The sequence below is a fragment of the Heterodontus francisci genome, chromosome 7 (assembly GCF_036365525.1).
Source record: "Heterodontus francisci isolate sHetFra1 chromosome 7, sHetFra1.hap1, whole genome shotgun sequence".
NCBI lineage: Eukaryota > Metazoa > Chordata > Chondrichthyes > Heterodontiformes > Heterodontidae > Heterodontus > Heterodontus francisci.
Window position 1 is genome coordinate 8451029 of NC_090377.1, and position 245733 is coordinate 8696761.

Below are 245733 nucleotides of genomic sequence, written 5' to 3' on the forward strand. Positions count from 1 at the left end.
CATCACCCTCTGCCTCCTGTCTCCTCCAATAAGCCAATTTTGGATCCATTTTGCCAAATTGCTCAGGATCCCATACCTTCTTAATCAATCTCCCATGTGAGACCTTATCAAAAGCCTTATTGAAGTCCATGTAGACTACATCAACTGCTTTACCCTCATCTACACATCTAGTCGCCTCCTCGAAAAATTCAGTCAAGTTAGTTAAACATGATTTCCCCCTGACAAAGCCATGCTGACTATCCCTGATTAATCCCTGCCTCTCCAAGTGGAGATTAATCCTGTCTGTCAGAATTTTTTCCAATAGTTTCCCTACCACTGATGTTAGACTCACCGGCCTGTAATTACCTGGTTTATCCCTGCTACCCTTCTTGAATAATAGTACTACATTTGCTGTCCTCCAGTCCTCTGGTACCTCTCCTGTGGCCAGAGAGGAATTGAAAATTTGTGTCAGAGCCCTTGCTATCTCCTCCCTTGCCTCACATAACAGCCTGTGATGCATTTCATCTGGGCCTGGGGATTTATCCACTTTTAAGCCCGCTAAAACATCTCATACTTCCTCCCTTTCAATGCTAATATGTTCAAGTATATCACAATCCCCTTCCCTGATCTCTACACCTACATCGTTCTTCTCCATAGTGAACACAGATGAAAAATAGTCATTTAAAACCTCGCCTACGCCCTCCGACTCCACGCACACGTTGCCACTTTGGTCCCTAATGGGCCCTTCTCTTTCCCTGGTTATCCTCTTGCCTTTGATATACTTAATAACTTAATATAATCAATACTTATATACTTAATAAACGCCTTGGGATTTTCCTTTATCTTGCCTGCCAGTGTTTTTTCATGTCCCTTCTTCGCTCTTCTAATTACTTTTTTAAGTACCCCCCCTACACTATCTATACTCCTCTAGTGCCTCTGTTTTCAGCACTCTGAATCTGCCATAAGCCTCCCTTTTTTTCCTTATCCAATCCTCCATATCCCTTGACATCCAGGTTTCCCTGGACTTGTTAGTTCTACCCTTTACCTTAACGGGAACACGTTGGCTCTGAACTCTCACTATTTCCTCTTTGAATGACTCCCACTGGTCTGATGTAGACTTTCCTACAAGTAGCTGCTCCCAGTCCATTTTGGCCAGATCCTGTTTTATCATATTATCAGCTTGGGCTGATCAGTGGCAAGTTACATTCATGCCACACAAGTGCTAGGCAGTGATCATCTCAAACAAGAGAGAATCTAACTATCTCCCCTTGACCTTCAATGACATTATCATTACTGAAACCCCCACCATCAACATCCTGGGGGGGGGGTCACCATTGACCAGAATCTGAACTGGACCAGCCACATAAATGCTGTGGCTACAAGAGCAGGTCAGAGGCTGGGAATTCTGTGGCAAGTAACTCCCCTCCTGACTCCCCAAAGCCTGTCCACCATCTACAAGGCACAAATCAGGAGTGTGATGGAATACTCTCCACTTGCCTGGATGGGTGCAGCTCCAACAACACTCAAGGAGCTCAACACCATCCAGGACAAAGCAGCCCGCTTGATTGGCACCCCATCTACAAATATTCACTCCCTCCACCACCGACGCACAGTGGCAACAGTGTGTACCATCTACAAGATGCACTTCAGCAACTTGCCAAGGCTCCTTGGACAGCCCCTTCCAAACCCGCAACCTCTACCACCAGAAAGACAAGGACAGCAGATTCATGGGAACACCACCACCTGCAAGTTCCCCTCCAAGTCACACGCCATTCTGACTTGGAACTATATCACCGTTCCTTCACCGTCGCTGGGTCAAATTCCTGGAACTCCCTTCCTAACAACACTGTGGATGTACCTACCCGACATGGACTGCAACAGTTCAAGAAGGCAGCTCACCACCACCTTCTCGAGGGCATTTAGGGATGGCAATAAATGCTGTCCTGGCCAGCGATGTCCACAAGCGCCGAATGAGTGAAAAAAGGTCCCTTGGTCCAATCTCCGTCCCTCAGTCCAGTGCTCAGTCCCAGGGCCTCACTGCCATTGTAGTGATATTCAACTCATGCCCTCTAGTTATTGATGTACTGATTTCAGTTATATCATCCTGGACTATTCATGAGAACAGTGTAGGTTGTGCGCTGTCTCTCTCTCACTCACCTCACTCACTCACTCTCACTCTCTCACTCCCTCCCTCTAGGTGATTACAAAGCTGGCTGGAATGGACGAGGAAGATTTGGCCTTTGGAACGAAGGATGAACAGCAGCAGCTTCTACAGAAGGTTCTAGCAGCCTCAGACCTCGATGCAGAGGAGGAGGTTGTGTTCGGGGAATTTGGGTCAAAGACAGGGCAGGTAAGAACTTCCAGTCAGGTTCCTGAGCTGGCAAATAGGGCAGATGACAGGAATGCGTGAGGTGAGAATCTGCATTAAAACCATGTATATTGGAGATTACTGTAACCGGGGAGGGTGGGGTAGTGGAAGCGGGAGATTACCGTAACGGGGGAGAGCGGGAGATTGCCGTAGCCGGGGGGAGCGGGAGATTACTGTAACCGGGTTTGCTCGCGTCACTCGGGAAGGTTTAAACTATTGTGGCAGGGGGTGTGGGAGCCAGAGCAGTAGGTCAGCAGGTGAAATAACTGAGGGGGAACTAGTATATAAGGCCAGTAAGACTGCAAGGAAGAGCAGACAGGGAGATGTTGCTGAGCACAGCGGGACTAGTGGTCTGAAGTGCATTTGTTTCAATGCGAGAAGTATAACAGGTAAGACAGATGAACTTAGAGCTTGGATTAGTACATGGAACTATGATGTTGTTGCTATTACAGAGACTTGGTTGAGGGAAGGACAGGATTGGCAGCTAAATGTTCCGGGATTTAGAAGCTTCAGGCGGGATAGAGGGAGATGTAAAAGGGGTGAGGAAGTTGCATTACTGGTTAAGGAGAATATCACAGCTGTACTGCGGGAGGACACCTCGGAGGGGTCATGCAGCAAGGCAATATGGGTAGAGCTCAGGAATAGGAAGGGTGCAGTCACGATGTTGGGGATTTACTACAGGCCTCCAAACAGCCAGCGGGAGATAGAGGAGAAGATATGTAGACAGATTTTGGAACGATGTAAAAGCAACAGGGTTGTAGTGGTGGGTGATTTTAACTTCCCCTATATTTACTGGGACTTATTTAGTGCTAGGGGCTTGGATGGGCCAGAATTTGTAAGGAGCATCCAGGAGGGCTTCTTGAAACAATATGTAGATAGTCCAACAAGGGAAGGGGCCGTACTGGAATTGGTATTGGGGAATGAGCCCGGCCAGGTGGTCGAAGTTTCAGTAGGGGAGCATTTCGGGAACAGTGACCATAATTCCGTAAGTTTTAAGGTACTTGTGGATAAGGATAAGAGTAGTCCTCGGGTGAACGTGCCAAATTGGGGGAAGGCTAATTATAACAGTATTAGGCAGGAACTAAAGAATTTAGATTGGGGGCGGCTGTTTGAGGGTAAATCAACATCTGACATGTGGAAGTCCTTCAAACGTCAGTTGATTAGAATCCAGGACCAGCATGTTCCTGTGAGGAAGAAGGATAAGTTTGGCAAGTTTCGGGAACCTTGGATAACGAGGAATATTGTGAGCCTAGTCAAAAAGAAAAAGGAAGCATTCGTAAGGGCTAGAAGGCTGGGAACAGACAAAGCCCTTGAGGAATATAAAGAAAGTAGGAAGGATCTTAAGCAAGGAGTCAGGAGGGCTAAAAGGGGTCATGAAAAGTCATTGGCAAACAGGATTGAGGAGAATCCCCAGGCTTTTTATACGTATATAAAGAGCAAGAGGGTAGCCAGGGAAAGGGTTGGCCCACTCAAGGACGGAGGAGGGAATCTATGCATGGAGCCAGAGGAAATGGGCAAGGTACTAAATGAGTACTTTGCATCAGTATTCACCTAAGAGAAGGACTTGGTGGATGATGAGTCTAGGGAAGGGAGCGTAGATAGTCTAGGTCATGTCTTTATCAAAAAGGAGGAGATGCACAGCATTAAGGTAGATACATCCCCAGGGCCTGATGGGATCTACCCCAGAATACTAAGGGAGGAAATTGCTGGGGCCTTGACAGAAATCTTTGTATCCTCATTGGATACAGGTGAGGTCCCAGAGGACTGGAGAATAGCCAATGTTGCTTAAGAAGGATAGCAAAGATAATCCAGGAAATTATAGGCCGGTGAACCTTACGTCAGTGGTAGGGAAATTATTGGAGAGGATTCTTCGGGACAGGATTTACTCCCATTTGGAAACAAACAAACTTATTCGCGAGAGGCAGCATGGTTTTGTGAAGGGGAGGTTGTGTCTCACTAACTTGATCGGGTTTTTTGAGGAAGTGACGAAGATGATTGATGAAGGAAGGGCAGTGGATGTTGTCTACATGGACTTCAGTAAAGCCTTTGACAAGGTCCCTCATGGCAGACTGGTACAAAAGGTGAAGTCACACGGGATCAGAGGTGAGCTGGCAAGATGGATACAGAACTGGCTCAGTCACAGAAGACAAAGGGTAACAGTGGATGGGTGTTTTTCTGAATGGAGGGCTGTGACTAGTGGTGTTCCGCAGGGATCACTGCTGGGACCTTTGCTGTCTGTAGTATATATAAATGATTTGGAGGAAAATGTAGCTGGTCTGATTAGTAAGTTTGCAGACGACACAGAGGTTGGTAGAGTTGCGGATAGTGATGAGGATTGTCTGAGGATACAGCAGGATATAGATCGGTTGGAGGCTTGGGAGGAGAAATGGCAGATGGAGTTTAATCCGGAGAAATGTGAGGTAATGCATTTTGGAAGGTCTAATGCAGGTGGGAAGTATACAGTAAATGGCAGAACCCTTAGGAGTATTGACAGGCAGAGAGATCTGGGCATACAGGTCCACAGGTCACTGAAAGTGGCAACGCAGGTGGATAAGGTAGTCAAGAAGGCATACTGCATGCTTGCCTTCATCATTCAGGGCAGAGTATAAAAATTGGCAAGTCATGTTGCACCTGTACAGAACCTTAATTAGGCCACACTTAGAATATTGCGTGCAATTCTGGTCGTCACACTACCAGAAGGATGTGGAGGCTTTGGAGAGGGTACAGAGGAGGTTTACCAGGATGTTGCCTGGTCTGGAGGGTATTAGCTATGAGGAGAGGTTGGATAAACTCGGATTGTTTTCACTGGAACGGCGGAGGTGGAGGGGCGACATGATAGAGGTTTGCAAAGTTTTGAGTGGCATGGACAGAGTGGATAGTCAGAAGCTTTTTCCCAGGGTGGAAGAGTCAGTTACTAGGGGACATAGGTTTAAGGTGCGAGGGGCAAAGTTTAGAGGGGATGTGTGAGGCAAGTTCTTTACGCAGAGGGTGGTGAGTGCCTGGAACTTGCTGCCGGGGGAGGTGGTGGAAGCAGGTACGATAGCGATGTTTAAGAGGCATCTTGACAAATACATGAATAGGATGGGAATGGAGGGAGACGGTCCCCGGAAGTGCAGAAGGTTTTTGTTTAGACAGGCATCAAGATCGGCGCAGGCTTGGAGGGCCGAATGGCCTGTTCCTGTGCTGTACTGTTCTTTGTTCTTATTACCGTAATAGGGGGGAGCGGGAGATTATCCTCACTGGGGACAGCGGGGAATTTCTGTAACCGGGGGGGTGCGGGAGATTGCCGTAACCGGGGGGGACAGGGAGCGGGAGATTGCCGTCACCGGGGGGAGCGGGAGATTGCCGTCACCGGGGGGGGAGCGGGAGATTGCCGTAACGGGGTGGGGAGCGGGAGATTGCCGTAACGGGGTGGGGAGCGGGAGATTGCCGTAACGGGGTGGGGAGCGGGAGATTGCCGTAACGGGGTGGGGAGCGGGAGATTGCCGTAACGGGGTGGGGAGCGGGAGATTGCCGTAACGGGGTGGGGAGCGGGAGATTGCCGTAACGGGGTGGGGAGCGGGAGATTGCCGTAACCGGGGATAGCGGGAGATTGCCGTAACCGGGGGGGAGCGGGAGATTGCCGTAACCGGGTTTTTTTCATTCATTTGTGGGATGTGGGTGTTGCTGACTAGACCAGCATTTATTGCCCATCCCGAATTGCCCTTGAGAAGGTGGTGGTGAGCCGCCTTCTTGAACCGCTGCAGTCCATGTGGGGTAGATACACCGACTGCTGTTTGGAAGGGAGTTCCGGGATTTTGACCCTGGGACAGTGAAGGAACGGCGATATAGTTCCAAGTCAAGATGGTGTGTGACTTGGAGGAGAACTTGCAGCTGGTGGTGTTCCCATTCATCTGCTGTCCTTATCCTTCTAGGTGGTGGAGGTTGTGGGTATGGAAGGTGCTGTCTAAGGAGCCTTGGTGCATTGCTGCAGTGTGTCTTGTAGATGGTGTACACTGTGTCGATGGTGGAGGGAGTGAATGTTTGAGGATGGGGTGCCAATCAAGCGGGCTGTTTTGTCTTGGATAGTGTCGAGCTTTTGGAGTGTTATTGGAGCTGCACCCGTCCAGGCAAGTGGAGAGTATTCCATCACACTCCTGACTTGTGCCTTGCAGATGGTAGACAGGCTTTGGGGAGTCAGGAAGTGAGTTACTCGCCGGAGGATTCCTAGCCTCTGACCTGCTCTTGTAGCCACGGTATTTATATAGCTACTCCAGTTCAGTTTCTGGTCGATGGTAACCACCAGGATGTTGATAGTGGGGGATTCAGCGATGGTAATGCCGTTGAATGTCAAGAGGAGATGATTAGATTCTCTCTTGTTGGAGATGGTCATTGCCTGGCACTTATCAGCCCAAGTCTAGATATTGTCCAGGTCTTTCTACACGGACTGCTACAGTATCTGAGGAGTCACGAATGGTGCTGAACATTGTGCAATCATCAGTGAACATTCCCACTTCTGACCTTATGATTGAAGGAAGGTCATTGATGAAGCAGCTGAAGATGGTTGAGCCTAGGACACTACCTTGAGGAACAGTTGCAGTGATGTCCTGGAGCTCAGATGATTGACCTCCAACAACTACAACCATCTTCCTTTGCACTAGGTATGACTCCAACCAGTGCAGAGATTTCTCCCGATTCCCTTTGACTCCAGTTTTGCTAGGGCTCCTTGATGTCATACTCGGTCAAATGCTGCCTTGATGTCAAGGGCAGTCACTTTAACCTCACCTCTGGAGTTCAGCTCTTTTGTCCATGTTTGAACCAAGGCTGTAATGAGGTCAGGAGCTGAGTGGCCCTGGCGGAACCCAAACTGAGCGTCACTGAGCAGGTTATTGCTAAGCAAGTGCTGCTTGATAGCACTGTTGATGACACCTTCCATCACTTTACTGATGATTGAGAGTAGACTGATGGGGCGGTAATTGGCTGGGTTGGATTTGTCCTGCTTTTTGTGTACAGGACATACTTGGGCAATTTTCCACATTGCCGGGTACATGCCAGTGTTGTAGCTGTACTGGAACAGCTTGGCTAGGGGTGTGGCATATTCTGGAGCACAGGATTTCAGTACTATTGCTGGAATGTTGTCAGTGACCATAGCCTTTGCAAAATCCAGTGCCTTCAGTCGTTTCTTGATAGCGTGCAGAGTGAATCGAATTGGCTGAAGTCTGGCATCTGTGATCCTGGGGACTTCAGGAAGAGGCTGAGATGGATCATCCATTCGGCACTTCTGGCTGAAGTTTGTTGCAAATGCTTCAGCCTTATCTTTCGCTCTGATGTGATGGGCTCCGCCATCATTGTGGATGGCGATAATTGTGGAGCCTCCTCCTCCACTTAGTTGTTTAATTGTCCACTACCATTTCTGACTGGAATGTTTATTGCATGCGGCTTATGTTGCTTTGGCATGCAAGTAGACCTGGGTTGTAGCTTCACCAGGTTGACACCTCATTTTGAAGTATGCCTGGTGCTGCTCCTGGCATGCCCTCCTGCACTCTTCATTGAACCAGGGTTGGTCTCCTGGCTTGATGGTAATGGTAGAGTGGGGGATATGCTGGGCCATGAGGTTACAGATTGTGGTTGAGTACAATTCTGCTGCTGCTGATGGCCCACATGGATGCCCAGTTTTGCATTGCTAGATCTGTTGGAAATCTATCCCATTTAGCACAGTGATAGTGCCACACAACACGATGGACGGTATCCTCAATGTGAAGGTGGGACTTCGTCTCCACAAGGACTGTGCGGTGGTCACTCCTACCAATACAGTCATGGACAGAAGCATCTGCAGCAAACAGATTGGTGAGGACGAGGTCAAGTATGTTTTTCCCTCGTGTTGGTTCCGCCACCACCTGCCGCAGACCCAGTCTCGCAGCAATGTCCTTTAGGACTCGGCCAGCTCGGTTAGTAGTGGTGCTACTGAGCCACTCATGGTGATGGACATTGAAGTCCCCCACCCAGAGTACATTCTGCGCCGTTGCCATCCTCTGCTTCCTGCAAGTGGTGTTCAACATGGAGGAATACTGACTCATCAGCTGAGAGAGGGTGGATGGTAGGTGGTAATCAGCAGGAGGTTTCCTTGCCTGTTTAACCTGATCCCATGAGACTCCCTCCCAAATGTATACCACTGTGCCACCACCTCAGGGATGGTGTTGGAAGTGTCTGGGACATTGTAAGGTATAATTTGGTGAGTTTGAGTGGGACAGCTCTCCCACCTTTGGCACAAGCCCCCAGATGTTCGTAAGGAGGACTTCGCAGGGTCGACAGGGCTGGGTTTGCCGTTGTTTTCGCCGAGGTTGATGCCGGGTGGTCTGTCTGGTTTCATTCCTTATTGACTTCGTAGTGGTTAGATACAACTGAGTGGCTTGCTAGGCCATTTCAGAGGGGATGTAAGAGTCAGCCACATTGCTGTGGGTCTGGAGTCACCTGTAGGCCAGACCAGGTAAGGACAGCAGATTTCCTTCCCTAAAGGACATTAGTGAACCAGATGGGTTTTTACGGCAATGGTTTCATGGCCATCATTAGACTAGCTTTTCATTCCAGATTTTTTTTATTAATTGAATTCAAATTCCACCTTCTGCTGTGGTGGAATTCGAACCCATGTCCCCAGAACAATATAAAAGCAAAATACTGTAGATGCTGGAAATCTGAAATAAAAACAAAAACAAATGCTGGAAATCCTCAGCAGACCTGGGCAGCATCTATGGAGAGAGAAGCAGTCAACGTTTCAGTTCAGTGATCTTTCAGAACTGGCAAAGGCTAGAAATGTGATAGGTTTTAAGCAAATAAGGCGGGGGTGGGGAAAAAGATAACACAAGGGAAGGGTCACATAATAAGTGACCAGGAGGTCATGGAGCAAAGACAAAGGGTGCGTTAATGGTGTGGTGAAAGACAAAGCGTTGGTACAGAGAGGGTGTCAAATGACGGAATAACGAACAGCCCTGGCCAAAAGCACAAACATGAAAAAAATAACAGTGGGTTTCTCTCATACTCACATCTCTGTCCTGGGATTGCTGCAGTGTTCCAGTGAACATCAACGCAAGCTCGAGGAACAGCATCTCATTTACCGATTAGGCACGCTACAGCCTGCCGGACTGAACATTGAGTTCAGTAATTTCAGAGTATGATGGGGGCCCCCTTTTTTATTTTAATTTTATTTTAGTTTATTTCATCACTCGTTTTATACCATGTGCCTGCCCACTTTTTTTTCATGTTTGTGCTTTTGGCCAGGGCTGTTCATTATTCCGTCATTTAACACCCTCTCTGCACTAATGTTTTGTCTTTCACCACACCATTAACACACCCTTTGCCTTTGCCCCACGACCTTCCTGTCAGTTATTCTGTGACCCTCTGTCCTATCAACACCTTCCCTTTTGTTCTCTTTTCCCCCACCCCAGCTTTATTTGCTTAAAACCTATTACATTTGTAACATTTGCCAGTTCTGATGAAAGGTCACTGACCTGAAGCGTTAACTCTGCTTCTCTCTCCACAGATGCTGCCAGACCTGCAAAGTATTTCAGCATTTTTTATTTTTATCCCCAGAGCAATACCCTGGGTCTCTGAGTTACTAGTCCAGTGACAATACCCACTACACCACTGCCTTCCCACTGGTGGAGTGGGCGATTACTATAACCAGGGGGGATTACTGTAACCGGGGTGGAGCGAGAGAGTACTGTAACGGGGGTGGAGCGAGAGAGTACTGTCACGGGGGTGGAGCGAGAGAGTACTGTCACGGGGGTGGAGCGAGAGAGTACTGTCACGGGTGGAGCGAGAGAGTACTGTAACGGGGGTGGAGCGAGAGAGTACTATAGCCGAGGGTGGAGCGAGAGAGTACTGTCATGGCGGTGGAGCGAGAGAGTACTGTCATGGCGGTGGAGCGAGAGAGTACTGTCACGGGGGTGGAGCGAGAGAGTACTGTCACGGGGGTGGAGCGAGAGAGTACTGTCACGGGGGTGGAGCGAGAGAGTACTGTCACGGGGGTGGAGCGAGAGAGTACTGTCACGGGGGTGGAGCGAGAGAGTACTGTCACGGGGGTGGAGCGAGAGAGTACTGTCACGGGGGTGGAGCGAGAGAGTACTGTCACGGGGGTGGAGCGAGAGAGTACTGTAACCAGGGGTGGAGCGAGAGATTACTGTAGCCGGGAGTGGAGCGAGAGAGTACTGTCACGGGGGTGGAGCGAGAGAGTACTGTAACCAGGGGTGGAGCGAGAGAGTACTGTAACCAGGGGTGGAGCGAGAGAGTACTGTAACCAGGGGTGGAGCGAGAGATTACTGTAACCAGGGGTGGAGCGGGAGAGTACTGTAACCGGGGGTGGAGCGGGAGCGTACTGTAACAGGGGTGGAGCGGGAGAGTGCTATCACGGGGGTGGAGCGAGAGAGTACTGTCACGGGGGTGGAGCGAGAGAGTACTGTCACGGGGGTGGAGCGAGAGAGTACTGTCACGGGGGTGGAGCGAGAGAGTACTGTCACGGGTGGAGCGAGAGAGTACTGTAACCAGGGGTGGAGCGAGAGATTACTGTAGCCGGGAGTGGAGCGAGAGAGTACTGTCACGGGGGTGGAGCGAGAGAGTACTGTAACCAGGGGTGGAGCGAGAGAGTACTGTAACCAGGGGTGGAGCGAGAGAGTACTGTAACCAGGGGTGGAGCGAGAGATTACTGTAACCAGGGGTGGAGCGGGAGAGTACTGTAACGGGGGTGGAGCGGGAGCGTACTGTAACAGGGGTGGAGCGGGAGAGTGCTGTCACGGGGGTGGAGCGGGAGAGTGCTGTCACGGGGGTGGAGCGAGAGAGTACTGTCACGGGGGTGGAGCGAGAGAGTACTGTCACGGGGGTGGAGCGAGAGAGTACTGTCACGGGGGTGGAGCGAGAGAGTACTGTCACAGGGGTGGAGCGAGAGAGTACTGTAACCAGGGGTGGAGCGAGAGATTACTGTAGCCGGGAGTGGAGCGAGAGAGTACTGTCACGGGGGTGGAGCGAGAGAGTACTGTAACCAGGGGTGGAGCGAGAGAGTACTGTAACCAGGGGTGGAGCGAGAGAGTACTGTAACCAGGGGTGGAGCGAGAGATTACTGTAACCAGGGGTGGAGCGGGAGAGTACTGTAACGGGGGTGGAGCGGGAGCGTACTGTAACAGGGGTGGAGCGGGAGAGTGCTGTCACGGGGGTGGAGCGAGAGAGTACTGTCACGGGGGTGGAGCGAGAGAGTACTGTCACGGGGGTGGAGCGAGAGAGTACTGTCACGGGGGTGGAGCGAGAGAGTACTGTCACGGGGGTGGAGCGAGAGAGTACTGTCACAGGGGTGGAGCGAGAGAGTACTGTAACCAGGGGTGGAGCGAGAGATTACTGTAGCCGGGAGTGGAGCGAGAGAGTACTGTCACGGGGGTGGAGCGAGAGAGTACTGTCACGGGGGTGGAGCGAGAGAGTACTGTAACCAGGGGTGGAGCGAGAGAGTACTGTAACCAGGGGTGGAGCGAGAGATTACTGTAACCAGGGGTGGAGCGGGAGAGTACTGTAACCGGGGGTGGAGCGGTAGCGTACTGTAACAGGGGTGGAGCGGGAGAGTGCTGTCACGGGGGTGGAGCGGGAGAGTACTGTAACGGGGGTGGAGCGGGAGAGTACTGTAACGGGGGTGGAGCGAGAGAGTACTGTAACGGGGGTGGAGCGAGAGAGTACTGTAACGGGGGTGGAGCGGGAGAGTACTGTAACGGGGGTGGAGCGGGAGAGTACTGTAACGGGGGTGGAGCGGGAGAGTACTGTAACGGGGGTGGAGCGGGAGAGTACTGTAACGGGGGTGGAGCGGGAGAGTACTGTAACGGGGGTGGAGCGGGAGAGTACTCTAACCGGGGGTGGAGCGGGAGAGTGCTGTCACGTGGGTGGAGCGGGAGATTACTGTAACCAGGGGTGGAGCGAGAGATTATTGTAACCAGGGGTGGAGCGGGAGATTACTGTAACGGGGGTGGAGCGAGAGATTACTGTAACGGGGGTGGAGCGGCTGAGTACTGTAGCTGGGGGTGGAGCGGGAGAGTACTGTAACTGGGGAAGTTCCCTGCCAAAGTACAGCACAGTGGTGCAGTGGTTAGCACCGCAGCCTCACAGTTCCAGCGACCCAGGTTCGGTTCTGGGTACTGCCTGTGTGGAGTTTGCAAGTTCTCCCTGTGACCGCGTGGGTTTCCGCCAGGTGCTCCGGTTTCCTCCCACAGCCAAAGACTTGCAGGTTGATAGGTAAATTGGCCATTGCAAATTGCCCCTAGTTTAGGTAGGTGGTAGGAAAATTGAGGGAAGGTGGGGGTGTGGTAGGGAATATGGGATTAATGTAGGATTAGTATAGGTGGGTGGTTGATGGTAGGGGAGTCAGGAGGTGAGTTACTCACCTCAGGATTCCTAGCCTCTGACCTGCTCTTGTAGCCACGGTATTTATATGGCTACTCCAGTTCAGTTTCTGGTAGCCCATAGGATGTTGATAGTGGAGGATTCAGCGATGGTAATGCCATTGAATGTCAAGGGGAGATGGTTAGATTCTCTCTTGTTGGAGATGGTCATTGCCTGGCACTTGTGTGGCACGAATGTTACTTGCCATTTATCAGCCCAAGCCTGGATATTGTCCAGGTCTTGCTGCATTTCTACATGGACTGCTTCAGTATCTGAGGAATCATGAATGGTGCTGAATATTGTGCATGTGATACAATGATCACTGTCCCCTGAATGCTCTCCTACTGACACTTGATCCACTTGACCCACCTCATTCCCAAAAACCAGGTCTAGCAGTGCCTCCTTTCTCGTTGGACTAGCAACATACTGTTGTAGAAAATTTTTCTGAACATTTGCTCCTCACTTCCGTTTACACGACTACTATCCCAGTCTATGTTTGGATAATTAAAGTCCCCCATTATAATTACCCTATAATTTTGCACCTCTCTATAATTTCCTTGCAAATTTGTTCCTTCACGTCCTTCCCACTAACTGGTGGCCTGTAGACAACACCGAGCAATGTAGTTGCACCTTTTTTGTTCCTTAGCTCTAGCCAAATTGATTCTGTCCTCGTCCCCTCTGGGACATTCTTTTTCTCCAGCACTGCAGTGCTCTCCTTAATCAATAACGCCACCCCTCCCCCTTTTTTCCCTTTTCCTATCTTTCCTGAACACCTTGTACCCAGGAATATCTAACACCCAATCCTGCCCTTCTTTGAGCCAGGTCTCTGTTATAGCCACAACATCATATTTCCACATGGCAATCTGCACCTGTACCTCACTATTATTAACCACACACTGTTCATTCACATACTGTTCTCTACTCTAGTGCGATCGATCTCACCCAGTATTCTGTGCACCTTGGTATTCCTGGTTCGCACACCCCTGACAAGTTAGTTTAAACCCTCCCCAATAGCACTAGCACACCGTCCCGAAAGGAAATCTGTCCCAGCTCTGTTCAGGTGCAACCCGTCCGGCCTGTCCAGGTCCTTCCTTCTCTAGAACTGGTCCCAGTGTCCCAGGAATACTAAGCCCTTCCTCCTGCACCAAGTGTCTAATTGGATAGAAAATTGTCTCGGGCATAAAACGAGTTGTGGTAAATGGTTGTTTTTCAGACTGGAGGATGGTAGACAGTGGTGTTCCCCAAGGGTCAGTGGTGGGACCACTTTTTTTTACTACATATAAATGACTTGGTTCTTGGAATACAAAGTAGAATCTCAAAATTGGACGATGACACCAAACTTGGAGGTGCAGCAAACAGTGAGCATGATATGAACTGCTTGCAACCGGACATAGATAGGCTAGCAGAATGGACAGAAAGGGGGCACTTGGAACAAGTGTGAGGTGATGTATTTTGGCAGAAGGAATAGGGAGAGGATATACATAATTAATGGCACAGTTCTAAAGAGTGTGCAGGAACAGAGGGACCTGGGGGTGCATGTGCATCGACATTTGAAGGTGGCAGGACATATAGAGAGAGTGGTTAGTAAAGCAAATGGGATCTTGGGCTTCATTAATAGAGGCATTGAGTACAAAAACAGGGAGGTTATGCTGATCCTTTACAAAGCTCTGGTTAGGCCCCAACTAGAGTATTGCATCCAGTTCTGGTCACCTCACTTTAGGGAGGATATGAGGGTCCTTGAGAGGGTGCAGAGGAGATTTACCAGAACGGTTCCAGGGATGAGGGATTTTAGTTACAAGGCTAGGTTGGAAAAGCTGGGATAAAAACAGAAAGTGCTGGAAATACTCAGCAGATCTGGCAGCATCTGTGGAGAGAGAAACCGAGTTAACGTTTCAGGTCAGTGACCCTTCATCAGAACTCTTGTGTGCTGTAAATGAACCTATAACCCTGATTCATGAACTCTGCTGCAAGTTTTGTAACACAGTGTGGAATTGAAGTGGAGCAAATTTTGACTGTGCGGCGCTCCCTCAGTACTGACCCTCTGACAGTGCGGCGCTCCCTCGGTACTGACCCTCTGACAGTGCGGCGCTCCCTCAGTGCTGACCCTCCGAACGTGCGCCGCTCCCTCAGTACTGACCCTCTGACAGTGCGGCACTCCTTCAGTGCTGACCCTCAGACAGTGTGCCGCTCCCTCAGTACTGACCCTCTGACAGTGCGGCGCTCCCTCAGTACTGACCCTCTGATAGTGCAGCACTCCCTCTGCTGCACTGGAACTGTCAGTCTGGATTTTGTGCTTAAGTCTCTGGAGTCGGACAGGAACCCACCACCTTCTGACATGGGTGAAACACACAGTTGAGAAGTGAATCAAAGTGCCCACTAGCGGAACTGTTCGTGCACCGCTGTCTGAACTGGCCCCTGCTGCAGCATGGTCTTAAATTGTCTTCCTCTCCTTTAGGTTTCGCGGCGTGCCGGAACGATGAGCTCCTTGTCAGGAGCAGATGACACCGTCTACTTGGAGTATCATCGGAGCAAGAGTTTAGGCAAAAACATTCACCCTCTCTTCAAACGCTTCAGGAAATGAGGGTGAAGATTCCATCATGTAGGAAGCTGGTAACAAAAGACAGCAACGAGACTGTCCAGTCTTTTATAACGACAAAATATGTTGGGTGATTTTTGGGTATTTATTATGATGGCTCTTAGTTGAGAGTTGTTGGAATAATTAAATGTTTTTTTTTCTAAATGTTGGTGTGTTTTTTTTTATTGGACTCTGTCTCACGTGTGAAGGTGGTCACTGTGCCAATCTCTCCTGGTGTCATTCTTTCCCAACTCACCAGGATCCGGGTGTTGCTGCACTTTCACTGTGAGACAGACAGTTACTGTCGGGTACCTGAAGAGGATGCTGCTCCTGTGCAGACTGAGTCGCCCATCGATGCAAATTGCATTGCATACGTTAATGCCACATTGTGAATGGGCAAGGCCAGGTAAGATGTACCCCATTTAAACCACCACTGCTGTGCCTAGTTCAGAGGAGCTTCAATTTCTCTGCATTAGTCTCTGATCCTTTCATCAGACTGTTAACTTCTCTCTGTTTCTGAAGAGAGAGAGCGAGCGTAGGATGACCGGTCCAGAAAAAGATTAAAAAATCTGTCACTCTGGTGTAGCAAGGGTGACATTGAATGGACACGTAGAGGGAGCTAACTCTGTATCTAACCTGTTTTTTTTGTCAAGGGATCCTTTATTCCTCAGACCCCCTTCTGTGTGTTTTTTTAAACAAATACTTTTTATTAAAAATGGGTAAATAACACAAAATTCAAATTAAAATGCAATTTTCTGCACCTATGATGCACTCCAGTCCTTGCGGCACCTACAGTATGCGGAAGGCTACAAGCAAACCGGTGGACACCGCAGGCTCCTTCTCCAGGGCCACCCAGCCATGAACATAACCTCGGAAGAGGGGCAGGCAATCAGGGCAGACGGACCCCCTGACAGCCCACAGCGTGGACCTGTGAATTGCCACCTTGGCCAGGTCCAGGAGCACACCGATGAGGAGATCCTCCGCCTGGCCCACCCACCTCTGCACCGGGTGCCCAAAGATCAAGAGCGTGGGGCTGAAGTGCAGCCAAAACGTGAGATACAGACCCCTTAAATACTCAGAGGGGCTGCAACCTCGCACACTCCAAATAAACATGGAACACTGACACGGCCTGGGCATCCGTGAACCTAAATAAAAGGTTATTGCATGGGACTGCCCTGTGCAGCTCGCTCCACCCCAGGTCCCTGAGGTAAAGGGGGAAGACTCCCACGATAATAAAAGCAAAATACTGCAGATGCTGGAAATCTGAAATAAAAACAAAACTGCTGCCAGATGGCAACACAGACCGCCATGGTGTGTCCAGGGGTCAGCTCGGCTGGGAGTGCTCCAAGCTCCCTTGACACCCGCAGTGAGGGGCATCCCAGAGGCTTTGGCTATTCCTCCACCTGTCGGTCTGTCCCGGAGCTGGCTGCCCAGACAGCCGGAGCCCTCTCCTCCACCGGTGGGGTAACGCCCTTACTGTAGGTGACCATGTTCCAGACTCTGAATAGATACCAGTAAAAGACAGGCAATTCTGAGAGGTGCAGCTAACACTTGATGTCGGGAGCAGCATATCGTCTTGAAGTAAAAACAAAAAATGCTGGAAATACTCAGCAGGTCTGGCAGTAACTGGGTTCTGATAAAAGGTCACTGTCCTGAAACATTCTCTCACCACAGATGCTGCCGGACCTACTGAGTGTTTCCAGCAATTTTTGTTTTTATTTCAGATTTCCAGCATCTGCATTATTTTGCTTTTATTATCGTCTTGAAGGCAGTGCCCCTGGTGGAAAAAATAGTCACCAGCGCACACCATCTGGGAGGATGCTTGGTATACAGGTATCTGCAGGGTCCGAAGGCGGAGAGTCACAGCTTGGGTGCGGACGCACATCAGCGACTGGCCACCCTCCTCAATTGGGAGACTCGGGACTGAGGCAGAGACCCAGTGTTTCCTCTTGCCCCACAAGAAATCGACGAGCTTTTTCTGGATCTTGGTGGTGAATGCAGGGGGCAGGTCCAAAGTGACCAACCAGTACCACAGCATCGAGGCCACCAGTTGGTTTATGACCAGCACTTGGCCCCTATAAGAAAGCACTCGAAGCAGTCCTGTCCAGCGTCCCAGCCGAGTGGTGACTTTCGCCTCCAACTCCTGCTAGTTTGCCGGCCAGGATTCCTCAGCGGAGGTGCGTGGTGCTCCACGCAAAAGGTGTTAACTCCTTCAGCAGGGAGTCCACCCACCACTGACCCACTAGGAGTCTGGAACATTGATCTTCGTTGAGGACGCGGCAGAAAAGGTTTGCTGGCACTCGCGCATCCTCCGCAGGTCAACAGGATCTGTGACCACGAGGAGCACGTCATCGGCATAAGCCAAGAGGACGACCCGTATGCCTGGCCCGTGCAGAGCCAAACCCGTCAACCTCCTGCGAAGCAGACATGGATGGCTCCACGCAGATGGTATATAATTGGCCGGACATGAGGCATCCCTGATTTACTCCCCTCCCAAAGTGAAGGGGTGCCATCGAGGACCCGTTACCTTTAACCAGACACATGCTGGCGGTGTACAAAAGTCAAGCGACCCAGCGCATCCAAACTTCTTGATGTTGAGGTTGGCTATGGTATCTTCATGTCAAAAGTGCTTTGTTCCCATCACTTAAACACCTCATTGTGAGGAGGGAGCGGAGGTGATTGTCGCCGACCACTTCCTCAGCAGCCCAGTGAGGAACACCTTGAACTGAAGCTGCACAATCGATCTCACGTCCGCACCTCTCCCCATCTTTTTGAGTGGCTTGGATGGATTTGATGAGCAACACCAGTTCTGACCACTGGTCGAAGACCAGCTGTACTTTATTGTGGCATACAGCAAGGAGTCCCAGAATTCCACAATTGGGATGAGAGGAAACTCGATGGGGGCACGAGCGTGTCCGCCGCCTCGTTGGCAATGGATTCTATATTGTCCTCCACACCGTGTGCTCACTGCTAGCAGCCAACGTGTCCCCCATGCACTGGGGAGACACGTCGTCGGGTTTGGGTAGCAGGCATGTGTGCTTCTCAAAACTGCACACCTCCCTGCAAAATAGAGCAGCCCCACCCCTTGTTCCAGCCTCCTCTTTCTCCCTCAACAGTCCAAAACAAACTTAAGGTGCTTTTTCACCCACCTCCAGACACAGCCTTATTTCAAAAGTCTCTGTTGTAAAAAGCTGTAACTCTCTCCCAGCTGAAAAGCGTCCAACTACTGCAGCACAGTCCCAGGCGGAACCCTCCCAGGAGACATACTCAGTTGATGCTCGTTGCTGCTCACAGCAGTCCCTATTTCCCTATATTTTTTCAGTTCCAAGGCTTTATTGTGGCTGATACACCTTACAATTGTATTCAAAATTTCTGGAACTGTTTCTTGGCTCCTGTAGCCATGAGGACATTGAAATGCACTGTCTTACTGAGAGACCAGCACTCCTCGACAGTTTCACTGTCCCCATTCTGTATATCCCTGAAGCAGGGGGACAGGTGCAAAGACATGCTCTGCTGTTGCTTCTCAAAGCAGTTGTACTTTCTGATGTAGTGCAGGTAATCTTTGTAAAAATCAATGGTCCACTGTATCATCATCTTAGTTACAATACCTGGTGTTGTACCTGTCCTGGGAGTGTTTGCTGGGGACAGTGTAGAGGGAGCTTTACTCTGTATCTAACCCCGTGCTGTACCTGTCCTGGGAGTGTTTGATGGGGACAGTGTAGAGGGAGCTTTACTCTGTATCTAACCCCGTGCTGTACCTGTCCTGGGAGTGTTTGATGGGACAGTGTAGAGGGAGCTTTACTCTGTATCTAGCCCGTTTTTTTTTAAATATGGGGACAGTGTAGAGGGAGCTTTACTCTGTATCTAACCCCGTGCTGTACCTGTCCTGGAAAGCAGTAATGGGGAGCTGCTTGTCTGGAAGGATGAGCAAGAAGGGCCTTCAACATATGAACAGGAGGAGGCCATTCAGCCCCTCTAGCCTGCTGCACCATTCAATGGGATCATGGCTGATGGTTAACTTAATTCCGTCCACCCACCTTGGCTCCATATCCCTTCTTTCCATTAGCTTGCAACAATATTATGATCTCAGTTTTAAAATTACTGAACTAGTTTGTACTGCTTTCTGAGAGTTCCACACTTCTACCACCCTTTGCTTGAAGAAGTATTTCCTAACTTCTCTCCTGAATGGCCTGGTTTTGAATTTAAGGTTACGTCCCTTGTCCTAGATTCCCTGACCAGTGGCAAAACTTTCTATCCACCTTATCAATTCCTTTTGAAATCCAAAAAAAATCTAACCCTTGGAGCCCTGGTAACATTTTGGTGAATCTGCACTGCATTCTTTCCAAGACCAATATCTCCTTTGTATGGTACGAGCAGTGGAAGGCATTCAAAGGGTTCAGAGTAAACATGTTCCCACAAAGAAAAAGGGTGAGACGGCCAAATCTAAAGCTCCATGGATGTCAAGGAGCCTACAGGGTAAGATAAGGCAGAAAAGGGAAAGCTTATGTCCAACACCGAGAACTCAATACAACAGAAAGCCGAGAAGGGTATCGAAAGTGGAGGAGTGAAATTAAAAAGGAAATTAGGAAAGCAAAGAGAGGGCATGAAAGAATATTGGCAAGCAAAATCAAGGTGAACCCAAAGATGTTTTATCAATATATTCAGAGTAAGAGAATAACTAAGGAAAGGGTAGGGCCCATAAAAGACCGAAAAGGTAACCTATGTTTGGAGCTGGAAGATGTGGGTATGGTACTTAGCGAATAGTTTGCATCTGTCTTCACAGAGGGGGACGATGCAGAAATTGTAGTGAAGGAGGAGTGTGAAGTATTGGATGTGATGAACATAGGGAGAGAGGAAGTATTAATGGGATTAGCATCCTTGAAAGTTGATAAATCACCCGCGTCAGATGAAATGTACCCTCGGCTGTTAAAAGAAGCAAGAGAGGAAGTAGCAGAGGGTCTGACCATCATTTTCCAGTCCTCACTGGATGCAGGTGTGGTGCCGGAGGATTGGAGAACTGCTAACGTTGTACCTCTGTTTAAAAAGGGAGCGAAGGAAAGACCGAATAATTACAGGCCAGGCAGTCTAACCTCAGTAGTGGGAAAATTATTGAAATCTAATCCGGAAGACAGGATAAACTGTCACTTAGAAAGGCACGGATTAATCAAGGATAGCATGGATGTGTTAAGGGAAGATCTTGTTTGACCAACTTTATTGAATTTTTTGAAGAAGTAACAAGGAAGATAGATGAGGGTAGTGCAGTTGATGTGGTCTACATGGATTTTAGCAAGGCTTTTGACAAGGTCCCACATGGCAGACTGGTTAAAAAAAAAAAAATTCTATGGGATCCAGAGAAATGCAGCAAAGTGGATACAAGATTGTCTCAGTGGCAGAAAACAAATGGTAATTGTTGACGGGTGTTTTAGTGACTGGAGGGCTGTTTCCAGTGGTGTTCTTCAGGGCTCAGTACTGGGTTCCCTGCTTTTGTGGTATATATTAAAGATCTGGCTGTAAATATAGGGAGCATGATCAAGAAGTTTGCAGACGACTCAAAGATTGTCCGTGTGGTAGATAGCGAGGAGGATAGCTGTAGGCTGCAGGAAGATACTGATGGTCTGGTCAGATGGGCAGAAAAGTGACAAATGAAATTCAACCTGGAGAAGTGTGAGGTGATGCATTTGGGGAGGTCAAACAAGGCAAAGGAATACAAGATTAATGGGAAAATACTGAGAAGTGCAGAGGAAGTGAGGGACCTTGGAGTGAATGTCCACAGATCCCTGAAGGTAGCAGGACAGGTTGATAAGGTGGTTAAGAAGACATATGGAATCCTTTCCTTTATTAGCTGTGTATAGAATATAAGAGCAGGGAGGTTATGCGGGAACTGTATAACTCATTGGTTAGGCCACAACTTGAGTACTGTGTGCAGTTCTGGTCACCTCATTACAGAAAGGATATAATTGCACTAGAGAGGGTACAGAGGAGATTTACGAGGATGTTGCCAGGACTGGAAAAATGCAGCTATGAGGAAAGATTGGATAGGCTGCGGTTGTTCTCCATGGAACAGAGAAGGCTGAGGGGAGATCTGATTGAAATGTACAAAATTGTGAGGGGCCTGGATAGAGTGGAGGTGAAGGGTCTATTCACCTTAGCAGAGAGGTCAGTGACGAGGGGGCATAGATTTAAAGTGATTGGTAGAAAAACTAGAGGAGAGATGAGGAAAGACTTTTTCACCCAGAGGATGATGATGGTCTGGAACTCACTGACTGAAAGGGTAGTTGAGGCAGAAACCCTCAATTCATTTAAAAGGAGTCTGGATATGCCGTAAGCTGCAGGGCTACGGACCAGATGCTGGAAGGTGGGATTACAATAGGTGGATCGTTTTACGGCCGGCACAGACAGGATGGGCCAAGTGGCCTATTACTGTGTCTTAAACTTTCTATGATTCCTTCATGGATTTTTTGATGCTCAGAACTGTCTGTACTTAGTACTCCAGATGTGATCTCACCAGGGCTTTATACAGTTGTTGCAAAACTTCCCTTTTATATTCTTGCTTCTAGTTTTATAAACCTAAGAAACCCATGTTGTTTGAGTAGATGTAACTAAAATTCAAAACTTAACAATGCTTTTGCTTTGTGTCTTTGTTAAAGAATCAGTCCTTTCGATTATTGGTCCTTAAATTTCTTCTAAAAATTTATTCCTTCGACATTTTATTGGGTGAGCATTTCTTAAAAATCTATCACACATAACAAATCATTGTACAAATTTGAAGTAAGTAACTATAAAGCTGGACGATTGCATCGTGTCCTGTCGAGGCTCCCCAGACTGCTCACAATTTTGAAGGCGGTTTTCCAGCAAGAAAAGCAGCTAGAATGGCGGAGTTCCTGCTTTCGGGAGCAGGTGGCCAGCGGTCGTGGTCTGAGCAGGGTTTAAAAGCAACAATGAAAGTTAAGAGAATCTTTCTCTGCGACCACGGGAACTCTGTGCTCTACAGAGTGTAACTCTGGCCCTAACAGTTACTGAGCTGAGCATGAGTGGGCTCGTGCAAATGTTTGTTTAAAAATGACCTTGTATTTTTTAAAATTCTTTTATGGGATGTGGGCATCGCTGGCAAGGCCAGTATTTGTTGCCCATCCCTAATTGCCCTTGACAACTGATTGGCTTGCTAGGCCATTTCAGTCAACCACATTGCTGTGGGTCTGCAGTCACATGTAGGCCAGACCAGGTATGGACGGCAGATTTCCTTCCCTGAAGGACATTAATGAACCAAATGGGTTTTTACAACAATCGATGATAATTTCATGGTCACCATTACTGAGACTAGCTTTCAGTTCCAGATTTCTACAGTGCCTTCCACAAACTCAGGAGGTTCCAAAGTGCTTCACAGCCAATGCAGTACTTTTGAAATGTAGTCACTGTTGTCATGTAGGAAACAGAGCAACCAATTAGTTGCACAGCAAGATCCCACAAACAGCAATGTGATAAATGGCCTGATCTGTTAATTTTGGAATAAATGCTGGCCCAGGATCGGGGACAAATCTCCTGCTCTTCTCTGAATAGTGACCATGGGATCTTTACATCTGCTTGAGGAGGCAAATAGGGCCTGGCTTTATTGTCTCAGCCGAAGGATGGCACCTCTGATAGTGCTGCACTCCCTCAGTACTGATCCTCCGACAGTGCAGCACTCCCTTAGTACTGATCCTCCGACAGTGCAGCACTCCCGCAGTACTGACCCTCTGACAGTGCAGCACTCCCGCAGTACTGACCCTCTGACAGTGCAGCACTCCCGCAGTACTGACCCTCTGACAGTGCAGCACTCCCGCAGTACTGACCCTCCGACAGTGCAGCACTCCCTCAGTACTGACCCTCCGACAGTGCAGCACTCCCTTAGTACTGATCTTCCGACAGTGCAGCACTCCTGCAGTACTGACCCTCCGACAGTGCTGACCCTCCGATAGTGCAGCACTCCCGCAGTACTGACCCTCCGACAGTGCAGCACTCCCGCAGTACTGACCCTCCGACAGTGCAGCACTCCCGCAGTACTGACCCTCCGACAGTGCAGCACTCCCGCAGTACTGACCCTCCGACAGTGCAGCACTCCCTCAGTACTGACCCTCCGACAGTGCAGTGCTCCCTCAATACTGACCCTCCGATATTGCAGCGCTCCCTCAGTACTGACCCTCCGACAGTGCAGCACTCCTGCAGTACTGATACTCTGACAGTGCAGCACTCCCGCAGTACTGATCCTCCGACAGTGCAGTGCTCCCTCAATACTGACCCTCCGATATTGCAGCGCTCCCTCAGTACTGACCCTCTGATAGTGCAGCGCTCCCTCAGTACTGACCCTCTGATAGTGCAGCACTCCCTCAGTACTGACCCTCCGACAGTGCAGCACTCCCTCAGTACTGACCCTTTGACAGTGCAGCACTCCCTCAGTACTGACCCTCTGACGGTGCAGCACTCCCTCAGTACTGACCCTCCGACAGTGCAGCACTCCCTCAGTACTGACCCTCCGACAGTGCAGCACTCCCTCAGTACTGACCCTCCGACAGTGCAGCACTCCCTCAGTACTGACCCTCTGATAGTGCAGCACACCCTCAGTACTGACCCTCCGATATTGCAGCGCTCCCTCAGTACTGACCCTCCGACAGTGCAGTGCTCCCTCAGTACTGACCCTCCGATATTGCAGCGCTCCCTCAGTACTGACCCTCCGACAGTGCAGTGCTCCCTCAATACTGACCCTCCGATATTGCAGCGCTCCCTCAGTACTGACCCTCCGACAGTGCAGCACTCCCTCAGTACTGACCCTCTGATAGTGCAGCACACCCTCAGTACTGACCCTCCGATATTGCAGCGCTCCCTCAGTACTGACCCTCCGACAGTGCAGCACTCCCGCAGTACTGACCCTCCGACAGTGCAGCGCTCCCTCAGTACTGACCCTCCGACAGTGCAGTGCTCCCTCAATACTGATCCTCCGATATTGCAGCGCTCCCTCAGTACTGACCCTCCGACAGTGCAGCACTCCTGCAGTACTGACCCTCCGATATTGCAGCGCTCCCTCAGTACTGACCCTCCGACAGTGCAGCACTCCCTCAGTACTGACCCTCTGATAGTGCCACACTTCCTTAGTACTGCACTGGGAGTGTCAGGCTGGATTATGGAGTGAGACTCTCAACTTCCTGCCTCAGAAGTGAGTGTGCTACCCTCCGATCCAAGCCTGGCACTTGCGTGTTAAATGTTAACTCTCATTTCTCCCCCCACTGTCTCAGGCTGTGAACAACTGACCCACTGAGGTGAGACTGTCCTAAGCTGATCTTAGACGGGGTGAGGTGGGAGAAAAAAGTGGCGACAGAAAGAAGATAAGTTGTTTGCTGGAAAGTGTTTGACGATAGGATCAGGCTGGGCTGTGATGCCCACTGTGGGTAAATTGCCTGGTGTGATTTGTTCGAGGTGAAGGAATGGCAGGTTGGTCACAGGAAAAACTTCTGTAAACTTGTCCAGTTGGTATGGGGGATCTTGAGTGTTGGGGGTGGGAGGGGGGATTTTGGTGAGTGAGTGAGTGAACAGTTTGAATGTTGCTCTTACCGGGTATCTCCCACAGGCTGTGGTATAGGCTTTGGCCGGCATCAACCTTCACAGTCTCACCAGTCATGAACGAGGCTGCAGGAGAAAGCAGGAAGCAAACAACAGTGGCAACCTGGAGGGAGAAAAAACACGGAGAGAAGTTTGGGAATGTCCGGAATGCCTCGGTAAAATGAGCAGTGGGGTTGACTGACCATCAGTGGACATGACAGAATAACATGAATTCCTATCCCCCAGGAGGACAATACTGTACAGGGTGATGTAACAGAAATGTTTAAAATGGGGGAAGGATGCAACTGGATAGATACAAACAGACTCTTTCCAGAATTTGAGGGGGCCCATAGATAGAAGATTAAATGTAAGAGATTTAGAACAGAGGACAGGAGAAACCTCTTCACACACAGGTGAGACTCTGGGATTCACTTCCAGGGGTTTGTGGTTGAGGCAGAAACTACATCAATATTCAAGATTAGATCACAGAGGTGGATGAAGGAAATGGTGGTTGTGGTGATCTGGGAACAAGGTGAGTAAATGTGATTAGGACTAATATTTGGAGGGTGAAGGCATGCATGCACTGGCTGGGCTGAATGGCCTGTATGCTGTAATTATCTGCATTACAACAGTCAAATCCGAACACCGGGGCCTCACCTCCTCTGGGATGCCGAGTCTCTTGGCTGGGATTTTCGGGATGTTTCCTTTGAATAGTTCCGGTCCCAGCTCCTTGTAATTGGCAACAGCTGTTTCTGAGAAAATCATCCCCTGGTAAACAAAGAAATGAAGTTAAAGGAGGGGGTATTCCCTGGAATGTCCTCCGAGCTGCTCCATCTTTCAGGGAAATGTGGAGGAAACCCCCTTATACACCTGTTTACAGCTGAGTGAGCCAGAGAGTAAAACACAGAGATCACATCATCAGCGAGAGCAACAAAATCAGAAAACCAGAGTGATTATATCCTAGTGAGAGAGAGCAGCATCAGAGCATGTCACAGATTGAGAGTGAAAACCACAGTCAGAGAGTCGCAGACACACAGCTGGGGCCATGCATGGTGGGACTGGTGACAGAAATACAAATATACACATACATGTAACACACACAGATGTACCTACAGGTGCCACAGCGTTGATGCGTACTCCGCTGGCTGCCCACTCAATGGCCAGACTCTTAGTCAAATTATCCACACCTGCACGTGCTGCTCCTGTGTGTCTGAACGAAACATGAGAGTTAAATGTCAGCAGCAACTGGGAGTCACAACCTGATCTCAATACAGCTCACTGGAAATTCCTCAGTCCAGCTGCATTTCTCACATTGTCTCCTGGTACAGCACAGCATGGAGGGCACAACTCTCTCAAACACACTACACCGAGATACACCGTCCCAAAGACACACCCTGCACAAGATACACCATCCCAAAAGCACACCCTGCACCGAGATACACCATCCCAAACACATACCCTGTACCGAGATACACCATCCCAAACACACACCCTTCACTGAGATACACCATCCCAAACACACACCCTTCACTGAGATACACCATCTCAAACACACACCCTTCACTGAGATACACCATCCCAAACACACACCCTTCACTGAGATACACCATCCCAAACACACACCCTTCACTGAGATACACCATCCCAAACACACACCCTACACTGAGATACACCATCCCAAACACACACCCTACACTGAGATACACCATCCCAAACACACACCCTTCACTGAGATACACCATCCCAAACACACACCCTTCACTGAGATACACCATCCCAAACACACACCCTTCACTGAGATACACCATCCCAAACACACACCCTACACTGAGATACACCATCCCAAACACACACCCTACACTGAGATACACCATCCCAAACACACACCCTTCACTGAGATACACCATCCCAAACACACATCCTGCACCGAGATACACCATCCCAAACACACACCCTGCACCTAGATACACCATCCCAAACAAACATCCTTCACTGAGATACACCATCCCAAACACACACCCTGCACCGAGATACACCATCCCAAACACACAGCCTGCAATGAGATACACCATCCCAAATGCACACACTATACCGAGATACACAGTCCCAAACGCACACCCTGCACCGAAATACACCGTCCCAAACACACACCCTGCACCAAGATACACCATCCCAAACGCACACGCTGCACCGAGATACACCATCCCAAACACACACCCTGTACCGAGATACACCATCCCAAACGCACACCCTGCACCGAGATACACCATCCCAAACACACACTCTGTACCAAGATACACCATCCCAAACACACACCCTGTACCAAGATACACCGTCCCAAAAGACACACATTGCACAAGATACACCATCCCAAACGTACACCCTGCACCGAGATACACCATCCCAAAAGCACACCCTGCACCGAGATACACCATCCCAAACACACACCCTGTACCGAGATACACCATCCCAAACACACACCCTGAACCGAGATACACCATCCCAAACACACACCCTGTACTGAGATACACCAGCCCAAATGCACACCCTGCACCGAGATACACCATCCCGAAAGCACACCCTGCACAGAGATACACCATCCCAAACACACACCCTGTACCGAGATACACCATCCCAAACACACACCCTGCACCAAGATACACCATTCCAAATGCACACCCTGCACCAAGATACACCATCCCAAAGGCACACCCTGCACGGAGATACACCATCCCAAACGCACACTCTGCACGGAGATACACCATCCCAAAGGCACACCCTGCACCGAGATACACCATTCCAAAGGCACACCCTGCACCGAGATACATCATCCCAAACACACACCCTTCACTGAGATACACCATCCCAAACACACACCCTGCACCACGATATACCATCCCAAATGCACACCCTGCACCGCGATACACCATCCCAAACACACACCTTTCACTGAGATACACCATCCCAAACACACACCCTTCACTGAGATACACCATCCCAAACACACACACTGCACCAAGATACACCGTCCCAAACACACACCCTGCACCGAGATACACCATCCCAAACGCACACCCTGCACCGAGATACACTGTCCGAAACGCACACCCTGCACCGAGATACACCGTTCCAAACTCTCACACTGCACCGAGATACACCATCCCAAACACACACCCTGCACCGAGATACACCATCCCAAAGGCACACCCTGCACCGAGATACACCATCCCAAACACACACCCTGTACCGAGATACACCATCCCAAACACACACCCTGTACCGAGATACACCATCCCAAAGGCACACCCTGCACCGAGATACACCATCCCAAACACACACCCTGCACCGAGATACACCATCCCAAACGCACACCCTGCACCGAGATACAACATCTCAAAGGCACGCCCTGCACCAAGATACACCATCCTAAATGTGCACACTACACCGAGATACACCGTCCCAAAGACACACACTGCACAAGATACACCATCACAAACGTACACACTGCACAGAGATACAGAGGATATGGGGCGAAAGTGGGAAGGGGTTACTGAGTTGGATGATCAGCCATGATCATAATGAATGGCGGAGCAGCCTCGAAGGGCCGAATGGCCTACTCCTACTCCTATTTTCTATGTTTCTACACTATCCCAAATGCACACACTACAGCAAGATACACCATCACACACACACACCCTGCACCAAGATACACCGTCCCAAACGCAGACCCAGCACCGAGATACACCGTCCCAAATGCACATACCGCACCGAGACACACCATCCCAAATGCATGCACACTGCACCGAGATACATCATCCCAAACACACACACTGCACCAAGACACATCGTCCCAAACACACACACTGCACCAAGATACACCGTCCAAAATGCACATACCACACCGAGGTACATCGTCCCAAACACACACACTGCACCGAGCTACACCGTCCCAAACACACACACTGCACCAAGCTACACTGTCCCAAATGCACATACCGCACCGAGACACACCATCCCAAATGCATGCACACTGCACTGAGATACATCATCCCAAACACACACACTGCACCAAGACACATCGTCCCAAACACACACACTGCACCAAGATACACCGTCCAAAATGCACATACCACACCGAGGTACATCGTCCCAAACACACACACTGCACCAAGCTACACTGTCCCAAATGCACAGACCGCACCGAGACACACCATCCTAAATGCACGCACACTGCACCAAGACACATCGTCCCAAACACACACACTGCACCAAGATACAGCTTCCCCAACGCACAGACTGCATCGAGATACACTGTCCCAAATGCACACACTGCACAAAATACACCATCCCAAACACACACACTGCACGAGATACACCATCCCAAAAGCACACACTGCACCGACATTGTCCCAAACACACACACTGCATCGACATACACCATCCCAAAAGCACACACTGCACTGCCATACACCACTCTAAACGCACATACTGCACCAAGATACACCATTGGATTGGGAAACGTTACTTTAAGGGATGACGGTGGATAGGCAATGGCAAACATTCAAGGAGCACATGGATGAACTACAAGAATTGTTTATCCCTGTCTGGCGTAAAAGTAAAACAGGAAAGGTAGCCAAACCGTGACTTACAAGGGAAATTAGAGATGGCATTAGATCCAAGGAAGAGGCATATAAATCTGCCAGAAAAAAACAACAGACCTGAGGATTGGGAGCAGTTTAGAATTCAGCAAAGGAGGACCAAGGGATTGATTAAGAAGGGGAAAATAGAGTACGAGAGCAAGCTTGCGGGGAACATAAAAACTGACTGTAAAAGTTTCTATAGGTATGTGAAGAGAAAAAGATTGGTGAAGACAAATGTAGGTCCTTTACAGTCAGAAACAGGGGAATTTATTATGGGGAACAAAGAAATGGCTGACCAACTAAATGCATACTTTGGTTCTGTCTTCACAAAGGAGGACACAAATATCATACCAGAAATGTTGGGGAACACAGGGTTTAGTGAGAGGGAGGAACGGAAAGAAATCAGTATTAGTAGAGAAATGGTGTTGGGGAAATTGATGGGATTGAAGGCCGATAAATCCCCAGGGCCTGATGGTCTGCATCCCAGAGTACTTAAGGAAGTGGCCCTAGAAATAGTGGATGCATTGGTGGTCATCTTCCAAGATTCTATAGACTCTGGAACAGTTCCTACAGATTGGAGGGTTGTTAATGTAACCCCAGTATTTAAAAAGGGAGGTAGAGAGAAAGCAGGGAATTATAGACCAGTCAGCCTGACGTCGGTAGTGGGGAAAATTCTAGAGTCCATTATCAAAGATTTTATAGCAGAGCATTTGGAGAACAGTGGTAGAATCGGACAGAGTCAGCATGGATTTACGAAAGGGAAATCATGCTTGACAAATCTACTAGAATTCTTTGAGGATGTAACTAGTAGAGTTGATGAGAGGGAGCAGTACCCCAGGACATGCGCGATGCCAATATCATCACCCTCTATAAAAACAAGGGTGACCGCGGTGACTGCAACAACTACCGTGGAATCTCCCTGCTCAGCATAGTGGGGAAAGTCTTTGCTCGAGTCGCGCTGAACAGGCTTTCGACAAAGTCCCACATAAGAGATTAGCATGTAAAATTAAAGTGCATTGGATTGGAGGTAATGTATTGCGATGGATAGAAAATTGGTTGGCAGACAGGAAACAAAGAGTAGGGTTAAATGTGTCTTTTTCTGAATGGCAGGCAGTGACTAGTGGGGTACTGCAGGGATCGGTGCCAGGACCCCAGCTATTCACAATATCTTTTTTTTTTCTTTTTTGGCCTCCTTATCTCGAGAGACAATGGATACGCGCCTGGAGGTGGTCAGTGGTTTGTGAAGCAGCGCCTGGAGTGGCTATAAAGGCCAATTATAGAATGACAGGCTCTTCCACAGGTGCTGCAGAGAAATTTGTTTGTCGGGGCTGTTGCACAGTTGGCTCTCCCCTTGCGCCTCTGTCTTTTTACCTGCCAACTACTAAGTCTCTTCGACTCGCCACATTTTAGCCCCGTCTTTATGGCTGCCCGCCAGCTCTGGCGAATGCTGGCAACTGACTCCCACGACTTGTGATCAATGTCACAGGATTTCATGTCGCGTTTGCAGATGTCTTTAAAGCGGAGACATGGACGGCCGGTGGGTCTGATACCAGTGGCGAGCTCGCTGTACAATGTGTCTTTGGGGATCCTGCCATCTTCCATGCGGCTCACATGGCCAAGCCATCTCAAGCGCCGCTGACTCAGTAGTGTGTACAAGCTGGGGATGTTGGCCGCCGCGAGGACTTGTTTTGGAGATACGGTCCTGCCACCTGGTACCAAGTATTCTCCGGAGGCAGCGAAGATGGAATGAATTGAGACGTTGCTCTTGGCTGACATATGTTGTCCAGGCCTCGCTGCCGTAGAGCAAGGTACTGAGGACACAGGCCTGATACACTCGGACTTTTGTGTTCCGTGTCAGTGCGCCATTTTCCCACACTCTCTTGGCCAGTCTGGACATAGCAGTGGAAGCCTTTCCCATGCGCTTGTTGATTTCTGCATCTAGAGACAGGTTACTGGTGATAGTTGAGCCTAGGTAGGTGAACTCTTGAACCACTTCCAGAGCGTGGTCGCCAATATTGATGGATGGGGCATTTCTGACATCCTGCCCCATGATGTTTGTTTTCTTGAGGCTGATGATTAGGCCAAATTCATTGCAGGCAGCCGCAAACCTGTCGATGAGACTCTGCAGGCACTCTTCAGTGTGAGATGTTAAAGCAGCATCGTCAGCAAAGAGGAGTTCCCTGATGAGGACTTTCCGTACTTTGGACTTCGCTCTTAGACGGGCAAGGTTGAACAACCTGCCCCCTGATCTTGTGTGGAGGAAAATTCCTTCTTCAGAGGATTTGAACGCATGTGAAAGCAGCAGGGAGAAGAAAATCCCAAAAAGTGTGGGTGCGAGAACACAGCCCTGTTTCACACCACTCAGGATAGGAAAGGGCTCTGATGAGGAGCCACCATGTTGAATTGTGCCTTTCATATTGTCATGGAATGACGTGATGATACTTAGTAGCTTTGGTGGGCATCCAATCTTTTCTAGTAGTCTGAAGAGACCACGTCTGCTGACGAGGTCAAAGGCTTTGGTGAGATCAATGAAAGCAATGTAGAGGGGCATCTGTTGTTCGTGGCATTTCTCCTGTATCTGACGAAGGGAGAACAGCATGTCAACGGTCGATCTCTCTGCACGAAAGCCACACTGTGCCTCAGGGTAGACACGCTTGGCCAGCTTCTGGAGCCTGTTTAGAGCGACTCGAGCAAAGACTTTCCCCACTATGCTGAGCAGGGAGATTCCACGGTGGTTGTTGCAGTCACCGCGGTCACCCTTGTTTTTATAGAGGGTGATGATGTTGGCATCGCGCATGTCCTGGGGTACTGCTCCCTCGTCCCAGCACATAATGAATATATATATTAATTATTATATATTAATTATATATTAATGATTTAGATGAGGGAACTAAATGTAATATCTCCAAATTTGCAGATGACACAAAACTGGGTGGGAGGGTGAGTTGTGAGGAGGATGCAGAGAGGTTTCAGGGTGATTTGGACAAGTTGAGTGAATGGGCAAATGCATGGCAGATGCAGTATAATGTGGATAAATGTGAGGTTATCCACTTTGGTAGCAAAAACAGGAAGGCAGATTATTATCTGAATGGCTATAAACTGAGAGAGGGGAATATGCAGCGAGACCTGGATGTTCTCGTACTCCAGTCGCTGAAGGTAAGCATGCAGGTGTAACAGGCGGTAAAAAAGCCAAATGGTATGTTGACCTTCATAGCGAGAGGATTCGAGTACAGGAGCAGGGATGTCTTGCTACAATTATACAGGGTCTTGGTGAGGCCACACCTGGATATTGTGTGCAGTTTTGGTCTCCTTATCTGAGGAAGGATGTTCTTGCTATAGAGGGAGTGCAGCGAAGGTTTACCAGACTGATTCCTGGGATGGCAGGACTGACGTATGAGGAGAGATTGGGTCAGTTAGGATTATATTCACTGGAGTTCAGAAGAGTGAGGGGGGATCTCATAGAAACCTATAAAATTCTAACAGGACTTGACAGGGTCGATTCAGGAAGGATGTTCCCGATGGTGGGGGAGTCCAGAACCAGGGGTCATAGTCTAAGGATACAGGGTAAACCTTTCAGGACTGAGATGAGGCGGTACAGTGGCACAGTGGTTAGCACCGCAGCCTCTCAGCTCCAGGGACCTGGGTTCAATTCTGGGTACTGCCTGTGTGGAGTTTGCAAGTTCTCCCTGTGTCTGTGTGGGTTTTCGCTGGGTGCTCCGGTTTCCTCCCACAGCCAAAGACTTGCAGGTTGATAGGTAAATTGACCATTATAAATTGCCCCTAGTGTAGGTAGGTGGTAGGGAATATGGGATTACTGTAGGGTTAGTATAAATGGGTGGTTGTTGGTCGGCACAGACTCAGTGCTGTATCTGTAAAAAAAAAAAAAAATTTCTTCAGCCAGAGAGTGGTGAGCCTGTGGAATTCGCTACCACAGAAAGCATTTGTGGCCAAAACATTGTATGTTTTCAAGAAGATACTCCATCCCAAACACACACACCGCATGAGATATACCATCCCAAACACACACACTACACCGAGATACACCATCCCAAACACACACACTGCACTGAGATACGCTTGTAGGTGTTCCAGACGTCTGATCACTTACGACATTCCTGGGAATCCTTTCCACATATCTACCACAATGTTCACAATGGCCCCACCATTCTCCTTCATCCAGGCGCAATACACTGAAACACATGGATATCCAGATCAGAAACTCCAGGAACTCGACTCATTGTAAATCCCAGGATCGGATCAAACCCCCAACACGCTGCTGCTCCCATCAGCCAATCGCAGTTCAGCTGTGGAATTAACTGGGAAGAGGATCTGGGACACTACATTGCCTTGCGGACAACCCCTCCCTCCCCTCCCCTCCCCCAGACATCCTCCACTCCCCTCCCCTCCCCTGGACCCCCTGTCCCCTCCCCACCCCCAGACACCCTCCCCTCCCTTCCCCTACACCCCCTCCCCTACCGCCCAACCCATCCCCCTCTCTCACTCCCTCCTCTACAGAGCCCTCTCCCCCACACTTACCCCCTCCTATCCCTCCACCACACTCCTTATCCCAACCCCATCTCTCTCCCACACACATTGCCCAATGTCCCGTCGTCAGTCTCCTCCCATCCCTCCATCACACTCTCCTCCACTACCTCCCCCTCAGTGCCATATTGTTCCTCCTCATGCTTTTACCTTCTCTGGAACAGTAGAATGTTCCAGTCAGATTCGTGTCAATCACGGCATTCCAGCCTTTGGCTGTAATGTGCTCGGCAGGACTGGGAAACTGACCTCCTCCATTATTCACCAGGTAATCAATCCGGCCGTGTAATTCCAAGGCAGCTTTCATCAAACTTCTCACCTAAACAGGTAAGGAGGTGAGGGCACAGGCAACACGAGCAATGATCATCTCAGTATATAATAACACAGTTAGCTCTTGTCAATCACACCTGCAGACCACACCCTTATTGTCAAATCTGGAATCCCCTCTGGAACCCTCCCCACCTCTCTCTCCTCCTTTCAGACACTCCTTAAAACCTACCCCTCAAGCTTTTAGTCACCTAACCTAGAATCCCACTATATGGATGGCTGTCAAATTTTATTTGATGACAATCGGTGACTGTAGAAAGAAACTGGAGCCAATTGAAGAAAATAGACTTGCGGGTTTCGGGGATCGAGCGGGGGAGTCAGCATGCATTCGATGGGCCGAATGGCCTACTTCTGTACCATAAATGACTCTGTGACATTCTTGTGATGTGCCTTGGGATATCCGACTATATTAAAATACATTATATATAAATGCAAGTTGAGGCTGTAAGGTACAGGCTCACACTCCAGTGCAGTACTGAGGGAGTGCTGCACTGTCAGAGGGTCAGTACTGAGGGAGTGCTGCACTGTCGGAGGGTCAGTACTGAGGGAGCGCTGCACTGTCAGAGGGTCAGTACTGAGGGAGCGCTGCACTGTCAGAGGGTCAGTACTGAGGGAGTGCTGCAATGTCGGACGGTCAGTACTGAGGGAGTGCTGCAGTGTTGGAGGGTCAGTACTGAGGGAGTGCTGCACTGTCAGAGGGTCAGGACTGAGGGAGTGCTGCACTGTCAGAGGGTCAGTACTGAGGGAGTGCTGCACTGTCAGAGGGTCAGCACTGAGGGAGCACTGCACTGTCGGAGGGTCAGCACTGAGGCAGTGCTGCACTGTCAGAGGGTCAGCACTGAGGGAGCACTGCACTGTCAGAGGGTCAGTACTGAGGGAGTGCTGCACTGTCAGAGGGTCAGCACTGAGGGAGCACTGCACTGTCAGAGGGTCAGCACTGAGGGAGCACTGCACTGTCGGAAGGTCAGTACTGAGGGAGTGCTGCACTGTCAGAGGGTCAGTAATGAGGGAGCGCTGCACTGTCAGAGGGTCAGTACTGAGGGAGTGCTGCAATATCGAAGGGTCAGTACTGAGGGAGTGCTGCAGTGTTGGAGGGTCAATACTGAGGAAGCGCTGCAGTGTCAGAGGGTCAGTACTGAGGGAGTGCTGTACTGTCGGAGGGTCAGTAATGAGGGAGCGCTGCACTGTCAGAGGATCAGTACTGAGGGAGTGCTGTACTGTCAGAGGATCAGTACTGAGGGAGTGCTGCACTGTCGGAGGGCAGTAGTGAGGGAATGCTGCACTGTCGGAGGGCAGTAGTGAGGGAATGCTGCACTGTCAGAGGGTCAGTACTGAGGGAGTGCCGCACTGTCAGAGGGTCAGTACTGAAGGAGTGCTGCTCTGTCAGAGGGTCAGTACTGAGAGAGTGCCGCACTGTCAGAGGGCAGTAGTGAGGGAGTGCTGCACTGTCGGAGGGCAGTAGTGAGGGAGTGCTGCACTGTCGGAGGGCAGTAGTGAGGGAGTGCTGCTCTGTTAGAGGGCAGTAGTGAGGGAGTGCTGCACTGTCGGATGGCAGTAGTGAGGGAGTGCTGCACTGTCGGATGGCAGTAGTGAGGGAGTGCTGCACTGTCGGGTGGCAGTAGTGAGGGAGTGCTGCACTGTCGGAGGGCAGTAGTGAGGGAGTGCCGCACTGTCGGAGGGCAGTAGTGAGGGAGTGCCGCACTGTCGGAGGGCAGTAGTGAGGGAGTGCCGCACTGTCGGAGGGCAGTAGTGAGGGAGTGCTGCTCTGTTGACGGTGGGACTACATCTTGCTGTTACTGAGTAAGTTGATAGCATTCACTGTCTAGGTTTGCACAAAGAATGGGTAAATATGTTGAACAGTGTCCGAAAAGGAAATCTATTTATGGACAATAGGGTAATGTGGATCCAAAATTCTTTTAAGATTGCAGGATATGTTGAGAAGGCTGTTAAAAAGCACCAGGATCATGAGCTTTCTTAAAAGACAAATAGAGTACAAAAGGAAGTTATGCTGAACCTTTCCAAAACACTGGTTGGACCCCAGCTGGAGAATTGTGTTTAATTCTGGTCACCACACTTTAGGAAGGTTGTCAGGGCCTTGGCGAGGGTGCGGAGGAGATTTACTGGAATAGATCCAGGGATGAGGGAATTCAGTTATGTGGAGAAACTGAGATTGTTCTCCTTGGAACAGAGAAGGTTAAGATTTAATAGAGGTGTTCAAAATTGTGAGGGGTTGTTAGATTAGATAAGGTTAAACTGTTTTAAATGGCAGGAGGGTCGATAACCAGAGGGAAGGTGAAGAAATTATTTTTAAGTAAAGAGTTGTGATCTGGAACGCGCTGCCTGAAAGGATGGTGGAAGCAGATTCAATAATAACTTTCAAAAGAGAATTGGAGAAATACATGACGGGGAAGAAAATTGCAGAGTGACGGGGAAAGAACAGGGGGAGTGGGATGAATTGGATAACTCATTCAAAGAGCCAGCACACACATGATGGGCTGAATAGTCTCGTTCGATGTGCCGTATGATTTTATGTACTGACAGATGCCCAGTACTCTGTGAACATCATTCCCCAGCCTGACAGGATAGAATGGGCAGTAAAAATATCTTTACCTCATTTTCCTTGCGTATGTTACATTGAATTGGTGTAACTTTCGCTGGATTCGATGGAGGAATTGTAGCTGAAAGTCGCTGTGCGGCTTCTCTCAGTCTTTCCATTTTACGGGAGGCAATCACAACATTACATTCTAAGGAGATTAAATGAGGAGCTTAATGATACAGAGAGCACAACTGGAAAGAGAGCAACTTATGTCAATGCTCCTTACTAACTCATTCCAAGGCAGAAATGAGCCCAAAATTGACAAACTTGAATTGAGAAAACAAATGCATTTTCATTGTTTCCTTCCTCATCCAGCAGGAGCCCCACATGCTGAGTCTTCAAAGAAGAATCCGCGTCACACATTAATTGCACAGGATTGTTAATTATCGATAGGTGAAGGGTCACTCACTGTGTAACTGTACAGAGTCACTGTTTATTCAGGGTGAGGGACACTCACTGTGTAACTGCACAGAGTCACTGTTTATTCAGGGTGAGGATCACTCACTGTGTAACTGTACAGAGTCACTGTTTATTCAGGGTGAGGATCACTCACTGTGTAACTTTACAGAGTCACTGTTTATTAAGGGTGAGGATCACTCACTGTGTAACTGCACAGAGTCACTGTTTATTCAGGGTGAGGATCACTCACTGTGTAACTGTACAGAGTCACTGTTTATTCAGGGTGAGGATCACTCACTGTGTAACTGTACAGAGTCACTGTTTATTCAGGGTGAGGATCACTCACTGTGTAACTGTACAGAGTCACTGTTTATTCAGGGTGAGGGTCACTCACTGTGTAACTGCACAGAGTCACTGTTTATTCAGGGTGAGGGTCACTCACTGTGTAACTGTACAGAGTCACTGTTTATTCAGGGTGAGGGTCACTCACTGTGTAACTGTACAGAGTCACCGTTTATTCAGGGTGAGGGTCACTCACTGTGTAACTGTACAGAGTCACTGTTTAATCAAGGTGAGGATCACTCACTGTGTAACTGTACAGAGTCACCGTTTATTCAGGATGAGGGTCACTCACTGTGTCACTGTAAAGAGTCACTGTTTATTCAAGGTGAGGATCACTCACTGTGTAACTGTACAGAGTCACTGTTTATTCAGGATGAGGATCACTCACTGTGTAACTGTACAGAGTCACCGTTTATTCAGGGTGAGGGTCACTCACTGTGTCACTGTAAAGAGTCACTGTTTATTCAAGGTGAGGATCACTCACTGTGTAACTGTACAGAGTCACTGTTTATTCAGGATGAGGATCACTCACTGTGTAACTGTACAGAGTCACTGTTTATTCAGGGTGAGGGTCACTCACTGTGTAACTGTACAGAGTCACTGTTTATTCAGGATGAGGATCACTCACTGTGTAACTGTACAGAGTCACTGTTTATTCAGGATGAGGATCACTCACTGTGTAAATGTACAGAGTCACTGTTTATTCAGGATGAGGATCACTCACTGTAACTGTACAGTGTCACCGTTTATTCAGGGCGAGGGTCACTCACTGTGTAACTGTACAGAGTCACTGTTTATTCAGGATGAGGGTCACACACTGTGTAACTGTACAGAGTCACTGTTTATTCAGGGCGAGGATCACTCACTGTGTAAATGTACAGAGTCACTGTTTATTCAGGGTGAGGGTCACTCACTGTGCAACTGTACAGAGTCACTGTTTATTCAAGGTGAGGGTCACTCGCTGTGTAACTGTACAGAGTCACTGTTTATTCAGGATGAGGGTCACTCACTGTGTAACTGTACAGAGTCACTGTTTATTCAGGGTGAGGGTCACTCACTGTGTAAATATACAGAGTCACTGTTTATTCAGGGCGAGGGTCACTCGCTGTGTAACTGTACAGAGTCACTGTTTATTCAGGGTGAGGGTCACTCGCTGTGTAACTGTACAGAGTCACTGTTTATTCAGGGTGAGGGTCACTCACTGTGTAACTGTACAGAGTCACTGTTTATTCAGGGTGAGGGTCACTCACTGTGTAACTGTACAGAGTCACTGTTTATTCAGGGTGAGGATCACTCACTGTGTAACTGTACAGAGTCACTGTTTATTCAGGGTGAGGATCACTCACTGTGTAACTGTACAGAGTCACTGTTTATTCAGGGTGAGCATCACTCACTGTGTAAGTGTACAGAGTCACTGTTTATTCAGGGTGAGGATCACTCACTGTGTAACTGCACAGAGTCACTGTTTATTCAGGGTGAGGATCACTCACTGTGTAACTGTACAGAGTCACTGTTTATTCAGGGTGAGGGTCACTCACTGTGTAACTGTACAGAGTCACTGTTTATTCAGGGTGAGGGTCACTCACTGTGTAACTGTACAGAGTCACTGTTTATTCAGGGTGAGGGTCACTCACTGTGTAACTGTACAGAGTCACTGTTTATTCAGGGTGAGGGTCACTCACTGTGTAACTGTACAGAGTCACTGTTTATTCAGGGTGAGGATCACTCACTGTGTAACTGTACAGAGTCACTGTTTATTCAGGGTGAGGGTCACTCACTGTGTAACTGTACAGAGTCACTGTTTATTAAGGGTGAGGATCACTCACTGTGTAACTGTACAGAGTCACCGTTTATTCAGGGTGAGGGTCACTCACTGTGTAACTGTACAGAGTCACTGTTTATTCAGGGTGAGGGTCACTCACTGTGTAACTGTACAGAGTCACTGTTTATTCAGGATGAGGATCACTCACTGTGTAACAGTGCAGAGTCACTGTTTATTCAGGGTGAGGATCACTCACTGTGTAATTGTACAGAGTCACTGTTTATTCAGGGTAAGGGTCACTCACTGTGTAACTGTACAGAGTCACTGTTTATTCAGGGTGAGGATCACTCACTGTGTAACAGTGCAGAGTCACTGTTTATTCTGGGTGTGGGTCACTCACTGTGTAACTGTACAGAGTCACTGTTTATTCAGGGTGAGGATCACTCACTGTGTAACAGTGCAGAGTCACTGTTTATTCAGGGTGAGGATCACTCACTGTGTAATTGTACAGAGTCACTGTTTATTCAGGGTGAGGATCACTCACTGTGTAACTGTACAGAGTCACTGTTTATTCAGGGTGAGGATCACTCACTGTGTAACTGTACAGAGTCACTGTTTATTCTGGGTGTGGGTCACTCACTGTGTAACTGTACAGAGTCACTGTTTATTCAGGGTGAGGATCACTCACTGTGTAACAGTGCAGAGTCACTGTTTATTCAGGGTGAGGATCACTCACTGTGTAATTGTACAGAGTCACTGTTTATTCAGGGTGAGGATCACTCACTGTGTAACTGTACAGAGTCACTGTTTATTCAGGGTGAGGATCACTCACTGTGTAACAGTGCAGAGTCACTGTTTATTCAGGGTGAGGATCACTCACTGTGTAATTGTACAGAGTCACTGTTTATTCAGGGTAAGGGTCACTCACTGTGTAACTGTACAGAGTCACTGTTTATTCAGGGTGAGGATCACTCACTGTGTAACAGTGCAGAGTCACTGTTTATTCAGGGTGAGGATCACTCACTGTGTAATTGTACAGAGTCACTGTTTATTCAGGGTGAGGGTCACTCACTGTGTAACTGTACAGAGTCACTGTTTATTCAGGGTGAGGATCACTCACTGTGTAACTGTACAGAGTCACCGTTTATTCAGGGTGAAGGTCACTCACTGTGTAACTGTACAGAGTCACTGTTTATTCAGGGTGAGGATCACTCACTGTGTAACTGTACAGAGTCACTGTTTATTCAGGGCAAGGGTCACTCACTGTGTAACTGTACAGAGTCACTGTTTATTCAGGGTGAAGGTCACTCACTGTGTAACTGTACAGAGTCACTGTTTATTCAGGGTGAGGATCACTCACTGTGTAACTGTACAGAGTCACTGTTTATTCAGGGCAAGGGTCACTCACTGTGTAACTGTACAGAGTCACTGTTTATTCAGGGCGAAGGTCACTCACTGTGTAACTGTACAGAGTCACCGTTTATTCAGGGCGAAGGTCACTCACTGTGTAACTGGACAGAGTCACTGTTTATTCAGGGCGAGGGTCACTCACTGTGTAACTGTACAGAGTCACTGTTTATTCAGGATGAGGATCACTCACTGTGTAACTGTACAGAGTCACTGTTTATTCAGGGTGAGGGTCACTCACTGTGTAACTGTACAGAGTCACTGTTTATTCAGGGTGAGGATCACTCACTGTGCAACTGTACAGAGTCACTGTTTATTCAGGGTGAGGGTCACTCACTGTGTAACTGTGCAGAGTCACTGTTTATTCAGGGTGAGGGTCACTCACTGTGTAACTGTGCAGAGTCACTGTTTATTCAGGGTGAGGGTCACTCACTGTGTAACTGGACAGAATCACTGTTTATTCAGGGCGAGGGTCACTCACTGTGTAACTGTACAGAGTCACTGTTTATTCAGGGTGAGGATCACTCACTGTGTAACTGTACAGAGTCACTGTTTATTCAGGGTGAGGGTCACTCACTGTGTAACTGTACAGAGTCACCGTTTATTCAGGGTGAGGATCACTCACTGTGTAACTGTACAGAGTCACTGTTTATTCAGGATGAGGGTCACACACTGTGTAACTGTACAGAGTCACTGTTTATTCAGGGTGAGGATCACTCACTGTGTAACTGTACAGAGTCACTGTTTATTCAGGGCGAGGATCACTCACTGTGTAACTGTACAGAGTCACTGTTTATTCAGGGTGAGGGTCACTCACTGTGTAAATGTACATTGTCACTGTTTATTCAGGGTGAGGGTCACTCACTGTGTAACTGTAAAGAGTCACTGTTTATTCAGGGCGAGGATCACTCACTGTGTAACTGTACAGAGTCACTGTTTATTCAGGGTGAGGGTCACTCACTGTGTAACTGTACAGAGTCACTGTTTATTCAGGGTGAGGGTCACTCACTGTGTAACTGTACAGAGTCACTGTTTATTCAGGATGAGGGTCACACACTGTGTAACTGTACAGAGTCACTGTTTATTCAGGGCGAGGATCACTCACTGTGTAAATGTACAGAGTCACTGTTTATTCAGGGTGAGGGTCACTCACTGTGTAACTGTAAAGAGTCACTGTTTATTCAGGGCGAGGATCACTCACTGTGTAACTGTGCAGAGTCACTGTTTATTCAGGGTGAGGGTCACTCACTGTGTAACTGTACAGAGTCTCTATTTATTCAGGGTCAGGGTCACTCACTGTAACTGCACAGAGTCACTGTTTATTCAGGGTCACTCACTGTGCAACTGTGCAGAGTCACTGTTTCTTCAGGGTGAGGGTCACTCACTGTGTAACTGTAAAGAGTCACTGTTTATTCAGGGTGAGGATCACTCACTGTGTAACTGTACAGAGTCACTGTTTATTCAGGGTGAGGGTCACTCACTGTGTAACTGTACAGAGTCACTGTTTATTCAGGGTGAGGGTCACTCACTGTAACTGTACAGAGTCACTGTTTATTCAGGGTGAGGGTCACTCACTGTGTAACTGTACAGAGTCACTGTTTATTCAGGGTGAGGGTCGCTCACTGTGGAACTGTACAGAGTCAGTGTATATTCAGGGTGAGGGTCGCTCACTGTGTAACTGTACAGAGCCACTGTTTATTCAGGGTGAGGGTCACTCACTGTGTAACTGTACAGAATCACTGTTTATTCAGGGTGAGGGTCACTCACTGTGTAACTGTACAGAATCACTGTTTATTCAGGGTGAGGATCACTCACTGTGTAACTGTACAGAATCACTGTTTATTCAGGGTGAGGGTCACTCACTGTGTCACTGTACAGAGTCACTGTTTATTCAGGGCGAAGGTCACTCACTGTGTAACTGTACAGAGTCACTGTTTATTCAGGGTGAGGATCACTCACTGTGTAACAGTACAGAGTCACTGTTTATTCAGGGCGAAGGTCACTCACTGTGTAACTGTACAGAGTCACTGTTTATTCAGGGTGAGGGTCACTCACTGTGTAACTGTACAGAGTCACTGTTTATTCAGGGTGAGGATCACTCACTGTGTATCTGTACATAGTCACTGTTTATTCAGGGTGAGGGTCACTCACTGTGTAACTGTAATGAGTCACTGTTTATTCAGGGCGAAGGTCACTCACTGTGTAACTGTACAGAGTCACTGTTTATTCAGGGTGAGGATCACTCACTGTGTAACAGTACAGAGTCACTGTTTATTCAGGGCGAAGGTCACTCACTGTGTAACTGTACAGAGTCACTGTTTATTCAGGGTGAGGGTCACTCACTGTGTAACTGTACATAGTCACTGTTTATTCAGGGTGAGGATCACTCACTTTGTAACTGTACAGAGTCACTGTTTATTCAGGGTGAGGATCACTCACTGTGTAACTGTAAAGAGTCACTGTTTATTCAGGGTGAGGGTCACTCACTGTGTAACTGTGGAGAGTCACTGTTTATTCAGGGTCAGGGTCACTCACTGTGTAACTGTACAGAGTCACTGTTTATTCAGGGTCACTCACTGTGTAACTGCACAGAGTCACTGTTTATTCAGGGTGAGGGTCACTCATTGTGTAACTGTACAGAGTCACTGGTTATTCAGGGTGAGGGTCACTCACTGTGTAACTGTACAGAGTCAGTGTTTATTCAGGGTCACTCACTGTGTAACTGCACAGAGTCACTGTTTATTCAGGGTGAGGGTCACTCACTGTGTAACTGCACAGAGTCACTGTTTATTCAGGGTGAGGGTCACTCATTGTGTAACTGTACAGAGTCACTGGTTATTCAGGGTGAGGGTCACTCACTGTGTAACTGTACAGAGTCAGTGTTTATTCAGGGTGAGGGTCACTCACTGTGTAACTGTACAGAGTCAGTGTTTATTCAGGGTCACTCACTGTGTAACTGCACAGAGTCACTGTTTATTCAGGGTGAGGGTCACTCACTGTGTAACTGCACAGAGTCACTGTTTATTCAGGGTGAGGGTCACTCATTGTGTAACTGTACAGAGTCACTGGTTATTCAGGGTGAGGGTCACTCACTGTGTAACTGTACAGAGTCAGTGTTTATTCAGGGTCACTCACTGTGTAACTGCACAGAGTCACTGTTTATTCAGGGTGAGGGTCACTCACTGTGTAACTGTACAGAGTCACTGTTTATTCAGGGTGAGGGTCACTCACTGTGTAACTGTACAGAGTCAGTGTTTATTCAGGGTCACTCACTGTGTAACTGCACAGAGTCACTGTTTATTCAGGGTGAGGGTCACTCACTGTGTAACTGTACAGAGTCACTGTTTATTCAGGGTGAGGGTCACTCACTGTGTAACTGTACAGAGTCAGTGTTTATTCAGGGTCACTCACTGTGTAACTGCACAGAGTCACTGTTTATTCAGGGTGAGGGTCACTCACTGTGTAACTGCACAGAGTCACTGTTTATTCAGGGTGAGGGTCACTCATTGTGTAACTGTACAGAGTCACTGGTTATTCAGGGTGAGGGTCACTCACTGTGTAACTGTACAGAGTCAGTGTTTATTCAGGGTCACTCACTGTGTAACTGCACAGAGTCACTGTTTATTCAGGGTGAGGGTCACTCACTGTGTAACTGTACAGAGTCACTGTTTATTCAGGGTGAGGGTCACTCACTGTGTAACTGTACAGAGTCAGTGTTTATTCAGGGTCACTCACTGTGTAACTGCACAGAGTCACTGTTTATTCGGGGTGAGGGTCACTCACTGTGTAACTGCACAGAGTCACTGTTTATTCAGGGTGAGGGTCACTCACTGTGTAACTGTACAGAGTCACTGTTTATTAAGGGTGAGGATCACTCACTGTGTAACTGTACAGAGTCACTGTTTATTCAGGGTGAGGGTCACTCACTGTGTAACTGTACAGAGTCACTGTTTATTCAGGGTGAGGATCACTCACTGTGTAACTGCACAGAGTCACTGTTTATTCAGGGTGAGGATCACTCACTGTGTAACTGTACAGAGTCACTGTTTATTCAGGGTGAGTGTCACTCACTGTGTAACTGTACAGAGTCACTGTTTATTCAGGGTGAGGATCACTCACTGTGTAACTGTACAGAGTCACTGTTTATTCAGGGTGAGTGTCACTCACTGTGTAACTGTACAGAGTCACTGTTTATTCAGGGTGAGGATCACTCACTGTGTAACTGTACAGAGTCACTGTTTATTCAGGGTGAGGATCACTCACTGTGTAACTGTACAGAGTCACTGTTTATTCAGGGTGAGGATCACTCACTGTGTAACTGTACAGAGTCACTGTTTATTAAGGGTGAGGATCACTCACTGTGTAACTGTACAGAGTCACTGTTTATTAAGGGTGAGGGTCACTCACTGTGTAACTGTACAGAGTCACTGTTTATTCAGGGTGAGGATCACTCACTGTGTAACTGTACATAGTCACTGTTTATTAAGGGTGAGGATCACTCACTGTGTAACTGTACAGAGTCACTGTTTATTCAGGGTGAGTGTCACTCACTGTGTAACTGTACAGAGTCACTGTTTATTCAGGGCGAAGGTCACTCACTGTGTAACTGCACAGAGTCACTGTTTATTCAGGGTGAGGGTCACTCACTGTGTAACTGTACAGAGTCACTGTTTATTCAGGGTGAGGATCACTCACTGTGTAACTGTACATAGTCACTGTTTATTCAGGGTGAGGGTCACTCACTGTGTAACTGTACAGAGTCACTGTTTATTCAGGGCGAAGGTCACTCACTGTGTAACTGTACAGAGTCACTGTTTATTCAGGGTGAGGATCACTCACTGTGTAACTGTACATAGTCACTGTTTATTCAGGGTGAGGGTCACTCACTGTGTAACTGTACAGAGTCACTGTTTATTCAGGGCGAAGGTCACTCACTGTGTAACTGTACAGAGTCACTGTTTATTCAGGGTGAGGATCACTCACTGTGTAACTGTACATAGTCACTGTTTATTCAGGGTGAGGATCACTCACTGTGTAACTGTACATAGTCACTGTTTATTCAGGGTGAGGGTCACTCACTGTGTAACTGTACAGAGTCACTGTTTATTCAGGGCGAAGGTCACTCACTGTGTAACTGTACAGAGTCACTGTTTATTCAGGGTGAGGATCACTCACTGTGTAACTGTACATAGTCACTGTTTATTCAGGGTGAGGGTCACTCACTGTGTAACTGTACAGAGTCACTGTTTATTCAGGGCGAAGGTCACTCACTGTGTAACTGTACAGAGTCACTGTTTATTAAGGGTGAGGATCACTCACTGTGTAACTGTACATAGTCACTGTTTATTCAGGGTGAGGATCACTCACTGTGTAACTGTACATAGTCACTGTTTATTCAGGGTGAGGGTCACTCACTGTGTAACTGTACAGAGTCACTGTTTATTCAGGGCGAAGGTCACTCACTGTGTAACTGTACAGAGTCACTGTTTATTCAGGGTGAGGATCACTCACTGTGTAACTGTACATAGTCACTGTTTATTCAGGGTGAGGGTCACTCACTGTGTAACTGTACATAGTCACTGTTTATTAAGGGTGAGGATCACTCACTGTGTAACTGTACATAGTCACTGTTTATTCAGGGTGAGGGTCACTCACTGTGTAACTGTACAGAGTCACTGTTTATTAAGGGTGAGGATCACTCACTGTGTAACTGTACAGAGTCACTGTTTATTCAGGGTGAGGGTCACTCACTGTGTAACTGTACAGAGTCACTGTTTATTAAGGGTGAGGATCACTCACTGTGTAACTGTACAGAGTCACTGTTTATTCAGGGTGAGGGTCACTCACTGTGTAACTGTACAGAGTCACTGTTTATTCAGGGCGAGGATCACTCACTGTGTAACTGTACAGAGTCACTGTTTATTAAGGGTGAGGATCACTCACTGTGTAACTGTACAGAGTCACTGTTTATTCAGGGTGAGGGTCACTCACTGTGTAACTGTACAGAGTCACTGTTTATTCAGGGTGAGGATCACTCACTGTGTAACTGTACAGAGTCACTGTTTATTCAGGGTGAGTGTCACTCACTGTGTAACTGTACAGAGTCACTGTTTATTCAGGGCGAAGGTCACTCACTGTGTAACTGCACAGAGTCACTGTTTATTCAGGGTGAGGGTCACTCACTGTGTAACTGTACATAGTCACTGTTTATTCAGGGTGAGGGTCACTCACTGTGTAACTGTACATAGTCACTGTTTATTAAGGGTGAGGATCACTCACTGTGTAACTGTACATAGTCACTGTTTATTCAGGGTGAGGGTCACTCACTGTGTAACTGTACAGAGTCACTGTTTATTCAGGGCGAAGGTCACTCACTGTGTAACTGTACAGAGTCACTGTTTATTCAGGGTGAGGATCACTCACTGTGTAACTGTACATAGTCACTGTTTATTCAGGGTGAGGGTCACTCACTGTGTAACTGTACAGAGTCACTGTTTATTCAGGGCGAAGGTCACTCACTGTGTAACTGTACAGAGTCACTGTTTATTAAGGGTGAGGATCACTCACTGTGTAACTGTACATAGTCACTGTTTATTAAGGGTGAGGATCACTCACTGTGTAACTGTACATAGTCACTGTTTATTCAGGGTGAGGATCACTCACTGTGTAACTGTACATAGTCACTGTTTATTCAGGGTGAGGGTCACTCACTGTGTAACTGTACAGAGTCACTGTTTATTCAGGGCGAAGGTCACTCACTGTGTAACTGTACAGAGTCACTGTTTATTCAGGGTGAGGATCACTCACTGTGTAACTGTACAGAGTCACTGTTTATTCAGGGTGAGGGTCACTCACTGTGTAACTGTACAGAGTCACTGTTTATTCAGGGCGAAGGTCACTCACTGTGTAACTGTACATAGTCACTGTTTATTAAGGGTGAGGATCACTCACTGTGTAACTGTACATAGTCACTGTTTATTCAGGGTGAGGGTCACTCACTGTGTAACTGTACAGAGTCACTGTTTATTCAGGGCGAAGGTCACTCACTGTGTAACTGTACAGAGTCACTGTTTATTCAGGGTGAGGATCACTCACTGTGTAACTGTACAGAGTCACTGTTTATTAAGGGTGAGGATCACTCACTGTGTAACTGTACATAGTCACTGTTTATTCAGGGCGAGGATCACTCACTGTGTAACTGTACAGTCACTGTTTATTCAGGGTGAGGGTCACTCACTGTGTAACTGTACAGTCACTGTTTATTCAGGGCGAGGATCACTCACTGTGTAACTGTACAGTCACTGTTTATTCAGGGCGAGGATCACTCACTGTGTAACTGTACAGTCACTGTTTATTCAGGGTGAGGGTCACTCACTGTGTAACTGTACAGAGTCACTGTTTATTCAGGGTGAGGATCACTCACTGTGTAACTGTACATAGTCACTGTTTATTCAGGGCGAGGATCACTCACTGTGTAACTGTACATAGTCACTGTTTATTCAGGGCGAGGATCACTCACTGTGTAACTGTACAGTCACTGTTTATTCAGGGCGAGGATCACTCACTGTGTAACTGTACAGTCACTGTTTATTCAGGGTGAGGGTCACTCACTGTGTAACTGTACAGAGTCACTGTTTATTCAGGGTGAGGATCACTCACTGTGTAACTGTACAGAGTCACTGTTTATTAAGGGTGAGGATCACTCACTGTGTAACTGTACATAGTCACTGTTTATTCAGGGTGAGGGTCACTCACTGTGTAACTGTACAGAGTCACTGTTTATTCAGGGTGAGGGTCACTCACTGTGTAATTGTACAGAGTCACTGTTTATTCAGGGTGAGGATCACTCACTGTGTAACTGTACAGAGTCACTGTTTATTCAGGGTGAGGGTCACTCGCTGTGTAACTGTACAGAGTCACTGTTTATTCAGGGTCTCTCACTGTGTAACTGTACAGAGTCACTGTTTATTCAGGGTGAGGGTCACTCGCTGTGTAACTGTACAGAGTCACTGTTTATTAAGGGTGAGGATCACTCACTGTGTAACTGTACATAGTCACTGTTTATTCAGGGTGAGGGTCACTCACTGTGTAACTGTACAGAGTCACTGTTTATTCAGGGTGAGGGTCACTCACTGTGTAATTGTACAGAGTCACTGTTTATTCAGGGTGAGGATCACTCACTGTGTAACTGTACAGAGTCACTGTTTATTCAGGGTGAGGATCACTCACTGTGTAACTGTACAGAGTCACTGTTTATTCAGGGTGAGGGTCTCTCACTGTGTAACTGTACATAGTCACTGTTTATTAAGGGTGAGGATCACTCACTGTGTAACTGTGCAGAGTCACTGTTTATTCAGGGTGAGGGTCACTCACTGTGTAATTGTACAGAGTCACTGTTTATTCAGGGTCTCTCACTGTGTAACTGTACAGAGTCACTGTTTATTCAGGGTGAGGGTCACTCGCTGTGTAACTGTACAGAGTCACTGTTTATTAAGGGTGAGGATCACTCACTGTGTAACTGTACATAGTCACTGTTTATTCAGGGTGAGGGTCACTCACTGTGTAACTGTACAGAGTCACTGTTTATTAAGGGTGAGGATCACTCACTGTGTAACTGTACATAGTCACTGTTTATTCAGGGTGAGGGTCACTCACTGTGTAACTGTACAGAGTCACTGTTTATTAAGGGTGAGGATCACTCACTGTGTAACTGTACATAGTCACTGTTTATTAAGGGTGAGGATCACTCACTGTGTAACTGTACAGAGTCACTGTTTATTCAGGGTGAGGGTCACTCACTGTGTAACTGTACAGAGTCACTGTTTATTCAGGGTGAGGATCACTCACTGTGTAACTGTACATAGTCACTGTTTATTCAGGGCGAGGATCACTCACTGTGTAACTGTACAGAGTCACTGTTTATTCAGGGCGAAGGTCACTCACTGTGTAACTGTACAGAGTCACTGTTTATTTAGGGTGAGGATCACTCACTGTGTAACTGTACATAGTCACTGTTTATTCAGGGTGAGGGTCACTCACTGTGTAACTGTACAGAGTCACTGTTTATTCAGGGTGAGGATCACTCACTGTGTAACTGTACATAGTCACTGTTTATTCAGGGTGAGGGTCACTCACTGTGTAACTGTACATAGTCACTGTTTATTCAGGGTGAGGATCCCTCACTGTGTAACTGTACAGAGTCACTGTTTATTCAGGGCGAAGGTCACTCACTGTGTAACTGTACAGAGTCACTGTTTATTTAGGGTGAGGATCACTCACTGTGTATCTGTACATAGTCACTGTTTATTCAGGGTGAGGGTCACTCACTGTGTAACAGTACAGAGTCACTGTTTATTCAGGGCGAAGGTCACTCACTGTGTAACTGTACAGAGTCACTGTTTATTTAGGGTGAGGATCACTCACTGTGTATCTGTACATAGTCACTGTTTATTCAGGGTGAGGGTCACTCACTGTGTAACTGTACAGAGTCACTGTTTATTTAGGGTGAGGATCACTCACTGTGTATCTGTACATAGTCACTGTTTATTCAGGGTGAGGGTCACTCACTGTGTAACTGTACAGAGTCACTGTTTATTCAGGGCGAAGGTCACTCACTGTGTAACTGTACAGAGTCACTGTTTATTCAGGGCGAGGATCACTCACTGTGTAACTGTACAGAATAACTGTTTATTCAGGGCGAGGGTCACTCACTGTGTAACTGTACAGAATAACTGTTTATTCAGGGCGAGGGTCACTCACTGTGTAACTGTACAGAATAACTGTTTATTCAGGGCGAGGGTCACTCACTGTGTAACTGGACAGAGTCACTGTTTATTCAGGGCGAGGGTCACTCACTGTGTAACTGTACAGAGTCACTTTATTCAGGGTGAGGGTCACTCACTGTGTAACTGTACAGAGTCACTGTTTATTCAGGGTGAGGATCACTCACTGTGTAACTGTACAGAGTCACTTTATTCAGGGTGAGGGTCACTCACTGTGTAACTGTACAGAGTCACTTTATTCAGGGTGAGGGTCACTCACTGTGTAACTGTACAGAGTCACTTTATTCAGGGTGAGGGTCACTCACTGTGTAACTGTACAGAGTCACTGTTTATTCAGGGTGAGGGTCACTCACTGTGTAACTGTACAGAATAACTGTTTATTCAGGGCGAGGGTCACTCACTGTGTAACTGGACAGAGTCACTGTTTATTCAGGGCGAGGGTCACTCACTGTGTAACTGTACAGAGTCACTTTATTCAGGGTGAGGGTCACTCACTGTGTAACTGTACAGAGTCACTGTTTATTCAGGGTGAGGATCACTCACTGTGTAACTGTACAGAGTCACTGTTTATTCAGGGTGAGGATCACTCGCTGTGTAACTGTACAGAGTCACTGTTTATTCAGGGTGAGGGTCACTCGCTGTGTAACTGTCTAGAGTCACTGTTTATTCAGGGTGAGGGTCACTCGCTGTGTAACTGTACAAAGTCACTGTTTATTCAGGGCGAGGATCACTCTCTGTGTAACTGTACAGAGTCACTGTTTATTCAGGCGGAGGGTCACTCGCTGTGTAACTGTACAGAGTCACTGTTTATTCAGGCGGAGGGTCACTCGCTGTGTAACTGTACAGAGTCACTGTTTATTCAGGGTGAGGGTCACTCGCTGTGTAACTGTACAGAGTCACTGTTTATTCAGGCAGAGGGTCACTCGCTGTGTAACTGTACAGTCACTGTTTATTCAGGGCGAGGATCACTCACTGTGTAACTGTACAGAGTCACTGTTTATTCAGGGTAAGGGTCACTCACTCTGTAACTGTACAGAGTCACTGTTTATTCAGGGTCACTCACTGTGTAACTGTGCAGAGTCACTGTTTATTCAGGGTGAGGGTCACTCACTGTGTAACTGTACAGAGTCACTGTTTATTCAGGGTGAGGATCACTCATTGTGTAACTGTACAGATTCACTATTTATTCAGGGCGAGGGTCACTCGCTGTGTAACTGTACAGAGTCACTGTTTATTCAGGGTGAGGATCACTCATTGTGTAACTGTACAGATTCACTGTTTATTCAGGGTGAGGGTCACGCACTGTGTAACTGTACAGAGTCACTGTTTATTCAGGGTGAGGATCACTCATTGTGTAACTGTACAGATTCACTATTTATTCAGGGTGAGGGTCACTCGCTGTGTAACTGTACAGAGTCACTGTTTATTCAGGGTGAGGGTCACTCACTCTGTAACTGTACAGAGTCACTATTTATTCAGGGTGAGGGTCACGCACTGTGTAACTGCACAGAGTCACTGTTTATTCAGGGTGAGGGTCACTCACTCTGTAACTGTACAGAGTCACTGTTTATTCAGGGTGAGGGTCACGCACTGTGTAACTGCACAGAGTCACTGTTTATTCAGGGTGAGTGTCACTCACTGTGTAACTGTACAGAGTCACTGTTTATTCAGGGCAAGGGTCACTCACTGTGTAACTGTACAGAGTCACTGTTTATTCAGGGTGAGGGTCACTCACTGTGTAACTGTACAGAGTCACTGTTTATTCAGGGTGAGGATCACTCACTGTGTAACTGCACAGAGTCACTGTTTATTCAGGGTCACTCACTGTAACTGTACAGAGTCACTGTTTATTCAGGGTGAGGATCACTCACTGTGTAACTGTACAGAGTCACTGTTTATTCAGGGTGAGGGTCACTCACTGTGTAACTGTACAGAGACACTGTTTATTCAGGGTGAGGATCACTCACTGTGTAACTGTACAGAGTCACTGTTTATTCAGGGTGAGGGTCACTCAATGTGTAACTGTACAGAGTCACTGTTTATTCAGGACGAGGGTCACTCACTGTGTAACTGTACAGAGTCACTGTTTATTCAGGGTGAGGGTCACTCACTGTGTAACTGTACAGAGACACTGTTTATTCAGGGTGAGGATCACTCACTGTGTAACTGTGCAGAGTCACTGTTTATTCAGGGTGAGGGTCACTCACTGTGTAACTGTACAGAGACACTGTTTATTCAGGGTGAGGATCACTCACTGTGTAACTGTACAGAGTCACTGTTTATTCAGGGTGAGGGTCACTCACTGTGTAACTGTACAGAGTCACTGTTTATTCAGGGTGAGGGTCACTCACTGTGTAACTGTACCGAGTCACTGTTTATTCAGGGCGAGGATCACTCACTGTGTAACTGTACAGAGTCACTGTTTATTTAGGGTGAGGATCACTCACTGTGTATCTGTACATAGTCACTGTTTATTCAGGGTGAGGGTCACTCACTGTGTAACAGTACAGAGTCACTGTTTATTCAGGGCGAAGGTCACTCACTGTGTAACTGTACAGAGTCACTGTTTATTCAGGGCGAAGGTCACTCACTGTGTAACTGTACAGAATAACTGTTTATTCAGGGCGAGGGTCACTCACTGTGTAACTGGACAGAGTCACTGTTTATTCAGGGCGAGGGTCACTCACTGTGTAACTGTACAGAGTCACTTTATTCAGGGTGAGGGTCACTCACTGTGTAACTGTACAGAGTCACTGTTTATTCAGGGTGAGGATCACTCACTGTGTAACTGTACAGAGTCACTGTTTATTCAGGGTGAGGATCACTCGCTGTGTAACTGTACAGAGTCACTGTTTATTCAGGGTGAGGGTCACTCGCTGTGTAACTGTCTAGAGTCACTGTTTATTCAGGGTGAGGGTCACTCGCTGTGTAACTGTACAGAGTCACTGTTTATTCAGGGTGAGGGTCACTCGCTGTGTAACTGTACAAAGTCACTGTTTATTCAGGGCGAGGATCACTCTCTGTGTAACTGTACAGAGTCACTGTTTATTCAGGCGGAGGGTCACTCGCTGTGTAACTGTACAGAGTCACTGTTTATTCAGGGTGAGGGTCACTCGCTGTGTAACTGTACAGAGTCACTGTTTATTCAGGCAGAGGGTCACTCGCTGTGTAACTGTACAGTCACTGTTTATTCAGGGCGAGGATCACTCACTGTGTAACTGTACAGAGTCACTGTTTATTCAGGGTAAGGGTCACTCACTCTGTAACTGTACAGAGTCACTGTTTATTCAGGGTCACTCGCTGTGTAACTGTACAGAGTCACTGTTTATTCAGGCAGAGGGTCACTCGCTGTGTAACTGTACAGTCACTGTTTATTCAGGGCGAGGATCACTCACTGTGTAACTGTACAGAGTCACTGTTTATTCAGGGTAAGGGTCACTCACTCTGTAACTGTACAGAGTCACTGTTTATTCAGGGTCACTCACTGTGTAACTGTGCAGAGTCACTGTTTATTCAGGGTGAGGGTCACTCACTGTGTAACTGTACAGAGTCACTGTTTATTCAGGGTGAGGATCACTCATTGTGTAACTGTACAGATTCACTATTTATTCAGGGCGAGGGTCACTCGCTGTGTAACTGTACAGAGTCACTGTTTATTCAGGGTGAGGATCACTCATTGTGTAACTGTACAGATTCACTGTTTATTCAGGGTGAGGGTCACGCACTGTGTAACTGTACAGAGTCACTGTTTATTCAGGGTGAGGATCACTCATTGTGTAACTGTACAGATTCACTATTTATTCAGGGTGAGGGTCACTCGCTGTGTAACTGTACAGAGTCACTGTTTATTCAGGGTGAGGGTCACTCACTCTGTAACTGTACAGAGTCACTATTTATTCAGGGTGAGGGTCACGCACTGTGTAACTGCACAGAGTCACTGTTTATTCAGGGTGAGGGTCACTCACTCTGTAACTGTACAGAGTCACTGTTTATTCAGGGTGAGGGTCACGCACTGTGTAACTGCACAGAGTCACTGTTTATTCAGGGTGAGTGTCACTCACTGTGTAACTGTACAGAGTCACTGTTTATTCAGGATGAGGGTCACTCACTGTGTAACTGTACAGAGTCACTGTTTATTCAGGGTGAGGGTCACTCACTGTGTAACTGTACAGAGTCACTGTTTATTCAGGGTGAGGATCACTCACTGTGTAACTGCACAGAGTCACTGTTTATTCAGGGTCACTCACTGTAACTGTACAGAGTCACTGTTTATTCAGGGTGAGGATCACTCACTGTGTAACTGTACAGAGTCACTGTTTATTCAGGGTGAGGGTCACTCACTGTGTAACTGTACAGAGACACTGTTTATTCAGGGTGAGGATCACTCACTGTGTAACTGTACAGAGTCACTGTTTATTCAGGGTGAGGGTCACTCAATGTGTAACTGTACAGAGTCACTGTTTATTCAGGACGAGGGTCACTCACTGTGTAACTGTACAGAGTCACTGTTTATTCAGGGTGAGGGTCACTCACTGTGTAACTGTACAGAGACACTGTTTATTCAGGGTGAGGATCACTCACTGTGTAACTGTGCAGAGTCACTGTTTATTCAGGGTGAGGGTCACTCACTGTGTAACTGTACAGAGACACTGTTTATTCAGGGTGAGGATCACTCACTGTGTAACTGTACAGAGTCACTGTTTATTCAGGGTGAGGGTCACTCACTGTGTAACTGTACAGAGTCACTGTTTATTCAGGGTGAGGGTCACTCACTGTGTAACTGTACCGAGTCACTGTTTATTCAGGGTGAGGGTCACTCACTGTGTAACTGTACAGAGTCACTGTTTATTCAGGGTGAGGGTCACTCACTGTGTAACTGTACAGAGTCACTGTTTATTCAGGGTGAGGATCACTCACTGTGTAACTGTACAGAGTCACTGTTTATTCAGGGTGAGGATCACTCACTGTGTAACTGTACAGAGTCACTGTTTATTCAGGATGAGGATCACTCACTGTGTAACTGTGCAGAGTCACTGTTTATTCAGGGTGAGGGTCACTCACTGTGTAACTGTACAGAGTCACTGTTTATTCAGCAGGGTAAGGATCACTCACTGTGTAACTGTACAGAGTCACTGTTTATTCAGGATGAGGATCACTCACTGTGTAACTGTACCGAGTCACTGTTTATTCAGGGTGAGGGTCACTCACTGTGTAACTGTACAGAGTCACTGTTTATTCAGGGTGAGGGTCACTCACTGTGTAACTGTACCGAGTCACTGTTTATTCAGGGTGAGGGTCACTCACTGTGTAACTGTACAGAGTCACTGTTTATTCAGGGTGAGGATCACTCACTGTGTAACTGTACAGAGTCACTGTTTATTCAGGGTGAGGGTCACTCACTGTGTAACTGTACAGAGTCACTGTTTATTCAGGGTGAGGATCACTCACTGTGTAACTGTACAGAGTCACTGTTTATTCAGGGTGAGGATCACTCACTGTGTAACTGTACAGAGTCACTGTTTATTCAGGATGAGGATCACTCACTGTGTAACTGTACAGAGTCACTGTTTATTCAGGGTGAGGGTCACTCACTGTGTAACTGTACAGAGTCACTGTTTATTCAGCAGGGTAAGGATCACTCACTGTGTAACTGTACAGAGTCACTGTTTATTCAGGATGAGGATCACTCACTGTGTAACTGTACAGAGTCACTGTTTATTCAGCAGGGTAAGGATCACTCACTGTGTAACTGTACAGAGACACTGTTTATTCAGGGTGAGGATCACTCACTGTGTAACTGTGCAGAGTCACTGTTTATTCAGGGTGAGGGTCACTCACTGTGTAACTGTACAGAGACACTGTTTATTCAGGGTGAGGATCACTCACTGTGTAACTGTACAGAGTCACTGTTTATTCAGGGTGAGGGTCACTCACTGTGTAACTGTACAGAGTCACTGTTTATTCAGGGTGAGGGTCACTCACTGTGTAACTGTACCGAGTCACTGTTTATTCAGGGTGAGGGTCACTCACTGTGTAACTGTACAGAGTCACTGTTTATTCAGGGTGAGGGTCACTCACTGTGTAACTGTACAGAGTCACTGTTTATTCAGGGTGAGGATCACTCACTGTGTAACTGTACAGAGTCACTGTTTATTCAGGGTGAGGATCACTCACTGTGTAACTGTACAGAGTCACTGTTTATTCAGGATGAGGATCACTCACTGTGTAACTGTGCAGAGTCACTGTTTATTCAGGGTGAGGGTCACTCACTGTGTAACTGTACAGAGTCACTGTTTATTCAGCAGGGTAAGGATCACTCACTGTGTAACTGTACAGAGTCACTGTTTATTCAGGATGAGGATCACTCACTGTGTAACTGTACCGAGTCACTGTTTATTCAGGGTGAGGGTCACTCACTGTGTAACTGTACAGAGTCACTGTTTATTCAGGGTGAGGGTCACTCACTGTGTAACTGTACCGAGTCACTGTTTATTCAGGGTGAGGGTCACTCACTGTGTAACTGTACAGAGTCACTGTTTATTCAGGGTGAGGATCACTCACTGTGTAACTGTACAGAGTCACTGTTTATTCAGGGTGAGGGTCACTCACTGTGTAACTGTACAGAGTCACTGTTTATTCAGGGTGAGGATCACTCACTGTGTAACTGTACAGAGTCACTGTTTATTCAGGGTGAGGATCACTCACTGTGTAACTGTACAGAGTCACTGTTTATTCAGGATGAGGATCACTCACTGTGTAACTGTACAGAGTCACTGTTTATTCAGGGTGAGGGTCACTCACTGTGTAACTGTACAGAGTCACTGTTTATTCAGCAGGGTAAGGATCACTCACTGTGTAACTGTACAGAGTCACTGTTTATTCAGGATGAGGATCACTCACTGTGTAACTGTACAGAGTCACTGTTTATTCAGCAGGGTAAGGATCACTCACTGTGTAACTGTACAGAGTCACTGTTTATTCAGGGTGAGGGTCACTCACTGTGTAACTGTACAGAGTCACTGTTTATTCAGGGTGAGGGTCACTCACTGTGTAACTGTACAGAGTCACTGTTTATTCAGCAGGGTCAGGATCACTCACTGTGTAACTGTACAGAGTCACTGTTTATTCAGGATGAGGATCACTCACTGTGTAACTGTACAGAGTCACTGTTTATTCAGCAGGGTAAGGATCACTCACTGTGTAACTGTACAGAGTCACTGTTTATTCAGGGTGAGGGTCACTCACTGTGTAACTGTACAGAGTCACTGTTTATTCAGGGTGAGGATCACTCACTGTGTAACTGTACAGAGTCACTGTTTATTCAGGGTGAGGGTCACTCACTGTGTAACTGTACAGAGTCACTGTTTATTCAGGGTGAGGGTCACTCACTGTGTAACTGTACAGAGTCACTGTTTATTCAGGGTGAGGATCACTCACTGTGTAACTGTACAGAGTCACTGTTTATTCAGGGTGAGGATCACTCACTGTGTAACTGTACAGAGTCACTGTTTATTCAGGGTGAGGGTCACTCACTGTGTAACTGTACAGAGTCACTGTTTATTCAGGGTGAGGATCACTAACTGTGTAACTGTACAGAGTCACTGTTTATTCAGGGTGAGGGTCACTCACTGTGTAACTGTACAGAGTCACTGTTTATTCAGGGTGAGGATCACTAACTGTGTAACTGTACAGAGTCACTGTTTATTCAGGGTGAGGATCACTCACTGTGTAACTGTACAGAGTCACTGTTTATTCAGGGTGAGGGTCACTCACTGTGTAACTGTACAGAGTCACTGTTTATTCAGGGTGAGGATCACTCACTGTGTAACTGTACAGAGTCACTGTTTATTCAGGGTGAGGATCACTCACTGTGTAACTGTACAGAGTCACTGTTTATTCAGGGTGAGGGTCACTCACTGTGTAACTGTACAGAGTCACTGTTTATTCAGGGTGAGGATCACTAACTGTGTAACTGTACAGAGTCACTGTTTATTCAGGGTGAGGATCACTCACTGTGTAACTGTACAGAGTCACTGTTTATTCAGGGTGAGGATCACTCACTGTGTAACTGTACAGAGTCACTGTTTATTCAGGGTGAGGATCACTCACTGTGTAACTGTACAGAGTCACTGTTTATTCAGGGTCTCTCTGATCTGATGCTGACTTTGGGGTCTTTCTAATCCCTGAGACCTTTGATGGTTTTGCAGCCATGGAGCAGCTTTCACTCCACAAAAGGCGACCCCGGAGCTGCCAGTGACTCCCGGCCCGGCCGTTCGATTAATATTTAAGAGCGCACCTAATGTCAGCAGCTCGGCGGCCACGGCAGCGCCGATCCCGCTCCCTCCGCCCGTCACCACCGCCACTCGGTTCCGGAACAGACCCGCACGGTAGACGCTGCGCGCCGCCATCTTGGACACCACGTGACAGCCAGATTGTTACAGCCAAGGTCAGAGTTCACGCTGGGCTGAGTCAGTTTCACAATCTCTCCAGTGGGTCGGATCACTCCCCTCATCAAAGTGCAGGCTTTTTTAAGAGGTTTCTAAAAAGGGCGTTTGTAGGAACTGAACCGACTTATTTCTATAAAAGTCTTTCCCCAGAGCCCTGATAGTGTTTCCTTTGCAAGTATTTGTTCAATTCCCTTTGGAATTTACTATTGAATCTGCTTCCACATTCCAGATCACAATAATCCATTGTAAAAAAAATTCCTCTTCTAATCTCTGATTCTTTTCTCAATTGCCTTAAATCTGTTTTCTCCGTTCACTGGACCTTTTGCCACTCGAAACAATTTATCCCTACCCATTTCTATCAAAACCATTCATGATTTTAAACAAAAGCAAAATAATGCGGATGCTGGAAATCTGAAACAAAAACAAGAAATGCCGGAATCACTCAGCAGGTCTGGCAGCATCTGTGGAAAGAGAAACAGAGTTAACGTTTCGGGTCAGTGACCCTTCTTCGGAACTGACAAATATTAGAAAAGTCACAGATTATAAGCAAGTGAGGTGGGGGTGGGGTAAGAGATAACAAAGGAGAAGGTGCAGATTGGACCAGGCCACATAGCTGACCAAAAGGTCACGGAGCAAAGGCAAACAATATGTTAATGGTGTGTTGAAAGACAAAGCATTAGTACAGATTAGGTGTAAATACACTGAATATTGAACAGCAGCAAGTGCAAACCTGAAAAAAACAATGGGTAAGCAAACTGAACAAACTAAGATGAAATGAAATAAATGCAAAAAAAGATAGTAAAAAATTTTTAGTTATTTTTTCTTCCTTTTTTTTTACATTCTTTTTTACATTTTTTACTATTTTTTTTGCATTTATTTCATTTCATCTTAGTTTGTTCAGTTTGCTTACCCATTGTTTTTTTCAGGTTTTTTTTCAGGTTTGCACTTGCTGCTGTTCAATATTCAGTGTATTCACACCTAATCTGTACTAATGCTTTGTCTTTCAACACACCATTAACATATTGTTTGCCTTTGATCCGTGACCTTTTGGTCAGCTACGTGGCCTGGTCCAATCTGCACCTTCTCCTTTGTTATCTCTTGCCCCACCCCCACCTCACTTGCTTATAATCTGTGACTTTTCTAATATTTCTCAGTTCCGAAGAAGGGTCACTGACCCGAAACGTTAACTCTGCTTCTCTTCCCATGATTTTAAACACCTTGATTGGTACACCTCCCCTTAACTTCCTCTATTTTTTATTCATTCATGGGATGTGGGCTCACTGGCTAGGCCAGCATTTATTGCCCATCCCGAATTGCCCTTGAGAAGGTGGTGGTGAGCTGCCTTCTTGAACCACTGCAGGTCCATGTGAGGTAGGTACACCCACAGTGCTGTTAGGAAGGGAGTTCCAGGATTTTGACCCAGCGACAGTTAAGGAATGGCGATATAGTTCCAAGTCAGGATGGTGTGTGACTTGGAGGGGAACTTGCAGGTGGTGGTGTTCCCATGTATCTGCTGCCCTTGTCCTTGTTGGTGGAGGTCACGGGTTTGGAAGGTGCTGTCGAAGGAGCCTTGGTGCATTGCTGCAATGCATCTTGCAGATGGTACACACTGCTGCCACTGTGTGTCCATGGTAGAGGGAGTGAATGTTTGTGGATAGGGTGCTAAACAAGCGGGCTGCTTTGTCCTGGATGGTGTTGAGCTTCTTGAGTGTTATTAGAGCTGCACCCATCCAGGCAAGTAAAGAGTATTCCATCACATTCCTGACTTGTGCCTTGTAGATGGTGGACAGGCTTTGGGGAGTCAGGAGGTGAGTTACTCGCTGCAGGATTCCTAGCCTCTGACCTGCTCTTGTAGCCACAGTATTTATATGGCTACTGCAGTTCAGTTTTTGGTCAATGGTAGCCCCTAGAATGTTGTTAGTGGGGGATTCAGCAATGGTAATGCCATTGAATGTCAAGGGGAAATGGTTAGATTCTCTCTTGTTGGAGATGGTCATTGCCTGGCACTTATGTGGTGCGAATGTTACTTGCCACTTATCAGCCCAAGCCTGGATATTGTCCAGGTCTTGCTGCATTTCTACACGGACTGCTTCAGCATCTGAGGAGTCACGAATGGTGCTGAACATTGTGCAATCATCAGTGAACATCCCCAGTTCTGACCTTGTGATTGAAGGAAGGCCATTGATGAAGCAGCTGAAGATGGTTGGGCCTAGGACACTACCCTGAGGAACTCCTGCAGTGATGTCCTTGAGCTCAGATGATTGACCTCCAACAACCACAACCATGTTCCTTTGCGCTAGGTATGACTCCAGCCAGCGGAAAGTTTTCCCCCTGATTCCCATTGACTCCAGTTTTGCTAGGACTCCTTGATGCCATACTCAGACAAATGCTGCCTTGATGTCAAGGGGAGTCACTTTCACCTCACCTCTTGAATTCAGCTCTTTTGTCCATGTTTGAACCAAGGTTGTAATGAGGTCAGGAGCTGAGTGGCCCTGGCGGAACCCAAATTGAGCGTCACTGAGCAGGTTATTGCTAAGCAAGTGCCGCTTGATGGCACTGTTGATGACACCTTCCATCACTTTACTGATGATTGAGAGTAGGCTGATGGGGCGGTAATTGGCCGGGTCAGACTTGTCCTGCTTTTTGTGTACAGGACAGACCTGGGCAATTTTCCACATTGCAGGGTAGATGCCAGTGTTGTAGCTGTACTGGAACAGCTTGGCTAGGGGCATGGTAAGTTCTGCATCACAGGCCTTCAGTACTATTGCCGGAATATTGTCAGGACCCATAGCCTTTGCAGTATCCAGTGCCTTCAGTCGTTTCTTGATGTCACACAGAGTGAATCGAATTGGCTGAAGTCTGGCATCTGTGATTCTGGGGACTTCAGGAGGAGGCCGAGATGGATCATCAACTCGGCACTTCTGGCTGAACATTGTTGCAAATGCTTCAGCCTTATCTTTCGCACTGATGTGCTGGGCTCCCCCATCATCGAGGATGGGGATATTTGTGGAGCCACCTCCTCCAGTTAGTTGTTTAATTGTCCATTGCCATTCACGGCTGGATGTGGCAGGACTGCAGAGCTTAGGTCTGATCCGTTGGTTATGGGATCGCTTAGCTCTGTCAATCGCATGCTGCTTACGCAGTTTGGCACGCAGATAGTCCTGTGTTGTAGCTTCACCAGGTTGACCCCTCATTTTGAGGTATGCCTGGTGCTGCTCCTGGCATGCCCTCCTGCACTCTTCATTGAACCAGGGTTGGTCTCCTGGCTTGATGGTAATGGTAGAGTGGGGGATATGCCGGGCCATGAGGTTACAGATTGTGGTTGGGTACAATTCTGCTGCTGCTGATGGCCCACAGCGCCTCATGGATGCTCAGTTTTACATTGCTGGATTTGTTTAAAATCTATCCTATTTAGCACGGTGATAGTGCCACACAACACGAAGGAGGGTATCTTCAATGTGAAGGCGGCACTTGGTCTCCACATCAACTGTGCGGTGGTCAGTCCTACCAATATTATCATGGACAGATGCATTTGCGGCAGGTAGACTGGTGAGGATGAAGTCAAGTATGTTTTCCCTTCTTGTTGGTTCCCCCACCACCTGCCGCATAGCCAGTCTCGCAGCCATGTCCTTTAGGACTCGGCCAGCTTGGTCAGTCGTGGTGCTACTGAGCTACTCTTGGTGATGGACATTGAAGTCCCCCACCCAGAGTACATTCTGTGCCCTTGCCACCTGTGCTTCCTCCAAGTGGTGTTCAACATGGAGCAGTACTGACTCATCAGCTGAGGGAGGGCGGTAGGTGGTCATCAGCAGGAGGTTTCCTTGTCCATGTTTGACCTGATGCCATGAGACCTCATGGGGTCCAGAGTTGATGTTGAGGACTCCCAGGGCAACTCCCTCCCTACTGTATACCACTGTGCCCCCACTTCTGCTGGGTCTGTCCTGTCGGTGGGACAAGACATACCCGGGGATGGTGCTGGCAGTGTCTGGGACATTGTCTGTCAGGTATGATTCCGTGAGTATGACCATGTCAGGCTGTTGCTTGACTAGTCTGTGGGACAGCTCTCCCAACTTTGGCACAAGCCCTCAGACGTTAGTAAGGAGGACTTTGCAGGGTCGACAGGACTGGGTTTGCTGTTGTCGTTTCCGGTGCCTAGGTCGATGCCGGATGGTCCGTCCGGTTTTATTCCTTTTTATTGACTTCGTAGTGGTTAGGTACAACTGAATGGCTTGCCAGGCCATTTCAAAGGGCATGTATGAGTTAACCACATTGCTGTGGGTCTGGAGTCACATGTAGGCCAGACCAGGTAAGGACAGCAGATTTCCTTCCCTACTTGAAAGAGAGCCCCAGTTTCTCCACATTTCGTTAGTTTTAACATAAATATGGAAAAGGACTAACATAGAACAGATTTTCAAGTTCTAATTTGGGGCAAGGCCAATTTTACTAAGTGGAGGAGTGATTTAGCAAAAGTGGACTGGAAACAGCTACTTGAAGGTAAATCAGTGTCAGAGCAGTGGGAGGCATTCAAAGGGGAGATTTAAGGGTTTCAGGGTAACCATGGTCCCACAAAAAGGGTGAGACGGCCAAATCTAGAGCCCAATGGATGTGAGCTTACAGAGTATGATGAGGTAGAAAATGAAAGCTTATGTCAGACACCGAGAACTCAATACTCCAGAAAGCCAAGTATAGAAAGTGGAGGGGTGAAATCAAAAGGAAAATTAGGAAAGCAAAGAGAGGGCATGAAAGAATATTGGCAAGTAAAATCAAGGAGAACCCAAAGATGTTTTATCAATACATTCAGAGTAAGAGAATAACTAAGGAAAGAGTAGGGCCCATAAAAGACCAAAAAGGTAACCTATGTTTGGAGGTGGAAGATGTGGATATGGTTCTTAATGAATACTTTGTGTTTGTCTTCACAGAGGGGGACGATGCAGACATTGTAGTGAAGGAGGAGTGTGAAGTATTGGAAATGATAAACATAGGGAGAGAGGAAGTATTAATGGGATGATTAGCATCTTTAAAAGTGAATAAATCACCAGGGCCAGATGAAATGTAGCCCAGGCTGTGAAATAGCGGATGCTCTGACCATCATTTTTCAGTCCTCACTGGATACAGGTGAGGTGCCGGAGCATTGGAGGACTGCTAATGTTGACCCTTTGTTTAAAAGGGAGCAAGGGATAGACCGAATAATTACAGGCCAGTCAGTGTATCCCCAGTAGTGGGAAAATTATTGGAATGTATTCTGAGAGACAGGATAAACTGTCACTTAGAAAGGCACAGATTAATTAAGGATTTATCTCTGCGCCGTGATTCAATTTCCATAGAGGCAGCCAGACTCTTAATTCTGGGAAAGAAGACCTCCCTCCTAGCCCTTACTGAATCCAGCAGAACATCCAGAGATGGCTCTGTGAAGCTGGATGCTCTCTTTGCAGATATTCCTCTTAGTTTTCTCCTTCAAACACCTTACCATCAATCTCCAGACGTCCTCCTTCATTGAATCTGTGAACTGGTCTTTAAATAGCTGAGGTGAAATCGTATCATGTAGCTCTGCCTCACACCCATTTGGGAAGTAAAACCTGGAAGCATGATGATAACAAGGCACCCCGGTGAACTTGAACATTCCTATGCACCCCACTATGTTGCCCGCTATCATCCCTCCCCTCCGTTCCAACCTTCTTTGTTCCCATCCCCGCGTTAAAATCAGGACCTATGATTCTATGTATCTTATCAATGCTGAACTTGAAACAAAGCATTAGTACAGAGATGGTGTTAATGGACAGAAAACTGAGCAGCCTGGCCCCAAGTACAAACATGAAAAAACAGCGGGTAGGCACAGTAGAAACAAACTAAACAAACTAAAATAAAATAAACATATAAAAAAAGAAAAAATAACAAAAAATAAAAATAAAGAGGGGCCTCTCTGTACTAACGCTTTGTCTTTCAGCATTAACATACCGTTTGCCTTTTCTCCATGACCATCTGGTCAGTTATTCTCTGTGACCTTGTCCAATCAACACCTTCTCTTTTGTTATCTCTTGCCCCACCCCCTGCTTTACTTGCTTTTACATTTCTAGTAGCTGAAAGTTCTGATGAAGGGTCATTGACCTGAAACGTTAACTCTGTTTCTCTCTCCACAGATGCTGCCAGATTTGCCAATGTAAATTACTTTTATTAACAGACTGGAGCTAGCTACACCATGTCACAGAGTGTTAGATGGATCTTATCAAATGACCTTTGTGAATTCACACTGTGTCAGGAGTGTAAATTCATCCAATAAACCATGAAACTCAAGGAGAGGATTGTTATTGTGGTTATGGAGGTGAGGCAGTAGAAAAATCAGCATTAGGAAGATGGACCATTTCTCACACTGCTGTTGTCACGACAATTTAACCCACGGTCAAGGTTTGTGCAACTTCTCCACCTGCTTGTAATATGTGTCTGATGACAGGGTAACCAACAAAAGGGCAGTGATCTCCAAATCAGGAGAATTTTACAGGATGGAGCAGATAGTACTTCAGAAGAGTCATGTGAAATAGAAAAGCAGAGTGGAACAGGAAGGAACAGAGAGATTAATGGTAGGTAACTAAGACTAGATTATTCATCTTGACAGGCTGTTAAACCATATCCTATTTTCTAAAATGCAGAATTAGAATCTCTCATGGACAAAATGTCATTTGCTCACCAAAGCTAGTGACAAAATAGATAAACACAATTACAAATAAGGAGCGCCCTTCAGTTCCTCCAATAAAGTGATTCTCTTAAATTCACATGTCCATATCTCAGTCTATCACTGTCAATTCCGATTCAGCCCTGACAAGATAATTATTAACAGAAAGGTTTTCTGCAAAAGGTTGAGCAGTTGTTGCTGCATGTTTTATTCAGTTACAAAATGTTTAGTCATGATCTGTAAGATTGTACTCCAGACTAACCAATTTATGTCTAGCCAAATCTCTTACCTGTTAGCAAAGGTGCACTTATAATGTAATGTAATTATATGATACAGACAACTTTCGAATGACACTGGCTATTCAGGTTATTTGCCTTCAAACTAGATAGTAAATGATGCACATTGCAATTACTGATCTTTGAGATACTTGTAAAACTTGTCCTTTAATCCAGTTTGCATTGAAAGAAAATCAGTTAATGACTGTTTCTAGCATGGTCATTTGAACATAATAAGTTTTACTATGTGTTATTTAGTATTCCACAACAGATTTTAAAACTGTAAATGCAGCATGGATTTTGTTAAGGAATTACGACGTAGACAGTTCATCATAGATTAAGGTTTATTAAAGCTATCCGTTATATTGTATTTAACTAACTATTGTATATGGGTCAACAGTATTCTGCTTTTACCAATATTACAAGGCTCCATTACACTGTGCTCTTGTATTCATGAGGAACTTACAGTGCAGATTCTTGAAATTCCTTGGATTTTCTTGCTTGTTTTCACAGCCATACAAGTTCTGGAAGGATGTGATTCCAAATGGTTTGCAGCGGAATTGTGACATTTATTTATAAATAAAAGTTTAGCAACTTTCAACATATTACTGAGCTTGTGTCCCAGGTGGAAGTAATGTGTGCCAGAGCGTAGAAATTGAGACATTCCTTAAGTGACTTGCGATTTTAAAATGAGTTTACATCACACAAGCCTTTAAAATTATGTTTTAAAATAACCTAGATGCTAAGTTATTTTAAAACACAAGATTAAAGGCCTGGAGCAGGGATGTCCAACCTTTTTGTGTGGGGTGGGCCACATTACAATTTTTGTCTTATTAAGGGGGCCGGTGGGACAATGTTAGAAAGATAATGCCATTAAAAATTGATCTTAGTATTAATCAAACCAACAACACATACATTTTTGTGAAGAATTTGAAACACAGATCAGCCATGATCTTATTGAATGGCGGAGCAGGCTTGAAGCGGGCTGAACGGCCTACTTCTGTACTTCTGCTCCTAATTCGTATGTTCGTTTATATGTTCTGTCACTCTCTCTCTCTCTGTGACCTGCCCCTTTCTGTCCTACCCCTCTCTCTGTGACCCCGCCCCCCTCTTGTTCCCCGCCACCCTCCCCCCCCTGTCCCTCCTTCCCCCTCTCTGTCTATTGCTGACAGCGGGAACTGTCAGCAGAGCAGCTTTGTGTTTGGCTAACTTTAAAAATAATCGCAATGTCGGGTGCTGAGAGCAGAAACAGCAGCTTCCTAACTTCAGACAGCTTTGTGGTTTTTCGGTAGGCTTTTAAAAAAAAAAATGGAAACACACCGGAAACCAAAAAGCTGTTCGAAGTTTGGAAGCCGCTGTTTCTGCTCTCAGCACCTATCAGCTGTAAAACTGACAGTTTGAATTTTTTTTAAAAGCTGGTCTGGTTGGAAAGAAGTTGATGGAGGATTTCCGAAATTCCAAAACTGGAAATCCACCATTTGGCAGAAATTTCTCATCCCTGAAATTACCAGTCAGACTTCAAAATTCTTTTTTACCATTGACACTGGTGTCCAAGTACAGACACGTTGCCGATCCTGGTACTCTATTCCTCAATTAATAAAACCAAGGACCCCGTATGATTTAACAACATTCTCAAATTGTCCTACTACCTTCAAAGATTTGGGTATAGATACCCCTGGGCTCTCCATTCCTGCACCTCTTTAAAATTGTACCATTTAGTACCATGTACCATATTGTGCAAACTTGAAGATTACTTAAGACAATTTTTCTTGAATCGTTATTCTTCGCCTTTGGCAGTACCTACAGGGCAAGGGAAATGATCTGTTTATATTAAGCAAACCAAAGAAATTGCCTCAAATTTCTGAAGAAGCAATCAAGAAACTCAAACAATGACTTCATTCTCTGTGGACACCTCTGCCATCTCCCAATCCTTTCAGCAGTCGGCTTTTGTTCATCTATCCCGTTACCTATCCCTGCCCTGTCTCCCATCTCAGGTGGGCATAAAAAATCCTTTAACACTATTACACACACAAAAAACGTGTATTCCCTTGTGTCCTGGCTAACATTTATCGCTCAACCAACTTCACTAAAAATAGATTATCTGTCATTTATCTGAATGCTGTTTGTGGGACCTTGCTGTGCACAAATTGGTTGCCACGTTTCCTACAACATATAAGGTTATAAGGTGCTTTGGGTCGTCCTGAGGTCATGAAAGGTAATATAGAAATGTATGCTTTTTTTTAAAAAAAAGTATCTATAATAACTTTTGGGAAGTGCACACACTGACAATGAACTTAGCACCAATCTTCACATCCACTGCCTTTCTGCTCTCAGGGACCTACGGCTTGCTTTCCACTCACTTTCTGGGACTCTATCCACCTGTTTGGTATTCTCCACCATGCTCAGTTCCTCCTCCTGTTGTTTGCAGATTTGCAAATCTGCGATTTTTGCTGCTTGAACCTGACCTGCAGCTTCTATCGCCTTATTTTTCCTGATTGGCGTGCTTCTACTAATTTAATTCTATCCATCCGCAATTTCTCTTTGCCTGTTTCCTTCTTCCAGTGTCAGTCATTCTTTCACCCCTTAATATTGGTTTAATGACTTGTTTTGCGTTTTCACCCTGCTCTGCCTTTTGTTGCAAATGTAACCTCACTATTTAAAAAGGGCGGTAGAGAGAAAGCAGGGAATTATAGACCAGTCAGCCTGACGTCGGTAGTGGGGAAGATTCTAGTCCATTATCAAAGATTTTCTAGTAGAGCACTTGGAGAACAGTGGTAGAATCAGACAGAGTCAGCATGGATTTACGAAAGGGAAATCATGCTTGACAAATCTACTAGAATTCTTCGAGGATGTCACGAGTAGAGTTGATGAGGGGGAGCCAGTGGATGTGGTTTATTTGGAATTTCAGAAGGCTTTCGACAAAGTCCCACATAAGAGATTAGCATGTAAAATTAAAGCACATGGGATTAGGGGTAATGTATTGCAATGGATAGAAAATTGGTTGGCAGAGAGGAAACAAAAAGTAGGAATAAACGGGTCTTTGTCCGAATGGCAGGCAGTGACTAGTGGGGTACCGCAGGGATCGGTGCTAGGACCCCAGCTATTCACAATATATATTAATGATTTAGATGAGGGAACTAAATGTAATATCTCCAAATTTGCAGGTGACACACAACTGGGTGGGAGGGTGAGTTATGAGAAGGATGCAGAGAAGCTTCAGGGTGATTTGGACAAGAACAAGAACAAAGAAAATTACAGCACAGGAACAGGCCCTTCGGCCCTCCAAGCCTGCGCCGATCCAGATCCTCTATCTAAACATGTCGCCTATTTTCTAAGGGTCTGTATCTCTTTGCTTCCTGCCCATTCATGTATCTGTCCAGATACATCTTAAAAGACGCTATCGTGCCCGCGTCTACCACCTCCGCTGGCAACGCGTTCCAGGCACCCACGACCCTCTGCGTAAAGAACTTTCCACGCATATCCCCACTAAACTTTTCCCCTCGCACTTTGAACTCGTTGAGTGAGTGGGCAAATGCATGGCAGATGCAGTATAATGATGCAGTGGATAAATGTGAGGTTATCCACTTTGGTAGCAAAAACAGGAAGGCAGATTATTATCTGAATGGCTATAAACTGAGAGAGGGGAATATGCAACGAGACTTGGGTGTTCTCGTACACCAGTCGCTGAAGATAAGCATGCAGGTGCAACAGGTGGTAAAAAAGGCAAATGATATGTTGGCCTTCATAGCGAGAGGATTCGAGTACAGGAGCAGGGATGTCTTGCTGCAATTATACAGGGCCTTGGTGAGGCCATACCTGGAATATTGTGTGCAGTTTTGGTCTCCTTATCTGAGGAAGGATGTTCTTGCTATGGAGGGAGTGCAGTGAAGGTTTACCAGACTGCTTCCTGGCGGCACTGACGTATGAAGAGAGATTGAGTCGATAGGATTATATTCGCTGGAGTTCAGAAAAGTGAGGGGGGATCTCATAGAAACCTATAAAATTCTAACAGGACTTGACAGGGTAGATGCAGGAAGGATGTTCCCTATGGTGGGGGAGTCCAGAACCAGGGGTCATAGTCTAAGGATACAGGGTAAACCTTTCAGGACTGAGATGAGGAGAAATTACTTCACTGAGAGTGGTGAGCCTGTGGAATTCGCTACCACAGAAAGCAGTTGAGGCCAAAACATTGTATGTTTTCAAGGAGTTAGATGTAGCTCCTGGGGCGAAAGGGATCAAAAGGATATGCGGATGGAGGGGTATATGTGGGAACTGGTTACTGAGCTGGATGATCAGCCATGATCATAATGAATGGCGGAGCAGGCTCGAAGGGCCAAATGGCCTACTCCTGCTCCTCTTTTCTATGTTTCTATGTTGCAGGGTTGTTCCTCTGGCCTGTTCATTCTTTGAGCCATTGGAATTTACAGCTCCATGTGTGGAGGATCACTATAGTATGTAAGAATATTATTATGCCACATGAAATTATCATGCCTTCCATTATGAACATGTATTACCTGACAGGCAACAACATCAGAGGAGATCTGTACAATGTTATTTGTTAAAAATGGTGAGTGGCCACAACATGCTGAGGGTATTGCACCAAAAGGCACCACTTTGAGGGCCACATTATGTGACCTATTAAGTACTGTAGTACTCAAAGAAAGACTTGACTTAATATAGCACCTTGCACTTCAAAGACATTTCAAAGCACTTTAAAACCAATGAAATACGATGAAGTGAGTCACTGTTGTATTGGAACATTGCATAACATCAACTGACATTCACATTGCTTGATTGGACTTCCCATTCAGACAACTCCCACCTGATTGAATTTACTTCTTCAACAGCATCACTTCCAGCTGGCTAGCTTCTTCATGCTGTGACTATAGACCTCGATCTCACTCTCCCTCCACATCCTGGTTGAGGCCAGCTTCGTCTGCCCTCCCTGCCACCTGACTCCTCCCTCCTCCTACTCTGGTCCAATAAATCTCCACAACCTTGTTCGGTGAGAATACTGCTCCTCGTTGACTTCCTATTTTTAAAAGCACTCATCAACTCGAAACATATCAGTAACCTTACCTGTGTGTGCACTTCACATCAAACTTTTCCAGCACGGATTTGTTAATGTCAAATTGTGTTTAATTAACTTGCTTGAGTTTTTTGATCAGGTAACAGAGGGGGCTGATAAGGGTAATGTGGTGTACATGGACTTACAAAAGAGCTTTGATAAAGTGCCACATAACAGGGAAGAACATCAGAGGAGATCGGTACAATGTTATTTGTTAAAAATGGTGAGTGGCCACAACACTCTGGGGGTATTGCACCAAAAGGCACCGCTTTGACGGCCACATTATGTGACCTATTAAGTACTGTCGTACTCAAAGAGACTGCAGTCAAAGAGACTTAAGTACTCAAAGAGACAAAGAGACTGTAGTCAAAGAGACTCAGCAGTTGGCAGGAAAAAAGACATAAGTGCAAGGAGAGAGCCAACTGTGTAACAGCCCTGACAACCAATTTTATCTGCAGCGCCTGTGGAAGAGTCTGTCACTCTAGAATTGGCCTTTATAGCCACTCCAGGCGCTACTCCACAAACCACTGACCACCTCCAGGCGCTTACCCATTGTCTCTCGAGACAAGGAGGCCAAAGAACAAGACTCAAAGAAAGACGACTTAATATAGCAACTTTCACTTCAAGGACATTTCAAAGCACTTTAAAACCAATGAAGTACGGTGAAGTGTAGTCATTGCTTGTTTTTCAGACTGGAGGAAGGTACACAGTGGGGTTTCCCAAAGGTCACTGTTAGGACTCCTACTTTTCTTGATATATATTAATGACTGGTGTATGGGGCACAATTTCAAAATTTATGGATGACACAAAACTTGTATTGTGAACTGTGAGGAGGATAGTGAAAGACTTCAAGAAGACAAAGACAGGCAAGTGGAATAAACGGACAAGTGGCAGATGAAATTTAATGCAGAGAAGTATGAAGTTATTCATTCTGGTAGGAAGAACGAAGGAGGCAATATAAAATAAAGGGTTCAATTCTAAAGGGGGTGCAGGAGCAGAGGGATCTGAGGATATATGTGCATTGAAGATGGCAGGGCAGGTTGAGAAAGCAGTTAATAAAGCATACGGGATCCTAGGCTTTATAAGGAGGAGGATAGAGTACAAAAGCTAGGGAATTATAATAAACCTGTATAAAACACTGGTTTGGCCTCAACTGGAGTATTGTGTCCAGTTCTGGGCACCACACTTTAGGAAGGATGTGAAGGCATTAGAGAGGGTGCAGAAAAGATTCACAAGAATAGTTCCAGGGATGAGGCACTTCAGTTATATGGATAGATTGGAGAAGCTGAGTCAGTTCTTGGAGAAGAGATTAAGAGGAAATTTAATAGAGGTGTTCAAAATTACGAGGGGTCTGGACAGAGTAGATAGGGAGAAACAGTTCCTTGTGGTGGAAGGACTGAGAACCAGAGGACATTGATTTAAGATAATTGGCAAAAGAAGAAACAGCAGCATGAGGAAAAACATTTTTACGCAGTGAGGGCTTAGGATGTGGAATGCATTGCCTGAGAATATGATGGAGGCAGATTCAATCGTGGCTTTCAAAAGAGAATTAGACACTTATCTGAAGAGAAAAAAATTGCAGGGCTGCGGGCAAAAGGCGAGGGAGTGGGACTAAGTGAGTTGCTCTTGTAGAAAGCCGGCACAGACATGATGGGCCAAAATGGCCTTCATCTGTGCTGTAACCATTCTATGATTATATGTTATGCAAACCTGCAATCACACCCACTTCAAGTGTTGGGCCTGTAACGTTTTGGATCTCCCAACTCCTTAACACAGAAACTACATTGCTGAAACCCAACTGTATTTCTATGCTTCAAAAATTGCCATATTGATATATAACTATAAATATAAAATCAAAGTATATCAAAATAATGACAGAATATATGACTTTAAAATGAAGAAAGAATTATGTCTTTGCACTCTGGTCCAACAGTCCCCAGAACTCTAGTTAAGGAGTGTTATAGTTAATTTCTATTCCTGAGGATGTGGGTGAAACAGGCAAGGCTGCATTTACTGCCCATCCCTAGTTGCCCTAAGGTAGTGGTGAGTCTATTCTTGAATTGTTGTGGTCCTTGTGGTGATGGTGCTCCCACATTGATGTTAGGTAGGGAATTCCATATTGATTGAAGAATGATGAAGGAATGGTGATACATGTCTAAGTCAGGATGGGTGCGATTTTGGGGGCGGGGGGCAACATAAAGATGCTGGTGTTACCCTGACACTGCTGCTCTTTCCCTTCTTGGTGGTAAAGAGTATGGGTAAGAGAGATCCCACTGAAGTGACCCTGGTGAGTTGCAGTAGTGCATTCTGTAGATCTTACATGTCACAACCACAGTGCATTAGTGGTGGTGGTGATGATTACTGAGTTCAGTGGTATGGGCACTGATCAAGTGAACTGATCTGTTCTGGATGGTGTCACACTTTTCGAGTTGTTTCTGTTACAACCATTCATGTAAATGGTGAGCATTCTAGCATACTCCTGACGAATGTTTGGAATGGTGGAGAGCTTTAAGGGAACAGGAAGTGAGCTGCAGAATCTTATAGCCACATTGTTGATATGGCTAATCCAGTGCTGCTTTTGGTCAATGGTGAAACCTAAAAGGTTGATGTTGCAAACTTAGTAATAGTGAAGTTGTAGGTCAAGGTGAGATGGTTGGAATTTCTCTTTTTGAAGGTAGTCATTACATAGCATGGGCATTATCAGCTGCTTGTCAGCCCAAGTCCGAATGCTGTTGAGGTCCTGATGTAGGCTGTCATGGGCTGCTTCATTATCAGAGGAATAAGGAATGGAGCTGAACACTGTGGACACTATAGTTATCCTGTATTTTTTGTTTTCACCCAATTATCTGTCCAGTGACATACTTCACCCCCTATCCCATCACTGCATGCAGTGCCCATAAATAGCCAATGCGGAGCTTCTGCCAAAATATTCCTGAAACATTTTGCATTTCTCATGCCAGTAACAGTTTCAAAATACACCGACAGGTTGGTTAGGCGTATTTCCATTTCCTGAATTCATGCTGACTCTGCTTTAACGAGCTATGGTTTTCAAAGTGTTCACCCGACAGATTAATCAAAAGTCATTTAAAAAAATGTTCCTACAAATGAAAAATATACTGGCTTAGTTTCAAACTTTGTTTCTTAAACCTAACTTAAATAAGAGGGTATGTTAGCTATTTTCCTATCCTCTAAAATGTCTCCCAAATTTAATACATTAAGATAGTTGAAGATTGAAAAAAATTCAAAATGCTGCCTGGTTTTCAATTTGATGGATTCCCTACTGAAACCTGTGTGGGAAACCAGCCATTTAAAATGTAATCCTTTGTCTCCCAGCTCTTTGTAATGTTGGATGTAAGGGGCACATGCACCTTGCTATCTAGTGTTGCTCGGGCATAAACGATGGAATATATGTCCAAATACCTCCCCCTCATTGCTCGTGAAAAGTTATACAGGGTAGGAAAAGTGTTGAGGATCTGGGATATTTGCTGAGGTTATGCTGTTTTTGTGCCACCAGGGACAGGAATATTAGAACTTTAGTTTTTAATTGTGTGCATCACATCAGGAGTTGTACCTTACTATAAACATACAATATAAGAAACTGTCTTAAAAATTATGAGTATATTTCTAAGAAATACCAAAAACTAAGCTTGAAAGTCACTATCATTAAATTAAAATGAGTTTCTCAGACAATCAGCTCATGAAATTAGTGTGCCTGCTATCAAATTTGGTGACCATTAACTCACATTTATTCAAGTAATCTAATAGTGATACATGTTGATTTTGTAATGATGTATTTAAGATTAGAGCACTTTTTATACAATGTAAGTGTGAAAATGTAAGAGGCACTCAGATCTGCTTGCCATTCCATTTTCTACAGTCCACCATTAATCTTGATCAAGAGCGCACAAGTCTTCGTTTTCCTGCAGAAAATAGAGTTCGAATAAAGGAATTATAAGCAACAATTTTACGAAAGCATATTCCCATCAAGGAGTTCCACCTATATTGGGAAACTGTGATTACTTTGTTTTGCCCACTGATGATTTTTTTTGCCAACTAAGTCTTAAATAATCATTCATGGATTGTTAAACTGTTTGCTATTTTCAATTCTGTGGCTTACTAGTGACTCAGTACTAAAAAGATACAATTCTCAGCTGTTGTGTCTTTATGTTGTTTTCTGGTTCCCAAATATTGGAAGGAATCACACTTGAACTTGGAAAAGGCTGCAGTCAGTCTGTTTATTACGGCACCAGGCTGTCTCAGTTGAACTGGTTCTTGTCTTACATATAACAATACTCGCCAGTGCAGCTGTGAATGTGCCCCCCGCCCACTTACACATAACAACTAATTCCTAGCAAATTAGTTCCTAACACTTTACAGATAGTATAACAATATATAACATCCCTCTTTCTTTAAAACATAATGCCCCATATCAATATAACTGTCAATATAAATAAAGAAGATTACCATCCGACTTGTGGAAATAATCTGAGACTCTTTTTAGAGTCTTTTATGGCATGTATTTCTTTTTAAAAATATTATTCATGGTATCGCTTGGGTGGTAAGATGTTGTGCCTCCATCTTGTAGATTTGGCATTTGTTGCTGTCAGTGGTGAGTTGGCATGCTGTACAGGCAATGTTGTGTCACTTGCTGGTGATGTTGTTAATGTTATCTTACTGGGATAGTGATGTTTCTGGTGTTGATGGTCTTTTCTGTTGTTCCAGCTCAGGTGTAGGCTCTAATATAGATTCTGTTCCTTCTCATTTTCGATTACCAGTTTCGGTCTTGATGATATATGACCTTGGAGTCTCAGCTTCACCAACAACTTTTGCTGGGCTCCAGGTTTTCATGATTGGATCCTGTACATGTACAGTTTCTCCCTTCAACAGCTCAAGTCGGGATTTAGCATACCTGTTGAAGTGCTGCTCTCCTCTTATCTGTGCTTCAGTGAGTTGTCTCACTTCCTTCTGGTCACTTGAAGGATGTATTTTGCTTGGTAGAGTTGCCTCATATTTTCTTCCATTTAACAGCTCTGCAGGTGATTTCATGTCAGCCTTGAGAGGTGTAGATCGGAGTGACAGTAAGGCCAGGTTTGGATCTTCCTTCGTCTCTTGGCATTTCACAAGTGTTCTTTTGACCGTCTGGACATGTCTTTTTATAAATCTGTGTCCCCATGGGTAGTGTGGTGATGAGATGATGGTGTTGAACCCATATTGGTCAGCGAATTCCTTAAATTCTCTGAATGTAAATTGGGTGCCAGCGTCACATATTAACCTTTCAGGAATCCCTTGCTCAGCAAACAGAACTCGTACTGCTGAGGTGATTGTTGTGGAGCTCAAGTTTTCTTCCAGATAAATGGGAATTTTGAGTACTAGTCTGTGACAATGAGATACCATTCTTGATTACGTGTGAATAAATTGACTCCCACAGTATTCCATGGTCTGGGTGGTACTTCGGTAGCTATCATCTCCTCTTTCTGTTGTGAGTTTCTGTTCTTCTGGCATACATTGCATGTAGACACCATATCTTCGATATCTTTGTATATGCCTATCCCGTACACAGCTGATTTGGCTCTGAGCTTACACTTCTCCACTCCCATATGGCCTTTGTGTATCTTTTGGAGAAGTTCTTCCTGCATTGTTTTGGATATGATTATTCTGGATCCGGCCAGCAGAACACCATCTTCTAGTGAGATGTCATCTCTGATAGACCAGTACAGTATTGCTGGCTGTGTGTGCTGTATCTTATCAGGCCATCCCTGGATCACTTGCTGAGATAGCGTCTGTAACTCCTCATCTTTGCTGGTCTCAACTCTAATTTGACTAAGTTTTGGTGGTGTTACATTCACTAAGTGATGAATCTTTATGTCTAGATCTTTTATCTTATGTTTCTCCTGCAGTGACAAGCGAGATAGGGTGTCTGCCAGCACCATTTCTCTTCCTGGCTTATATTTCAGAGTGAAATCATAACTCTGAAGCCTGAAGAGTAACCTCTGCAGTCTTGCTGTTGCTTTACTTAGGTTTTTCTTGTAGATCTGCTCCAGTGGATGATGATCACTCTCCACTGCGAACTTCCTCCCATAGGGATATGTGTGGAACCTCTCATATCCACACATGACTGCCAAAAGCTCTCTCTCTATGTTGGCATATCTTGTCTCAGCTGATGTCAGAACTTTGGACGCAAATGACATTGGCTTCCCCTCTTGTACCAGGTCTGCTCCCAATCCTTTTGTGGAAGCATCTACTTGCAGAGTGATAGGTTGCTTTCTGTCATAGCATGACAGACTTGTCTCCTTGAATACTCTCTTTTTGAGTTTGTTGAAACTCCTATCATCTGACTCTGACCACTGGTACTCTACATCTTCTTTCATCAGCTCCTGCAGGTTTGCTGTGTGTCCCAACATGTGCGGAATAAAGGAGTTCATGTATTGCATCAAACCAAGGAAACCTCTCAAAAAAAAAAAGAAACTCTCTCTTGTCTCTTGGGGCTTCCATCCTCGAGATGGCTGAGATTCTTTCAGGGCTCAGCTTGACTCCATCAGGTGTGTACACCATTCCGAAGAACTGGCATTCTGTCACTTTCACAATGCATTTGCCTGCGTTTAGCTTAATCCCAGTTTTCCTGGTTCTCTCCATGGCTTCATATAGATGGTTGTCATGATCTTTTTCATCCACACCATATATCTGGATATCATCAGTTATGCCGACTACTCCTTTGCATCCCCTGTATGTCTCGTCTACTTTCTGTTGGAACACATCCTGGCTCACTTTGAGGCCAAAGGGTAGATGCAGGAATTTGTATCATCCAAAGGGTGTGTTGATTGTTGTCAACAGTGAAGATTCTGCATCTAGCTTCACATTCCAGTAGCCATTTCTGGCATCAAGCTTGCTGAAAACTTTTGCCCCTGCCAGTGCTGGTTTTATTTCTTCCAATGTTGGAATAGGATAGTGATCCCTCTTTATTGCTTGGTTAAGATCTTTGGGATCTAGGCAAATTCTTAGCCGTCCATTTGGCTTCTCTCTCACCACGATGGAATTTACCCAATCTGTGGGCTCTGTGACTCTGGCTATCACCTTCTTTTCTTCCATTTCTTGGAGCTCTCTTTCAAGCTTTCTTTTTAGTTCTACGGGTACTTTACGTGGGGGGTGAATCACTGGTTTCATTGCTGGGTCAATAGTGATGTGATACTCAAAATCTTCGAAGCATCCAACCATCTCATCAAAACACTCTGGGGTACATTTGTACCAGATCTTCTTTGCTTCTGATCGGAGGGCGCTTTTCAATGGGTGTACTACCTTCAACCCTCAGCGTCACCTCCTTCACCTCATGGTTTACTAAGATACTCTGCAGCTGTTCACAACTGCTCAACCCTAGGATAGCTGGACCGTCTGTTTCTGTGACGTAGAACATACAGTTAACATCTTTTCCTTTGTGTGTCCCTCGGATTTGGGTTGCTCCTAACTGTCGAATCTCAGTTCCCCCATATGCTGTGAGCATGACGTTGTTTGCTTTCAGAGCATCTGTCCTTGGATAAGCATTTTCCTCCAAATTTTCAGGAAAGATCTTCTGGTATAGTCTGAGTGGGATGATGTTACTCTGCACTCCAGTATCAATCTTCACCTTCAGATTTATCGTTATGGGCTTAGTTCTCAGCCTCTTCCTGATCTGAATGGTTGTGTGAATTTTTCTCTGGGAACTGTCACATCCAGACATTTCATGCAATTCTATGGTTCCTATGTCTTTCATGTTCTCAATCCCATTGCCATCTTCCAGGGTATGGATGTTTTGCTTTATTTCACTATTCCTTTGCCCTGTTACTCTGGCTCTGATGACTCATCTACCACCTTCTTGTCTTGTTCTGCACATCTTTTTCCAGTGATTGGTCTTTCTGCAAGCTCTGCAGATTGATCCATATGTGGGTCATTTCCTTCTGTCTGTCAATTCATGTGGTCATCCCCAGCTCCTGCACATCTTTCTCTCTGTCTGGTGTACATTCTTTTGTTGTTGTTTCACTGCATCAACCCTGCTGCCTGTCTCTTGGCTTAACTGAAGGCTAGCCGTTTGGGTAGTCAGAGTCTTCATCTGTCTGCTCGTGCTCTGGCAGTGTCGATAGCCTGTGATATTGTGAGCTTGTCCTGTTCGATTAGAGATTTCTGTACTTCAGGATGTGCAGAACCCCAAATGAGCTGATCTATCAGCTGTTCATCTGCATCCTTAAATTTACATTTTCTGGCTGCATTTTTCAATCTTGCTACAAAATTGTCAATAGGCTCCCATAGTTCCTGACTGAGGGCTTGAAATTCATATTGGTATATCCAATGATTTGATTTTGGCTCGAGATGGGTGCTGAATCTTTCAAATATTTTGTCTGGGTTTCTGCTGTCCTCTTCGCTCAGGTCCCAGCTATTAAATAAATTTAATCCTTTATCTCCAGCCCACAGAAGGATATAACTGACCCTCTCCACTTCACTAGTGCCTTTTAGGAAGCTACTGAATGCCAAATTGCACTTTTGTTTAAATTTTTGAGCAGCGAATACAGTATACAGATACTGACCAACTTGGTATACTTAATTAATTTTCTACAATTTTAATCTCTCACCTCAGATTCCTTGTCTTCATCAGATGAAGAAAGTATGCATGTCTCAGTCGTGTCTCTTGTCTCAGCTTCTGGAAAATAATAATTATTCATTACATTAGACTTAAATAAAACTTACTTTTTGTTTTAGAAATGCTTATATGGTATCTGGATTAAGAATTCTGACAGCAATCTTTACCATGAATCACTCCCTCTGGTTTTTGGATTTAAAAAGTACCCACCTGGTAGAGCAGATGTGGTACTATGTCTGATCATTCAGTGTCTCTATTGGCACAGCAAAGGCCGGAGTGTGTAAGACAGTAACTGATCCTCTATTATCCACTGCCTGAATTGAAGATTCATACTGAAATGATTATTTGCACCGTTTACAGACCTCTACGACAACAGGCTCGATAAGATGAAGAATACTGTGAGCAAATTAAAATGGCAAGAGGACACGGTAGCACTTGCATTATGGGACCTTTTAATTACCCAACCATTGAGTGGTATGATGGGAAAGCTACCAAGTCTCAAAGGAGCAAAACAGAAATACTAATTGATGCTGTTAATGACTGCATCCTTAACTCAGCATGCTGGGGAAATACAAGGGAAAATAATTGATGTGATTTAGTCCTTAGCAGTGCTTCTGGGACAGTGTCCAATCTGGAACATCTGACCAACAGTGAAAACTGTACACCAGATTTTAGCTGGCGATAAAAATTACTGCTGCAGATAATTTAGTACTGGTTCCAGACTTTAGAAAGGCCCAATTTACAAGAATAAAGGCTCAATATACAAGTAAATTGAGAAACTGAACTGGATCAGCCATATAAATACTGTGGCTACAAGAGCAGGTCAGAGATGGGGAATTCTGCAGTGAGTAACTCACCTCCTGACTCTCCAAAGCCTTTCCACCATCTGCAAGGCACAAGTCAGGAGGTGTGATGGAATATTCTCCACCTGCCTGGAAAAGTGCAGTTCCAACAACACTGGAAAAGCCTGACACCATCCAGGACAAAGCAGCCCGCTCGACCAGCACCCCATCCACCACCTTCAACATTCAATCCCTCCACCACCAAAGCACAGTGACAGAAATGTGTACCATCTACAAGGTGAACTGCAACAACTCACCAAGGCTCCTTCGACACCACCTTCCAAACCCGCAACCTCTACCACCTAGAAAGACAAGGGCAGCAAATGCATGGGAACACCACCGCCAGCAAGTTCCCCTCCAAGCCAGTCACCATCCTGGCTTGGAACTGTATTGCCGTTCCTTCACTGTCACTGGGTCAAAAACCTAGAACTCCCTTCCTAATAGCAGCATGGATGTACCTGCACCGCATTGACAGCATCAATTCAAGAAGACGGCTCACCACCACCTTCACAAGGGAAATTAAGGATGGGCAATAAACGCTGGCCTAGCCAGCGACGCCCACATCCCGTGAAAGAATTTTTAAAAAAGTGGTACGAGGCCAGAATAATCATATTCATGAATGGAAAAATTATGTATGTTCCTTGGATAAAGAGGAAGATACAGACGGTTAGATAGTGAGGTTCATGAACAAATTAATCCCATGAAGAAATGGTACACCGAATATAATATATGATAGTAACTGTTAGAAGAATAGCAGAAAATATAAGACACTATTAAATGTTAGCACAGTACTAAAAATCTGTGGATTAGTGCAACAATGATAATGAAAGTATTTTTTATTTATGCCAGAAACCAGAAAGTAATTGTTAACCACATAAATCCTTTGAGAGATTCAGCTGGGCAGGTCAGTTTTAAGACAATAATATTACAGAACAGAATCACAGAATTGTTGTGTTACTATGGGGTGTTAAGTGGATATTTTGTATTTGTTTCACAATTGAAGATATTGCTAAGGTGCCAGTAGTGTCAGATAGATGTTGTACCCCTAAAACTGATTTCACAGAAATGAATTGTGAAATGGTGTTAGCTAGGATCAAGGCAGACTTTCCAGTGCCAGGAAGAGATTTCCTAATTTTAATAGTCTCTAATCTCTAACTCCCATACCACTGGAATGCACCTTGAGTGCCCACCCTAATGGAGAGTCTGCAAATTGTGGCTTTGGTTCCCCTCTTACCAGAAACATTTGAATCCTATGTCCATCAGCCCTCTTTAATAGGGGGTGGGGAAAAAGTCTTGGAGGAGGGGGCAGGCAATGACGCCAAAGTGAACCACATTTCCACTGATCAGGCCATTATACCCGTTTCTGTTGGAATATCAACCCACTAATATCCTGCCAGGCCAAGGATGTGGTCTGAATGTTTCCACCCTAGCCACATTCCTCCATCATCCTTCTTCTCCCAGATTAAATATAGAGCCACAGATAAATGAGTTGTGTGAAAAGTGCTTGCCCCTGAACAACGTTACAGAATATCCAGATGATCTGCTGCGGCATTCCTGAGGTAGATCCCTACAAGGAATGAACATCTAAATTAACTTGGACCTCTGTTTTTCATGTCTGGATAGTTCAAATGTAGCAGTAGCAGAGGCTATGGAACAGGCTGTCTGTCAGCTACCTTTTCTTGTTAGGTCACAGGATAGTTTAGTCATTGTCACACTCCTGATGGGAGTTCTGGTAGGTATGTGGCAGAAAGATAATGGAATATTGGCCCCATGGAGTTGAAACAGTCCATGAGCTGTTCATGTTTGGTGTTGGAAAAGTAGCTGGAAAGGGTGGGTCAAGGGCTATGGGGACAGAGTGAGGAAGTGGTACTATTTGGATAGCTTTTTCAAAGAGCAAGCAAAGACCAAATGGTCTCCTTCTGTGATGTAAAATTCCATGATAAGTGTTTTTGAGGAGTCTGTTGTAAAGAGTTATGGGTTACTTTTATTCTCCAAGAGAAGTAAAGGTGATTTCACCATAGAGAGGGAGGCATGACAATGCTTGACATGATTAAATTACATATGGCCCTGGACCCCGGATGACCCTCAGACTTTAAGGAGTAAAGGTGGAAGCTAACCAGAGGGACTAGCAAGGTGGGAGACAGTGAGTAATTTGGTGAGAGTGAGGGAACTAAAGGGAAAACTGTTGAGCAAGTTAACAGCAGCAGTGCTATCATATTGACTGGAAGGGCAGAGGAAAAGCAGTTTGAACTCAAGCTAATGACAGCGCTGCAGAAATGTGAGTGGTAAAGGACAAGAGGAAGTGCTTAGCGATAGCTTTACTGCTCAAGACCTAGGAGGTGGCGAGGCAATTTGCAATAGCGAAGTCAAGTGGGTGGGAAAGGTGTGTGTGGGAAGGTTAAGTGAAATTTGAATGTAAGTGCAAACAAGTGGAGGATATAGGTTGGAATCGCAAAAGATGAGAAGTCACTCAATGCTAAGGTTCAGGGAGAAGATCTCAAGGAGGGAATTACCATGAAACTTTGGAGGTTTGTAAATCATGCAAACTTTGAAAGAGGGGTGTGAGGAATAGAGAAGGGTAAGATACTTGAAGGAAGCAATGGTGCCAAAGGAATAGGGTGAGAGAGCAAGATGGAATCTGGTGATGACACTGATGCTACTGCCACATGGGACATTCTTATCCACAGAATGACTTTAGTAATGGGAAAGGATTTGCTTTTAAGGCAGGTTTCTTTCAGAGCCAGGACAACAATAGATATGGTTATAGTTATGATGAGGTGGTGGATGGAGAGGGCCTTGTATATCATTGTGGAAAGTGATCCGGAGTGAGATGATGAAAACAAAGTAAGCAAAGTGGTAGTGACTCGGTGGTGTCAAACTTGCAATTCAAATCCTTGCAGATCGTCCGATGAAGAGAAGACTGATGGTAATAAGCATTTTCAATTAAATCCTGTGAGAACGTTAGAGCAGGAAAAAATGTGATAAGTTTGGATTTCAACACCATGAAGAGGAAGAAAATGTAGGACACCGAATAGAAGGAAGAAGAGAGGAAAGTTAAGAGCAGCAAGTATATAAGTATATAGACTTTCCAGATATGCCAACTTGAAAGAATCTGAGTAAAAAGGACTTTTTGTTGCGGGGGGCAAAAGTTAAACTTACACTTGGATTTATAGGCAACACAGTAAGAAAGTGGTCATGTGGACAACAGCCCTTATCCTGGATGTCATCACCATCGAGCTGTCTTGATGGTACATCATCCCTCGGAAGTTCCCCCCACCCCACCACCATAACAAGCTAACTCCAGAGATATGTGGTCAATGCATAAGACAGAAAGAAATAAAAAGTTAACACGATTCACAACATTACTTTAATATCAAACTGACTTTAAAGTTATACGCACCTTTCTCAGTTATAGCGGGTTGAGTAGAGTAGTCCCTAGAAAGCAAGAAAATACAGTCAATTTTAAAAGGTTTTATTAAATTTTCTAAAATCTCAGGTTACTGATTTCTAGGTTTTGTTTTCTCATTCTTCAAATTGTTATCTTCCTTATATGATGGGTAACTCTAACATTTTATCAAGGAATCACAAGGGCAGTTTTATCTTTAAAAGACTTTTCCAAACTGAACTCATTTCCTTATGTAAATCAGCCTCTACTCGCCATCTTCATTTTGTGACCCCAGGATGGGGTGCAGCAGATGGACAGATAAAAGCATCAGAATCGGAATTTACTTCCTTTTTCAAAAAAACTAAGGACAATAACCTTTATTGCTCAATCGGTAACTGCAATGTTAGAGAAAAAACATTTTTAATAAAACCATGCACAAACATAATTCAGGAGTATTTTCTGACTGGTGAAGTTCAGGTATAAGTTGTGGCACACTTCTGTGTGCTATTTGTAGTCAAGCATTACACTCAATGGAAACTTTATCCCAATACTACTTTATGACGTTGGTTACAGGGAGTTATTGACTGTAACTGGTACAATTCCTCATCTACATGTGAGCTTCAAGGATTAGTTGAGCAGTGTCACAGTTCAGTTAATTAAGACACTAAGGCCACTTATGCAAATAAGTTGTGAAGAGTACATAATAGGCTACTAAGGGATATAGATAGATTAAGTGAGTGGTCAAAGACCTGGCAAATGGAGTATAATGTGGGAAAATGTGAAATTGTCCATTTTGGCAGGAAGAACAAAAAAGAAGCATATTATCTAAATGGTAAGAGATTGCAGAGCTCTGAGATGCAGAGGGATCTGGGTGTCCTAGTGCATGAATCGCAAAAGATTAGTATGCAGGTACAGTAATTAGGAAAGCTATTAGAACGTTATCATTTATCGCGAGGGGAATTGAATCCAAAAGTAAGGAGGTTATGCTTCAGCTATACAGGGCATTGGTGAGACCACATCTGGAGTACTGCATTGGTCTCCTTATTTAAGGAAGGATGTAAATGCGTTGGAAACAGTTCAGAGAAGGTTAACTAGATTAATACCTGGATGGGCAGGCTGTCTTATGAGGAAAGACTGGACAGGCTAGGCTTGTATCCGCTGGAATTTAGAAGAGTAAGAGGCGACTTGATTTAAACATGTAAGATTCTAGGGGCGGCACAGTGGCGCAGTGGTTAGCACTGCAGCCTCACAGCTCCAGGGACCCGGGTTCGATTCCGGGTACTGCCTGTGTGGAGTTTGCAAGTTCTCCCTGTGTCTGCGTGGGTTTTCTCTGGGTGCTCCGGTTTCCTCCCACAGCCAAAGACTTGCAGGTTGATAGGTAAATTGGCCATTATAAATTGTCACTAGTATAGGTAGGTGGTAGGGAAATATAGGGACAGGTGGGGATGTTTGGTAGGAATATGGGATTAGCGTAGGATTAGTATAAATGGGTGGTTGATGTTCGGCACAGACTCGGTGGGCCGAAGGGCCTGTTTCAGTGCTGTATCTCTAATCTAATCTAATCTAATTCTGAGGGGACTTGGCAGGGTGGATGTGGAAAGGATGTTTCCCCTTGTGGAAGAATCTAGAACTAGGGGTCTTTGTTTAAAAATAAGGGGTTGTCCATTTAAAACAGAGATGAGGAGAAATTTTTTCTCTCAGAGAGTCGTTGAGTCTTTGGAACCCCCTGCCTCAAAAGGCAGTGGAAGCAGAGTCTTTGAATATTTTTAAGGCAAAGGCAGATAGATTCTTGATAAGCAAGGGGGTAAAGGTAGGTGGGAATGTGGAGTAATCAGTTCAGCCATGAACTTATTGAATGGCGGAGCAGGCTCGAGGGTCCGAGTGGCCTACTCCTGCTCCTAATTCGTATCCACGTGTATATTTATGTGAGTGACTGGCATTACCGAACCATCTTAGATGCCATTCTTCAGACAATTCGATTCACTCCATGTGATATCAAAAAACAGCTGAAGACACTGGATACAGCAAAGGCTATGGGCCCTGACAAAAGCCCGGCAGTAGTATCGAAGACTTGCGCTCCAGAACTAGCTGTGCCCCTAGCCAAGCTGTTCCTGTACAGCTACAACACTGGCATTTACCCGACAATGTGGAAAATTGCCCAGGTATGTCCTATCCATAAAATGAAAGATAAATCCAATTTGGCCAATTACTGCCCCATCAGTCTACTCTCTAGCAAAGTGATGGAAGGTGTTGTGGACAGTGCTATCAAGTGGCACCTACTCAGCAACAACTTGCTGACCAGTGCTCAGTTTGGGTATAGTCAGGACCACTCAGCTCCAGACCACATTACATCTTTGGTCCAAACATTGACAACAGAAGCTGAGTTCCAAAGGTAAGGTAAGCATGCCTACCCTTGACATCAAAGCAGTAATTGACTAGGTGTGGCATCAAGGAGCCCTACCAAAATTGAAGTCAATGGGAATCAGGGGCAAAACTCTTCACTGGTTAGAGTCATACCTAACACAAAGTAGGCTGGCTGTGGTTGTTGAAGGCCAATCATCTCCGCCACAAGAGGTTATGGTGAACCTTTGAGGTTCGGCCTCAACTGGGATATCGTGTCCAATTCTGGGCACCACACTTTGGGAAGGATGTGAAGGCTTTAGAGAGAATGCAGAAAAGATTCACGAGAATGGTTCCAGGGATAAGAGACTTTGGTTAGGAGGTAGATTAGAAAAACTGGGGTTGTTCTCCTTAGAGAATGTTGAGAGGAGATTTGATAGAGGTATTCAAAATCATGAAGTGTCTGGAGAGAATAGATAGAGAGGAACTGTTCCCATTGGCAGAAGGGTCGAGACCCAGAGGTGATTGGCAAAGGTGACATGAAGAAAAACATTTTTATGCAATGAGTGGTTAGGATCTGGAATGCACTGCATGAGAGTATAGTGGAGGCAGGCTCAATCGCGGCTTTCACGATTTGTGAAGAGGAAACAATTTCAGGGCTTGGGGGAAAAGGCAGGGGAGTAGGACTAGCTGAGTTACTCTTGCAGAGCGCTGGCACAGATAGGACAGGCCCAATGGCCTCCTTCAGTGCTGTAATCATTCTATGACTCTAACAAAGCATAAAAGAAAATTATACAGTAAGTCAGTGGAAAACATGCCAGAATTGTATGAGTGAATTGAAGCCTATAACTTTGTAGCTGCTAAGTTGGAGTTGCAGATATGACACAGTGCTCGCGATTTTCCACTCCTGGCACACATCAAGAGCCATAATGAGAGATTCCTCACCCCCAGCCTATGTTTTAATGGTTGTAAAATCATAGACTTTTGCTGTAACAATTCCTGTAATGTATTCCCAGCTTGTACCAAAAGTACTGGAGAGATAATCTTGGCCTGTATTTAGGAGGCTCAAGAAGTGAAAGGTGGGGCCAATGGCTGCATTACAGAAGTGACATCATACTGTGTGGAATACACTTTGGTCCACACCCACTAAATTTCCATATCTTGGTAAACTTCCTCAGCTTTTTCCACTTTACTTTCCATGAGTACTATATAGAGTATGGGCTGAATTTTATCAGCGCACTGTGCTCCGCGGCGGCCGCTGTGAAGTTGGTGGCCTTCCGTCACGGAAGTGCCACTGCATAGCTCTCGCGATATTACACATTGGGGCTCATTTAAATGGAGCGGGTGGAGCGGATGCTCCTGATGATGTCGAGAGTGCGGCTGCCGCGTCCCCGGCAACGGAGTCCGGCACCACCATGCAGGTGCCATTTTTAAAGGGCTTCAAGCCCTTCAGGATAGATTTATATATTTAAAGGTGCCAGTGCGATGATAAAAGTCAGTTAATGTTTATTTCAACATTGCATCCCCTCTCCCACCACCATCTCCCCCTCCCGAGCCCTCAACACATAAATTGACCTATCCCCCAAAAATACACTTTTTGAAATTCCGAACATTACCCCCGAATTCAGTAACTTTGACCCTCAAACCCTGCCCAACATCCCCACAACCAATAGGAATGGTTTTCCCCGCTCCACCCCCCAGCCCTGATAATTTTATTCCTCCCCAGCATCGTCTCGCCTCGGAACTCCAACGGAGTTGCGAAGGCGCACGAGTTGCGGCCGGCTGGCCATAAAATTGGCGTGGGACAGCTGGTAGCGGCAGGTAAGTTCATTTGCACTTTAATTTAGCTAATTTCAATATTTTAATAAAGGCCCTACTGCTAGGCGGTGGGGGGGGGGGGGGGGGTCCGCATTGACGCCTCGCCGCTGCTGTTAATATCCAGCGGAGCCTTCTCAGCGTCGTGCGTCATGGCAGGCCACTCCTGCTAGCATTTTATGGCCCCCCCCACCCCGCCACTACCCTTGGCATTGAGGGGCGGGTAAAATTCAGCGCTATATGTTCAAACAATTGGCTACATCTTGCCATACCCTACTCCAGAGTAACTGATAGGAAGATTTTCCTCTGTCCCCCAAATGGCCACTGTCTTGAGGACTATCTACTCTAGAAATACTTCATAGCTTTTCTAAGTAAAGGGAGAATTCTTGCCACTCTTCCAACAATCTTCTGGACACAACAGTTAGCTTCCACCAAAACCTATGCTAAGCCCTTTAAGCACAGCAGTACCCCCTTAAGCAGCCTGATCACACGACTGACCCCTTTGTTTCCTGGAAATGATAAGAGAATTCACAACATGCAACGTCACTGGCCTGTAATATCCTTGGAGCTGCTTCTGATCTGTTGCTGTAACATCGCTGGAATGCCTTTGTAAATATGGTTTCTGCCACAGTTTTGGCAAAGTTCTGACTACAGATCAACTACTAGAAAATTCTGGCTCATAGTTTGATTCAAGGCAACCGAGGCCTTATCAAGAAGAAACACCCACTTATATAGCACCTTTCATAAGTTCAGGATATTACAGCCAGTGAAATATGTTTAATACCAAGTTTGAACTCATAGCTTGTTCCAATAAATTAATTGCAGCTCATGAGCTGAAAATGGGAAATGCAACTGATAGAGGAGGCCTGGGGGAAGGGTTGCATGTTTCTGGTTCCAGACGTTGTTCATTTGTGCAGAATAAAATGAATCACTGAATATTAAAGCACAAAAACAGACCACTTGGCCAGTCAAGTCTGCACCAGTGTTTTTTTCCGCATGTGTAAAGCATGTTTTTGTTAACATCTCTAATTTTTTTGTGCATATCTTAAATTCGTTACTGTCTCATCAACCAGTGGAAACAATCACTATTTACCTGGTCAAACCCTTCATAATGTGAAAACCACTATCAGGTCGCCCCCTATCCTTCTCAGCGCCATAGGAAAAAGCCCTAACTGCTGAATTCTTTCTTCAAAACTGTAGCCCCCTCATCCCTGGTCACATCTCTGTGAATCTACACTGCATCTCTTGCCTTCTTTTTATTTCCTTCCTCTAATTGGCTTAGGGTCATCGCCAAGCTCAACAGTACCTTGTTTTCTGTACTAGACACAAAATGCAGGATTCTGATTGCCTTTTTAAGAGTCTTTGTCCACCTGTGCTATTACCTCTAAAGACCTGTGTACCTGCACACCAAGATCCCTCTGCTCCTATACCCAACAGAAGACTCAAGCTCATACACACGAGCAAGCCAATGTGCATACATCTTTTTCAATGGTCCAACCAGGGAAAAGTACATTTTTCTGTCTAGTTATTCAACTATCATAATTACCAGATGTCAATCCTTAAAATCAGACTGTCTGGCTCAAATGTAGATGGGTGACAGTTGCCCCAATTAGAACTTATGCCTATATCTCACTCCATGCCCTGCTGTAGCCTGTTTAGTTTTGGACCTTTGACCCATTTTCCCATGTCCAGACCATTTATTACTCGTTCTCCTCCACTACAGCTAAACTGTGCAACTAGTTTCACTCCCCAATTAATCAGTCCATTCATTATCCAGAACTCTTAACTTCTCCTAATGAGACCTTTCATTGAAGGTTCTGCTCCTGCCATTATTTGTACCCCTCATTACTGGTTCTGCTCCGCTCCTTAACAACTTGCATTTATACAGCGCCTTTTATGTAGTAAAATGTCCAGATGCTTCACAAGAGCGATACCAAACAAAGATTTGACACTGAGCCACATAAAGACAAATGGCTTGGTCAGAGGTGGTTATAAGGATCATCTTAAAAGGAGGAGAGGTAGAGAGATGGAAGGTTTAGGGAGGAGATTCCAGCGCATAGGGCCTAGGCAGCGAAAGGCATGGCCGCCAATGGTGGAGCAATTAAAATCAGGGATGTGCAAGAGGCCAGAATTGGTGGAACACAGAGATCTTGAAAGCTTGCAGGGCTGGAAGAGGGATAAGGAGGGATGAGGCCATGGTGGAATCTGAAAACAAAGATGAGAGCACTGGCATAGCCAAACCTAGAGGTTAAAATAGGCAAGGAGGAAGGGTTCAGCAGCAGATGGGCTGAGTCAGGTGATGTTACAGAGGCGGAAGTTGTAGGTCTTGGTGACAAAGTAAATGTGTGGTCGGAAGCTCATCTCGTTGTCAAATATGACAAGGTTGCAAACGGTCTGGTTCAGCCTCGGCCAGTTTCCAGGGAGAGGGATGGAGTGAGTGGCTAGGGAACTTTTGAAGGGGAGACCAGAGACTAAAGACAATGGCTTCAGTCTTTCCAATATTTAATTGAAGGAAATTTCTATTTATCCAGTACTGGATGTTGGACAAGCAGTTTGACAGATCAGAGATAGCAGATGGGTCAAGAGAAATGGCAGTGAGATAGAGCTGAGTGTCATCACTATACAAGTGGAACATACGTGTTCTAGGATGAAGTTGCCAAGGGGCAGAATGTAGATGAGAAATAGGAGATGTCCAAGGATAGATTCTTGGGGGCCACCAGAGTTAAATGATGTGGGAGCTGAAAGAGAAGATATTGCATTAGATTCTCTGGCTATGAATGGTTAGACAAAAATGGAACCATAGGAGGGCAGTCCCAATCAGCTGGATGGAGGAAGACAGCTTTGGAGAAGGTTGGTGTGTCAACTGTGTCTTATCCAGAGCTTTTAACGCTAGTTCTGCTCCCCTCCTTATCCAGAACATGAGAAATAGGAGTAGCCCATTTAGCCCTTCGACCTTGCTCCCTTTCAATAAGATCATGGCTGATCATCTACCTCCACTCCACTTTCTTGCCCTATCCATTAATTCCCTTACTATCCAAAATCTATCAATCTATCCTGAATATACTCAACGACTGAGCATCTACAGATCTCTAGGGTAGAGAATTCCAAAGATTCACAACCTTTTCAGTCCCTTAAGAATTACCTCTCATTCTTCTAAACTCTAGAAAATATAGGCCTAGTCTACTCAATCTCCCTCATAGTACAATCCCCTTAACCCAGGAACCAGTGCAGTGAACCTTTGTTGCAATCTCTCTAAGAAGTAATATCCTTCCTTAGCTAAGGATACCAAAACTGTACACAGTACTCAAGGTGTGGCCTCACCAACACCCTGTAGAATTGTAGTAAGGCTTCTTTACTGTTATGCTCCAATTCCTTTTTAATAAAAGCTAACATGTCATTTGCTTCCCTAATTGCTTGCTGTACCTGCATGTTAACTTTCTGTGATTCGTGTACAAGGACAGAGATCCCTCTGAATAGCAACATTCCCAGTCATTCACCTTTGCAGCCTCTTTATGTCCTCCTCACAGTTTAATTTCCAACCTAGCTTTGTATCGTCAACAAACTTGGATACAGTACATTCAGTCCCCTCATCTAAGTCATTAATACAGATTGTAAATAGTAGAGGCCCAAGTATTGATCCTTGCGGTACCCCACTTGTTACAGCCTGTCAACCTGAAAATGACCTATCTATCCCTTCTCTGTTTAAAGCATTCCTTATAACCTACCTCTTTGACCAGGCTTTTGGCCATCTGTCCGAATATCACCTTTTGTGGTTCAGTGTCAAATTTTGTTTTTTAATGCTCCTATGAGGCACCTTGGGATGTTTTATTATGTTAAAACCTCTATGTAAATATAAGTTGTTGTTGTTTGTTACTTTCTGCTTTCATAAAGAAAAATAATGAAGCTTGTAACAGATACTGAGGACTCAAAACTGCAGAAAATGTAGAGGAGTATAAAATGTGTCGGGGTGAGATTATAAAGGAAATTAGGAAAGCAAAGAGAGTGCATGAAAAAACATTGGTAAGTTAAAATCAAGGAAAACCCAAAGATTTTTCATAAATACATGAAGTTCAAGAGGACAACTAAAGAAAGAGTAGGGCCTATTAGGGAGCCACGGATGGCTCAGCTGCACAGGAAGGGAGGAAGAAAAGTGGGAGAGTTATAGTGATAGGGGATTCTATTGTAAAGGGTACAGATAGGCGTTTCTGTGGCCGCAAACGTGACTCCAGGATGGTATGTTGCCTCCCTGCTGCTAGGGTCAAGGATGTCACGGAGCGGCTGCAGGACATTCTGAAGGGGGAGGGTGAACAGTCAGAGGTTGTGGTTCACATTGGCACCACTGACACAGGTAGAAAGAGGGATAAGGCCCTGCAACAAGAATTTAGGGAGCTAGGTAGTAGATTAAAAAGCAGGACTTCAAAGGTTGTAATCTCTGGACTACTCCCAGTGCCAAGTGCTAGTGAGTATAGGAATAGGAGGATAGAGCAGATGAATGCGTGGCTGAAGAGGGCTTTAGTTTCCTGGATCACTGGGGGTCTGTTTCTGGCGAGGGTGGGACCTGTACAAGACGGACGGGTTGCACCTGAACTGGAACGGGACCAACATCCTTGCAGGGAGGTTTGCTAGTGCTGTTGGTGGGTGGGGGGGAGTTTAAACTAATTTGGCAGGGGGATGGGATATAGAATGGAGGTACAGTATGGGGTGATGCACAGTCAAATATAGAAGAGAAACTAAGTCAGCTTGGAAGGCAGAGAAAATATAGACCTGTTTAGGCACAAGCGAATAATGCAAGGCTGGATTGCATCTATTTTAACGCAAGGAATCTTACAAGTAAGGCAGATGAATTGAGGGTGTTGATTAACACATGGGAATATGATATTATTGCTATCACAGAGACATGGTTGAGGGAAGGGCAGGACTGGCAGCTTAATATTCCAGGGTATAGAATCTTCAGGCGTGACCGGGTGGGGGGAGGGGGGGGGTGTAAAAGAGGAGGTGGCATTGCACTATTGATCAAGGAGTCAATTACTGCAGTAAGGAGGGATGCTTTCGTAGAAGGTTCCTCAAATGAGGCCATATGGGTAGAACTTAAAAACAAAAAGGGGCAATCACTTGGCTGGGAGTGTACTACAGGTCTTCAAACAGTCAGGGAGAGATAGAGGAGCAGATATGTAGGCAAATCTCAGAGAGGTGTAAAAATAATAGGGTAATAATAGTAGGAGATTTCAACTTCCCCAATATTAACTGGGATAGTCTTAGTGCTAAAGGCTTAAAGGGGGCAAAATTATTAAAAGTGCATCCAGGAGAGCTTTATGAGCCAGCATGTAGAAAGTCCTACAAGAGAAGGGGCAGTACTGGACCTAAGATTAGGGAATGAAGCCGGACAAGTGGTAGAAGTGTCAGTGGGGGAGCATTTCGGGGACAGTGGTCATAACTCTGTAAGATTTAAGGTAGTGATGGAAAAGGACAAAGACAGATCAGAAATAAAGGCACTGAATTGGGGGAAGGCCGATTTCAATATGATAAAACAAGATCTGGCCAAAATGGACTGGGAGCAGCTACTTGTTGGAAAGTCTACATCAGACCAGTGGGAGACATTCAAAAAGGAAATAGTGAAGATTTAGGGCCAACATGTTTCCATAAAGGTGAAGGGCAGGACCAATAAGTTCAGGGAACTCTGGAAGTCAAGGGATATAGAGGATGGATAAGGAAAAAAAGGAGGCTTATGGCAGATTCAGAGGGCTGAAAACAGCGGAGGCCCTAGAGGAGTATAGAAAGTGTAGGGGGGTACTTAAAAAATTATCTAGGAGAGCGAAGAAGGGGGATGAAAAAACACTGGCAGGCAAGATAAAGGAAAATCCCAAGGCATTTTATAAGTCTATTAAGGGCAAGAGGATAACCAGGGAAAGAGTAGAGCTTATTAATGACCAAAGTGGCAATCTGTGTGTGGAGCCGGAAGATGTAGGTGAGGTTTTAAATGATTACTGTTCATTTGTGTTCACTATGGAGAAAGACAATGTAGGTGCAGAGATCAGGGAGGGGGATTGTGATATACTTGAACAAGTTAGCATCGAAAGGGAGGAGGTATTAGCAGTTTTAGCGGGTCCAGATGAGTTATATCCCAGACTGCTATGTGAGGCAAGGGAGGAGATTGCAGGGGTTCAAGGAGCTGACTAGATGTGTAGATGAGGGTAAAGCAGTTGATGCAGTCTACATGAACTTCAGTAAAGCTTTTGATAAGGGCCCGCATGGCAGATTGGTCAAGAAGGGGATCCAGGGCAATTTGGCAAATTGGATCCAAAATTGGCTTAGTGGCAGGAGGTAGAGCGTGATGGGCGAGGGTTGTTTTTGCAATTGGAAGCCTGTGGTGAAGTGGTGTACTGCAGGGATCGATGCTCGGACCCTTGCTGTTTGTAGTGTACATAAATCATAATGATTTGGCATGAATAAAGGAGGTATGATCAGTAAGTTTGCAGATGACATGAAAATTGGTGTCGTAAATAGTGAGGAGGATAGCCTTAGATTACAGGCTGGTAAGATGGGCTGAGCAGTGGCAATTGGAATTTAATCCTGAGAAGTGAGGTGATGCATTCTGGGGGGACTAACAAGCCAATGGAATATACAATGGATGGTACGATCCTAGGAAGTACAGAGGGTCAGAGGGACCTTGGTGTACTTTCCATAGATCACTGAAGGCAGCAGCACAGGAAGATAAGGTGGTGAGGAAGGCACATGGGACACTTGCCTTTATTAGCTGAGGCATACAATATAAGAGCAGGGAGGTTATGATGGAGCTGTATAAAATGCTGGTTAGGCCACTGCTGGAGTACTGTGTACAGTTCTGGTCACCGCACTATAGGAAGGATGTTATTGCACTGGAGAGGGTGCAGAGGAGATTCACCAGGATGTTGCCTGGGCTGGAGCATTTCAGCTATGAAGAGAGACTGGATAGACTAGGGTTGTTTTCCTTAGAGCAGAGAAGGCTGAAGGGGGACCTGATTGAGGTATACAAAATTATGAGGGGCACAGATAGGGTAGATAGGAAGAAACTTTTTCTCTTCAGAGAATACAGCAGAATATAGATAGATTGGAGAGTTGGGCAGAGAAATGGCAGATGGAGTTCAATCAGGGTAAATGCGAGGTGATGCATTTTGGAAGGTCCAATTCAAGAGTGAACTGTACAGTAAATGGAGAAGTCCTGGGGAAAATTGATGTACAGAGAGATTTGGGTGTTCAGGTCCATTGTTCCGTGAAGGTGGCAACGCAGGTAAATAGAGTGGTCAAGAAGGCATATGGCATGCTTTCCTTCATCGGACGGGGTATTGAGTACAAGAGTTGGCAGGTCATGTTACAGTTGTATAGGACTTTGGTTCGGCCACATTTGGAATACTGCGTGCAGTTCTGGTCGCCACATTACCAAAAGGATGTGGATGCTTTGGAGAGGGTGCAGAGGAGGTTCACCAGGATGTTGCCTGGTATGGAGGGCGCTAGCTATGAAGAGAGGTTGAGCAGATTAGGATTATTTTCATTAGAAAGGCGGAGGTTGAGGGGGGACCTGATTGAGGTGCACAAAATCATGAGAAGTATAGACAGGGTGGATAGCAAGAAGCTTTTTCCCAGAGTGGGGGATTCAAATACTAGGGGTCACGAGTTCAAAATGAGAGGGGAAAAGTTTAGGGGGGGATATGCGTGGAAAGTTCTTTACGCAGAGGGTGGTGGGTGCCTGGAACGCGTTGCCAGCGGAGGTGGTAGATGCGAACACGATAGCGTCTTTTAAGATGTATCTAGACAGATACATGAATGGGCAGGAAGCAAAGAGATACAGACCCTTAGAAAATAGGCGACATGTTTAGGTAGAGGATCTGGATCGGCGCAGGCTTGGAGGGCCGAAGGGCCTGTTCCTGTGCTGTAATTTTCTTTGTTCTTTGTTCTTCGCGGAGGTGTCAATAACCAGGGGGCACAGATTTAAGGTAAGTGGCAGGAAGTTTAGAGGGGATTTGAGGAAAAAAACTTATCACCCAGAGGGTGGTTGAAATCTGGAACACCCTACCTGAAGGGGTGGTAGAGGCAGGAACCCTCACAACATTTAAGAAGTATTTAGATGAGCACTTGAAATGCCACAGAATACACGGCTATGGGCAAAGTGCTGGAAAATGAGAATACAATAGATCGGCTTGATGGCTGGCGTGGACATGGTGGGCCGAAGGGTCTGTTTCTGTGCTGTATAACTCTGTGACTCCATGAGGTAACCTGTCTGTGGAGACGGACGTCATGGGGTGTGGTTCCTAATGAATATTTTGCACCTGTTTTCACAAAAGAGAGGGATGATACAGACATTGCAATCAGGGCGTATGAGTGTGAAATATTAGATGAAATTAACATCGTGAAAGAGGAAGTATTAAGCAGTTTAGCATCTTTGAAAATGGATAAATTCCCAGGCCCAGACAAAATGAAATAAAAGCAAAATACTGCAGATGCTGGAAATCTGAAATAATAATAAAAAGTGCTGGAAATACACAGCAGGTCTTGCAGCATCTGTGGAGAGAAAAACAGAGTTAACGTTTTAGGTCAGTGACCTTTCATCAGAATTGCTCGTGGTAAATGGTTATTTTTCAGATTGGAGGCTGGTAGACAGTGATATTTCCCAAGATTCAATGCTAGGGTCACTGCTTTTATATGTGTATATATCTTCTTTTTCTTTCTTTCTTCTTTCTTCTTTTGGGCCTCCTTATCTCGAGAGACAATGGATACGCGCCTGGAGGTGGTCAGTGGTTTATATATATATATATATATATATATGACTTGGATATTGGAATAGAGAGGAACATTTCAAAATTTGCTGATGATATCAATCTTGGAGAAGTTGCAAACAGTGTGGATGATAAACAGACCATAGATAGGTTTGCAGAATGAGCAGAGAAGTGGCAAATGGAATTTAATACAGAGAAGTGAGTTGAGGGGGTTGGCTTATGAGGAGAGACTGAGTAGATTGGGATTATATTCATTGGAGTTCAGAAGAATGAGGGGGGATCTTATAGAAACATATAAAATCAAGTAGAGAGGATGTTTCCACTGGCAGGTGAAGCTAGGACAAGAGGGCATAGCCTCAAGATTAGAGGGAGCAGATTTAGGACTGAATTAAGAAGGAACTTCTTCACCCAGAGGGTTGTTAATCTATGGAATTCCTTGCCCAGTGAAGTAGCTGACGCTTCTTCAGTAAACGTCTTTAAAGCTAAGGTAGATATCTTTTTGACCAATAAAGGAATTAAGGGATATGGTGGGAGCGCGGGTAAGTGGATCTGAATCCACGAAAAGATCAGCCATGATCTTATTGAATGGCGGAGCAGGCTCGAGGGGCCGGACGGCCTACTCCTGCTCCTAGTTCTTATGATCTTATAAGTGTGAACTGATGCATTTTGGCAGAAGGGATGGGAATAGGTCATATAAACTTAATGGCACAGTTCTAAAGAGTGTACAGGGACAGGGGGACCTGGGGGTGCATGTGCATAGATTTTTGAAGGTCGAGTAAGTGGTTAATAAAGCATATTGTCATGCAGGCCCCCACCTGCCAAGAATGAGGCACATTAATTTCGCCACATGGACATTAAATTTCAAATTGTTGCTGGGAAGAAGGCGTGTGACAAGGGGTTGCCAGGCCCCTGGCTGGAATGACATTTTTGCATACTAACAGACAGTGCTTGGAACAAAGGAGCTATTTCCTGTTCCAATACAATCCACAAACAGACGTGGTCAAACCAGTTAGTCACATGACTAACCTGCTTGGCAGTCTTTTTTTTTCTGAATTGTACAGTCTGAATTGAGAGTCTGCAGAAAGCTGTTTGCTCCTGGATTGAAAAGACCTCTCCTGGCTGGCTCGCCACAGCCTCTCCTGTTTGCTCCCATCTCTTTCTCACGGAACTGCAAAACCCACTGAAGACATGTGAACCCCAAGAGAGAAAAGTCTCCTATAGCAAACAAAGTTTAAGAAGAATACTGGGCCCCAATGAAAAGCAAAATCTACCTACAATCAAGGACTCTACTGTGAGCCCGAAGAACTGTAACAACAACTCTTCAGATACTGCCTCAAACATTTCCACTTTATCTTCTTCTGCTCTTTTCTGTCTCTATTTGCATGTGTGTATCACGTATGCATGCTAGCATGGGCGCGTCATGTATCCGTAGGCGTCAACCAAATTAGAGTTTAAGTTTAATAAATTTCAACTTTTCTTCTTTAAACCTGAGAAAGCCTGTTTGTGCTGGTTTCTTTGCCTTATAATTGGAAATCAGTGAACAAGGATTCACCAAGGGGGAGCTAAAAACAGTGTGTTTAAAATTAAATCCTGTTACAGTAAGGCTGAAAGGGAACCCTAGACCTCTTTCTCACCTGGTTGTAACAGTATGGGATCTTGGACTTGATAAACAGAGGTATTGAATACAAAAGCAGGGAAGTTATGCTGAACTTGTACAAAGGTTCGGCCATAACTAGAGCATTGCATCCAGTTCTGGTCACCACACTTTAGGAAAGATGTGAGGGTCCTTGAGAGGGTGCAGGGGTGGTTTACCTAAATAGTTCCAGGGGTAATAGATTTTAACTACAAGATTAAGTTGGAGAAGCAGGGGTTGTTCTCCTTGGAGCAAAGGAGATTGAGGGGAGATTGACAGCAGTGTACAAGATTATGACAGATTTGGTTAAGATAGACAAAGACAAGCTGTTTCCATTAGCTGATGAACTAGGGGATACAGATTGAAGGTTTTGGGCAAGAGATGCAGGGCGGATCTGAGGAAGAACTTTTTTACGCAGCAAATGGTAATGATCTGGAGCTCACTGCATACGAGGATGGTGGAGGCAAAAACAATCAATTATTTCCAAAGTAAGTTGGATAGATACTTGAGGGAAATAAACTTGCTGGGCTTTGGGGACAAGGGAATGGGACTGACTGGATTGCTTTACAGAGTGCTGGCAGGAACTCGATGGGCTGAATGGCCCCTTCTGTGCCATAAATGACTCTATGGTTCCTATGATGAGGATAGTGCATTACGTAGATGAAACAAAAATTGGCCATGTGGTTGATAATGAAGAAGAAAGCTGTCGACTGCAGGAAGATATCAATGGACTAGTCAACTGGCGGAACAATAACAAATGGAGTCCAATCTGGAGAAGAGTGAGATAATGCATTTGGGAAATGCTAATGAGGCAAGAAAATACACAACAAATGGTAGAATACTGAGAGGTGTAGAGGGACAGAGGGACCTTGGAGCCCATGTCAACAGATCCCTGAAGGTGGCTGAACGGGTAGACAAGGTGGTGAAGAAAGCATACGGGATGCTTGCATTTATTAGCCGAGGCATAGAATATAAGAGCTGGGAGGTTATGCTGGAACTGCATAAAACACTAGTTGGGCCATAGCTGATGGCATACAGTTCTGATCAGTGCACTATAGGAAAGATGTGCTTGCGCTAGAGAGGGTACAGTGGAGATTTATGAGGACGTTGCCTGGACTGGAGAATTTTGTTATGAGGAAATATTGGATAGACTCGGGTTGTATTCTTTGGAACAGAAGAGGCTCATGGGAGACCTAATTGAAGTGTATAAAATTGATAGGTTTAGATAGAGTGACTAGGGAGGCCTTATCTCCCTTGGTTGAGGGGTCGATAACCAGGGGGCATAGATTTAGCTGAAGAGGTTTAGAGGGGATTCAAGGGGAAATCTTTTCACCCAGAGGCTAGTAGGGATCTGGAACTCATTGCCAGAAAGAGTGGTAGAGGCAGAAACCCTCATAACATTTAAAATGTACTTGGATATGCACTTGAAGTGCCATAACCTACAAGGCTGCGGACCCAGAGCTGGAAGGTGGGATTAGGTTGGATGGTTACTTGCCAGCCGGCACAGACATGAAAGACCGAATGGGCTCCTTCCATGCTGTATACTTCTATGATTGCCTGTTCTACTCCCACTTTATCCAGATATTGCATTGTTGGTTCTACTTTTTTTTAATCATTTCTGGTTCTATCCCCCTTTAGCCAAATCTGTGGTTGCTGGCTCTGCTTCCCTTTATCCAGACCTTTCATTACTGGTTCTGTTCCCTTTTATACAGACCTTTAATTTTGTTTTTATTCGTTTAGGGGATGTGGGCGTCGCTGGCTAAGCCAGCATTTATTGCCCATCCCTAATTGCCCTTGAGAAGGTGGTAATGAGCTGCCTTCTTGAATCGCTATAGTACTTGGGGTGTAGGTACACCAACAATGCTGTTAGGAAGGGAGATCCAGGACTTTGACCCAGTGACAGTGAAGGAATATAGTTTCAAGTCGGGATGATGTGTGGCTTGGAGGGGAACTTGCAGGTGCTGATGTTCCCATGGATATGCTGTCTTTGTCCTTCTAGGTGGTAGAGGTCGCGTATTTGGAAGGTGCTGTCTTGGTGAGTTGCTGCAGTGCATCTTGTAGGTGGTAGACATTGCTGCCACTGTGCATCGGTGGTGCAGGGAGTGAATATTGAAGGGGATGAATGGGGTACCAATCAAGTGGGCTGCTTTGTCCTGGATGGTGTCGATTTTCTCTTGTGTTGTTGGAGTTGCACCCATCCAGGCTAGTGGAGAGTATTCCATCACACTCCTGACGTGCCTTGTAGATGGTGGACAGGCTTTGGGGATTCAGGAGGTGGGTTCCTCGCTGCAGAATTCCCAGCCTCTGACCTGCTTTTGTAGCCACAGCATTTATGTGGCTGGACGAGTTCAGTTTCTGGTCAATAGTGACCCCAGGATGTTGATAGTGGGGGATTCAGTGATGATAATGCCATTGAACATTAGATTCTCTCTTGTTTGAAATGGTCAATGCCTGGCACTTGTGTGGGGCGAATGTTACTTGCCACTTATCAGCCAAGCCTGGATGTTGTCCAAGTCTTGCTACATATGGACATGGGCTGCTTCAGTATCTGAGGAGTCACAAATGGTCATCAACATTGTGTAATCATCAGCGAACATCCCCACTTCTGACCATATGATGGAGAGAAGATCATTGATAAAGCAGCTGAAGACGTTTGGGCCTAGGACACTACCCTGAGGAACTCCTGCAGTGATGTCCTGGGACTGAGATGATTGACCTCCAACAATCACAGTCATCTTCCTTTGTGCTAGGTATGATTCCAACCAGCAGAGATGTTTTCCCCCAATTCCCATTGACACCAATTTTGCTAGGGCTCCTTGATGCCATACTCGGCCTTGATGTTGAAGGCTCTTTTGTCCATGTTTGGACCAAGGCTGTAATGAGGTCAGAAGCTGAGTCACCCTGGCGGAACCCAAACTAAGCATCACTGAGCAGGTTATTGCTGAGCAAGTGCTGCTTGACAGTGCTATTAACGACCCCTTCCATCATAGTCGGGAGTAGACGGATAGGACAGTAATGGGCTGGGTTGGACTTGTCCTGTTTTTAGTGGACAGGACATACCTGGGCAATTTTCCACATTGCCGGGTAGATGCCAGTGTTGTAGCTATACTGGAACAGCTTAGCTGGGGCATGGTTAGTTCTGGAGCACAAGTCTTCAGTACTATTTCCGGAATGTTGTCAGGGCCCATAGCCTTTGCAGTGTCCGGTGTCTGCAGCCATTTCTTGATAGCACGTGGAGTGAATTAAATTGGCTGAAGACTGGCATCTGTGATGCTGAGGACCTCAGGAGGAGGCCGAGATGGATCATCCACTCAGCACTTCTCGCTGAAGATGGATGCAAATGCTTCAGCCCTGTCTTTTGCAGTGATGTGCTGGGCTCCACCGTCGTTGGGGATGGGATATTTGTGAAGCCATTGTCCACCACCATTCACGACTGATGTAGCAGAGCTGCAGAGCTTAGCTCTGATCCGTCGGTTGTGGGTCTTCTGTTTGGAATGCAAGTAGTCCTGTGTTGTAGCATCACCATGCTGACACCTCATATTTAGGTCTGCCAGGTGCTGCTCCTGGCATGCCCTCCTACACTCTTCATTGAAGCAGGGTTGGCTCCCATGACTTTATGGTAATGGTACAGAACAGGATATACTAGGCCATGAGGTGACAGATTGTGGTTGAGTACAATACTGCTGCTGCAGATGGCCCACAACGCCACATGGATGCCGAGTTTTGAGTTGCTAGATCTCTTCGAAATCTGTCCCATTTAGCATGGTGGTCATGCCACACAACATGATGGTGGATACCCTCAGTGTGAAGACAGGATTTCATCTCCACAAGGACTGTGCAGAGGTCACTCCTACCAATACTGTCATCTGTGACATGTAGATTGGTGAGGACGAGGTCAAGAGTTTTCCCTCTTGTTGGTTTCCTCGCCATCTGCAACAGACCCAGTCTAGCAGCTATGTCCTTTAGGACTTGGCCAGCTTGGTCTGTGGTGGTATTACCGAGCTACTGTTGGTGGTGGACATTTAAGCCCCCACCCAGAGTACATTTTGTGCCCTTGCTACCCTCAGTGCTTCTTCCAATTGGTGTTCCACAAGGAGAATCGCTGATTCATCAGCTGAAGTGGTGGGGGGGTGGGGGAAGTGGTAGGTGCTAATCAGCTGGAGGTTTCCTTGCCCATGTTTGGCCTGATGCCATCAGACTTTGTGGGATCTGGAGTCAATGTTGAGTACTCCGAGGGCAACTCCCTCCCGCCTGTATACCACTGTGCTGCCACCTCTGTCCTGCCAGTGAGACAGGACAGGATGGTGATGGTGGTGTCTGGGACATTGTAAGGCACGATTCTGTAAGTATGACTATGTCAGGCTTTTGCTTGACTAGCCTGTGGGACAGCTCTCCCAATTTTGTCACAAGCCTCCAGATGTTAGTAAGCAGGACTTTGCAGGGACGACAGGACTCGGTTTGCCACTATCGTTTCCAGTGCCATGGTTGGTGCTGGGTGGTCCGTACAGTTTCATTCCTCTTCTTAGACTTTGCAGCAGTTTGATAGGAGGCCCTAGAGGAGTATAGAAAGTGTCGTGGGGATACTTAAAAAAGTAATCAGGACAGTGAAGAAGGAGGATGAAAACATACTGGCGGGTAAGATAAAGGAAAATTCCAAGACATTTTATCGGTATATTAAGGGCAAGAGGATAACCAGGGCAAGAGTTGGGCCCATTAGAGACCAAAGTGGCAATGCATATGTGGAGCCGGAGGATGTAGGTGAGGTTTTAAATGATTACTTTCATTTGTGTTCACTATGGAGAAGGACGATGTAGGTGTAGAGATCAGGGAGGGGGACTGTGATATATCTGAACAAATTAGCATTGAAACGGAGGGGGTATTAGCGTTGTTAACGGGCTTAAAAGTGGATAAATCACCAGGCCCAGATGAGATGTATCCCAGGCTGAGGCAAGGGAGGAGAAAGCAGGGGCTCTGACACAAATTTTCAAATCCTCTCTGGCCACAGGAGAAGTGCCAGAGGACTGGAGGACAGCGAATGTGGTACCATTATTCAAGAAGGGTTGCACGGATAAACCAGGAGATTACAGGCCAGTGAGTCTAACATCAGTGGTAGGGAAACTATTGGAAACAATTCTGAGGGACAGGATTAATCTTCACTTGGAGAGGCAGGGATCGATCAAGGATAGTCAGCATGGCTTTGTCAGGGGCAGATCATGTCTAACAAACTTGACTGAATTTTTCAAGGAGGTGATTAGATGTGTAGATGAGAGTAAAGCAGTTGATGCAGTCTACATAGACTTCACTAAGGCTTTTGATAAGGTGCCCCATGGGAGATTAGTCAAGAAGGTAAGAGCCCATGGGACCCGGGGTAATTTGGCAAATTGGACCCAAAATTGGCTTAGTGGCAGGAGGCAGAGGGTGATGGTCAAGGGTTGTTTTTGCTTTTGGAAGCCTTTGACCAGTTGGTGTACCGTAGGGATCGGTGCTGGGGCCCTTGCTGTTTGTAGTGTACATTAATGATTTAGAACATAGGAGGTATGATCAGTAAGTTCGCAGATGACATGAAAATTGGTGGTGTCGTAAATAATGAAGAGGAAAGCATTGGAATGCTGGATGATATAGATGGGTTGGTAAAATGGGTAGGGCAGTGGCAGATGGAATTTAATCCTGAGAAGTGTGAGGTGATGCATTTTTGGGAGGACTAACAAGGCAAGGGAATATACAATGGATGGTAGGACCCTAGGAAGTACAGAGGGTTAGAGGGACCTTGGTGTACTTGTCCATAGATCACTGAAGGCAGCAGCACAGGAAGATAAGGTGGGTAGGAAGGCATATGGGATACTTGCCTTTATTAGTCGAGGCACAGAATATAAGAGCAGGGATGGAGCTGTATAAAATGCTGGTTCGGCCACAGCTGGAGTACTGTGTACAGTTCTGGTCGCCACACTATAGGAAGGATTTGATTGCACTGGAGAGGGTGCAGAGGAGATTCACCAGGATGTTGCCTGGGCTGGAGCATTTCAGCTATGAAGAGAGACTGGATAGGCTACGGTTGTTTTCCTTAGAACAGAGAAGGCTGAGGGGGGGGGGAACCTGATTGAGGTATACAAAATTATGAGGGTCATAGATAGGGTAGATAGGAAGAAACTTTTTCCCGTAGCAGAGGCATCAATAACCAGGGGCCATAGATTTAAGGTTGGGGCAGGAAGTTTAGAAAGGATTTGAGGAAAAAAGTTTTCACCCAGAGGGTGGTTGAAATCGGGAACACACTGCCTGAAGGGGTGATAGAAGTAGGAAATCTCACAACATTTAAGAAGTATTTAGATGAGCACTTTAAATGCCATAGCATACAAGGCTACGGGCCAGGTGCTAGAAAATTGGATTAGAATTAGAATAGATAGGTGCTTGATGGCTGGCACAGACACAATGGGCCGAAGGGCTTGTTTCTGTGCTGTATAACTCTGTGACTATGATACAACTGAGTGGCTTGCTCGGCCATTTCAGAGGGCCGTTAAGAGTCAACCACATTGCTGTGGGTCTGGAGTCATATGTAGGCCAAACCAGGTAAGGACCACAGATTTCCTTCCCTAAGGAAAGGACATTCATGAACTAGATGGTTTTTTTTTTATGACAACAGTCACCACTAGATTATCTTTTTAATTCCAGATTTATTAAGTGAATTCAAATTTCACCATCGGACGTGTGATTTAAAGCCAAGTCCTCAGAGCATTAGACTGGAGCTCTGGGTTCCTCGTCTAGTGACATTACCACTACGCCAGCCCCTCCCCTGGTTCTGTTCCCCTTTATCCAGACCTTTCATTTCTGGTTGTTTCCTGAATCCAGACTTTTCATTGTTGGTTCTATTCCTTTAGCCAGCTGATTCTGTTGCTCCTTATCTTGACATTACTTTTGAAGGGAATACAGTTAAGTTTATGCCATCTGTCTTTGTAGTTTAACCCATTTAGCTCTGGTATAATTCTGGTGAATCTGCATTGCACACTCTTCGTGACCAATATAACCTCCTGTGTTGCAGTGCAGACAACTGAGGCTGGAATGCTAGATGGTGTCTGACCTAGGCTCTACACTACTAAGTATAATTTTCTCACCTTAACATTCTTGCCTCTGAGATAAAGAGCAACATGGCATTACCTTTTATAATTAGTTCCCATAACTGTGTAATAACTTTGTGATTTGTATACATAGACACTCAAATCTCTTTGAGCACCACCGAGTTCCTTGTTTCTCATCATTTAGAAAAGACTCTGATTTGTCTTACTTGGTTCCAAATTGGATTACCTCACACTTTCCCACATTGAACTCCATTTGCCATAGTTTTAGCCGCTTACTTAATTTGTCCATGACCCATTGTAACTCCCTGCTTTCATCTTCACTACTTACTGTGGCTGGCAACTTAAGTGTCACCTGAAAACTGGTTCTGTTCCCCTTTATCCAGACCTTTCATTTCTGGTTCTGTTTCCTGAATCCAGACACACGTCTATTTCTTCATCCAAGTCATGAATGAATATGACGAAGAGGAGGGGTCCCAGTAGAGATCCTTGGGGAATGCCGCTTATCAGATCCCACCAGAGTATGTACTCTTACTTCCCAATTTTTCTTTTCTACTGCCAACCAATTTCCAACTCATACCATAAGGTTGTCTCCAAATCTGTACTCTTTCAGTTTTGCTGCGTCTGTTGTGCGGAACTTTATCAAATGCCTTCTGAAAGTCCATACAGACAACATCCATGGACACTACCATGTTAAGGACTGCCTCAAAAAATGCACCCAAGTAAATCAGATATGACATCATTTACAAACCGAAGCTGCCTCTCTGATCAGTTCAAATTTGTCCAAGTGCTTAGTCACAATGCCCTAATGGCAAATTTTAGTAATTTCCCCACAGCTGACATTAGACTGGCAGTATGTAGCTACCTGGTTTCTCTTTCCCACCCATAGCTTGTCCTATGATGAGAGGCTCAGTAGAATGAGACCATATTCTCTGGAGTTTAGAAGGATGATAGGTGATCTCATTGAAACAGACAAGATTCTGAAGGGGCTTGACAGGATAGACACTGAGAGGTTGCTTCCCCTGGCTGGAGAATCTAGAACACGGGGGCACTGTCTCAGGATAAGGAGATGATCATTTAGGACTGAGATGAGGAGAAACTTCTTCACTCAGAGGGTTGTAAATCTTTAGAATACTCTACGCCAGAGGGTTGTGGATTCTCCATTACTGGGTATATTTAAGACCGAAATAGATTTTTGGTGTCTCAGGGAATCAAGGGATATGGGGAGTGGGTAGGAAAGTGGAGTTGAGGCAGAGTATTAGCCATGATCGTACTGAATAGCTGAGCAGACTTGAGTGACTGTATGGTCTACTTCTCCTATTTCATATGTTCTTAAATAAAGGAGAGACATTTGAAATTTTCCAATCTAACCTCACAATTCCTGAATCAAGAGAGCTCTGGAAGATTATTTCTGATGCATCTACAATTTCCTTTCTTTCATCACTGGTTCTGAAGCTCCTTATACAGATCTTTCATCACTGGTTCTGAGGCTCCTTATGTAGACCTTTCATCACTGGTTCTGAAGCTCCTTATGCAGACCTTTCATCACTGGTTCTGAGGCTCCTTATGCAGACCTTTCATCACTGGTTCTGAAGTTCCTTATGCAGACCTTTCATCACTGGTTCTGAAGCTCCTTATTCAGACCTTTCATCACTGGTTCTGAAGCTCCTTATGCAGACCTTTCATCACTGGTTCTGAAGCTCCTTATGCAGATCTATCATCACTGGTTCTGAAGCTCCTTATGCAGACCTTTCATTGGTTCTGAAGTTCCTTATGCAGACCTTTCATCACTGGTTCTGGAGCTCCTTATTCAGACCTTTCATCACTGGTTCTGAAGCTCCTTATGAAGACCTTTCATCACTGGTTCTGAAGCTCGTTATGTAGACCTTTCATCACTGGTTCTGAGGCTCCTTATGTAGACCTTTCATCACTGTTTCTGAAGCTCCTTATGAAGACCTTTCATCACTAGTTTTGAAGCTCCTTATGCAGACCTTTCATCACTGTTTCTGAAGCTCCTTATGCAGACCTTTCATCACTGGTTTTGAAGCTCCTTATGAAGACCTTTCATCACTGTTTCTTAAGCTCCTTATGCAGACCTTTCATAACTGTTTCTGAAGCTTCTTATTCAGACCTTTCATCACTGGTTTTGAAGCTCCTTATGCAGACCTTTCATCACTGTTTCTGAAGCTCCTTATGCAGACCTTTCATCACTGGTTTTGAAGCTCCTTATGTAGACCTTTCATCACTGTTTCTGAAGCTCCTTATGCAGACCTTTCATCATCGTTTCTGAAGCGCCTTATGAAGACCTTTCATCACTGTTTCTGAAGCTCCTCAGGCAGACCTTTCATCACCGTTTCTGAAGCTCCTTATGCAGACCTTTCATCACTGGTTTTGAAGCTCCTTATGCAGACCTTTCATCACTGTTTCTGAAGCTCCTTATGCAGACCTTTCATCACTGTTTCTGAAGCTCCTTATGCAGACCTTTCATCACCATTTCTGAAGCTCCTTATGCAGACCTTTCATCACTGGTTCTGAAGCTCCTTATGCAGACCTTTCATTGGTTCTGAAGTTCCTTATGCAGACCTTTCATCACTGGTTCTGGAGCTCCTTATTCAGACCTTTCATCACTGGTTCTGAAGCTCCTTATGAAGACCTTTCATCACTGGTTCTGAAGCTCGTTATGTAGACCTTTCATCACTGGTTCTGAGGCTCCTTATGTAGACCTTTCATCACTGTTTCTGAAGCTCCTTATGAAGTCCTTTCATCACTGGTTTTGAAGCTCCTTATGTAGACCTTTCATCACTGTTTCTGAAGCTTCTTATTCAGACCTTTCATCACTAGTTTTGAAGCTCCTTATGCAGACCTTTCATCACTGTTTCTGAAGCTCCTTATGCAGACCTTTCATCACTGGTTTTGAAGCTCCTTATGCAGACCTTTCATAACTGTTTCTGAAGCTTCTTATTCAGACCTTTCATCACTGGTTTTGAAGCTCCTTATGCAGACCTTTCATCACTGGTTTTGAAGCTCCTTATGCAGACCTTTCATCACTGGTTTTGAAGCTCCTTATGCAGACCTTTCATCACTGTTTCTGAAGCTCCTTATGCAGACCTTTCATCACTGTTTCTGAAGCTCCTTATGCAGACCTTTCATCACCATTTCTGAAGCTCCTTATGCAGACCTTTCATCACTGGTTCTGAAGCTCCTTATGCAGACCTTTCATCACTGTTTCTGAAGCTCCTTATGCAGACCTTTCATCACTGTTTCTGAAGCTCCTTATACAGACCTTTCATCACTGGTTTTGAAGCTCCTTATGTAGACCTTTCATCACTGTTTCTGAAGCTCCTTATGCAGACCTTTCATCGTTTCTGAAGCTCCTTATGCAGACCTTTCATCACTGTTTCTGAAGCTCCTTATGCAGACCTTTCATCGTTTCTGAAGCTCCTTATGCAGACCTTTCATCACTGGTTTTGAAGCTCCTTATGCAGACCTTTCATCGTTTCTGAAGCTCCTTATTCAGACCTTTCATCACTGGTTTTGAAGCTCCTTATGCAGACCTTTCATCACTGTTTCTGAAGCTCCTTATGCAGACCTTTCATCACTGTTTCTGAAGCTCCTTATGCAGACCTTTCATCACTGTTTCTGAAGCTCCTTATACAGACCTTTCATCACTGGTTTTGAAGCTCCTTATTCAGACCTTTCATCACTGTTTCTGAAGCTCCTTATGCAGACCTTTCATCACTGTTTCTGAAGCTCCTTATACAGACCTTTCATCACTGGTTTTGAAGCTCCTTATGCAGACCTTTCATCACTGTTTCTGAAGCTCCTTATGCAGACCTTTCATCACTGTTTCTGAAGCTCCTTATACAGACCTTTCATCACTGGTTTTGAAGCTCCTTATTCAGACCTTTCATCACTGTTTCTGAAGCTCCTTATGCAGACCTTTCATCACTGTTTCTGAAGCTCCTTATGCAGACCTTTCATCACTGTTTCTGAAGCTCCTTATGCAGACCTTTCATCACTGTTTCTGAAGCTCCTTATGCAGACCTTTCATCACTGTTTCTGAAGCTCCTTATGCAGACCTTTCATCACTGTTTCTGAAGCTTCTTATGCAGACCTTTCATCACTGGTTTTGAAGCTCCTTATGCAGACCTTTCATCACTGTTTCTGAAGCTTCTTACGCAGACCTTTCATCACTGGTTTTGAAGCTCCTTATGCAGACCTTTCATCACTGTTTCTGAAGCTTCTTATGCAGACCTTTCATCACGGGTTTTGAAGCTCCTTATGCAGATCTTTCATCACTGGTAGTGCTCCCCATCACTCAAAACACGCTATTTATTGCTGGTTCTGCTCTTTTCATATATGGACACTTCACTGCTGGCTCTGCTCCCACCTTATCCGAATCTTTCAATGCTAGTTAGGCTCTCCACATATTAAGTCTTTTTATTGCTGGTTCAATTCCTTCATTTCCAGACTTTCTTTTGCCCGTTCTGCCCTGCACCCAACCAGCCCTTTACCCGGACCTTCCACTGCTGGTTCTGCTCCCACTTTGTGTACACATATCGTCACTGGTTCCACTGGTCTGTAAATTAAACCAGAGGAAGGAACAGGAACATCTAAAATATTAAATAAAACAAATTTATGTAAATACACAGTGGCTCTAACCTATTTTTAAAATCATTTAAGAAATTTGGGTGTTGCTCGCAAGACTGGTATTTATTAGCTATCCCTAGTTACCTTTAAGGAGGAGGTGGTGGGCATTCTTCTTAAACTGCTTCAGTGTGCTCCCACAATTCTATTAGGTGGGAGTTCCAGGATTTTGACAACGAAAAACAGTGATATATGGCCATGTCAGGATTGTGTGTGACTTTAACGGAACTTGGAGGTGATTGTGTTTCCATGCACTGCTGCCTTTAGCTTTCTAGGCACTGGAGGTCGCAGGTTTGGGAATTGCTGTCAAAGAAGTCTTGGCAAGCTGTATGTTTCTTGTTGATATTACACACTGCAACCAAGGTGCATGGATGGTGGACGCCGTAGCTATCTAAACTAGCAGATGAGGTACTGATCAAGTGGATTTCTTTTTCTGGATAGTATTGAGTTTCTGAAGTGTTGTTGGAGCTGCATCCATCCAGGCAAATGAACAGCATTCCATCACACTCCCCATTTTCACCTTCTAGATGGTGGAAAGGCATTGGGAAGTTAGGTGTTGAGTGATTTGTCGCAGAATACCCATTCTTTGACCTGCTCTAGTTGCCTCGGCATTTACGTGGTTGTTCCAGTGGAGTTTCTTTCCAGTCAATGATGTCCCTCAGAATGTCGATGCTGGATTTTGTGATAGTAATCTCAATGAATGCCATGCGGAGGTGGTTAAGCCTCTATGTTGTTGGAGATGGTCATTGCCTGGCACTTGCGTGCACAGATGTTACTTCTCACTTATCAGCTCAAGTCTGGATGTTCTCCCAATCTTGCTGGATGTGGGCATGGATTGCGTCACTATCTGAGGAATTGTAAAGAGAACTGAACGCTGTAATCATCGGCAAACAGGTACTACTTCTGACCTTATGATGGAGAGGAGGCCATTGATAAACCAGCTGAAGATAGCTGAATCTAGGACGCTGCCCTGAGGAACTCTTGCAACGACATCCTGGGATTGACACGATTGACCTCCAACAACCACAACCACATCGTACTTTGTGCCAGTTAAGGCGATAGCTGCTGGAGGGCTTCCCCTGCTCTCCACTGACTTCAGAGCTTCTTGGTGCCATATTTGGTTATGTGCTACCTTGATGTTAAAGGCTGTCACTCTCACCTTGCCAGCTGGGTGATTGGGGGAGAACTGGAACTTTTAAATAGAAGGTGGCTGAGGCAGCATACTGGGGGAGTACCTGAACGTCTGTCACTACAGGCTGTTCCCTGTATATCTATTTTGCACCACAGAAACAGTTTACTTTCACAATTTCAGAAGAAAACCATTTTAAAAAGCACAAATAAAGCCCAAGTGATGACATTTCCTAGATCTGTTAAAAATAATACTAACCTTGCTTTCTTTTCCACTTGACCCAGTAAGTTTTTGTAAGCAGCAATCTCTTGCTCAAGCTGTGTCTTTACATTTAAAAGCTCCTGATATTCATTTGAGTGACGCACAATCCTCTTTTCCAGTACTTTACTGCATTCTTTCTGTCTGTATATATCTTTGTCCTTTTCTATCAGTGAGTTCTTCATTAATTCATCCTTTTGAGAAGATAGTGATTTCAAGTAGACCAGTTACAGTTGTATTACATATAGTAGAACAGCTATGCTTTTATTACATCTAACCAAAAACTGTGGCAAAACAGTGACATTAGTTTCAGTAAACAGGTTTGTTAACTGAAAATCACTGATGAAAAGAAACTAGTATTGTTACATGTCAGCTTAGTTTAGTAGTTTTTGGGCAGAAGGTTATGGGGGAGAAATTCAGACTTACTTTGATTTACCAGGACAGGCAGCGCCAATTGCTGCTACCTGTGTGGCCCGCAAGGTGTTCTTCAAAGATATCAACAAACAAATTTTTTCCCTATGGACTGAAGAATTTAGATCAATCTAGGCTAAGGCTCCAGTGCAGTGCTGCTACACTGCTGCAATATCAGAGGAGTCTCCTTTGGAGATGTTAAACCAAGGACCTCTCTATCTGTCCTGTGGGGTCTCAGTGTCCTGACCAACAATCTTCACTCAAAAGATCTGTAGAACATTGTGGAACAACTGGAACTTAAATAGAGTGCAGCTGAGGCAGAACATTGTGAACAAACTGGAACATTTAAATAGAGCACGGCTGAGGCACAACATTGCGGGAGAATCGGAACATTTAAATAAAGCACAGCAACAGCAGAGCAGTGCAGGAGAACCGAAATATTTAAATAGAGCATGGCTGAGGCAGAGCACTGTGGGAGAACTAGAATACTTAAACATAACATGGCGGAGGGAGGAGCTACAGAGCCTAAAACAAATACAGGGAAAAAAATCTGTAAAAGTGAAGTTATGGTCAGTGCAGACAGAGGTGTGGCAGAACCCAAGGAATTTAGGTAAGCATAAACCAATCTATCATCTTAGTTAAATAACTAAATAAATATTAAGAGTAATTAATTCCAGATTAAATTGAAAACAAGCTAAACCATCTACAAAATTTTATCTAAACATCATTATTCTACTGCTAATAAATAAATAGTAACGGCTGCAGACAGCAGTATGTGGGAGTTGTCCCCAATTGCCACATCTGCTGGAAGTGTCTCTGCCTGAAGTCCCTCCAGGCCAGTCAGAGCTGGAATGTGAGTTAGAGAAACTTGGTAAATACTGTGAAATAGATTAGGCAGGAGGAGGAACTTCTGGATAGTTTTGGTGCTATCACTACAAAGTTCTATATATAATTTATAAAAAGAATAGAGCTCTCAAATAAAGTAAGGAATTTGTATCTCTACAAGATATTGAAAGGATGTACTTGCTGGTTTTGTCCAGCAACAACTCTGTTCTCTCCTGGATTAGACCAAAAGAAAAAGAGCCTCTAGGAATTATGGTCATTCAGTCAAAAGATTAGAAAACAGCCTGTGTTTTTGTGAGATTGTGCTTACCTGAGACTCAGGACTATCTGGCAATTTGGCATGATACGTCTTTGCAGATGTCAACAAAATTCTTGTCAGCCCCTGTAAAAGTCCCTTGACTTGTCCAGAATCAGGTAATCAATCCCAGAGGATCACATTCATGGAAATGCATTTTGACTCAACAGGAGTTGAAGACTACAAGTGCCAGACAATTACTTTTTTTATTTGTTTCTGGGATATGGGCGTTGCTGGTTAGGCCAGCATTTATTGCCCATCCCTAACTGCCCTTGAGAAGGTAGTGGTTAGCTACTTTCTACTACCACTGCAATCCTTGGGGTGTCGGTACAGTTAGGAAGGGAGTTCCAGGATTTTGACCCAGCCACAGTGAAGGAATGGCGATATAGTTCCAAGTCATGATGGTGTGTGACGTGGTGGGGAACTTGCAGGTGGTGGTGTTCCCATGCATTTGCTGCCCTTGTCCTTCTAGTTGGTAGAGATTGCGGGTTGGGAAGGTGCTGTCTAAGGAACCTTGGTGAGTTGCTGCAGTGCTTCTTGTAGATGGTACACACTGCTGCCACTGTGCATCGGTGGTGGAGGGAGTGAATGTTGAAGGTGATGAATGGGGTGCCAATCAAGCGGGCTGCTTTGTCCTAGATGGTGTAGAGCTTCTTGAGTGTTGTTGGAGTTGCACCCATCCAGGCAAATGGAGAGTATTCCATCACATTCTTGACTTGTGCCTTGTAGATGGTGGACAGGCACTGGGGAGTCAGGAAGGGAGTTATATGCCACAGAATTCCCAGCCTCTGACCTGCTCTTGTAGCCACAGCATTTATGTGGCTGGTCCAATTCAGTTTCTGGTCAATGATGACCCCCAGAATGTTGATAGTGGGGAATTCTGCGATCGTGATGCCATTGAACGTCAAAGGGAGATGGTTATTTTCTCTCTTGTTTGAGATGGACACTGCCTGGCACTTGTGTGGCGTGAATGTTACTTGCCATTTATCAGCCCAAACATGCATGTTGTCCAAATCTTGCTGCATCTGGACGTGGGCTACTTCAGTATCTGAGGAGTAGCGAATGATGCTGAACATTATGCAGTCATCAGCGAACATCCTCACTTCTGACCTTATGATAGAAGGAAGGTCATTGATGAAACAGCTGAAGATGGTTGGGCCTAAGATAATACCCTGAGGAACTCCAGCAATGCCGCCCTGAGACTGACATGTCTGACTTCCAACAGCCACAACCATCTTCCTTTGTGACTAGGGTCAATGAAAAATGTCAATACTTAGATTCATAGATTTTTGTTAGGCAAGGGTATTAATGGTTATGGAACCAAGGCAGGGAGATGGAGTTAAGATACAGATCAGCCATGATATATTTGAATGGCAGAACAAGCTCAAGGATCTGAATGTCCTCCTTTTCCCATGACTAATACCACTAGGAACAAATAAACTGGAAATTTATGTCATTGCTATTGCTCATAGAATGGTTAAGCAAAGAAGGAGGCTATTCAGCCTGTCGTGTCTGTACTGGCTCTCTGCAGGAGAAACTCACCTCGTCCTACTCTCTAGCCTTTTCCCCTGCACTATTTTTCTCCAGATATTTGTCCAGTTCTCTTTTGAAGGCCTCGATTGAACCTGTCTGCACCACACTCTGAGGCAGAGCATTCCAGATCCTCACCACTCACTGCGTAAAAAAGCTATTCCTCATGCCACCAGTCCTTTTCCTTAAATTAGTGTCCTCTGGTTCTGGATCCTTCAGCCAATGGGAATAGTTTCTTCTTATCTACTCTATCTAGATCCCTCATAATTTTGAACACCTCTATCAAATCCCCTCTTAATCTTCTCTTCTCCAAGGAGAACTGGCCTAGCTTCTCCAATCTATCCATGAAACTGAAATTCTTTATCCCTGGAACCATTCTTGTGAATCTTTTACGCACCCTCGCTAATGCCTTAACATCCTTCCTAAAATGTGGTGCCAGAAAGGGACACAATACTCCAGTTGAGGTCAATCCAGTATTTAATACAGGTTTAACATAACTTCCTTGTTCTTGTACTCTATGCCCCTACTTATAATCCCAGGATCCCCTACACTTTATTAACCACTTTCTCTGCCTACCCTGCAACCTTCAATGATTTGTGCACATATACCCCAGGTCCCTCTGCTCCTACACCCCCTTTAGAATTATACCCTTCTATATTGTCTCTCTTCGTTCTTCCTACCAAAATGAATAACTTCACATTTTTCTGCATTAAATTTCATCTGCCACTTGTCTGCCCATTCCATGAGCCTGTCTATGACCTCTTGAAGTTTATTTCTATCCTCCTCACAGATCACAATACTTCCAGGTTTTGTCTCGTGAAAATTTTGAAATTGTGCCCTGTACACCCAAGAGTATATATTAACATATATATCAAAAAAAGCAGGGGGTCCTAGCATCGATCTCTGGAAACCCCACCCTATACCTGTCTGAAAAACAACTGTTCACCACTACTCTCTGTGTTCTGTCACTCAACCAACATTGTATCCATGCTGCCACTATCCCTTTTATTCCATGGGCTTCAACTTTGCCGACAAGCCTGTTATATGGCACTTTATCAAATGCCTTTTGGAAGTCTACATACATCACATCAACCCCATTAACCTCATCAACCATCTCTATTATCTCATCAAAAAACACAATTTGCCCTTAATAAATCAGTGCTGGTTTTCCTTAATTAATTTGCATTTGTCCAAATGACTGTTAATTTTGTCCCGAATTATCGTTTCTAAAAGCTTTCTCACCACCGAGGTTAAAATGACTGGCCTGTAGTTGCTGGGCTTGTTCTTATACCCTTTTTCAAACAAGGGTGCAACATTTGCAGTTCTCCAATTCTCTGGCATCACCCCTGTATCTAAGGAGGATTGGAATATTATGGCCGGTGCCTCTGCAGTTTCCACCCTTACTTCTCTCAGTAACCTTGATGCATCTCCTCCGGTACTGGTGACTTATCAACTTTAAGTACAGCCAGCCTATCAAGTATCTCCTCTTTATCAATTTTTAGCCCATTCAGTGTCTCAGCTAATTCCTCTTTCACCATGACTTGGGCACTATCTCTTCCTTAGTAAAGACAGATGCAAAGTACTCATTTAGTACCTTAGTCATGCTCCCTGCCTCCATATGTAAATCCCCTTTTAGGTCCCAAATTGGCCCCACTCCTCCTTTTACTACCCTTTTGTTATTTATATGCCTATAGAAGACTTTTAATTTCCCTTTTATGCTATCTGCTAGTCTCCTCTCATACCATCTCTTTGCTTCTCTATTTATCCTCTGAACCTTCTATATTCAGCCTGTGCTCCTTGTGGAATTATGCTGTCAAAACAGCTGTCATAATTGGGGCATTGAAGGGAAGCTAGGAAAGTGCAGGAGACAGAAAGGAATAGAACGACACGCTGGTAGGTTTAGATGAAGCAGTGCAGGAGGAGAGTTGTGTGGAACATGAACACTGCCATAGACCAGTTGGGCCGAATGGCCTGTTCTGTGCTGTAATTCTATGTAATTTTCCCACATTTTAAAAAATTCATTCATGGGATGTGGGCGTCGCTGGCCAGGCCAGCATTTATTGCCCATCCCTAATTGCCCTAACTGAGTGGCTTGCTAGGCCATTTCAGAGGGCATGTAAGAGTCAACCACATTGCTGTGGCTTTGGAGTCACATGTAGGCCAGACCAGGTAAGGACAGCAGATTTCCTTCCCTAAAGGACATTAGTGAACCAGATGGGTTTTTACAACAATCAACAATGGTTTCATGGCCATCATTAGACTAGCTTTTTAATTCCAGATTTATTAATTGAATTCAAATTCCACCTTCTGCTGTGGTGGGATTTGAACCCATGTCACCAGAGCAATATCCTGGGTCTCTGGGTTACTAGTCCAATGACAATACCACTACACCACGCCTCCCCCCATAACAATAATCAATGCAGTTCAAAGATAATTCACTGTGTTATGTGGCTGAGACGTTTGAACATGATAAGGCACCATGTAAATGGATTCTACCAAATCACATCACTGGTAGTTGCACAGTTGCATATAATAACATACGCATCAACAACACATAAAATGTGTTCTATTCCAGGTTTGAGTACTTGAGTATATCAAAGTGCAGTAAACAGCGAGAAACATGTGGGAACCTGGGTTTTATAAACAGAAATATGGAGCTGGATTTTTATCAGATCTTTGGGGACGAGCAGGGTGGCACGGTGGCGCAGTGGTTAGCACCACAGCCTCACAGCTCCAGCAACCCGGGTTCAATTCTGGGTACTGCCTGTGTGGAGTTTGCAAGTTCTCCCTGTGTCTGCGTGGGTTTTCTCCGGGTGCTCCGGTTTCCTCCCACATGCCAAAGACTTGCAGGTTGATAGGTAAATTGGCCATTATAAATTGCCCCTAGTATAGGTAGGTGGTAGGGAAATATAGGGACAGGTGGGGATGTGGCAGGAATATGGAATTAGTGTAGGATTAGTATAAATGGGTGGTTGATGGTCGGCACAGACTCGGTGGGCCGAAGGGCCTGTTTCAGTGCTGTATCTCTAAACTAAACTAAACAGGGAGGCGAGAGGCTGACAAGGTGGCATGGAAGGGTGTTGGGTGACATGCCCATTGTCTTCCTGCCACTATGCAATTTGCCAGTGGCGGGTAGGTGGCAGATGGTCCTCCCATCCAGAGCCCAGTTGAGCCACTGATGTGGCTAATTAAGGAACTCTTTCCACCTTCCTTGGCATTTAACTAGCAGCTAGGGGGCCCTCTATCACATAGGGATGCCACCAGGTAAACCTTGGCAGCCTCCAGAGAGAGGGCAGGCCCTCTTTTTTGGAGCTTGTTGTCCTACACAGTGCCCCCTACCCCCACAAGTGGCAATGGCCACCCCCGGAGAAACGGCGCCGCCGGCCCACCCTGCCACCCTTGATGGGGCTTCCCTGACTGGCCCCGGTGCCCCAAGATCCCACATACATAGTTATGGTGTAGATCCATCATTGTGCCCTCTCTCTCCAGTTGCAGCCCCAGTCCCAGTGGTGCTGTTAAGGCTATTGAGCTGCCAGTGCTCTGGTTAGCTGGTCATCCTTTAATTATTTGGCTGCCTCTGACAAGATGCAACCCAAGTCTTGCTGACCGCCAAAGCGGGTTCACCCCCACTTCCCACTCCCACCCCACCCTGCTTTTGAGCCCAGAGGTGGGACTCCACTAAATCCAGCCCACAGAGTACAAAAGCCAGGAAGTTATGTGAAACCTATAAAAATCTCTAGTTCGGCCCCAGCTGAAGTATTGTGTCGAATCTGAGCTTCACACTTGAGGACGGACATGAAGACTTTGCAGAGGGTACAGAAGAGATTTATTAGAATGGCTCCAACAACAATGCCTTATATTTATATAACTCCAGGGATGAGGAATTGCAGTTCAGTGGATAGACTGGAGAAGGCTAAGAGCAGATCTGATCGAGGTGTTTAAAATCATGAAGGGTTTAGATAGAGTAAATAAAGAGAAACTTCTCCAATGGCTGATGGATTGATAATCAGAGGGCACAGATTTAAGCTGATTGTCAAAAGAATCAGAGGCGACATGAGGAAAAAGTGGTTGGATCTGGAATGGATGGCCTGATAGGTAGGTGGAAACAGATTCCATAGTAACTTTCAAAAGTGAATTCGATAAGTACATGAAGGAGAAAAAAACTGCAGAGATGTGGGTAAAAAGCAGGGGTGTGGGACTAACTGGATTGCGCTTTGAAAGAGCCAGCACAGACTCAATAGGCTGAATGGCCTCTTTCTGTGCTGTACTATTTTATGATTCGATAAGAACACACTCATAATGGCTTTGTGGATAACTACATCACACAATATGGTAGTGAGCCATAAAGACAAAGAAAGTCCAGGTTTGGTGCCAACTCTTTGCTGAGATGGCTGATCTCAGATGCTGCAATATAACTGCCACAATGGGCTGGATTTTCGCTGCGGGGCAGGAAAAGTAAGTTGGGACTGCTTCTGGATCCTGAACCCACCCGCTGGGGGAAACAGCAATCAGCCCCCTTAACTGGCAGGGAGACGGGTTTAGTGGCCAAATAGCTGCCGTGGAGATGGGACTACTCAAGTGCAGGCCCCATTTAAACACACCATGGCAGCCGTTACTGTGGCTACTGTTTGAGTGCTGTTACTGCAGACTGGAAGTGCAGAAAAAAGACAGCCAGAAGCCTGGAACACAGGGCAGTGCAGCCCCTTGAATCTCAGATGTGGACCTGGAGGTCCTGCTGGAGGCCGTTAGGGAGAGGAGGAAGGTCCTCTTCTCAGAGGGTGGCAGGAGGAGCCCACCCACCTAGATTAAGCAGGCATCGATGGACATTGTTGACACAGTCAGTAGAAGTGTGATCCAAAGAAGTTGGATCCATTGTAGGAAGAGGTTCAATGACCTGATATCCTCTGAGAAGGTGAGTGCTACCCCAACCCGCAGGACAGACCTCTGGGTATTCAGCCTCCAAAAGACACACCAGCTGAGGAACTTCATGCTGCTCCTGTACAATGGGAGCAGTGTGTGCACTTACTGACCCCTCAGAATGGCTCAGAACCATAGCTACCGAGGACCTGCCAACACTGATACATACAGGACTTTAGATTGTAGTGGGTAGTGTTTGAAGGAGAATAAGGCCCCTACTGTAATTAGTATTTTTTTAAAGGAGTAACTAAGTAATCTAAAGGTAAGTCATGGCAGGAGAGCTCGCACCCGTGATATTCTCTTCCTGCGCTATGTAGGAAATCAGGGATGCTTCCAGGATTCACTGTGGAGCATCTGTGATGCTCAGAACATCGTGGATAGCATGTTTAGCAAGGTGGTCACACCGCAAGTAATGGCTGCACAGGCAGAAAAGGGGTGGGTGACCACCAGGCGTAGTAGTAGGCACAGGCAGGTAGTGCAGGAGTCCCCTGTGGCCATCCCCCTCTCAAATAGATATTTGAATACTATTAAGGGGGGATGGCCTCCCAGGGGAAAGCAGCAACAGCCAGGTTCGTGGCACCACGGATGGCTCTGCTGCACAGGTGGGGGGGGGGGGGGGGGGGAATGACTGGGAGATCCATAGTGATAGGAGATTCAAATGTAAGGGGAACAGACAGGCGTTTCTATGGTCGCAAACGAGATTCCAGGATGGTATGTTGCCTCCCTGGTGCTAGGGTCAAGGATGTCTCGGAGTGGCTGCAGAACATTCTTGTTGTGCGGGGTCCCTTGGGGAAGAGCAACCATAACATGATATGATAAAATTCTTCATCAAGATGGAGAGTGAGAGAGTTGATTCTGAGACTAGGGTCCTGAATCTAAATAAAGGAAACTATGAAGGTATGAGGCGCGTGTTGGCTATGATAGATTGGGGAATGTTACTTAAAGGGTTGACAGTGGATAGGCAATGGTTAGCATTTAAAGAGCACATGGATGAATTACAATAATTGTTCATTCCTGTCTGGCGCAAAAATCAAACAAGCAACAAACCTGAGGATTGGGAGCAGTTTAGAATTCAGCAAAGGAGGACAAAGGGATTGATTAAGAAGGGGAAAATTGAGTATGAAAGTAAGCTTGCAACGAACATAAAAACTGACTGTAAAAGCTTCTATAGATATGTGAAGAAAAAGATTAGTGAAGACAAATGTGGATCCCTTAGTCAGAAACGGGGGACTTTATAATAGGAAACAAAGAAATGGCAGACCAATTAAATAGATACTTTGGTTCTGTCTTCACAAAGGAGGACACAAATTACCTTCCAGAAATGTAGGGGAACTTAGGGTCCAGTGAGAAGGAGGAACTGTATGAAATCAGTATTAGTTAGGAAATGGTGTTAGGGAAATTGACGGGATTGAAGGCCGATAAATCCCCAGGGCCTGATAATCTACATCCCAGAGTACTTAAAGAAGTGGCCCGAGAAATAGTAGATGCATTGCTGGTCATTTTTCAAAATTCTATAGACTCTGGAACAGTTCCAACGGATTGGAGGGAAGCTAACCCCACTATTTAAAAAAGGAGGTTGAGAGAAAACAGGGAATTATAGACTGGTTAGCCTGACATCAGTAGTGGGGAAAATGCGAGAGTCCATTATAAAAGATATAATAGCAAAGCACTTGGAAAACAATGACAGGATTGGTCAAAGTCAACATGGATTTACGGAATCACGCTTGACAAATCTACTGGAATTTTTTGAGGATGTAACCGGTAGAATAGATAAGGGAGAACCAGTGGATGTGGTGTATTTGGACTTTGAGAAGGCTTTCGATAAGGTCCCACATAAGAGATTAGCGTGCAAATTTAAAGCACATGGGATTGGGGGTAAGGTACTGACATGGATCGAGAACTGGTTGGCAGACAGGGAACAAAGAGTAGGAATAAACGTGTCCTTTTCCGAGTGGTAGGCAGTGACTAGTGAGGTACCGCAGGGATCATAGCTAGGACCCCAGCTATTCACAATATATATTAATGATAAAGATGAGGGAATTAAATGTAATATATCCAAGTTTGCAGACGACACAAAGCTGGGTGGCAGTGTGAGCTGTGAGGAGGATGCAGAGAAGCTCCAGTGTGATTTGGACAGGTTCAGTGAGTGAGCAAATACATGGCAGTTGCAGTATAATGTGGATAAATGTGAGGTTATCTAATTTGGTAACAAAAACAGAAAGGCAGATTATCTGAACGGCGATAGATTGAGAAAGGGGGAGGTGCAGCGAGACCTGGATGTCCCTGTACACCAGTCGCTGAAAGTAAGCATGCAGGTGCAGCAGGCAGTTAAGAAGGCAAATGGTATGTTGGCCTTCATAGCGAGAGGATTTGAGTACAGGAGCAAGGATGTCTTGCTGCAATTATACAAGGCCTTGGTGAGACCACATCTGGAGTAATGTGTGCAGCTTTGGTCTCCTTATCTGAGGAAGGATGTTCTTGCTATGGGGGGGGTGGGGGGGGGTGCAGCGAAGGTTCACCACACTGATTCCTGGGATGGCATGACTGACGTATGAAGAGAGGTTGGGTCGATTAGGCTTGTATTCGCTGGAGTTCAGAAGAATGAGAGGGGATCTCATAGAAACCTACAACATTCTAACAGGACTGGGCAGACTAGATGCAGGAAGGATGTTCCCAATGGCGGGGGAGTCCAGGACCAGGGGTCACAGTCTAAGGATAAGGGGTAAACCATTTAGGAATGATATGAATAGGGATTTCTTCACCCAGAGAGTGGTGAACCTGTGGAATTCTCTACCACGGTAGCAGTTGAGGCCAAATCATTAAATATATTCAAGAAAGAGTTAGATATAGTTCTTAGGGCTAAAGGGATCAAGGGATACGGGGAGAAAGCGGGAACAGGTTACTGAGTTTGGATGATCAGCCATGATCGTATTGAATGGCGGTGCAGGCTCGAAGGGCCGAATGGCCTACTCCTGCTCCTATTTTTCACTACAGCTTCTAATGAATAGAAGCAGCTGGTACTGGCCACAGAGGACAGCAGTGCCAAACATGCTCTCTTTTTTCTTTGCAGGAGAAATGGGCTCAAGTCATCACACCCAAGGAAGAGGAAGTGATGGAAATAGCCAGGATCGCACACCATGACGAAGTTAGCCATGGCAAGAGGGATACTAATGGTGGAGATGGTGAAAAGAGAGGGCAATGCGCTCATTAAGGGGAGCACTCCACCCTCTCTAACAGCATGCTGAACACCAAGTTGCATTAGGAAGCCTCAGCATGCAGAAGCTTCTGCTTTCCAAGGCTAGATCTCATGATCTCTTCTTGGGTCTCCTAGAAGTGAGAGGCCAAGACAAGGAGACCTTCTCCCTCTGGGCCAAGGGAAGCAGCAGAGCTCCGAAGAAACACAGTCATACCTTACAAGCACACAGTCCACCAGTAAAGATACAGTCACCTCAGTGGGTCTTTGTACATGGTTAGATAGGGTAGCAGTGGGTGAGAACATGCCTTCGGAGAATACTTGGCATCAGGTGGCAGGACTATATCTCCAACACAGAAGTCCTTGAAGCGGCCAACACCCCCAGCTTATACACACTACTGAGTCAGCGGCGCTTGAGATGGCTTGGCCATGTGAGCCGCATGGAAGATGGCAGGATCCCCAAAGACACATTGTACAGCGAGCTCGCCACTGGTATCAGACCCACCGGCCGTCCATGTCTCCGTTATAAAGACGTCTGCAAACGCGACATGAAATCGTGTGACATTGATCACAAGTCGTGGGAGTCAGTTGCCAGCATTCGCCAGAGCTGGCGGGCAGCCATAAAGACAGGGCTAAATTGTGGCGAGTCGAAGAGACTTAGTAGTTGGCAGGAAAAAAGACAGAGGCGCAAGGGGAGAGCCTACTGTGCAACAGCCCCAACAAACAAATTTCTCTGCAGCACCTGTGGAAGAGCCTGTCACTCCAGAATTGGCCTTTATAGCCACTCCAGGCGCTGCTTCACAAACCACTGACCACCTCCAGGCGCGTATCCATTGTCTCTCGAGATAAGGAGGCCCAAAAGGAAAGGAAAGGGTGAGAACAAGGCACTAGTACAGGAGGAGGTACCACAGGCAGAGGCAACTGTAGGCAGCTCCCCTCAGAGGAGGACTTACACAGTCCAGCTAAATGGACACAGATGCAGGGCCTCAGAAGTCACTGGAAAGCAGGTTCTACCTGGACTAGCAGCAGCAGATGTGCTTCCATATGTCAGAGTTCCCTGAGGCAGTGTGGGTCATGGGCAGAGAATGTAAGAGTCCATCTAGCTCACATGCACCATGGCTCACGGCTTTCAGAGAATGAGCTCCTCCATAGAGAGCCATATAAGGCAGCATTTGGAGTGCATGCAGTAACTGTGCACTGACGTGCAAAGGATGCATGCCACATTATGTAGCCTGGACCAGTTAGTGGGCTGGTGGTACAGAGATGTCAGTTACGCCCCAGCTGGTGTTTCCCTCCAGCCATCCGCAGCACCAGCCAACGACTGAGGCTGGCAGCAAAGAGAATGAGGGCGCTACCCTCACGGTGCGCCATCATCATCGTTGGTCTCCTTGGCCCCTTTGACAGAGGGAGTATTAGTGCAGCAGGGTCCAATGACGGAGGCTGCCCCTGCAGTGATTAAGGTGCAGCAGCTTCTAGAGCTGCCTCCACAGGCACCTCCATGATGCAAGCTGAGACAAGTGAGCAGGTTACCTCCACGTCCTCTAATGCTACAAGGGTGGCACCATGTAGAAGTGGCTAGCGCAGAGGCCATTGTGTCACACAGAACACTGACTGGGTCACTGGGATGTCTTCTTCTTGTAACTATGCACTGTTTTCCTTCATCAGCACCACGCAATAACGACACTTGAAACCAAATGCGAGAGACTCCTTTTATTAATGGCAGGACAAGAAAAGAAGTATGAGGTGGTGAAGGAGAGCAAGGGTTCCTCAACCTCCAGGCAGTCGCAGCAAGAGTTTACATGTTCCAGGCTGTCATCCAGTGAGTTCCATACCAAGCCCTTCATCCTGGGTCAGAGGGGCTCAGTTGAATTGTTCTTGAATCAGATGATCCCTGACATTCATCGCAACCTGACGAGATCTTTGAACCCTGTACCAGGCCCACCATTTCCTTGTGCAGCCAAAGCTAAAGGCCTGCTCGGGTCTGCAAAAAAAAACCCGACCCGAGCCCGACAGAACCACATCTGACTTGAGCCTGACCCGGCCCGAGTCCTTCCATGTTTTCCCGCGTCCGACCCGACCCAACCTGACCATCAGTTAACTTACCTTCCATTTTCCACTTTGTTGCTGATCTGCACAAGCTTAAAATAACTGTAATAAAACCACCTTTCTAATCCAAAAATTAAAATAAGAGTGGAGCCACTTATCTGTGATTGAGCATGTCCGGCCCGGCCTGACCCGAGCCCGAATGCCGGACCCGGAAGTGCAACCCGACCTGACCCGAACCCGACACATGTCATCGGGTCCTGTTGGGTTCGGGTCGGGTAGCAGGCCTTTAGCCAGAGCATCACAGTGTTCTGCATCTCCCCCCACTCCTCTTCCACCGATGAGCTGTCTCCTTCCAGAGCCTCACCGTCCTCAAGGTCCACACCTTTCTTATGGAGTGAGCAGCAGACCACCACAATGAGCGAGCCCCCTGCAGGTGTGTATTTCCAAGCGACACCTGACCGGTCCGGACACTGGAACCACATCTTCAGAAGCCGGATGGCCTCCTCAATGGTGGTCCTGCTGAGCAGATGGCTTTGGCTGAATTGCCTCTGTGCCTCTTGTAGAGGGGTGAGTAGCCATCTCTTCAATGGATATCCTTTGTCCCCTAGAATCCATCCACGGAGTTTGGGGGGTGGAGTGAAGAGCTGTGACAGCCTGGACTGCCGAAGCCTGAAGGATCACGGCAGCTGCCAGGAAAGCTAGTGCACAGATGGAGGAAGCAGATCAGCTGAATGTTGAAGGAGTGCAAGATGTTTCTGTAGATGAATCTGAGTGAGCGGTCATTGGCTGCCTTGATGGCCACATGGGTGCGTTCAATGATGCTCTGCACCCGGGGACATCCAGTGGTGGCGATGAAACCCACTGTCCTCTGTGCCTGCAAAGGCCCAGTCTGGAATTGCGTGTACTGTCCAGCTCTGGCAAACAGGGCATCAGTGGTGTGCTGCAGTTTGCAAGATGCCGCCAAGGTCTGCAACTGATCTTTAGAAGAAGCCAGAAACAAAGAAGTTCAAGGCCACAGTGACTTTGATGGCTACTGGCAGGGCATGGCAGCCAGTGTGGAGAGGTGTGAGGTCTTCGGTAATGAGGGCACAGATGTCTACGACCCTTTGCCTGGAGAGTCTCCTGCGGTACTGGCTGTTGGTCATTTTCAGGTAGCTTTGTCTTCGGCAGTAGATCAATGCTGAGGGTATGGCCTGCATGTCTTTCCTGCTTGGCAGCCTTGCCCCCTGCTCTTATGTTCCAGTGATGCCAGGACAATGATGATACCCAGCAATGCCCCAGCATTTAATGCCCACTCTCCCTGCTACCCTCTGTGCCGTTCACCCTTTTATGGGTCCAGCTAATTCCCCAGGGCAGCCATGACTGGCTCCCCACTGTATATCTGCCTTCATTCAGCTACTCTGCCCTATGCAGCAATGCAGCCCATGCTCCCCTGTGAAAATCATAACATCCCCCTTAACGAGCTCTTTAACCCACGTAATTGGCCTTCATTATGGATCAGGCAGGATCGAAGGGGTGCCCTCCCCTGCCCTGGTGAAACTGGCTGATGCCAGTCTTATTGACACCCACCCGTTTCCATTCCCGGTTCTGGCGGGACCCGAAAATTCAGCCCAATACTTCAGACCAGGAAAGGGCAAATCAGTCAGGGTTGCTACTCGTTATAGCTATACAGTTACCCCCGACTGAAAACAGGTTTGTGTGGCACCCAGGTGATGAGAGGGTCAGGCTCTGATGCTGTCCACAATAGTCTGCTGCCACTTACTGCCTGTGGAACTGGCATGAGTTAGGGCTTCATGGAAAGATAGAGCAAAGTTTAAAAAGCAATTATTTTTTACTTTAAAAATACAGGTACAATTAATGAAGGAAGAACTTGCATTCTTGCAGGGATAAGTATTGGGGAGCACTTCCCTGCTCTTCTTCGAATAGTGCCATGGGATCTTTTATGCCCACCTGAGGGGTCAGATGGAGTTTTGCTTTAAAGTTTCATGCAAAACTGGCAGGGCAGCACCCCCTCAGTACTGCACTGGAGTCTCAGCCTCGATTATCTGCTCAAGGTTTTGGAGCCAAAAACTTCTGACTCAGAGACCTGAGTGCTACCAACTGAGCCATGGAGAACACTGGTCAGGCATACAGACTGGTAAACAATTTACAAAAGATTGTTGGTGGAGGGAAGGGGGGTGTGAATTTTATACTCACCCCCACGGTGGGTTTGGAGGCAGAGAGCACATTATTGGTTAGGATAGTGGTGGTGGGGAACCCCGCCACCTTCCCACCTCAGCTGAAATTAACTCTCAATTAAGGGCCTCATCCTGCTGCTGACACAATTAGCTGAGTGGTGGGCAGACCTATCGCCATACGGGAAGCACGGCAAGAAAAAACATGCATGTTGCTTGCTGGCTCCGGTTGGGAGGTGGGGTGGGGGAGGTCCCTGAATGAGGATCCCGGCATTAGGAAGGGTGGGGGCCCGCTGAGAGACCACCACCCCCCCTCTTGCTAACGACCCCCTACACCCCCTGCCCCACAACCCCTACTCTGCAAGACCCCTCCTGCCCTGACCTACCTGTGGCCTGGGTCCAGCGCCGTTCCTCGGCCTGGGGTGGGTGCTTCACTGGCAGCAGCCACTGTCTCCACGCTGGTGTTGCTCAGCTAAAGAAATACTGGTCTCTAATTGGCCAGCAGCTCTCAGAGGGTGGGACTTCCATCGTCGGGGTCCTTGATCCCGTAGAAGGCCAGCCGCGGGGTTCTCGGCAGTGTTTTTGCCAGAGGTCGAGACCTCCATCACCCCGAGAAAATCTCCGCCTAGGAGGAATAAACCATTAGGTTCCCGTCACCCTTTTATGGGGCCTAGTTAATTCCCTGGGGCGGCAGTGATCCATTGATAAATTACACCGGTAAAAAAATTTCACATGTTTACATTAACCCAGATATTCCACTGGGGGGCATACAGCAGTAATCTTAGCAAAACAAAATGGATGCTCAACAGAAATACCAACTGACAAGATACTTACTTTCAACTTAAGCTCATTTGCCTCTTTGCGATAACAGTCAAGTTCCTTCTTCGCATTTTGTTGTGCGATACTGTTTGCTTCCTCAAACTGCGAATGCAACAAGAGTAAATTAAGCACTGTGTATGGAAATATATTATCCTTTTAAAAATAAGTTTGAGCTTTTGAAACCTGATGAATTTTGCTTAATTTTAAGCATTTCAACATGTAATACAATAAAGGATGAGTTTTTTTCACAATATTTTTAAAGCATTTCAACAAAAAAGCCTAGCTTCACTTATCATACAGCCAGAGTCATAGTCATTTATGGCACAGAAGGAGGCCATTCGACCCATTGAGCCAAATGAGAAAAATCACAGGGACAATTGTGCTTGTAGCATTTTGGGTTTGACCAGCAGCCCCTGAGCATTTAATTCATAATATTTCCTATATTTATTACTTTAATATATGTAGCACTTTTTGATTAACATTTGGAGTCAACAGTCATGAAATTCAGGCAGTCATTTAGATATAAAATGACGCAAATATGGTGAGTCATTGAGTACATTCATAGCAATTTGCACCCATGTGATAGAATAAATCCCAGAAGGGATACCAGGCTGTTAGCCATCAATCTATTTACTTTTGTGTGTTGCGTCAGGTTTGAGACAGCAAAGTCCATTAGGTTTGATTCTAGGTATTAGGCTAGAATTATTTTTATTCAATGTGCCCAGTAGGGTGCAGATATACAGTTGCTGCTAATCCCCACATCAAGGGCTCAACATTTTGTTAAAGGTGGTAACTTTGACAGCTTAGAATGCTAACCTTCGATGATGAATGAAGGAGGAATAGCAGGATTTATTCTCTCTTTCTCTAATCTGAGACACAGAGAGACTCCTGGAAGAATATAAATTTATGCAGCCTGTAACAGGGGAAGTCAGGTTCAGTTAAACACAGCTAAACTGAAAATGAGTGTCTGCCTAGCACAGTATATATTTGTTGCTTTTGTTACGACCAGGTGAGAAGGAGTATAGGGTTCCCTCTCAGCCTCCAGCTGGTCTTACTGTAAGGGTTTAATTTTAAACACACCATGTTTAAATCCCCCCCCTTGGTGAATCCTTGTTCACTGCTTTCCAACTAGGCTGCTTTTGCTGACAACACAACCTCTAGGCGGTGCTGCATGGGCACATGCGCAAATGCAGCCTGTGCCACTAAAATGTCACAGTCTGCTACATTCAGGAAGCTGCCAGGACCAAAGATGGTGCTGCTCAAATAATCACACAAAACCAAAGTAAACACATGGTAGCACACAATGGCCGGAGACAGTGAGAGAGTGAATGGGGGGGAGGGTAGCGAGCGAGGAGACAGGGGGTGGGGGGGCGGCAAGCAAGCGAGGGAGGGAGGGGGTGGAGAGCGAGCGAAGGAGGGAGAGAAACCAGCACAAAGAGGTTTTCTTAGGTTTAAAGAAGAAAGGTTGACATTTATTAAACTTAAACTCTAATCTGATTAACGCCTATGGATACATGACGCGCTCACGCTCGCATGCATACGCGATACACACATGCAGATAGAGACAGAAAAGAGCAGAAGAAAATCAAATGGAAAAGTTTGAGGCAATCTCTGAAGAGGGTTTTTGTCAGTTCTTCGAGCTCACTGTAGAGTCTTTGATTGTAGGCAGATCTTGATCTTTAATGGGGTCCTGTATTCTTCTTAAATGTTGTTCGTTGTAGGAGACCTTTTTCTCTTGGGATTCATGTGTCCTCAGTGGATCTGGAGTTCCATGAGAAAGAGAGGGACAGCCAGACAGGAGAGGTCTTCTTCAGTTCAGCAGCACACTGCAGTCGCTCTGTTCAAAACTGTTTGTACAATTCAGAAAAACCAGGTTGCCAAGCAGGCTAGCCACGTGACCAGCTGGTCTGACCACGTCTGTTTGTGGATTCGGCCATCTCAGCAGTCATCCTGAAATTTGAGCTCCCTCACCTTCAATGTCTGGTGCTCAAAGTCCAATGTGGGTTAAGTTGGAGAAGGGAAGTTATCCCTTTGTGTCCACAAGCACTGTCTGTTAATAAGCAAATGTCTTTCCAGCCAAGGGCCTGGTGATTTTTTTTTGAACAAGTCCTTTCTTCACTTCAGCAACAGTTTTCAAATCAATGTTCATATGACAAAATTAATGTGACTCATTCTTGGTAGGTGCAGGGTCTGCATGACACTTTCCTTACATAAATAGAAGGAATTGATGAAATTCACAGTGAAAACTGTATTCTGTTCATGTCATACAAAATAATCCTGTAAATTGGCAACAACGGCTGGTATTTTTCTTTGGGCGGGAGGCCCCGCCACCGGCCGAAAAGTCAGTGGTGAGCCCGCCTCCGACGGGCCTGTGGAGCCAGACAGGGATTTTATGCGCCCCAGGCCCTTCATTGGTCTTGGGCTGGACTTCCACCTCCTTGAGGTAGAAAGTACCTCAGCTCTTAGTCCCAGTAGCCCACCGGGAGCAGTGACCACGGCTGGGACTACACCTAGCCATCGCAAGCAAGATGAAGGACAGCCCTGGAAGACAGGTAAGTAGGGCCTTGCAGGGAACAATCAGTTGGGCCCCAGCGAGGCAAGGGAGATCGGTCAGGGGGGATGGGAGGAGCGTTGTGTGTTGGGGGTGGGTGGGGCTTCAGGGGCAGCCCTCCATGGGGCCCAGGGTGCCTGATCAGGAGGGCTCTCCCCCAGCCCGCAAGAAAGCCGCCTGGGTTTTTGAGGCTTCTTCTGTCTGGCCGCCAAGGGTAAAACACCTGTGATGGTGGGAGGAGGCCCTTAAGTGCCAGTTAATTGGCCACTTAAGGGCCTTGATTGGCCTGGGGCTGATCTGCCCTGCGTAAAATTGCAGTGGGGGCAGGAGGGGGTGGGGAATGGTCCTCTCCCGCCTCCCACTCAATTTCACGCACTTCCCCACCCCCTGCCACCAGCCCTCTCATTTGGGAGGCATAAAATTCCAGCCAAGGATTCTGACCCCAGGGTTACTCTATAATTTACTTAGATACGGGACAGTAAAGGCATGCTCTGTATCAGAGATCCACTGATGCAAGTGATTGACGATATTGAACACAAGAGCATAGCACGACTTGCAAAATTTGTAATAATTCCTTTGTGACTTTTAAAAACATTTTTCAATGAAAAAAAAATTCCTGAGTGCAATAATAAATACAATGGTAAAGATCAAAAAGTATGTCTGCAATAATAAGCACACAGTTGATAATTATTCATTTTTGGGATATGGGCTTCACTAGCAGGGCCCATCCCTAATTGCCCCTCAGACGGTGGTCATGGGCTGCCTTGAACCACTGCAGTCCATTTGGTGAAGGTGTTAAGTAAGGAATTCCAGGATTTTGATTCAGCGACAACAAAACAACATTAAGTCAGGATGGTGTGACTTGGAGTGGCATTTTGCAGCTGATGAGAACATAAAAACATAAGTAATAGGAGCAGGTGTAGACCATACAGCCCGTCGAGCCTGATCCACCTTTCAATATGATCATGGCTGATCTTGGGCTTCAACTTTGGTAGAAGAAAACAGAAAGACAAGAGTATTTCTTATATGGTAAGAGGTTGGGAAGTGTTGATGTCCAGGGCCTAAAAGCTAGCATGCAGGTCCTGAAAACAATAAGGAAGGCAAATGGTTTGGTGGCCTTCAGCGCAAGGAGTTTTGAATACATGACTAAAGAAGTGTTGCAGCAAATGTATACAGCCTTGGTGAGACTGCACCTTGAGTATTGTGTACAGTTTTGGTTTCCTCATCTAAGGAAAGATATACTTGCCATAGTGCAATGGAGATTCACCAGACTAATCCTGGGATGGTGGGAGTATCTTATAAGGAGAGATTGAGGAAACTGGGCCTATATTCTCCAGAGTTTCGCAGAATGAGAGGTGATTTCATTGAAACGTACAAAATTCTTACAGGGTGTGACGGGGTGGATGTAGATAGGATGTTTCCCCTGACTGGTGAGTCTGGAACCAGGGGACATAGTCTCAGAATAGGGGGTAGGCCATTTAAGACTGGTGGTGAATCTTTGGAATTCTCTACCCAGAGGACTGTGGAAGTTCAATCACTGAGCATGGTCAAGACAGAAATCTGGATACTAATGATATCATGTGACATAACAAATTAGGAGGAGTAGGCCACTCGGCCCCTTGAGCCTTCTTTGTCATTCAAAAAGATCATGGCTGATCTGATTGTAACCTCAACTCCACATTCCCGGCTAACCCGATAACCTTTCACCCACTTGCTTATCAAGAATCTATCTACCTCTGCCTTAAAAATATTCAAAGTCTGCTTCCATCACTTTTTGAGGAAGGGATAGGGGATAGGTGGGAAAGTGGCTTTGAGGTAGATGAACCGCCATGATTTAACTGAATGGCAAAGCAGGCTCATAGAAACATAGAAAATAGGAACAGGAGTATGCCATTCGACCCTTCGAAGCTGCTCCGCCATTCAATATGATCATGGCTGATCATCCAACTCAATAACCTGTTCCCGCTTTCCCCCATATCATTTGATCCCTTTTGCCCCAAGAGCTATATCTAACTCCTTCTTGAAAACATACAATGTTTTGGCCTCAACTGCTTTCTGTGGTAGCGAATTCCACAGGCTCACCACTCTCTGGGTGAAGTAATTTCTCCTCACCTCAGTCCTGAAAGGTTTACCCTGTATCCTTAGACTATGACCCCTGGTTCTGGACTCCCCCACCATCAGGAACATCCTTCCAGCATCTACCCTGTCAAGTCCTGTTAGAATTTTATAAGTTTCTATGACATCCCCCCTCACTCTTCTGAACTCCAGCGAATATAATCCTAACCGACTCAATCTCTCCTCATACGTCAGTCCTGCCATCCCAGGAATCAGTCTGGTAAACCTTCGCTGCACTCCCTCTATAGCAGGAACATCCTTCCTCAGATAAGGAGACCAAAACTGCACGCAATATTCCAGGTGTGGCCTCACCAAGGCCCTGTATAATTGCAGCAAGACATCCCTGTTCCTATACTCAAATCCTCTCGCTTTGAAGGCCAACATACCATTTGCCTTTTTTACCGCCTTTTGCACCTGCATGCTTACCTTCAGCGACTGGTGTACGAGAACACCCAGGTCTGTTGCATATTCCCCTCTCTCAGTTTATAGCCGTTCAGATAATAATCTGCCTTCCTGTTTTTGCTACCAAAATGGATAACCTCACATTTATCCACATTATACTGCATCTGCCATGCATTTGCCCACTCACTCAACTTGTCCAAATCACCCTGAAGCCTCTCTGCATCCTCCTCACAACTCACCCTCCCACCCAGTTTTGTGTCATTTGCAAATTTGGAGATATTACATTTAGTTCCCTCATCTAAATCATTAATATATATCGTGATTAGCTGGGGTCCTAGCACCGATCCCTGCGGTACCCCACTAGTCATTGCCTGCCATTCGGAAAAAGACCCATTTATTCCTATTCTTTGTTTCCTGTCTGCCAACCAATGTTCTATCCATCGCAATACACTACCCCCAATCCCATGCTCTATAATTTTACACGCTAATCTCTTATATGGGACTTCGCCGAAAGCCTTCTGAAAGTCCAAATAAACCACATCCACTTGCTGTCCCTCATGAACTCTACTAGTTACATCCTCGAAGAATTCTAGTAGATTTGTCAAGCATGATTTCCCTTTTGTAAATCCATGCTGACTCTGCCTGATTCTACTACTGTTCTCCAAGTGCTCGACTATAAAATCTTTGATAATGGACTCTAGAATTTTCCCCACTACCGACGTCAGGCTGACTGGTCTATAATTCCCTGTTTTCTCTCTACCACCCTTTTTAAATAGGCTCGATGGGTTGAATGGCCTTCTCCTGCTTCTATATATCCTAACTCCACTTTCCTGCCTGCTCCCCATATCCCTTGATTCCAAAAGACCAAAAATCTGACTATCCCAGCCTTAAATACAGTCAACGATTGCGCATCCACTACCTTCATCAGAGCAGAAGGTTAGGATGTGTGGCCTAAATAAGCATTCTTTATACAAATGCAGAGTATAAATTACAAACTGAATGAATTGCAGGTGTAAATTCAACGTGGAGATTTTACATATTAGCCACGACTGACACATGGCTACAAGTCAGGACTGCGGACTAAATATACCAGGTTATAAGGTCTACAGGAAAGATAGGGAAAATGGCAGAGGGGGAGGAGTAGCCTTAGTGATTAAGGATGAAGTTACTTAAATGATAGGATACAGCAAGAGATAAGCAGATAGTGGAGACTTTATGGGTAGAATTAAGAAATAGGAAAGGATTTAAGACAGTAATGGAAATGGTGTTTAGGCCCCCTGGTAGCAACTGTGAAGTGGTAGACTGTATAAATGCAGAGATTAGATAAACATGTAGCAAATGCAGAGATTTTAATGGGGAATTTAATTTCCATATAGATTGAATAAGCAGACTTGCAGCAAATACCAGAAAAATAGTGAATTTCTTGAGTGTGTCAATATAGTTTTCTGCAGCAACATGCCTAAAGCCAAAAGGAGGCACGTCATATTAGACTTAGTAATAAGTACTGAACCAGATTTAGTTAATAGCCTAACATTTATCAATAGTGATCATAACATGATCGCGTTCAAAGGGAGAAATGCAAAACCATCTACTATGATTCTAAATTTAGGTGAGGTTGACTTCAATGGATGAGACAGACTGTCCACAGTAAACTGGGCATAACTGTTAATGGGTAAAACATAAAATCACTGGAAGATGTTTAAAAAAAATAATTTCATGTGCAACAGAACTAGTTTATATCCCTAAGGGGCAAGAGCTCTATATGCCAGAAAAGAGAGACCTGGGCAATTAAAGAGGTAAGAGACAGCAAAAAACTAAAAAAGACAAACAAAAATGCAAAAAAAGTGCAGATCCTGGCAAATGGGAAAAATGATAACACAACAGATAGTAAGAGCGACAAAAGGAAGTATGAGAAGAATCTTGCAAGTTGTATCAAAATCAACAGAAAAAAAAACTTTACAATTTTATTAAGAAAAAGAGATCGGTCAGAAGCAATTTGGGCCCCTTAAAAACTGAGAACGGCAATATTATCAATGGAATAAGGAAATGAAGGACATGCAGAATAATTATTTTGCATTTATAGTAGAAGAAAAGTTCAGCATGCCAGACATTCCAAGGAAACTAAAACTGAATCAGAGTCCAGGACTCACCAAGATAAGCAAAATAAAGGAGTGAAAAAAATAATGGAACTAAAGAGTGACAAATCCCCAGGACCAGTTGGTTTCCATATCAGGGTTTTAAAGTAAGTAGTAGAGCACATTGCAGATGCCCGAACCATAATCTTCCAAAGTTCTCTCGATTCGGGAACTGTTCCTTTCGATTGGAAAATGGGCAGATACTCTAATTGGTAGAATGTGACTAGTGGTGTCCTGCAGGAATCTGTCTGTATTGGGGCTTCAATTGTTCACTATTATTTATTAATAACGGGATAGAAAGCTATATATCCAAATATACCAATGACACAAGGACAGACAACATCTTAAGCAGTGTAGATGGAAACGTAACATTTCAAAGAGACAGTCATAGGTTAAGTAGCAAATCAATTTCAATGTAGACAAATGTGAGGTCATCCATTTTGGACCTAAAAATAGAAGGTACTTTCTAAATGGTGAAAAGCTAGAAACAGCAGAGATCCAAACAGACTTGGGGGTCCAGGTACATAGATCATTAAAATGTCATGAACTGGTACAGCAAGTAATCAAAAAGGCTAATGGAATGTTGGCTCTTATATCTACAGGACTCGAAAACAAAGGAGTAGATGTCATGCTTCAGATATACAAAGGCCTGGTTAGACTACACCTGGAGTACTGCCAGCAGTTTTGGGCATCACACCGTATGAAGGATATAGTGGTTTTGGAGGGAGTGCAATATGGAATCCAGATATTCTGGTAAACCTATGGTTAAATTACGAGGTGAGATTACACAAACTAGGGTTGTATTCGCTGGAGTTTAGAAGGCTAAGGGTGATCTGTTTAAAATTTTCAAGATATTAAGGTTAACAGATAGAGAAACTATTTCCGCTGGTTGGGGAGTCCAGGAGTAGGAAGCATAGTCTAAAAATTGCAGCCAGATCTTTCAGGAGTTAAATTAGGAAACACTTCTATACACAAAGGCCAGGATTTTGTCTGGACGACTAGGGACTCAACCACCGGCAAAAGTGTCTGCGAGAACCCAGGGTCACCTCCTCTGAAGAAGGCCTGCCAAATCAAGTGCCAATTCGGCACTTAAATGGACAGCGGCGGGCCATCCCCAGTATCAAGGATGCCGGTGACGGAAGTCCTGCCTCCTGTGAGCTGTCAACCAATCAGAGGCTGGCAGTTCTTTAACTAAGCAGCGCCACTGTACAGGTGGTGGATGCTGCTAGTAGAGCACTCACCCGAGGCCCTGGAACCAGGCCACAGGTAAGTCAGGGAGGGAGGGGTTGGCAGCAAGGGCAGGGTGGCCGCTCCCAGTGACTCCCTCCCTTCCCGATGCTGGATCCCTTATTTGGGACTTAGTGCCTTTTAACGAAGGACCCCTCCCACCCTCACCCCGGAGCTGGCAAGCAACCCACAAGGGTTTGCTCGGCATGCTCCATGTGCAGAAACAGGTTTTCCCACTGCTGGGCTAATTCCAGCAGTGGTGGGATGAGGCCCTCAATTGGGCATTATTTGCCCACTTAAGAGCTTCAATTGGCGGCGGGGCGGGTCGGCCTTTCACAGGACTTCCTGACCCGGACTTAATTTGGGTGGCGGGGTCCCTGCATTACTATCCAGCCCGATTATATGCTCTCCCCTCCTCTAAACCCATACATGGGAGACAGAATTAAATTCCACCCCCCCCACCCCCCACAGTGTGTAGTTTGGAGCTCTTTTCCGCAAACAGCAACTGATGCTAGGGTTTGTAAATTAACAACTGATCAAAGGTTGATAGATTTTTGCGAACCAAAGATATTAAGGGATATGTGGCAAATATGGATATGGTGTTAGGTTGCAGGTCAGCCATGATTTCACTAAATGGTAGAACAGGCTCATGCGGCTAAATGCCCTACTGCTGTTCCTATGTTCCTACATGGGGGAAGGGTAATTATATTTAATTAATTGTCAGCAAATGATTGCTGTATATAGTGATACATTTTTCTATAATGTAATAAATATGAGGCTATTTTCCAAACCTACCTTCTGTTTATATTTGTCCATATCCTCTTTATTCCTTTTAGCGAGCTGTTCATATTCGGCATGAATTTCTTTCAGAACCTGTTCTAGGTCTGCTTTATTTGTATCTGCTTGTTCAAGGTTCTGTATGTGTTCTACCTTCTTCTGCCAGTAAATGCGCTCCTGTAAGTCAAAACGTCTGTAAAATCAAGGACCATAAAAGGCCACCTGGCTCATCATAGCTCAACCTATTGAATTATTGTATGTGAAACAGTTTGAGAGTTTTCAGGTACAATAAGACACTTCTTTTAACCTTAATTCACCCAGCCTCCCATCCAGCTGCATTTTGAACTAATCTGGCAAATTGTTCTAACCATTCATCATCGCTTGAATTAAATGATTCTTTCTCATAATTATTTTAAGTTAACTTTTCATTAATTTAAGTTTCTGTCATTTGGTCCTATTTGCCTCACTTACCTTGACATCATGTTCTGGATTCACCATATCTATGTCATTTGACACCTCATAGAGTAAATGTAGTGACATGGGGTTGGATTTTTCAAAACACCCATGGAGGCGAGGTCAGATGCAGGTGCGCTTCAAAAATAACGTTCCCGGATGGTCAGTCTTCCGACGTCTCTGGAACACACCGCATTTTCCAAAGCGAGGGCTGGGGTGGGGGGGCGGGAAGTGGGTGGAGCCAGCAACCTGCTTGCCTCCAATTAACTCTCCATTAAGCTTGCTGAAGAGCTTGTTAATGGGCTGGAGAGGGCTGAAGGAAATTTCCAAAGCGGCAAACAGGAAGATCGAATGGTCTGGGCCATGTTAGTGCACACCTGACAGGAGCACTGCAGGGAGTAGTACTGTGATGTTGCTGCTGAACTAAAGTTTTGAAAAAAAGTTATTCAAACTGAGGTGCTCGAGCAGCCGCACAATGTTGCCATCGCTTGAGCAGAGCACAAGTACCTTGTGATTCACCGTTTGGCCATTTGTATGTGCCATGAGGCAGCTGGTTTTCTGCTCTCCTGCCTGCTGCAATCTGCAAGGCAACGGCAATGCCTTTGAGCATTGCAATTCAAAGCCAATTCTTGCCTCCAGGCAGCATCCAGCACTACTAATTGGGCACCAAACCTGCCTTCTGCCCAATTAGGGGCTTTGCATGTTAAAATAGTGTCACATAAATGACGCAGACGCGGCATAGGGTCAGGACCTGTGAATTATTCAGGTGTCTGGTTCCTGACCCCGGATTGAAAATCCAGCCTATATAGTCTGCACCTATTGGAAAATCAAAGTTGTATTGCCTATGATTTTCTAATTTGCTTCGGTGGTAAATTTACACAATTTACTCCTATACATCTTCATTTCATTCTCCCTTAACTTTGTTTTCTGTAGACTTAAATATCTCTGATCTTTTTTCATAGTTTATTTCGTTAAGGGCAACAAGGGACATGGAGCAAAGGCAGGTAAATGGAATTGAGGTACACAGTGACGCTGATATAATTATATGATCTTTACTAGGGCATAGTAGACTCTCGATTAAGTTCACAGCATGAGGAATCGGGGACAACTAGTAGAAGGGATCACACACTGGCTAGAAGACAGGAAACAGAGTAACGGTTAAAGGCAGTTAGTATTATAGAATGGTGACAGCACAGAAAGAGGCCATTTGGCCCATCAAGCCCACACTAGCTTTCTGCATGAGCAATCCAGCAAGTCCCACTCACCCACCCTTTCAGCATAGCTCTACAATTTTTCTTCCCTTTTAAAAGACGCGATTTAATCTGCCTCCATCGTATTTCAGAGCATAACACTCAGAATCACAGAACTGTTACAGTGCAGAAGGCAGCCATTCAGCTCATCATGTCTGTACTGGCTCTCCGAATGAGCAATTCACAGTGCCATTCCCCTATCTTCTCCCCATGGCCCTTCCGTTTCAGATAACATCTAGTTTCCTTTTGAATGCTTCAATTGAACCTGCTCACCGCATAAAAAGTCGTTAGAGTCATTTACGGCATAAAAGGATGCCATTTGGCTCATCAAGTCCATGCTGACTCTCTGCGGAGCAACCCCAGTCAGTCCCACTCCCCCCATGCAACTTTATTTCCATAAAGTGCCCATCCAATTTCTTTTTGAAATTATTGATTGTCTCCACTTCCACCAACCTCATGGGCAGCGAGTTCTAAGTTATTCTTAAAAGGTCTTCCTCACATTCCCCCTACATCTTTTGCCCAAAACCTTCAATCTGTGTTCTCTAGCTCTTGTACCATCAGTTAATGGAACAGTTTTTCCTTGTCTAACATATGTAAGCCTGTCATAATCTTGTACACCTCTATCAAATCTCCCCTCAATCTCCTTCGCTCCAAGGAGAACAACCCTAGCTTCTCCAAACTAATCTTGTATCTTGTTACAAGAGTCCATATTTTTTGTTAAAACTTGGGAATCTATATTTTTAAAAACTAAAAAAAAATTTCATGGACATTGAAACATCTGGAGATAGCTGAATTCTATGGATGCTTAAAAAAAAAGCAAGGTCAACAAGAGGTTCCTGGTTTTGGCCAGTAAACAAATAATGGAAACCAGGTGATTTCAAGCAAACACCACAGGGGGTTTTGACCTAAGAGCTATCCTTTGTTGCGATGAGAGAATTTATGATTGCCATGGGACTTGCTTGGAAAAATTTTAGTCTAAGACTTGGTTTTATAATAAATAGATTTTTTTTGCTGTTTATTAAAGAAACCTGGTTGGTGTGCTTTATTTTGGGGACAAATAGAGTAATTGGCTGTTTTGGTAAGTTATCAATAAATTTCTATGCTGTGACCTGTGGAGACATGGGACTGAATTAACAATGCACTCCTCCCGCCTCGGTCGTAACAAACTAAAATCCCCCATCCCTGGAACCATTCTGGTAAATCTCCTCCGCATCCTCTCAAGAACTCTCACATCTTTCCTAAAGTGTGGTGACCAGAAATGGACACAATACTCTAGTTGTGGCCTAACCAGAGCTTTATAAAGGCTCAGTATAACATCCTAGTTTTTCCTCACAGAAAAATTACAGCATAGAAGGAGGCCATTCAGCCCGTCGTGTCCATGCCGGCCGAAAAAACTAGCCGCCCAATCTAATTCCACCTTCCAGCACCTGGTCCATAGCCTTGCCGGTTACAGCACTTCAGGTGCATGTCCAGGTACCTTTTAAAAGAACTGAGGGTTTCCGCCTCCACCACCATTCCTGGCAGCAAATTCCAGACACCCACCACCCTCTGAGTGAAAGAGTTTTTCCTCATGTCCCCTCTAATCCTTCTACCAATCACCTTAAATCTGTTCCCCCTGGTAATTGACCTCTTTGCTAGGGGAAACAGGCCCTTCCTAGCTACTCTATCTAGGCCCCTCATAATTTTGTATACTCATGTCGCCTTTGGTTCTTTTGCCAATCACTTTCAATCCGTGTCCTCTGGTTCTCAACCCTCCTGCTAATAGGAACTGTTTCTCTCCATTTACTTTGTCTAGACCTCTCATGATTTTGATCACCTCTATCAAAACTCCTCTCAAACGTCTCAGCTAGAAAGGCAACAACCCCAGCTTCCCAGGCTTCAAAACCCAGAGCTCATGCTCCTCCAGCTGACGATGCTTTCTGCATCTATGGCTGTCCAGGATTTGTGAAGTGTCTTCGGGTTCCCACATGGCACAGGATGTGCAACTGACAGGCCCTGCCATGCCTCTATTTATGTAACTCAAAACTAAAAACTTAGCAGAAGTAAATATTAAAACACTCACCGGGGTATCATTGACCAAAAACTGAACTGGAGTAGCTATATAAACACCATGGCTACAAGAACAGGTCAGAGGCTAGGAATCCTGCGACAAGTAACTTACCTCCTGACTCCCCAAAGCCTGTCCACCATCTACAAGGCACAAGTCAGGAGTGCGATGGAATACTCTCCACTTGCCTGGATGAGTGCAGCTCCAACAACACTCAAGGAGCTCGATACCACCAGGAAAAAGCAGCCCGCTTGATTGGCAACCCATCCACAAACATTCACTCCCTCCACTACCGATGCACAATGGCAGCAGTGTGTACCATCTGCAAGACGTACTGCAGCATTGCACCAAGGCACCTTAGACAGCACCTTCTAAACCCGTGACCTCTACCACCTAGAAAGACAAGGGCACCAGTTGCATGGGAACACCACCACCTGCAAGTTCCCCTCCAAGCCACACACCATCCTGACTTGGAACTATATCGCAGTTTCTTCACTGTCGCTGGGCCAAAATACTGGAACTCCCTTCCTGCATTGTTGGTGTACCGACCTCAAATGGACTGCAACGGTTCAAGAAGGTGGCTCACCAACATTTTCTCAAGGGCAATTAGATATGGGCAATAAATGCTGCCCACATCCCATGAATGAATAGAAAAAAAAAGCTATTCACCAATCAGCATCTTCCCTTGCGCTGAACATCACTTTAGATTTTTTTTTAGGATGCTTGAGCTTCTTCTGGCCTTCGACCGCTCCACCTCTGATTACCTTCAAGTCCGCATTCTTACCTCTGGGTTCTCAGATTGAGGCCTACTCCCAGGGCTTATCCTCTCCGGCTGTTCTGCTGCTTCGCCCCTGAACTGCTTTGGGGGCGCACTTGTTACCTCGGAGCTCAGTTACTCAGATTGATGGTAGGTGGGAAATGCTGTTCCACAGAGATCAGTGCTGAGACCACTGCTATTCACCATTTACATAAATGATTTGGACTTAAGAATCAAAAGTACAATAGCAAAATTTGGAGATGACACAAAATCGGGGTGCAGTAAAGTCATACTTTATCTGCATATAGCAAAAATAACACCAGTAAAGCAAACAACTGCAATGATCCCAACAGCCATCACGACAGAATCTTTTTTAAAATTCATTCAGGGATGTGGGCGTCGCTGGCTAGGCCAGCATTTATTGCCCATCCCTAATTTCCCTTGAGAAGGTGGTGGTGAGCTGCCTTCTTGAACTGCTGCAGTTCATTTGGGGTAGGTACACCCACAGTGCTGTTAGGAAGGGAGTTCCAGGATTGTGACCCAGCGACAGTGAAGGAACGGCGATATAGTTCCAAGTCAGGATGGTGTGTGACTTGGAGGGGAACTTGCAGGTGGTGGTGTTCCCATGCTGCCCTTGTCCTTCTAGTTGGTAGAGGTCGCGGGTTTCGAAGGTACTATCGAAGGAGCCTTGGTGCATTGCTGTAGTGCATCTTGTAGATGTCACACACTGCTGCCACTGTGCGTCGGTGGTGGAGGGAGTGAATGTTTGTGGATGGGGTGCCAATCAAGCAGGCTGCTTTGTCCTGGATGGTGTCGAGCTTCTTGAGTGTTGTTGGAGCTGCACCCAACCAGGCAAGTGGAGTGCATTCCATCACACTCCTGACTTGTGCCTTGTAGATGGTGGACAGGCTTTGGGGAGTCAGGAGGTAAGTTACTTGCCGCAGGATTCCTAGCCTCTGACCTACTCTTGTAGCCACAGTATTTATATGGCTACTCCAGTTCAGTTTCTGGTCCATGGTAGCCCCTAGGATGTTGATAGTGGGGGATTCAACGATGGTAATGTCGTTGAATGTCAAGGGGAGATGGTTAGATTCTCTCTTCTTGGAGATGGTCATTGCCTGGCACTTGTGTGGCGTGAATGTTACTTGCCACTTAACAACCCTGGCCTGGATATTGTCCAGGTCTTGCTGCATTTCTAAACGGACTGCTTCAGCATCTGAGGAGTCACGAATGGTGCTGAACATTGTACAATCATCAGCGAACATCCCCACTTCTGACCTTATGTTTGATGGCAGGTCATTGATGAAGCAGCTGAAGATGGTTGGGCCTAGGACACTACCCTGAGGAACGCCTGCAGTGATGTCCTGGAGCTCAGATGATTGACCTCCAACAACCACAACCATCTTCCTTTGCGCTAGATATGACTCCAGCCAGCGGAGGGTTTTCCCCCTGATTCCCATTGACCTCAGTTTTGCTGGGGCTTCTTGATGCCATACTCGGTCAAATGCTGCCTTCATGTCAAGGGCAGTCACTCTCACCTCACGTTCAGCTCTTTTGTCCATGTTTGAACCAAGGCTGTAACGAGGTCAGGAGCTGAGTGGCCCTGGCGGAACCCAAACTGAGCGTCACTGAGCAGGTTATTGCTAAGCAAGTGCCGCTTGATGGCACTGTTGATGACACCTTCCATCACTTTACTGATGATTGAGAGTAGGCTGATGGGGCGGTAATTGGCCAGGTTGGATTTGTCCTGCTTTTTGTGTTTAGGACAGACCTGGGCAATTTTCCACATTGCAGGGTAGATGCCAGTGTTGTAGCTGTACTGGAACAGCTTGGCTAGGGGCATGGCTAGTTCTGGAGCACAGGCCTTCAGTACTATTGCCGGAATATTGTCAGGGCCCATAGCTTTTGCAGTATCCAGTGCCTTCAGTCATTTCTTGATATCATGCCGAGTGAATCGAATTGGCTGAAGTCTGGCATCTGTGATGCTGGGGACTTCAGGAGGAGGCCGAGATGGATCATCAACTCGGCATTTCTGGCTGAAGATTGTTGCAAATGCTTCAGCCTTATCTTTCGCACTGATGTGATGGGCTCCCCCATCATTGAGGATGGGGATATTTGTGGAGCCACCTCCTCCAGATAGTTGTTTAATTGTCCACCACCATTCACGGCTGGATGTGGCAGGACTGCACAGCTTAGATCTGATCCGTTGGTTATGGGATCGCTTAGCTCTGTCTATCGCATGCTGCTTACGCAGTTTGGCACGCATTTAGTCCTGTGTTGTAGCTTCACCAGGTTGACACCTCATTTCGAGGTATGCCTGGTGCTGCTCCTGGCATGCCCTCCTGCAGTCTTCGTTGAACCAGGGTTGGTCTCCTGGCTTGATGGTAATGGTAGAGTGGGGGATATGCCGGGCCATGAGGTTACAGATTGTGGTTGAGTACAATTCTGCTGCTGCTGATGGCCCACAGCGCCTCATGGATGCCCAGTTTTGCATTGCTAGATCTGTTCGAAATCTATCCCATTTAGAACGGTGGTAGTGCCACACAACACAATGGACGGTATCCTCAATGTGAAGGCGGGACTTCATCTCCACAAGGACTGTGCGGTGGTCACTCCTACCAATACAGTCATGGACAGAAGCATCTGCGGCAGGCAGACTGGTGAGGACGAGGTCAAGCTTGTTTTTCCCTCGTGTTGGTTCCCTCACCACCTGCCGCAGACCCAGTCTGGCAGCTATGTCCTTTAGGACTCGGCCAGCTCGGTCAGTAGTGGTGCTACTGAGCCACTCTTGGTGATGAACATTGAAGTCCCCCACCCAGAGTACATTTTGTGCCCTTGCCACCCAAGTGGTGTTCGACAAGGAGGAGTACTGAGTCATCAGCTGAGGGAGGGTGGTAGGTGGTAATTAGTAGGAGGTTACCTTGCCCATGTTTGATCTGATGCCATGAGACTTCATGGGGTCTGGAGTCAATGTTGAGGATCCCAGGGCAACTCGCTCCCTACTGTATACCACTGTGCCACCACCTCTACTGGGTCTGCCTGCCGGTGGGACAGGACATACCCGGGCTTGTGATGGCAGTGTCTGTAAGGTATGATTCCATGAGTATGACTATGTCAGGCTGTTGCTTGACTAGTCTGTGGGACAGCTCTCTCAACTTTGGCACAAGCGTCCAGATGTTAGTAAGGAGGACTTTGCAGGGTCGACTGGGCTGGGTTTGCCGTTGTTGTTTCCGGTGCCTAGGTCGATGCCGGGTGGTCCATCCAGTTTCATTCCTTTTTATTGACTTCGTAGCGGTTAGTTACAACTGAGTGGCTTGCCAGGCCATTTCAGAGGGCATGTAAGAGTCAACCACATTGCTGTGGGTCTGGAGTCACATGTCGGCCAGACCAGGTAAGGACAGCAGATTTCCTTCCCTAAAGGACATTAGTGAACCAGATGGGTTTTTACAACAATCGAGAATGGTTTCATGGTCATCATTAGACTAGCTTTTAATTCCAGATTTATTAATTGAATTCAAATTCCACCTTCTGCTGTGGTGGGATTCGAACCCATGTCCCCAGAGAAATACCCTGGGTCTCTGGGTTACTAGTCCAGTGATAATACCACTACGCCACCGCCTACCCACTATGTAGAAACTGCATGTAGAAACTGGCAATCATTCCAGCCATGTACAACATATTTCAAGTCAAGGCAGACAATGCAATGAGGTTCCAAGGGTGCTTTTACCTGATTTGTTCACAACAGCTAAGAGGAGAGGATTGTAAAAAAAAAAATACAGAAAGGCGTTAAACTTGCAGAATAGACGTGTAATAGTTAAATTAATTTTGTTATAGGCGCGTGTGAAGTGGTACATGTTGGTAGGAACAATAAGTAGTAAATAAGAGTCTAAACGGAGCAAAGATGCAAAGGGATTTTGGGTACAGATACACAAATCATTAAAAGTAGCAATACGAGTTAACAAAGCCATAAAATGTGCAAATAAAGCACTGGGGTTCATTTCTAGAGAAATGGAATTGAAAAGCAGAGTAGAGGACTTTGCATAGCTCTATTTTTTTTTAACTTGTTCAGTGGCCGTCGCTGGCAAGCCTGTCCATTCCTAATTGCCCTTGAAAAGGTGGCGATAAGCCACTCTTTTGAACCGCTGCAGCCTGTGCAGTATAGGCATTCCCACAGCGCAGTTGGGAGTTCAAGGATTTTGACCCAGCAACCATGAAGGAATGGCAATATATTTCCAAGGCAATATGGTGTGCAACTTGAAGGAGAATTTGAATGCGCCTGCTGTTCTTGTCCTTCTAGGTGGTAGAGGTCACGGGTTTGGGAGTTCCTGTAAAAGGAGCTTTGTGTAATTGCTGCAGTGCATCTTGTAGATGGTACATAATGCAGCCACTGTGCACCAGTGGTGGAGGCAGTAAATGTTTAAGTTGGTGGATGGGGTGCTGATCAAGCAGGCTACTTTGTCCTGAATGGTGTTAAGCTTCTTAAGTTTTGTTGTAGTTGCACTCATCCTGGCGAGCGGCGAGTTTAGTTTAGTTTAGAGATACAGCACTGAAACAGGCCCTTCGGCCCACCGAGTCTGTGCCGACCATCAACCACCCATTTATACTAATCCTACACTAATTCCATATTCGTACCACATCCCCACCTGTCCCTATATTTCCCTACCACCTACCTATACTAGGGGCAATTTGTAATGGCCAATTAACCTATCAACCTGCAAGTCTTTGGCATGTGAGAGGAAACCAGAGCACCCGGAGGAAACCCACACAGACACAGGGAGAACTTGCAAACTCCACACAGGCAGTACCCAGAATTGAACCCGGGTCGCTGGAGCTGTGAGGCTGCGGTGCTAACCACTGCGCCGCCCATTTCGTAACACTCCCGACTTGTGTTTTCTAGATGGTGAAAAGGTTTTGGGAAGTCAAGAGCTGAGTTGCGTGACACAAGATACCCAGTCTCCGACCTGCTCTTGTAGCAACAGTATTTACGTAGCTCGTTGAGTTAAGTTTCTGGTCAGTGGTGAAATTGATGGTGGGAGATTCAGTGATGGTAATCCACTGATTGTCACAAGGTGGTGGTTAGACTCTTTCCTGAGATGGTCTTTTCCAGGCACTTGTGTGCCGCAAATATTATTGTCACTTATCAATCCAAGCCTGGATGTTGTTCAAGTCTTGCTACATGCAGGCATAAACTGATTCATTTCCTGAGGAATTGTGAATTGAATTGAATACTATGCAATCAGTGAACATCCGTGATATGTGTACCCGTGATATGCTCCTCCTGCGCTATGTGGGAAATCAGGAACGCTTCCAGTGTCCCTGACGACCATGTGTGCAGGAAGTGTATCCACCTGCAGCTCCTGGCTACCCACATTACGGAGCTAGAGTTGCGGGTGGATTCACTGTGGAGCATCCGCGATGCTGAGATCGACGTGGATAGCACGCTTAGTGAGGTGGTCACACCACAGGAAAATGCTGCAAAGACAGGAAGGGAATGGGTGACCACCAGGCTGAGTAGAGGAAGGCAGGTAGTGCAGCAGTCCCCTGTAGCCATCCTCCCCTCTCTAACAGATATATCACTTTGGATATTGTTGGGGGAAATGGCTCAGGGGAAAGCAGCAAGAGCCAAGCTAATGGCACCATGGGTGGCTCTGCTGCACAGGAGGGATGGAAGAAGAGTGGCAGGGCTATAGTGATTGGGGATTCAATCATAAGGGGAACAGACAGGCGTTTCTGCAGCTGCAAAAAAGTCTCCAGGATGGTATGTTGCCTCCCTGGTGCAAGAGTCAAGGATGTCTCTGAGCAGCTGCAGGGCATTCTGAGGGGGGAGGGCGAGCAGCCAGTTGTCGTGGTACATATTGGTACCACAGACATAGGTAAAAAAAAGGATGAAGTCCTACAAGCTGAATATAGGGAGTTAGAACGAAAATTAAAAAGTAGGACCTCAAAGGTAGTAATCTCAGGATTACTGCCAGTGCCATGTGCTAGTGAGAGCAGAAGTAGCAGGATGAATATGTGGCTGGAGAAATGGTGTCACGGGGAGGGTTTCAGATTCCTTGGACACTGGGACCAGTTCTGGAAGGTGGGACCAGTAGGAGCTGGACGGGTTGCATCTGGGCAGGACTGGGACCAATTTCCTCGGCGGGGGGTGGGGGGCCCATGGGGGTGTTTGCTCGTGCTGTGGGTGAGGGTTTAAACTAGAATGGTAGGGGGAATGGGAATCTGAGCAGGGTGATAGAGGAAAGGGAAACAAGGATAAAAATGAAAGACAAAAAGGTAATTTGCAAAAGTGGAAGGCAGAGAAAACAAGGGTGAGAAACAAATGGGGCCCAAGTGCAAAAAAAAGCTCGGATGACTAACAATGTTAAAAAGACAAGTCTAAAGGCATTGTGTCTTAATACGTGGAGCATTCGCAATAAGGTAGATGAATTACTGGGCGGCACAGTGGTTAGCGCAGCAGCCTCACAGCTCCAGCAACCCAGGTTCAGTTCTGGGTACTGCCTGTGCGGAGTTTGCAAGTTCTCCCTGTGACCGCATGGGTTTTCGCCGGGTGCTCCGGTTTCCTCCCACAGCCAAAGACTTGCAGGTTGATAGGTAAATTGGCCATTGTAAATTGCCCCTAGTGTAGGTAGGTGGTAGGAGAATTGAGGGAAGGTGGGGATGTGGTAGGGAATATGGGATTAATGTAGGATTAGTTTAAACGGGTGGTTGATGGGCGGCACAGACTCGGTGGGCCGAAGGGCCTGTTTTAGTGCTGTACCTCTCTATGACTATGAATTAACAGTGAAAATAGATATAAACAGTTATGATTTGGTAGTGATTATGGAGACATGGCTGCAAATTGATTAAGCATGGGAACTGAACAGTCAGGGGTATTTAGGAAGGACAGGCAAAAAGGGAGAGGAGGGGTAGCATTGTTAGTAAAGGAGGAAATCAATGCAATAGTGAGGAAGGATATTAGCTTGGAAAATCATGATGTGGAATCTGTATGGGTGGAGCTAAGAAACACCAAGGGGCAGAAAATGTTGGTGGGGGTTGTCAATAGGCCCCCAAACAATAGTGGAGATGTAAGGGATGGCATTAAACAGGAAATTAGAGACGCATGCAATAATGGTACAACTGTAATCACGGGTGAATTTAATCTACATATAGATTGGTCAAACCAAATCAGCAATAATACTGTGGAGGAGGATTTCCTGGAGTGTGTACGTGACAGTTTTTTTAGACCAATATGTTGAGGAACCAACAGGCTATCCTAGACTGGGTATTGTGCAATGAGAAAGGATTAATTAACAATCTTGCTGTGCAGGATCCCTTGGGAGGAGCGACCATAATTAAGATGGAGAGTGAAGTAGTTGAATCCGAAACTAGGGTCCTGAATCTAAATAGAGGAAACTATGAAGGTATGAGGCGCGAGTTAGCCATGGTAGACTGGGTAACTTTACTAAAAGGATTGTCGGTGGATAGGCAATGGATAATATTTTAAAAACGTGCGCATGAACTACAACAATTATGCATTCCTGTCTGGCGCAAAAATAAAAGCAGAAAGGTGGCTGAACTGTGGCTTAAAAAAAAATTAGGTAGTATTAAATCCAAAGAGGAGGCAAAGAAAATTGCCAGAAAAAGCAGCAAGTCTGAGGATTGGGGGCAGTTTAGAATTCAGCAAAGGAGGAAAAAGAGGTTGATTAAGCGGGGGAAAATAGAGTCGGAGAGTAAACTTGCGGGGGACATAAAAACTGACTGTAAAAGCTTCTACAAATATGTGAAGAGAAAAAGATTAGTGAAGACAAATGTAGGTCCCTTACAGTCAGAAACAGGGGAAATTATAATGGGGAACAAAGAAATGGCAGAACAATTAAACACATACTTTGGTTCTGCCTTCACAAAGGAAGACGCAAATAACCTCCCAAAAATTTTAGGAACCAAGGGTCTAATGAGAGGGAGGAACTGAAGGAAATCAGAATTAGTAAAAAATATAGTGCTAGGGAAATTAATGGGGTTAAAGGCTGACAAATCCCCAGGGCCTGATAATGTACACCCCTGAGTACTAAAGGAAGTGGCCCTGGAAATAGTGGACGCATTGGTGGTCATCTTCCAAAATGTTATAGACTCTGGAGCAGTTCCTACAGATTGAAAGGTAGCAAATGTAACTCCACTATTGAAAAAAGGAGGGAGAGAAAAAAACATGGAACTACGGACCAGTTAGCCTTACATCAGTAGTGGGGAAAATGCTAGAGTCTATTATAAAGGATGTGATAGCAGAACACCTGGAAAGCATAAACGGGATTGGGCAAAGTCAGCATGGGTTTACAAAAGGGAAATCATACTTAACAAATCTACTAGAGATTTTTGAGGATGTAACTAGTAGAATAGATAAGGGAGAACCAGTGGATGTGGTGTATTTGGATTTTCAGAAAGCTTTTGATAAGGTCCCACATAAGAGGTTAGTGAGCAAAATTAAAGCACATGGGATTGGGGGTAATATACTGGCATGGATTGAGAATTGGCTGACAGACAGGAAACAGAGAGTAGGAGTAAAAGGGTCTTTTTGCGGGTGGCAGGCAGTGACTAGTGGGGTACCACAGGGATCAGTGCTTGGGCCCCAGCTAGTCACGATCTATATATTAATGATTTGGGTGAGGGAACTAAATGTAACATTTCCAAGTTTGCAGATGACATAAACCTGGGGCGGAAAATGAGCTGTGAGGAGGATGCAATGAGGCTCCAATGTGATTTGGACAAGTTGGATGAGTGGAAAATTGCATGGCAGATGCAGTATAACGTGGATAAATGTGAGGTTGTGCACTTTGGTTGTAAAAACAGAAAGGCAGATTATTATCTGAATGGCGATAGATTGGGAAAAGGGGAGGTGCAACGAGACCTGGGTGTCCTTGTACACCAGTCGCTGAAAGCAAGCATTCAGGTTCAGCAGTTAGGAAGGCTAATGGTATGTTGGCCTTCACTGCAAAAGGATTTGAGTACAGGAGCAAGGATGTCTTATTGCAATTATACAGGGCCTTGGTGAGACCACATCTGGAGTATTGTGTGTAGCTTTGGTCTCCTTATCTGAGGAAGGATATTCTTGCCATGGAGGGAGTGCAAAGAAGATCTACTAGGCTGATTGCTGGGATGGCAGGATTGACGTATGAGGAGAGATTGGGTCAAATGGGCCTATATTCACTAGAATTTAGAAGAATGAGAGGGGATCTCATAGAAACCTATAAAATTCTAACAGGACTAGTCAGGCGAGATGCAGAGAGGAGGTTCTTGATGGCTGGGGAGTCCAGAACCAGGGGTCACAGTCTCAGGATACAGGGTATGCCATTTAGAACCAAGATGAGGAGAAATTTCTTCACTCAGAGGGTGGTGAACCTGTGGAATTCTCTACCGCAGAAGGCAGTGGAGGCCAAATAATGAAATATATTCAAGAAGGAGATAGACATATTTCTTAATGCCAAAGGGATCAAGGGATATGGGGCAAAAGCGGGAACAGGGTATTGAATTAGACAATCAGCCATGATCTTTTTTGAATGGCGGAGCAGGCCTGCAGGGCCTACTCCTGCTCCTATTTTCTATGTTTTTAGGTTTCATACCCACTTCTGATCTTATGAAGGAAGGAAAGTCATTGATGAAGATAGTTGGGCCTAGGACACTGCCCTGAGGAACTCTTGCAGCGATGTCCTGGGGCTGAGATGATTGGCCTCCAACAACCACATCCATCTGCCTTTGTGCTAGGTATGGCTTCAACCAGTGAAAAATTTTCCCCCTGATTCTCATTGACTTCAATTTTGCTAGGGCTCCTTGATGCCACGCTTGGTCAGATGCTGTTTTGATGTCAGGGGCAGTCACTCTAATCTTATTTCTGGAATTTAGCTCTGTTGTACATGTTTGGACTAAGTATGTAGTGAGTTCTGGAGCCAGGTGGTCCTGGTGGAACCCAAACTGAGCATCAGTGGGTAGATTATTAATGCATTAAGTGCCGCTTGACAGTATTGTCGACGACACCTTTCATCACTTTGCTGATGACTGAGAGTAGATTGATGGAATGGTAATTGCCGGATGGATGTGTCCTACATTTGCCCTACACAGCTGGGCAATTTTCTATGTTGTTGGGTAGATACTAGTATTCTAACTGTACTGTAACAGTTGGATAGGGGTGAGGCTAATCCTGAATCATGGGTTTTCAGAACTGCAACCAGGACATTGTCAGACCCCAGTATCCAGTGAATTCAGCCGTTTCTTGATATCATGTGGAATAATTCAAAATGGCTGAAGACTGGCACCTATGATGCTGGGGACCTCAGGAGGAGGCTAAGATATCATCTACTTGGCACTTCGAGTTGCAAATGGTTGCAAACACTTTAGCCTTGCCTTTTGCATTGACCTGCTGAGCTCCAGCATCGTGGAGGATGGGATGCTTGTGCAGCCTCTTCCTCCTGTTATCTGTTTATTGCCCACTATCATTCACGACTGTGGAATGACTGCACAGCTTGATCTGTTGTTTGTGAGATCATTTAGCTCTGTATATAGCCAACTGTCTAACTGATTTAAATCCTTCTGTATGATGCTTATGTTCAGTCCTGACTGTTGTTTCTATTTTGATTTTATCAGTAAATTTATCAACCTCACACCTGGTTTCTGTCTCCAAAGCACCCCAGAGGTATTCCATTTAACACCTCCTTCTAGTCTGAAACTATAGAGTGGATATTCCTTTAGGCCAGGACAGAGTGCGTGTCCCAACCAGCAGCCCCTCCATAGGCAGCTTGCCTATTTTACATGGATAAATGCCGGGCCTTTTGCCTTGCTGGCAGGTAAGTATTACGGGTGATTGCGAGGTGCGGGGGGGGGTGCAATTGAGGGAAGTGAGTGGAAATTGGGGAGGCACTGGCCATAATTTTCCAGTCTTCCTTAGATGCAGGGGTAGTGCCAGAGGACTGGAGAATTGCTCATGTTAAGCAGGTCAGTCAGTTTAACTTCAGTGGAGGGGAAACTTCTAGAAACAATAATTCAGGACCAAATTAATAGTCACATGGACAAATTTTGGTTAATTAAGGAAAGCCAGCATGGATTTGTTAATGGAAAATTATCTTTAACTTGATGAAGTTTTTTGAAGAGGTAACAGAAAGGGTTGATAAGGGCAATGCTGATGATGTGGTGTACATGGACCTCCAAAAGGCATCTGATAAAGTGCCGCACAACAGACTTGTGAGCAAATTTATAGCTCATGGAATAAAAGGGACAGTAGCAACGTGGATACGAAATTGGTCAAGTGACAGGAAACAGAGTAGTGGATGGTTTTTGGGCTGGACGAAGGTTTGTAGTGGAATTCCCCAGGGGTCAGTGTTGGGACCCTTGCTCTTCCTGATATGTACAGGGCACAATTTCAATAGCTGCAGATGATACAAAACTTGGAACACTTGTGTACTGTGAGGAGAATAGAGTACAACTTCAAGAGGACATAGACAAGTTGGTGGAATGTCAGACAAGAGGCAGATGAAAGTTCAATGTGGAGAAATGTGAAGTCATTCATTTTGGTAGGATGAACATGGAGACAATATAACATAAAGGGTACAACTCTAAAGCCAACCAAATCGGAACTCAGTGATGCCATTGATTCCCTAGCCAGCGGAAAAGCCCCTGGGAAGGACAGCATTACCCCTGAAATAATCAAGAGTGCCAAGCCTGCTATACTCTCAGCACTACATGAACTGCTATGCCTGTGCTGGGACGAGGGAGCAGTACCCCAGGACACGCGCGATGCCAACATCATCACCCTCTATAAAAACAAAGGTGACCGCGGTGACTGCAACAACTACCGTGGAATCTCCCTGCTCAGCATAGTGGGGAAAGTCTTTGCTCGAGTCGCTCTGAACAGGCTCCAGAAGCTGGCCGAGCGCGTCTACCCTGAGGCACAGTGTGGCTTTCGTGCAGAGAGATCGACTATTGACATGCTGTTCTCCCTTCGTCAGATACAGGAGAAATGCCGTGAACAACAGATGCCCCTCTACATTGCTTTCATTGATCTCACCAAAGCCTTTGACCTCGTCAGCAGACGTGGTCTCTTCAGACTACTAGAAAAGATCGGATGTCCACCAAAGCTACTAAGTATCATCACCTCATTCCATGACAATATGAAAGGCACAATTCAACATGGTGGCTCCTCATCAGAGCCCTTTCCTATCCTGAGTGGTGTGAAACAGGGCTGTGTTCTCGCACCCACACTTTTTGGGATTTTCTTCTCCCTGCTGCTTTCACATGCGTTCAAATCCTCTGAAGAAGGAATTTTCCTCCACACAAGATCAGGGGGCAGGTTGTTCAACCTTGCCCGTCTAAGAGCGAAGTCCAAAGTACGGAAAGTCCTCATCAGAGAACTCCTCTTTGCTGACGATGCTGCTTTAACATCTCACACTGAAGAATGCCTGCAGAGTCTCATCGACAGGTTTGCGTCTGCCTGCAATGAATTTGGCCTAACCATCAGCCTCAAGAAAACGAACATCATGGGGCAGGATGTCAGAAATGCTCCATCCATCAATATTGGCGACCACGCTCTGGAAGTGGTTCAAGAGTTCACCTACCTAGGCTCAACTATCACCAGTAACCTGTCTCTAGATGCAGAAATCAACAAGCGCATGGGTAAGGCTTCCACTGCTATGTTCAGACTGGCCAAGAGAGTGTGGGAAAATGGCGCACTGACACGGAAAACAAAAGTCCGAGTGTATCAGGCCTGTGTCCTCAGTACCTTGCTCTACGGCAGCGAGGCCTGGACAACGTATGCCAGCCAAGAGCGACGTCTCAATTCATTCCATCTTCGCTGCCTTCGGAGAATACTTGGCATCAGGTGGCAGGACTATATCTCCAACACAGAAGTCCTTGAAGCGGCCAACACCCCCAGCTTATACACACTACTGAGTCAGCGGCGCTTGAGATGGCTTGGCCATGTGAGCCGCATGGAAGATGGCAGGATCCCCAAAGACACATTGTACAGCGAGCTCGCCACTGGTATCAGACCCACCGGCCGTCCATGTCTCCGTTATAAAGACGTCTGCAAACGCGACATGAAATCGTGTGACATTGATCACAAGTCGTGGGAGTCAGTTGCCAGCATTCGCCAGAGCTGGCGGGCAGCCATAAAGACAGGGCTAAATTGTGGCGAGTCGAAGAGACTTAGTAGTTGGCAGGAAAAAAGACAGAGGCGCAAGGGGAGAGCCAACTGTGCAACAGCCCCAACAAACAAATTTCTCTGCAGCACCTGTGGAAGAGCCTGTCACTCCAGAATTGGCCTTTATAGCCACTCCAGGCGCTGCTTCACAAACCACTGACCACCTCCAGGCGCGTATCCATTGTCTCTCGAGATAAGGAGGCCCAAAAGAAAGAACAACTCTAAAGGGGGTGCAACAGCAGAAAGACCTGGGTGAAGGTGGAAACACAGGTTGAGAGAGCAGTTAACAAAGCATACAATAATAGGGGCATAGAGTACAAGAGCAAGAAGGTTATGTTGAACTTATGTAAGACACTGGTTTGGCCTCAACTGGAGTATTGCGTCCAGTTCTGAGTGCCACATGTTAGGAAAGATGTGAAGGCATTGGAGAGAATACAGAAAAGATTCACAAGAATAGTTCCAGGGATGAGGAATTTCAGTTACGAAGATAGAACAAAGAACAAACAACAGTACAGCACAGGAACAGGCCATTCGGCCCTCCAAGCCTGCGCCGATCATGATGCCTGCCTAAACTAAAACCTTCTGCACTTCCAGGGACCGTATCCCTCTATTCCCATCCTATTCATGTATTTGTCAAGATGCCTCTTAAACGTCGCTATTGTACCTGCTTCCACCACCTCCCCTGGCAGCAAGTTCCAGGCACTCACCAACCTCTATGTAAAGAACTTGCCTCGCACATCCCCTCTAAACTTTGCCCCTCTCACCTTAAACCTATGTCCCCTAGTAACTGACTCTTCCACCCTGGGAAAAAGCTTCTGACTATCCACTCTGTCCATGCCGCTCATAACTTTGTAAACCTCTATCATGTCGCCCCTCCACCTCCGTCGTTCCAGTGAAAACAATCCGAGTTTATCCAACCTCTCCTCATAGCTAATGCCCTCCAGACCAGGCAACATGCTGGTAAACCTCTTCTGTACCCTCTCCAAAGCCTCCACGTCCTTCTGGTAGATTGGAGAAGTTGGGACGGTTTTCCTTGGAGAAGAGCAGGCTGAAAGGAGATTTGATAGAGGTATTCAAAATTATGAGAAAGCTGGACAGAGTGGATAGGGAAAAACTGTTTTCATTCGTGAAAAGATCCGAGAATGAGAATGCACAGATTTAAAGCGAATGGCAAAAGAAGCAAAAGCGGCATGAGGAAAAACTTCTTCATGCAGCGAGTGGTTCCGATCTGGAATGCAGTGCCTGAGAGTGTGGTGGAGGAAGGTTCAATCGAGGCAATCAAAAAGGAATTAGACTGTTATCTAAAAAGGACGAATGTGCAGGGATACGGGGAGAAGGCAGGAAACGGCATTTGGCGAATTGCTCATTCGAGAGCTGGTGCAGACATGATTAGCTGAATGGCCTCCTTCTGCGCTGTAACAATTCTGTGATTCTGTGGTTAGCTGACTGAATTTTCCTTGGTGCTGTGGATTTGCTTCTGACTGCACTGTCCCGAGTTGTCATCAGCAACAACCCCCCCCCACCCCCCACTTTGTGAGTGTCGCACTCCCAGGGATTCCTGCACTGCCTGCCTGTTCCTCCTAGAATGCCCGGTGGTCACCCACTTCTCTCCTCCCTCTCCGCTTGAACTCCCTGTAGCTGCAGAGTGAGCACCTGCTGAAACATGCTATCCACAAAACTCTGAGCTTCCTGTATCACTGTCGAGACATCAGCCATCCCTCAAGCTCCGAAACTTCCTATTATATGTGGTTTTCCGGGACACACAAAGGCCCGAATTTTATAAGAACCGCTGCGGTTCCAACGGCCAAACCGGAAGTTGGTGGCACTTCCGCTTCTGCCCTTATCCCCGTTTCATACACAATTTTATATGCAAATTAAAGGTGCGGTGACGGCACGGGAGATACGTGCGATCATGCGAAGGGAATGGACTTTCATTTGTAGAACCCACGATCACTCTGTGAAGCACCAAGAGCCACATGTCAATAAAACATTCTGTGCTGCAAGCCACAAGGATCGGAAGCCTTCCGAAGCATATGCTGATTGTGGCCTTTGGCCAATTGAGTTCATGGAGGAGCTGCACCCAAGCACTATCTCCCACCCTCCCACTCAATTTTCTTTTTGCTAGTGACGTTCCCCATGCCAGCCAGTATCCTGATTTCACCCCACAGGACCCCGACTTTGACAGCACTCATCCCTCCCTTTAGGCACCTCACGACCATCTATTTACTGTCATGCACACATCAACATACCACCCACTGCAATCACCCACAGCCAGCTTCAGCACCAATAACACCCATTACAAGGACACAAGAAATAGGAGCAGAAGTAGACCATAAGGCCCATCGAGCCTGCTCCGCCACTCAATACGATCATGGCTGATCTTGGGCTTCAATTCCACTTTCCTGCCCGCTCCCCATATCCCTTGATTCCCCACGAAACCAACACATCCTTAACACTGCCCTCCTCCCTCTCCTGCTCTTCCAACTACCTGAGACCCCACCTTGTCTCACTAGCTACCCTTCCCTGCTCCACCATGAATCCCATCACCCCACCCTGTGTCCTGCCCTCCTCCCTCCCCTGATCCTCCATGAACCCCCCCCATCAACTCCATTCCTTCCCCAACATCGTCTGAGAGGATTCGTCCTGGCTGGCTGAACAGAACTTCTAATGTTGGAGTTCCTGGTGCCGATGAGTTCAAGACTTGAAACCACCATCCTCAGACACAACTGCACAAAGCCAACTGGTGTACGCCACATTTAAATGAACATGAACTGGGTGGCACGGGAATACCATTCGCCACTAACAATTTGGCAGGTAGGACTTAATTTGAACTAAATGTAGGGTAATGAGTATTCAAGGTATGGAAATGCGTGCAAAGCTTCAATCTGCCACCGTGTGGGGGGAGCCCCAGACCGCTGCAAACACACCGCTGACTTAACTACGATAAAAAACTCACCAAAAAGACGACTCACGCCAAATTAAATCACCCCCCACGCCACCAAAGCCACTCCACGAAGTGTTCTGGAGTATAAGACTATAGATTTGATATAACTTGACCAAATTTTACCAGCATGCTTCGCAAGGTCAAGACCTTTTCAAAGTAAACTGTACTGCTGAAATCTGCAAGCTGTCTTTCACAGATAAGAGTGGCCTGGGAAAGGCAGAAACGTCTCCGACTGTTAATTAGCATGCAGACCTTAGTGAAACACTATGGGGGGAATGTTATGCTCTCCCCATTAATGGTCTTCCCGCCCTGTAAATGGTCTTCCCGCCCTGTCCCCAATGGAGATCCTTAAGTGGGCGATTAATGCTAAATGAAGGGCCTCATCCTGCCGTCGCTACAATTCGCTCTTTAAAGGCACTTAGTGCCTAAATGAGGGGTCTAGCATTGGGAATGGGGGGGCCCACTGAGAGCCACGCCGCTGCTGACCACCCGACATCCTCCTCCCCCACAACCCCCATCCCGTGAGACACCTCCCACACTGACCTACCTATGGCCTGGGTCCTGCGCTGCTCCCAGGCCTCGGGTGGGTGCTCCACCGACAGCAGCCACTGCCTCCACGATGGTGCCGCTCGTTAAAAAGCTGCTGGTCTCTGACTGGCTGGAAGCTCTTAGAGGACGGGACTTCCATGGAAGGCCCTCCACTGTCCAGTTAAGTGCCTAATTGGCATTTGATTCGGCAGGCATCCCACAGAAGGAGCGACACAGTGTTCTTGGCACTTTTGCTGGAGGTCAGGACCCTGTCGCCCGGATAAAATCCCGGCCTGTGCTTCAGTAGTTTGCCTGGATAGCCTAAACAACTAATAACAGGCAGATAGGAACAATGGTGCTTTTGTAAGTAGGCTTGGAAGTGGAGGAACTGGCCATGGGAAACAAGGAGATAAGGAAAGCAAGCCTGAACATGCAAAAAGCAGACCATAGAAGGTGGAAGGTAACTTAAAGGTGGGCTTTTTCTCCAATGGTTTAGACAAAGGAATGGACATTTTATTGGATATTTCATATTAAGAGGAAATTGTATAAGACCATGTCAACATAATAACCCACGTTCCTCACCCCCCCACACCCCAATAAAGGGGTATAAAAGGTGTTGCAAAAAGAACACTCTGCTGCAGTTTGAAGGAGGTGACTTGGCCAGTCGTCCCGCCCACGAAAACCTACAATCAACAAGGACTGATCATGCCTTGGTGGTTGTACATATGCTATCTCTTGTAATGTTATTGGTGTATTGTTCTTGTTGTCGTCTTGAACCTGTTAAGAAAATGAATCGTTGGCTGAGATTTTATGGGCCCTCCTAAAGCGGGGAAAGAAGCGGGGCGGTGGGAGGGCACGGAGTATCGCTATGGGTGGCGGGCCTGTCACCAAGCAATCTTTCTGTGGGGGTGGGATAGGCTGACGACAGCCTTCCCATCCAGAGGCCAATTAAGGCCCTGAAGTGGTCAATTAATGGCCAATTAAGGGCCTGGTCCCGCTGCTGCTGGGATCTTACCAGCGGCGGCGGGGGGGGGGGGGCCTCTGCCATGTGGGGAGGACGCCTTGCAACACGAGGAGCCCTCCCTGCGGGCTTGGGTGTAGGGGGTGCCCTCCTCTGTGGGCAACAGGAACAACTTTAGCGCCTGGACTTCATCACCAACCCCCCCCCCCCACTATCCCCACTACTCACCAGGGTCCCCTGGCGACCCCACCCTACCTCACCTACCTCTTGTCCAGGGTTCCAGTGCTGGGCCTGGGACCGAGGCCTCTGCAGTACCGGCAGTGGCTACCACTACCAGGGCGGCGCAGTGGCGCAGTGGTTAGCACCGCAGCCTCACGGCTCCAGGGACGCGGGTTCGATTCCGGGTACTGCCTGTGTGGAGTTTGCAAGTTCTCCCTGTGTCTGCGTGGGTTTTCTCCGGGTGCTCCGGTTTCCTCCCACAAGGCAAAAGACTTGCAGGTTGATAGATAAATTGGCCATTATAAATTGTCACTAGTATAGGTAGGTGGTAGGGAAATATAGGGACAGGTGGGGATGTTTGGTAGGAATATGGGATTAGTGTAGGATTAGTATAAATGGGTGGTTGATGTTCGGCACAGACTCGGTGGGCCGAAGGGCCTGTTTCAGTGCTGTATCTCTAATCTAATCTAATCACTCCTGGTGGCGTTGCCAATACTACTGAGCTGTCAGCCCTCTGATTGGGTTTGTCTTTAAAGGGACAGGGATCACAGCTCATACATCTTTAACTGAAAAACACTGGCGGATCGCTCTGGTTGCGGGGGGGGCGGTTGGGGGAGTGGACTGTGAAAATGCAGAGGCGGGGTCTCCCCGCCTTTTCGGCCCGGCGCCAAGAGGCATGCCTCCTACACAAAATCCAGCCCATTAAGTGGAGTGTGTGTGGTGAGTGTTATTTCTCATAAATCTTAGTTAAAAGAATTTTAAATCTGCAAGGCACAGGAGTGAGGCCTTATAGGAGTTTCCGCATTGTACAGGATATGCATGCAACCAGCCTCAGCTGTCTTGCCATTTTAGCTAACTTATTAAAACTGTTTGCTTAGTTCTAAAAAATTTTTAAACTGTTTAACTAACACTAAAACATAACTGAGGGTTTTGCTGTGCTTTATTTTGTGGTTCTCAAAAGGTCACATGATAGAGCGAACCCTGCCAGCTGCATTACAGATTCTTAACTTACAGACATTGGTGATCAGTCAGTGTACTGTTAGATAATGTAGACAGACGTGACTCTTCACTGCTGAGAAAATACTTGAAAATTTCTGTGAAGTTCAAAAAGTATAGATATCCTCTAGTCCCCAGTGATTTATTAAGGGCAATGCATTAACTATATTATGTGATATTGGTCCCTACAAATATATAGCAGATAATAGGATTTTTCTTGTTGTACTCACTTGATCACGTATATCTTCCAATTGTGAGAGTTGTATTTCCATAAGTTTAACCTTACGTTGGAGTTTATCTACTGCAACATTGGTTTCATCGCTTTTCTGTAAATTAAATTTTACAGGATTAGTTAATTCGAACTAAAAAGGGAAACATGGAAACAGCTATGGAGCTAATTTTATGTCCCTGACTATTTTCATACATTGAGAGTGACTGTAGCGACATGCATTGCACAAATCTCTGCACAAATTATTTCAGTCAGGACTACAAATTTGTGAAAACAATCTATGGATCCACTGTCTTAAGACTTCATAACACAATTATATCGATTATATCGCAATATAACTTTCAGACATTTAACTTACAATCTATCTCATATGATTATGCAAATTCTGTGACTTAATCAGGATATAATAGAGAATTTTAAAAATTCATAACACTAAATACTGTAAAAAGTAATTTCCAACACTTATGCCCCCAGTTGTAACCTTTAAAGCCAGCAGTGATGCCAATTAAAAGTGAACCTCTACAGACCTGGATGCTTAGTTATATGTATCCAGTGGCCTACATTTAAAAACGTCAGCGCATCTGTTGGGTTCTGCAGCGCAGCAGTACCAGCGCTACAGAAGCTCCGAAGGAATGAAACAACGTAGGCTGCACTGTCAGCCAATTCCAGTATGTCCCACACTGTGCCCATGCTGGCAGGGCGCTAGCGTGGGCAAGCCATGTCTGTGCTAGTAGACTAGGGAGGTCAGATAGTGACATTAATCAGCCATTCCAACTGATCTGACACCCATTGCTGGAATTTGGTCAGTGCAGGTCCACTAAACGCCTATGCTAATCACTCTCAGCTGGACTTGCTGCAGGAGGAAGCCCCCCCCCCCCAACCCCATTGCACCCAACCCCGCCCCCCCCCAGCACTTTTTAAAGGAACAGGCATCCAACTTGCAGGTGAGCTGCTTACTTCTGCTGTGGAGAAATTGGTTGAAGTATTGTGCCTTGTTTTTTGGAGGTCTGTCGGTGAGCTTGGGCATCCATTCAGGGAGGGAAGAGGATTTTGTCACTTGTTGTCTGCAAGAGAAATGGGGGCTGTCGTTGGTGTGCCTCTGGGTCTGCAACACAACCAACAAATGGAGTAGTGGTTACAGAGAGGGGAAGCTGTGCAAAAAGGGAGGAGGAGGGTTCTCCACAGAAGGAGCTACATTTCCTAAGAGCATTTCTCATACTTTTCTTCTGAGGCAGGAGCAATACTTGAGGTAACTCAGTACATCAGAGGTGGTTACAGACTATGCCACCTCCTTCAAGATGACTTTTTTAAATTCATGGGATGTGGGTGTTGCTGGCAAGACCAGCATTTATTGTCCATCCCTAATTGCCCTTGACCTGGAGCCTCATACTAGGGTGAGGACAGCGCTGTCAGTGGCATTAAACTTCTGAGATTGAATCTTTTCAATCAGGAGTGGATGACTTAGCCAACATTTCCCAGTACGCCATCTATCCTATGCATCTGGGAAGTAAGGGAGGCCCTACCTGCCAAGGTAGGGGATTACATCGTCTTCTCTCTAAGGAGAGAGAAGCAGAAGGTGGATTTGCCAGGATAGCAGGATTCCCAATGATGCAGGGAGCCATCGACTGCATGCATGTGGCTCTGCATGCCCCCTGTCAATGGGGAGAGGTATAGGAATTGCAAGGGCTACCATTCCATCAATGTGTAGTTGGTGTGTGACCATGTTTAGTACAACATGTCAGTGAATTCCCGCTATCCTGGCAGCAGCCATGATGCCTTCATTCTGAGGCAGTCTGCTGTCCCCTCCATCTTCACGCCTCCAAAAACAACCAGAAGATGTCTGCTTGGGGGCATATGGCTGATGACCCCTGCCCCTCCACAACTAAACCATGTGAGGACAGTGGGTGTATATTGAACGCCAGGAACAGCATAGAGTTATAGAAAGTATACAGTACAGAAAGAGGCCACTTGGTCCATTGCGTTTGCACCAACTAAAAAAAGCCACCCAGCCTAATCCCACTTTCCAGCATTTAGTCTGTAGCCCAGCAGGTTATGGCACTTCAGGTGCACATCCAGGCACCTTTTAAATGAGATGAGGTTTTCTGCCTCTACCACCCTTTCAGGCAGTGAGTTCCAGACCACCACCACCCTCTGGGTGAAAAACTCTTTTCTCATCTCCCCTCTAATTCTTCTACCAATCACTTCAATTCTATGCCCCTAGGCCCTTTACGTCCACTCTATCCAGGCCCCTCAGAATTTTGTACACCTCAATCAAATCTCCCCTCAATCTCCTCTGTTCCAAGCTCAGCCTATCCAATCTTTCCTCACAGCTGCAATTTTCTAGACCTGGCAACATCCTCATAAATCTCCACTGTACCCTTTCTAGTGCAATTACATCCTTTCTGTAATGAGGTGACCAGAACTGCACACAGTCCTCAAGCTGAAGGCTAACTAATGTTTTGTATAGTTCCAGCATAATCTCTCTATTCTTATATTCTATGCCTCGGCTAATAAAGAATTCCATATGCCTTCTTCACTACCTTATTGACCTGTCCTGATACCTTCAGGGATCTGTGGACACACATTACAAGGTGTAACACACATTACTTCCTCTACAGCTCCCAGTATCCTCCCATTTATTGTGTATTCCTTTGCCTTGTTTAACCTCCCCAAATGCCTCACCTCACACTTCTCTGGGTTAAATTCCATTTGCCATTTTTCTGCCCATCTGACCAGTCCTGGAGCAGACCAGTGGTGTGTTGAAGAAACACTTCCAATGCCTGGACCGCTTTGGAGGAGCCCTCCGGCACATGATAGAGCATGTCTCCATGTTTGTAGTAGTTTGTTTCGTCAATCAAAAGAGTGCAGCCTTAGCCACCAGAAATCCTAAGGCCACCTTGGGAGATGGTGGAAGAGGAGGAGGAGGAATCCAGGACACTTTGCTCTGGATGAGCTGTTCAAGAGTGCCTGCTTGGACTCTGCTTCCCATAAGAAAACTTCCCTTACTACCAGAGTTCCACTACTCCCCACCTCACAATCCATCTGGGTGCCAAATTACATCTTCCCCATGGCCAAGATCCTACAATAAAAGCCACAGTAACCTTTCCATAACATCTTTATCAAAAAATACATCCATTTATACAAACATAAAATGAGCTATTTGCTCCTGTGCATTCCCTTAGTGCCTGTCTTGTGGGTGCCTTTGCCCATATTAGTGCTCCTAGACAGTGCTATCCTAGTACTGCAGCATGGCTGATGGAAGGCTGCCAACTTTCAATGAGGGAGATTGCAGATAGCCTTGCAGGATACCCTCAAGCAGCTCTGGGCCTCGAGGGCCCCACTTCAGACTGCACCACTTCGGCATAAGTGGCAGCAGTTTGGGCTGGATGGCTGGGAGGCAACAGCAAGGGCACTGGCGGTATGGCAGTGTTGGGAGCACAAATGCTGTCATCCTGAGAAAGCACAGCAGATTTGTGCTCCGCAATGCCAATCCTACTACGAGGGGGCGGCACTGAGTAATCCTAGTAATCTGTTGGAGCACAGATTACAGGACTGCTCCACAACCACGATGGCAGCAGTCTGAGCCTGTATGGCAGCAAGCATGGATTGCATAATTTCCATCCGAGTTTACACTGCTGCACTGAAACATTGGATGGCTTCTGCCTGTGCGGCAGTGAAAGCTGACACGGGCCACCAGACACTATGTCGTGTCTGGGTCCGCAAGTGCTGCCATGCAGTTGGCCCATGTCCACAATGTAAAGGAAGGATGGGCTCCAAACTCTGTTGAAGCTGGACTCCTCCTTGTTCCTTGATAGTGACAGGAGGCTATCTGGCAGGCCTGCAAATGCACCAAGTATCTAGGTTATGTTGAGCAGAGTTATCAAGTATGCTGCTCCAACAAAGCCCTCATTTAAGTCCCGTGCCAGAACTTGTTTTTGACCTTGCCCTTCGGTGAACTGGCACACGACCTATCCTTTACCTTGGCTTGGCTTTAACCCACTTGTGTTTGGTGACTCACCATGTGCAGATCCCAACTCTATACTACCCTCAAAAGGTCATGCAGTGCCAGTATCTGAGACGGTGGTTGCGAGTGGCAGATAATGGTAGCCTAGACAGCGACGTCCACGTCCCCTAAACGAATAAAAAAAAACTCAAGTGATGGTGCTTCTTCATCAATGGTGTGGTTTTGCTCTCTCTTTTCCTCCTCCTGGGGCTGGCCAAGCGGCAGTTCTTAGGTATTTGAAAGCATAAAATTAGATGTGGAGAGTTAGGCTGATTTGACAGCTCGGGGGGTTCTGGGGTCTAAAACAAGAGGTCCATGTTCGCACCAACTGCAGCACTGCAAATATCAGGATGAGGTTGAGGTGCGACTTGAGAAGGAGCATAAGGCAAGAACATACCAATATCCTGAATTCTCTTAGTGATGCGATGGATTCTGTTGCAGCTGGCCCCATGATGCACAGCATCATCTGCTCCGTGAGGCTCAGGGAATAAAGGCGTGCCTGGCTCTACATGGGATTGGGGATAATATACTGGCGTGGATGGAGAACTGGTTAGTGGAGAGAAAACAGGGCGTAGGAATTAACGGGTTGTTCTCAGATTGGCAGGCTGTGACAAGTGGGGTAATGCAGGGCTTCGGCAACAGCTATTCACAATCTGTACCAATTATTTGGACGTGAGGTTCAAATGTAATATTTCCAAGTTTGCTGATGATACAAAACTAGGTGGGAATGTGAGCTGTGAGGAGGATGCAAAGAGGCTCCAAGGGGATGTAGACAGGCTAAGTGAGTGGGCAAGAACATGGCAGATGGAAAAATGTGAAGTTATCCACGTGATTGGAAAAACAGAAATTCAGATATTTCTTAAATGGTGAGAGATTGGGAAGTGTTGATATCCAAAGGGACCTGGGTGTCCTTGTTCATAAGTCACTGAAAGCTAACATGCAGGTGCAGCAAGCAATTAGGAAGGCAAATGGTATGTTGGCCTTTATTGCAAGAGGATTTGAGTACAGGAGTAAAGAAGTCTTGCTGCAATTGTATAGAGCCTTCGTGAGACCGAACTTGAGTATTGTGAATACTTCTGGTCTCCTTACCTGAGGAAGGATATACTTGCCATAGAAGGGAGTGCAACGAAGGTTCACCAGACTGATTCCTGGGATGGCAAGATTGCCTTATGAGGAGAGGTTGAGGAGACTGGGCCTATATTCTCTGGAGTTTAGAAGAATCTCATTTAAGCATACAAAATTCTTGCAGGGCTCAACAGGACAGATGTAGGAAGGATGATTCCCCTGGCTGGGGGCGGGGGGGGAGAGGGGAGGGGGGGGAGGGTCTAGAACCGGGGGACACAGTCTCAGGATAAGAGGTAGGCCATTTAGGATTGAGATGAGGAGGAATTTCTTCATTCAGAGGGTGGGGAATCTTTGGAATTCCCTACCCCAAAGGGCTGTGGAGGCTTAGTCATTGAGTGTATTCAAGACAGAGATCGACAGATTTCTAGATATCAAGGGCTATGGGGATAGTGCTGGAAAATGGCGCTGAGGTGGAAGATCAGCCATGATCTAGTTGAATGGCGGAGCAGGCTCAAGGGGCTGAATGGCTTATTCCTGCTCATATTTCCTATGTTTGGCTTTGTTCCCTTCTATTGTGGGCCACTTTGTTCTGCAAGAGAAGGCAGAATTGAATTGAATTGAATTGAATTTATTTCATTTAAATTCTGCCTTCTCTTGCAGAACAAAGTGGCCCACAATATGTCAGTGAATTTATTGATGCGCCTGCCATAGCTGAAGGTATGTGTTGGCAGCAGGTGTGTTGGCATCATTGGAAGGTGTGTGAAGGTGAGGTGAAGTATCGGAATGTTAAGCGTGAGTCCTGAGTGCTAGGAACTGCTGTTGGGTGAATAATAGGGGTGTGGTTCATTGAGCAGAGTGAGAGGTTGGTGGTGCGGTGGGTATGAGATATCCTTCATTCACTGCATTCACTGACCTTGATCACCCTCAAGAGCTCTTCTAGCACTGCTGCCAGGCTGTTGGATCCAGACTCTAGGAGCTTACCTCTCTGGTAACCTGCTCCCATTCCCTTCACAGGGCGTGACTTGAGGGCCTCCTGGCCCCCAGTGGAAATGTGGCATCTCTCCTCATGTTCCCCTCCATGAATAAGGTCTCTAGGGCCACATCTATGAACCATGGAACCCTCTCTCTTCCCTGGTACTCCATTTCTCCAGTTGCAGCACTGATAACAGCAGCCTCCTTTCATTCAGTGCCGTTTACCTTCAAGACAGACAGACAGCCTTGAAGAGTTGAACACCAGCTGGAACACGTGCTAGCTTCATTCACTGTTAGGACCCCTGTGGAACGTTCAGCCAGCCAGCAGCATGGGTCGCACTGGACTGCACACTTAATGGAGTTTGCGTATGCTGCCTGTCTCAATGGGAACCAGTGTGGGCAGATCACAAATCATGGACTCCGTGACCGTACCTTCACTCAGTTTCCTGCCCTGGTCCTGTATCCCTTAACACCCTTGCCTAACAGAAATCTTATCCATCTCAATTGACTTAACTTCAACAGCTTCCCCTTGTTCTGCATTCCCCCACAAGCGCAAATGGTTTCTATCTGCTCTATCAAATCCTTGAAACAACTTAAAACACCTTAAACTCCTTAATCTTCTCTGCCCAAGGAAATATAAGCCCAGTCCAGGCAACATCATCTCATAATTTCTAAGAGTTTAAATGGGTTAGAAAATCAAAGGGATCAAGGAGATTCACAAATCATTAGAAGTAGCAACTTAATCAGGCTATTTAAATTTCAAACTAATCAATGGGGTTAACTTCCAGCAACAGAGGGATATAAATTTGTGTGCCCTGGTAGTTGAGTGCGGGTGGGGGGGTTCCAATATGTGGCCTGCCCATGCAGGTTCTGAACAAGGTGAGCTGTACATAAAATTGGTGCACCCACCGAATTTCCATGATTGTAGCGTGCCCTCACTGCACTCCTCTCTGCAGCGCTGCTGGCATTCCCAGTATCACAGATGCTAGTCTTCAGATAATCCAATTCACTCATGTGATATCAAGAAATGGCTGAAGGCACTAGATACTGCAAAGGCTATGGGCATTCCAGCAATAGTACTGAAGACCTGTGCTCCGGAACTAGCCGCGCCCTGAGCCAAGCTGCTCAAGTACAGCTACAACACTGGCATTTACCCAGCAATGTGGAAAATTGCCCAGGTATGTCCTGTCCACAAAAAGCAAGACAAATCGAACCCAAACAATTACCACCCTATCAGTCTGTTCTCGATCATCAGCAAAGTGATGGAAGGGGTCGTCAATCGCGCTATCAAGTGCCACTTGCTCAGCAATAACCTGCTCACTGACGATCAACTTGGGTTCTGCCACGGCCGCTCAGTTCCTGACCTCATTAAAACCTTGGTCCAAACATGCAGAAAAGAGCTGAACTCCAGAGGTGAGGTGAGAGTGACTGCCCTTGACATCAAGGCAGCATTTGACTGAGTATGGCATTAAGGAGCCCTGGGGAAACTGGAATCAATGGGAGTCGGGAGAAAACTCTCTGCTGGTTGGGGTCATACCCAGCACAAAGGAAGATGGTTGTGGTTGTTGGAGGTCAATCATCTCAGTCCCAGGACATCACTGCAGGAGTTCTTCAGGGTAGTGTCTTAGGCCCAACCGTCTTTAACTGCTTCATCAGTGACCTTCCTTCCATCATAAGGTCTGAACTGGGGATGTTCTCTGATGATTGCACAATGTTCAGCACCATTCGCGACTCCTCAGATAGCGAAGCAGCCCATGTCCTTATGCAGCAAGACCTGGACAACATCCAGGCTTGGGCTGATAAGTGGGAAGTAACATTTGTGCCACACAAGTGCCAGGCAATGTCCATCTCAAACAAGAAAATCTAACCATCTCCCCTTGATGTTCAATGGCATTACTATCGCTGAATCCCCCACTATCAACATCTGGGGGGGTCACTTTTACCAGAAACTGAACTGGACCAGCTGCGTAAATGTTGTGGCTACAACAAGAGGTCAGTAGCTGGGAATTCTGTGGCGACTAACTCACTTCCTGTCTCCCCAAAGTCTGTCCACCATCTACAAGGCACAAGTCAGGAGTGTGTTGGAATACTCTCTACTGGCCTGGATGGATGCAACTCCAACAACACTCAAGAAGCTTGACATCATCTAGGACAAAGCAGCCCGCTTGACAGGCACCCCATCCACTACCTTCAACATTCACTCCCTCCACCATTGATGCACAGTGGCAGCAGTGTGTACCATCTACAAGATGCACTGCAGCAATTCACCAAGGTTCCTTCGACAGCACCTTGCAAACTCACTACTTCTACCACCTAGGACAAGGGCAGCTGATGCATGGGAACACCACCACCTGCAAGTTCCCCTCCAAGTCACACACCATCATGACTTGGAACTATATCGCCATTCCTTGCTAATAGCACTGTTGAAGTACCTACGCCTCAAGGACCGCAGCGGTTCAAGAAGGCAGCTCACCACCACTTTCTCATGGGCAATAAATGCTGGGCTAGCCAGCGACGCTCAAATCCCCCAAACGAATAAAAAAAAGCCTCTGCACCCCACAGGAAGCCAACTATCCTCTCTCAGGATGACAGCTTTGTGCTCCCACAACTACGCCAATGCCCTTGCCATTGCTTCTCAATCAGCCAACCCAGTCTGCTGCCACCTATGCCGAAGTGCATTGTCCGGTCAGTCCTTCAAGGCTGTGAGCTGGTTGAAGGCATCCTGCTAGGCCATTTACAATCTCTCTCACTTCAGTCAGCAGCCTTCCACCAGCCATGCTTCAGCCACTGGGGCATCACTGTAAAGGAGCACTAGACGAGGCAAGGGCACCTGCAAGACAGACAGTAAGGGGATGCACAAGGGTGAGGAGTTTTTTTTGTATTATTGATGTGTGCTGGATGAAGTTGTTGATTGAACGTTCTTACTGTTGATCTCTATTGAATGATGTTTGCTTAGGGGACCTTCTATTGGGAGCTTGATGTGAATGTATGGGTGGGGAATGGTGGGTTCATGTTGGTGTGGGGAAGTTTCTTTTAACTGAAGCAAAGCCTCACAATACAGTCCCTTTCACTACATCCAGCTGCATGTAATGGATGCGGTCTCCTCCCTCCCTCCTCCTTCCGCTCAGGTGGTCTCCTGATTCTCGAAGGGCCCTCAGAATGGCTAGGTGGTTCAGGATGCAACACCACCACAAATGGGCTGGGCGGCACAGTGGTGCAGTGGTTAGCACCGCAGCCTCACAGCTCCAGCGACCCGGGTTCAATTCTGGGTACTGCCTGTGTGGAGTTTGCAAGTTCTCCCTGTGTCTGCGTGGGTTTCCTCCGGGTGCTCCGGTTTCCTCCCACATGCCAAAGACTTGCAGGTTGATAGGTTAATTGGCCATTATAAATTGCCCTTAGTATAGGTAGGTGGTAGGGAAATATATAGGGACAGGTGGGGATGTGGTAGGAATATGGGATTAGTGTTGGGTTAGTATAAATGGTTGGTTGATGGTCGGCACAGACTCGGTGGGCCGAAGGGCCTGTTTCAGTGCTGTATCTCTAAAAAAAAAAATATGGACACCCTCTTGGGCATGTACTATAGAGATCCTCTCAAGTAATCTAATCAGCAAAATGGTTGCCCGAGGAAGCCAATGGCTTGCTAAATCTAAGGCACTGTTGGCTAAAGTTAAAGCTAATGGCAGTAAAGGGAAATTATTGATCTGGCTAGAAAACAGAGAGCAGGGAAAACAGGTGCAGTTTAAGGAGCTGTTTGGTGAGTACCTGGTAAGCTATTCTACTTGTAATAAATAGTCTGTAAAGTTAAGGTATGGCAGGGCAGCTCTGCCGAGTGGAATATACAGCTTGTGGCATGTGGGAAGTCATGGACGCACCATGTGTCCTGGACAAACACAATCTGCAGGAACTGTCACGAGATGCAGAAGCTTGAGCTCTGGGTTTCGGAACTCGAGCGGCGGCTGGAGTCACTGTTGTGCATCTGCAAGGCGGAGGACTACGTGGATAGCACGTTCAGAGAGGTGGTCACACCACAGATTAGGAGCATGCAGGCAGATAGGAAATGGGTGACCACCAAGCAGTCTAAGCGAACCAGGCAGGTAGTGCTCGATATGATCTCGGTCGCTAATTGGTTTTCCATTTTGGATACTGGTGAAGGTGATTGTTCCTCAAAAAAGTGCAGTCAGAGCCAAGTTTGTGGCACCACAGGTGGCTCAGCTGCACAGGAGAGGAGGAAGCGAAGTGGAAGAACAGCAGTGATAGGGGGATTCATTCGTTAGGAGAACAGACAGGCGTTTCTGCGGCAGTAAACGTGACTCCAGGATGGTGTGTTGCCTCCCTGGTGCCAGGGTCAAGGGTATCACGGAGAGGCTGCAGGACATTCTTCTGGGGGAGGGTCAACAGCCAGAGGTCGTGGTCCACATTGGTACCAATTACATAGGTAAGAAGGGGGATGAGGTCCTGAAAGCAGATTTTAGGGTGCTAGGAAGGAGATTAAAAAGCAGGACCTCAAAAGCAGTAATCTCAGGATTACTCCCAGTCCCACGTGCAAGTGATCATAGGAATAGGAGAATTGAGTGATTGAACACATGACTGGAGAGCTGGTGTAGGAGGTAGGGCATCAGACATCTAAGACATTGGGACCGGTTCTGGGGCAGGTGGGACCTGTACAAGTTAGACGGTTGCATCTTAGCAGGACGAATATCCTTGCAGGGAGATTTGCTCATGTTGTTGGGGAGGGTTTAACCTAAATTGTCTGGGGGATGGGAACCTCAGATTGGACGGAAGCAAATGGTAACTAGTCAGGGGTGTGGGAATCAGGAGCAAGTATTAGAGAGGAATACCAAAGTGCACAGAATAGTGGGGGAGATAGATAGCACGAGAGTAGGAAAGAGTACATTATTAGGTGGGGACAGAGTAAGGGATAAAGTAATAAAGTCTGAATCAGGGTTAATGTGCTCGCATGTGAATGCATGGAGTGTGGTTAATAAGACTGGTGAGGTACAGGTGCAGATTGCCATATGGAAATATGATGTTGTGGCTATAACAGAGACCTGGCTCAAAGAAGGGCAGTTCTGAAGAAGGGTCATTGATCTAAAACGTTAACTCTGCTTCTCTCTCCTCAGATGCTGACAGACCTTCTGAGTATTTCCAGCATTTCTTGTTTTTAATTTCAGATTTCAGCATCCGCAGTATTTTGCTTTTAATCAAAGAAGGGCAGTACTGGGTGTTAAATATTCCTGGATACAAGGTGTTCAGGAGAGATAGGAAAGGAAAAAAGGGGGAGTGGTGGCGTTATTGATTAAGGAGAGCAGTGCAGTGCTGGAGAAAAAGGATGTCCCAGAGGGGTCGAGGACAGAATCAATTTGGCTAGAGCTAAGGAACAAAAAAGGTGCAGCTACATTGCTCGGTGTTGTGGGAAGGACGTGGAGGAACAAATTTGCAATTACGGAGAGGTGCAAAAATTATAGGGTAACTTTTAATGGGGGACTTTAATTATCCAAATATAGACTGGGATAACAGTAGTGTAAAGGGCAGTGAAGGGCAAGAGTTCCAACAGTTAGATTAGATTAGAGATACAGCACTGAAACAGGCCCTTCGGCCCACCGAGTCTGTGCCGACCATCAACCACCCATTTATACTAATGCTACACTAATCCCATATTCCTACCACATCCCCACCTGTCCCTATATTTCCCTACCACCTACCTATACTAGGGGCAATTGCTAATGGCCAATTTACCTATCAACCTGCAAGTCTTTGGCATGAATTTGCAAATAAGAGAAGCAAAGAGAGAACATGAGAAGAGACTGGAAGCTAGCATTAAAAGAAATCTCAAAGTTTTCTATAGGCATCTAAATAGTAAAACGGTGGTAAAAGGAGGAGTGGGGCCGATTAGGGTCCAGAAAGGGGATTTACACATGGAGGCAGACAGCATAGCTGAGGTGTTAAATGAATATTTTGCATCTGTCTTTACTAAGGAAGAAGATGCAACACAGGAAATGTTGAAAGAGGAGGTAAGTCAGACACTTGAGGGATTTAAAATTGATTAAGAGGAAGTATTAGATAGGCTGTCTGAACCTAGAGTGCATAAAGCACCAGGGCCAGATGAGATGCATCCAATGATACTGAAGGAAGTGAAGGTGGAAATCACAGAGACACTGGCCATAATTTTTCAGTCTTCCTTAGACTCAGGGGTGGTGCCAGAGGACTGAAGAATTGCAAACGTTAAACCATTGTTCAAAAAAGGGTGTAAAGATAAGCCCAACAACTACAGGCCCGTCAGTTTAACTTCGGTGGTGGGAAAACTTGTAGAAAAAATAATTCAGGACAAAATCAAGTCACATGGACAAATGCGGGTTAATTAAGGTAAGCCAGCATGGATTTCTTAAGGAAAAATCATGTTTAACTAAATGCTGGAGTTTTTTTTAAGGAGGTAACAGAGAGGGTTGACGAGGCAATGCTGTTGATGTGGTGTACATGGACTTTCAAAAGGCATTTCATACAGTGCCACACAACAGACTTGTAGCTCATGGAATGAAAGAGACGGTAGCAACATGGATACGAAATTGGCGGAGTGACAGGAAACAAAGAGTAGTGGTTAATGGATGTTTTTTGAGCTGGATGAATGCTTGTAGTGGAGTTCCCCAGGGATCAAAGTTGGGACCCTTGCTTTTCCTGATATATATTAATGACCTAGACCTTAGTGTACAGGGCACAATTTCAAAGTTGCAGATGATACGAAACTTGGAAGCATTGTGGACTGTGAGCAGGATAGTGTAGAACTTCAAAAGGACATCGACAAGTTGGTGGAATGGGCAGACAGATGGCAGATGAAGTTCAGAACCAGACTGATTCCTGGGATGGCGGACTGACGTATGAGGAGAGATTGAGTTGGTTAGGATTATATTCGCTGGAGTTCAGAAGAGTGAGGCGGGATCTCATAGAAACCTATAAAATTCTAACAGGACTTGACAGGTTAGATACAGGAAGGATGTTCCTGATGGTGGGGGAGTCCAGAACCAGTGGTCATAGTCTAAAGATACGGGATAAATCTTTCAGGACTGAGATGAAGAGAAATTTCTTCACCCAGAGAGTGGTGAGCCTGAGGAACTTGCTATCACAGAAAGCAGTTGAGGCCAAAACATTGTATGTTTTCAAGAAGGAGTTAGATATATCTCTTGGGTCTAAAGGGATCAAAGGGAATGGGGCGAAAGCGGGAACAGGTTACTGAGTTGGATGATCAGCCATGATTATAATGAATGGCGCAGCAGGCTCGAAGGGCCGAATGGCCTACTCCTGCTCCTATTTTCTATGTTTCAATGCAGAGAAATGTGAGGCGATTCATTTTGGTAGGAAGAACATGGAGAGACAATATAGAATAAAAGGCACAATTCTAAAAGGGGTGCAGGAGCAGAAGAAACTAGGTGTATATGTGCATAAGTCATTGAAGGTGGCAGGTTGAGAGAGCAGTTAATAAAGTATACAGTGTCCTGGGCTTTATTAATAGGGGCATAGAGAATAAGAGCAAGGAAGGTATGTTGAACTTGTATAAGACACTAGTTCGGCTTCAGCTGGAGTATTGCGCCCAATTCTGGCCGCCGCACTTGAGGAAAGACATGAGGGCAATGGAGAAAGTACAGAAGAGATTCACGAGAATGGTTCCAGAGATGAGGAATTTCAGTTATGAAGATAGATTGGAGAATTTAGGACTGTTTTCCTTGAAGAGAGGGCTGAGAGGTGATTTGGTAGAGGTATTCAAAATCATTAGGGGTCTGGACAGAGTAGATAGAGAGAAACTGTTGACATTCGTGAAAGGATCGAGAACGAGAGAGCACAGATTTAAAGCATTTGCTAAGAGAAGCAATAGTGACATGAGGAAAAACTTTTTCATGCAGCGAGTGGTTAAGGTTTGGAATGCGCTGTCTGAGAAAGTGGTGGAGGCAGGTTCAATTGAAGCATTCAAAAGGGAATTAGACAGTTATATGAAAAGGCAGAATGTGCAGGGTTATGGGGAGAAGGCAGAGGAATGGGACTGAGAGAATTTCTTTTTCAGAGAGCCAGTGTGGACATGATGGTCCGAATGGCCTCATTCTGTGCTGTAACAATACTGTGATTCTGGGATAATGGACAGATAGTCTAATTGGCAGGATATGACTCGAGGTGATGTCCTTCAAGGATGTGTATTGGGGCCTCAACTATTCACCGTATAGATTAACAATTTAGATGATGGGATGGAAAGTCACATTTCGAAATTTTCTGATGACCCAAAGATAGGCAACATTGTAAGCAGTGTAGATTGAAAAATAAAATTATCAAGATATTAACAAATTAAGTGAATGGGCAAAACTGTGGCAAGTGATTTCAATGTGTGCTCATCCACTTTGGACCTAAAAAGTATTTAACAGAGTACTCTCGATATGGTGAAAAGCTAGAAACACTGGTGGTCTATGTACATAGAACATTAAAATGTTGAGTAGTTACACAAAATAATCAAAATTAGAGCCATCCCTTTCAGCAATAAAATTCAGAAACACTTCCACACACAAAAGGTGGTAGTCTTCTGCAAACGGCATTGAAGTCTTTTCCCTTTTTGATTGGGATCAATTTCTCTTTTGTCTATGGGTCCCATCCGGACGCTAGCCCCCAAACTTCTGTTACGGCCGGGTGAGAAAGGGGTCTCAGGCTCCCCTCTGGCCCCTTTCCTGTATTGGCCGTACAGGGTTTAAGTTTTAAACCACAGTGTTTTAACTTAACCCTTCAGTGAGTCCATGCTCTCTACTCTCTAATTGTAATTGTAAATGAACCAATCAGACAGGCTTTCTTAGGTTTAAACAAGAAAGATGTGAGTTTATTAGCCTTATCACTCTAACTCAGTTAAAATTACTAAAATACGTGACGCAACCACGCTAGCATGCATAGCAGAGAAACGCACACACAAATAGATACAGAAGGGGGAGAAAGAATAAAGGCCAGGGACATTGGAGTAGTAAATGGAATTCAGTTACTGTCTTCAGTTTTGCTGTAAAGTCCTTAATTGGAGTTGAAGTCTTGCAGTTCTCGCTGGGACCCAGTGCACACATTCAAACGTGTTTCTCCGGTACCAGAGTCCCGGGTGCCAGGGTCAGGAATGTCTCGGATCGAGTCTACAGGATTCTTAAGAGGGAGGGGGAGCAGCAAGAGGTCGTGGTACATATCGGTACCAATGACATAGCTAGGAAAAGGGATGAGGAGCTGAAAAGCGAATATAGGGAGTTAGGTTGGAAGCTAAAAGGCAGGACGAGCAGAGTAGTAATCTCAGGATTGATACCGGCGCCACGTGCTAGTGAGGCTAGAAACAGGGAGCGAGTGCAGCTGAACACGTGGCTACAGAGCTGGTGTAGGAGGGAGGGCTTCAGATATGTGGATCATTGGGATACCTTCTGGGGAAGGTGGGACCTGTACAAGAGGGACGGGTTGCATCTGAACTGGAGGGGCACCAATATCCTGGGCGGGAGGTTTGCTAGAGCTCTTCGGGAGGGTTTAAACTAGTTTGGCAGGGGGATGGGAACCAGAGCTACGGATCAATGGATGGGGTAGCTGTTGAACAGGCAGATACCGAGTGCAGAGAGTCTGTGAGGAAGGTTAGACAATTGACAAGACAAAGTTGCAGCCAGTATGATGGGCTGAAGTGTGTCTATTTTAACGCAAGAAGTGTCAGGAATAAGGGTGATGAACTTAGAGCATGGATCAGTACTTGGAGCTACGATGTTGTGGCCATTACGGAGATGTGGATATCACAGAGGCAGGAATGGATGTTGGATGTTCCGGGGTTTAGATGTTTCAAAAGGAATAGGGAGGGAGGTAAAAGAGGTGGGGGAGTGGCATTGCTAATCAGGGATAGTATCACAGCTGCAGAAAGGGAGGTCGTCGAGGAGGGTTTGTCGACTGAGTCATTATGGGTGGAAGTCAGACACAGGAAAGGAGCAGTCACTTTGTTGGGAGTTTTCTATAGACCCCCCAATAGCAACAGAGACACGGAGGAACAGATTGGGAGGCAGATTTTGGAAAGGTGCAGAAGTAACAGGGTTGTTGTCATGGGTGACTTCAACTTCCCTAATATTGATTAGAACCTCCTTAGTGCAAATAGTTTGGATGGAGCAGTTTTTGTCAGGTGTGTCCAGGAAGGTTTCCTGTATCAATAATTAGATAGGCCGACGAGAGGGGAGGCTATGTTGGACTTGGTGCTTGGCAACGAACCAGGCCAGGTGGCAGATCTCTCGGTGGGAGAGCATTTCGGTGATAGTGATCACAACTCCCTGACCTTTACTATAGTCATGGAGAGGGACAGGAGCAGACGGGATGGGAAAATATTTAATTGGGGGAGGGGGAACTACAATGCTATTAGGCAGGAACTGGGGAGCATTAATTGGGAACAGATGTTCTCAGGGAAATGTACGACAGAAATGTGGAGGTTGTTTAGGGAGCACTTGCTGCGACTGCTGGATAGGTTTGTCCCGATGAGGCAAGGAAGGGATGGTAGGGTGAAGGAACCTTGGATGACAAGAGATGTGGAACAGCTAGTCAAGAGGAAGAAGGAAGCTTACTTAAGGTTGAGGAAGCAAGGATCAGACAGGGCTCTAGAGGGTTACAAGGTAGCCAGGAAGGAACTGAGAATGGACTTAGGAGAGCGAGAAGGGGACATGAAAAAGTCTTGGCGGGTAGGATTAAGGAAAATCCCAAGGCGTTCTACACTTATGTGAGGAACAAGAGGATGGCCAGAGTGAGGGTCGGGCCGATCAGGGATAGTGGAGGGAACTTGTGCCTGGAGTCGGAGGAGGTAGGGGAGGTCCTAAATGAATACTTTGCTTCAGTATTCACTAGTGAGAGGGACCTAGTCGTTTGTGAGGATTGCGTGGAACAGGCTGATATGCTCGAACAGGTTGAGGTTAAGAGGGAGGATGTGCTGGAAATTTTGAAAGTCATGAGGATAGATAAGTCCCTGGGGCCAGACGGGATATACCCAAGGATACTACGGGAAGCGAGGGAAGAGATTGCCGCGCCTTTGGCAATGATCTTTGCGTCTTCACTGTCCACTGGAGTAGTACCAGATGATTGGAGGGTGGCAAATGTTATTCCCTTGTTCAAGAAAGGGAATAGGGATAACCCTGGGAATTATAGACCAGTCAGTGTTACGTCGGTAGTGGGCAATTTATTGGAGAGGATTCTGAGAGACAGGATTTATGATTATTTGGAAAAGCATGGTTTGATTAGAGACAGTCAGCATGGCTTTATGAGGGGCAGGTCATGCCTCCCAAGCCTTATTGAATTCTTTGAAGATGTGACAAAACACATTGATGAAGGAAGAGCAGTAGATGTGGTGTATATGGATTTTAGCAAGGCGTTAAGGTTTCCCATGGCAGGCTCATTCAGAAAGTAAGGAGGCATGGGATACAGGGAAAGTTGGCTGTCTGGATACAAAATTGGCTGGCCCATAGAAGACAGAGGGTGGTAGTAGATGGAAAGTATTCAGCATGGAGCTCGGTGACCACTGGTGTTCCACAAGGATCTGTTCTGGGACCTCTGCTCTTTGTGATTTTTATAAATGACTTGGATGAGGAAGTGGAAGGCTGGGTTAGCAAGATTGCCGATGACACGAAGGTTGCTGGAGTTGTGGATCGTGTGGAAGGCTGTTGTAGGTTGCAATGGGACATTGACAGGATGCAGAGCTGGGCTGAGAAGTGGCAGATGGAGTTCAACCTGGAAAAGCGTGAAGTGATTCATTTTGGAAAGTCGAATTTGAATGCAGAATACAGGCTTAAAGACAGGATTCTTGGTAGTGTGGAGGAACAGAGGGATCTTGGGGTCCATGTCCATAGATCGCTCAAAGTTGCCACCCAAGTTGATAGGGTTGTTAAGAAGGTGTATGTATGTGGAAGCTTTAGAGAGGGTGCAGAGGAGATTTACCAGGATGCTACCTGGACTGGAGGGCATGTCTTATGAAGAAAGATTGAGGGAGCTAATGCTTTTCTCATTGGAGCGAAGAAGGATGAGAGGTGACTTGATAGAGGGGTACAAGATGATGAGAGGCATAGATAGAGTGGATAGCCAGAGACTTTTTCCCAGGGTGGAAAGGGCTATCACCAGGGGACATATTTTAAGGTGATTGGAGGAAGGTTTCGGGGAGATGTCAGAGGTAGGTTCTTTACACAGAGTGGTGGGTGCGCGGAATGCGCTGCCAGTAGAAGCAGATACATAAGGGACATTTAAGCGACTCTTGGATAGGTACATGGATGATAGTAGAATGAAGGGTAGGTATGTAGTTTGATCTTAGAATAGGTTAAAGGTTCGGCACAACATCGTGGGCCGAAGGGCCTGTACTGTGCTGTACTGTTCTATGTTCAGAAGGCTGACAAGGTCCTCTGTCTTGAGGCTTAAGCTGCTTCCATGGGTCCCTGGGACTTTTCTTGACAGAGAGAGACAGGGAGAGAGAGAGGGCCCTTCCTTTCCTTTTGTCTTGAAATTGCAGTCTGCCCCAAACCTTTCTGTGAGGCACAATTCAATAGGTCCAGTCCGGCCAGCAGGTAAGTCATGTGACCAGCTCTTTCTTTAAGGCAGCATCTCCGGGGGAGGACTGTTGATTTCAAAAGTTCTCCAGTCACACTCAGTGGGGCGGGAGGGGGGGGAGATTTGTCTCTTACAATGTTAATGGCTCTCATTGTTTTTTGATCATCACTATTGACAAAACTCATCTTGCTACTTGAATCGGGTGCACTCCCATTGTCTCTCTATGCAACTGTCCATCGGAATGCAAATGTACAACCAGGTTTTCAGCCGTCAGCTCTGTGGTCCATTTAAACAAGTTATGTTCAATGTCCAGTAAAAAGTTCAAGTAGTATTCCATATGACGAAATGAATATGTTTCGATTTGGCAGGTATGGTTTCCGTCACACTGAGTATTTATTTATTTTTATTTGGAGATACAGCACTGAAACAGGCCCTTAGGCCCACCAAATCTGTGCCGACCATCAACCACCCATTTATACTAATCCTACACTAATCCTATATCCCTACCACATCTCCACCTGTCCCAATATTCTCCTGCCACCTACCTATACTAGGGGCAATTTATAATGGCCAATTTACCTATCAACCTGCAAGTCTTTTGGCTGTGGGAGGAAACCGGAACACCCGGCGAAAACCCACGCAGACACAGGGAGAACTTGCAAACTCCAGACAGGCAGTACCCAGAATTGAACCTGGGTGGCTGGAGCTGTGAGGCTGCGGTGCTAACCACTGCGCCACTTTGCCGTACCTAACAAAAATCTATTAATCTCAATCTTGGGCAGGGCATAGTAGTATAGACCGAAGGAGGCAAATGATGAGGAGACATCCAATGTTTGAGGAGAACAAGTGTGCATGAAGGTACGTTAAACTGGAAGAAATAACTAAGGTGGAGCAAGGTCATGGAGTGAATTGAGAACACGAATGAGAATTTTGAAATCAACAGGCTGGGGCATGGAAGCTAGTGTTAATGGTAGATTAATTGCGTTGTTAAAGATAGACAGATGAAGGACATTGTTTAATTAAGGATGTAGAGCGGAATATAAAGAGAGCCTGCTGGGACACGGGAGAGAAAACAGGAGCCAGAGATATGTAATGCTGCATTCTGTGAATAAACTGACTATCAAGAAAAGGATAAAAGCAAAATACTGAGGATGCTAGAAATTTGAAATAAAAACTAAGTGCTGGAAATACACAGAAGGTCTGGCAGCATCTGTGGAAGAGAGAAATAGAGTTATAGAGTTAATGGCTGGAATTTTACAAAGCTCCTGACTTCGGGCTCCATGGTGGGGGGGGGACAATCGGAAGATCGTTCCAGCAGCGGTTCACCACGGAGCCTGACACCGGGAGGCCTGGACCCGATCTTCCCCGCGGCGGCAAAGCTCTGTGGCAGGCCCCCTACCGCTGGGTGATGGGACCTGGATTAAAATATTCAAATTAGCAGAATTCTACTGTCCAGCGTGATCTTTCTGAGCGGCAGCCGGCACTCACGCGCCATCACTTTCCCATTTAGGGAAAGGAGGTGCTGCAGTGCTGGGGAAGGGGGGAGAGAATCGGGTCAAATTTACATCATTAGTGTAGGGGATGGTGGGAAGGGGGTGACCTGTGCACTTTGTTCAGTTTGGTGGGGGGGGGGGGGAAATCAAGTGTGGAAGCTAAGTGCTTTGCGAGGGTGGGGGAGAGGGCAAATTATGAATTTTATTCTTATTGGGGAGGGGGGAAGGCGGCGACAGATTCCTATTTGGGGGGTGGGAAAGCAGCAACAGATTTTAGTTTAGTTTAGTGATACAGCACTGAAACAGGCCCTTCGGCCCACCAAGTCTGTGCCGACCATCAACCACCCATTTATACTAATCCTACACTAATTCCATATTCCTACCACATCCCCACCTGTCCCTATATTTCCCTACCAGCTACCTATACTAGGGGCAATTTACAATGGCCAATTTACCTATCAACCTGCAAGTCTTTTGGCGTGTGGGAGGAAACCGGAGCACCCGGAGGAAACCCACGCAGACACAGGGAGAACTTGCAAACTCCACACAGGCAGTACCCAGAATTGAACCCGGGTCGCTGGAGCTGTGAGGCTGCGGTGCGAACCACTGCGCCACTGTGCCGCCCCTGAATTTTAAATCAGTACAGTGTGCTGGGGGATATAACTTAAAAAATTTAAATTAGCTGGCAGGGCTTTAGAAATGGCACCTGTGCACAGGCAGCTGACGCCATAGCCGGTGTCGGCGAGCCACCCCTCCACGTGATTGGAGCGGGTGGCCTGACCTGCATATTATTGTGGGCTGCTGCAAGGAAGATCATGGAGGTATCGGGGTGCATGGCCCGCATTTGCGGGCCGCCATTTTTTCGCCCGCTGTAGCTCCTGCCGTTGTTATGACGGTGCTTCTATATTTTTTGTTAAGCAATTTTTTTTGAGGACTCATGTATTTTAGAATTATGGGCATTGTTTTATTTGGGAAAACTGGAAAGGATTCCATGGATTTTTTTCACTGGGCTCATTGAAAGGACACTGAGAGATCTAGTTTGAAAACAACATTTACTGAAAGGCATCTGTCTTCAGATAAATACCCAGCAGGGACTTTTAGACTTGGGGGAGATGTTTACAGAGAAGTGACAGCTCAAGATTGAGAGGGGTCAGCAGGTTTGACAGTTGAGATATTGTTCATTATTCTGTCATTTACACTCTCTCTGCGCTAATACTTTGCCTTTCACCACACCATTAGCCCACTCACTTTGCCCCATGAACTCCTTGTCAGTTAATCTCTCCGGTCCTCTGTCCTATCACATACCTTCCCTTTTGTTCTCTTCCCCCCATCCCCGCTTTACTTGCTTAAAACCTATTACATTTCTAACCTTTGCCAGTTCTGATGAAAGGCCACCGACCTGAAACATTAACCCTGCTTCTCTCTCCACAGATGCTGCCAGACCTGCTCGGCATTTCCAGCACTTTCTGCTTTTATTTCAGATTTCCAGCATCTGCAGTATTCTGCTTTTATTATCTTGAGGTATTGTTTTTGGTTTTGCTTTGGGCAGTGTGTTGGGGTGTGAACTATTTTGAAGGCAGTTGGAGAAAACCAGCCAAGAGAGCAGCCACCATCAGCTCACCCTCTTCCACCGCTTTCAGAACTTCCTGAGAATCAAGTGTATGAAATAGAGTAAATGATGCCCATTTCTCCGGAAAAACCTGCCAGAAACCCCTGTTCCCACATTTCTCCTGGAATGTATGCCAAACTAATCTTCAAAGTCGCTTGAAAAGAACTGTTCTGGAAAGATCCCAGTAACAGCCGTCCACAGGTATTCGGGACGCCAAACCAAAGAGGGACAACTGACATTTTTCCATGTCTTCTCTTTTTTCATCAAGTATCTGGCCAAAGTATTCTTTTTTATCTTTTTTTTTGTAACAGAGCTCTAAAGAGAACATTTTTTGTTTTGGTTAACCGGTGTGTGTGTGTGTGAGTGTGCGCACTTGTGTGTGTGAGAGAGAGGGGCTAAGGTAAAAAGGGAACTTTCATATTTCAATCTGTGCGGTAATGCTTTGCTTCATGACTGATTACGTCTTGTTTTATAATAAACTGATAATTTTGTTGTTTATTAAAGAAACCTGGTTGGTGTATTTTATTCTGGGATTAATATAGAGTCTATGATTGACCCTATCGGTAACTTTTTAAAAATTCATTCATGGGATGGGCGACGCTGGCCAGGCCAGCATTTATTGCCCATCCCTAATTGCCCTCGAGAAGGTGGTGGTGAGCTGCCTTCTTGAACCGCTGGAGTCCATTTGGGGTAGTTATACCCACAGTGCTGTTAGGGAGTTCCAGGTTTTTGACCCAGCGACAGTGAAGGAACGGCGATATAGTTCCAAGTCAGGATGGTGTTTGACTTGGAGGGGAACTTGCAGGTGGTGGTGTTCCCATGTATTTGCTGCCCTTGTCCTTCTAGTTGGTAGAGGTCGCGAGTTTGGAAGGTGCTGTCTAAGGAGCCTTGGTGCATTGCTGCAGTGCATCTTGTAGATAGTACACACTGCTGCCACTGTGCGTCGGTGGTGGAGCGAGTGAATGTTTGGAGATGGGGTTCAATCAAGCGGGCTACTTTGTCCTGAATGGTGTCGAGCTTCTTGAGTGTTGTTGGAGCTGCATCCATCCAGGCAAGTGAAGAGTATTCCATCACACTCCTGACTTGTGCCTTGTTGATGGTGGACAGGCTTTGGGGAGTCAGGAGGTGAGTTACTCGCCTCAGGATTCCTAGCCTCTGACCTTCTCTTGTAGCCATGGTACTTATTTGGCTACTCCAGTTCAGTTTCTGGTCAATGGTAGCCCCTAGGATGTTGATAGTGGGGTGTTCAGCAATGGTAATGCTGTTGACTGTCAAAGGGAGAAGGCTAGATTCTCTCTTGTTGGAGATTGTCATTGCCTGACACTTGTGTGGCGCGAATGTTCCTTGCCACTTATCAGCCCAAGCCTGGATATTGTCCAGTCTTGCTGCATTTCTACACGGACTGCTTCAGTGTCTGAGGAGTCACGAATGGTGCTGAACATTGTGCAATCATCAGCGAACATCCCCACTTCTGACTTTATGATTGAAGGAAGGTCATTGATGAAGCAGCTGAAGATGGTTGGACCCAGGACACTACCCTGAGGAACTCCTGCAGTGATGTCCTGGAGCTCAGGTGATTGACCTCCAACAACCACAACCATCTTCCTTTGCGCTAGGTATGACTCCAGCCAGCGGAGGGTTCCCCCCCGATTCCCATTGACCTCAGTTTTGCTCAGGCTCCTTGATGCCATACTCGGTCAAATGCTGCCTTGATGTCGAGGGCAGTCACTCTCACCTCGCCTCTTGAGTTCAGCTCTTTTGTCCATGTTTGAACCAAGGCTGTAATGAGGTCAGGAGCTGAGTGGCCCTGGCGGAACCCAAACTGAGCATCACTGAGCAGGTTATTGCTAAGCAAGTGCCGCTTGATGGCACTGTTGATGACACCTTCCGTCACTTTACCGATGATTGAGAGTAGGCTGATGGGGCGGTAATTGGCCAGGTTGGATTTGTCCTGCTTTTTGTGTTTAGGACAGACCTGGGCAATTTTCCACATTGCAGGGTAGATGCCAGTGTTGTAGCTGTACTGGAACAGCTTGGCTAGGGGAGTGGCAAGTTCTGGAGCACAGGTCTTCAGTACTATTGCCGGAATATTGAGGATGGGGATATTTGTGGAGCCACCTCCTCCAGTTAGTTGTTTAATTGTCCACCACCATTCACGGCTGGATGTGGCAGGACTGCAGAGCTTCAATCTGATCCGTTGGTTATGGGATTGCTTAGCTCTGTCTATCGTATGCTGCATACGCAATTTGGCACGCAGATAGTCCTGTGTTGTAGCTTCACCAGGTTGACACCTCATTTTGAGGTATGCCTGGTGCTGCTCCTGGCATGCCCTCCTGCACCCTTCATTGAACCAGGATTGATCTCCTGGCTTGATGGTAATGGTAGAGTGGGGGATCTGCCGGGCCATGAGGTTACAGATTGTGGTTGAGTACAATTCTGCTGCTGCTGATGGCCCACAGCGCCTCATGGATGCCCAGTTTTGCATTTCTAGATCTGTTCGAAATCTATCCCATTCAGCACGGTGATAATGCCACACAACACGACGGACGGTATCCTCCATGTGAAGGCGGGACTTTGTCTCCACAAGTACTGTGTGGTGGTCACTCCTACCAATACTGTCATGGACAGAAGCATCTGCGGCAGGCAGATTGGTGAGGATGAGGTCAAGTATGTTTTTCCCTCGTGTTGGTTCCCCCACCACCTGCCGCAGACCCAGTCTAGCAGCTATGTCCTCTCGGACTCGGCCAGCTCGGTCAGTAATGGTGCTACCGAGCCACTCGGTGATGGACATTGAAGTTCCCCACCCAGAGTACATTTTGTGCCCTTGCCACCCTCAGTGCTTCCTCCAAGTGGTGCTCAACATGGTGGAGTACTGAGTCATCAGCTGAGGGAGGGCGGTAGGTGGTAATCAGTAGGAGGTTACCTTGCCCATGTTTGACCTGATGCCATGAGACTTCATGGGGTCCAGAGTCGCTGTTGAGGACTCCCAGGGCAACTCCCTTCCTACTGTATACCACTGTCCCGCCACCTCTGGTGGGTCTGTCCTGCCGGTGGGACAGGACATACCCGAGGATGGTGATGGCAGTGTCTGGGACGTTGTCTGTAAGGTATGATTCCATGAGTATGACTATGTCAGGCTGTTGCTTGACTAGTCTGTGGGACAGCTCTCCCAACTTTGGCACAAGCCCCCAGATGTTAGTAAGGAGGACTTTGCAGGGTCGACAGGGCTGGGTTTGCCGTTGTCGTTTCCGGTGCCTAAGTCGATGCCGGGTGGTCCATCCGGTTTCATTCCTTTTTATTGACTTCGTAGCGGTTAGGTACAACTGAGTGGCTTGCTAGGCCATTTCAGAGGGCATGTAAGAGTTAACCACATTGCTGTGGGTCTGGAGTCACATGTAGGCCAGACCAGGTAAGGACAGCAGATTTCCTTCCCTCAAGGACATTAGTGAACCAAATGGGTTTAGTGACCCAGATGGGTTTTTACGACAATCGACAATGGTTTCATGGCCACCATTAGATTAGCTTTTTAATTCCAGATTTATTAATTAAATTCAAATTCCACCTTCTGCTGTGGTGGGATTCGAATCCATGTCCCCAGAGAAATACCCTGGGTCTCTGGGTTACTAGTCCAGTGATAATACCACTACGCCACCACCTGTTGTGACTTGTGAAGAAGTGGAACTTGAAAAAATAGTGCACTCTTCCCACCTCGATCATAATAGCATAAAATCCACTCCAACATTTTAGGTCTGTGACCTTTCATCAGAACTTCTGATGTAAGGTCACAGACCTGAAACATTACGAAGAACAAAAGAACAAAGAACAGTACAGCACAGGAACAGGCCATTCGGCCCTCCAAGCCTGCGCCGATCTTGATGCCTGCCTAAACTAACACCTTCTGCACTTCCGGGGCCCATATCCCTCTATTCCCTTCCTATTCATATATTTGTCAAGATGTCTCTTAAACGTCGCTATCGTAGCTGCTTCCACCACCTCCCCTGGCAGCAAGTTCCAGGCACTCACCACCCACTGTGTAAAAAACTTGCCTCGCACATCCCCTCTAAACTTTGCCCCTCTCACCTTAAACCTATGTCCCCTAGTAACTGACTCTTCCACCCTGGGAAAAAGCTTCTGACTATCCACTCTGTCCATGCCGCTCATGATTTTGTAAACCTCTATCATGTCACCCCTCCACCTCCGTTATTTCTCTTCCACATTGAAGGTCTGCTATGTATTTCCAGCATTTTCTGTTTTTATCAAGGATCTGTGTCTAGCTTCATTCCTCACCACCAGGCTTAGATCTGATTAACGCCTAATGGCAATTGCAAAGAACAGAAGCGATGGGGGTATGGGACTCAGGGTTGGTGAGGATGTGAACTGTGGTTATAGTGGTTGAGTTGAGGTGTGTGCAAGAGATCAAATCAGAGAGCATTAGAGAAATCAAGCCTTCAGGTGATGAATACAACATTATTTATAACTCTTTGAAGACAAAAAAGCCCTATGGCACTTGATGTATTTCAAAGCCCAGAAATAGTTTTTTTAAGGCAATGTTTTGATCAGTAAAAGTTTTCTGTGTGCAGCTCAGTCACAATAATTAAGATTCAGGGCAAATCAAATTACGTAATGCCATTAAATACATCGAAATGGGCAATATCTCTGTGAATTCCCATAAATGGAGCACTGAATGACATGTGAAGGGTAATAAATTTATTGAATATTGATTTTCTTATATAAAAGTTAACAATACAAAGGGTTTAAGGATTGCACTTGCCTTCCTTAATTCTTCATAATCTTTTTCAGCCTCCTTTCTGAGTTGAATTTCTTTTTCTAATCTGCAATGAGTAATACAAAAGTTAGAAGTTGCAAAACTGGATTACTATGCAGAACTATTTATTTTGCAAAATCTGCTTACACATGTTCAGTTTCGATATTTTGGATCTGATAAACTCGCATTAATAATATGCACCAGAGTAGCAGAGTGCCGATATGGTATATTAATCAGATATGCAGACTTATACAGTATTAAGACGTGACAAGCTGTGACTCCAGTACTTCTGAACAACCATCCAGCATAATAGTCAAACACGTATATATTGCTGTGAGATCATATTTTTCTGCTCCAGCTTCCTTTGCAGCAGCACTATGTCTACCAAAACAAGGTAATTTCACTGCTTTATGCAGATACGCGTTGAGAATGCTAACAGGACGGCGAGAGCATCTCTTGGACACCCTGATCTGCCTGAAATATCAACGTAGATCCTCTTCTCTGAAAACATTACCTCCTGGGATTCCAACTGATGCCAAGAAAGGTGCTGGGGACAAAAAATAAATGTGGACCAGGCACAAAGACTTGTGAAAGCCTAAGTGCCTGCAAGAAAAAAAAATTAAAATGGCATAGAAATTATCTAAACACTTACCAGTTAAGTATAGGATCCATCTCTTTCAATGCTGTAAGCCACATTCTCTGAGCGTGCTTTGGACTTGGCTTCCTCGTCCAGTTGACTAGGAATTGGAATGGGGAGCTTTCCACATCTCCCTTTTAATACTGAAATGCAGGTCTGTCAGCTTTGGATGGAAGCTCTAGTGCCAGTCTCAGGCCCAACTGGAACACTGAATGGCATACGACAAACACAAAAATCAGGTGGAATCATGTGACATTATGCTCTGTTTGCCTCAAAAACTGGCACAGATGGGGTAAGCCTTCCTTCTCATCCTTCTCGACCTATCTGCAGCCCTCGACATGGTTGACCACACCATCCTCCTCCAACACCTTTTCAGTGTCGTTTAGCTGGATGGGACTGCTCCCATCTGGTTTCATTCTTATCTATCTAATCGTAACCAGAAAATCACTTGCAATGGCTCTTTTTCTTTCGCACCGTTACCTCTGGTGCCCCCTCAAGGATCTTTCCTTGGCCCTCTCCTATTTCTCATTTAAATGATGTCCCTTGCCGACATCATCTGAAAGCACAGAGTTAGTCTTCACATGTATGCTGACGATACCCGGCTCTACCTCACCACCATCTTCTCTGACTCCTCCACTGTTGCTAAATTACCTGAATTTTTAAAAAATTCATTCATGGGATGTAGGCGTCACTGGCCAAGCCAGCATTTATTGCCCATCCCTAATTGCCCTCGAGAAGGTGGTGGTGAGCTGCCTTCTTGAATCGCTGCAGTCCATTTGGGGTAGGTATACCCACAATGCTGTTAGGAAGGGAGTTCCAGAATTTTGACCCAGCGACAGTGAAGGAACGCCGATATAGTTCCAAGTCAGGATGGTGTTTGACTTGGAGGGGAACTTGCAGGTGGTTGTGTTCCCAGGTATTTGCTGCCCTTGTCCTTCTAGTTGGTAGAGGTCGCAGGTTTGGAAGGTGCTATCTAAGGAGCCTTGGTGTATTGCTGCAGTGCATCTTGTAGATGGTACACACTGCTGCCACTGTGCGCCGGTGGTGGAGGGAGTGAATATTTGTAGATGGGGTGCCAATCAAGTGGGCTGCTTTGTCCTGGATGGTGTCGAGCTTCTTGAGTGTTGTTGGAGCAGCACCCATCCAGGCAAGTGGAGAGTAATCCATCACACTCCTGACTTGTGCCTTGTAGATGGTGGACAGGCTTTGGGGAGTCAGGAGGTGGGTTACTCGCCTCAGGATTCCTAGCCTCTGACCTGCTCTTGTAGCCATGGTATTTATATGGCTACTCCAGTTCAGTTTCTGGTCAATGGTAACCCCTAGGATGTTGATAGTTTATCCAACATCCAGTACTGGATGAGCAGAAATTTCCTCCAATTAAATATTGGGAAGACTGAAGCCATTGTTTTTGGTCCCTACTACAAACTCCATTCCCTAGCTACTGACTCCATTCCTCTCCCTGGCAAATTCTCAGATTAAGCCAGTCTGTTCGCAACCTCGTTGTCACATTTGACCCAGAGATGGCCTTCCGACCTCATACTCGTGCCATCACTAAGACCATCCATTTTCACCTGCATAACATTGCCTGACTTCACCCCTGTCTCTGCTCTTCTGCTGCTGAAACCCTTACCCATGCCTTCATTACCTCTGGACTTGACTATTCCAATGCACTCCTGGCTGGTCTCCCATATTCTATCCATGGACAATCAGTCAGGCCCCGACGAGGCAAGAGGGGTCGGTTAGGGGGAGTGTTGTACGTTGGGGGGTGGTGGGGCTTCAGGGGCGGCCCTCCGTGGGGCACAGGATCCCTGATCAGGAGGGCCCCCCCACCCAACCCCAGCAGCCCACAAGAAGGCTGCCTGGTTTCACCAGGCGGGGTTTTTGAGGCTTTTGCCATCTGGCCACCGAGGGTAAAATACACGCGGCGGTGGAAGGAGGCCCTTAAGTGCCAGTTAAGGGTCTTGATTGGCCTGGGGCGCGTGGGTGGTTTCTCGCTGCCGCCGCCCCACTTAAAATTGCAGCAGGGGCGGGAGGGGGTCAGGAATGGCCTTCCCCACTCAATTTTACAGCCCCCGCCATCAGCCCACTCGCTTGAGGGGCATAAAAGTCGGGCCTATATCTCCTTACGTGGCTTGGTATCATATTTTATTTTATAATGCTTCTGTGAAGTGCCTTGGGACGTCTTATTATGTTAAAAGTGCTATATAAATACAAGTTGTTGTTGTTAATGGATACAAAAATCAGATGCTATCAAAACCATATCCTTTTCTCTCCAAAGCTGTTATCTAAACTATATCCTTTGCTCTCCAAAGTATAAATCAAAGAGAGAATCACTATAAACTGGTCTCACACACCTTTTAATAGTTGGCTATAATATGGCATATTTAGATAACCGTAAGCAGTTATTTTTCAACAATCTCAGCCAGATAAGTAACAAGCAACAATAAGCAATTTTAAAACCCCACACTTGCACAACAACATTTCAACACACAGCAGTCCACGCTCATGCACTTAATGTTCTAAATTATGTTAATTAAGAAATGAGAATTTCGGAGTGAAGCACTTTGGGACAACCTGAGGACATGAAAGATACTAGTTAAATGCAGCTTTTTTCTTTTTTTCTGATCTGGCTTGTTGGGCTAAAATTCTCATTTCTTAATTAACATAATTTAGAACATTAAGTGCATGAGCGTGGACTGCTGTGTGTTGAAATGTTATGGTGCAAGTGCGGGGTTTTAAAATTGCTTTTTGTTGCTTGTTATTTATCTGGCTGAGATTGTTGAAAAATAACTGCTTACGGTTATCTATATATGCCATATTATAGCCAACTATTAAAAGGTGTGTGAGACCAGTTTATAGTGATTCTCTCTTTGATTTATACTTTGGAGAGCAAAGGATATAGTTTAGATAACAGCTTTGGAGAGAAAAGGATATGGTTTTGATAACAGCATCTGATTTTTGTATCCATTAACAACAACAACTTGTATTTATATAGCACTTTTAACATAATACTTTTGAAATGTAGCCACTGTTGTTTCTAGTTAAGTAAGCATGGTAGCTAATTTGCACACAGCAAATTCCCACAAACAGCAATGAGATAAATCATGTTAATCTGTTTTTGCAGGTGGTAACCATGTATAATTTTTACTGAATGATCCCTTTCTAAATGGATTAGTAATCACTGATCCCCATCTAAATTATAATGCTATAAAATACATATATCATTAAAGTATTGCATGTAAAGAGTGTTTTCATAATTTATTTACATATCTGAGATGGGTGTGTCTGCTTGTCACTGCTGAGTCTAGCCTGGGTGTGATGCATGACTGTAACACTTATTCTCCACTTCAAGACGGGATATGTACTTTGTATTCCCAGCCTGAGAGAAACTGGAACCTTGGCTAAACTTGTATTTTGGTGCCCTTTCTTTGAGTTTAAATATGCAGTACTTAAATATTTAAGAAATCTCCCCTCACTTGAATAAGGCTGAACTCACCTGGCACCCACTACCAGCCTCGATAACAGCAAACCTACCTGGCAATCTTTGTGCCATTCTCAGTGCTCCTCCACGCATGTTCCTCTCCTAGTTCTGACTACCAGCCCACTCCGCACTGCACGTGGTGGCCGCACTCCACTCCCGCCTTGCATCAAGCCTGCCTCCTGTTGCCATTCACTTACTCTTGACCACGGCACCCTAGGTAGTTGCCCATGTCACCCATCTGTTAGGCCAGCCTGCTTAGTAAGCACTTTCACATTATTTTGTGAACCCCCTGGAAAGTCTCTACAGACCCATAGGGGTCCAGGGCTAGAACCTCATGATGACGAAGTTATGGAACATGCAAATGACCTGCTCGGGGATACATTACAAAACTCCTCAGAATGATTCAGGCAATGGAAGCATGGCAATTATTTGCTCACTTATGTTTCTTATAGCAAAATGCTCTCATTGTACTCTCCCTAGATTCCTGACAGGAGTTCATGAGCCATGTCTGGAGGGAGTAGCCTTTGTCACCTTGTAGCCAGTCTGTAACTTGATGGCCTGATTGGAATAAAGGTGGCACAAAGAACTGGTGTAGAATGAATGAATCATGACTGCTTCCAAAATACCAAAATCAATTGCTAAACATGCCAGGTGATAATGGGGCGCAAGCAAGGCAACATGTGTACAGTCTATGGCATCTTGCGCCCCGGGGAAACCTGCCTCTTGTTCTGCTTCATGCTGTCCATCAGGAATGAGATGTATGTATACTTCCTGCTGCAGACACCCTCAAACACCTCACTGATACAATGATCAACTGCGATCTGTGATTCCCCAAATGTCACATTCGGCAGTCTGAAAGGAACTTGTGACATAAAAATTACAAAGTGATTCCTGACAACGCTGGCCGCCACTGATGTCATCAGGCTGCGCCGTGGTGCGCACATGCGCAGACGGTCTCATACTCTCTGCGCATGTGCTGCGTTCCAGCTTGCCAGGACTGGTTAGCGCATGCGCCGATGACATCATCGCGTGACGTGTGCATCTTCAGGCAACGCGTCTGGTCGGCCGCTGCGCATGCGCTTTATGCAACGCCAACGGGTATTCATGCATGCGTCAACCTTCGGATATTCACGCATGCGTCAAGCTTCGGCGCGAGTTTCTGAAAGAGGAAGGAGGAGAGGTTTTGTCGTGCATTTTCTCGCCATTATTTAGTTGTTTTGAAGATTTCAGTCTGCTTCATTTTTATCAGAAAGAGGAGATTGCTCCAAGGTAAGTTGCTCTGAAAACATTTCCATTGTCTGGGGCACTGCATGTGCTCCAGTCCACTGCACTGCACTAAAATCCTTTCCATTGTCTGGGGCTATGTGCAGGCAGTACATGTGCTCCAGTCCCTGTTGTAAGTTGCTCTGTTCCTGCACCCATCAGAGCAGTGCACATGGACACACAGCCACCTGCTCCTGCACCCATCAGAGCCTTGCACATGGACACACAGCCACCTGTTTCCCCATCCACCCTTGAAACAACCATGCAGAGCCTTGTGAGACTCCACAATTGCCAGCTGCTGCCTGTCAAGCAGAGAGGGCGTCCAAAGCGGTCAAGCACTTGGGGAACATTCAGCAAGAGACTGAGCACTAAAAGAAACAAGCATGCCGTGTCCAGTGGTAGCACAAATGTGAATGCTTTTGCTGTGTACATAACTGCTAAGGTGGAAGTGCAGCCACACCATTCTCCATCCTCAATGTTGCTTTAAGGCAAAGGTAGATAATAGCGAAAGAAATGGAAGGTGATGCTGATAGTAATAGGCAGGATTAAATGGGAGCGGATGGGAAGGCACAGGAGTAGCATAACCACTAGCAGGGAACAGCTGGGCTAAATGGCCTGCTTTATGTTCATAGTCCAAAAGAAATATGCTTCTTTTTCCAGCACCCTCACATTATTCATGTTTTCCCAGAGAGCAGCATTGAACCATCACGAGATAGGGGCAGTGACGTCATCCTTACTCCTACTAAGGTGGGTACTAAGTGATTCATTGGTGGTGTTATCAGTACATGCCTTTATTGCAGAACATAAAGCATGCTCAACAATAATTTCATTGGAGGGAGGGAAGCTCTGACACTGATAAACTTTCCTTATTTCTTTTCATGTAAAACATGCCCTTGAGAAAACAATCCTTGAGATTTAAGGTCAGCATTCAAGCAACAAAGGCAACTGGAACATGCTGCGGAGCTTGTCGCGATGTGGAAAGGAACCTTGCATTTATGGATGAAGTGGGAGCGCACATTAGGATGCATTTGGGGAACATTCATCAAGAAGACTGAGCTCAGACTCTTGTGACTTTGCCTTCTTCACATGGACAATACAGTAGTGGAATAGAGAGCCACGCGTTCATTCACCACAAGGCTCTACAGGAACAATCTCTTTAGTTCTGCACAGCAGAGACTTGGCCTGTCTGTCTCACAGGAATGCTGGCGACTCAACACTCATGTATCCATGCACAGCAGTGCCTCGAATGCTTAATGTACTTAACAAAATTTCTCAATAATTAAACCTGGAATTTTTGAGGTTTTTGATGCTATTTTCCTGACTTTGCAACTGCACTTCAGATATTCAACTGTGGTGTGGTCCTTGCGGGGGTGGGGTTGTGAGGGGGAGGTGGGGAGTTGGAAGGGAGGAGGGGTTGGGGGGCAGAGGGGAGGGGTGTGGGTGGAGAGGGGGGAGGTGGGGGGGTGGGAGGTAGAGAGGGGGAGAGGTAGAGGGGGGTGGGAGGAGAGGTAGAGAGGGGGTGGGGGGAGAGGGGGTGTAGTGGGAAGGAGTTAAATTCAGAAGTTCCTGAAGAGAGGGATGTAAAAGGCAGGGACCAGACAGCTGCAATGCCTGAAGTATAGTTGAGAAGTAGGGGAGAAAGCGGCTGGATGGGGGATCCATAGCTGGAGGGAACGGCTGGATGAAGAGGGCCGGAAGCGAGAGGCCGTAGAGAGCTGCAGGGAGCGAGCAGCCCAAGACCTTGGTGTCGCCGGGTGCAGGAACCGGCCGTTGCGTCTTTTTCCGTTGCGAGTTTATGGCGCATGCGCAGAAAAACGCACTCCTCCTCCCTCCCCCCGCTGCTGTCTCCGGCCGCTCCACTTCCCTCCGTCATCGGCCCATTCGCTCGCCCACTCGCCGGCTGCTCCGCTACCCCCCCCCCACCCAGCCCGGAGGCGGTGGCATAGTGGTATTGTCACTGGACTAGTAACCCAGAGACCCAGGGTATTGCTCTGGGGACATAGGTTCAAATCTCACCACAGCAGAAGGTGCAATTTGAATTCAATTAATAAATCTGGAATTAAAAAGCTAGTCTAATGATGACCATGAAACCATTGTCGATTGTTGTAAAAACCCATCTGGTTCACTAACGTCCTTTAGGGAAGGAAATCTGCTGTCCTTACCTGGTCTGGCCTACATGTGACTCCAGACCCACAGCAATGTGGTTGACTCTTACATCCCCTCTGAAATGGCCTAGCAAGCCCTCAGTCAAGGGCAATTACGGATGGGCAATAAATGCTGGCTTGGCCAGCGACGCCCACATCTCATGCACGAACGAATAAAAAAAAAGCTGGAAATAACTCGTTTAAATTGGTATCTGGGACATCCCATTGTATCACATTGCTATGGCGATACATGTTGGTGTTTTGATCTGAGTGCTTGCTGATAGACAAAACAGTTGGCTTTAGACAGGCTGTTGGTCACAGAGAACGCAGTTGGCTTTGGAAGCAGCTAAGCTCAGGAGCAAAGAGGCCATGAGGAACTAAGGCTGTTTCCATTTTGAGTAAGGCTTGTGCTCAAGCTGGGAAGTCCAGACTCTGATAACTCAGAAGACAGCTGAGAAATTAAATAAATCGAAGTGAATATCTAAGAGGTGTGATGCACTTTGCATTGGTCCCAGGGGAAGCGAACAAACTGCCAAGATCCTATAAAGTATAGGGGAACTCCTGGGGTGGAACTAAAAGTCAAGCAGGGGGGGGTGTTCCATTGCGATTTAGAGTTTAAAGTGGACATATTCATGTTTTGTTAAGATTTTAAGTTTAAAATGTAAATGTTTCCAAATGGTAGTGTTAAGTTAGCAGTCTTTTGCTTTGTTTAACTCTTCTGAAGTTTTTTTGTTTAAAATATGAAATCTTGTGCTGTAATTCTTTCAGTAATAACTGGGAATTCGACTTTCTCTTTATCAAAGTTAACAGTCCTTAACAGGATTATAACATAAGCCCCACCTTCATGAGCTTTCTTTAGTCCTCTGGCCTCAATGCTTATGTTGACTATTACTGATAAGGAATGCTCTGTTTATATAGGACTTCTTGGGGCTGAAATTGGTCTTGGGTTGCAAAATGGTGATAGTGAATTGGGAGCCCATTTTACAAAGCACCTGACTGAACTCAACAGAAAAGTGGGTGCGGTATAAAACAGGTTGCTGTTTTGCAATAGCCTACTTTACGCTACTACCAAAGAACAATTTCACTTCCAATGGTTTTAATTAGCATTAGCTTATTCCTTTTCTTTCCAAACAGCTACTCTAACTACTGACTCCATTTTGAGGACATACTGAAGATAATTCCTGGAGCATTTCTCCTATCGGACTCAGAACTCCAGCAGTCTAACGTTTCAAGTAATGCAGATGAAAAAAATGCCCAGAAGTTAACCAGTAGCCTGAAATGATAAATATGCAACGAATCTGTAAGTACTTTGAACAGTGCTGGTGAAGAGCCCTTCCTGCATGTTAACATCATGAGTTGTTGAGTGAGTTTAGCACATGCTGAGTCAGGCACTGGGGCAAACCAAAATCACAAAAGGATTCTCCATCAAGTGTAGGATACTTATTTACATGCTATTCATTGCTTTACATAATTCTGGCATGTGCTCTGGATGCCTACGGAGAAACCCAATCCAATATGGTACGTAGCGCACTTCTAGCTATAAATAACCACACACTTCCTGTCTGCTGTATTATATGCACCTATTTAGCTTCTTAATTCCCAAGCTGTTTTCTTCAAGGCTGAACAGTTTGTTGACATTCACTGCGTTAACATATGAATGCTCTAGAGGGGTGAAAGTGATTGTGGGATTATGCTCAGAAAAGGAAGAGAAATTTGACAATTTTTGTGAAAAGAAATCCTTAAACATACATTCGTCCAGCTCCTTGTTAAAGGACTTAATGTAGGTGCTTTATTTCTGCTGTACAGAACTTTAGTTAGGCCTCACTTGGAATATTGCGTGCAATTCTGGTCGCCATACTACCAGAAGGACGTGGAGGCTTTGGAGAGGGTACATGGGAGGTTTACCAGGATGTTGCCTGGTCTGGAGGGCATTAGCTATGAGAAGAGGTTGGAAAAACTCGGATTGTTTTCACTGGAACGACGGAGGTGGAGGGGCGACATGATAGAGGTTTACAAAGTTATGAGCAGCATGGACAGAGTGGATAGTCAGAAGCTTTTTCCCAGGGTGGAAGAGTCAGTTACTAGGGGACATAGGTTTAAGGTGAGAGGGGCAAAGTTTAGAGGGGATGTGCGAGGCAAGTTTTTTTACACAGAGGGTGGTGAGTGCCTGGAACTTGCTGCCAGGGGAGGTGGTAGAAGCAGATACGATAGCAACGTTTAAGAGACATCTTGACAAATACATGAATAGGAAGGGAATAAAGGGATATGGGCCCCGGAAGTGCAGAAGGTGTTAGTTTAGGCAGGCATCATGATCGGCGCAGGCTTGGAGGGCCGAATGGCCTGTTCCTGTGCTGTACTGTTCTTTGTTCTTTATCACAACTCCTGCAGCTTTTTATACAAAATGAAACTTCTTTCTATACAGTAAGTTTATGAATCTGATTATTATGGATCTAACTACTCTACGGATAAATACTGTTTTCAGAAATATAATTATTTCATTTTGTGAAGCATTTTGCTCATTATAAATAATTACAATGGTTAACCAATGACCATCCCCTTCTGCCTGTGTGACTTCAGAACCCATCAATGGATGGGTCTAGAAGGCAACAGGGTCAAAGGCAACATAATGTAGCACCAAGTTGTAATGTTATCTGTCGGTGTAGCTTGAGGAAAGGGAAATGGTAAAGAAAATAGCCAAACACCCTGCTGTACTTTCCTCATATTCTCCAACGCCCCACATCCTCCCTCTTCCTATAATGCCCACAGCAGCCTCCTTCACTGGACTGAGGGCTCAGATGTTGGTTTCATTTCCTTTAGTTCTGGCTCTGTTGCTCACCAGTTTATCCTGCAAGAAGAGTGGGAGTGAGCTGGTTCGTGACCCTTGGAAGATATGGGAGGCAGCTTCAGATAGTATACATGATCAAAGGGAATCTCATAGAGTCATATACAGCATAGGAGGCCATTCAGCCCATCAAGTCCATGCATGCTCTCCACAGAACAATCCAATCAGTCTCTCTGTGTAGTCCTGCAAATTTATTTGCTTCAAGCGCCCAACTTCCTTTTGAAGTAATACAAAAGTAAAACAGATCTAACTGAATTATCACATTTTTTGACCTTTTAATTATAATTTTGCCAGTCGAGTCATCTTCAAAACAAACTTTAACTTAAGGATACATGGAATGAAGAATTTTTTGGCTATTGATTCAGAAGGAGAAAGTTGTAAGCGAGAGCAGGAAATGGTGCTGTGTGTAAGTACCTCCAGTATGAAAGCAGTTAGCTGAACAGTGAAATGCATTCCAGTTGTAATCAGGCAAAAGCAGAATGTTGTTAGCGCCAGTACTGATGTCAGTAGCAGGTGTTGTAAGCAGAGGATGGTGTTGTGTAGTGTGATCATTGGGTGGAATTCTGATTGCTCCACCAACTGCTCTTACCTCCATCCAGCGTTCAAAGAATAAAAATTCACCCCAGTACGTCTTTACATTGCAGTATTGTGCAGAAGGCAGCAACCAGGATGAGTCTACTGTGGCTAGATTTTTTTTTTTATTCGTTCGTGGGGTGTAGACATCGCTGGCAAGGCCAGCATTTTTTGCCCATCTCTAATTGCCCTTGAGGTCATAGAATTATACAGCACAGAAACAGGCCCTTCGGCCCATCGTGTCTGTGCCGGCCATCACCTCACTATTCGAATCCCATTTTCCAGCACTTGGCCCATAACCTTGTATGCTATGGCGTTTCAAGTGCTCATCTAAATACTTCTTAAATGTTGTGAGGGTTCCTACCTCAACCACCTCTTCAGGCAGTGCGTTCCAGATTCCAACCTAAACCTCCTGCCTTTTAACTTATATCTATGCCCCCTGGTTATTGATCCCTCCGCTAAGGGAAAAAGTTTCTTCCTATCTACCCTATCAATGCCCCTCATAATTTTGTATACTTAATCATGTCCTCGCTCAGCCTTCTCTGCTCCAAGGAAAACAACCCTAGCCTTTTCAGTCTCTCTTCATAGCTGAAATGCTCCAGCCCAGGCAACATCCTGGTGAATTTCCTCTGCACCCTCTCCAGTGCAATCACATCCTTCCTATAGTGTGGTGCCCAGAACTGTACACAGTACTCCAGCTGTGGCCTAACTAGTGTTTTATACAGCTCCATCATAACTTCCCTGCTCTTATATTCTATGCCTCGGCTAATAAAGGAAAGTATCCCATATGCCTTCCTAACCACCTTATCTACCTGTGCTGTTGCCTTCAGTGATCTATGGACAAGTACAGTAAGGTCCTTCTGACCTTCTGTAAACTTCCTAGGATCCTACCATCCATTGTATATTCTCTTGTTTTGTTAGTCCTCCCAAAATGCATCACCTCACACTTCTCAGGATTAAATTCCATTTGCCACTGCTCCGCCCATCTTACCAGCCCATCTATATCGTCCTGCAATCTAAGGCTTTCCTCCTTACTATTTACGACACCACCAATTTTCCTGTCACATGCGAACTTACTGACCATACCTCCTATATTCATGTTTAAATCATTAACGTACACTACAAATAGCAAGGGACGCAGCACCGATCCCTGCAGTACACCACTGGTCACAGGCTTCCACTCGCAAAAACAGCCCTTGACCATTACCCTCTGCTTCTTTTTTAGAATTAGAACATTACAGCGCAGTACAGGCCCTTCGGCCCTCGATGTTGCGCCAACCTGTGAAACCATCTGACCTACACTATTCCATTTTCATCCATGTGTCTATCCAATGTCCACTTAAATGCCCTTAAAGTTGGCGAATCTACTACTGCTGCAGGCAGGGCGTTCCACGCCCTTACTACTCTCTGAGTAAAGAAACTACCTCTCACATCTGTCCTATATCTATCACCCCTCAACTTGAAGCTATGTCCCCTCGTGTTTGCCATCACCATCCGAGGAAAAAGACGCTCACTATCCACCCTATCTAACCCTCTGATTATCTTATATGTCTCTATTAAGTCACCTCTCCTCCTCCTTCTCTCCAACGAAAACAACCTCAAGTCCCTCAGCCTTTCCTCGTAAGACCTTCCCTCCATACCAGGCAACATCCTAGTAAATCTCCTCTGCACCCTTTCCATAGCTTCCACATCCTTCCTATAATGCGGTGACCAGAACTGCACGCAGTACTCCAGGTGCGGTCTCACCAGAGTTTTGTACAGCTGCAGCATGACCTCGTGGCTCCGAAACTCGACCCCCCTACTAATAAAAGCTAACACACCATATGCCTTCTTAACAGCCCTATTAACCTGGTTAGCAACCTTCAGGGATTTATGCACCTGGACACCAAGATCTCTCTGTTCATCTACAGTACCAAGAATCCTCCCATTAGCCCAGTACTCTGCATTCCTGTTACTCCTTCCAAAGTGAATCACCTCACACTTTTCCGCATTAAACTCCATTTGCCATCTCTCAGCCCAGCTCTGCAGCCTATCTATGTCTCTCTGTACCCGACAACATCCTTCGGCACTATCCACAACTCCACCGACCTTAGTGTCATCTGCAAATTTACTAACCCACCCTTCTACACCCTCTTCCAAGTCATTTATAAAAATGACAAACAGCAGTGGCCCCAAAACAGATCCTTGCGGTACACCACTAGTAACTAAACTCCAGGATGAACATTTGCCATCAACCACCACCCTCTGTCTTCTTTCAGCTAGCCAATTTCTGATCCAAAGCTCTAAATCACCTTCAACCCCATACTTCCGTATTTTCTGCAATAGCCTACCGTGGGGAACCTTATCAAACGCCTTACTGAAATCCATATACACCACATCCACTGCTTTACCCTCATCCACCTGTTTGGTCACCTTCTCGAAAAACTCAATAAGGTTTGTGAGGCACGACCTACCCGTCACAGAACCGTGCTGACTATCTCTAATGTACTTATTCTTTTCAAGATGATTATAAATCCTGTCTCTTATAACCTTTTCCAACATTTTACCCACAACCGAAGTAAGGCTCACAGGTCTATAATTACCAGGGCTGTCTCTACTCCCCTTCTTGAACAAGGGGACAACATTTGCAATCCTCCAGTCTTCCGGCACTATTCCTGTCGACAATGACGACATAAAGATCAAGGACAAAGGCTCTGCAATCTCCTCCCTAGCTTCCCAGAGAATCCTAGGATAAATCCCATCTGGCCCAGGGGACTTATCTATTTTCACACTTTCCAAAATTGATAACACCTCCTCCTTGTGAACCTCAATCCCATCTAGCCTCGTAGCCTGAATCTCAGTATTCTCAACAACATTTTCTTTCTCTACTGTAAATACTGACGCAAAATATTCATTTAACACTTCCCCTATCTCCTCTGATTCCACACACAACTTCCCACTACTATCCTTGATTGGCCCTAATCTAACTCTAGTCATTCTTTTATTCCTGATATACCTATAGAAAGCCTTAGGGTTTTCCCTGATCCGATCCACCAATGACTTCTCGTGTCCTCTCCTTGCTCTTCTTCGCTCTCCCTTTAGATCCTTCCTGGCTAGCTTGTAGCTCTCAAGCGCCCTAACTGAGCCTTCACGTCTCATCCTAACATAAGCCTTCTTCTTCCTCTTGACAAGCGCTTCAACTTCTTTCGTAAACCACGGCTCCCTCGCACGACAACTTCCTCCCTGCCTCACAGGTACATACTTATCAAGGACACGCAGTAGCTGCTCCTTGAATAAGCTCCACATTTCGATTGTTCCCATCCCCTGCAGTTTCCTTCCCCATCCTACGCATCCTAAATCTTGCCTAATCGCATCATAATTTCCTTTCCCCCAGTTATAATTCTTGCCCTGCGGTATATACCTGTCCCTGCCCATCGCTAAGGTAAACCTAACCGAATTGTGATCACTATCACCAAAGTGCTCACCTACATCTAAATCGAACACCTGGCCGGGTTCATTTCCCAGTACCAAATCCAATGTGGCATCGCCCCTGGTTGGCCTGTCCACATACTGTGTCAGAAAACCCTCCTGCACACACTGGACAAAAACTGACCCATCTAAAGTACTCGAACTATAGTTCCTGCCACTAAAGTGGTGGTGAGCCACATTCTTGAACCATTGCAGTCCATATGGTGTAGATACACTCATAATGTTGTTAAGGAGGGAATTCCAGGACTTTGACCCAGCAACAATGAAGGAATGGCAATATAGTTTCAAGTCAGGATGGTGTATGGTTTTGAGAGGAATTTACAGGTGGTGGTGTTTCCATGTGTCTGCTGCCCTTCTAAGCAGCAGAGGTTGTGGGTTTGGCAGGTGCAATCAAAGGAGCCATGGCAAGTTTTTAGGTGGATCACATTGCAGTCTTCGTATGCTGATGGTGTAGGGACTGAATGTTTAAGGTGGTGGATGGGGTGTCAATCAAGTGGGCTTCTTTGTCCTGGATGATATCGAGTTTCTTGAGCGTTGCTGGAACTGCACTCATCCAGGCAAATGAAAGATATTCCATCTGACTCCAACCTGTGCTTGTAGATATTGGAAAGACTTGAGGATCAGGAGGTGAGTTACATGCCACAGAATCCCAGTATTTGACCTACTGTCATGCAGGCCCACACCTGCCAAAAATGAGGCATATTAATTTTGTCATATGAACACTGATTTCAAACTTGTTGGGAAGAGAAGGCCTGTTACAAGGGCTGCCAGACACTTAGCTGAAAAACATCTGCATACTAACAGACAGTGCTTGTGGAGACAAAAGGACCATTCCCTGACACATTCAACCCACAATGGATTTTGATCGCCAGACTTTGAAGGTGTAAGCAAGAGCATTCCAGAGACTGCTAAGGTGATATAATCCACAAAAGCCAGGACTGGTTAAACCAGCTGGTCACATGACTAACTGGCTGGTCCAGGGTCTTTTGAACTAGCCACAGAGGTTTTGAACTGGGAAAAGACTGTTTGTTCCTGAAGTGAGAAAACCTCTCCTGCCTGCTCCCATCTCTTTCTCACAAGCCTCTGGACCCACTGAGGACATATGAACATCAAGAGAGACAAGTCTCCTACATCGAACAAGGTTTAAGAAGAATACTGGGCCCCAACGAAAAGCAAGACCTACCTACAATCAAGAACTTTACAGTGAGCTCAGTACCAAAACTACCTTCAGATATTGGCTCAAACTTTTCGACTTTATTTCTTCTGCTCTTTTCTGTCTCTATCTGCATGTATATCGCTATGCATGCTAGCGTGGGGGCCTCGCATATCTGTAGCCGTTAACTGAATTAGAGTTTTTGTTTAATAAAGTTCAACTTTTTTCTTTAAACCTAAGAAAACCTGATAGGCTAGTTTCTTTGCCTGATAATTAGAAAGTGGTGAACAAGGATTCACTAAGGGGGAGCTAAAAAAAAAAGGTATGTTTAAAATTAAACCCTGTTACGGTAAGACCAGGTGAAAGCTGAGAGGGAACCCTGGACCCCTTTCTCACCTGGTCATAACACATACTCTTGCAGTCACTGTATTTATGTGGCTGGTCCAGTTAAGTTTCTGGTCAATGGTGACCCCCCCCAGGATGCTGATGGTAACGCCATTGAATGTCATGGGAAAGTGGTTACACCCTCCCTTGTTGGAAATGGTCATTACCTGCCATGTGTGTGGCATGAATGTTACTTGCCACTTATCAGCCCAAGCCTGAATGTTGTCCGGGTCTTGCTGCGTACTTCATTATTAGAGGAGCTGCAAATGGAACTGAACATGGTGCAATCATCTACTTCTGACCTTATGATGGAGGGAAGTTTATTGATGAAACAGCTGAAGATGGTTAGGCTTTGGACACTGCCCTGATGATTCCTGCAGGATTTCCTGGGGCTGAGCCGAGTAGCTTCCAACAACCACATCATTTTCCTTTGTGCAAGGTGATTCCAACCAGTGGAGTGTTTTCCCCTTGATTCCTCTTTTATTTAGCAGGGCTCCCTGACACCATACTCAGTCAAATGCTGTTTTGATGTCATGGGCAGTCACACTCACCTCATTTCTGGAATACAGCTTTTGTCCATGCCTGGACCAAGACTGTATTGAAGTCTGGAGCTGAGCACTCATGGCAGAACCCAAACTGAGCAATGATGAGCAGGTTATATTTCCCAGGCATGTCCAGTCCGCTAAAAGCAGGACAAAGCCAATCTGGCCAATTTTTCACTTTGTCGGGTAAATGTGAGTGTTGTAGCTGTAGTGGAACAGCTTGGCTAGAGGTGCAGCTTGTTCTGGAGCACATGTCAGTTATTCCCTCGTGTTGGTTCTCCTGCCACCTGCTGCAGACCCAGTCTGGCAGCTACATCCTTAAGGTCTCTGCCAGTAATGGTGCTACTGAGCCACTCTTATTGATGGACATCGAAGTTCCCCATCCAGAGTACATTCTCTATACTTGCTACCCTCAGTGCTTCTTCCAAATGGTGTTCAATATAAAGGAGTACTAATCCATCAGCTGTGGGAGGGCAGTAGGTGGTATTCAGCAGGAGGTTTCCTTGCCCATGTTTGGCCTAATGCCAAGAGACTTCATGGGTCCAGATTTAATGTTGAGGACTCCCAGGGCCAGCCCCTCCGACTATACACCATTGTGCTGCCACCTCTGATAGGTCTGTCCTACCAGTGGGACAGGACATCCACAGGGATGGTGATGGAGGAGTCTGGAATGTTTTCTGAAAGATAATGATTCTGTGAGCATGATTACATCAGGCTGTTTGTTGGCTAGTCTGTGGGACAACTCTCCCAATTTTGGCACAAGTTCCCAGATGTTACTGAAGAGGATTTTGCAGGGTCAACTAGACTAGGTGTGCCTTTGTCGTTTTTAGTGCCTGGGGGCTGGATGGTCTGTCAGGCTTCATTCGACTTTTTCATAGTGGTTGGAGTGGCTTGCTAGGCCATTTCAGAGGGCAGTTATGAGTCAACCACATTGCAGTGGGTCTGGAGTCACATATATGCCAGAGAAAGGGCAGCAGATTTCTTTCCCGGTAGTTCCATGTCACTATTATTAAGTTAAATTAATTAATAAAATTTAAATTCCCCAGCTGGCGTGGTGGGATCTGAACTCATATCTCCCAACAATTACTAATCCAGTAGCATAATTACTATGCTACCATTCCCATTGTACTATAAAATAACTTCAATATTTACAGGGACTGGAATTGTTGCTTCAACATGCCAATTGTATTTTCAGTAATGGCCCTGTTGGAGGCATGGATCTTCATGTACCTATGATTGGCTTGTGTATGTGGATGCCGCAGAGGTGACATGAGCCAAGGAAGTCATGGGTATACTTCTCCCTAAGAGTCCTAGGAATCAACCTCCACTATCTGATGATTGTCAAAAAATGAGGGTAAAGAAAACTGGTGTAATAAGTAGTTACTGCTGATGCTGCCTGGAAATTTGGGATCGATGTGCATGATGTGATACAGATCATCACACACAAGAGGCACATTGATGGAACAGATGGCCTTACAGTCACTTAAGACACACTTCTTTTAGATGGAATTCAAAGGATAACATGCAAGCTAACCCCTGCACTTTGAGAAATCCTATCATTCCGAAGAAATTCAGGGCTTTAGCCTGTTGATCGCAGGGAAACTTGATATAATTGTTTGCTCTTCGGAATAAGGCATCAGTAAGCCACTTTATGCAGCATTGGATAGAGTGAGAGATGAATTTTATGTCCCAAGCAAATAAATGAAGGTGTTAGTGACCTTAACTGATAGTTGCAGTGCCATCTTTAACCTGGACGATGGCTGCAGGTCACAGTCACATTAGACCCTGAGGGAATTGAATCCTTCAATGGCATTGGTCCTCTAATAGGTTGATTAAGGACTGTGAGATGGATATAAAAGCATAAAACTGTAGGTTTTATATAGGTACATTAACAGTAAATAGTAAAAAGATGGTAAAAGGAGGAATGGGGCCGATCAGGGACCAAAAAGGGAATTTATGCATGGAGGTAAGCAGGGGGCATGGCTGAGGTTTTAAATGAATACTTTGCAACTGAATTTACCAAGGAAGAAGATGTTATGCAGATCATTGTGAAAGAAGAGGTAATTGAGACAATTGTTGATAGACTTCCAAAAGGCATTTAATAAAGTGCTGCACAATAGATTTGTGAGCAAAGTTAGAGCTTATGGAATAAAAGGAACAGTAGCAACATGGATATGAAATTGGCTACGTGACCTGAAACAGAGAGTAGTGGTTAATGACTGTTTTTCAGACTGGAGGAAGTCTGTAGTGGAGTTCCCCAGGAATCGGTAATAGGACCTTTGCTCTTCCTGATATATATTAATGACCGAGACCTTGGTGTACAGGGCACAATCTCAAAATTTGTGGATGATAAGACACTTGGAACTATTGTGAACTGTGAGGAGGATAGCATTAAACTTCAAAAGGACATAAGTTGGTGGAATGAGCAGACAAGTGGCAGATGAAATTTAATGCTGAGAAGCGTGAAGTGGTTCATATTGATAGGAAGAATGTGGAGAGACAATATAAAGGGTCTAAGTCTAAGGGGGGGGTGGTGCAGGAGCAGAGGGACCTGGGTGTATACATGCATAAAACATTCAAGGTGAAAGGACAGGTTGAGAGTGCAGTTGATAAAGCATACAGCATCCTAGGTGTTATTAATAGGGGCAAAGAGTATAAAAACAAAGTTGTTGTGTTAAACTTGTATAAAACACGAATTTGGCCTCAACTGGAGTACTGTGTCCAGTTCTGGGCACCACACTTTAGGAAAGATGTGAAGGCATTAGAGAGAGTACAGAAAAGATTCACAAAAATGATTCCAGGTATGAGGAAATTCCATTATATAGGCAGATTGGAGAAGTTGGGACTGTTTTCTTTGGAGAAATGAAGGTTGAGAGGAGATTTGATAGAGCTATGCAAAATCATGAAGGGTCTGGACAGAGTAGATAGGGAAAACTGTTCCACTGGTGGAAGGATTGAGGACAAGAGAACATAGATTTAAGGCAACTGGCAAAAGAAGCAAAGGGGCCATAAGGATGAACTTTTTCACGCAGCAAATAGTTGGAATCTGTTATGCACTGCCTGAGAGTGTGGTGGATGCAGGTTCAGTTGAAGCATTCAAAAGGGAATTAGACTGTTAGCTGAAAGGTGCAGGGCTATGGGGAGAAGGCAGGGGAATGGCACCAGGTACATTGGTCCTTTGAGAGCCAGGACAGACACGATGGGCCAAACAGCTTCCTTCTGTGCTGTAACAATTCTGTGAAGGGCTTTTCTGCAATAATGATGACTGATTAGCAGTAAGAATTGTGCCCTACTAGTCCTCTCCAACTCCAAATAAGTTTTTTTTATTATTTCATGGGGATGTGGGTGTCATTAGCAAGGCCAGCATTTGTTGCCCACGCCTAATTGCCCTTGACAACTGAGTGGATTACTTGGCCATTTCAGAGGGCAGCTAAAAGTTAACCACACTACTGTGGGTCTGCAGTCACATGTTGGCCAGACCAGGTAAGGGCAGCAGATTTCCTTCCTTAAAGAACTAGATGGGTTTTTATGACAATCAATGATAGTTTCATGACAGCATTACTGAGACTAGCTTTTCTTTCCAGATTTTTATTAATTAATTGAATTTAAATTCCATCAGCTGCCGTGGTGGGATTTGAATCTGTGTCCCCAGGGCATAGGTCTGGGCCTCTGGCTTACTAGTCCACTGACATTACCATAATACCACCATCTCTCCCAGTAAGTAAGCAATAACAGTATCCCAAAAGCAACCACAATTTTGCAGGGTCAATTTGCTCTGTAAGCTCTTTTCTAGCTGCCCCCTAGAAAAGTAGTATCACTAACTCTGGCAGTTTCTTCACTAATTGTTGCACAGAAAGGTTCCAAAATTGATTTTCTTGACTACGTCTATGCCTTTAAACCTGACCACCACAGAAATACAACATCATGAATCCCTAAGGTCCCCTTTTCCTGACGGCAGCCTCCACCTAGCCTATAAGTAGCAGAAGTGGACACTCGGCAATACAGGTCTTTGCAATGTCATTACTCACTTATTTGCAGTTTAAATATGTGCACTTCTTTCAGTTGCTGAGCAAAGCACCACAGGTGCAGCACAGCAGCCTGCAGGCAGTGTAGCTTGGGTGGAAACCAAAGCATAACAGGTCTCTACCTAGCCAATTCACAAATATTTTGATTGTCATGCTAAGATAAAAATTATTTTCTTTAAGACTATCTTATCTGCACTCACCAAACTGGTGCTGCTGTTAGAAGATAAGCTTAGTCTCACATTGTGCAATACACTTTCACATTGCTACACCATGCATAAGAGTAAAGTGCAAAAGCATTAGAGCAGCCAAAGGTCTCTCACTTTCTCATTTTTCTTGTGCTTTTCTGGAACAAATGGTACAATATTTACTTACCATTGAGTAAGTATGGAATATTTTCGAATTAACTTGCATCATAGAACATAGAGCAAAGAAAGACGCTATTTAGCCCATTGTGCCTGCGCTAAATAATTTTGAATGCCTCTATTAAATCTCCCCTTAACCTTCATTGCTTTGAGAACAGTCCCAGTTTCACTAATCTTGCCATATAGCTGAAGTCCACCATCTCTGATATAATTGTGGTAAATCTCCTCTGCACTCAACAATAGCAGTTATACAGCACAATTCACAAAGTAAAATGTCCTAAGGAGCATATCAGACAAAATTTAACAATGACCCTTATAAGCAGGTTTTAGGACAGATAATTAAAAACTAGGTCAAAATAGGTTTTAAGGAGCATTTTAAAGGTGGTTAACGGACAGAAAACAGAAAGTAGCAATAAACGGGTCATTCTTGGGTTGGCAGGCTGTGACAAGCGGGGTACGGCAAGGATCAGTGCTTGGGCAACAGCTATTCACAAACTATAGAAATGATTTGGATGTGGGGACCAAATGTAATATTTCCATGTTTGCTGATGACACAAAATTAGGTGGGAATGTGAGTTGTGAGGAGGATGCAGAGTCTTCAAGGGGATTTAGACAGGCTAAGTGAGTGGGCGAGAACATGGCAGATGGAATATGTGGAAAAATGTGAAGTTACCACTTTGGTAGGTAAAACAGAAATGCAGAGTATTTCTTAAATGGTGAGAGACTGGAAAGTGTTGACGTCCAAAAGGACCTGGGTGTCTTTGTTCATAAGTCACTGAAAGCTAACATGCAGGTGCAGCAAGCAATTAGGAAAGCAAATGGTATGCTGGCCTTTATTGCAAGAGGATTTGAGTACAGCAGCAAAGAAGTCTTGCTGCAATTGTATAGTGCCTTAGTGAGACTGAACCTGGAGTATTGTGTACAGATTTGATGTCCTTACCTGAGGAAGGATGTACTTGCCAGAGAGGGAGTGCAACGAAGGTTCACCAGACTGATCCCTGGGATGGCGGGATTGTCCTGTGAGGAGAGATTAAGGAAACTTTCCCTATACCAATAAGTATGCGAGGTGATCTCATTGAAGCACACATCAACAGGATATTTGTGGGAAGGATAATTCCTCTGCCTGGGGGGGTCTAGAACTGGGGAGGTATGCCATTTAAGACTGATAAGGAGGAATTTCTTCACTCAGAGGGTAGTGTTTCTTGGAATTCTGTAACCAGAGGGCTGTGGAGGCTCAGTCATTGAGTATATTCAAGACAGAAATCAATAGATTTCAAGATATTAAAGATAAAGGGTGGTAGAGGTTTGGAACTCGCTCCCACAAACAGCAGTTGAAGCTAGAACAGTTGTTAATTTTAAATCTGAGATAGATTTTTGTTAAGCAAAGATATTAAGGGATATGGGCCAAAGGCAGGTATATGGAGTTAGGCCGCGGATCAGCCATGATCTCATTGAATGGTGGGACAGGCTCGAGGGGCTGAATGGCCTACTCCTGTTCCTATCTTCCTATGTTCCTATATCAAGCGATATGGGGATAGTGTGGGAAAATGGCATTGAGGTAGATCAGCCATGATCTAACTGAATGGCGTAGCAGGCTCGAGGGGCTGGATGGCCTACTCCTGCTCCAATTTCCTATGTTCCTTTGTAAGGCGAGGTAGAGAGTATTAGGAAGGGAATTCAAGAGCTTAGGATCTTGGTAGCTGAAGAAACAGTGGGACGCTGGAAATTGGAGATGTACAACGGTCCAGAATTGGAGGAACTCAAGAGTTCTCAGATGATTGTAAGGCTGGAGGAGATTACAGAGATAGGGAGTGGAAGGCCAAGGAGGGTTTTGAAACACAAGGAGTTCCATCTCAAAGACAATGCTTTGCAGCACAGGAATGTGTGAGCTCATTTCAGTTTAAGGACTACAAGGTAAGAGTGTGCTTAAAGTGTGATAGTCTAACAATTAGAACCTGAATGAGAATCTCTTCCTTAGAAATATACATGGAGTGGTTGAGGCGAATAGCACAGATGCAGTTATGGCAAAGGTATATAAACACATGAGGGAGTAAGGTATGGAAAGATATACTGATAAGGTGAGATGAAGCAGGGTGGGAGGACTCTCATGTGGAGCAGAAATATTAGTGTGGACAAGTTAGGTCAAATGGCCTGTTTCTGTGCTGTCCATTCGATGTAACTTTTGTTAGCTAAAAGTCAGACAACTCTACATCTCATTTGAAGGGGCCTGAACCGCTGCCAGGCTGCAGTTCCATCTACAGGTGTGGCTATTGCTGTCAAAGGAATTGCAAATGCTTGCATTTCCCATCTGTTTGAACAGTTTTCTGAGTGTTTCCATAACCCAAGACGACAACAATTCCCTGACCCTCCTCTCCCCAGGATAGAATTGTTCAGATCTTTCCTGGCTAATGTCCCACAGATGCACCAGTTTCCATTGTCCTAATTTCAATGCTGGGTTGGAGGTGGTGGGTGGTATGGTGCTGCATGAAGGGAAACCACTATTGGCTGCAGGCTGCATTTGGATGGAGATTGAAGGAAATTTCCTTCTGATCCTCTACCCCCATTATTGCTGCTTCTTCCCACCCCTTTGTTCCCATCATGTCTCCCAGCCACTCCTCTTCCGATTACTCCATCACTCCTATTACTACGCCTACCTTTTCCTCTATTCCCCTGCTCAATTCATGTATTCTACCCGTGTTCTGCTGTCAGAAAAACTTACCCTTAACTCTGCAACTGCTCCACCACTGCCATTGGCTCATTTCATGAGCAGATGCAAAATGTTAGATGACCCCTCACTCTCAACCAGTTCCCTTCGTCCAGACCATTCTATATATTTCCCTCCAAGAGAATTTATTTGCTTTTAAAATTTAATTTTTTTCAAAGATATTAAATTAGAATGAACAAAGAAACCATCAGTCTTTCTCAACCTATCGCCACTCTCACAACCCCTCTTTTAACGTAGGAACATAGGAGCAGAGTACAACATTCAGCCTGTCGAGCCTGCTCTGCCATTCAATTACATCAGTGTTGTCAAACATATGGCCCGCAGGCCAGGATCCAGCCTGCCAAAGATTTCCATCTGGCCTGCTGATGTGAACTGTACTGGGGCCGTTCCTCATCCTTGCCAGGAGTCCATGAATGGAGATGAGAAATTTTCCATTGGCGTCTTCTCACAGACCAGCCTTTAAAAAAGATTGCAAGTCAGTTTCACAGCTGACAGCTGCTGGCATCGGAAACATTCATTTCCCAACTTCGGACAGATTCGGGGTTTTCCGACGGCTTAAAAAGAAGTCGGAACCCGCCGGAAATGGCTGTTCCGAAGTCAGCGGCTGCCAGCTGTGAAATGGACTTGCAATCTTTTAAAAAAAAAACTGACCAACCATCTGCTGAGCATTCTCGTTCTCTGCAATTGTCAGAGAGAGAGAGAGTGTGGGGGGGAGGGGACAGAGGGAGAGAGAGACAGAGGGGGACAGAGAGAGAGAGGAAGGGGGACACAGAGAGTGGGAGAGAGAGTGGAGGGTTGTGACAGAGACAGCAAAAGAGAGGGAGGGAGAGCGAGTGAGAGAGGGAGCGGGACAGAGAGGGAGCGGGACAGAGAGGGAGGGGGACAGAAAGAGAGAGGGACATAGAGGGAGAGAGGGAGGGACACAGAGGAGGGTGGGGGGAACGCAGACAGAGAGAGAGAGAGACAGAGAGAGGAGAGAGGGAGAGAGAGTGATCAAGATCACTCCTGACACTCTAACCAGAATACTCCAAATCACTACAAATGTGCGGTCAGGTATCGACTACTTGTGCAATCAAAAAAATGCCAGATATCTCACTAAATCAGTGTCCAACATAACGACGAGAAAGTAAGTCAATAAATTAGTCTTCTCATTTCAAGCTTCTTCACAAAAATGTACATTTATTGTTTTAATTAATAGTGAGATAAATTTCTAATGCCTTTAACTTTCCAAAATTGTCTCACCGCCCCTTTTGTTAGACAAAAATTGTAATGTGGCCCCGCATGTGAAAAGGTTGGACAACCTTGAATTAGATCATGGCTGATCATCTACCTCAATGCCAATTTACTGCGCTATCCCCATATCCCTTGATGTCATTTGTATCCAGATTTCTGTCTTGAACATGCTCAATGATTGAGGCTCTGCAGCCTTCTCTGGTAGAGAATTCCAAAGATTCACCACCCTCCGAATAAAGACATTCTTCCTCATTTTAGTCTTAAATAGCCTACCTCTTATTCTGAGACTATGTCCCCTGGTTCTAGACCCACCAGCCAGGGAAAACATCCTATCTACATCCACCCTATTATGCCCTGTAAGAGTTTTGTAAGTATCAATGAGATCTCCTCTCATTTTTCGAAACTCTAGAGAATACAGGCCCAGTTTCCTCAATCTCTCCTCACTGGACAATCTCACCATCCCAGGGATTAGTCTGGTGAACCTCTGTTGCACTCCCTCTATGGCAAGTATATCCTTCCTTAGATGAGGAGATCAAAATTGTACACAATATTCCAGGTGCAGTCTCACCAAGGCTCTATACCACTGCAGCAAGACTTCTTTACTCCTTTACTCAAAACCCCTTGTGATGAAGACCAACATACCATTTGCTTTCCTAATTGCTTGCTGCACCTGCATGCCCAGGTCACTTTGGGCATCAACACTTCCTAACCTCTTACCATTTAAGAAATACTCTGTCTTTCTGTTTTTTCTACCAAAGTGGATAACTTCACACTTATTCACATTATATTTCATCTGCCAGGTTCTTGCCCATTCACTTAGCCTGCCCAGGTCCCCTTGAAGCCTCCTCACAACTTACATTCCCACCTAGTTTTGTGTCATCAGCAAATTTGGAAATATTACATTTGGCCCCCACATCCAAATCATTTATATAGATTGTGAACAGCTGTGGCCCCAACACTGATCTTTGCGGTACCCCACGAGTAACAGCCTGCTATCCAGATAATGACCTGTTTATTCCTACTTTCTGTTTTCTGTCTGTTAACCAATTCTCGATCCATACCGGTATATTACCCCTAATACCTCATGCTCCAATTTTGTTTACTAACCACCTGTGTGGGACCTTATCAAAAGCCTTCTGAAAATCCAAATACACCACATCCACAGTTTCTCCTTTATCTATGTTACAAGTAACATTCTCAAAAAACTCCAACAGGTTTATCAAACATGAGTTCCCTTTCATAAATCCATGTTGACTCTGCCCAATCACATCATTATTTTGTAGCATGGAGTGGATGGACCGAATTGCCTGCTTCCATGCTGTTATTTCTATGTAACCCTCCCTTTTTTCATCCCTCCCCCTTGAACTGTCCCCTTGCTCTCAACTTTTCTCTCTCAAAACCCACTGCTCTCTAATTCCACTCTCTCAACTCTGTTCAATCTCCCTCTCTCTCCTCCCCTTTCCTTGCTACCCTCAAACAGGCTTTGCTTACTCTTAAAATTCAAAAGGAAAAAAATCAGGTTAGATCAAAGTGTCTGTCTGCATTTCTATTTGTGTCCTTCTATCTCTCTCCCCTCATATTTCATTATGTGCTGTTCTTTGCCCTGATAAAATGAGGTGTCACACAACAGATGCCCTGGCTCCCTCTCATTACTTCTGCTGTTCGCCAGGCCATGCTGACCCTTTTCTCCCAGTCTTACATTGCAAAGGTCATAAAAAAAATTAATGTAGACTGTGCCTTTAACATAAAAAAAATTCCAAGATGTTTCACAGAAGCATAATCAGACAAAAATGCATGTTGAGTCAAAGAAGAAGATAATACAAGGGATCTATTCCCATTTGGAAGAAAATGGGCTTATCAGTGATAGGCAACATGGTTTTGTGCAGGGAAGGTCATGTCTTACCAACTTCATCGAATTCTTTGAGGAAGTGACAAAGTTGATTGATGAGGGAAGGGCTGTAGATGTCATATACATGGACTTCAGTAAGGCGTTTGATAAGGTTCCCCATGGTAGGCTGATGGAGAAAGTGAAGTCGCATGGGGTCCAGGGTGTACTAGCTAGATGGATAAAGAACTGGCTGGGCAACAGGAGACAGAGAGTAGCAGTGGAAGGGAGTTTCTCAAAATGGAGCCGTGTGACCAGTGGTGTTCCACAGGGATCCGTGCTGGGACCACTGTTGTTTGTGATATACATAAATGATTTGGAGGAAAGTATAGGTGGTCTGATTAGCAAGTTTGCAGACGACACTAAGATCGGTGGAGTAGCAGATAGTGAAGGGGACTGTCAGAGAATACAGCAGAATATAGACAGTTTGGAGAGTTGGGTAGAGAAATGGCAGATGGAGTTCAATCAGGGCAAATGTGAGGTGATGCATTTTGGAAGATCCAATTCAAGAGTGAACTATGCAATAAATGGAAAAGTCCTGGGGAAAATTGATGTCCAGAGAGATTTGGGTGTTCAGGTCCATTGTTCCCTGAAGGTGGCAACGCAGGTCAACAGAGTGGTCAAGAAGGCATATGGCATGCTTTCCTTCATCGGACGGGGTATTGAGTACAAGAGTTGGCAGGTCATTTTACAGTTGTATAGGACTTTGGTTCGGCCACATTTGGAATACTGCGTGCTGTTCTGGTCGCCACATTACCAAAAGGATGTAGATGCTTTGGAGAGGGTGCAGAGGAGGTTCACCAGGATGTTGCCTGGTATGGAGGGCGCTAACTATGAAGAGAAGTTGAGTAGATTAGGATTATTTTCATTAGAAAGACGGAGGTTGAGGGGGGACCTGATTGAGGTGCACAAAATCATGAGAGGTGTAGACAGGGTGGATAGCAAGAAGCTTTTTCCCAGAGTGGGGGAAGCAAAGAGACACAGACCCTTAGAAAATAGGCAACAGGTTTAGATAGAGGATCTGGATCGGCGCAGGCTTGGAGGGCCGAAGGGCCTGTTCCTCTGCTGTAATTTTCTTTGTTCTTTGATGACTAAAAACTCAGCTGTTTGACCAAACTTTAAATATATTAATAAAGAAGGAGAGGGAAGTGGAGAAATTTAGTTATTAATTCCAATGTATCTAGATGGCTGATTGCATGGCCACCAATGATAGGGTGAAGGTAGGGGGCAATGCACAAGATGCAGAGGAATGGAACAAATTAACTTCTATTTCGAAAATCAGAAATGGCCTGCACTGAATTCAAACACTGAGTTTTGAGCCGAGTTGGGTGAATCTGCTAAATGAAGAGTAGCGACAGGAATTTTGAGACAGTGGGAATTCACTGCAGAGGGGAAAGGAGATGGTAAGTACTTTACACCAAGGGACAACAACAAATGTATAAATAACAGAGTAATTAATTAGATCTAAGGAAATAAAATTAAAATTAACTAAGTAGTAGATGCCAACATTATAGGGATTCAAAATGCATTAAATAAAAGTCGAGTATACATGAATAATTGAGTAATAATTAGGAAAAAGGGGGATACTAACAAGAAATAGGAGCAGGAGTAGACCATACAGCTCATTGAGCCTTCTCCACCATTCAAAACAATCATGGCTGATCTGAGGATTTAACTCCACTTTCTCGCCTGCTAGCCATATCCCTTGATTTGCTGAGACACCAAAAAACTGTCTATCCCAGTCTTAAATGTATTTAACGATGGAGCATCCACAACCTTTTGGGGTAGAGAATTCCAAAGTTTCACAACCCTTTGAATGAAGTAATTTCTCGTCATCTCAGTCCTAAATGATTGGCCCCTTATCCTAAGATTGTGACCCCATGTTTTAGATTCCCTGATCAGCGGAAATAATATCTGAGTGTCTACCCTATCCAGCCCCTTCAGAGTCTTATATGATTCAATGAGATCACCTCTCATTCTTCTAAACTCCGGAGAATACAGGCCCAATTTACTTAAGTCTCTCATCATAGGACAACCCCCTCATCCCAGCGACGAATCTAGTGAACCTATGCTGTATTGCCTCCAATGCAAGTACATCTTTTTTTAAATGTGGAGACCAAAACTGCACACAGTATTCCAGATGTGGTCTCACCAAAACCCTGTACAACTGTCGAAATACTTCCTTTTTTCTGTACTTCAATCCCCTTGCAATAAAGGCCAACATGCCATTTGCCTTCCTAATTGCTTGTTGTACCTGCATGCTAACTTTCTGCGTTCCTTGTACAAGCACACCCAAGTCTCTTTGAACATCGACACCTACAAGTTGCTTTCAGAAAAATTTCTGCTTTTTTGTTCTTACGACCAAAGTACATAACCTCACAGTTCCCTACATTATACTCCATCTTGTATCCCACTCACTTAACCTGTCTACATCTCTTTGCAGCTCTCTGTGGCCTCCCCACGGCTTACCTTTCCACTGAACGTTGTATTATCAGCAAACTTAGATACATTACTCTCTGTCTCTTCATCGAAGTCATTAACATAGATTGTAAATAGCTGAGGCCCCAGCACTGATCCTTGCAGCACTCCACTATTTACTGCTTGTCAACTTGAAAATGCCTCGATAATGCCCACTCATTGCTTCCTGCCTGTTAACCAATCCTCTAACCATGCTAATATATTACCCCCAACACCATCAGCCCTTATCTTGCCAATTAACCTTTTGTGTTGCACCGTATCGAATGCCATTGGAAATCCAGGTATACTACATCTGCTGGTTCTCCTTTATCTACCCTACTAGTTACATCCTCAAAAAACGAATAAATTTGTCAAACAAAAGACTTCCTTAATAATAGATTCCAATTTTCCCAACAACTGATGTTAGGCTAACTGGCCTGTAGTTCCCTGTTTTCTCTCTCACTCCTTTCTTGAAAAGCAGTGTAAAAATTGCCAACTTCCAATCGAATGGGACTGTTCCCGAATCTACAGAATTTTGGAAAATCATACCTAGCACATCCACTATCTCTGCAGCTATCTCTTTTAGAACCCTGGAGATTTGTCAGATTTCTGATATCAATTTCACAGAATAATACAGTGCAGAAGAGGCCCTTTGGCCCATCGAGTCTGCACTGATGCATTAAAGACACCTGACCTGTCTACCTAATCCCATTTGCCAGCACTTGGCCCATAGCCTTGAATGTTATGACATGCCAAGTGCTCATCCAGGTACTGGAGTGCTGACTTGGGTTGCAATAGAGTGCTAAAGTGGAAGTTTGGTGACTGAGGGTAATTAAGGGCTAATTTTATCTTAAGTCTAGTCTATCTTTTATTTAGCAGATTAACTTAACAGTTGCCGTTTGGGTTGGAGAAGGTGAGTTTTAGACCAGCTTTAAGAGGCGGCACAGTGGCGCAGTGGTTAGCACCGCAGCCTCACAGCTCCAGCGACCCGGGTTCAATTCTGGGTACTGCCTGTGTGGAGTTTGCAAGTTCTCCCTGTGTCTGCGTGGGTTTCCTCCGGGTGCTCCGGTTTCCTCCCACATGCCAAAGACTTGCAGGTTGATAGGTAAATTGGCCATTATAAATTGCCCCTAGTATAGGTAGGTGGTAGGGAAATATAGGGACAGGTGGGGATGTGGTAGGAATATGGAATTAGTGTAGGATTAGTATAAATGGGTGGTTGATGGTCGGCACAGACTCGGTGGGCCGAAGGGCCTGTTTCAGTGCTGTATTTCTAAACTAAACTAAACTAAACAGGGTTTACTTAGGCTCTGCTTGCAGCTGCACCTTGTTAATTAGAGAATTGGCTTAAACCAGTTTTCAGGGGGCGAGAGTCAGTCAGTATAAAAGTGGGCCATCTTACAGTGCTGACCTTGTTTGCACTAGAGTGCTGACTTGGGTTGCATTAGAGTGCTAAAATGAAAGTTTTGTGACTGAGGAAGTTCAGGGAGGAGGGAGCGAGGAGCTCCTTTCATTTCCTCCCTGTCCTCAGAGTTAGGGGAGGTGAGAGTTTCCAAAGAGCACAACTGACTGGTGAGTAAGTCCTGGTGGGTATTTTTCAAACTGTATTGAATTGTAAGTCATTGTTTTAGCAAGAATTATTTGTTTTTTAAAATTATACTAGTCTTCTAAAGTTTTAAATTTAAAAGGCTTAGTCATGGCAGGAGAGCTTAAAGCTGTGGTTTGCTCCTCTTGCTGCATGTGGGAATCCAGGAACATTTCCAGTCCTCGGGACTAGCATGTGTGCAGGAAGTGTGTCCAGCTGCAGCTCCTGGAAGCTCGGGTTTCAGAGCTGTAATGGCGGCTGGAAACATTGGAGCATCCGCGAGTCTGAGAGCATTGTGGATAGCACGTATAGAGAGGTGGTCACACCGCAGCTGAAGGGACTTGAAGGAAAGGAATGGGTGAGCACCAGGCAGTCCAAGAGAAACACGCAGGTAGTTCAGGAGTCCCCTGGGGTCCCGCTTGCAAATCGGTATTCCATTTTGGAGGCTGAAGCTGGTTCCTCCAGGGAGTGCGGACAGAGCCAAGCTTCTAGCACTGCAAGCAGCCTGTCTGTACAGGAAGGGGGAAAGAGGAAGAGCAATAATAATAGGGGATTCTATAGTGAGGGGAACAGATGGGCGCTACTGTGGCTGTCAACGTGACTCCAGGATGGTGTGTTGCCTCCCTGGTGCCAGGGTCTGGGATGTCACTGAACGGCTGTAGGGCATCCTGAATGGGGAGGGTGATGAGGCAGAGGTCATGGTACATGTTGGTACCAATGACATAGGTAGAAAGAGGGATGAGGTTTTGCATCAAGAATTCAGGGAGTTAGGCAGTAGACTAAAAAGCAGGACCTCTCGGGTTGTAATCTCTGGATTACTCCCAGTGCCACGTGCTAGCGAGTGTAGAAATAGGAGAATAGCACAGATGAACACATGGCTTAAGAGTTGGTGCAGGAGGAGGGTTTTAGATTCCTGGACCACTGGGACCGTTTCTCGGGAAGGTGGGACCTGTAGACCGTCCCGCTTGTAAATCTGAACCAGAGGGGGACTAACATCCTTGCTGGCGGGTTTGCTAGTGCTGTTGGGAGGAGTTTAAACTAATTTGGCAGGGGGAGGGAATGCAGACTCCTAGCAGAATAGGGACACAGCTAAACACAGGAAAGCGAACAAGTCACAGGGAATACAGCAGAAGTAAGTTTCAAGGGAGTAAGATCAGGATGGAAGGCCTCTACTTTAATGCCAGGAGTACTGCAGGTAAAATGGATGAGTTAAGGGCAATGATTGACACGTGGAATTGTGATATAGTAACCATCACGGAGACATGGTTGAGGGAGGGGCAGGATTGGCAGCTCAATATCCTGGGATATAGAATCTTCAGGTGAGACAGAGGAGGGGATAAAAGAGCAGGGGGAATTGCAATATTAGTTAAGGAGTCAGTTACTGCAGTAAGGAGAGATGATATCTTGGAGGGGGCAACAAATGAAGCATTATGGGTATAGTTTAGGAATAAAAAAGGGACAGCCACATTGCTAGATGTTTATTATAGACCATCAGATAGTCAGTGGGAAGCAAATATGTGTGCAATTTGCAGAGGTGTGTAAAAATAATGGGGTAATTATATTAGGTGATTTCAACTTTTCCAACATTAATTGGGATAGTCATGTTAAGGGCTTAGATGGAGTGCAGTTCTTAAAATGTATACAGGAGAACTTTTTAGCTCAATATGTAGAGGATCCAACAAGGGAGGGTGCAGTGCTGTACCTAACTCTGGGGAATGAAGCCGGACAGGTGGTTGATGTGTTGGTGGGGGCGCATTTTGGTGATAGTGACCACAACATGGTACAATTTAAGCTTGTTACGGAGAAAGAAATAGACAGGTTGCAAAAAAAGGTTTTGGATTGGGGGAGAACGAATTTTAGTAAAATAAGGCAGGATCTGGCCAAGGTAGACTGGAAAGAGTTACTTGTCAGGAAATCGACAGAAGAGCAGTGGGGGGCATTCAAAAAGGAAATGGAGAGGGTACAGGCCCAACATGTTCCCTCCAGGGTAATAGGTAGGAGCAACAAGCCCAGAGAACCATGGATGACTAGAAACATTCAGGGTACAATGAGAAGGAAAAGAGAGAGGCTTTTAGCAAATACAAGGAGAGCAAATCAATGGAAGCATTAGTGGAGTACAGAAAGTGTAGGATGGAGCTTAAGAAAGCAATTAGCAGAGCAAAGAGGGAATATGAGAAAGCGCTGGCTGGTAAAAGTAAGGAAAATCCCAAGATATTCTATAAGTATATCAATGGGAAGAGGATAACCAGGGAAAGAGTAGGACCCATTAGGGACCAGGGGGGAAATTTGTTGGTGGAGCCAGAGGACATTGGTAGGGTGTTGAATGAATACTTCACATCTGTCTTCACCCAAGAGAAAGAGGATGTAGATATGGAACTTAGAGAGAGAGACTGTGAGGCTCTTGAGCAAATTGTCATAGGGAGTGACAAGGTATTGGAGGTTTTGAAAGGCTTAAAAGTAGACAAATCTCCAGGTCCGGACGATTTGTGTCCCAGGATGCTGTGGGAGGCGAGGGTGGAGAGTGTAGGGGCTCTGACCCAAATTTTTAATTCCTCTGTGGCCACAGGAGAGGTGCCAGATGACTGGAGAACAGCTAATGTGGTCCCACTATTTAAGAAAGGTTGTAGAGATAAGCCAGGGAACTACAGACCAGTGAGTCTCACGTCAGTGGTAGGGAAACTATTGGAGAAAATTCTGAAGGAGAGAATATATCTCCACTTGGAGAGGCAAAATTTGATTAGGAATAGTCAGCATAGCTTTGTCAGAGGGAGGTCATGCCTAACAAATTTGATTGAATTTTTTGAGCATGTGACCAGGTGTGTAGATGAGGGTAGTGTAGTTGATGTCTCATCGACAGGTTTGCGTCTGCCTGCAATGAATTTGGCCTAACCATCAGCCTCAAGAAAACGAACATCATGGGGCAGGATGTCAGAAATGCTCCATCCATCAATATTGGCGACCACGCTCTGGAAGTGGTTCAAGAGTTCACCTACCTAGGCTCAACTATCACCAGTAACCTGTCTCTAGATGCAGAAATCAACAAGCGCATGGGTAAGGCTTCCACTGCTATGTCCAGACTGGCCAAGAGAGTGTGGGAAAATGGCGCACTGACACGGAACACAAAAGTCCGAGTGTATCAGGCCTGTGTCCTCAGTACCTTGCTCTACGACAGCGAGGCCTGGACAACGTATGCCAGCCAAGAGCGACGTCTCAATTCATTCCATCTTCGCTGCCTTCGGAGAATACTTGGCATCAGGTGGCAGGACTATATCTCCAACACAGAAGTCCTTGAAGCGGCCAACACCCCCAGCTTATACACACTACTGAGTCAGCGGCGCTTGAGATGGCTTGGCCATGTGAGCCGCATGGAAGATGGCAGGATCCCCAAAGACACATTGTACAGCGAGCTCGCCACTGGTATCAGACCCACCGGCCGTCCATGTCTCCGTTATAAAGACGTCTGCAAACGCGACATGAAATCGTGTGACATTGATCACAAGTCGTGGGAGTCAGTTGCCAGCATTCGCCAGAGCTGGCGGGCAGCCATAAAGACAGGGCTAAATTGTGGCGAGTCGAAGAGACTTAGTAGTTGGCAGGAAAAAAGACAGAGGCGCAAGGGGAGAGCCTACTGTGCAACAGCCCCAACAAACAAATTTCTCTGCAGCACCTGTGGAAGAGCCTGTCACTCCAGAATTGGCCTTTATAGCCACTCCAGGCGCTGCTTCACAAACCACTGACCACCTCCAGGCGCGTATCCATTGTCTCTCGAGATAAGGAGGCCCAAAAGAAAAGAAGAAAAAGAAGTTGATGTAGTTTACATGGATTTCAGCAAAGCCTTTGACAAGGTCCCACATGGGAGACTTATCAAGAAAGCAAATGCACAAGGGATACAGGGTAACTTGATAAGATGTATTCAAAATTGGCTTAGCTGTAGGAGACAGAGTGATGACAGACAGCTGTTTTAGTGACTGGAAGCCAGTGTCCAGTGGTGTACCACAGGGATCTGTGCTGGGTCCCCTATTGTTTGTCATTTATCTAAACGACATAGATGACTATGTGGGGGGTAGGATCAGTAAGTTCGCGGATGACATAAAGATTGGCCGAGTGGTTAACGGTGAGGTGGAGTGTCTTAGGTTACAGGAAGATATAGACGGGATGGTCAAATGGGCAGAAAAGTGGCAGATGGAATTTAACGCTGAAAAGTGAGGTGATGCACTTTGGAAGGAGTAATGTGACACGGAAGTATTCAATGAATGGCCTGACACTAGGAAGTTCCGAGGAACAAAGGGACCATGGCGTGTTTGTCCATAGATCTCTGAAGGCAGAAGGGTGGTGAAAAAGGCATATGGGACACTTGCCATTTCAGAGGGCATGTAAGAGTCAACCACACTGTTGTGGAGTCAACCACATTCTTGTGGGTCGGCCAGACCAGGTAAGGACAGCAGATTTCCTTCCCCAAAGGACATTAGTGAACCAAATGGTTTTTTACAGCAATCGGCAATGGTTTCATGGCCATCGTTAGATTAGCTTTTAATTCCAGATTTATTAATTGAATTCAAATTTCACCTTCTGTTGTGGTGAGATTCGAACCCATGTCCCCAGAGCAATACCCTGGGTCTCTGGGTTACTAGTCCAGTGACAATACCACTACGCCACCACCTCCCCTGTGATCCAGCAGTGCTTCCTTCCTTTTTGGGCTAGAAATATACTGATCACGAAACTTCTTTTATACTTGCTTCAGGAATATCTCCCTCTCTTTGCCCTTTACCCAGTTATTTTCCAGTGTATAATGGGATACGAACATACATAACAAAAACATATGAATTAGGAGCAGGAATAGGCCATTTGCCCCTTGAGCTTGCTTCGCCATGGCTGATCTGATTGTGGCCTCAACTGTATTTTCCTATCTATCTCCTATATCCTTTAACTGCCTTGCCAATCAAGAATATATCTAACTCAGCTTCAAAAAGATTCAGTGACCCAGCTTCCACAGTCAACGACCCTCAGAAAAAATTTCTCCTCATCTTCGTCTTAAATGGGAGACCCCTTATTTTTAAACTGTATCCCTGGTTCTAGTCTCTCTCATAAGGGGAAACATCCTCTCAACATCCACCCTGTCAAGTCCCCTCAGACCTTATCTGTTTCAATAAAATTACCTCTCATTCGTCTAAACTCCAATGCAGGTCCAACCTGTTCAACCTTTCTATATAAGGTATATATTTCTATATATATTCATCCCAGGAGTCACTTGAGTGAACCTTCTCTTACTTGAGGAGGGATGTAGTTGCATTGCAGGCAGTTCAGAGGAGGTTCACTAGATTGATTCCAGAGATGAGGGGTTTGTCTTATGAAGAGAGATTGAGCAGTTTAGGCTTTTACTTTCTAGAGTTTAGAAGAATGAGAGGAGATCTAATTGAGGTATATAAGATGGTTAAGGGGATTGACAAAGTAGACATAGAGAAGATGTTTCCTCTGGTGGGACAATCTAGAGCAAGAGGTCATAGTTTTAGGATAAGGGGTAGCAGATTTAAAACAGATGAAGAGAAATTACTTCTCTCAAAGGGTCATGAGTCTATAGAATTCACTAGCCCAGAGTGTGGTGGATCCTGGGACATTGAGTAAATTTAAGGAGGAGATAGACAGATTTTTAATTAGTAAAGGTTTGAAGGGTCATGGAGAACGGGCAGGAAAGTGGAGTTGAGGCTCAGATGAGATTAGCCATGATTGTATTGAATGGCAGAGCAGGCTTGAGGGGCTGAATTGCCTACTCCTGCTCCTAGTTCTTGTGTTCTCTGAACTGCTTCTAATGCAATTATACACTTTCTTAAGTAAGGGGATCAAAACTGTACACAGTACTCCAAATGTGGTCTCACCAATGCCCTGCACAACTGTAACAAAACTTCTTTACTTTTATATTCAATTCCCTTTTCAATAAACGACAATATTCCATTTGCCTTCCTAATCACTTGCTGTACCTGTATACTAACTTGTGATTTGTGTACCAGGACTGCAGAGTTCAGCAATTTCTCTCCATTTAAATAATATACTGCTTTTCTATTCATCCTGCCAAAGCGGACAAGTTCAGATTTTCCCATGTTATACTCAATCCCCCAAATTTTTGCCCACCATTAGGATAACTGAAGTCCCTACAGTTCTTGCATCTTTCAGCAATGTTTCTGGAAATCTGCTCCTTTATCCCTTTCCCACTATTTGATGGCCTATAGTATGCACCCAACAGTGTAATAGCTCTTATTGTACCTTAATCTTCTATCTTTGAAATGTCAAGTACATTACCCCTTTCTAGTGCTGTAACAGTGTCTTTGATGAATATTGCTATCTCCCTCACCCCATCACTGCTTTATTTCCTTCCATCTTTCCTGAATACATTGCAGCCAGGAATATAAAGTGCACTATGCACTTTATTAGTCTCTCACATTTCCCTCATGTCTGACCCCCTCCTATTTCTGAATTACTTTTAATTCTAATGCTATTTGTTTCTCTCAGTCCTTTGTGCACCTTGTTTCTCCTTTCTAATGCTTCATCCTGGAAGCCCCTACCCTTTTGTTGTTGATTCCATTGGGGAGTAAAGTTAATGCTAAATTCATTTTAGCTTGTCAGGATTTAGTTATCCCACCCTTCCCTCAAAGTATGTGGGTCTACTAAATTATAACTAACGATCACCATGCTGATTCCACAAGAAACACATAAATTAAATATTTTCAATCTGAAGCCTGAGCTGGAGGCTGTCTTATTCATATCTTTATGTGTCATGATCCATAGGCAAAAAAACCTTACAGCTGTACTTTTCCTGCATGGAATTCATTGATATTTTAATAAATGTTTAATAATCAGATGTCCAAGCTGCCACTTCAGTGCTTTGCTAACCATTCGAATCCTTAAAGATCATTGGTTAAGATGATAGACCTATGATCCCATATTCTCAAAGGTCCCAGATGTCCTGTTGACAATTTACATTTCTAAAAATATGAGGTGTAAAATTAAGTGGAGCTAAAGGATCTGGAAATATAATCCAACTCATGGTGTTCAGCACATGTGCCCTGCTCCAGCAAATTCTGGGGCAATGTGGTTTTATAATAGTCACTATTGACCACCTACATCACCCTTGATGTCACAATCACTATTGATAGCACAGTCAGTTCTCTGTCTGCTATTGATACAATGCGATTAAGGATTTAGGGTTGGGGTTAGAACATTGTTAGTATTTTGATCGGGGGTGGGTGTGGTCACTGGTTCAGAAAGCAATCAGGTGGTACTGATAGGGTTGGGGCCAATTATTAGGTATTAAGGTTAGGAGCTGAGGTTAGGATTCAGTGGTAACGAGTTGGGGGGTCGGTGGTTATGGTTAATAGTTAGGGGTCAGTGGTTAGGGTTAGAAACCACTATTGCCAGCACGTTATCAATATCAGTAACCTCTTCCCCAATCTCTCTCTCCCCTCCTTCTCCAGTATTTTGTTCCCCAATTAAGAATATAAGAAATAGAAGTAGACCATTTGGCCCATCGAGTCGGCTCTGTCATTCGATCCGATTGTGGCTGACCTTCCACAACAACTCAACTCTCCCGTCCACTCCTCGATAATCTCTGAGAGCCTTATATAATCTCAGCCTTAAATATATTCAACTATGGAGCATCCACCACCCTCTGTGGTTGAGAATTCCAAAGATTCATAATGTTTAGAAAGTTCTCCTCATCTGAGTCCTAGATGATCGATCCCTTATCCTGAGAATGTGCTCCCATGGAGCTCACTCACCTCTTCTTATACTTATCCTTATCTGCTTTGAGGCAATTGAGTTCCTTCTGCTGCTCCTCCAGCCTGAGCTTTAGGTCGGACCTGGCCTTCTGGAAGATGGCCTCGACGCGGGCGTTCTCTTCCTTCTCGGCCAGTTTGAGCTCGGCCATCAGGTCCTTGTTCTTGCGCATGAGGCTGAGGATGGTGTTGTTGATGTACTTGGCGAAGCGGTCATTGAGGTCCTTGAAGCGCTCCTTGCCATCCTCCAGGCCATCGTGCAGCTCCTTCTCCACCTGCTCCCCAGTTTTGTCAGGGTAGCTGGCGACGGGCCTCTGGCACGTCGAATGCATGTCTCCGCGGTCCCAGAGCCGGTGACGGCCTTCCTCGTTCTCCCTCCGGTGGAATCTGTGTTTTTAAAATTATTACTAAAAGGGTGGAATTAAAATTCAAAATCTCGCCAGTTTGTTCGCTGTTTCTTGGTGGTGAGAGGGAAAAAGGGGGGAAATTTGAAGCCTCACACGCGCGCACCGGCCAACCGCTTCGATGCCGTCCGTTTACTTTTGTCCGCTGGCAGCCGTTAAGCCGCCCCTTCGTTTCGCGCCTGCGCTCTCGCTCGCTCCCCTCCCACGGCAACTCGGCGCCACGCGATTTAACGCAAAACAAAACGCGCGCCCAACCGACACGCACTGCCCCGCCCCCACGGGGGCGACCGCCCCGCCTGGGCGCCTGCGCGTTGCGTGCGCCATGCCGCGGGCCGGTTTCCGAGTCGCTAATGCGCATGCGTTCACATCCGAGGCTCCTCCTCACTGTCCTCCAAGCGCATGCGCTCACTGCTCTAGCGCCCCGCCTCGCGGGGATGCGCCTTCGGCGTCCGACTCTGGCGCCTTTTTGTAACCTGGCGTCCGAGTCGAGGGTCTCCGCGCTCTCAGAGAAATAAATCTTTCGTATTCTGTGTATAATGGATACTAGGACCCTTTCTGACATTAATGGATTAGAGGTGGGACGATTTTTATTGTTTGTAATAATATTAGTGCATCTCTAATGTCTTGCATGCAGTGTCGTGTGTTACTGCGGTAGGGTAAGAGGACATGAGTCACATTTCAGTCCCTTTTCTAAATTCATACTCTGGCCTTATATTGATATAACTCATTGATTTCTGTGTAGACATGTCATTGCTGTAATGGAGAGCGGGCTTAAAAAAACAGCAGAATTTGGTACTGAATATTCCTGGACACAAAGGAAAGAGGAGGGGTGGCAGTATTGATTAAGGAAAATGTTACGGTGCTGGAGAGAGAGGATATCCGAGAGGATTCAAGCACAGAATCTATTTGGTTAGAGTTAAGGAACAATAGAGGTACCACTACACTACTGGGTGTATTCTATAGGCCACCAATTAATGGGGAAGATATAAGGAGAAAAATTGCAGAAAATTTACTGAGAGGTGCAAAAACTATAAGGTAGTAATAATGGGGGACTTCAAATATCCTAAAATAAAAGCAAAATACTGCAGATGCTGGAAATCTGAAATAAAAACAAAAAGTTTTGGAACTACTCGGCAGGTCTGGCAGCAACTGTGGAGAGAGAAACAGAGTTAACGTTTCAGGTCAGTGACCTTTCATCAGAACTGGCAAAGGTTAAAAAAGAATTAGATTTTAAACAAGTGAAGGGGAGGGGGTTGGGGAGAGAACAAAGGGGAAGGTGTTTGATAGGGCAGAGGGCAGGAGAGATTAAATTACAAAGATGTCCTTGGGAAAAGGCAAAGAGTGTGTTAATGATTGTGGTGAAAGACAAAGCATTAGTCCAGAGAGCGTGTTAATAGCAGTATAATGAGCAGTTCTGACTACATAGAAAGCAGGCACATGGTAAAAAATAAATTTTTAAAAAGGCCAGCCATGCTATGAAGTTATTGAACTCAATGGTTGCAGAGGGCCTAATCGAAAGATCAGGTGCTGCTCCTCAAGCTTGCGTTGATGTTTACTGGAACACTGGAGCAGGCCAAAGACAGAAATGTTGGCATGAGAGCGGAGGGGTGAGGGTGTTGAAATGGCAAGCAACCGGAAGCTCGGGGTCATGCTTTTGGACTGAGCGGAGGTGTTCTGCAAAGCGTTCACGAAGCGTAGAGGTGACCACATTGTGAGCGGCGAATACAATATACTGAATTGAAAGAAGTACTAGTAGATTGCTGCTTCACCTGAAAGGAGAGGTTGGGGTCTTGTATAGTGAGGAGAGAGGGGGTAAAAGGGCAGGTATTACACCTCCATTGATTGCATGGGAAGATGCCATGGGAAGGGGAACGAGGTGTTGGCGGTAATGGAGGAGTGGACCAGGGTATCGCAGAGGGAATGATCCCTTCGGAATGCTGACAGGGGACTTACACCTCTTACGCCCCCCTCTCAATGAATTTCGCACTCGGCCTGACGTTGAGCTCTTCTTGCATCGCCTTCGTCTCAGTGCTTTGACCAGGTGTCCTCCCCCCAACCAGCAAACCCATTCACCCACTTCCAGCATTCTCCCTCCACCTGGACCCCTCCCTCTGGCCTCTTACCACTCTTGATCTTTCCATTAAGGACTGTCGGCAGGACATTGGCCGTCTCAATCTCTCTGCACCCCTTATTTACTATAATCTGTCTCCCTCTGAACTTGCTGCACTCCGTTCTCTCAGGTCTAACCCCGACATTGTCATCAAACCTGCAAACAAGGGTGGTGCTGTTGTTGTCTGGCATACCGATCTCTACCTTGCAGAGGCTGAGCGCCAACTTTCAGACACTTCTTTCTACCTCCCCCGGACCATGACCCCACCAGCGGACATCAGGCTACTGTCCACAGGACTGTCACTGACCTCATCTCCTCCAGAGATCTTTCTTCTACAGCTTCCAATCTCATAGTCCCACAACCCCAGACAGCCAGCTTCTACCTTCTTCCTAAAATCCACAAACAGGACTGTCCTGGCAGAACATCATTTCAGCTTGTTCCTGCCTCTCTGAATGTATTGCTTCCTATCTTGACGCTATCTTTTCTCTGCTGGTCCAGTCTGTTCCCACCTATATCCATGACTCTTCTGAAGCCCTATGTCATTTTGACAATTTCCAGTTTCCTGGTCCTAACTGTCTCCTCTTCACTATTGTCCAATCTCTCTACACCTCCATCCCCCACCAAGATGGTCTGAGGGCTCTCCACTTCTTCCTTGAACAGAGGCCCAACCAGTCACCATCCACCACCACCGTCCTCCGCCTGGCTGAACTTGTTCTCACATTGAACAACTACTCCTTCAACTCCACTCACTTCTTTTAAGTAAAAGGTGTTGCTATGGGTACCCACATGGGTCCTAGTTATGCCTGTCTTTTTATGGGCTATGTCGAACATTCCTTGTTGCAGTCCTACTCAGGTCCCCTCCCCCAAATCTTTCTCCGGTACATTGATGACTGTATTGGTGCCGTTTCCTGCTCCCGCCCGAGCTGGAAAACTTTCTCAACTTTGCTTCCAATTTCCAATATTCATTGTAAGCCTACCGACTCCCATAGCTACCTCGACTACACCTCTTCACACCCTGCCTCCTGTAACCATTTCTCCAAATTTCTCCGTCTCCGACGAATCTGCTGTGATGATGCAACCTTTCATAACAGCGTTTCTGATATGTCTTTTTTTTTGACAGGGCCTTCAACCGTGTCTGGGGGCCCATTTCTCACACTTCTGCCCTCACCCCTTCCCCTGCCTCCCAGAACCGGGACAGGGTTCCCCTAACCTCACTTTCCATCCCACCAGCCTCCACATCCAGAGGATCATTCTCCGCCATTTCTGCCACGTCCAGCGTGATGCCACCAACAAACGCATCTTCCCCTCCCCTCCACTGTCAGTATTCCGAAGGGATCGTTTCCTCTGCGACACCCTGGTCCACTCGTCCATTACCTCCGAAACCTCGTCCCCTTCCAATGGCACTTCCCATACAATCGCAGGAGGTGTAATACCTGCCCTTCTACCTCCTCTCTCCTCACTATCCAAGGCTCCAAACACTCCGTTCAGGTGATGCAGCGATTTACTTGTACTTCTTTCAATTCAGTATACTGTATTTGCTGCTCACAATGCCGTCTCCTCCAAATTGGGGAGACCAAATGCAGATTGGGTGATCGCTTTGCAGAACACCTCCACTCAGTCCGAAAGCATGACGCCGAGCTTCCGGTTGATTGCCATTTCAGCACTACCCCCCCCCCCTCCGCTCTCATGCCAACATTTCTGTCTTTGGCCTGCTCCACTGTTCCAGTGAACATCAACGCAAGCTCAAGGAGTAGCACCTGATCTTTTGATTAGGCACTCTACAGCCTTGCGGACTGAACATTGAGTTCAATAACTTCAGAGCATGACAGGCCTTTTTAAAAAATTTATTTTTTCACCATGTTCCTGCTTTTCATGTAGTCAGAGCTACTCATTATACTGCTATTAACACTTTCACTGGACTAATACTTTGTCTTTCACTACAAGCATTAGCACCCTTTTTGCCTTTGTCCCAGGACAGCTTTGGAATTTAATCTCTCCTGCCCTCTGCCCTATCAAACATCTTCCCCTTTGTTCTCTCCCCAACCCCCTCTGTTCACTCACTTAAAATCTAATTCTTTTCGAACATTTGCCAATTTTGATGAAAGGTCGCAGACCTGAAACGTTAACTTTGCTTCTGCCTCCACAGATGCTACCGGACCCGCTGAGTATTTCCAGCACTTTTTGGTTTTATTTCTATTATTCTGATATGTACTGGAATAGTAATAGTGTAAAGGGCAGAGAGGGGTATGAGTTTCTGAAGTGTGTTCAGGAGAATTTTCTTGATCAGTATGTTTCCAGTCCAAGGAGAAAGGAGGCATTGCTGGATCTGGTTCTGGGGAATGAGGTGGACCAAGTGTCAGTAGTGGAACATTTAGGGAATGGTGATCATAGTCCCGTAAGGTTAAGGTTGACTGCCCTTGACATCAAGGCAGCATTTAACCGAGTATGGCATCAAGGAGCCCAAGCAAAACTGGAGTCAATGGGAATCAGGGGGAAAACTCTCTGCTAGTTGGAATCATACCTAGCGCAAAGGAAGATGGCTCTGGTTGTTGGAGGTCAATCATTTGAGCTCCAGGACATCACTGCAGGAGTTCCTCAGGGTAGTGTCCTAGGCCCAACCATCTTCAGCTGCTTCATCAATGACCTTCCTTCAATCATAAAGTCAGAAGTGGGGATGTTCGCTGATAATTGCACAATGTTCAGCACCATTCGCAACTCCTCAGATACTGAAGCAGTCCGTGTAGAAATGCAGCAAGACCTGGACAATATCCAGGCTTGGGCTGATAAGTGGCAAGTAACATTCGTGCCACACAAGTGCCAGGCAATGACCATTTCCAACAAGAGAGAGTCTAACCATCTCCCCTTGACATTCAATGGCATTACAAGGCGCAAGTCAGGAGTGTGATGGAATACTGTCCACATGCCTGGATGGGTGCAGCTCCAACAACACTCAAGAAGCTCGACACCATCCAGAACAAAGCAGCCCGCTTGATTGGCACACCATGCACAAACATTCACCCCCTCCACCACCAACGCACAGTGGCAGCAGTGTGTACCATCTACAAGATACACTGCAGCAACGCACCAAGGCTCCTGAGACAGCACCTTCCAAAACCGTGACCTCTACCACCTCGAAGGACAAGAGCAGCAGATGCACGGGAACATCACCACCTGCCAGTTCCCGTCCAAGTCACACACCCTGGGAGTCCTCAACATCGACTCCAGACCCCGTGAGGTCTCATGCCATCAGGTCAAACATGGGCAAGGTAACGTCCTACTGATTACCACCTACCGCCCTCCCTCAGCTGATGACTCAGTACTCTACCATGTGAACACCCCTTGGAGGAAGCACTGAGGGTGGCAAGGGCACAAAATGTACTCTGGGTGGGGGACTTCAATGTCCATCACCAAGAGTGGCTCAGTAGTACCACTACTGACCGAGCTGGCCGAGTCCTAAAGGACATAGCTGCTAGACTGGGTCTGCGGCAGGTGGTGGGGGAACCAACACGAGGGAAAAACATACTTGACTTCGTCCTCACCAATCTGCCTGCCGCAGATGCTTCTGCCCGTGACAGTATTGGTAGGAGTGACCACCGCACCTTGTGAAGACGAAGTCCCGCCTTCACATTGAGGATACCGTCCATCGTGTTGTGTGGCACTATCACCGCGCTAAATGGGATAGATTTCGAACAGATCTAGCAATGCAAAACTGGGCATCCATGAGGCGCTGTGGGCCATCAGAAGCAGCAGAATTGTACTCAACCACAATCTGTAACCTCATGGCCCGGCATATCCCCCACTCTACCATTACCATCAAGCCAGGAGACCAACCCTGGTTCAAAGAAGAGTGCAGGAGGGCATGCCAGGAGTAACACCAGGCATACCTCAAAATGAGGTGTCAACCTGGTGAAGCTACAACCCAGGACTACTTGCATGCCAAACTGCGTAAGCAGCATGCGATAGAAAGAGCTAAGCGATCCTGTAACCAACGATCAGATCTAAGCTCTGCAGCCCTGCCACATCCAGCCGTGAATGGTGGTGGACAATTAAACAACAAACTGGAGGAGGTGGCTCCACAAATATCCCCATCCTCAATGATGGGGGAGCCCAGCACATCAGTGCGAAAGATAAGGCAGAAGCGTTTGCAACAATCTTCAGCCAGAAGTGCAGGGTTGGTGATCCATCTCGGCCTCCTCCTGAAGTCCCCAGCGTCAAGGATGCCAGACTTCAGCCAATTCAGTTCACTCCGCGTGATATCAAGAAACGACTGAAGGCACTGGATACTGCAAAAGCTATGGGCCCTGACAATATTCCGGCAATAGTACTGAAGACCTGTGCTCCAGAACCTGCCGCCCCCTGAGCCAAGCTGCTCCAGTACAGCTACAACACTGGCATCTACCCTCCAATGTGTAAAATTGCCCAGGTATGTCCTGTACACAAAAAGCAGGACAAGTCCAACCTGTCTAATTACCGCCCCATCAGTCTACTCTCAATCATCAGTAAAGTGATGGAAGGTGTCATCAAAAGTGTCATCAAGCGGCACTTTCTTCGCAATAACCTGCTCAGTGACGCTCAGTTTGGGTTCCGCCAGGGCCACTCAGCTCCTGACCTCATTACAGCCTTGGTTCAAACATGGACAAAAGAGCTGAACTCAAGAGGTGAGGTGAGAGTGACTGCCCTTGACATGAAGGCAGCATTTGACCGAGTATGGCATCTGGGAGCCCCAGCAAAACTGAGGTCAATGGGAATCGGGGAAAACCCTCCGCTGGCTGGAGTCATACCTAGTGCCAAGAAGATGGTTGTGGTTGTTGGAGGTCAATCATCTGAGCTCCAGGACATCACTGCAGGAGTTTCTCAGGGTAATGTCGTAGGCCCAACCATCTTCAGCTGCTTCATCAATGACCTTCCTTCAATCATAATGTCAGAAGTGGGGATGTTCGCTGGTGATTGCACAATGTTCAGCACAATTCGTGACTCCTCAGATACTGAAGCAATCCGTGTAGAAATGCAGCAAGACCTGGACAATATCCAGGCTTGGGCTGATAAGTGGCAAGTAACATTCGTGCCACACAAGTGCCAGGCAATGACCATCTCCAACAAGAGAGAATCTGACCATTTCCCCTTGACAGTCAATGGCATTACCATCGCTGAATCCCCCACTATCAACATCCTGGGGGCTACCATTGACCAGAAACTGAACTGGAGTAGCCATATAAATACCGTGGCTACAAGAGCAGGTCAGAGGCTAGTAATCCTGAGGCGAGTAACTCACCTCCTGACTCCCCAAAGCCTGTTCAGCATCTACAAGGCACAAGTCTGGAGTGTGATGGAATACTCTCCACTTGCCTGGATGGGTGCAGCTCCAACAACACTCAAGAAGCTCGACACCATCCAGGACAAAGCAGCCTGCTTGATTGGCACCCCATCTCCAAACATTCACTCCGTCCACCACCGACGCACAGTGGCAGCAGTGTGTACCATCTACAAGATGTACTGCAGCAATGCACCAAGTCTCCTTAAGACAGCACCTTCCAAACCCGCGACCTCTACTAACTAGAAGGACAAGGGCAGCAAATACATGGGAACACCACCACCTGCAAGTTCCCCTCCAAGTCACACACCATCCAGAATTGGAACTATATCGCCGTTCCTTCCCTGTCGCTGGGTCAAAATCCTGGAACTCCCTTCCTAACAGCACTGTGGGTATACCTACCCCAAATGGACTGCAGCGGTTCAAGAAGGCAGCTCACCACCACGTTCTCAAGGGCAATTAGGGATGGGCAATAAATGCTGGCCTGGCTAGTGACGCTAACCCTAACCCTCACCTCTTGAGTTCAGCTCTTTTGTCCATGTTTGAACCAAGGCTGAAATGAGGTCAGGAGCTGAGTGGCCCTGGTGGAACCCAAACTGAGCGTCACTGAGCAGGTTATTGCTAAGTAAGTGCCGCTTGATGACACCTTCCATCACTTTATTGATGATTGATAGTATACTGATGGGGTGGTAATTGGCTGGGTTGGACTTGTCCTGCTTTTTGTGTACAGGACATACCTGGGCAATTTTCCACATTGCCGGGAACTTGCCAGTGTTGTCGCTGAACTGGAACAGCTTGGCCCGGGGCGCGGCAAGTTCTGGAGCACAGGTCTTCAGTACTGTTGCTGGAATATTGTCAGGGCCCAAAGCCTTTGCAGTATCCAGCACCTTCAGTCATTTCTTGATATCACGTGGAGTGAATTGAATTGGCTGAAGTCTGGCAACTGTGATGCTGGGGACTTCAGGAGGAGGCCAAGATGGATCATCAACTCGGCATTTCTGGCTGAAGATTGTTGCAAATGCTCCAGCCTTATCTTTCGCACTGATGTGCTAGGCTCCCCCATCATTGGGGATGGGGATATTTGTGGAGCCACCTCCTCCAGTTAGTTGTTTAATTGCCCACAACCATTCACGGCTGGATGTGGCAGGACTGCAGAACTTAGATCTGATCCGTTGGTTATGAGATCGCTTAGCTCTGTCTGTTGCATGCTGCTTACGCAGTTTGGCACACGAGCAGTCCTGTGTTGTAGCTTCACCAAGTTGACACCTCATTTTGAGGTATGCCTGGTGCTGCTCCTGGCATGCCCTCCTGCACTCTTCTTTGAACCAGGGTTGGTCTCCTGTCTTGATGGTAATAGTAGAGTGGGGAATATGCCAGGCCACGAGGTTACAAATTGTGGTTGAGTACAATACTGTTGCTGCTGCTGATGGCCCACAGCGCCTCATGGATGCCCAGTTTTGCATTGCTAGATCTGTTCTAAATCTATCCCATTTAGCATGGTCGTGCCACAAAACTCGATGGAGGGTATCTTCAGTGTGAAGGCAGGACTTCGTCTCCACAAGGATTGTATGGTGGTGACTCCTACCTCTGCTGTCATGGACAGATGCATCTGCGGCAGGCAGATTGGTGAGGGCGAGGTCAAGTATATTTTTCCCTTTTGTTGGTTCTGTCACCACCTGCCGCATACCCAGTCGAGCAGCTGTGTCCTTTAGGACTCGGCCGTCTCGATCATTAGTGTTGCTACCGAGCCACTGTTGGTGATGAACATTGAAATCCCCCACCCAGAGTCCCAGAGTACATTCTGCACTCTTGCCACCCTCAGTGTTTCCTCCAAGTGATGTTCAACATGGAGGAGTACTGATTCATCAGCTGAGAGAGGGCAGTAGATGGTAATCAGCAGGAGATTTCCTTGCCCATGTTTGACCTGATGCCATGAGACTTCATGGGGTCCGGAGTCGATGTTGAGGACTCCCAGGGCAACTTCCTCCCGACTGTATGCCACTGTGCCACCACCTCTGCTGGGTCTGTCCTGCCGGTGGGACAGGACGTACCTGGGATGGTGATGGCAGTGTCTGGGACATTGTAAGCTAAAGCAACTGAAAGGAAGTCAGACAGGAAGAGAGTGGGATAGAATTGGAGAGATCCTAACAGGGACGGGAGCAGTGCTTTCTGTCTGATAGTCAGGTGAGGGGGGGGTGGTTGCAGAGGACGGTGGTGTGGGGGGCCTAAAGCAACCGAGAGGCAAACTGACAAAAAAAATTTATTGAATTAGACAGCCAGGACCTGAAGCCAGGAAGAAATTAGAAATTTAAGATCAGCTGAGCCTAACTCAGGAAAGAGGACGAATTTTGTGAAAACTGTGAGTGAACTTGCCAATGGTGGTAAGAGAACTGGACATCAGGCATTACAGAGTTACTTATTAAAAGTAATGGAAACAGGCCTCTCGATGTTTGTTGAAACATTAGATTGTTGGAGTTTTGAGTCCTGTGGGAGAAATGCCCAAAGAATTGTTTTCAATATATCCTCAAAATAGAGTTTTTTCTTAAATATGTCATGCGAATGGAGTCAATAGTTAGATTGAATGTTCAGAAAGGAAAGGGCTAATGTGAATTAAATGAAATTGGCTTTTGGTGGTAGTGTAAAGCAGGAGATTGCGAATCAGCAATCCATTTTACACTGCACTTATTTTCTTTTCTGTTTTCTGTCAGGCACAGTGTAAAACAGACTCCTAATTCACGATCGTTATTCTGCACTGCAACTGAAGATCAATTTCAACCCCATGAAATCTCATGTAAACAAACATTCCTTACCAGTAATAGTCAACATAAGTAGTAAAAATATAAGCCTATTCACATTCTCAGGATAGGGGATATGAGAAGCGGGCAGGAAAGTGGAATTGAAGCCCAAGACCAGCTATGATCGTATTGAATGGCGGAGCAGGCTCGATGGTCTACTTCTGCTCCTATTTCTTGTGTTCTTGTTTCGGACTGAAATGAGGAGCAATTGCACTCTGGGTTTATGAATCTTGGAATTCTCTACTCCAGAGGGCTGTGGATTATCAGTTGTTGAGTATATTCAAAACTGAGATCGATAGATTTTTGGACACTAAGGAAATTAAAGATTGGGTAGGAAAGTGGAGTTGAGTTTAAGGATCAGCCATGATTTTATTAAATGGTGGAACAGGCTGAAAGGGCCTTATGGCCTACACCTGCTCCTATTTCTTACATTCTTATTAAGGCCACAGAACAAAAAAAAGCTCATTGGGGGGGGGGGGGTGCAGTGATATAAATATGTCATGCTTGTTTGAGACCCTTTGTTATAGAGAAATTGAGGAGCTACAGAGCAGAAGTATGATCTAGTATGGCTATGCACTAATGCCTTATTAAACTGGAGGTCATCAGGGATACCAACATTGCTGTTTGTGGTCATTCCCTAAGCTCTGGAATTTCCTCCCTAAATCTGTCCACCTCTTTACCTCTCTCTGCTCCTTTAAGGTGCCCCTTAAAAGCTACCTCTTTGACCAAGCTTTTGGTCATCTGTCCTAATATCTCCTTTGGCTCAGTGTCAGACTTTGTTTGATAATGGTCCTATGCTAAAGGCACTATATAAATACAAGTTGGTTGTTTAAAATATTAACAGCTGGACTACCTAGATTCAAAAATATATGTCAATCACTTAGATATACAAATTTCCCTAAAATAGAGAATTGAGATTTAAACCAGCTAATTTAGATACAGCTATCAGCGCAGAAGTTGGAAGCAGAGGATCCCAGAGGAACTGATTCTTATCTCCATGGATCAAATTATATTACCCTGACATCCCAGAAGACTACCATCATCATTCCAGAGGAAGACAAGGCAACCTGCTTAATTGCAGCAGCTCCTAAGGACTGTGTTATATATATTCTGAAAAACTGTGAACTGTGAGCTTATAATCTATCCAATAGACTGGCTATCTAATGCTATTAACTTATCATCTATCTAAGGATTCTAATCATAACTAATTGCACCATTTTACATGAATAGCAGACATTGACCTCAACTGTAAATTAATAATCAGCAATCTAGTTAATGCTGAGTTATTGTGACACAACTGAACTGCATTTTTCATTTTGTCATTTAACCCTATCTACTAAATATTTCCATACTCAGTGTTTAAGTGCTGCTTGTTATGATTCTGAAGTTAATAAACAATTGTTAGTTTGTAACTTTATTGTCTGACTTCTTTGCTGATTTGGCAAGAAAGAGTTAGTTAATTCAGTAACTTCAGTGCATATTCCAATTGGAAGTTGATCGTGTAAACACTAATATAATCCAAACTGGGGTATGTATAACTGTTTGGCAAGATGAATTTAGGCATCATTCTCTCCTAGGTGTAGACAAGGTGGCAAACCCAGGATGGTTCCTTGACGAGGAGTGTAGGTGAAGGGGTTAGGATTTGTCTGGTGTTCTTGATTTAATATTCTTGTGAGGATTGTAATGTCCACTAAATTCATGGAACATCCTATTAGTAGTACGGTACTATAGCAATTTATGTGCAACCAGATGAGAAGTATAAGAAAGATAGAGGGTATTTATTCAAAGCTAAACTAAGATATATCAGGTGGATTAAGATAATGCATGAATTATTTACACAGTAGCTTGTCTAGAAAATAAAGATATAGTTATAATTATTCATCACTCATTGAAAACTTCCAGTTGGCATGAAACTGTTATCAAGAAGACTAATAAAGCATTTCTAGGTTATCAGGTTGGAAATTGTAACATGCTATTTTAAATAGGCATGACTCAGATTGTAATGCTGTAACCTTCAAAAGGTCATTGAGAATTAAACCTGGCTACCCGACTAGACCCGACTACGTGTCGGGTTCAGATCGGGTCAGGTCGGGTTGAAATTCCAAGTCCAGCATTTGGGCTCAGGTCAGGTCGGACACTGCTTCTGGGAAGTCACGGGATCAGGCTTACCCATGATTCCCCACAACTCCAGCTGCAGGAATAGTCTGCTGCCGGAACGGTTGAAGGAGATTCATGTCGGGTCGGGTGGGACGTGAAAAAAATTAAAGGGCTCGGGCTCAGGTTAGCTGTGGTCAGGTCGGGCCGGGCCAGGTCGCATTTTAATTTTATACCCAAGCCAGGCTTTATTGAGAATGCATTCGACAATATTCGGAGAAGAGCGGTTAGAATGTTGACAGGATTTTGGGCTCTTAAGTTATAAATGAAACTTGATAACTAAGCCCATGATCACTGGAAAAAACAAAAGTTGATGCAAACGGGGAGAAAGAGCAGAACTGAAAGCAAAGGTAGAGTAAGCCCTCATTCTATACAAACCAGAAGGTGCCTTTGCACACGCAATATTTGGTAATATAAGGGTTGAACAGAAATCTTTGTTCATCTATTTAGTTCATTGGCTATGATTTTAAGTGGTAAAAAGTGGTAAGATCAGCCTCTAGTTTAGACTGAGAGTAACAGATCAGTAGCAGCAATAAACTGTCCTTAGGACATGTTTAACTCACGCTTTCTGCATGTGTACAAAAATAATAAAACCCGTGACACATAATCCAGGCTGCTGTGCAGTTTAAGTACTGAAGGGGTGCTACACTCAGAAGTTCAGAAAGAGGCCACTTGACCCATCCTGTCTGTGCTGACTATTTGACAGAGCTGTCCAATTAGTTCCACTCCTCATAGCCCTGAAAATATTTCCCTTTCAAGTATTTATCCAATTCCCTTTGAAAGTTACTTATTGAATCTGTTCCAATCACCCTTTTAGGAAGTCAAGATCATAATAATTCACTGCATAAAACATTTTTTCCCCATGTCGCCTCTGCTGCTTTACCAATGATCTTAGATCTGTGTCCTCTGGTTATTGACCTTACTGCCACTGGAAACAGTTCACTCTTATTTACTCTTTCAAAACCCTTCATCATTTTGAACACCTCTATTAAATCTCTCTATAAGCTTCCCTGCTCTGGGTTAAACAATCCCAGTTTCTTGAGTTTCTCCACGTAACTGAAGTCTTTCATCCCAGTACCATACTAGTAAATCTCCTCTGTACCCTCTCTAAGGCCTTGACATTCTTCCTTTGGCATACAAGGTATGATTTCAAAGTTTACAGATGACACAAAACTTGGAATGTAGTAACTTCCTTTATTTGTACTTTATGCCTCTGTTTATAAAGCCAAGTGTTATCGGCCAGGTGAGGAGGGAGTCTCAGGCTTCCCTCTCTTGCCCTTCCTCTTTTGACCGCAACAGGGTTTGTTCCTTTTTAAACAGTGGTTGTGCTTACCTCCGTGAGTGTTTTGTCTTTTTCCTTTACTGTGATCGTGAAAGAATCAAACGGACAGGTTTTCTTGAATTTAAACGAGAGAGGTAAGTTTATTATACTTAACACTCTAACCTGATATAAAAAATACCAAAACATGTTACACATTCAAACACACATTCACACGAGAATCAAACACACACACATGTGGATGGATTAAAGTCCAGAATAAATAAAAGTTAAATACACAGTTTGGAGTTCTTGAGGTTCTTGGTTGGTCAAAGTGCACTTTGGCTGGCTTGCTTTACTCAAGGTTTTCCTGGATACAGAAGAGAAGTTGGCTGTCTTCCCCTGGTCGTTGGCTATAGCAGTCTGTAGGCTTGGAGGGTCCCCCAGTTGCAGACTGTTTTCAAACTTGATCTTTTCTGGGGAGAGAGAAACAGAGAAAGAAAGGGAAGCACGCAGCTTTCTGCTGCTGCACACTGTGTTACTGCTAGTCTCTCTGTCTGTGAAACAACTCCCAGTTTCTTTCGAGATGGACAGACAGTCACATGGTTCTCTCAATCCCCTTTATTTTTAATGAGGTCTTCTGGAACCTTCTAAAGAAATTCAAGGTTTCACATGCCCCAGGATGCTAATTCACACTTGGAGGGGCTTGGCTCTTTCAATGTCAATATGTGAGGAGGATTGCCTTGACTGTGGTGCTAATGAAGTCATTTTGGGTAATTCAATCAATTAGAGCAAGCCATTGTCTTGGCTGAGCTTCTTGTTAGACATTTTGTCTGCAGTTCAATCTCCTGGCACTTCACATGTAAATTGCAGTGGTCATTTTGGCTGTGAATTTTTAAAAGGTTACGGTAGGATTTTTTGTCATTAAAAGTCTAATGTAAATTTCCAACTAATGAAATTAGCATTTCTCATTTGGCATATCAGATTTTCTTGACATCAAGGATCCCATTTTTTTAAAACAGCTATCGCAACCTGCCCTGCCACCTTCAAAGATTTGTGTATATACATCCCTAGGCCACTCGGTTCCTGCAACCCCTTTAAGATTGTATCATTTATTTTATATTTCTTCTCCTCATTCTTCCTAACAAAATGAATGATTTCCCACTTCTCTGCATTAAATTTCACCTGCCATGCTTCTGGCCATTTCACTGATCTGACTATGTCCTCCTGGAGTCTGTCACTGCCCTCCTCACTTGTTATTACATTCTGAGTTTCATGTCATCTGCGCATTTAAAAATTTTGCCCTTTATACCCAACTCCAAGTCATTAATATATATCAAAGAGAGCAGCGGTCCTAATACCGACCCCTGGGGATACCACTGTATATTTCCCTGCAGTCTGAAAACAACTGTTTATAATTACTCTGCTTTCTGTACCTTAGCCAATTTCGTATCCAAACAGCCATTGCTCCTATAATATCATGGGCTTCCATTTGTTAACTAGTCTATTTTGTAGTACTTTATCAAATGCTTTTTCAAAGTCCATATACACATCAACAGCACCAGCTAATTAACCCTCTCCATTACTTCATCAAAGAACTCAAATCAATTTAGTCAAACAAACACGATTTGTCTTTTTTTTCATTCGTGGGATGTAGGCATTGCTGGCAAGGCCAGCATTTATTGCCACCCCTAATTGCCCTTGATAAGGTTGTGGTGAGCTGCCTAATGAAGTGCTACAGTCCATGTGATGTAGGGAGGCAGTTCCAGGATTTTGACCCAGTGACGATGTATTTCCAGGTCAGGATGGTATGTGACTTGGAGAAGAACTTGCAGGCCATGGTGTTTCCACGCATCTGCTGCCCTCGTTCTTCTGGGTGGTAAAGGTCATGGGTTTGGAATGTGATGTCAAAGGAGCCTTGGCGAGTTACTGCAGTGTATCTTATAGATTGTAGACACTGTAGCCACGATGCGCTGGTGATGGAGGGAGTGAATGTTTAATGTGATGGCTAGGGTGTTGATCAAGCGGGCTGCTTTGTCCTGGATGGTGTTGGGCTTCTTGAGTGTTATTGGAGCAGTATGCATCTAGGCGAGTGGGGGATATTCCATCACACACCTGACTTGCACCTTGTAGACAGGCTTTGGGGAGTCAGGAGGTGAGTTACTCATCACAGAATTCCTAGCCTCTGACCTGCTCTTGTAGTCACAACATTTATGAAGCTGGTCCAGTTAAGGTTCTGATCAATGGTAATCTCCAGATATTGATGGTAGGGGATTCAGTGATGGTAATGCCATTGAAAGTCTAGGGGAGATGGTTAGATTCTCTCTTGTAGGACATGGTCATTGCTGGGCACCTGTGTGGTGCGAAACGTCAATTGCCACTGATCAGCCCAAGCTTGAATGTTGTCTAGGTCTTGCTGCATGCAGGCATGGACTGCTTCATTATCTGAGGCATTTAACAAATCTTTTATTTATGAACCCATATTTTCAAGCGTCAATTAATTTTGTCCAAGTTTATTGTCTCTGGAAATTTCCCCACCACTGACATTCGGTTGACTGTTCTGTAGTTGCTGGGTTTATCCTTCTCCCTTTTCTGAACGGGCTGTAACATTTGCAATCCTCTAGATCTCTGGTACCATTCCCATAGCTAAGAAGGATTGGAAGATTGTGGCCATTGGATCCACAATTTCCACCCTTACTTCCTTCAGCAACCTAGGATGCAACCCACCTGGACCAGATGACTTCTCTACTTTGAGTGCTGCAACCTTTTTAATGCGTCTATATTTTTATCCTATCCAATTTCTCTACTGCCTCCTTTACTGTGAAATTAGCAACATCCTTTTCTTTAGTGAAGACTGATACAAAATACTAATTTAGTACCTCAACCATGCACTCTGTCTTCACAAGATCTCTTTTTTTTTTTGGTGCCTAATCGGACATACCCTTCTTTTGATTTTCCTTTTATTATTTATATGTTTCTAAAAGACTCTTGGGTTCCCTTTTCTGTTATCTGCTTATCTATTCCCATGCACTCTCATTACCACTCAATTCCTTTTTTATTTCTCTTCTGTACCTTTTATATTCAGCTGAATTATGAACCTGATAATTATCATAAGACTCTGTTGTCTGTTTCAAGTTTAATTTTTATATTCTTAGTCATCTAGGAAGCCCTAGCTTTGGAGGCCCTTCTATTTCCCTCATGGGAATGTGTCGAGAACAGGACTGTCCAACATTTTTAGGTGGAGGGCAGTATTACGATTTTTGCTCGGCCTATGGGCTGGTGAGCAATTTTTGAAAGATAAAGGTATTAAAAATATATCTTACCAATAAAAACAACAGCAAATGTGTATTTTTGTGAAGAAGCTTTAAATGAGAAGACTAATTTATTGACTTACTTTCTCGTCACTATAATGGAAACTGATTTAGTGACATACCTGGCATTGTTTTTGCTTGCATCAGCAGTTGTTCTCTACCAGCAAACTTGATGTAGCGACGCAGAGTATTCTGGATAGATGCCGATATGTCAGGAGGGACCTTGCTCTCTGTCCCCCTCTCCCTGCAATGTGTGTGTGTGTGTGATCTCTTCCCTCCCTTGTCCCCTCTAAGACGAGGGGACACAGATTGAAGGTTTTGTGCAAAAGATGCACGAGAAATATGAGGAAGCACTTTTTTACACAGTGGGTGGTAATGATCTGGAACTCGTTGCCCACAAGGGTGGTGGAAGTGGAGACAATCAATGATTTCAAGAAGAAGTTGGATGGCCACCTGAGAGAAATAGACTTGCAGAGCTATGCGGATCGAGCGGGGGAGTGGGACTGACTGAATAGCTCTGTGGATAGCCAGCATGGGCTCGAAGGACAGAATAGCCCCCCCTCGCTGTCTCCCCCCCCTCGCTGTCTCCCCCCCTCTCGTTGTCTCCCCCCTCTCGCTGTCTCCCCCCCTCTCGCTGTCTCCCCCCCTCTCGCTGTCTCCCCCCCCTCTCGCTGTCTCCCCCCCCTCTCGCTGTCTCCCCCCCTCTCTTGCTGTCTCCCCCCCTCTCTTGCTGTCTCCCCCCCTCTCTCGCTGTCTCCCCCCCTCTCTCGCTGTCTCCCCCCCTCTCTCGCTGTCTCCCCCCCTCTCTCGCTGTCTCCCCCCCTCTCTCGCTGTCTCCCCCCCTCTCTCTTTGTACCCCCTCTCTCTCTGTCGCTCCCCCCCCTGTCTGTTGCTCCCCCTCTTTGTTGCCCCTCTGTCACCCCCACACTCTCTGTCATCCCCCCCTGTTCCCCCCTCTCTTTGTCCCCTCTTCTATCCCCCCTCTCTCTGCCCCCCGTCCTCCTTTCTGTTCCCCTCTATCTCCCTCTGTTCCACCCCCATCTCCGTCTGTTCCTCCCCACATCTCCCTCTGTTCCCCCCCCATCTCCATCTGTTTCCCCCCCATCTCCATCTGTTTCCCCCCCATCTCCATCTGTTTCCCCCCCATCTCCATCTGTTTCCCCCCATCTCCATCTGTTTCCCCCCATCTCCATCTGTTTCCCCCCCATCTCCATCTGTTTCCCCCCCATCTCCATCTGTTTCCCCCCCCATCTCCATCTGTTTCCCCCCCCATCTCCATCTGTTTCCCCCCCCATCTCCATCTGTTTCCCCCCCCATCTCCATCTGTTTCCCCCCCCATCTCCATCTGTTTCCCCCCCCATCTCCATCTGTTTCCCCCCCCATCTCCATCTGTTTCCCCCCCCATCTCCATCTGTTTCCCCCCATCTCCATCTGTTTCCCCCCATCTCCATCTGTTTCCCCCCCATCTCCATCTGTTTCCCCCCCATCTCCATCTGTTTCCCCCCCCCCCATCTCCCTCTGTTTCCCCCCCCCCATCTCCCTCTGTTTTCCCCCCCCATCTCCCTCTGTTTCCCCCCCCCATCTCCCTCTGTTTCCCCCCCCCCATCTCCCTCTGTTCCCCCCCCATCTCCCTCTGTTTCCCCCCCCATCTCCCTCTGTTTCCCCCCCATCTCCCTCTGTTTCCCCCCCATCTCCCTCTGTTTCCCCCCCATCTCCCTCTGTTTCCCCACCCCATCTCCCTCTGTTTCCCCACCCCATCTCCCTCTGTCCCCCACATCTCCCTCTGTCTCCCCTTCATCTCCCTCTTCCCCCCTTCATCTCCCTCTGTCCCCTACCCCATCTCCCTCTGTCCCCCACCCCATCTCCCTCTGTCCACCCTCCCTCTCTCAGTCCACCCCTCCCTCTCTCCCCCCTCTCTCTCCCCTCCCCCCCTCTCCCTCCCCTCCCCCCCTCTCCCTCCCCCCCTCTCTCTCCCCTCCCCCCTCTCGCTCCCTCCCTCCCTCTCTCTCCGTCCCCCCCCCCCCCGTCTCCCCCCCTCTGTTTTTGTCCGCCATCTCTCTCTGTCCCCAACACACTCTCTCTCTCTCTCTCTCTCTGTCCCCCCCCTCTCTCTCTCTCTCTCTCTCTCTCTCTGTCCCCCTTCTCTCTCTCTCTCTATCCCCCTCTCTATCTATCTATCTCTCTCTCTCTCTCTCTCTCTCTGTCCCCCCCTTCTCTCTCTCTCTCTCTCTGTCCCCCCCCTCTCTCTCTCTGTCCCCCCCTCCCTCTCTTTCTCTCTCTCTCTGTCCCCCCCTCTCTCTTTCTCTCTCTCTGTCCCCTCCTCTCACTCTCTCTGTCCCCTCTCTCTCTCTCTCTCTGTCCCCCCCCCCCCCCACTCTCTGTCTCCCCCTCTCTCTCTCCCTTTTTGATCAGCGGTAGCGGTGATAGTGCGAGCCAGGGGGCAGCCGGGAAGGTAAGTTTCACTATAAAGTACTTACCTCGCGATTCGGCAGCTTCTTTTTGATCAGCGGTAGCGGTGATAGTGCGAGCCAGGGGGCAGCCGGGAAGGTAAGTTTCACTATAAAGTACTTACCTCGTGATTCGGCGGACGCGGACACGGCGACTATTGGGTAAGTGAACTTATATATTCGGGCAGTGGCTAAACCCGAAACACTACACGTGTAGTGTCTCCCACCCATCCTCCTCCTCTAACCACAAAAAAAGGACTCTTGTGTGGAGGATTTGGTAAGGTAAGGTTTTCCTTTTTTAAAAAAATCTCAACAGTCAATTTAGAGCAGAGGGGATGGAAGCTAGGGCAGTTGCATGCTCCTCTTGCAGGATGTGGGAGGTAAGGGTCACCACTT

At 45.9% G+C, this 245733-nt stretch overlaps 3 protein-coding genes across 4 annotated transcripts in view; 1 reads left to right on the forward strand and 2 right to left on the reverse strand.

The window, feature by feature from the left end:
• The window catches only part of ercc3 (excision repair cross-complementation group 3), a 72281-nt gene extending 56808 nt beyond the window's left edge, over positions 1–15473 (forward strand). Inside the window, exons 14-15 of the mRNA XM_068034763.1 lie at positions 2177–2329; positions 15189–15473. Coding sequence (XP_067890864.1) covers positions 2177–2329; positions 15189–15314 — 279 coding nt within the window. The 3' untranslated portion in view covers positions 15315–15473. The remainder of the gene's footprint in view (positions 1–2176; positions 2330–15188) is intronic.
• Positions 15474–21970: 6497 nt separating this feature from the next.
• pecr (peroxisomal trans-2-enoyl-CoA reductase) lies at positions 21971–59119 on the reverse strand. 2 transcript variants are annotated; one of them, XM_068034457.1, is made up of 8 exons: positions 58969–59119; positions 36995–37128; positions 34211–34376; positions 33627–33708; positions 25992–26088; positions 25536–25646; positions 24891–25002; positions 21971–22223 (listed from the first exon to the last, which is right to left on the reverse strand). In XM_068034457.1, the coding sequence occupies exons 1-8, from the start codon at positions 59078–59080 to the stop codon at positions 22135–22137; spliced, it is 903 nt and encodes a 300-aa protein (XP_067890558.1). In that variant the 5' UTR covers positions 59081–59119; the 3' UTR covers positions 21971–22134. The 2 variants fall into 2 exon arrangements, 1 of the variants encoding a protein (XP_067890558.1); XR_010975263.1 differs by having other exon boundaries at positions 22134–22223; positions 25988–26088.
• A 15789-nt stretch (positions 59120–74908) lies between these two features.
• LOC137371661 (glial fibrillary acidic protein-like) lies at positions 74909–226116 on the reverse strand. Its single transcript, XM_068034458.1, has 9 exons — positions 225551–226116; positions 187029–187089; positions 160577–160672; positions 137054–137212; positions 127844–127930; positions 111601–111794; positions 83977–84011; positions 79727–79794; positions 74909–75049 (listed from the first exon to the last, which is right to left on the reverse strand). Exons 1-9 carry the CDS (start codon positions 225877–225879, stop codon positions 75014–75016), a joined length of 1065 nt encoding a protein of 354 aa, XP_067890559.1. The 5' UTR covers positions 225880–226116; the 3' UTR covers positions 74909–75013.
• Positions 226117–245733: the final 19617 nt, after the last annotated feature.

Coding starts and splice junctions, on each gene's coding strand:
- pecr (XM_068034457.1), bottom strand. CDS start 59,080: ATGGCGGCGCGCAGCGTCTACCGTGCGGGTCTGTTCCGGAACCGAGTG. Junction 37,129..58,968: donor CGCCGAGCTGCTGACATTAG/GTGCGCTCTTAA, acceptor TAATCTCCTTAG/AATGTAATGTTGTGATTGCC. Junction 25,003..25,535: donor GACTCGGCATCCCAGAGGAG/GTGAGGCCCCGG, acceptor TTCTCCCTCCAG/GTTGCCACTGTTGTTTGCTT.
- LOC137371661 (XM_068034458.1), bottom strand. CDS start 225,879: ATGCATTCGACGTGCCAGAGGCCCGTCGCCAGCTACCCTGACAAAACT. Junction 127,931..137,053: donor TGGACAAATATAAACAGAAG/GTAGGTTTGGAA, acceptor TTGCATTCGCAG/TTTGAGGAAGCAAACAGTAT. Junction 84,012..111,600: donor CAAGTGGAAAAGAAAGCAAG/GTTAGTATTATT, acceptor CTTGCTTTCTAG/GGACTACTCTACTCAACCCG.